This window comes from Diadema setosum, chromosome 9 (genome assembly GCF_964275005.1).
Source record: "Diadema setosum chromosome 9, eeDiaSeto1, whole genome shotgun sequence".
Taxonomy (NCBI): Eukaryota; Metazoa; Echinodermata; class Echinoidea; order Diadematoida; family Diadematidae; genus Diadema; species Diadema setosum.
In genome coordinates this window covers 25,745,916-26,032,709 of record NC_092693.1, presented here as the reverse complement: position 1 = coordinate 26,032,709, position 286,794 = coordinate 25,745,916, and the positions used below count along the sequence as shown (strand labels likewise).

The 286,794-nt window shown below is 38.9% G+C and overlaps 2 protein-coding genes and 1 long non-coding RNA gene across 3 annotated transcripts; 1 reads left to right on the top strand and 2 right to left on the bottom strand.

The window, feature by feature from the left end:
- Positions 1-59,473: 59,473 nt before the first annotated feature.
- LOC140233518 (E3 ubiquitin-protein ligase MARCHF6-like) lies at positions 59,474-252,647 on the bottom strand. Its single transcript, XM_072313637.1, has 19 exons — positions 252,587-252,647; positions 224,124-224,223; positions 223,715-223,788; positions 208,949-209,092; positions 196,297-196,369; positions 185,836-186,079; positions 161,686-161,872; positions 160,247-160,393; positions 154,040-154,179; positions 151,870-152,013; positions 139,496-139,630; positions 138,369-138,589; positions 137,999-138,136; positions 136,717-137,470; positions 95,303-95,557; positions 81,490-81,624; positions 80,730-80,952; positions 60,701-60,836; positions 59,474-60,257 (listed from the first exon to the last, which is right to left on the bottom strand). The coding sequence occupies exons 1-19, from the start codon at positions 252,615-252,617 to the stop codon at positions 60,179-60,181; spliced, it is 3,360 nt and encodes a 1,119-aa protein (XP_072169738.1). The 5' UTR covers positions 252,618-252,647; the 3' UTR covers positions 59,474-60,178.
- Positions 170,765-183,452, bottom strand: LOC140233517 (putative nuclease HARBI1). Its single transcript, XM_072313636.1, has 3 exons — positions 182,625-183,452; positions 174,017-174,183; positions 170,765-171,046 (listed from the first exon to the last, which is right to left on the bottom strand). Exons 1-3 carry the CDS (start codon positions 183,450-183,452, stop codon positions 171,043-171,045), a joined length of 999 nt encoding a protein of 332 aa, XP_072169737.1. The 3' UTR covers positions 170,765-171,042.
- Positions 252,648-269,781: 17,134 nt separating the features above from the next.
- On the top strand, positions 269,782-277,258 carry LOC140233079 (uncharacterized). Its single transcript, XR_011901526.1, has 4 exons — positions 269,782-270,008; positions 272,568-272,822; positions 275,573-275,956; positions 277,010-277,258. It is a non-coding gene; the product is annotated as an uncharacterized lncRNA (long non-coding RNA).
- The last annotated feature ends 9,536 nt before the right edge of the window (positions 277,259-286,794 follow it).

The following is a 286,794-nucleotide window of genomic DNA, read 5'->3' as shown; positions in this document are numbered from 1 at the left end:
TGCAATTTCTATATTGAATAGTAAATTGTTACGATTTTCATCTGGCCTTTGACCCTAAAATTCATAAGATAATCACTGTCAGGCAGAACATGCATAAATATGTAGTACGTTTCAAGATAACTTGAGCCACTTCCGACATATGGAGGAAAAAATTAGTTCAGCACTTTCGCTTGAGCTTTGACCTTTTGACCTTTGAGGCAAAACAAAAGAAAAACAAAAAAACTTTCCAGAGAATCTCTGTTCGGTTATACATGCATACATCAAGTGTTAAAAAAAAAATCCTGCTGGCATTGCATAAACATGAGGGAAATAGTAAAATTTTGAAGTGTTGCCCTTGACCTTTGACCAATGACATTTGACCCCATGAACCCTAAATTCTCTAGATAATCACAGCCAGTCAGTACTGTATATATGCTATGTTCCATGAAGATACCTTGAACAATTTCCAAGGTACAGAGAAAAAAGGTGAAGTTTTGATATTTTTACTTGACCTTTTGACCTTTGACCTCATGACCCAAACTTTCACCAGAGAATCTTAATTGGGTAATACATGTATACACTAAGTTTCAAGAAAATATCTTCAGGCATTGCATAGAAATGGTGGAAATAGTGAAATTTTATGTATTTGACCTTGACCTTTTGACCTTTGACCTTGAGCATGTGCACCCAAAAGTTGATAGGCACAACTTCACCCCCTAATACACATACATGCCAAGTTTCATTAGGATACCTCAAAAGGTTTTGATAGTTACACTGTCCACAAAATTCATTACGGACGGAAGGACGGACGGACGGACGGACAACCCGAAAACATAATGCCTCCGGCGCGGCACAACTTCGTGGCGGAGGCATAAAAAACCTTGAGCACCTGTAACATCGATCACCGACGGTGGGCTGCTATTGCCACTGATCGCACATCTTGGGGCCTTACTGTTCGACGAGCAACAGCCGCCTTTGAGGATGATCGCAGGGCCCGACTCAACAGAAAATACAACAGAGGAAAAACCCAACAAGCAACACCAACCAACCGACTTTCTCGTGCAACCGCTGCAACCGTGCCTGCCTGTCGCGCATCGGACTCATCAGTCACTTTCGAGCCTGCAGCAGACGTGGACTTCCTTAAATCTTCGTTCGCGAAGCAAAGCCATACCACATAATATAGGTGAAATGAACGATTTGCACATATCCCGGCGGCAGCTTTTGCACATTTCCCGGCAAAATTGAACATTTGCACATTTCCCGACGTCACGTTTGCACATTTCCCGTTGATGAAATTAAGAGATTTTCACATTTTCCGGCGAGACGTTTGCACATTAACCGGCGTTTGCACATTTCCTGGCGAGACGTTTACACATTTCCCGGCTCCACAGAGTTTGCACCATGGCATACCGACAAAGAGTTGATAGAAGAAATGGATGTATGTAAATCAATGAAAATAGATGAAGTAAAAAATAAAATGATGATACAGTACTATCAATAGAGTAGACGTTACTTGTAACAATAAATTAAGTTTTTGCTCTGAAATTGGAATGATCAGAGTTTGTCTCATGAGTTGACATAAAAAATAAAAAAAAAATATCAAAATTGCTGGACAAACAAAAAAAATCCACATGTACAGATCTACACATATTTTGCTGTAATATTTTCAGAACCAATAACAGGTCGGATACAAATTCTGTTCATGTGAATGCGCAGAAATTTCTGATTTAGGCATTATGATCAGATAAAGAGCGGGGATAATTAATGAAATGAAACATTATCATTCATCAGCATGAGCCTAGTGCAGAGCAGGCCTTGGGCGCTGTTGTTCATACATCAGCATGCCGAGAAACCGCCGGGGCTGAGCTGGTGGAGGCCCGATCAATGCGTAATTCCCCACAATAATTTGTCCACAATAAGTGTTTGTTTGTTTGTTTGTTTTTATAGCCCATTACCATAATTCAACATCATGCTTATGCAAATATGATTGCTGAAAGTTCAAAGAACTTGTTAGGTGATCCGAGTATCCTCTCGGATCACCTTCTGTATCTATACTGATTCTTTGTTTTTAGGTGATCCGAGTATCTTCTCGGATCACCTTGTGTTTCTGTACGGATTCTTTCTTCTTCTTTTTCTTATTTCTCATCAAAAGTTGTGCAGAGGTTAGCTCAGAAAGTCCTGTGCCTATCAATGTCAAAATTTTACCATACATGTATCGTGTCCCAAAGACGACAGATTTAGTAAAATCATAGTGATCAGTCGACCGTGACGTCACTATGACGACATTATATGAAAACACATTCTCATTCATATCTCATTAATGGAATAGAATTTTTTAATGAAATTTACGTCACATATATTTCAAGTCAAGCGGATTCTACCCATATTCTCAAAAGTCATCTATACCTTAAGACGTGCGCGTATGCGCGCGTAGAAATATTTACATGCTCCAATCGAGCTCCACATTTTTTTGCACACGTTTCAGACCATTTGGAGCATTTTTTGAAAAATTGAAAAAATTGGACGGACGCGTACGCGCGTGCACATATACGTACGCACAGCTCATATGCAATAGAAATTTCCCGTTTTTTCACACGGATCGGATGTCTGAAATGTCAAGGAATATTTCTACTAAGTTTCAAGTCAATCCGACTCAATATGACGTCATACGGGCCCGTCAAATTTGAAATTCCGCGCGCGCGTCAATGGCGATATACAGTGCAACTACGCCAAAACCCCGCCAATTTTAAATCCGGTATTACTCGTCAGAGTGGACGGTGACCCCCTATTTTCTTTACATATTCTGAAAGATGATGAGTTGTACATGTCATTTCATGAGTTGGCAATGCTGGAAAAAAGATATTAAATTCCTTAATAAAATAAAAAACGTAAATTTTCAAAATGACGTCATCAAATTTCAAGTTCACTCGAGCGTATCTCACTTATCCTTTGCCGATTTTCATCCAGATTTCAGTATGTAGAAGCTTTTTAAATGCTCTTTCAACATTGTAATTACAAAATTTTGATTGGATGACGGCATCACCTCATAAAAATAGATTGAAAGTAACCTTGTCAAATTTGACCAGTTTACGTGTTATCTCTATAGGAGTGCAGTTTTTCTGGAAATGAAAATTGACATGACTATCTTTATCGAGCACTAGCTGACTTATGCTTCGGTGAATTTCTCCGAGATTTTGATATGTTGTAGCTGAGACTTTGGGCTATCGTGAATGTGCCCTTTGATTATTCATACGATGTTGGGATCACGTCGAAAAACTTGGTTGAAATTAAAGCTTATCTTCGCTGTATTGAAATATTTCTTTCTTTCTGCAACTTTCTTTGCAATAACCCAAGAAAAACAGCCCCTTTCACCCCCATATTTTGCACATGTTTAGTTCATGTCACGTACATTATTTCATAAAATAACAACTACTTGACCGGACACCATCTTCGGTATGTAAATTAGGGTCAAAGGTCATAAATGTTTCATCCTGTATCTTGGTGAATACTTGTCCTATTTCCCCCATATTTTGCACACGCAAAGACCATGTTACAAGAATCATTTCACAAAATAACCAATTGCTCAGACGCCATCTTGTCTGTGCAAGTGGGGTCAAAGGTCATATGTACTTCTTTCTGTATTTTCGTTATGACGTGTTATCTCTATGGGAGGGGATTTTTCTAGATGTGAAAATTGACATCATTGTCTTTATCGAGCACTAGCTCACTTACCCTGCGGTGAATTTCTCCCAGATGTGAATATGTTGTAGGTGAAACTTTGCGCTATCGTTAGTGTGCCCTTCGTTTTTTCATACGATGTCGGGATCACGTCGAAAAACTTGGTTGAAATTAAAGCTTATCTTCGATGTATTGAGATATTTCTTTCTTTCTGCAACTTTCTTTGCAATAACTCGAGAAAAACAGGTCCTATCAGCCCAATATTTTGCACATGTTTAGTTCATGTCACGTACATTATTTTATAAGAAAACAACTACTTGATCGAACACCATCTTGGGTATGTAAATTAGGGTCAAAGGTCATAAATGTTTCCTCCTGTATCTTGGTGAATACACGTCCAATATTTTTTTATATTTTGCATACACAAAGACCATGTTACAAGGATCATTTCACAAAATAACCACTTTTTGCTCAGATGCCATCTTGGCTGTGCAAAGTGGGGTCAATGGTCAAATATACTTCATTCTGTATCTTCGTTATAGTGTATACCGAATTAGGTACCAAAGATGGCAGACCTGACTCTCTTTTCTAAATGAGAATCCAAACATCACACGGCCAATGTCTCTAAACACAGATGAAACTTGTATGGTCACGCCTATTGCGATCAGGACTTGACTCATTGATTAAAAGAAAAAATCGGATCACCTAATTTGTCAGTGTTAACAAATTCCAAGTCTAGTTTGTCAGTGTTGACAAATTCCAAGTCTAGTTAGGTGATCCGAGTATCCTCTCGGATCACCTTCTGTATCTGTACTGATTCTTTGTTCTTCTTCTTCTTCTTTATTTCTGGACAAAATTTGTGCATCTATTAACTCAAAAAGTTCTCAGAGTATCAATTTCAAACTTATAGCATATATGTATCATGTCCAAAAGACGACAAATCTAATGTATCATTGTGATTGGTCAACCGTGACGTCACTATGACGTCATTATATGAAAACACATTTTCATTCATATCTCATTAATGAAATGGAATTTTTCAATGAAATTTACGTCACATATATTTCAAGTCAAGCGCATTCTACGCATATTATCAAAATTCATATTTACAATTAAAAAGCGCGTACGAGCGCTTTGAAATATCTGTATGCTACAATCGAGCTCAAATTTTGTTTGCACACGTTTCAGACCATTTGCAGCATTTTTTGAAAAATTGAAAAAATTGGACGGACGCGTACGCGCCTGCACATATACGCACGCACAGCTCATATGCAATAGATATTTCCCGTTTTTTCACTTCGATCGGATGCCTGAAAAGTCAAGGAATATTTCTTTCAAGTTTCAAGTCAATCCGACTCAATATGACGTCATACGGGCCCGTCAAAGTTGAAATTCCGCGCGCGCGTCAATGGCGATATAAAGTGCAACTATGCCAAAAAACCGCCAATTTTAAATCCGATTTTACTCGTCAGGATGGACGGTGACCCCCCATTTTCTTTACAAATTCTGAGAACTGATAGTTGTACACGTCATTTCATGGGTTGGTGATGCTGGGAAAATAATTAAAAGATATCAAATTTCTTAATGAAATAAAAAAAGTATATTTTCAAAATGACGTCATCAAATTTCACGTTCACTCGAGCGTATCTCACTAATCCTTTGCCGATTTTCACCCGGATTTCAGGATGTTGTAGCTTATTAAATGTTCTTTCATAATTGTGATTAAAAAGTTTTGATTGGATGACGGCATCACCTCGTAAAAATGGATTGAAAGTAATCTTGTCAAATTTGACCAGTTTACGTGTTATCTCTATGGGAGTGCAGTTTTTCTGGAAATGAAAATTGACATAACTATCTTTTTCGAGCACTAGCTCACTTGTGCTTCGGTGAATTTCTCCCAGATTTTAATATGTTGTAGCTGAGACTTTGGGCTATCGTGAATGTGCCCTCCATTTTTTCATACGATATCAGCATCACGTCGAAAAACTTGGTTGAAATTAAAGCTTATCTTCGATATATTGATATATTTCTTTCTTTCTGCAACTTTCTTTGCAATAACTCATGAAAAACAGCAACTATCACCCCCATATTTTGCACATGTTTAGTTCATGTCACGTACATTATTTCATAAATCAACAACTACTTGATCGGACACCATCTTGGGTATGTAAATTAGGGTCAAAGGTCATAAATGTTTCATCCTGTATCTTGGTGAATACACCCGTCCTATCTTTCCCATGTTTTGCACACGCAAAGACCATGTTACAAGAATCATTTCACAAAATAACCACTTTTTGCTCAGATCCCACCTTGGGTGAGCAAAGTGGGGTCAAAGGTCAAATATACTTCATTCTGTATCTTCGTTAGTGTATACGGAATTCGGTACCAAAGATGGCAGGTCTGACTCCGTTTTTTAAATGAGAATCCAAACATCGCATGGCCAATGTCCCCTCAACACAGATGAAACCTGTATGGTCATGCCTATTGGGATCAGGACTTAAATCATTGATTTCCAAATAGATTGGATCACCTACTTTGTCAGTGTTGACAAATTCCAAGTCTAGTTAGGTGATCCGAGTATCCTTCGGATCACCTATTGTATCTGTACGGATTCTTTATTTATTTCTGGACAAAAGTTGTGCAGCGATTAGCTCAGAAAGTGCTGCTCCTATCAATTTCAAATTATACCATATATGTATCATGTCACAAAGACGACAGATCTAATAAAATCATAGTGATCAGTCGACCGTGACGTCACTGTGACGTCATTATATGAAAACACATTCTCATTCATATCTCATTAATGGAATAGAATTTTTTAATAAAATTTACGTCACATATATTTCAAGTCAAGCGGATTCTACCCATATTCTCAAAAGTCATCTATACCTTAAGACGTGCGCGTATGCGCGCGTTGAAATATTTGTATGCTACAATCGAGCTCAAAATTTTTTTTGCATCCGTTTCAGACCATTTGCAGCATTTTTTGAAAAATTGAAAAAATTGGACGGACGCGTACGCGTGCGCGCATATACGCAAGCACAGCTCATATGCAATATAAATTTCCCGATTTTTCACACGGATCGGATGTTTGAAATGTCAAGGAATAATTCTACCAAGTTTAAAGTCAATCCGACTCAATATGACATCATACGGGCCCGTCAAAGTTGAAATTCTGCGCGCGCGTCAATAGCGATATACAGTGCAACTATGCCAAAAAACCGCCAATTTCAAATCCGATTTTACTCGTCAGGATGGACGGTGACCCCTCATTTTCTTTACATATTCTGAAAGCTGATGAGTTGTACATGTCATTTCATGCGGTGGCAATGCTGTCAAAATGATTAAAAGATATCAAATTTCTTAATAAAGTAAAAAAAAGGTAAATTTTCAAAATGACGTCATCAAATTTCAAGTTTACGCTCGTTTCAAGTTTACTCGAGCGTATCTCACTTATCCTTGGCCGATTTTCACCCAGATTTCAGTATGCTGTAGCTTATTTACTGCTCTATCAGTTATGTAGTAATACAATTTTGATTGAATGAAAGCATGACCTCGTAAAAATGGATTGAAAGTAACCTTGTCGAATTTGACCAGTTTACGTGTTATCTCTATGGGAGTGCAGTTTTTCTGGAAATGAAAATTGACATGACTATTTCTATCGAGCACTAGCTCACTTATGCTTCGGTGAATTTCTCCAAGATTTTAATATGTTGTAGCTGAGACTTTGGGCAATCGTAAGCGTGCCCTTCGTTTTTTCATACTGTGTCAGGATCACGTCAAAAAACTTGATATTAAAGCTGATCTTGGATGTATTGAAATATTTTTTTATTTCTGCAACTTTCTTTGCAATAACTCAAGAAAAACATACCCTATCAACACCATATTTTGCACATGCTTAGTTCATGTCACGTACATTTTTTCATAAAATAACAACTACTCGATCAGACGCCATCTTGGGTATGTAAATTAGGGTCAAAGGTCACAAATGTTTCATCCTGTACCTTGGTGAATACCTGTCCTATCTTTCCTATATTTTGCACACGTAAAGACCATGTTACAAGGATCATTTCACAATATAACCACTTTTTGCTCAGATGCCATCTTGTCTGTGCAAAGTGGGGTCAAAGGTCATATGTACTTCTTTCTTTATCTTCATTATGACGTGTTATCTCTATGGGAGGGAATTTGTCTAGATGTGAAAATCGACATGATTGTCTTTATCGAGCACTAGCTCACTCACCCTTCGGTGAATTTCTCCCAGATTTTAATATGTTGTAGCTGAGACTTTGCGCTATCGTAATGGGTCCTCCGTTCTTTCATATGAAGTCAAAAACACGTCGAGAAACTCGGCTAAAATAATCAAAGCTTAGCTTCATTAGGTGATCCGAGTATCCTTCGGATTACCTATTGTATCTGTACGGATTCTTTATTTATTTCTGGACAAAAGTTGTGCAGCGATTAGCTCAGAAAGTGCTGCTCCTATCAATTTCAAAATTATACCATATATGTATCATGTCACAAAGACGACAGATCTAATAAAATCATACATCAGTCGACCGTAACGTCACTGTGACGTCATTATATGAAAACACATTCTCATTCATGTCTCATTAATGGAATAGAATTTTTTAATAAAATTTACGTCACATATATTTCAAGTCAAGCGGATTCTACCCATATTCTCAAAAGTCATCTATACCTTAAGACGTGCGCGTACGCGCGCGTTGAAATATTTTTATGCTCCAATCGAGCTCAAATTTTTTTTGCACATGTTTCAGACCATTTGGAGCATTTTTTGAAAAATTGAAAAAATTGGACGGACGCGTACGCGCGCGCGCATATACGCACGCACAGCTTATATACAATAGAAATTTCCCGTTTTTTCCCTTTGATCGGATGTCTGTAATGTCAAGGAATATTTATACCAAGTTTCAAGTCAATCCGACTCAATATGATGTCATACGGGCCCGTCAAAGTTGAAATTCCGCGCGCGCGTCAATGGCGATATACAGTGCAACTATGCCAAAAAACCGCCAATTTTAAATCCGATTTTACTCGTCAGGATGGACGGTGACCCGCCATTTTCTTTACATATTTTGAAAGCTAATGAGTTGTACATGTCATTTCATTGGGTGGCGATACTGAAAAAATGATTAAAAGATATCAAATTTCTTAATAAAGTAAAAAAAATAAACTTTCAAAATGACGTCATCAAAATTCAAGTTCACTCGAGCGTATCTCACTTATCCTTTGCCGATTTTCACCCAAATTTCAGTATGTTGTAGCTTATTTAATGTTCTTTCATATTTATGGTTACAAAATTTTGATTGGATGACGTCATCACCTCGTAAAAATGGATTGAAAGTATCCTTGTAAAATTAGACCAGTTTACGTGTTATCTCTATGGGAGTGCAGTTTTTCTGGAAATGAAAATTGACATGACTATCTTTATCGAGCACTAGCTCACTTATACTTCAGTGAATTTCTCCTAGATTTTGATATGTTGTAGCTGAGACTTTTGGCTATCGGGAATGTGCCCTTCATTTTTTCATACGCTGTCGGGATCACGTCCAAAAACTTGGTTGAAATCAAAGCTTATCTTCAATGTATTTTCATATTAATTTCCTTTTGCAACTTTCTTTGCAATAACTCAAGAAAAACAAGCCCTATCTACCCAATATTTCGCACATGTTTAGTTCATGTTACGTACATCATTTCATAAAATAACAATTACTTGATCGGACACAATCTTCGGTATGTAAATTAGGGTCAAAGGTCATAAATGGTTCATCCTGTATCTAAGTGAATACATGTCCTATCTCTCCCATATTTTGCACACGCAAAGATCATGTTACAAGAATCATTTCACAAAATAACCACTCTTTGCTCAGATGCCATCTTGTCTGTGCAAAGTGGGGTCAAAAGGTCATATGTACTTCTTTCTGTTTCTTCGTTATGACGTGTTATCTCTATGGGAGGGAATTTTTCTGAATGTGAAAATTGACATGATTGTCTTTATCGAGCACTAGCTCCCTTACCCTTCGGTGAATTTTTCTCAGATTTTAATATGTTGTAACTGAGACTTTGCGCTATCGTTACGTGCCCTTTGTTTTTTCATATGATGTCGGGATCATGTTAAAATACTTGGTTGAAATTAAAGCTTATCTTCGATGTATTGAGATATTTCTATGTTTCTGCAACTTTCTTTGATATAACTCAAGAAAAACAGCCCCTATCACCCATCATCATATCTTATCTTTCCCATATTTTGCACACGCAAAGATCATGTTACAAGAATCATTTCACAAAATAACTACTTTTTGCTCAGATGCCATCTAGGTTGTGCAAAGTGGGGTCAAAGGTCATATGTACTTGTTGCTGTATCTTCGTTATAGTGTATACAGATTTGGTACCAAAGATGGCAGATATGACTCCCTTTTCTAAATGAGGATCCAAACATCACACGGCCAATGTCTCTGAACACAGATGAAACCTGCATGGTCATGCCTATTGCGATCAGGACTTGAATCATTGATTAAAAAAAAAATCGCATCACCTTAATTTGTCAGTGATGACAAATTACAATCTCTAGTTCTTTGTTTTTCTTCTTCTTTTTCTTTTTTCTCCTCAAAAGTTGTGCTGAGGTTAGCTCAGAAAGTCCTCTGCCTATCAATTTCAAAATTATACCATGTATGTATCGTGTCCCAAAGACGACAGACCTAGTAAAATCATTGTGATCAGTCGACCGTGACGACACTATGACGTCATTATATGAAAACACATTTTTATTCATATCTCATTAATGGAATGGAATTTTTCAATAAAATTTACGTCACATATATTTCTCAAATTCATATCTACCATTTAAAAGCGCGCGTACGCATGCGCTGAAATATTTGTATGCTCCAATCGAGCTCACATTTTTTTTTGCACACATTTCACACCATTTGGAGCATTTTTTGAAAAATTGAAAAAATTGGACGGACGCATACGTACGCGCGCATATACGCACGCACAGCTCATATGCAATAGAAGTTTCCCATTTTTTCACATGGATCGGATGTCTAAAATGTCAAGGAATATTTATGCCAAGTTTTAAGTCAATCCGACTCAATATGACATCATACGGGCCCGTCAAAGTTAAACTTCCGCGCGCGCGTCAATGACGATGTACAGTGCAACTATGCCAAAAAATCGGCAATTTTAAATCCGATTTTACTCGTCAGGATGGACGGTGACCCCCCATTTTCTTTACATATTCTGCAAGCTGATGAGTTGTACATGTCATTTCATGGGTTGAAAATGCTGGGAAAATGATTAAAAGATATCAAATTTCTTGATAAAATAAAGAAAGTAAATTTTCAAGATGACGTCATTAAAATTCAAATTCACTCGAGAGTATCTCACTTATCCTTTGCCGATTTTCACCCAGATTTCAGTATGTTGTAGCTTATTTAATGTTCTTTCATTATTGTTTTACACAATTTTGATTGGACGATGGCATCACCTCGTTAAAATGGATTGAAAGTAACCTTGTCAAATTTGACCAGTTTATGTGTTATCTCTATGGGAGTGCAGTTTTTCTGGAAATGAAAATTGACACGACTATCTTTTTCGAGCACTAGCTCACTTACCCTTCGGTGAATTTCTCCCAGATTTAATATGTTGTTGCTGAGACTTTGGGCTATTGTGAGTGTGTCCTCCATTTTTTTCATATGACGTCGACATCACGTCAAAAAACTTGGTTGAAATTAAAGCTTATCTTTGATGTATTGAGATATTTCTTTCTTTCTGCAACTTTCTTTGCAATAACATATTTTGCACATGTTTAGTCCATGTCAAGTACACTATTTCATAAAATAACGACTACTTTATCAGACACCATCTTGGGTAGGTAAATTAGGGTCAAGTACACTATTTCATAAAATAACGACTACTTTATCAGACACCATCTTGGGTAGGTAAATTAGGGTCAAGGTCACAAATGGTTCATCCTGTATCTTGGTAAATACATGCCCTATCTTTCCCATATTTTGCACACGCAAAGGGCATGTTACAAGGATCATTTCACAAAATAACCACTTTTTTTTTGCTCAGATGCCATCTTGGGTGTGCAAAGTGGGGTCAAAGGTCAAATATACTTCATTCTGTATCTTCGTTAGTGTATGCAGAATTCGGTACCAAAGATGGCAAGTCTGACTCCGTTTTTTAAATGAGAATCCAAACATCGCACGGCCAATGTCCCCTCAACACAAATGAAACCTGTATGGTCATGCCTATTGGGATCAGGACTCAAATCATTGATTTTCGAATAGATCGGATCACCTAATTTGTCAGTGTTGACAAATTCCGAGTCTAGTTTTTATTGTTTTTTTTTAAGCGAAGCAAATCTCAATTCTGGTCAAGCAGTTCGAGTTCCTAGCTCAGCTCATGATAAAACGATAAATGCCGAGGCTAAGCCTCATTACGTATTATAGCTACGGCCAAGGCGTGGTCAAAGTGCGGCGCGGCTAGGCTTGGCTGGCAGTGACTGTAGCAAACGCTCACTCCCCAGGCCGATCGGGGTGATACAGATACATAATAATATTATAAATAATAATAGCAATAATTCAAATATGATATATGAATATGCACGTCGAAGCCGCATAAGTACGGGTAAGGGACAAATTAGTAGTTAGGGAACTACAGTTTTGCAACAAAAACCAATAGAATTTCAGTTAAATGAAAGTCAACAGTCTGGTTATTAATCTCTGTTACCAACCTGCTCCTCAATGTCTTCTCCATCATCAAACCGAGTGACAGCTATCTGTACCGTGGACCAGGCAAAATTGCAGGAATTTTGTCCAAAAATTCTGCATGTTCAGAATCTGAACTTGAAGAGACAATTTAACCCTCTCTTCCATGCTATACTATCCGATGAATTGGTTATCCAAAGAAAAATAGTTGTGTTAGCCACTGTAGACGAACAAAAGCTAATGGAGTCGTGTATACAATATCGTAGTAATAGAGCCAAGTAGCGTCTGCTTGAACTAGCATCATTCTTGAGATGACGTCATCAGGACCTACGCGCCGTTCGCGTGTTCTGACAGTATTTCAAGGGGCGTTCCCAGAGCTGATCTTCTCTCAAAATAGCACTTTCATTTGTCAGAATCATCAAAAAGTAGTCGAAAATGCAAAATCAGCACATAACATTACATAAAATTGGCCTAAATATGAAAATTAGGCTGATTTGGGCTTCAGGGCCCCTCTAACACCACACATTTTTAATATCACTTTATTGTAATACAGAAAAAATTCCATCAACGTCATCTCCGTCACTTTTCGTGATGGAGATGACGTGACGGAAATGACGGGTCCAACAATTAATGGCCTCATATCATCTTTCTAATCCATTCACCTGCTGCAAGAACTGTGTGTGCTGGTAGAGGGTATGATCTTCTCTCCCATTATGCCACCAAATTATTAATCAATTTGATTCGATATGTAATTCTGAGCGTTCGGAGATGATGCTGAATAAAGGTACGACCTGGCTTTCGTCACAAATAAAAATAAAAAAAAAACGAGATATGAAACTCGTCACACTGAGGACGAGTTAGGTGATACGCTTGGGGTTATCAGATGTCGGTCATCCGCGATCGACAAAGAAAAGAATGTAATATAGCACCTTGAAGTTATAATGAGATACTTAGTTGAACTTTGTCGGGCCTACATTATTCAGATCACATTTGTTTTTCTGTCACACAAACTAAGTGGAAATTCTGTGCGTGTGCGACTAAGTCGATTTACCGACTTTTTGAGTACGTACAGTGCATAAACTTAGACCCCGTTTACGGTGCGGGGCTGGGCCGAGCCGCGGCCGAGCCCCGCAATTTAGTCCGTTTACACTGCCGGGCTCGGCCGCGCTTTTGATTCAAACCTTTCAATATTTTGTCGTAGTGGCGCTCTACTTGTAAACAAACGCAATTTGGTATTGTCTGGTTTTCAGATCCTTTGGCAACTGAATTCCGTGGCGACGAAGTCGCCGTTCGGGCAAAGGCCTTTGCCGAAGGAGAAAATCCTTTGCAGGACAAAACCACCTTAAACTATACTAGTTTTCGACGTTGAGGTGGTTAATATCCTGAATAGCGAAATAGTACAGGCGAGGGTTTGGAAGCCAGACTAAAATTGGCCGCGCATTTAGCCCAGTTTGCGCTTACACTGAGAAAAAGGCCGGGCGCGACCGCGGCTTGGCCGCGGCCGAGACCACCTCCAGAGCGTGGCCTAATACGAGGCCAATTTTGGCCCCGCATTTGGCCTTTTGCGCGTTTACACCGAAATGAAGGTGGGCTCGGCGCGGCCGAGCCGCGGCCGAACCTCGCACTGTAAACGGGATCCAAGTGATCCTCGGCACGTACAAATAAAACATGACAATTAAGTGTTTATAACCAGCCTGGCCTTAACAGTGGCCTTTTAAGACATGACCTTTGACCATTATTTACATAACCAATATGACTCCCTCTAATCTTGCTATCACAATGATCAGTTCAGAGAGCTCTTACAGCTTATACAAGCCTGTGAGATTTACCAGCAGTAAAACCAATGAAGCCTCCGATACAAAACAAGGGATATGGAGTCTGTTTACGTGAGAATGTGATTTATCCTGGACGAACGTGATACCTCAATTAAAGAGAAAAGGGCAAAAGAAAACGGGCTAAACGTACAGCTCTAGCGAAAGAGACATCACCTTTAACCATGTAACTATAGGTCTCCTCCAACTAAGAGTACACTTTGAACGTAAGTTTATACGTGAATGATAATTTATGACGATCTCACGTGATCGACACACATTTAAAGGGGACAGTTAGAAGTGGAAGGAGTGCTTAATCGTGTCATTAATTCCTAATCAATGACACCACTACTATAGGCATATCATAATTTCTCATCTAAAATCAATGGCCTATAGGACTCATGCACCATTACTTGTATCGTGCATAAACTTTGTTTTTTAAGCTTTGAGTGAAACGTGTCATAACATAATTCTGTAATTCCATCAGCAGTGATTGATATAATAAAGAAAGATATATCACCATATTGAACGCTTAGAACCTAACGGGGGGGGGGGGGGTATTATAGCATGATACTCGGTTCTTTACTGCCCAGATGCCAACAACACCCATCACCCACGGCTACGCATAGAGAAACAGCCATGGCGAAAATAAAACTTTGCTTTGTCGTAGGCAGAATGACACAGAACCCCGTCAAACACATTTTTCTTGGCAGGGATGGACATGAAAAAGTTCATTACTAATACTAAACAGCGTATGCATTCCATTCATGTGGCGCGAGATACCTCTATAGCAACATAAAGCCTGTCTTCAACTCCGTTGGTCGAACAATGACAACCTGAAATTTCAAAGAGATGAGCGAGACGCTATATACACCTGGCCTAGAGTTAATTTATTCAGTTCTCATTCCTACCTCAAGTTGGGTTATGTTATTGTAATCATTCCCATCTGCAGTTTAACAAAACCAAAGTGAGGGAAAAGGGGAGAGAAAAACGAGAGGTGGCAAAAGGAAAACTGCATGCACAACTGCAATTGATATCATTGCGTGTGACAAGTGAAGCATATAAGCATAAACTGGCAAATAGACAGATAATGTCAAATATAAAAACCATCAATTTAATGTCAGAGAAGATGGTAAACAAGATGCATTGAAACTGTAACTAAATCGCTGCTCTTCTACTTGGTCATGGAACGTCCAACTTTATATTCAACAACAAAAAAAAAAATGTTAGGGGAAAGAAACAAATTTAGATATAACATTCTTAAATTAAAAACAAGAAAAAGAAAATGTCCACGTCAGGATAAAAAAAAACAAAAACGCCGCACGAACATGCATTATATTCTAGATGGGAATCGGTCTTGATGCAAAGGTCCAATGATTGTCTCATTACTTTAAAAGCAATCTATGGTTCCCTCATCATCACCAGTACCACACCACAATGACGTCTCTAAAATCAATGGTAGCACATTTATCATCGCATCGTGCATTAACTCCCTTTTCCTAAACTACCAGTGGAACGTGTCATATTATATTGTGTATTTCGATCAGTAGTGATTGACTTTAAAGAAGAAAGATAATGCAAAAAAATTGAACGCTTACCACATTGCTTATAGGGCTATTCCAGTTTGGTACTGATCTGTTCTATTCTCCCTGATGCCAGCAACATATATCACCTATGGCTAACTAGTGAAACAGCCATGACGAAAATAAACGACAGAGAACCCCGTCATAATCACTACACTTGGAAAGGTTTTGCCCGAAATTCCTCATTATGAAGCAATATCAAGTCACTTCCTTCCCTGCCTGTCTTTAACTCTGTTATTCGGTTAAACAATAACAACCTGGAATTCCAAAGAGATAAGCGAGACGCCATGCACCTGGACTAGAGTTAATTAATTCAGTTCCCATTCCTGAGAGAAAAGAGAAAACGAATGGTGCCAAGCGGGGTACTGTTTCAAGGGGGAATTTACAACATTACGTGTGACAAAATTAAAGGGGCATTCCAGATGATTTTCATAATTTCACATGATGTGATACATAAATCGATAGTTCCATGTATAGATTTGTGGAATTTATTGAGGTTCTTGAGCAGAGAAACAATACTTTGAAAAATCCTAAACAAATTACACTGAACAGTGTTGATGACATAGGAGACTCACATATTTCAGAAATGTAGTCGGTGTAATTCCATTACAACACCACTTGCTTGCAAGTTCACCTGTGTATAGTCTATGCATGCCTTCTTCTTTTGTTCTGCTCCCTGGAGCCAGAACTCATGCATTCTTATGGTGAGGCTGCCATGTCATCATCCTTGTTCATTGCAATTTGTTTTAAATTTCGAAAATATTTTTATTCTTCATCCCAATCACTATAAATTCTGAAACTCTGTACCCAGTATAACTAATTTACAGTTGTTCAAATGTAAAAATCTGAAAATCATCCGGAGGTCTCCTTTAATGAAGCAAACCCAACCTCCAAACTCCAATGCAAAACAAGGAAAATAGAGTAGCTGTGTTCATGACATCAGAGTGAAGCTGAACTGCAGAAAAAAAAAAGAAAAAAGAAATAAAAGGAAAAAGTCCTGCGGGACTCGATTAACTTCTCTCCTTTCGATCGGGCATTATAAACACGCAGCGCTAAGCGATTCTGCCACACGGAAGATCCTAAGATCTTGTGCGAAACTTAAATCTATCTATGTATGCTATACACAACACAAATTTACATTGATATTCAGTTTTTGGCTATATACGTCAAGTGACTGATAGCGCTATTCAACTTCTCACGAGTGGCCGCGTGGATTCGATCAATATACAGTTACAAAGATAAATCGGGAATCGTTTCAACCATATTCCATTCTCATTTTCAGTGATCGACAACGAAAATAATGTTAAGTAGCGACTTGAAGTGATATTGAGAAATGTTCGTGAAGTCCAATTCTTTATACAGTCCTACATAATTCAGATGAAATTGTTTCTGTCATGCAACTAATAGAAAATTTCGTGTGTTGTCGGCGTGTCCAAGTAAGTTGATTGGAAAGGATATGTGAATGAATATTTACCAATAGGTCTTTATATTGTAAAAAAAAATCAAACATGGCCATGCGGTCTTTCAAGAGTCATCTTCACTTTAACATTTGTAATTTCAAGTCCAAGTTGCCTGTCAAAGCAATGTGGTCTCCAACACAAAACAAAGGGATATTGTGTGTGTGTGTGTGTGTGTGTGCCTGTGTGTGTACGTTTACATGAAAACGTGATTACTACATGGACGAAGGTGAATACTCCATAAAAGGAAAAAAGCAAAAGATGGGGTTCGAACCCGTACGTGTGCACCCTCACGTCTCTTGTGACGTCGCCTTTATCCTCTCGGCCATGTACGTCTTGACGAGAAAATATGAGGAACGTAAGCTTATATGTGAAAGATGATTCAGGAATCGTTTGGTTAACATTCCATTTTCATTTTCACTTTTTAGCTGCAAAATTATCAACCTGATGAAGAGATTTGAAAAAAATAAAATGCATGATTACTGCAGCTTATTGTCTCAGTTACCACATACTTAAGTTACAGAGGAAATGGAGCAAAATCAGCTGAGATAAAGGTACTTAAACGTTGTCAAGTCAATGCATGGTTTAAAAAAGAATCACCTCCCATAGACATAACACGTCAACTTGTCTGATTTTGAGTCTTTACCTTTAATCACAATTTGAAGTATGATGGTAAGTCTTCTTGAACTAAGAGTGTGGAACGTAAGCTTCTACGTGAAAGATGAATCATGACGATCACCAGTGACCGACACATCTTCAAAGGGATCAGTTACAAGTGGAAGCCCTCGTGCCAAGCATATTGTCTAAGCAATTCCAAAGCAATGATACCCTTACATTTAGGCATACCATAATTTCCCTCTGAAATCAATGGTATTATTCATGTACAATTGCTTGCCTTGTCCATAAACTTTGCTTTACAAACTTTCAGTGAAACGTGTCATAACATAATTCTGTAACTCCATTAGCAGTGATTGACTACATAAATAAAGATTATATCAAATTGAACGCTTAGCGCATATAACCAAGGGGGATTTTAGCATGATGCTCTGTTCTTCACTGCTCAGATACCAACAACACTCATCACCTACGGCTACATATAGAGAAACAGCCATGACGAAAATAAAAGTTTTTCCTTTTCTTTGGCAGATAGACACCCAACCCCTTTAAACACAATATAATTGACATGGAGGGACATGAAAAAGTTCATTACTACTACTAAACAGCGATGCCTTCTACTCATGTGGCACAAGATACCTCTAAAGCAACATAAAACCTGTCTACAACTCCGTTATTGGGTCAAACAATAACAACGTGGAATTTCAAAGAGATGACCGAGACGCCATACACCTGGCCTAGAGTTAATTCATTCAGTTGCCATTCCTGCTCCAGTTGAGTTATGTAAATTATTTTCCGACCTGTCGTGTGACGGTGTATTCAACACAGGAACAAACGTAGAGAAAAGGAAAGTTGGCAAGCGGGGTACTGTACCAAGGGCAATTTAAACAATACGTATGATAAATGAAGCAAATCCAACCTAGAGCCTCCGACAAAAAAAAAAAAAAAAAAAAAAAAGGGGGGGGGGGAACTTGAGTGACTGTGTGTCGTGGGGTAGTATACTTGATAAGATGATACGATAAATGACATCGATCGCAATAAAGCTGAACTGCCAAAAGAAAAACAAAGAAGAGAGAGAGAAAAAAATGATAGCGTCCTGCGGGTCTCGAACATCTCGTCCTAAGGTAGTGCATAATGACCATGCAGCGCGCTAAGCGACTATAAAGCCACACGGCTGTCCCGAAGATTGGATGTGAAATTTATATCTTTATACCATTACAACATGAAAAAGTTCATTACTACTACTAAACAGTGATGCCTTCCACTCATGTGGCACAAGATACCTCTATAGCAACATAAAACCTGTCTACAGCTTCGTTATTGGCTCAAACATTAACCTGGAATTTCAAAGAGATGAGCGAGACGCCATACACCTGGACTAGAGTTAATCAATTCAGCTCCCATTCCTGCAAGTTATTTAAACGTACATGTTCCTACCTATCCTGTTACAGTATAACAATAACCAATGAAGAGAAAAGGAAAGAGCAAACGAAATGTGGCAAGCGGGACACTGTAACAAGGGGCAATTTACAACATTAAGTGTGACAAAATTAATGAAGCAAACCCAAACTCCAAACTCCAATAGAAAACAAGGGAAATAGAGCAGCCGTGTTCACGGGTTACGTACACTTGATGAAATGATACGAAAAATGACATCGGAGTAAAGCTGAACTGCCGAAAAAAAAAGAGAGAAAAAGAAAGAACGGGAAAAAGTCCTGCGGGAGTCGAACTTCTCACCTTCCGGTAAGGCGTTATGAACACCCAGCGCGCTAAGCGATTATGCCACACGGCTGTGCCACACGGCTGTCCTGAAGATTGAGTGCGAAACTTAAATCTAAATACTATCGTGACACTGTCGACTTGTGATGGCGCTATTCAACTTCTCACAAGTGGCAGCGTGGATTCGATCAATATACACTTGCAAAGAAAAATTGGGAATCGTTCTGTACAGATTGCATTCTCATTTTCAGTTTTAAACTACAAAATTATCAACCTGATGAGGAGATTCGAAAACATAAAATGCACGATTACTAAAGCTTATTGTCTCAGCTACAACATAGTATGTTTCAGAGGAAATGGAGCAAAATCAGATGAGGTAAAGGTGCTTAAACGTTGTCAAGTCAATGCATGGTTTAAAAAAAAATCACCTCCCATAGACATAACACGTAAACTTGTTAGGTGATACGCTATCAGCGTATCACCTATTGTGATTGTCAAAATCTCTCTTTATTAGGTGATACGCTATCAGCGTATCACCTATTGTGATTGTCAAAATCTCTCTTTATTTTTAGGTGATACGCTTACAGCGTATCACCTATTGTGTTTGTCAAAATCTTCCTTTCTTTCTTTTTAGGTGATACGCTATCAGCGTATCACCTATTGTGATTGTCAAAATCTCTCTTTATTTCTTTTTATTCTTCTTTCTTTCTGGACAATTTTGTGTCATCAATATCTCAAGAATGACATTACGGAATAACATGACATTTTCAGGGAACATGTCTCATGACAATATCTAGCCACAATAAGGTTTTCATGACAGTAACATATCTATGACGTCATCTAGGCGCCATTTTGTGATTTTCGGACCATGTTACATGATCGATCATAACTTCATAACTAAAGGTCATTTCTGTATCATTTTCGGTGGACATTAAGTTCAGGTCACGCTCTATCTTACATTTTAATGCTAATTACCTAGGACATTATTACGCGCGCGTACGCGCGCGTCAAACTTTTAAAAGGCTCAAAATAACTTACCAATGGGAAATCTCGAAGTTTCAGACAATTCTAAGCGTTTCGCGCGTTCGCGTCCGTCCGCACATTTTCGCGCGTAGTGCGCGTAAGCAAAATGAAAATGCACATTTTTTGACAGATTTGGATTCCTGATACATTAAGTAACAATATCCATTGATTTCCGATCAATTTTGACCTATAACAAAGGAATGCGTTGGCGTCAAAGTTGCAATTTCGTGTGCGCGTCTATGTGCAAATATAGCGAAAAACATGTCTTTGTTTATTTCGCCATAGCTCTTTAAAACGTCTGGTTACCCTATGTTTTTATTGCATATTACAAAAACATATGAATTGGAAATAACGTTTCAAGTATCAATATCTCCATGAATACATTATGACGTCATCATATCATCATCTGAAATCAAAAAAGTGGAATTAATTTTATTAAGGTACTCTTTCTGAGATTCATTTGCTCGTATCTCTGTTGTTTAAGCTCAATATTATCCCAAATTCAGATATGTTGTACTTTGAACATTTGCCTTTCAAGTCCATGTCATAGTTTTGAAATTTGATGACGTTATCATGCTTTAAATTGTGCTTAAAGGTAAAGACGCAAAATCGGACATGTTTACGTGTTATGTCTATGGGAGGTGATTTTTTTAGAAACCATGCATTGACTTGACAACGTTTAAGCACCTTTATCTCAGCTGATTTTGCTTCATTTCCTCTGAAACTTAAGTATGTTGTAGCTGTGACAATAAGCTGCAGTAATCATGCATTTTATTTTTTGAAATCTTCTCATGAGGTTGACATTTTTGCAATTTAAAACTGAAAATGAGAATGGAATGCGGACCAAACGATTCCTGATTCATCTTTCACGTACATAAGTTTACGTTCCTCTAATTTTCTCGTCGAGACGTATGGTCGAGTGGTTAGAGGTGTCGTCTTAGAAACGTGAGGTTGCACACGCACGGGTTCGATCCTCACAAGAGCACGAAAGAAAATAATATTTTTTTTATACTTTTTCTCTTCAATGGAGTACTACACCTTCGTCCATGTAGAAATCACGTTTGCATGTAAACACACCTATACGCACACACTCACACAGTATACCTTTGTTTTGCGTTGGAGACTGCATTATTTCGACTGCTGCAAAATTTTGCAGGCTGGGCTTTGAAACCAATATAGTTTATTGTCATAAAATGAAATTTGTTCATATCAATTCAGTACAACAATGTAGTCGTGGTTACTTTGTGCTGATTTATACATGTAACAAGCTATACATTGTAAAAAAGGTATTCAGTCTTCTGTATTGATGATTATTTGTCAATTAGTGGTTTTTGTGGAGTTTCAGATAGTGATAAAAAGTATGGATGATAAGTGCAGCGATAATTCCTACAGTTAGTTCAAAGTTGTGTTACAGATGTTTGATACATACATTTAGCATTGTGTGTGTGTATATACGTGTGTATATAGGTTGGCCATATGACACATTCTAGACAATTAATCTTAATTGATTAGCAAACGGGATCAGGTATGGAACTGAATATGGTACTAATGTATGATGTTAGTGATTCTAATTACACTGTGACGAGTTTAAAGGGATAGCACAACTTTGTGTAAAAATAAGGCAATTATAAGGAAATTTTAGGGGAATTTGATAACCATGCCTATAATAATTTCATACAGGTACTAATACCTGCCTCATATTCGTGTGTTAGATCGTCATGTCAATAGTAAACTGACAACGTACGATGAATGTGTTATATATTGAACAGCTGTCTTTCAAGTCCATAACGTTCCCCATATTTTACCATCGAGACGTGTGGCCGAGTAGTTAAAGGCGACGTCTCAGAGACGTGAGGTTGCGGGTTCGAACCCCACAAGATCACGAAACAAAATACTTAGCTATTTTACTGTTTTTTTCTTCAATTTTGTATTACATATTCGTCCATGTAGAAATCACGTTCGTATATAAACGCACCTATACACACACACAGACACACACACGCGCCATATCCCTCTTTTTTGTGTGTTGGAGACCACATTGCTTCGACTGCAGCAAAATTTTGCAGGTTGACTTTGTCAAACCGATCATAGTATGCAATGACGACGACTGAGGTGTTGTACTTTGAACAATTGTCTTTCAAGACGATGTCATTGTTTTGTAATTTGATGACGTCATTACACTGAAAATTGTGATTAAAGGCAAGGTATCAAAACCAGCCGATTATAGGTTTTATGTCTGCGGGACGTATTTTTCCCAAGTTGCCAGAAATGGCATAGCGACCTCAGTCGTTACAAGGCCGCTTTTCCGTCTAGCAATGCAATAGATGTTCACAAGGCCACGTTAGTTGAGTGGGCATTGACTTTCCACCTGTTATATCTATACATTGTTGTTTTTTTTTTGTCTTACCATTTCCGTGGATGACCCGTGGCCGAGTGGTTACAGAAACGGTGTCGCATGCACGCTCGATATAACTTCAAGGTGCCTATATCACATTCTTTTCTTTTTCGATCACAGATGACTGTCATCTGATGACCACAAGCGTATCACCTAACTCGTCCTCAATGTGACGAGTTTTCATGTCTCGTACATTTTGATTTTGCAAATGGTGCAATTTGATGCATGTATTCGCGTGTTTTAACGACGTGAAACAGTCCCACTTGTTTAAGATTGCAGTATATTTTAGAGTAGATTATCATTGAACAATTTGCCTATAAAATGGTATAATTCCAATACACTTCTTGTATTAATTCTTTTCACTGAATATCATGAACGTGACTGAACCCGAGCGAGCGGAGCGAGCGAGGGGGTAGGGGAGGGTGTGGGAGGGGGGTTTCCCCCCTCCCACGGTGAGAACTTTTTAGGTGATACGCTATCAGCGTATCACCTATTGTGATTGTCAAAATCTCTCTTTATTAGGTGATACGCTTTTAGCGTATCACCTATTGTGATTGTCAAAATCTGTCTTTTTAGGTGATACGCTTTTAGCGTATCACCTATTGTGATTGTCAAAATCTGTCTTTTTTCTTATTCTTCTTTCTTTCTGGCCTATTTTGTGTCGTCAATATCTCAAGAATGACATTACGGAGTAACATGACATTTTCAGTCAACATGTCTCATGACAATATCTAGCCACAATAAGGTTTTCATGACAGTAACGTATCTATGACGTCATCTAGGCGCCATTTTGTGATTTTCGGACCATGTTACATGATCGATCATAACTTCATAACTAAAGGTCCTTTCTGTATCAGTTTTTGAGGACATAAAGTTCAGGTCACGCTCTATCTTTCTTTCTCAGATGCTAATTACCTAGGACGTCATCTAGGACGCGTAAGCGCGCGTCAAACATTTAAAAGGCTCAAAACAACTTTCCAATGGGAAATCTCGAAGTTTCAGACAATTTTAAGCGTTTCAAACAATTTTGCGCGTGCGCGTCCGTCCGCGCATTTTCGCGCGCACAGCGCGTCAGTAACATGAAAATGCACATTTTTTGACTGATCTGGATTCCTGATACTTTGAGTAACAATATCCATTGATTTCTGATAGATTTTGACAAATAACAAAGCAATGCACTGGCGTCAAAGTTCAAATTTCGCGTGCGCATCTATGTGCAAATATAGTGAAAAAACATGTCTTTGTTTATTTCGCCATAGCTCTTTAAAACGTCAGGTGACCCTATGTTTTTATTGCATATTACAAAAGCATATGAATTGAAAATAACGTTTCAAGTATCATTATTTCCATAATTAAAATATGACGTCATCATATCGTCATCTGATATCAAAAAAGTGGAATTAATTTTTTAAGGTACTGTTTCTGACATTCATTTGCTCGTATCTCTGTTGTTTAAGCTCAATATTATCCCAAATTCAGATATGTTGTACTTTGAACATTTGCCTTTTAAGTCCATGTCATGCTTTTGATATTTGATGACGTCATCATACCTTAAATTGTGATTAAAGGTAAAGACGCAAAATCGGACAAGTTTACGTGTATTGTCTATGGGAGGTGATTTTTTTTAAAAGCATCAATTGACTTAACAACGTTTAAGCACCTTTATCTCAGCTGATTTTGCTTCATTTCCTCTGAAACTTTAATATGTTGTAGCTGAGACAATAAGCTGCAGTAATCATGCATTTTATACTTTGAAATCTCCTCATCAGATTGACAATTTTGCAGTTTAAAACTGAAAATGAAAATGGAATGTGGACAAAACGATTCCCCATGTATCTTTCACATACATAAGTTTACGTTCCCCATATTTTCTCGTCGAGACGTATGGCCGAGTGGTTAAAGGCGCCGTCTCAGAGACGTGAGATTGCGGGTTCGAACCCCACAAGATCACGAAACATTTTTTTTTTTATTTTACTTTTTTTCTTCAATTTTGTATTTCATATTCGTCCATGTAGAAATCACGTTCGTATATAAACGCACCTATACACACACACAGACACACACACACGCCATATCCCTCTTTTTTGTGTGTTGGAGACCACATTGCTTCGACTGCAGCAACATTTTGCAGGTTGACTTTGTCAAACCGATCATAGTATGTAATGACGACGACTGAGGTGTTGTACTTTGAACAATTGTCTTTCAAGACGATGTCATTGTTTTGTAATTTGATGACGTCATTACACTGAAAATTGTGATTAAAGGCAAGGTATCAAAACCAGCCGATTATAGGTTTTATGTCTGCGGGACGTATTTTTCCCAAGTTGCCAGAAATGGCATCGTGACCTCAGTCGTTACAGGGCCGCTTCTCCGTCTAGCAATGCAATAGATGTTCACCAGGCCACGTTAGTTGAGTGGGCATTGACTTTCCCCCTGTTATATCTATACATTGTTTTTTTTTGTCTTACCATTTCCGTGGATGACCCGTGGCCGAGTGGTTACAGAAACGGTTTCGCATGCACGCTCAATATAAGTTCAAGGTGCCTATATCACATTCTTTTCTTTGTCGATCACAGATGACCGTCATCTGATGACCACAAGCGTATCACCTAACTCGTCCTCAATGTGACGAGTTTTCATGTCTCGTTATTCTTCTTTCTTTCTGGCACATTTTGTGTCGTGAATATCTCAACATTGACATGACGGAATAACATGACATTTTCAGTCAACATGTCTCATGACAACATCTAGCCACAATAAGGTTTTCATGACAGTAACATATCTATGACGTCATCTAGGCGCCATTTTGTGATTTTCGGACCATGTTACATGATCGATCATAACTTCATAACTAAAGGTCATTTCTGTATCATTTTCATTGAACATAAAGTTCAGGTCACGCTCTATCTTACTTTTTAATGCTAATTACCTAGGACATCATTAGGCGCGCATTAGCGCGCGTCAAACTTTTAAAAGGCTCAAAACGACTTCCCAATGGGAAATCTCGAAGTTTCAGACAATTTTAAGCGTTCCGCGCGTTCGCGTCCGTCCGCGCATTTCCGCGCACAGTGCGCGTAAGCAACATGAAAATGCACATTTTTTGACAGATTTGGATTCCTGATACATTAGGTAACAGTATCCATTGATTTCCGATCAATTTCGACCTATAACAAAGGAATGCGCTGGCGTCAAAGTTGAAATTTCGTGTGCGCGTCTATGTGGAAATATAGCGAAAAACATGTCTTTGTTTATTTCGCCATAGCTCTTTAAAACGTCAGGTGACCCTATGTTTTTATTGCATATTACAAAAGCATATGAATTGAAAATAACGTTTCAAGTATCAATATTTCCCTAAATACATTATGACGTCATCATATCATCATCTGAAATCAAAAAAGTGGAATTAATTTTTTGAGGTACTGTTTCTGACATTCATTTGCTCGTATCTCTGTTGTTTAAGCTCAATATTATCCCAAATTCAGATATGTTGTACTTTGAACATTTGCCTTTTGAGTCCATGTCATGGTTATGAAATTTGATGACGTCATCATACCTTAAATTGTGATTAAAGGTAAAGATGCAAAATCGGACCATACTACGTGTTATGTCAATGGGAGGTGATTTTTTTTTCAAACCATGCATTGACTTGACAACGTTTAAGCACCTTTATCTCAGCTGATTTTGCTTCATTTCTTCTGAAACTTAAGTATGTTGTAGCTGAGACAATAAGCTTTAGTAATCATGCATTTTATTTTTTGAAATCCTATCATCAGGTTGACAATTTTGCAGTTTAAAGCTGAAAATGAGAATGGAATGTGGACAAAACGATTCCCGATTCAGCTTTCACATACATAAGTTTACGTTCCTCATATTTTCTCGCCGAGACGTATGGCCGAGTGGTTAAAGGCGACGTCTCAGAGACGTGAGGTTGCGGGTTCGAACCCCACAAGATCACGAAACAAAACACTTAGCTATTTTACTTTTTTTCTTCAATTTTGTATTACATATTCGTCCATGTAGAAATCACGTTCGTATAAACGCACCTATACACACACACAGACACACACCATATCCCTTTTTTTTGTGTTGGAGATCACATTGCTTCGACTGCTGCACAATTTTGTAGGCTGACTTTGTCAAACCGATCATAGTATGTAATGACGACGACGGAGGTGTTGTACTTTGAACAATTGTCTTTCAAGACCATGTCATTGTTTTGTACTTTGATGACGTCATCACACTGAAAATTGTGATTAAAGGCAAGGTATCAAAACTAGCCGATTATAGGCTTTATGTCTACGGCGCGTATTTTTCCCAAGTTGCCAGAAATGGCATAGCGACATCAGTCGTTACAAGGCCGCATTTCCGTCTAGCAATACAATACATGTTCACGCGGCCACGATTGTTGAGTGGGCATTGACTTTTTCCCCCTGTAATATCCATACATTTCTTTTTTGCCTTACCATGTCCGGGGATGTCCCGTGGCCGAGTGGTTAGAGAAACGGTTTTGCATGCACGCTCAATATAACTTCAAGGTGCCTATATCACATTCTTTTCTTTGTCGATCACAGATGACCGACACCTGATGACCCCAAGCGTATCACCTAACTCGTCAGCGTGACGAGTTTCATATCTCGTTTTTTATTCTTCTTTCTTTCTGGACAATTTTGTGTCGTCAATATCTCAACAATGACATTACGGAATGACATGAAATTTTCAGTCAACATGTCTCATAACAATGTCTAGCCACAATAAGGTTTTCATGACAGTAACATATCTATGACGTCATTTAGGCGCCATTTTGTGATTTTCGGACCTTGTCACATGATCGATCATAACTTCATAACTAGATGTAATTTCTGCGTCATTTTCGGTGGACATAAAATTCAGGTCACGCTCTATCTTACTTTTTAACGCTAGTTACCCAGGTCTTCATTACGCGCGCGTTCTCGCGCGTCAAAATTTTAAAAGGCTCAAAACGACTTCCCAATGGGAAATCTCGAAGTTTCAGACAATTTTAAGCGTTTCAAACATTTTCTCGCGTGCGCGTCCGTCCGCGCAATTTCGCGCGCAGAGGGCGTAACCAACATGAAAATGCAAATTTTTTGACTGATTTGGATTCCTGATACTTTGAGTAACAATATCCACTGATTTCCGATCGATGTTGACCTATAACAAAGGAATGCACTGGCGTCAAAGTTGAAATTCCGCGCGCGCGTCTTTCTGCAAATATAGTGAAAAAACATGTCTTTGTTTATTTCGCCATAGCTCTTTAAATCGTCCGTTGACCCGATATTTCTATTGCATATTACAAAAGCATATGAATTGTATATAACATTCCAAGTATCAATATTGCCAGGAAAACGCGATGACGTGATCATATCGTCATTTTGAATAAAAAAAGTGGAATTGATTTTTTTGAGGTACTGTTTCTGACATTCATTTGCTCGTATCTCTGTTGTTTAAGCTCAATATTATCCCAAATTCACATATGTTGTACTTTAAACATTTGCCTTTCAAGTCCATGTCATGGTTTTGAAATTTGATGACGTTATCATACTTTAAATTGTGATTAAAAGTAAAGATGCAAAATCGGACAAGTTTACGTGTTATGTCTATGGGAGGTGATTTTTTTTTAAACCATCCATTGACTTGACAACGTTTAAGCACCTTTATCTCAGCTGATTTTGCTTCATTTCCTCTGAAATTTAAGTATGTTGTAGGTGAGACAATAAGCTGCAGTAATCATGCATTTTGTTCTTTGAAATCTTCTCATGAGGTTGACAATTTTGCAGTTTAAAACTGAAAATGAGAATGGAATGTGGACGAATCGATTCCTGATTCATCTTTCACATACATAAGTTTACGTTCCTCATATTTTCTCGTCGAAACGTATGGCCGAGTGGTTAAAGGCGCCGTCTCAGAGACGTGAGGTTGCACTCGTGCGGGTTCGAACCCCACAAGATCACGAAACAAAATACCTAGCTATTTTACTTTTTTTTTCTTCAATGGTGTATTACACATTCGTCCATGTAGAAATTACGTTCGTATATAAACGCACGTATACACACACACACACACACACACACACACAATATCCCTCTGTTTTGTGTTGGAGACCACATTGCTTCGACTGCTGCAGAATGTTGCATCCTGACTCTGTCAAATAGTATGTAATGACGACAACGGAGGTGTTGTACTTTGAGCAATTGTCTTTCAAGTCCATGTCATTGTTTTGTACTTTGATGACGTCATCACACTGAAAATTGTGATTAAAGGCAAGGTATCAAAATCAGCCGATTATAGGTTTTATGTTCTGCGGGACGTATTTTTCCGAAATTGCCAGAAATGGCACAGCGACCTCAGTCGTTACAAGGCCGCATTTCCTTCTAGCAATGCAATACATGTTCACGCGGCCACGATTGTTGAGTGGGCATTGACTTTTTCCCTCTGTAATATCTATACATTTTTTTTCGGCCTTACCGTTTCCGTGGATGTCCCGTGGCCGAGTGGTTAGAGAAACCGTTTTGCATGCACGCTCAATATAACTTCAAGGTGCCTATATCACATTCTTTTCTTTGTCGATCACAGATGACCGACATCTGATGACCCCAGGCGTATCACCTAACTTGTCAGTGTGACGAGTTTCATGTCTCGTTTTTTAGGTGATACGCTATCAGCGTATCACCTATTGTGATTGTCAAAATCTCTCTTTATTAGGTGATACGCTATCAGCGTATCACCTATTGTGATTGTCAAAATTTCTCTTTTTAGGTGATACGCTATCAGCGTATCACCTATTGTGATTGTCAAAATCTCTCTATTTTTTTTAGGTGATACGCTATCAGCGTATCACCTATTGTGATTGTCAAAATCTCTCTTTGTTTTTTTTTATTCTTCTTTCTTTCTGGACAATTTTGTGTCGTCAATATCTCAAGAATGACATTACGAAATAACATGACATTTTCAGTCAACATGTCTCATGACAAAATCTAGCCACAATAAGGTTTTCATGACAGTTACATATCTATGACGTCATCTAGGCGCCATTTTGTGATTTTCGGACCTTGTCACATGATCGATCATAACTTCATAACTAGATGTCATTTCTGTATCATTTTCGGTGGACATGAAGTTCAGGTCACGCTCTATCTTACTTTTTAACGCTAGTTAAACAGGTCATCATTACGCGCGCGTAAGCGCGCGTCAAAATTTTAAAAGGCTCAAAACGACTTCCCAATGGGAAATCTCGAAGTTTCAGACAATTTTAAGCGTTTCAAACATTTTCTCGCGTGCGCGTCCGTCCGCGCAATTTCGCGCGCAGAGCCCGTAAGCAACATGAAAATGCATTTTTTTTGACTGATTTGGATTCCTGATACTTTGAGTAATAATATCCATTGATTTCCGATCGATTACGACCTATAACAAAGGAATGCACTGGCGTCAAAGTTGAAATTCCGCGTGCGCGTCTTTCTGCAAATATAGTGAAAAAACATGTCTTTGTTTATTTCGCCATAGCTCTTTAAATCGTCCGTTGACCCTATATTTCTATTGCATATTACAAAAGTATATGAATTGTAAGTAACATTCCAAGTATCAGTATTGCCAGGAATACGCGATGACGTCATCATATCGTCATTTTAAATCAAAAAAGTGGAATTGATTTTTTTGAGGTACTGTTTCTGACATTCATTTGCTCGTATCTCTGTTGTTTAAGCTCAATATTACCCCAAATTCAGATATGTTGCACTTTGAACATTTGCCTTTCAAGGCCATGTGATGGTTTTGAAATATGATGACGTCATCATACTAGAAATTGTGATTAAAGGTAAAGACTCAAAATCAGACAAGTTTACGTGTTATGTCTATGGGAGGTGATTTTTTTTTAAACCATGCATTGACTTGACAACGTTTAAGCACCTTTACCTCATCTGATTTTACTCCATTTCCTCTGAAACATAAATATGTTGTAGCTGAGACAACAAGCTTTAGTAATCATGCATTTTATGTTTTCAAATCTCCTCATCAGGTTGACAATTTTGCAATTTAAAACTGAAAATGAGAATGCAATCTGTACGGAACGATTCCCAATTTTTCTTTGCAACTGTATATTGATCGAATCCACGCTGCCACTTGTGGGAAGTTGAATAGCGCCATCACAAGTCAACACTGTCACGATAGTATTTAGATTTAAGTTTCGCACTCGATCTTCAGGACAGCCATGTGGCATAATCGGTTAGCGCGCTGGTTGTTCATAACGCCATACCGGAAGGCGAGAGGTTCGACTCCCGCAGGACTTTTATCCGTTCTTTCTTTTTTTTCTCTTTTTTTTTTTCGGCAGTTCAGCTTTACTCCGATGTCATTTATCGTATTACTTTATCAAGTGTACGTAACCCGTGAACACGGCTGCTCTATTTCCCTTGTTTTGTATTGGAGTTTGGAGATTGGGTTTGCTTCATTAATTTTGTCACACTTAATGTTGTAAATTGCCCCTTGTTACAGTGTCCCGCTTGCCACCTTTCGTTTGCTCTTTCCTTTTCTCTTCATTGGTTATTGTTATACTGTAACAGGATAGGTAGGAACATGTATGTTTAAATAACTTGCAGGAATGGGAGCTGAATTGATTAACTCTAGTCCAGGTGTATGGCGTCTCGCTCATCTCTTTGAAATTCCAGGTTGTTATTGTTTGACCCAATAACGAAGTTGTAGACAGGTTATATGTTGTTATAGAGGTATCTTGTGCCACATGAATGGAAAGCATCACTGTTTAGTAGTAGTAATGAACTTTTTCATGTTGTATATGGTATAAATATTTAAGATAAATATATATATATATATAAAAAGATTAAAGATAAATTTCACATCCAATCTTCGGTACAGCCGTGTGGCTTTATAGTCACTTAGCGCGCTGCATGGTCATTATGCACTACCTTAGGACGAGATGTTCGAGACCCGCAGGACGCTATGATTTTTTTCTCTCTCTTTCTTTGTGTTTCTTTTGGCAGTTCAGCTTTATTCCGATCGATGTCATTTATCGTATTATCTTATCAATTATACTACCCCACGACACACAGTCGCTCAAGTTCCTCTTTTTTTTTTGTCGGAGGCTCTAGGTTGGATTTGCTTGATTTATCATACGTATTGTTTAAATTGCCCTTGGTACAGTGCCCCGCTTGCCACCTTTCCTTTTCCCTTTCCTTTTCTCTACGTTTGTTCCTGTTATATTGTCACAAGACAGGTCGGAAAATAATTTGCATAACTCAACTGGAGCAGGAATGGCAACTGAATGAATTAACTCTAGGCCAGGTGTATGGCGTCTCGCGCTCATCTCTTTGAAATTCCAGGATGTTATTGTTTGACGCAATAACGGAGTTGTAGACAGGTTTTATGTTGCTATAGAGGTATCTTGTGCCACATGAGTAGAAGGCATCACTGTTCAGTAGTAGTAATGAACTTTTTCATGTCCCTCCATGTCAATTATAGTGTGGTTTAAAGGGGTTGTGTGTCTATCTGCCAAAGAAAAGGAATAACTTATTTTCGTCATGGCTGTTTCTCTATACGTAGCCGTAGGTAATGAGTGTTGTTGGTATCTGAGCAGTGAAGAACAGAGCATCAGGCTAAAATCCCCCTTAGTTATACGCGCTAAGCGTTCAATTTGATATATCTTTCTTTATGAAGTCAATCCCTGCTAATGGAGTTACAGAATTATGTTATGACACGTTTCACTGAAAGTTTGTAAAGCAAAGTTTATGGACAAGGCAAGCAATTGTACATGAATATACCTACCATTGATTTCAGAGGGAAATTATGGTATGCATAAATGTAAGGGTATCATTGCTTTGGAATTGCTGAGACAATATGCTTGGCACGAGGGCTTCCACTTCTAATAACTGATCCCTTTGAAGATGTGTCGGTCACGGGTGATCGTCATGATTCATCTTTCACGTAGAAGCTTGCGTTCCACACTCTTGGTTCAAGAAGACTTACCATCATACTTCAAATTGTTATTAAAGGTAAAGACTCAAAATCAGACAAGTTTACGTGTTATCTCTATGGGAGGTGATTTTTTTTTTTTTATGTGCATTAACTTGACAACGTTTAAGCACCTTTATCTCAGATGATTTTGCTCCATTTCCTCTGTAACTTAAGTGTGTGGTAACTGAGACAATAAGCTGCAGTAATCATGCATGTTATTCTTTGAAATCTCCTTATTAGTTTGACAATTTTGCAGTTTAAAACTGAAAATGAGAATGGAATGTGGACAAAACGATTCCTGATTCATCTTTCACATACATAAGTTTACGTTCCTCTTTTTTTTCTCGTCGAGACGTATGGCCGAGTGGTTAAAGGCGACGTCTCAGAGACGTGAGGTTGCACACGTGCGGGTTCGAACCCCACAAGATCACGAAACAAATTACTTAGCTATTTTACTTTTTTTTTCTTCAATTTTGTATTACATATATCGTCCATGTAGAAATCACATTCGTATATAAACGCACCTATACACACACACACACAGACACACACACACACCATATCCCTCTTTTTTGTGTTGGAGACCATATTGCTTCGACTGCTGCAAAATTTTGCAGGCTGACTTTGTCAAACTGATCATAATATGTAATGACGACGACGGAGGTGTTGTACTTTGAACAATTGTCTTTCAAGACCACATCATTGTTTTGTACTTTGATGACGTCATCACACTGAAAATTGTGATTAAAGGCAAGGTATCAAAACCAGCCGATTATAGGTTTTATGTTTACGACACGTATTTTTCCCAAGTTGCCAGAAATGGCATAGCGACATCAGTAGTTACAAGGCCGCATTTCCGTCTAGCAATGCAATACATGTTCACGCGGCCACGTTGGTTGAGTGGGCATTGACTTTTCTCCCTGTAATATCTATACATTTCTTTTTTGCCTTACCATTTCCATGGATGTCCCGTGGCCGAGAGGTTAGGGAAACGGTTTTGCATGCAAACTCAATTAAAACTTCAAGGTGTCTATATCACATTCTTTTCTTTGTCGATCACAGATGACCGACATCTGATAACCCCAAGCGTATCACCTAACTCGTCAGTCTGACGAGTTTCATATCTCGTTTTTTATTCTTCTTTCTTTCTGCCACATTTTGTGTCGTCAATATCTCAATAATGACATTACGGAATGACATGACATTTTCAGTCAACATGTCTCATGACAAAATCTAGCCACAATAAGGTTTTCATGACAGTAACATATCTATGACGTCATCTAGGCGCCATTTTGTGATTTTCGGACCTTGTCACGTGATCGATCATAACTTCATAACTAGATGTTATTTCTGTATCATTTTCGGTGGACATGAAGTTCAGGTCACGCTCTATCTTACTTTTTAACGCTAGTTACACAGGTCATCATTACGCGCGCGTAAGCGCGCGTCAAAATTTTAAAAGACTCAAAACGACTTTCCAATGGGAAATCTCGAAGTTTCAGACAATTTTAAGCGTTTCAAACATTTTCTCGCGTGCGCGTCCGTCCGCGCAATTTCGCGCGCAGAGCCCGTAAGCAACATGAAAATGCAATTTTTTTGACTGATTTGGATTCCTTATACTTGGAGGAACAATATCCATTGATTTCCGATCGATTTCGACCTATAACAAAGGAATGCACTGGCGTCAAAGTTGTAATTCCGCGTGCGCGTCTTTCTGCAAATATAGTGAAAAAACATGTCTTTGTTTATTTCGCCATAGCTCTTTAAATCGTCCGTTGACCCTATATTTCTATTACATATTACAAAAGTATATGAATTGTAAATAACATTCCAAGTATCAATATTGCCAGGAAAACGCGATGACGTCATCATATCGTCATTTTAAATAAAAAAAGTGGAATTGATTTTTTTCAGGTACTCTTTCAGACATTCATTTGCTCGTATCTCTGTTGTTTAAGCTCAATATTATCCCAAATTCAGATATGTTGTACTTTGAACATTTGCCTCTCAAGTCCATGTGATGGTTTTGAAATATAATGACGTCATCATACTAGAAATTGTGATTAAAGGTAAAGACTCAAAATCAGACAAGTTTACGTGTTATGTCTATGGGAGGTGATTTTTTTTTAAACCATGCATTGGCTTGACAACGTTTAAGCACCTTTACCTCATCTGATTTTGCTCCATTTCCTCTGAAACATACGTATGTTGTAGCTGAGACAATAAGCTTTAGTAATCGTGCATTTTATGTTTTCAAATCTCCTCATTAGGTTGATAATTTTGTAGTTTAAAACTGAAAATGAGAATGCAATCTGTACAGAACGATTCCCAATTTATCTTTGCAACTGTATATTGATCGAATCCACGCTGCCACTTGTGAGAAGTTGAATAGCGCCATCACAAGTCAACCAGTCACGACAGTATTATTATACATTTAAGTTTCGCACTCGGTCTTAAGGACAGCCGTGTGGCGTAATCGCTTAGCGCGCTGAGTGTTCATAATGCCATACCGGAAGGAGAGAAGTTCGACTCCCGCAGGATTTTTCCCGTTTTTTCTTTTTCTTTTTTTTTTCGGCAATTCAGCTTTACTCCGATGTCATTTATCATATTATTTTATTAAGTGTACGTAACCCGTGAACACGGCTGCTCTATTTCCCTTGTTTTGTATTGGAGTTTGGACATTGGGTTTGCTTCATTAATTTTGTCACACTTAATGTTGTAAATTGCCCCTTGTTACAGTGTCCCGCTTGCCACCTTTCGTTTGCTCTTTCCTTTTCTCTTCATTGGCTCTTGTTATATTGTAACAGGATAGGTAGGAACATGTACGTCTAGATAACTGGCAGGAATGGGAGCTGAATTGATTAACTCTAGTCCAGGTGTATGGCGTCTCGCTCATCTCTTTGAAATTTCAGGTTGTCATAAATGGAAGGCATCACTGTTTAGTAGTAATAATGAACCTTTTCATGTTGTAAATGATATAAAGATATGAATTTCACATCCAATCTTCGGGACAGCCGTGTGGCTTTATAGTCGCTTAGCGCGCTCCATGGTCATTGTGCACTACCTTCGAGACCCGCAGGACGCTATTATTTTTTTTCTCTCTCTAACTCAACTGGAGCACGAATGGCAACTGAATAGATTAACTCTAGGCCAGGTGTATGGCGTCTCGCTCATCTCTTTGAAATTCCAGGTTGTTATTGTTTGACCCAAGAACGGAATTGTAGACAGGTTTTATGTTGCTATAGAGGTATCTTGTGCCACATGAGTAGAAGGCATCACTGTTTAGTAGTAGTAATGAACCTTTTCTTGTCCCTCCATGTCAATTATAGTGTGTTTAAAGGGGTTGTGTCTCTATCTGCTAAAGAAAAGGAAAAACTTATTTTCGTCATGGCTGTTTCTCTATACGTAGCCGTAGGTGAGGAGTGTTGTTGGTATCTGAGCAGTGAACAACAGAGCATCAGGCTAAAATCCCCCTTAGTTATACGCGCTAAGCGTTCAATTTGATATTATCTTTATTTATGTAGTCAATCACTGCTAATGAAGTTACAGAATTATGTTATGACACATTGCACTGAAAGTTTGTAAAGCAAAGTTTATGGACAAGGCAAGCAATTGTACATGAATAATACCATTGATTTCAGAGGGAAATTATGGTATACATAAATGTAAGAGTATCATTGCTTTGGAATTGCTGAGACAATATCTTGGCACGAGGGCTTCCACTTCTAATAACTGATCCCTTTGAAGATGTGTCGGTCACGGGTGATCGTCATGATTCATCTTTCACGTAGAAGCTTCCGTTCCACACTCTTCGTTCGAGAAGACTTACCATCATACTTCAAATTGTGATTAAAGGTAAAGACTCAAAATCAGACAAGTTGACGTGTTATGTCTATGGGAGGTGATTTTTTTTTTACCATGCATTGACTTGACAACGTTTAAGCACCTTTATCTCAGCTGATTTTGCTCCATTTCCTCTGAAACTTATGTATGTGGTAGCTGAGACAATAAGCTGCAGTGATCATGCATTTTATTTTTTTCAAATCTAATCGTCAGGTTGATAATTTTGCAGCTAAAAACTGAAAATGAGAATGGAATGTGGACCAAACGATTCCTGAATCATCTTTCACATATAAGCTTACGTTCCTCATATTTTCTCGTCAAGACGTACATGGCCGAGAGGATAAAGGCGACGTCACAAGAGACGTGAGGTTGCACACGTACGGGTTCGAACCCCATAAGAGCACGAAACAAAATACGTATATCTTTTTTTTTATGGAGTATTCACCTTCGTCCATGTAGAAAGCACGTTTTCATGTAAACGTACACACACACAGGCACACACACACACACACACACACACACAATATCCCTTTGTTTTGTGTTGGAGACCACATTGCTTTGACTGGCAACTTGGACTTGAAATTACAAAGTGAAGATGACTCTTAAAAGACAGCATGGCCATGCTTGATTTTTTTTAACAATATGAAGACCTATTGGTAAATATTCATTCACATATCATTTCCAATCAACTTACTTGGACACGGTGACACCACACGAAATTTTCAATTGGTTGCATGACAGAAACAATTTCATCTGAATTATGTAGGACTGTATAAAGAATTGGACTTCACGAATATTTCTCAATATTACTTCAAGTCGCAACTTAACATTATTTTCGCTGTCGATCACTGAAAATGAGAATGGAATCTGGTCGAAACGATTCCCGATTTATCTTTGCAACTGTATATTGATCGAATCCTCGCGGCCACTCGTGGGAAGTTGAATAGCGCTATCAGTCACTTTACGTATATCGCCAAAAAACTGAATATCAATGTAAATTTGTGTTGTGTATAGCATACATACATAGATTTAAGTTTCGCACAGGATCTTCGGATCTTCCGTGTGGCAGAATCGCTTAGCACGCTGCGTGTTTATAATGCCCGACCGGAAGGAGAGAAGTTAATCGAGTCCCGCAAGACTTTTTCCTTTTATTTCTTTTTTCTTTTTTTTCAGCAGTTCAGCTTCACACTGATGTCATGAACACAGCTACTCTATTTCCCTTGTTTTGTATTGGAGTTTGGAGGTTGGGTTTGCTTCATTAATTTTGTCACACGTAATGTTGTAAATTGCCCCTTGAAACAGTGCCCCGCTTGCCACCATTCGTTTTCTCTTTCCTTTTCTCTTCATTTGTTCTTGTTATACTGTAGCAGGATATTTAGGAACGTGTACAATTACATAACTAACAGGAATGGGAACTGAATTAATTAACTCTAGTCCAGGTGCATGGCGTCTCGCTGATCTCTTTGGAATTCCAGGTTGTTATTGTTTGACCAAATAACGGAGTTAAAGACAGGCAGGGAAGGAAGTGACTTGATATTGCTTCATAATGAGGAATTTTGGGCAACACCTTTCCAAGCGTAGTGATTATGACGGGGTTCTCTGTCGTTTATTTTCGTCATGGCTGTTTCACTAGTTTAGCCATAGGTGACATATGTTGTTGGCATTTGGGAGAATAGAACAGATCAGTACCAAACTGGAATAGCCCTATAAGTAATGTGGTAAGCGTTCAATTTTTTGCATTATCTTTCTTCTTCAAAGTCAGTCACTACTGATCGAAATACACAATAATATGACACGTTCCATTGGTAGTTTAGGAAAAGGGAGTTAATGCACGATGCAATGATAAATGTGCTACCATTGATTTTAGAGACGTCGTTGTGGTGTGGTACTGGTGATGGTAAGGGAACCATAGATTGCTTTTAAAGTAATGAGACAATCATTGGACCTTTGCATCAAGACCGTATTCCCATCTAGAATATAATGCATGTTCGTGCGGAGTTTTTTTTTTTAATCCTGACGTGGACATTTTCTTTTCCTTGTTTTTAATTTAAGAATGTTATATCTAAATTTGTTTCTTTCCCCTAACATTTTTTTTTTGTTGGATATAAAGTTGGACGTTCCGTGACCGAGTAAAAGAGCAGCGATTTAGTTACAGTTTCAATGCATCTTGTTTACCATCTTCTCTGACATTAAATTGATTGTTTTTAAATTTGACATTGTCTGTCTATAAAGCAATTTGCCTGTTTATGCTCATAAAACACTGCTATAACAACTAATACATTTGCTTCACTTGTCACACGCAATGATGTGGATTGCAGTTGTGCATGCATTTTTTCTTTTGCCACCTCTCGTTTTTCTCTCCCCTTTTCCCTCATTTTGGATTTGTTATACTGCAGATGGGAATGATTACAATGACATAACCCAACTTGAAGTAGGAATGAGAACTGAATAAATTAACTCTAGGCCAGGTGTATATAGCGTCTCGCTCATCTCTTTGAAATTTCAGGTTGTCATTGTTCGATCAACGGAGTTGAAGACAGGCTTTATGTTGCTATAGAGGTATCTCGCTCCACATGAATGGAATGCATACGCTGTTTAGTATTAGTAATGAACTTTTTCATGTCCATCCCTGCCAATAAAAGTGTGTTTGATGGGGTTTTGTGTCATTGTGCCTATGAGAAAGCAAAGTTTTTATTTTCGCCATGGCGGTTTCTCTATGCGTAGCCGTGGGTGATGGGTGTTGTTGGCATCTGGCCAGTAAAGAACCGAGTATTATGCTATAATACCCCCCTCCCCCGGTTAGGTTCTAAGCGTTCAATACGGTGATATATCTTTCTTCTTTATTATGTCAATCACTGCTGATGGAATTACAGAATTATGTTATGACACGTTTCACTCAAAGCTTAAAAAACAAAGTATATGCACGATACAAGTAATGGTGCATGAGTCCTATAGGCCATTGATTTTAGATGAGAAATTATGACATGCCTATAGTAGGATTGTCATTGATTAGGAATTAATGAAACACCTTCCACTTCTAACTGTCCCCTATGAATGTGTGTCGATCATGTGAGATCGTCATAAATTATCATTCACGTATAAGCTTACGTTCGAAGTGTACTCTTAGTTGGAGGAGACCTATAGTTACATGGTTAAAGGCGATGTCTCTTTCGCTGGAGCCGTACGTTTGGCCCGTTTTTCTTTTGCCCTTTTCTCTTTAATTGAGATATCACTTTCGTCCAGGTATAAATCACATTCTCATGTACACAGACTCACTTGCTCTATATCCCTTGTTTTGTATCGGAGGCTTCATTGGATTTACTGCTTGTAAATCTCACAGGCTTGTATATAGCTGTAAGAGCTCTTTGAACTGATCACTATGATAGCAAGATGAGAGGGAGTCATATTGGTTATGTAAATAATGGTCAAAGGTCATATTTTAAAAGGCCACTGTTAAAGCCAGGATGGTTATAAACACTTAATTGTCATGTTTTATTTGTACGTGCCGAGGATCACTTGGATCCCGTTTACAGTGCGAGGTTCGGCCGCGGCTCGGCCGCGCCGAGACCGCCTTCATTTCGGTGTAAACGCGCAAAAGGCCAAATGCGGGGCCAAAATGGCCTCGCATTAGGCCACGCTAATGTGGTCTCGGCCGCGGCTGAGCCGCGGTCGCGCCCGGCCTTTTTCTTAGTGTAAACGCAAACTGGGCTAAATGCGCGGCCAATTTTATTGTGGCTTCCAAACACTCGCCTGTACTATTTCGCTATTCAGGATATTAACCACTTCAACGTCGAAAACTAGTATAGTTTAAGGTGGTTTTGTCCTGCAAAGGATTTTCTCCTTCGGCAAAGGCCTTTGCCCGAACGGCGACTTCGTCGCCACGGAATTCAGTTGCCAAAGGATCTGAAAACCAGACAATACCAAATTGCGTTTGTTTACAAGTAGAGCGCCACTACGAGAAAATATTGAAAGGTTTGAATCAAAAGCGCGGCCGAGCCCGGCAGTGTAAATGGACTAAATTGCGGGGCTCGGCCGCGCAATTGAGGCTCAAAAAGTCCGTAAATCGACTTAGTCGTACACGCACAGAATTTCCACATAGTTTGTGTGACAGAAAAACAAATGTGATCTGAATAATAAATGTAGGCCCCCAAAAAAGTTCAACTAAGTATCTCATTATAACTTCAAGGTGCTATATTACATTCTTTTCTTTGTCGATCACGGATGACCGACATCTGATGACCCCAAGCGTATCACCTAACTCGTCTTCAGTGTGACGAGTTTCATATCTCGTTTTTTTTTATTCTTCTTTCTTTCTGGACAATTTTGTGTCGTCAATATCTCAAGAATGACATTACGAAATAACATGACATTTTCAGTCAACATGTCTCATGACAAAATCTAGCCACAATAAGGTTTTCATGACAGTAACATATCTATGACGTCATCTAGGCGCCATTTTGTGATTTTCGGACCTTGTCACATGATCGATCATAGCTTCATAACTAGACGTCATTTCTGTATCATTTTCTGTGGACATGAAGTTCAAGTCACGCTCTATCTTACTTCTTAACGCTCGTTACACAGGTCATCATTACGCGCGCGTAAGCGCGCGTCAAATTTTTAAAAGGCTCAAAACGACTTCCCAATGGGAAATCTCGAAGTTTCAGACAATTTTAAGCGTTTCAAACATTTTCTCGCGTGCGCGTCCGTCCGCGCAATTTCGCGCGCAGAGTCCGTAAGCAACATGAAAATGCAATTTTTTTGACTGATTTGGATTCCTTATACTTTGAGTAACAATATCCATTGATTTCCGATCGATTTCGACCTATAACAAAGGAATGCACTGGCGTCAAAGTTGAAATTCCGCGTGCGCGTCTTTCTGCAAATATATTGAAAAAACATGTCTTTGTTTATTTCGCCATAGCTCTTTAAATCGTCAGTTGACCCTATATTTCTATTGCATATTACAAAAGTATATGAATTGTAAATAACATTCCAAGTATCAATATTGCCAGGAAAACGCGATGACGTCATCATATCGTCATTTTAAATTAAAAAAGTGGAATTGATTTTTTTGAGGTACTGTTTCTGACATTCATTTGCTCGTATCTCTGTTGTTTAAGCTCAATATTATCCAAAATTCAGATATGTTGTACTTTGAACATTTGCCTCTCAAGTCCATGTGATGGTTTTGAAATATGATGACGTCATCATACTAGAAATTGTGATTAAAGGTAAAGACTCAAAATCAGACAAGTTTACGTGTTATGTCTATGGGAGGTGATTTTTTTTTTTTAAACCATGCATTGACTTGACAACGTTTAAGCACATTTACCTCATCTGATTTTGCTCCATTTCCTCTGAAACATACGTATTTTGTAGCTGAGACAATAAGCTTTAGTAATCATGCATTTTATGTTTTCAAATCTCCTCATCAGGTTGATAATTTTGTAGTTTAAAACTGAAAATGAGAATGCAATCTGTACAGAACGATTCCCAATTTTTCTTTGCAACTGTATATTGATCGAATCCACGCTGCCACTTGTGAGAAGTTGAATAGCGCCATCACAAGTCAACACATTCACAATAGTATTTAGATTTAAGTTTCGCACTCAATCTTCAAGACAGCCGTGTGGCATAATCGCTTAGCGCGCTGGGTGTTCATAACGCCTTACCGGAATGTGAGAAGTTCGACTCCCACAGGACTTTTTTCCGTTCTTTCTTTTTCTCTCCTTTTTTTTTTCGGCAGTTCAGCTTTACTCCGATGTCATTTATCATATTATTTTATCAAGTGTACTTAACCCGTGAACACGGCTGCTCTATTTCCCTTGTTTTGTATTGGAGTTTGGAGATTGGGTTTGCTTCATTAATTTTGTCACACTTAAGTTGTAAATTGCCCCTTGTTACAGTGTCCCGCTTGCCACCTTTCGTTTGCTCTTTCCTTTTCCCTTCATTGGTTATTGTTATACTGTAACAGGATAGGTAGGAACATGTACGTTTAAATAACTTGCAGGAATGGGAGCTGAATTGATTAACTCTAGGCCAGGTGTATGGCGTCTCGCTCATCTCTTTGAAATTCCAGGTTGTTATTGTTTGACCCAATAACGGAGTTGTAGACAGGTTTTATGTTGCTATAGAGGTATCTTGTGCCACATGAATGGAAGGCATCACTGTTTAGTAGTAGTAATGAACTTTTTCATGTTGTAAATGGTATAAAGATTTAAGATAAATATATATATATATATTAAAGATACATTTCACATCAAATCTTCGGTACAGCCGCGTGGCTTTATAGTCGCTTATCGCGCTGCATGGTCATTATGCACTACCTTAGAACGAGATGTTCGAGACCCGCAGGACGCTATCATTTTTTTTTTCTCTCTCTCTTTCTTTGTTTTTCTTTTGGCAGTTCAGCTTTATTCCGATCGATGTCATTTATCGTATTATCTTATCAATTATACTACCCTACGACACACAGTCACTCAAGTTCCTTTTTTTTTTTGTCGGAGGCTGGAGGTTGGATTTGCTTCATTTATCATACGTATTGTTTAAATTGCCCTTGGTACAGTGCCCCGCTTGCCACCTTTCCTTTTCTCTTTCCTTTTCTCTACGTTTGTTCCTGTTACACTGTCACAAGACAGGTCGGAAAATAATTCACATAACTCAACTGGAGCAGGAATGGCAACTAAATGAATTAACTCTAGGCCAGGTGTATGGCGTCTCGCTCATCTCTTTGAAATTCCAGGATGTTATTGTTTGACGCAATAACGGAGTTGTAGACAGGTTTTATGTTGCTATAGAGGTATCTTGTGCCACATGAGTAGAAGGCATCGCTGTTTAGTAGTAGTAATGAACTTTTTCATGTCCCTCCATGTCAATTATAGTGTGGTTTAAAGGGGTTGTGTGTCTATCTGCCAAAGAAAAGGAAAAACTTATTTTCGTCATGGCTGTTTCTCTATACGTAGCCGTAGGTAATGAGTGTTGTTGGTATCTGAGCAGTGAAGAACAGAGCATCAGGCTAAAATCCCCCTTAGTTATACGCGCTAAGCGTTCAATTTGATATATCTTTCTTTATGTAGTTAATCCCTGCTAATGGAGTTACAGAATTATGTTATGACACGTTTCACTGAAAGTTTGTAAAGCAAAGTTTATGGACAAGGCAAGCAATTGTACATGAATAATACCTACCATTGATTTCAGAGGGAAATTATGGTATGCCTAAATGTAAGGGTATCATTGCTTTGGAATTGCTGAGACAATATGCTTGGCACGGGGGCTTCCACTTCTAATAACTGATCCCTTTGAAGATGTGTCGGTCACGGGTGATCGTCATAATTCATCTTTCACGTAGAAGCTTACGTTCCACACTCTTGGTTCGAGAAGACTTACCATCATACTTCAAATTGTTATTAAAGGTAAAGACTCAAAATCAGACAAGTTGACGTGTTATGTCTATGGGAGGTGATTTTTTTTGTTAATGTGCTTTGACTTGACAACGTTTAAGCACCTTTATCTCAGCTGATTTTGCTCCATTTCCTCTGTAACTTAAGTATGTGGTAACTGAGACAATAAGCTGCAGTAATCATGCATTTTATTCTTTGAAATCTCCTCATCAGTTTGACAATTTTGCAGTTTAAAACTGAAAATGAGAATGAAATGTGGACAAAACGATTCCTGATCCATCTTTCACATACATAAGTTTACGTTCCTCATATTTTCTCGTCGAGACGTATGGCCGAGTGGTTAAAGGCGACGTCTCAGAGACGTGGGGTTGCACACGTGCGGGTCCGAACCCCACAAGATCACGAAACAAAATACTTAGCTATTTTACTTTTTTTTCTTCAATTTTGTATTACATATTCGTCCATGTCGAAATCACATTCGTATATAAACGCACCTATACACACACACACACACACACACACACACCATATCCCTCTTTGTGTTGGAGACCATATTGCTTCGACTGCTGCAAAATTTTGCAGGCTGACTTTGTCAAACCGATCATAGTATGTAATGACGACGACGGAGGTGTTGTACTTTGAACAATTGTCTTTCAAGACCATGTCATTGTTTTGTACTTTGATGACGTCATCACACTGAAAATTATTATTAAAGGCAAGGTATCAAAACCAGCCGATTATAGGTTTTATGTTTACGGCACGTATTTTTCCCAAGTTGCCAGAAATGGCATAGCGACATCAGTAGTTACAAGGCCGCATTTCCGTCTAGCAATGCAATACATGTTCACGCGGCCACGTTGGTTGAGTGGGCATTGACTTTTCTCCCTGTGTGATATACATTTCCTTTTTGCCTTACCATTTCCGTGGATGTCCCGTGGCCGAGAGGTTAGAGAAACGGTTTTGCATGCACGCTCAATATAACTTCAATGTGCCTATATCACATTCTTTTCTTTGTCGATCACAGATGACCGACATCTGATGACCCAAAGCGTATCACCTAACTCGTCAGTCTGACGAGTTTCATATCTCGTGTAGTTTAAAACTGAAAATGAGAATGCAATCTGTACAGAACGATTCCCAATTTTTCTTTGCAACTGTATATTGATCGAATCCACGCTGCCACTTGTGAGAAGTTGAATAGCGCCATCACATTTTAACACATTCACAGTGGTATTTAGATTTAAGTTTCGCACTCAATCTTCAGGACAGCCGTGTGGCATAATCGCTTAGCGCGCTGGATGTTCATACCGCCTTACCAGAATGTGAGAAGTTCGACTCCCGCAGGACCTTTTTTTCCGTTTTCTTTTTCTCTCCTTTTTTTTTTTTTTTTTTTGGCAGTTCAGCTTTACTCCGATGTCATTTATCATATTATTTTATCAAGTGTACCTAACCCGTGAACACGGCTGCTCTATTTCCCTTGTTTTGTATTGGAGTTTGGAGATTGGGTTTGCTTCATTAATTTTGTCACACTTAATGTTGTAAATTGCCCCTTGTTACAGTGTCCCGCTTGCCATCTTTCGTTTGCTCTTTCCTTTTCTCTTCATTGGTTATTGTTATACTGGAACAGGATAGGTAGGAACATGTACGTTTAAATAACTTGCAGGAATGGGAGCTGAATTGATTAACTCTAGGCCAGGTGTATGGCGTCTCGCTCATCTCTTTGAAATTCCAGGTTGTTATTGTTTGACCCAATAACGGAGTTGTAGACAGGTTTTATGTTGCTATAGAGGTATCTTGTGCCACATCAGGCCCGTAGCCAGGATTTTTCAAGGGGGGGGGTGCGGTCACTAAAAAAACGGACCTTCGGTACCAATACCAATGATGACACACACACACACACAATTATATATATATATATATATATATATATATATATATTCTTTGGACGACCGAACTACAAAAGTTGTATAAGAATTTGCGCGCGAAGCGCGCCGCAAATTGTGAATTTTGACTGTTTTAATGACGTTTTAAAGTCTCGAGGAAATTTGTATTTTTGTCTGTTGCATGCAATCGCGTTACGGTATTTCATCTAGGAAATAGTAACAACTCATTTTGCCAGGAAGTTGCAAAGTTTAATTGTGTTCGAGACTCTGCGCGCGTAGCGCGCCGCAAAATTGAGAATAGTGATTTTCCTGGTGTTGTTTTAACCTTTATTTTTTTCTATTGTATACCCGCGTTAGCAGGCCTGAAGCCTGGTATGCGAGTTTGTCAAAAACGAAAATAAATAAGAAAATTTTTAAAACAAAATGAATTGTAAATGTGAACCATTTATATTTTGCCTCCTTGTGGTAGGATATTTCCAGCATTTCCGAACTTTCAAATAATCATTTTAGATTTAATAATATTAAAGGTAGTAGATGCGATTCGCAAACATCTCCAATATCAGTCAAATGTCATATTAACCATCATGCTAAGAAGGTTTTCTTTGTGAAATTTGGAGGTCAGTGAAATTCAAAAATTAAACATCCGTTAGCCATTGGAAGAAGTTGAGTGCAAATTCAGACCTCAGGCTTAGTGCTCAGATGTTTTCCTATTTAATTTGATCTGTCTTACTGTGCACACTAAGATACATACTGGAATGGTTATTTCTTATTTATTAAATTATACTAGCATATTTGGTTACTAGCTGTCTCTAGGCATTTTCGAATTTGGGCTGCAAAGAGATCCACTACCTTTAAGTTAGAAGAGAGATAAGTAAATAATGATAAAATAAACAAACAAAAAAGAATGAGTTTCTTTTGTAATACTATCTGACAAACTTTTTACTTTATCATTTTACTTCATAGCTCAGCACTTTCCATTCTCTCTCATACCCTCTTACCCATTACATTTAAATGAAATACAACTAAAATGAGTTTGCGTGCCTGCATAATACTCTTTGGAAATTATAAGTGAGAATGTTCTTAGGTTTTGGCTCACTTTAAAATGAGAACCAATAGAACTGTCACAACATGAGAAAATGTATAAGTAATAATCAACAGTACATTTCCGAATTTGGCCTGCAAAGAAATCCGCTACCTGTAAGTTAGAAAAGAGATTAGTGAATATAATGATGAAATAAACAACAAAAAAGAATGAGTTTCTACCGCCGTATCCAGAACAGAGCCTGAAACGGTGCAGGCTCAAGAAATCGTTTGTACAATAATACGTCTTGAAGTACTGTGTGATACTGTTGACTCAGACTTCTACAAAGCTGTAAGTGAGAATTGTAATCCAATCCGACTCATTACCTGAGATATTTATGAAAATATATCAATAAAGAATGTAAATTAAATAACGATGCGTCACAATGCAGTCTAACGCTCTCACAATGCTATCATTGATACATAGGGTTTTTCCCTGACTGTTTTTACTCCGGAGCTCTTGCAATATTCAGGCTTTTGTAACTATCTGACAAACTTTTTACTTTACCATTTTACTTCATAGCTCAGCACTTTCCATTCTCTCTCATACCCTCTTACCCATTACATTTAAATGAAATACAGTTGAACCTCTCGTATCCGGACAAGTCGGGACCGGGGCTCATCATCCGGATAAGGGATTTGGCCGGATACGGGAGACTCAATGCTTTTATATACATGTACATATACATACACATGTACTGATGTAGCCCATTGTAGTACCACATGTAGTAATGTGTATGCTGCAACCTTTTCATTGTTATATTTAGGGATGTTTCGGGATGTTGAAATGTCTGAAGGTAAGCAATTTGGAAGGAAATTTGATGCAATGTATGTTAATCATATTGGAAATAATATGTAATTCATGTGTGTTTGGGTAGGAGCTCTCAAGGAGTTGGGAATCCCCCTTTCTTCCCGTAATTATTACAAAAAAAAATCACGGCGAGATTGCGTCCGGATAATAGAGAGATCCGGATAAAGGGAGGCCGGATAATAGAGGTTCAACTGTACAACTAAAATGAGTTTGCGTGCCTGCATAATACTCTTTGGAAATTATAAGTGAGAATGTTCTTAGGTTTTGGCTCACTTTAAAATGAGAACCAATAGAACTGTCACAACATGAGAAAATGTATAAGTAATAATCAACAGTACATTTCCGAATTTGGCCTGCAAAGAAATCCGCTACCTGTAAGTTAGAAAAGAGATTAGTGAATATAATGATGAAATAAACAACAAAAAAGAATGAGTTTCTACCGCCGTATCCAGAACAGAGCCTGAAACGGTGCAGGCTCAAGAAATCGTTTGTACTAATACGTCTTGAAGTACTGTGTGGTACTGTTGACTCAGACTTCTACAAAGCTGTAAGTGAGAATTTTAACCCAATCCGGCTCATTACCTGTGTTTTTTATGAAAAATATGAATAAAGAATGTAAATTAAACAACGACGCGTCACAATGCAGTCTAACGCTCTCACAATGTTATCATACGTAGGGTTTTTCCCTGACTGTTTTTACTCCGGAGCTCTTGCAATATTCAGGCTTTTGTAATACTATCTGACAAACTTTTTACTTTACCATTTTACTTCATAGCTCAGCATTCTCTCTCATACCCTCTTACCCATTACATTTAAATGAAATACAACTAAATTGAGTTTGCGTGCCTGCATAATACTCTTTGGAAATTATAAGTGAGAATGTTCTTAGGTTTTGGCTCACTTCAAAATGAGAACCAATCGAACTGTCACAACATGAGAAAATGTATAACTAATAATTTGTTGGAACCGTAAGCAAATGCCAGCTGAAGGCGAGTAGGCAAGTGTGTTTAAAAGCATTAGATTATGCACGGAGATCGTACAGTTACTTGATAGATGATCTTTTCTCGAATATTGGTACTAGCAAAAGGGCTAGAAAAAGCAGCTATTATAATTCGTTAGGCATGCATAATGGCCCAATGAGTGTTACAAGAGAACTGGAGTAAGACAGGTCTTTCATTTTGTTTTGTCTCGCCTGATCGTTCGTAAGAAATGCTAATTCATGACCACCTTTTCACAATTTGATTGGAGCATGCATTCATAATGGAAAATAGTTGACATAATAATCTACCCCCAAGCATTATCATGCCAACATGTACTTATATATACATGTACTATATCTTTGTGAGACGTAGATATAAAATGTCTCAGGTTTTCGATTATAGTAATTTCGAGGAAATTTCTTTAATTCTTATCATATATGTAAACTTGAGGCTATTAGATTTTCATCCACTTACCTCTGTTCCTGTGAAAAAAATGCAAGTGTCAACCTCAATGTCATCCACGAATCGCACGTACTCGGGCGGCCAGTGGAAAAAAAAAAAACACCGGTCACACGCGCCAAGGGCCATGGCATGCAGTGCCAATATAATAATAGCTCGCACAAATTGATACATAACATTTGTGTTTGTGTGCATGGGGACGATCCGATGGTTCATACAACAAAAGGGTTTCGTACAATTATTTTTAACATTGTTAAACGTACTCTTCCACATTTACGTAGCATATAATGTGTCTTTATATTTATTTGGATTGTTATCTTGAGAATTGCTAAAAACAGTTATTATGAAAAAGTGGACCTTTCAGAATTTGGGGGGGGGGGGGGGGGGGTGCGTACGCACCCGACGCACCCCCCTTGGCTACGGGCCTGCACATGAATGGAAGGCATCACTGTTTAGTAGTAGTAATGAACTTTTTCATGTTGTAAATGGTATAAAGATTGAACAATTGTCTTTCAAGACCATGTCATTGTTTTGTACTTTGATGACGTCATCACACTGAAAATTGTGATTAAAGGCAAGGTATCAAAACCAGTCGATTATAGGTTTTATGTTTACGGCACGTATTTTTCCCAAGTTGCCAGAAATGGCATAGCGACATCAGTAGTTACAAGGCCGCATTTCCGTCTAGCAATGCAATACATGTTCACGCGGCCACGTTGGTTGACTGGGCATTGACTTTTCTCCCTGTAATATCTACATTTCTTTTTTGCCTTACCATTTCCGTGGATGTCCCGTGGCCGAGAGGTTAGAGAAACGGTTTTGCATGCACGCTCAATATAACTTCAATGTGCCTATATCACATTCTTTTCTCTGTCGATCACAGGTGACCAACATCTGATGACCCCAAGCGTATCACCTAACTCGTCAGTCTGACGAGTTTCATATCTCGTCTGATTTTGAGTCTTTACCTTTAATCACAATTTCTAGTATGATGACGTCATCATATTTCAAAACCATCACATGGACTTGAGAGGCAAATGTTCAAAGTACAACATATCTGAATTTGGGATGATATTGAGCTTAAACAACAGAGATACGAGCAAATGAATGTCTGAAACAGTACCTCAAAAAAATCAATTCCACTTTTTTATTTAAAATGACGATATGATGACGTCATCGCGTTTTCCTGGCAATATTGATACTTGGAATGTTATTTACAATTCATATACTTTTGTAATATGCAATAGAAATATAGGGTCAACGGACAATTTAAAGAGCCATGGCGAAATGAACAAAGACATGTTTTTTCACTATATTTGCAGAAAGACGCGCACGCGGAATTTCAACTTTGACGCCAGTGCATTCCTTTGTTATAGGTCGAAATCGATCGGAAATCAATGGATATTGTTACTCAAAGTATAAGGAATCCAAATCAGTCCAAAAAATCGCATTTTCATGTTGCTTACGGGCTCTGCGCGCGAAATTGCGCGGACGGACGCGCACGCGAGAAAATGTTTGAAACGCTTAAAATTGTCTGAAACTTCGAGATTTCCCATTGGGAAGTCGTTTTGAGCCTTTTAAAATTTTGACGCGCGCTTACGCGCGCGTAATGATGACCTGTGTAACTAGCGTTAAGAAGTAAGATAGAGCGTGACCTGAACTTCACGTCCACCGAAAATGATACAGAAACGACATCTAGTTATGAAGCTATGATCGATCATGTGACAAGGTCCGAAAATCACAAAATGGCGCCTAGATGACGTCATAGATATGTTACTGTCATGAAAACCTTATTGTGGCTAGATTTTGTCATGAGACATGTTGACTGAAAATGTCATGTTATTTCGTAATGTCATTCTTGAGATATTGACGACACGAAATTGTCCAGAAAGAAAGAAGAATAAAAAAAAATAAAGAGAGATTTTGACAATCACAATAGGTGATACGCTGATAGCGTATCACCTAATTATAATTTTCTTGATTAAAATAGGGGGAAAACCAGGTGAGTTCTTAAACTTCAACATGTAACTGTCACATAGCACTAAAACTCAAACCTAGGGTACCCGACATTTTTCATTAATGGTGCCCTAAATGTTTGTGACGGAGATGACGCAAAATTGCGGGACACACGATTTTGAATTATTAATATCATTTTTTTTCTTCGATCGTTTGATATTGGTATATCTTATGCTAATAATTTAATAGTACGCTCTGAAATGAATTCAAAATGCATTTAAAAATGTTTCAACAAGCTTCCATCTTAAAATGCGACATTAAGATATCTATTCGTAGTGTCCGTGGGACATGGTGTTTTCAGTGGTACGGATGTGGGAAAATTAAAATAATAGGTCAGGACAAATAATTCATCCCCCTTTTTGTAAGTTATCCTAATTAAATGAATGTAAGTCATCATAAACAGAAAAGAAAGTAATGAAATTACCTTTTATTTTTGTACATATTACCTTTAAACTAGAGGGACACAGAAATATGCACTTAGCGAAGAATGGGGTAGTTGTCCTAGGGGGTAATTGCCCTGGAGGGTGATTGCTTTAGGAGGGTAGTTATCTGGGGGATAGTTGCCCTCGGGGGGAATAGCCCTGGGGGGTAATTATGCAGGTGGGAGTTTTCCGGAGGGTAGTTGCCCGGAGGGTAGTTGCCCAGGGGGTAAGTGCCTGGATACGGCTGATTTTTGCCAAGTTCAGGCAAAACCCAGCAATCATTACTACAGAAGATGAAAACAAAAGTATGAAAATTAGCTAATTTGGGGCAATTGGCCCCACAGCAGGGTTGGCCGTCAACTCCCCCCCCCCCCATATGGGGAGGGTGGTGGGGGGGGGGATGTGAAAAAGTTTACATATGACACACAATGCACACTGCACAACACACAAAGCACGACACACAGCGGATGCCCAATGGTAAATGATCAAAATAGCTCACTTGAGCCACATGACTCGGGTGAGCTAAATAACAGATATCAGTATAGCCAGGAAGCATTTCAAAATAGCCATCTTATTTGAACAGTGCTTATCCTGTCTCTGTGCATCATGTAATGCATATTGTACATCTTCAACACAAAGTCACTCTTGTAATGTTTGAACGTAACTTACCATACACAGGGAATTGGTCTTTCCCACCCCCCCCCCCAAGCTAAATCATGTATCTTGCTTTAAATAATTAAGTAATACAACTGTACAAAAGAGATACAGATGTAGGATTGGCAAGAATGACACCAAAGTTCAGTAACAATGGCAACAAATTGCGATAAGCTCAGAAGATAGTCTGTTGTTGGAGCGCAATACTGAATAATCAAAGCTTTCTTTATCAAATGTATTGACTTCTTTTGTTACTTGATGTGTGAAATTTATTAATATACTGTTTATCTCTAACACATAAATTTTGAACAAAAATGTCTCTTACAGAATGAACTTCACATTCTTGAGTAATTGCTATTTGAACTGCTTTAAACATTATGAAATGCTGACTAAAGCATGAAAGTCAGAATATGCTAGAGAGGTAAATGGACAATTGAGTCCCTATTCCCAACAATCTAGTTTCTATAATACCCACTAAATGCATGTCCATTCCCTGAAAACTCTATGTTCAGAGTTCAATTCAAGAGGCAAATATTTTTTGCACATTAAGAGTGGACAGTGGAGTTACATGACTAGTAAATACCTCTGCTGATACACACTGAAGAAATATATGACCTGCATAGCAGCAGTTGAGACTTTTTACTCCTCTTACAGTGATGAAAACTCAAAGCAAGTGAATTTCACCTCAGTGGTAACATTTAAAGCTAAACATACTCATACAAGGTCATTTCTGCATAACTGTACACTGGACTGCACTTGTATGACCATCAAATACAAAAAGAAATCCTATTGCATATAATTACACTACAGACATTTTCTAGGTCTTTTAGACATATTACAGGACAAGTTCACCTTTATACATAAGTGGATTGGGTAAATGCAGCAATGATAGTACAACACATTGGTGAAAATTTGAGGAAAATTAAAAAGTTATGAATTTGTAAAGTTTCATTGCCATCACTGCTGGATGTGAAGACTATTACAGTTTGTAATGTCACATGCACAGAGTGATATAAAGAAAATATTAAGAGAATTCCACAAAATTTCTTTTTGTTGTTGTTGAAAAGTACACATTCTCTTGACATGTTGCAGAAGTATGTTAAGGGTACTACTATTCATCTGCCTTCTGCCTATGCTAGAAAAGAAAAAATATGTTGAATTTCTTAATATTTTCTCTACACTGTTCTACATGTGACATCACAAACTATGACCCCGTTTACAGTGCGGGGCCGGACTCGGCCGCGGCTCGGCCGCGGCCGAGCCCGACCTCAATTGCGCGGCCGAGCCTCGCAATTTTGTCCGTTTACACTGCTGGGCTCGGCCGCGCTTTTGATTCAAACCTTTCAACATTTTGTCGTAGTGGCGCTCTGCTTGTAAACAAACGCAATTTGGTATTGTCTGGTTTTCAGACCCTTTGCCAAATGAATTCCGTGGCGACGAAGTCGCCGTTCGGGCAAAGGCCTTTGCCGAAGGAAAAAAATCCTTTGCAGGACAAAACCACCTTAAACTATACTAGTTTTCGACGTTGAGGGGGTTGATATCCTGAATAGCGAAAGATACAGGCAGAGGGTTTGGAAGCCAGACTAAAATTGGCCGCGCAATTGGCCGCGCATTTGGCCCAGTTTGCGTTTACACCAAGAAGAGGCCGGGCTCGGCCGCGGCTCGGCCGCGGCCGAGACCACCTCCAGAGCGAGGCCAAATGCGAGGCCAATTTTGGCCTCGCATTTGGCCTTTTGCGCGTTTACACTGAAGCGGGGCTGGGCTCGGCCGCGGCCGAGCCGCGGCCGAGCCTCGCACTGTAAACGGGGTCTATAGTAGTCTTTGCATCCAGCAATGGGGGCCATCAAAATTCTAAAAATTCATAACTTTTGAACGCATTGTATGATTTTCCTAAAACTTTCAACAATGTGTTCTACTAAATTATGTTCCTGCATTCACTCAATGAACACATACATGAAGTATACATGAAGGTGAACTTGTCCTTTAAAGATGGGACATCCCTTTTGCATTCCTTCCCAAATAGCACAGAACATGATATATTCCACCAGAATGACAAGACTATTGTAAAGCTATAACATTTCTGTGATATTTGAAGGTTGTTTGCTGTCAAAATAAGCCAGTTCGTAGTTCCACTTTGCGCATGAGCAGAAAAAGGTCATTTGTACCAAGAGGCAAGCTGGTTTTTAAATTCACTGAGATAAGCATCTGTCATACAATGATTATTCATGCAATCCTTGTAAATGTTGCTTGCCAGTACATCCACCTGGCAGCAAACCTGGTATTTGGCAATAAGAATAAAACAGTTTTTTAATGCATTCAATGCAAAACAATGAAATGGATGCTTCCCCGGCGGTTGATTGACGGACCATTCTGTTCACCTGGTCTATGCAAGTTCGTTCATTGTTTGAACACGAATTCCATGAATTATACGTCGGGCAAGCTTACCGGTACCCATAATGTCTCTTTGAAAACGATCGAAGTGCCTAACCAACTGAGAAAAAAGAAAGGTCATTTGTACCAACGTGCCCATGAGCTAATTACGAACTGGCTTATTCAAATAATGCACCAAATGCTCACCTTTACGTATTCTGTGTACAAGGCACAGCTGCATATACCAATCCTCCAGTGGTTGTAATATGATACGTATACTTCAAACAAAAGATATGCATGTTAAAGCTGTCAGAAAAGAAGAATTCACTAGCTTCTTTTACTTTGTTATCTATGGCAAATAACAACACACCACTTACATGAACTACATATTAAGTGCATCACACAGATCTGTAAAACTAGACTAGTAGTTTCGTAGTACGAAGTAATTATTCAAATCTTAACAGTCAATTTAACTCAACAAATAAAGACCCTCTTGAGTTCAAAATTTACAGGTTTCCAAATAGCGTTTTCTTCAATACCCTAGTGTTCTCATCAAATTTTCAAAAATTTGCATGCAAAAGGGATGACCTATCCTTAAAGGTCCTGTTTACCTTTGGGAGCAGTGATTTAAAGAAATGTTCCAGATATCACATTTGATGCATATGTGTAGCTCTGTTGTATCACAAAACATCCTACCATATGAAATTTTTGCAATAAAGCCTAAAATATAAGGATATATCAGTATTTTTCTCAAGAAACCATAACTGTAGACGGTTTAGTCTGAAAACATTTTTATCGTAACTATTGTTCACATTTTGTGTATTTAACAATACTTAACATCGCTTATATGGATTCAAATTTTTACAGTGGTTGTTTGTATCCCTAACTCACATTGTAGACCTACTTTAAAGCACTAATGCTGGGTTTTTGTTTCATCTGCAAATGGTAAATTATGCCTTTAAGTTTTGAACAATTCCTTCAACATGCATTCCGTTTCTGTTAATTGTGCTTTGTTTCTTTCAAAAAATATTAGAACAATGCTCTTCCATGTCATGAAGTTTAATTTCAGGGTATTGATACACTTTAAATTCTCTATCTAATCTGTAAGGCCTTGATCCCAACCTCATGGTGTAGCATTTGCTACAAAAATATAGGTTGAACACTAATGAGTAAGACATGCTGTGCTCATGGGGAAACTGACAAATGCATGCTAAACATGTTGTGTCTAAATAGAAACCCAAAAAAAGAAAAACAGAGAAAAAAAAGAGAGGCCATTTGTATTGTATAATGTACCATAGCAACAGAAATACCTGCATTTTTTACCCATTTTTTTTTGTTTTGCTATGTGTTCCACATATGTGAAACATTTTTTTTTTTTGGTGAAAAACAACACACAACTGCATTTTAAACAAAGGAAATGTGACATATTAAATCTTCAGTGGAAAAATCTATCCAGAATTGTAATAATACACTTATATGTCCAACTTTTTCCATTAATTCTTATTGAAGGCAAATTACACAGGTCACTTCTCTCACTTCTTGGCAAGGGGCCTAAATTTAGTTTCACACTTCATCAATTTACTTTGTCTTTGGATTGCATTTAAAAACACAAAAATTAGACATTCACAGGTTCATAAATGACAATTGTTAATATCTTGCATTAAATGAATGACATGAGTATGGTATGGTTCGTGGGTTCACGTCCATACCAAGCCCAACACGTTTGCCCTACAGCAAGGCACTTTGTCCACATTGCTGCTCTCCACCCAGGAGTATAAATGGGTACCAGTTAGGATGAGAAAGTTTATCTTGGTTGATCAGCATGTGCGCGCCTGTAAAATGGCTGCGACTGGTTGGAATGCTCCCAAGGGAGAGGAGAGTGAGCACTGTCAGTGCTGACTGGAAATGATATATCCAGTGACCAGGGTAAAAATAGTCTGTAAAGTGCATTGAGGTACTTAACAAAACCAGGGTGAAATGTTCTACATAAAAACTAGTTATTATTATCATCAAATGAAATTATGAACAAATCAAGGAACAAAACAATATTTTTGGATTTCATAAGGCATTAATTAATTTACAAGGATTTCACATCGATATCACTCTAGGCAATAAGTGGTGAATAAATAAATTACCCATTGTGAGGACCTTTGTTTCCAATTGTCAGAATGCAGTATCATACTTAAAATACTAAACCCCACATGAAACCCAAATATACAGTGTATATCTAAGCACTGGGAGAAAGTGGCAATATTAATAGAACACAGCAGTGAAGTTTCAGGAAAATGAGATAATCTTTTTAAAATTTACATAAAAAAAAAAAAAAAATTGGTGCTGTCCTCACTGGTAGAGAAGAATTTTACAAATTACAGAAAGCAAACACACCAGGGCCCTGTTGCATAAAGAACCTGAGAAAAACTCGGGTTAGAGGCGGGTGCCTACATGTACCCGAGTTTTATGGTTAGTCAAGCTCTCTGGTTAAAAAAAAAAACTAAGGTTACGGTATATCGGCTTTCTTTTATTCAAATAAACTTGGACAAGGATAAAATGTGGAAGTGCTAGTGATTTTCTCAGTTTAACGCTCAGTCCGCGCGCATCTAGCGATCACCGCTGTCTAGTTGAATGTACTGTAGTACAAGTACTGGTACGGTACAATATACCGCGGTATGTCCACTAGCGAGTCTGCTGCAGGCGGCACTAAATGTACTTTCGTATCCATAGATCATATAGATATCACAGATTCTGTGATACCCAATTGCACCAAAATCACAGGATATACTTGATAACCTATTTCAAATCACTCACGTAAATTTCACTTAAAGTAGATATCAGGAAGCGCTGATCGAAGTCAATTCGCACTGTCATTGCTCAAAAAACTCACTCTTATTGCGAGCTTCGCGGAGTAACGCGATTTGAAACTGAAGTTAGCCATACAATTTTACACAAGTAGGTGACTATGGGTATGTGTACAGCGACCTACATCAACTACTAGTATTATGACAAGTTGAAACAAATCACCCGAGAAATCTGTTCCTAGAGAGCACAGAGACCCATAAAAGAAATGTATCATTTTTTTTTTTTGTCTCAAAACATTGATTTTATCACCTTTACGATGCACTTGGCTTACCATAATCATGTGCAGAGATTTTCAGATACAATACCGGTATCTACCTTTTACCAAGTACCGGTACTTTAAAAGCCACAGTCATATTATAGTAATACACCACCTGCATACTAGTGTAAAATTAGATGGCTAACTTCACTCTCAGACTGCATTTAGTAGCAAGCGAACACTGGCGGCGGCACTGTGATCGCGAATCTCGCGTAGAGGACTAAATCTTCTAGAATCTACAGTGACGACATGCAAGTCGACGTCAATATCATAGCTGCCAAGCTTCCCGATAGCCAATTTGGTTCTAATATATGTGAGTTTTTGGAAATAAGTTATGAAGTATAGGAATTTATCTGTGATTCTGGTGCAATACAAGATTGTGGAAGCTGAGATATCGACATGGATACGAAAGTGCATTAACGCCCTACACATCTACAGGCACAGTAAGTATGTAATGTAGATCTACATCTAGGGCTACATCTAACCCCGGGCCAGGACGCTCCTTCACACAGTTATACTGTAACATTAGCTTCGTTCGGGCTGGTCACATTTAGGCTACATCATGCTACCTACATCCACCTAGTCTACAGCTATTTGCAGTAGGCCTAACCCTAATACTGTTGAATCTACCTCTTTGATGCTACCTTCATTCACGTACCTAGGGCTCTAGGCCTTCTAGAATTTAGAACTAACAAGTTAGAGTCTAGTTCTAGTATACGTCTAGTGTCTAGAAGTAAGAACCTGGGTCTAGATCGATCTACATTGTCTATAGAACTTAGATAAGTTAGAGAACTAGATCTAGGCCTAGACTTAGTGTAGTAGAGTCTACTGTTCTACAGCGTTTCCGAAATCTTCACAGAAATGAATGAACAAACAGTGCGTAGCAGTTCTCCTAGTCCAAGTGTCAATTTGGTGTGTTCGATCTCCAAAAAGACGCCCCAGTTTGAGGGCTTCAAGCTGAATTGTTTCCAGAATGGCAGCCTTTGGTAGCTCTACGTGGGGCTAACCAGAGAAATTTACCTTTAACCTTTTGTCAGAGAGCTAAGGTTAAATAACCGGAGTTTCTTGAACATTAACCTGAGAAAAAAACTATGGTTAAGCTTTATGCAGTAGAAAAACTCTGGTTAAAAATTCTTAACCAGAGTTTCTGGATTTAATCATGAAAAAAACTCTGGTTAAGGCTTTAAGCAACAGGGCCCAGGTAAGCAAAACTAGAGGCAGCACAGACATCTAAAGTGTGATGATTTATTCTAACACAAAACAAAATGGAAGGAAGAAAAATGCTATCTCTGACACTAGAAGATGAAGTAGCCAGAATAATAAAACACCTCATCATTAGCCAAACATACTTTGGCTTTGACAAAATCATGAATGTGCATGTACACTGTGTATGCTCCTCAAATAATCTCAGAACTTCAAATGGAATGAATAGATTTACAATTCATTACAATCAATATACATCTCCATTGCAACATAATCTTGCAGTGATTACAAAATATATGACTAATAAAATCAAATGGGCATTATTAAGGGTGCACTATCAAAGGTAAAAACATTTCCTAGAGGCAGCTTTCATGATGTCAATCATTCACACTGACACATTGTGGCCTCAGGCACCATCAACCAGTTAAAATTTGTATTTAGTAAGTTTACTCCATTGTGCCGATGGGCAAAATATAGTCACACGTAACAGTCACAGTTATAAATGCAGCGTGGAAATGCAAATGATAAGGGTGCGCATATAATATATGTAGACATCTGTATGTAGCAAGGAACAGATAATCCCTTCATGATTCTGCCAAAGTGAGACTATGAACTGAAATATCTCTAGCATTTCCAATAGGTCATCTCGTTGCACTCATTTCATCAAATACAGCCAAGATATCACGACAAATTAATTTTGAGAAAAAAAAAGAGTGCAAAAACATCACAAGTTCTGACAATTCTAGATCAGTTGAGGCTTGTGTTTTGATTCAGATCACAAATAGTTTGTGATACACCAGTTTCAAATGGAGATGGACTAAGAGAACAAAAATTGGTCTATGGACTTGTACTCCAAACACAAACTTGATCAACTTCTGCTCTGATTAAATATCAGAAGACACTTCAACTGGAAAGAAATGAGCAGTGATTATAGTGTGACATCCCACTTTCCATTCATCCCTCATGACTTCAATGTTCTGCTGTCTGGGTGGCACTGTCTCGCAATAATTTGGGTTCATAGTTCACAAGCTGTTGGCCAACAAGGTATCTATGATAGAAAAAATATATATATATGAATAAATCAGAGTAGCACAAAGACATTGTATTGCAATGAAATAAATTGATGAACATCATCTCAGCTACAGAACCAATAAAAGAGGATATTAAGGTGACTGGTCAACTTCTAATTCTATGTTAAAACATAATTTACAGTTGACTTATCCTTAGCTATCACCAACAAGCAAAACCTATAATATTACTTCAGATTTGCAATGTAAAATCCTCTGTAACAACATTGCGCTTCATTATGTCACCTATCCACAGAAATCAGCTTGGTAATTTGAAACAGGAAAATTACAGACTGGAAACAAAAGAGAAAGAACTAGGCATTTCTACCAGCAAATGACAAGAAAGATAAAATAACAACACCCCTTTCAAATTGCCTCCTGTAATCCTTACAATCTTTCATGAATTTGTTTTACATTGACTTACTTGTCATTTTTTATATGTTCGTACAACTTCTTGAACTGCTTTGCCTGGAACACAACTAGAGAGACACCGATGATGACAGATACAATTAGAGGGTAGATCCGCCGACTCATCTGATGGTTGGTCTCTGCATCAAGTCCTTCGCATAAAACAGAAAAAGATGTTCGAAGTCCTTTGAATTTTCTTATTCCCAACACTATACGTATGACACATGTATCTAAATTGCTCTTCACAGGGATGAGACAGTTAAAGGCGCTTCACAAAAATATTGTCTTATGAGACATGAGAGACAAAATATAAAACTTGAAAAGATTAATAACTCTAGCAGGAAAACACACTTTATCTGATCAAATGAGTTGAAAATGGCTGAAATAAACAAGAGACCTGGGGGGTCTCGTGCTCACCTGACTATCACAAGTTCACCTTTAACGCATTCTTGCAGACTCTTACCCCAGAATATTGCAAACTTTGGAGGTGGGGGCAGCTTTGAGAGCTGGGGGTATGGCGTCCATTTGCATATTCCATCACACTGGTAAAAATACCTGCCTACTACACTGTTATTAGAAAGTTTGACTATGCAGTTTAGAAAAAAAAAGACTTAAAGCTCTATCACTTCTTACTATGGAGAAGAATATTTTTGAATATTCCTAAATTTGGGAGGTTTGGGGCCCCCTTGGGTCCCCAAGGGAAGCATGGTGCCCATTCAAACAAATTTAGATCCTATTTTCCTTGGAATGCTACCTGCAAAGTTTTGTGAAAATCCATCATGTTCAGGTGCGAGTTTCTTCACTTTGTCTCCCTCTACAAATTAAATTTGTTAAGATTGCAACTACTGACTTGTAAATTAACAAACATGTCGGAAGAAAGGAACCAGTGGGACTCAAACCTGTCATCTACTGCTTTCCGGGCAGTGACACTACCACCAGGCTGTCCCTGGTTGCCGGCAGTGACACCATGAACATGGAACAAATACCTAATCTCCGAAATTCCAACATTGTTATGTTAAGTAGTCCAAGGCGGACAAGGTATAATAAATGAAAGAAAGATATTATTCAGAGGGGTGAATGTTCAGGTGCGAGTTTCTTCACTTTGTCTCCCTCTACAAATTAAATTTTGGTTAAGATCGTAACTGCTGATCTGTAAATTAACAAACATGTCGGAAAAAAAGGAACCAGTAGGACTTGAAACTGTCATGTACTGCTTTCCGGGCAGCGACACTACCACCAGACTGTCCATGGTTGCCGGCAGTGACACGATGAACATGGAACAAATACCCAAGCTTTGAAATTATGACATTGTTATGTTAAGTAGTCTAAGGCGGCCTTTCTTCCAATCTTTCTTTCAATCCATCGTGTTGTTTTCAAGAAGATGAAAAAGTACAATTAAGGCCTGCATTTGGATCCCTCCCCCTCCCACCCCCTCAGGCTCCAAGGGGGAGGGGGTCACCCCTGGATCTGCAACAAACAAACTTGAAACTACTGTCATCAATGACTAACTCATAGTATTAACTTTGCTTTATCACTTCTGGCTCTAGAGAAGAAGATTTGTAAGTGAAAATGTACAATTTAAGTCCCAATTTGGACCCCTCCCTTCCCCCTCTGGTGCTGGGAGGGGGGACCCTCGATTTCAAATGAACAAACTCGAAACAACAGTCATCTGTTGCGACATAAATTGTCGCCCTGTCAAAAATTGTCGCCCTCGGCTCGGGGCGACAATTTTTGACAGGGCGACAATTTATGTCGCCAGACGACAAGTTGTGATGGGGCGACAATTTTTGACGGAGTTGGCGGCTTAAATTGTTTCAGGGGGTGACAATTTTTGATGGGGCGACAATTTATGTCGCAACAGTCATCAATGTACTAACTCATAGTATCATTAACACCTAGCTAGCACTTCTGGTTCTAAGAAGATTTTTAAAGACTTCTTAAGGGAGGGGAGGAGGAGGGCCTAGGCGGGGCATGGTGCCCATTTGAACGAATTGAGATCCTACCCCCCTAAGGATGCTACCTGCCAAGTTTTGTGAAAATTCAGCATGGGGTTTTCAAGAAGATGATGAAAATGTACAATTTAGGCCCCAATTTTGACCCCTCCCATCCCCTCCCTGGGTGCCAAGGGGGGCACTCCTGATTCCATCATGAACAAATTTGAAACTACAGTCATCAATGTACTACCTCATAGTATTAACTTAGCTCTATCACTTTTGGTTCTAGAGAAAAAGATTTTCAAAGTTTCCTTACTTCTGAGGAGTTTGGGGCATGGTACCCATACTTGCCAACATTTTCATTTGAGAAAGCAGTAGAATCCAGGATGCCTATGCGAGCAGCGCTAGCTTGAATGCTAATAAAATCTTTCAAAAGCGGTAGTCTACCGCCAAATGCGGTAGAGTTGGCAAGTATGGGTACCCATTTGAATAAACCGAGATCCTATCCCCCAGGCATGCTACCTGCAAAGTTTGGTGGAAATGGGTCATGGGGTTTTCAAGAAGATGAAAATGTAAAAAGTTTATGCACAATGCACGACGCACGCCGGATAAAGAGTGAACGCAGTAGCTCACTTGAGCCTTTGGCTCAGGTGAGCTAAAAAAAAAAAAAATGAAACCGTGAGATATGTTTGGGCTTTAACTTTTATTTAAATGGATTGTACAGCTCATAATTCATTTGAAATTGAGTTTCATTGCAGTGTACACTGTATATTCCACTCATATTATCAATGTGAATTACATTGTCTAGGCAGGGAGGTTGACCTTCCACCTCCCTGGTTTTGGGAAGGAGAAAATAATCGAGAGGAATGTAATGCATTGTTTAATCTGAGTGACCTTATATTGGATATTCTTTTCTAACCTGCCGTTCACTAGGGCATGGACAAGATGCAGAAAGCAAAATTTGCAAATCAGCATTTATTCGGCAACCTCCCCGCTTGTTCTTGAAAGATTCCGTTCACTGCCTTTAATAATTCCATGGTCTGTTACGGCTGTTGTGGTTGTATGTTTGGCTTCCTGATGCCCTCTGTGCTCGCCTATAGAAGTAAAACCAGTCGAAAACTGAGTACCCAAAGTGACGAACGCAAGAAAGATTGTCAAAAATTGGATGGACAATCATATATACCATACGTGAGCACAGAGGCATCATTACGCCATACATGCAACAAGTCTGCCATAACAGGCCATGCTGGAAAAGAAAATCATATCATCAACTGGGAGGGGATGTAATTGTAGTGAGAAAGAGCCATGACCTGAATAGACCTATCAGAGAGGCCATCTGCATAAAGACCCCCCCCCCCCCCCACAACATGACCAGGAAGGATGGGGAGGGGGGATACCAACTAACATTTATGATGGCGCTATCAACCAGATGTCACACCTGGGTGATTGCTAATTGCCGCCAAATCATCAGTTGGTGATCAGCCATCGTTTGAGAAAGATGACAGCCCATTGTCAAAACTGTCACAGGTAAATACAACTATTGGATGTGTTTAGAAACCTCTTTATGTACATTCATCAACCATCCTTATGAACTTATTTAGCAATGTGTATTTTCTTTCCATAATTTAGATAGGTTAGGAAAATCCACTTGTACCGAGTATTACATCATTTTAAAGCTTAAAGTCTGTTCTTTCAGAATATGCCCTGAAACAAGAGACCCGCGGGTCACGCGCTCACCTGAGTATCGCAAATTCACCTTCCACGCATTCTTGCAGACTCTTACCTGAGAACATTGGAAACTTATGGTGGGGGTAGCTTTGAGAATGGGGGCATGGTGTCCATTTACATATTCCATCACACTGGTAAAAATACCTGCCAAATACACTGTACTTTATAGAATGTTGGATTATGCAGCTTGGGAAAAAAGACTTAAAGCCCTATCACTTTTGATTAGAACTAGAGAAAAGTATTATTTAATATTCATTAATTTAGGAGGTTTGGACCCCCTGGGGCCCCCAAGGAAAGCATGGTGCCCATTCAAACACTTTGAGATCTTATCCCTATGGGAATCCTACTTGACAAGTTTGTTGAAAATCCATTATGTTGTTTTCAGCAAAAAGATGAACATTTAGGCCCGCATTTGGACCCCCCCCCCAATCCCATCCCGCTTCCTTGGGTCCCAAGGGGGGTGGGGGTAGGGAGGGCACCCCTGATTCTCCCATGAACAAACTTGAAACAACAGTCATCAATATACTGACTCATTGTATTAACTTAGCTCAATGACTTCCAGTTCTAGAAAAATTCTGTAAAGATTCCTTACAGGAGGGGGGGGGGGACCCCTGGGGCCCCCAGGTGGGGCATGGTGCCCAATTGATGGAATTGAGATTCTATCCCCCTAGGGATGCTACCTGCCAAGTTTGGTGAAAATTAGTGATAGGGTTTTCAAGAAAAAGATGAAAATTTACAATTTTGGTCCAAATTTAGGCCCCCTGGGGCCCCCCCAGGTGGGGCATGGTGCCCATTTGATGGGAATGAGATTCTTTCCCCCTAGGGATGCTACCTGCCAACTTTGGTGGAAATCTATAATGGCATTTTCAAGAAAAAGATGAAAATGTACAATTTGGGCCTCATTAGGACCCCTCCCCACCCCCCTCCCCTGGGTCCCAAGGGGGGCACCCCTGATTCCGCCATGAACAAACTTGAACCTACAGTCATCAATGTACTAATCCATAGTATTAACTTAGCTCTATCACTTCTGGTTCTAGAGGAGAAGATTTTTTAAGATTCCATAATTTTGGGGGGGTTTGGGCCCCTCTGGTGCCCACTTGAACAAATTGAGATCCTATCCCCTAGGGATGCTACCTGCCAAGTTTGGTGAAAATCGGTCAAGGGGTTCTCAAGAAGGAGATGAAAATGTAAAAGTTTATGCACGACGGATGACGCACGCCAGACGAAGAGAGATCGCGATAGCTCACTTGAGCTTTCGGCTCAGGTGAGCTAATAAAAATCTAAGTCTGGTGACTAATTTGTGGTTTTGTGATGCAAGGTCACAAATTAATCAGTTAATCTATACATCTACAGTCACTACCGAGACACAGTAGCCAGCAATATTTACTCCAAACGAGGTGGCTCGGTGGATCGTTGGAGGCTATTAGCAGCTCTGAAAGGATTTGGAGGAGGAGGAGGAGGAGGAGGAAGAGGATAAACTGTAAACAGGACACAACTGCTGGTAGGCATATGAGAGAGAAAGAGAGGAAAGAAAGTGTAACATTGGCATGGAATTTATAACTTTGCATTACTTCCTCATATTGTCTGCATATCCAAATGGTTGTCAGAAATTCATCCCGATTGTCCTAGTCAATGATTTTATCATTCCTGGTGTGATCCTAGCTATGTCCCTGCTGTCCTGCTATTTTCTGCAGCATGCCGTCAATCCCTCGTTTGAGGCAAGACCCCACTTTAACGAAGCTAATTGGGGTGCTATACCCCCCTAACGATCCTTCGTTTCAGAGTTGGGAGTCGAAGTATTTGTCCATTGCAAATTAACTTTCTGCTCAGGCGTGACAAACCTGGAGGCCAAGCCAGGGTTTAATGACTACAGCAGCTGTCGTATGACGTAAGAGCATGATAAGGATATCTGCCTGTGGCACACCATTCAAAGTGAACTCAATTTTCATCTATCCTTTCTAAAGTTTTCAATTTTATATTCTATTGAGAAATTCTATGGTCATCCATTTTACATTTCGAACGAAAAAAATTGACCCGTAAATAACGAAAATACAGGAATAAGAAGGAGGGCATTGCCAGTTTGCCGGTGCTGCTCACTGTTGGGGATAAAGTACAAGCCGTGGATGAGTTGGGGAGGTGGGCTGCAGTACAGGCATGCTCTGTCTGCATACGCTGAATGTCTTACACTCACACACACACACACGCACCATGGAGCTACATAGCCCATGCCAAAACCATAACAATCTCCTCCTCTCGCGGTGCCCCCCCCCCGTGGCGCTGTGGCGATGACTGATGCTTAGATTAGGCCAGGGTCGAGAAACAGGTGTTTTATATCTTTGGTTTTTAAGTCATTGATTGCCAAGATATACACTGGCATTATTTACGGGGGTGTAGCCTCTTCAAACGAGAGATTTGCGTCATGGCATTTTATTGCCCTTCAAATGTGATTCCTAGGACACTCCTAGGTATGTCTGCAGTCAGTCCACAGAGATTACTAGTAATGTCCTGGGACAAGCTTATTCATACACTTTGTTCGCATCTGATACGGAAAGAACGCCGAAATGGAATACTGTAACGACCTTCCGCAACCCAACCTAGTCTTGTCAGGGCTCTAGTGGATGTCAGCCGTTACAGGTGATACAATGTACTTTTGTTCTCTGCAAGCACATTATGAAAATGTAAAACTGTTAAAGGGCAATTCCACGGTATGTAGGACACAGATGCCGAAAATTCAAAATGATATTTGTTTCAAACACCATACATTTTCAGACAATACTTGAGTTGAAGTTTTAAGAATCATTATGTTTTTCAATAAAAGCGGCCATTTTGATTTTCAAAATGGCTGCCAAAATATGCCTATAACTCAATGGTAAGAAAGAGTGTATTGTCACATAATTTACCCTCTGTATATCCACTTTACTAGTACTCTAAACAACAATCTTTTATATGTATGCAGTTACCAGACAAGTCTTTTACCACATGATAGAAAGAAAAAGCTGGTTGCTGTAAAGAATTTTATAAAAACTTATTATTAGTTTGACAATGATGGATGTAACGTCAGTTACCAAAAACAAGGAATTTTTAACTTTATTCATCAAAGAAAGTGAGCTGTATGATGTAACTTATGATTTCTAATGTATGCCCATATGCCTTCCTTTCAATACCAGAAAATAAGGATACTTGGCATACTGGAGAGTCAAATGAACACATCAAAATGTGTAACGTCAGTTACCGAAACGTCATATACCAGTATGTAACGTCAGTTACCATGTCAGTAATTATAACTTAGGCAAATGTTTTTACTTTAGGCCATTTCAATACATCTGGGAACTTTGATAGGGAATGATGTCATCCCCATGGTACACTGTATGTCCATGGATACAGTTTTTTTGTTCATTTTATCTTATTTATTTATTTATGTTTTTTTTTTTTTTTTGGTGGGGGGGGGGTTGAGCTTTTGATTTTTTGTTCAACACAAGTTTAAGGTTAAATCATCTGGAAGTTTAGGTTTACCACATGCAATATATAATGCACTCAAATTACTATACAGTACATTCACAGTCCTATGGGATGATAAAGCTACCAAATTTGTAGGCCTAATCAATGATGTGGTTGCATGGTAACCACCTTTTTCTATTAAAAAGCTTGTGTAGAGCTGTATACCAACAGTTTTATAATCTTTACTAATGACTACTTTTGCTAGCATTTTCCTTTTTTTCTGGAAGCTTAGTGAAGTTTCTACCTAAAGGCAAATGCAGGAACAGATATATTTCTTTGCTTACACTTAAATGTGTGGTTTAGTTAATATGGCACATCTTGAAATGGTACATAAGCAGGCCTGACATAAGGCATGTACTGTCATTACTGTTTGAAACTAACACTGATGTTGCTCAACCAGTCAATGTTTAACACTGATGTTGCTCAAAGTGAGAGGTGATTCTAGGGTAAAATAAAAAACTGTTCATATTTGTTGATTACTTTATTTCATTCATGCAGGGACATTTTTGTAATACATGATAATTATGAACAGGAAGATTCGTTTATATTGATCTTAGAATTCTTTCGTTGCAAAGTTCTATTTCTTGGTATCTGGGATGTATTTGCAAGCCTTGGTATACCAGTGAAAAGGAAAAGAAAAACAATTACATTCCTTCAAGCAAGGAATAAACAAATAATGCCCTTTTGACCAAAATAGCATGATTCTTCTTCACGGAAAAAATATTAAAAGTGTAACACTATTCATTTAAATCATTATTGATAATGGAGATCATTTTTTTATTTGTGGCCCTAACAATGCCTTGAGGGAGAAGGAGTAAAATAAAGAAAAGAAGAAAGAATATATCACAGTAGATTTCATACATATATAGGCCCTATGAATATTTTTATTTGTATGTGTTTTTTCCCCATGACCTGAAAGATATATTTTTTTTCACACACAAAAATATCTGTGTTTTGTGTAGTACTGCAGGGCATTATGGGTGGGGTACTCTAGATAGAAATTTTCCTGTTCATTAAAAAACAACAACAAAAAAAACAAACCTAATAGTTATGTCAATATTCATACTTGGAACTGCTGAATCTAAATGGCTCTGTGTAATCATAACTGTTGAATAAGCATTCAATCTTAAGACAAATGTCAAGAAATATCCTCTGGTACATTTACATTATTTTTGCTCAACTGTGCTATGGCATGGGGGGGGGGGGGGAGCTTGCCCCCTAAGGACCCCATCCCATTTGTGTCTTTAGATTTTGTTTTAATTTGTTGCTAAGTAAATGCCTGGGATTGTTACTGGTATACTGCAGCAGTATAACCTGTTAAATAAATTAGTTCTTTGTAAACCCCATAGCAAAAGTTACTGACATGTTTCCCTTTAAGTTTTCATTAAACACAAAGAAAATAGACTAATGTTTCATTTCATTTGGGTATTTGTAATTGATGAACCAAGGTATGATTCCATATCAAACAAATCACTCTGAAAGGTCAGAATTATAAAATATCACAAAACTATTCCTAATCATGATTTTCCATGTGTAAACCCTATGGCAAATGTAAGCGTAACGTCAGTTACGTAACGTCAGTTACCGTCATGCCTTCACTGAAATTGGCATGGTGCTAAAAGGAAATATCTAAAGTGCACATTATTTTGCACAACTGTTCCTAAGAACCTAGGTATATTGCCATATAAAACACATAGAGTTTAGAAGTCAGGGACATGAGATATTTCCATTTAAATCTACACCATAATTTCCCATGTCCTTTTTCCGTAACGTCAGTTACCGACACATTTTCACTTGCTATGTGATGAGGAATGCAGTTTGAGAGAAAAACTTTCTACCTATTTCTTCATTCTCATGAACTCATTCATCAGTGCTAATTACAAGCCCCAGGTGCTTTCATTCACAAAACTACAACATAAACAATTTCATGAAAATCCTTACGCGTAACGTCAGTTACCGTGGAATTGCCCTAAAGAGTATGTGGGAGACCCTTAATTTTTGTACCAGTTGTCACAAAGACCGCCCCCATGACAGTCAAGAAGCTTGCTCAAGGCTTGACTAAGACTTGCCCGACATAGGAACAGCTAAAGCATACAAAGTGATTACAAGACCTATTGAAATACACCTGTACACATGTATAGGGCAGGTGGCTCACAGAAAGAAGAAAAGAATACCCAACTGAATACAAAGAAAGAGGAAAGGTGAGAACCGCAAGAGGATATCACAGACAAATACCCCACTACAACAGGGCGAAGTTACCTTTGACATGAATGTACCTCTTGTATAATAGATCTGCCCTAAATGCAATTTAATAAGCTTACTATGAAATGCTTGTCCATTTCAGGCTTTATGAAGTCTGTAGTGCATTTTTTTTTTTTTGCCAATTGGCAAACTGTCAATGAATACATTACCTAATCCTCCTTATCCTTATGTGACAATGGCCTTCTTGTTGGACTGCAGCACATTTTTATCTCTACACCTGATGAGTGGGCTTTATAACTTTACAACCTGGTCAAGCTTGGATGGATTGCTGAGTGTTCATGAAAAGCTTTGGCAAATAAAGGGTTGAAGGGTACAGCGAGGCATTTTTTTTTTCCTGCTACATGACTGTTACACCACTCCACGAAAATACATCACAACTACTTTCATGTCAAAATTCCTCCTGACTCCACAAAGGGGCAAAATTTATGCAATTTTGGTTGGATTGACACACTGATGTAATCATGCAACATGGACGGATATTGCTACATAATCAAGCAAGACACGGGCATCACAGCTCCATTGCTGTCATCAGTGGCAGAGGCATTGTCAACAATTTGGTGTACTCTCTGAATTTTCCACAGCATTGAGCTTTGACCACCAAACTCATGCCCAAGGTTCAAAACCTAAGACTACCAGTCAAGTTTTCCCTGATAAGCACTGTACTGGCTATGATCATGAAACTCACGCCACAGGTTTATCAACTAAAGATGCTGGTCAGGTATGTGGGTCAATGGTCAAAAGGTCACTGAATATTCCCTGATAAGCACCTTACTTTAATTGCAATGGTATGTACTCTCAATAACATCACAGAGATTTTAGCTATGATAGTGATGCTCTTAATGGTGCAGTTTAGGAGAAAATGTTTCAGGGTGTCATTTGTACACCATAGACACTGATAGCACGTACAATGTAAGATTACAAAGTATGCAGCTAAGATTCATTTTCAAAGTCAAAACATTGTTAAACAATGCCCTGACATCAGAAACTTTAAGAGTTAATTTTTGTTATTTCAATTCAAGCATTACTGACCACAGCCTACTTGTTATGTGGAGGCTAGTCTTTTTCATTGATTGTTTGTTGTGTCTGGTTGACAGGAGCAGGCAAAAGGTTGTAAGAATACATACTGTACTAGAGACTCCAATTGGCTGAATATCAGTAAAACACAAGTGGTATGGAGCTTCTATCTGTAATTTTACGCCAAATACTAATGATATCAGGATCATATTTTTATAAGTTGCAGATATGAAAAGATGTTGTTTTATATTGTGAACGCTCGATTAGAAAAAAAACAAACCCCAACATTACACTGTGATGGCTGAAGAGTATAATCAAGATATGTATGGCTGATAAACAGCTAGCTTTTAGGAATGCAAAACATTAGAAATGTAAGCTTTTACCATCAAGATAACTATGACTAAAGGTAACCATTGAGTAAATAGTCTTGTTGACTTTTACTATACCACTACAAAGACAGCCTATGGTGGGAAATGAGTGTAGTATTTCTGGTCACTTGCTTATTTTGCTCTTGAGGTACAATGCTTCGGAGGTGCAATCTTTGTAAGGGCTTTATTTTTACATATTATCAAAGACACTGATAGCAAAAAGGGCTATGCAGATCTGATTTTTTTATTTTTCATTTATTTATTCATTTATTCTTTAGTGAAACCAAGTGTTAAAAAGTGCCTTTCAAACAATAATACTTGTCTTGGTTCCAAAGTTTTGTCAAGTGATACTCATGAAATGATCAGATACAGAGAGGATCAAATTATATATAAATCCTAAAACTTATGACAAATTATTTCTTTATATCAGAGTTCACTCTTTTATAAGAAGATGTATGAAAACCCCCTTTAGTAAATATTTCTCAGAACACACATACATCAATCTCTACACAATACAGAGTGGCTGGTTTTCAGAAAATTACACCTGAAACCAGCAAATTTTGAAAAGAAATGAAGCCTTTCAGGGATGAAAAAACATAGTATGCTTGAGAAGAAGTGAACAAAGCTTTAGATTTTCTTGAATTGATACTTCATTCACTCCCACAGCCTGGGTCAGGCTTTTGAACTTACAGTGTAGATACCAAGGGAATTCGTGCATTTGATGACAAAGTTCAAGAATTTTTGTCAAGGTTAACTTGCATCTCTGATGCAATATCAAAAAAGACACATACTAACGCACACACACACACATATATACATGTACATCCACACAAACCCACACTGGATGCTTACATGCTCAAGCCATGTACATACAATCACATACACACACACTTACCAGGTATGCTCACATACAAATTGTATCACACAAAAACAATGTGATTGATAAGTTGTAAGATATTCAACAACATCAGAATCACTGCAATTGAGTTGAAACAACTATTTTGAAGTTCAACCAATGGAATGAGAGTAAATGAGAGATATGTGTACAGTCTGTGGTTGCAAAAGTACATACAACAGTGCCACATTTATTCATCAACCATGTCACAGTGGTGGAAATGTCCAACTACATATACTTGTAAATAATGTCTAGAGGAAACACAAAAATACAAAAGTCCATCTAAATTTAAACAACAGGAGACAGCATTCTTCATCAAAGTGGAAACCACCAAAAGGAGGGAGGAAGAGACAATACTAAGCCATCAAATTCTGCAGGAGTTTGACCCCCCAAAAAGGCGAAACCAAGACATCACTGCTGATGCAGCTGCTGGGACTGGAGTACCAGCTGCATACTTTCACAAACTGGGACTGAGACAACTGGATGATGGTGATCAGTTCACAAGGAGAAATGATGACATATGACAACTTGACCCTAATAACACTAATCTCCAGGTACAGAGTACTAAAAATGAACATGTAATTCATCAGGTCCAAAGTACTGGAAATGACTATCTGAATGAGTCCAAAGCAAGGAAAATGTCAATGTATTTCATAAGTTCCTAGTTACTGGAATTGAAATTTGTCAATTTAATCAATGTCCCATCTGTGAAGAACAGTCCCTCTGTAAACTCCTGCTTGGTCAGGGTAAGCATCCTTGATGTCTGCCTGCACAAACAAACAAGAAGTTGAACTTGCAAATCTTTCCCAAGAAATCCCCATATCCACCTTACAAACCGGCGATAGGCCATATAGTGATATTTACTTAAGAACAGAGAGAAAGAAAATGGAGAATAAATTTCATGCACATCTATACTTGTCTTTCCTGGCTGCAAATGGTATGCACTATTGAGTTCTCTTGGGTGTTTTCTGAATGTGTTTAAAAGGTGCATTTGCTGTTTGTTTGTATAATTATGTGTGGGTCTGTGTGTCCATCTGTCTGTATGCCTGTGTTTATGTATGCCATAATGCCAGTCTGAGTTTTATGAGACAAGCCTTTTCAGGCTTTTTCAAGTCACATGTAAAAAAAAAAAAAAAAAAAAAAAAAAAAAAAAAAAATTCAAGGGGGTGGGAGGCAAGTATAAACTTTGCAACTATCATAAACTGTTACAAATGTCATTGAGACCCTTCACTTCATGTGCGTTATCACAGAAAGGGGAAACACTTAGTTGTTATTCCTTGCTCCGAAGGACTTGGCTTGCCTCCTCTTCCTGTCTGTAAAATTTTGCCAGGAAACAGAGTGTGATGGGGTCGAGGATAACTGCATTGAATGATGAGGCTTGTGTGATGCAACCGCCAAGTCTTCTTAGTCTGCTTGCTTCCATCATAATCTCTGGGATTTCTTTGAAGCATATGCAGTCATCAACTTGAAAGGAGGGAAGCACCCTGCTGTGGCCACTACTAAGACACCTACAACAAATGCAAGAAATGTATCAAAAACATATTTATCAAAGTATAGCAAAATCAAATAAAATTTTGCAATTGGAAAACGTTGAGTAATTTCTTCTATTTCTTTATATCCTTTGTTGTTCTTTGATGTTCCTGCAATTTTACAAATTGTTTGAGCTGAAGATAAGGTGCCTATCCACTTCAAAACATAGATCAAGAATGTATTCTTTGACTTTCCTCCAATTTACAACTGTGACAAATAATTTTCAAGTCTTCATGCACTATGGAAGTGTTAAGGGTAAACACTAACATGATCCACATGGTACAAGTGGACCATACTCCCTTTAGACTGATTAGTGCATATGAATGCAATTTTTTGTGCGCCCCATAAAGACATGTCATATATACTGTATGTTATCAATATGCAGACAGTGCCAAAGGAGTTTTTTTTTTTTCCAGTGGTGAGAATTTTTGTGTATTAGCTTGGACGAAATATATATATTTATTTTCAAATTCATGTGATTATTGATAATGATACTCATATCAAATTTAAGTTCAAACAACAAAATCTTAGCATTCTACACAGTGTTCATATCAATCATTCATATTATTGCATGGTGACACATATAGAAAAAAAAAAAGGAGATTTTAAAACACAGATGTGACAGTGATCAACATGCAATTTATGTCACTGTTCAAGGTTCTTCTTGTTTCAGTTGTTTAAAAGGTACACATAACATGACCAAAAAACAGAAACAAAAACTAGTACTTGCCTAAAAATAAGTAGTTATATGATCATGATAGTGGGAAATTAATCATGCTGAAGGCATTAAGCCAACATTAGCCTATAGTTGTTGGTCTATGGGTGAGTTCACTCGCCAAATCTTTGTCTTCAGCTGGATCTGGATCCCTTTTCAGATGTTATTATAGAGCTAGACTAAGTTACAGATGGATATCCAGCTGATCAAGGTAACAAAAACATGGGAAATACAAAATACAAATAGAAACAATGACATTGATGCAATACATACCAATTCCCAGTGTCATTAGAGTCAAGTCGTGACATGTCTTCATTTATTCTCACAAACCATTTACCATTGTCATCATCACCATCATCTGGCTGTCTAGGCTGCTGTCCCGGTCCATGCAAGTACGGAGTTGGCACTCCAGCCGCTGCAAATAGCATCAGCAACAGCGTCTTGGTTTTCGCCTTCTGCTTCAGAGTCAAAATCTCCAAGATCTCCATCATCATTATCACTGTTTGTTTTGTTTCAGTCTAAAACCTCTTATTTCATTATTACCTGTGGTGTGCCCAAGGGTTCAATCCTTGGACCTATTCTTTTTTCCTTTTTTAAAAAATTTGTATATATAAAGGATATTATTAATTCATCACATCTTCACTTCATATTATTTGCAGATGACATAAATATATTTTATTCAAACAAATGTACAAATACTCTTATCAACACTCTGAATACCAAACTGCCAAAGGTATCTTTGTAGTTCAAGTGCAATAAGTGATTCGGCACGCCGTACATCAGGGTACCGTTGTAACCCGGGGTACCGCGATGTATAGCGCCATCTCATGCCCATTATTTACAATGCGTATCCGAATTCAGATACGCCGATTCTGAATTCGGATACGGCGAAGTCGTCGCAATGAACTAGCACCATAGGTGTTTTTCGAAGTACACTTGCATGCATTAATTGATGCATAATCACAAATAAGAAAACATTTTTGTGCATAATAATACTAAACTAGAAATGTCGCTTTGGCGACTGGTATGCCTCCGCCATAATGCATGATTTTCCCAATAGGTCTAGATAGTACATGGGTAATTCCGTGAAGTTGGGGCACAAAGTGTTACATTTTAGCATAACTCAATACTAATTATGCTATACATATATTCTTTATAGGCTTTACATTTGTATTGAGACCATACATTTTCCTGGAAATTTTGTGCCATTCAGACTCAATTTTGATGAAGTTATTTAAAAAAAATGTAACGGTGTCCTGTAGCATCGTGACGTGTCCATGTAGCATTGTGATAGTTAAAATCTGGTCCTAAAAGACAAATTAATGCAATTAGCTTGACCAAAATTTGATATAATATGCATAATTATTAGATTAGTCAGATAGCTAAATATCTTAACTCTGTTTTCCACAGTTTTACTTTTACAAGAAAATTACACAATGTGTCACTATGCTACACGGTGTCCACCAAATGTAACAAAAAAGGACACCGCGTAGCATCGTGATACATTTTGTAATTTTCTTTTAAAATTAAAACTGTGCACAGGAAATTTGAGATATTTAGCTATCTGACTAATCTAGTAAATATGCATATTGCATCAAATTTTGGTCAAGCTAATTTCCATAATTTGTCTCTTAGGACCAAATGTTAAAATTTCACGATGCTACATGGACACGTCACGATGCTACAGGACACCGTTACATATTGTTTAATAACTTCATCAAAATTGAGTCTGAATGGCACAAAATTTCCAGGAAAATGTGTGGCCTCAATGCAAATGTAAAGCTTACAAACAATAAATGTATAGCATAATTAATATCGAGTTATGCTGAAATGTATTTTTCAAATATCACGATGCTACATGGACACTGCCCCAACTTCATGGAATTACCCACATGTGGACACTGTGTGATTACATTTTCACAAAATTGGCAAAATACTGGAATGACAAGTTTGTCACAAATGTGTTGAATGTTCACCTTCCTTGACGTAGGTTTAATTGGATGAATAAGAAAACATGTATCTAGGGATTTAAGGGCTTTAACTTGACTTTGACCCATTCGCACATTTAGGCATTGAGTAATTTTCAAGGTACAGGTGTGGAGAAAAAGCGCAATTTCTGAATTGAATAGTAAATTGTTACCATTTTCATCTGGCCCTTGACCCTAAAATTCATAAGATAATTACTTTCAGGTAGAACATGCATAATATGTACTAAGTTTCAAGGTAACCTGAGCCACTTCCGAGATATGGAGGAAAAAGTTAGTTCAGCACTTTCACTTGATCTTTGACCTTTTGACCTTTGAGGCAAAAAGAGAAAAAAAAAACCTTCCAGAGAATTTCTATTAGGTTACACATGCATACACCAAGTGTAAAAAAATAACCCTGCTGGCATTGCATAAATATGAGGGTAATAGTGAAATTTTGAAGTCTTGCACTTGACCTTTGACCCCTGACCTTTGACCCCATGAACCCTACATTCTCTAGATAATCACTTCCAGTCAGTACATGTATATACTATGTTCCATGAAGATACCTTGAACAATTTTCCAAGGTACGGAGAAAAAAAAAGAAGTTTTAATATTTTTACTTGACCTTTTGACATTTGACCTTTGACCTCATGACCCAAACTTTCACCAGAGAATCTTAATTGGGTAATACATGTGTACACTAAGTTCCAAGAAAATATCTTCAGGCATTCAATAGATATGGTGGAAATAGTGAAATTTTATGTATTTGACCCTGACCTTTTGACCTTTGACCTTTGACCTAATGACCCAAACTTTCACCAGAGAATCTTAATTGGGTAATACATGTATACACTAAGTTTCAAGAAAATATCTTCAGGCATTCAATAGATATGGTGGAAATAGTGAAATTTTATGTATTTGACCTCGACCTTTTGACCTTTGACCTTGAGCATGTGCACCCAAAAGTTGATAGGCACAACTTCACCCCCTAATACACATACATGCCAAGTTTCATTAGGATACCTCAACAGGTTTCGATAGTTACCTTGTCCACAAAATTCATTACGGACGGACGGAAGGACGGACGGACGGAAGGACGGACGGACGGACGGACGGACGGACGGACGGACAACCCGAAAACATAATGCCTCCGGCACCACTTCGTGGCGGAGGCATAAAAATATTTTGACACATTTTTTGGTAAGCCAGGGTACAGTGCTGAAAAAAAAATAATTAATTCAACAAAATGGCGAATTTTCATTTGGTACCCCAGGGTACCAAATATTGCATCAAGTTGTCATTGAACGTTGATAAGACCTGTTTTATACACTTTAAGAGCCCTCAATCCTGTACCAATCACAAAATAGGTACTTTTATTGATAGTGTACTTATTAGTGAAAAGAAATCCACCAAGTTCTTAGGTGTTATTCTGGATTCAACTTTGACTTGGAATGAACATATTAAAAAAATATGTACTTTGATTTCAAAAGCGATTGGTATACTTTATAGGTTGAAACCAATTTTGACAAAGAACATTCTTTTAATTTTGTACAATTCTTTCATTTTACTGCTTATCAATTATTGTAATATTGTATGGGGCAACTATAATAAATTCAAAATTGATTTATTATTTCATTTGCAGAAAAAAGCGATCCGAATTTGTATACATTCACCTTATTTAGCCCATACCGATCCTCTATATTTAAACAACTGAAAATATTAAAAGTAAATGATTTTCATATTTATTAATCCGTTATCTTTATGTTCAAATACATCAACAATTTACAACCATTCTTGAGCTCCCGCGTAGATTTCCCGATTGCACAGTATTAGACGGCTAACTTCAGTTCTAGATAGTGCAGGCAGCGTTCACCACGATCTCTTGTGAAGAGTGAGTTTGTTTTGAGTGACATTTGTAACTGGCAAAATATTGATATGACAGGTTTGTCAGAAATGTCTTGAATGTTCACTTTCCTCAAACAGGGTTTGCTATAATCGTCTAAGAGTGCAGGTACATATATTTGGGGAATTGAGGATTTTTACTTGACTTCTGACCGACCCTGTTATAAGTTTATGCATTGAGTAATTTTCAAGGTATGAAGAAAGAGTGCATTTACAGGTACAAAATAGATTTTTTTTTTTTTCATTAAAACCTGACCTTTCACAAGTTCCAGGTCCCGAGGAAGTCGATTGACTAGCTGGCCTAGAAGACGAAACTGGTGCTGGGAGATCAACTTCATAGTCCAACCACTGCCACTTGAACTTATCGAGGGTATTCATTTTCTCGTTGAAGAAAAAATACTCTCACCGGTCCACAAAATCACGATGACAAATGCAGTCACGCAAACCATCAGTCCATCGTAATCAGCGGGAGGGATACAATACCAGCGCATCGCGCTGAACGCTGCGGCAGCGCAGCATGCATCAATAGCAGCTACAGCCGCAAACCTCACACGTGAGCATCACACCACACTGCAAGCTAGAAGTAGATCGACACGCACGTTTCACATCCACGCCACTTACTTGTACTTAGCAGCAAAGAGTATAGAAGCGCACATGCGCTCTATAATCTTTGCTTAGCAGTATGTACAGTCCATTTCACGCATTATCATGCATGCAACATCACACAGCCGCCCGCTGACAAAAATGCACTAATCACCATTCACACAATGCAATGCCGATACAGCACAGCTATTACGGTATCACACACGCAGCATCCGTTGCTTTATACAGTACTCATCATAGTACGGCGAGATATGGTGGCTGCAAAAAAAAAAAAAAGAAAAAGAAAAAGAGGAAAATCACGGAAAGTTTCCCGACTGTGTATTTTGCCCCCAGAATTTCAAAATCCGCGGATCCGCAGAGAAATCTCATGCCTGTACATTAGAAGAATGATCAGTAAACAGATTTCCTCGTCCTGGCAGCTCTGGTATTACACGCAGTTCAGTAAGGAAGGATACATACCTCGTTCACACTCACTGCTCTTTGGCAAATTGACGATTACATGTATGTTCCTTTTTCTTCAATAATGTAATAAGGTTTGACAATGGGAACAACCCTTTTCATGGTATACATATTTTCATCTTATTTCATTGTCACCTACACTTTGACCCACAAATGTACACAATGAACTTGAACATAAAAAGGCCCTCAGCCTACAGCTGATGCACCAGTGGTGTGAATTTGGTGGTCATAAATGCAGCTCAAAAGTGTGGAAATTTATTAAGAGTATACCACAATATTATGCGTACAGTGCTAATAAGGAAAAGTTCATTGAACTTTGACCTTGTTGGACTTGATCATATTCAATCTTGACCAGCATTTTAGAGTTATATGTTTTTGGTATGAGTTTGGTGGTCATAGCTCAAAGCTGTGGAAAGTTATTATGAGTACACCACAATAGTGTGAGTATAGTACTTATCTGGGAGTGTTCACTGAATCTATAACCTTGTGAGACTTCACTCATAAGTGAGCTGGAACAGCATTTTTAGATAATGTACCTGTGGTGAGAGTTTGGTGGTCATAGCTCAAAGCTGTAGAAAGCTACTGAGAGAACACCAAATTATTCACAACACTAAAACTACAAATGATGGCGACAACGACAAAAAAGTGACATGGATGTCTCGCCTCTACCACACAGGTGAGATAAAAACTAGAAATGTTGCTCTGGTGACTGGTATGCCTCCGCTGCAATGTATATCGCATTATTGTTCAATCAGGTTTACAGCAAATTTTGTGAATATGAGACTACAGTTTCACATGATTGGCAAATAATCACTATCTCACGATATATACATCAATTTTCATTACAATACTTTGAGCTTTTTTTTCAATATACAGAAAAAATAGTGAAATTTTAGCATTTTTTCACATAACCTTTGACCCCATGCCTTTGATCCCGTGGCCTCAAACCTACCATGAACTTTACTTTGAGCGCTTAGAAGTTGATATGCACAACTTTGTCTACTCATAGGCCTACATACATTTGCCAAGTTTCATTTTGATACCTCAAATGGTTACTTTGTGTACAAAATTGATTCTGGACAGACGGAGAGACAACCCAAATAACATAATGTCTCCTGTGACACTTCATGGTGGAGGCATAACAAAAATATGGTTCACATTCCTTCTCACCAAACAGCGGGAAGATGCCAACTGCAAAGGCATAGGGTGCAGAGAGAGCAATCAGAAGGCAAATGGTGACGGGGAATGCCAAACGTCGAGTGATGAATGTCAAGTTGAGCTGGCGTAGGCCATCCTGGTAGACCTGCTCTAGTACATCCTTTAGCCACCAGCTGGGTCCCATCATGGTGAGTGCACACAGAATTTTGGCCTGCAGTACTCCTAGAGCCCAGTCCTATATAAAATTTAGATATATCAATGGCAAGGTATGTGGAAGAAATACACTGAAACCTGCAAAGACCACTCAAGAGGGACACAAAAAGTGGTCTTAAAGGGCAAGTGGGCTTGGTAGACGGGTTCACATACAAGTATAATGCTCTGGATGACAGGAAAGTAGTCACTGGTTCATTCATTTAATCAGCAGGAGATCTTTACATACAGGTGATTGTTATTTGCAGATTCAACTGTTCTAGCAAGTGTTGAGAGTCACTGAAGAATATCATAGGAGTGGCATACATTGTTTAATTACCAACATCTCCACGCATACTCTCCTTTATCTTCATCATTACAATACAACATGAGTTCTCTCATTAATATCAATGCTATCATTACTTCTATCATCATTATATTCAATCTCATCATGGAAAAGATTATCAGCTTTGAAATTTTTGAAGTAAGAGCCAACCTGCTGTAGTTCATAAAGAATAATGCCCATGGAACACTCTAAATCACAATATTTTGATAGCATATATGGATAATACTATAGTCTTACTTGTCTGAGGAAGAAGACTGGGGTCTGATTCAGCTGCACCCGTTGTGGTATGACAACAACAAGTTCAAAGAGGAGTCCAAGAAGAAGAGGCACTACTCCCAGCAGCATAATGGCCACAACAATCGATTTCCAAGCCTGCAAAAAATAACAAAACACAGTTTTTTCTTCTTCTTCCATTAAAGACTATGGTGTATCCACATTAAAAAACCCAACGAACTTTTGTGTGAGAAAGCACAGCACAGTGCATCTATGGATGAGAGGCCAACCTCCAGACTCCCAAAAAATGTATGAACAAACCATTGATTTGAGAAACACACTAGCAAGCTAATACCACTGCGAGAATGGGAGTGTGTAGCTTATGAATTGCAGCAGAATTGCAACGCTTATACAAACTTTATCATGGGCATGTGAACTGAACAACATGATACATAAAGGCCCGGTAACACAGCCCAAAAGTCGCGTAAACGCATGAATCATGCAAGGAATTAGAGCCTTACGCGATACACGCATGATTTGTGCATTTCATGACTTTGTCAGACGTGGAACCTTCGTAGTTGTCTGCCGATGTGCGCCAAATCAGCGCTTTACGCGATTCCAGGTTTTGAGCAGCTCAAAACTTGGCTTCGCGTAAGAGTTTACGCAATATTGTGCTGTTTTACGTAATTTTTGCATAGTTTGCGTAGTTCTTACACGGACAACGCGTGAAATATACGTTGAATATTAGTGATCATTCACGAAAATGTTGTTGCTATCGCGTTCATGCGTGAATCATGCGCGATTCATACGCAGTGATAGTTCAATCGTGATAACGAGCAGATTATTCTTGGTTTTCCATGGACCTCAGTCGTCGCGCACAACCACATATTCGCCCTATTTGGGGCGTGCCTATGCACTGAAAGTGTGTGGTTTGTTAGTGATTTTTGCGGATCTTTCCGTAGTTCTTGCGCAATTCATAGGTGATTTTCATCGCGTAAATCAGCGAAAATTCTTCACGGACAAGCACACACAACCAAATCTCATGCGTTTACACGACTTTGGGCTGTGTGACCGAGCCCTAAAATACATCAGGGGTCTCTCTTGTATAAATTTGCTTGGCAAAAATGTCAAGTAGACACGCAGGGTCTCATTACACTGTTTACTGTAAAAGCTGATACTTTCGTGAGGGCTTGATTTTTGTGAATTTTGCAAATCACTGTTGGGCCACAAATTTAACAACTTATGAAAATATTGCCAGTGCACTTATGCTAGCCTTTATGTCAAATCACAAAAGCATTTTATGAAAATGTTTGTGACTTCCTAATTCAAGGAAATATCTGTTTGTGAAAATAACAGCTTCTACAGCACACAGACCCTCTTCTACAATCCTTTTCACTATGGTATCTCCAGATTCTGTGTGAAGATGGCATTTATCTTTAGAGTGGTGTCGAGAAAGAATTAAACTTTGTGTTTTCACAAGCTCCTTTGATTGTGAAGTGCGCCCTCAGGTCAGAGGTCAAGTCAGGTGCATGTGTTTTGAGAAGAAGAAAAATAAAGTCTCTTTGGCTGGTGACCTGATATTGTTAAGTAGTATTGTCTCACTTCTGTGACAATTTTATGGCGGCCCTGCAAGGACTAAGTTTTAGGTCATACGTAAAGTAGCACCGAGTTTGCAGTGAAGGTCCATGCAACTGTGCACGGAGGTTTTATGTAGAGAGGCGGTTCTGGGCAAAAAGAGTAATTTAGCAATTCGATGTTGCAGGCTTCTTGCCATGTTTTCAACTGTGTGAACTCGCAGGTCATACACTAGGCGATAGGTGTACTTTACATAATACCGATGCTATGCATGGCCGGCTGGCAATATGTGACAAAACTGAAAAGTGTAGTGCTGTAAAAGTGTTATGCCATACATAGCATACGGCCTGGCCCATGCATATCGCAGCGCGCAAGTTCGGCTTTGCATTATACCTAGCAAATACAGAGCAGCGAGGGACGACCGGCGATATTGTATGTATGGACGGGCGAACATGCATATTTGTGCATGCATGAGGCAGTCTCCAAGGCCTGGGTCTGAAGCTCGGCAGGATAAACGGACGGCCCCGTCGGTTAGTGCGTGGCTCAGGTCCACAGAGTAACCCCTTCGGACCACTTATAACATGAAGAGGTAGTCTGTTATGGCACGCAATGTGGGGGTGTAGGCGAGTAGGCGGCCACCCATGCGTTCCGCAAACCCAAGCGCTCGGGCCTGGCTTTCAAAAGCTGCCCTGCGATTTGACGGGTGCTGGAGTGAGACGAGCTATGCCCGCGGCCCCTGCCCCATGGGGCGCGGCACTGATGCCCACCTGGCGGGTCTGCCCTGGGAGCCGGGGCGTCAGCCACCAGCGAGGGGAGGGTGGACAGGCGGGGCTGGGCATGGGGGGGGGGGGGTTGGGGGCGCTGCGGCCTCAGAGGGGGAAGCCCTGCAGCTGCGAGTTAAGCTTCCTAGCTTGTTGGTGTTCGGCTATCTCCTCTCTGAGTCGAGGAGCCAATTGCCCAGAGGAGCTAGGGTCCCTGGAAGGCACGGTACCCCACGGGTAAGCTAGGCACTGTGTCGCTCCGAAAAGCCGAGCGCCCGGAAGGTCAAGTCGCGGCGGCGCCGGGTGGTAAAGAGGGCCACTCAAGTGAATTGCTGCCACATTGGTTCAGTCAATGCCAGGAGGGAGGACAGAAGCATGCAGTTCTCTTGTGTGACCACTAAGGAGTCTGTCTGGGCTGACAGATTTGCTAGTGTTCCCGCATAGGTGGTGAGGTGCATCGTAGAGCGCGTGAGTTGCACCACCTGTGCCCAGCAGCGGTCGTCATCGGTGAAGAGGTGCCTGTGGAGGGGGTTATCCCCAGCAATATGGTCGCCTAGTGCAAGTACCGCGGGGGCTAACTTCTCGGGGCGAAATATCGCTCATAGTCGGTAGGTTTAAAAAGGATGGCGGGGCCTCTGCGAAACTGGTCTTCCCCCCAGTAGTCTGGTAGGAATGGGGGGTCACCATGCACCCTCCGAACACATTTTTTTAACTTACTTTTTTGTAACCCTCAGGGTGTCTAGTTAATTTTTTGTTCCCAAGAAAAAAATTGTGTCCCATGAGGGTTATTGGCAGCCATCTTGGTTTTTCAGGGAAAATCATTAATTTCCATAACTTTTGAACTACACAGCATACAAAAACAAATAAAGTATTTCTTCAGGGTAAATGTGACATGAGGAATCGATTGAGATGGTTATTTACATGATTAAAGCAAGTTTGAAACAAGAAAAGCCCTAAAATATGAAAAATTCAGTGTCGTTTTCACCGAAAAATACCCAAATAGTCTAACTTTTGAATTACACAACATACAGGGAAAAATAAAACATTTCCTCAGAGTAAATATGACATGGGGAATCGTTTGAGATAGATATTTACATGATGAAAGCAAGTTTGATACAAGAAAAGTAAAAAAAATGTGAAAAAATCAGTGTCATTTACTCTGGAAATTGCCAAATAGTCCACATACATACATGACCAATTACATTACCTCATAAGAGTGACTAACCACTTTGGCTTAATAGTCTGGTAGGAACTGGGGGTCCCCATGAACCCTCCTTTTTGGTAACCCTTAAGGTGTCTAGTTAATGATTCTTTTTTTGTTCCCAAGTAAAAATCGCGTCCCATGGGGGTTATTGGCGGCCATCTTGGCAGCCATCTTGGATTTTCAGGGAAATCATTAATTTCCATAACTTTTGAACTAGACAGGATACAATTACAAATAAAGCATTTCTTCAGGGTAAATGTGCCGTGAGGAATCGATTGAGATGGTTATTTAAATTTGATACAAAAAAAAAAAGGTCCAAAAATATGAAAAATTAAGTGTCGATTACACCATAAAGTACCCAAATAGTTTAAATTTTGAACTACACAACATAAAGGGACAAATGAAACAGTTTTTCAGAGGAAATGCAGCATGAGGAATCAATTGAGATGGTTATTTACATGATGAAAGCAAGTTTGATACAAGAGCCAAAGATATGAAAAACTCATTGTCGTTTACTCTGGAAAATGCCAAAATAGTCAATGACAAATTACATACCTCACAAGAGTGATTAACCACTTTGTCTTTAGATCATAGCCAAAATAGGCCTATTTTGTGTTGTATCAAAAACATTCAATAGAATCTGAAGAGAAAATTAATTCCAAGCATTGTGACCCCTCACTTGGTGAAATCAAATGAAGAATGTAAGCACTATAGCAATCCATATGCAAATACCCCTAAAATAAATAGTGAAGAGGTCCCACATGATAATAATGTTGATCACAACATGTGAAAGTGACCAATGGCCAAACATAAAACTTTAAATGAAATTTAACACTCTTCGTGGATGTTCATTTTTGTTTCATTTTGTATTTAAAAAGAGTTTGAGTTGGGGTATTTTCATGAAAACAATCACTGCGCCAAAATGTTCAGTCGATTTAAAAAATGTAGGTGCCGAAATGTTTTCATTAAAACTTCTTTAAGATTAGGTTAAAAGCATTTCATTCACATGTATTTGTTTAAATGTTATCGTCCGAAAACAAAGAGATAAATTTCACTTGACAGCTGGACTGTTATATCAATGTGGATTGCTGCTACTTTTATTTAGGGATATTTGCATATGAATCGCTTTTGTGCTTACATTCTGTATTCAATTTCAACAAAAGAAAGTTCAAATTGTTTGGACATAACTTTTCTTTCAAATTCTGTTAAAAGACGTCTGATACAAGACACAATATTTAAGCTATTATCAAAAGACAGAGTGGTTTGTTACATCTGTGACATGTGTATATGTTTCCATGAAGTATGGAATTAACTCTTTATGTGCCATGGTGTAATCCCCTGTGTGCCACACTTTTCTGAGACACCAGTAGCCATGCTGTGGATAAACAATCAGCTTTTCAAATCTCTCTAAGTTAAAGACGCTCGGTCGTCGATTTCAATGGGGAAAAATTTCTGTTTGCTGATGCCGCAACACAGTTCGCGCGAGTACAAAACTATGTCTTGTCGAAAGTATTTTGAGGATCAGCGAAATGTTCCTTCACAGAGGCCGAGGAGACAAGTCTTTGGCACAAGCTCGGATGTGATTGTTTGGTTTTGCGTGTGCTGCTCATTGACTCGTATACATTTCGCGAGCTAGTGCCGTCAAGTCGCTAAGATCAGCGCCGATATGCACAGTAGTAACCGTCTGCGTAGCGACTCGATCCTCGTAATAATTTGACAATTTGTATTTGTGTTACGTTTTTAATTTTTTTTTGCGATGAAGAAGAATATCACGCCTAAGGGCCTACGGCTACGGCCTCAGATGGATCTAGAGGACATATCATTCGCAGATTTGTCTATTGCTGACACTGAAGTGGTAGATCCCACAGGCTGCAAATGCTCTGGTTCGTGCTGGTATAAGACGGGGCGAAATTGCTGTCCTTGCAAGAGTGGGGCAGAGCTGCACAGCGAAGCAGTGCTGCACTGCAAGCAAAGATCGTATGGAGTGCACGATCTTTGTTGCAAGCTGTGGTAATAATTACTTAACGGCGAGTAGCCGACCCTGTACCAATAGGTCAACCAGCTGTGTCAACTTCAGTAAGTAGGCCTAGGCTGTAGTATAGGCTATGGTCTAAACTTATTGATTCATGATTGTTTTACCAGTCACTAGACCTAGAATATTTAGATCGCGAATTACTGTGGTGTTACGAAGTGTATGTATGTAGTAGGGCCTACATACAGTCAACATACATAATTGCTCGCTACTCGTACTCTCGCATAAACATTAGGCATGCAATCCATCAGTGTTACCAGGCCAGCGTACGCAACAGGCGCGCGTGTACTCGTTCGCTGAGATAATGAGCAAGAGAAAGATCCCGAATGCTCCAAAACCGTAAGCCGAACGATTGAGAATGGCGTCATTACGTGTGTTCGGCTTAGGAGAGAGTAACTTCGGCCGCTGTCGTGTATTCGGAACCGGTCTAGTTCGTATGTGATACTCGATCTCTCAATAACACACAGGTGAATGGGAAGTTTGCACGGAATGCGCGGCGTGCGCACGATTCAGAATTACCATTGCGAGCTTTTTCTCACGCCGACCGGGCGTCTTTAAAGTAGATTTTTGTTACCCTGGAAATGTAATGAGCAAAGTTGTCGAGAAAATGGCAAACTTTGCTTAGATGTAAATTGTATGACAAATCTACAATCGTTTTTCTTTCAAATGACCAGTAGCCATATTATTGTAGAGGCCTTACTTTTGCACGCAAAACAGTGCCAGAAACTTAGAATTTACTGGCAAGTCCAGTAAGGAACACCACTTGATAGCCAACCACCACATAAAATCAAGCTACCTGTGGCAGGAATGGAATCACGAGAAACGCTTTTATTGTACTGTGGCATTTGGCGATTTATCGGTCCATTTGGGCGGCTTTGTGCTTTTGAGCAGAATATTCGAAGTTGGCACGCCGTCGACTGAGTTGGAGGTGTGAACGTGGCACATAAAGAGTTAACGTATATTGAGAAAATAAAGTAACACAGTATGACTTTATTTTGTCAAAAGTATTCTGAATTCTCATCCTGTGTAACTGTATATACCACAGAAGTGGTAAGTGATATGTCAGCTTTTCATTTCACACTTCTGTAATTTCTAGTCATAAGCAAAACCATCATCGTAATCAATGTCTGGCTCCTCCTCCTCTCCCTCCTCCTTCATCTCCTCAGTAATTTTCTGAAGCAAGTCAATGAGGGAAGTAGGAAGGATAGGGCCACTTGACCACACTGGCTCCATGATACCAAAGGCTGTCTTCTGCCATCCTTGTCCAGGATCACAGGGTTATATACAGAGCACCAGAAGATTGGCTGGTCAGCTCTCTTTAAGATGGCAAGGCGATGGGTCACACATTGAATGTGTGATAAAGTTGTCTCTGCAACATGGGAACATGGAGAAAACCACTTTGGAGTTGGTTGTCAGTTGTTCGCCCTCTCCCACCATCTGCCTCAATCAGGATGATGATGCGGCTAATAGACTTCTCCCAGGCCTCATGGTCATATATTATGCATGTAGTAAATTGCTCAATATTATATCATAATAAACACTACTGAAATCTAAAGGCCCGGTCCCACTGCACTTACGGATGCAAAGAGGATGTAAAACGTAAAAAAATCTTGCCATCCATTGGAAAACGCTACGCATCTGCTGTGTACTCATTGCATACGTGTTTCATACGCTCTATCCATCGAGCATCCGTCCACTGTGATTTCATCCGCGCAAAAAGTTTTAAGCTGCTTAAAACTTTTAGAACGGATGAACTTTCCGCTGTGTACGATGTAAATCCGCGACATACGAGCAACAAACCTTGTATGTCCGTTATCATCCCTTAAACGTCCGCTGTATCCTCTCTGCATCCTCTGGGCATCCTCACAACTCATATCCGCTGCAGCTGAAAATGGAAAGAGGGAGGAAAGATATGGTACATGGAACGTCTATACATCGTTAATAGCACAGAAATAGAAAGGATGTAAGAGTATGCATCTCGTATATAAAGTATTTAGAACGGACAAAGCGTTTGTTTCTGTTAGGCGTACGTGATGCATCTGCTTCATCCGCTCTGCATCCGCTCTTTCCGCTATGCGTCCGTTTCGCAATTATCTCCGGTAACCCCTTCGGAGCTGTCATCCCCTTCCATCCGCTTTCATCTGCTAGGCTTCCGATGAACATCCGTTTAACATCCCCGCTACATACTACTCACGTCCGTTCTTTTTCCGTTCTGTTTTCGCCAATTTTGTCAATTTCTGGAGCGGATGAAAGCGGATGGAGCCATCCCCAAAATTTTGCTCGTCCGCTATGTCCTTTCTGCATACATTTTGTGTCCATCGGCCAGTGGGACAGGGCCTTTAAAACATGACACTATAATGTGCCAATGTTGGTTTTTTCCTCAGAAATCTTGGTGATGTGTGGTCTGTGGAGCCAGAGGTGACAGATGACATTGAGGCATTCACATGCCTTAAGAAGTCTATTAATGTCGTCCGCAGCATCATGCTGAAGCAGATAATGGGAGAGGGCGAGCAACTGATGACCAAATACAAGGTGGATTCATTCATGCTCCCACCTTGCAGAGACAACCTTATCCCACACTTTCAACGTGTGAACCACTACCTTGCCATCTTCAAGCAAATTGGCCATGTGAAGCCAATCTTCTGGTGAGCTAACCCCTTTGATCCTGGACAAGGGTAACAGAAGACAGCCTTCGGTATCATTGATCCGGTGTGGTCAAGTGGCCCTATCCTTCCCACTTCCCTCATTGACTGGTTTCAGAAATTTACTGCGTAGATGGAGGAGGATGAAGAGGAGGAGGAGCCAGACATTGATTACGATGATCGTTATGATGATGACTGGAAATTAGAGAAGTGTGAAACGAAAAGCTGACACATGGTTTACCGCTTCTTTGGTTTATATAACTCTTTATTTGCCATGGTGGCAACCCCTGTGTGCCACATTATTCTGAGACACTAACATAGTCATGCTTTGGGAAAACATTCTATTTTTCAAATCTATATAACTAAAGTAGATTTTCTGTTTAGTTGGACATGTAGTGAGTGAAGATGTAGAGAAATGCTAAGCTCTGAATGCTAAGCTTTGCTTTGACGTAAATTGTATGACAAAACTATGATTTTTTTCTTTCAAATGACCAGAATCGCGAGAAATGCTTTCTTTATACTGTGGCATTTGGCGATTTATCAATCAGTTTGGGCGGGTTTGTGCATTTGAGCAGAATATGCGAAGTTGGCACCCCGTCGACTGAGTTGGGTGCGCGAATATGGCACATACAGAGATTATTGCACAGGATGAGATCTCAGAATAAAGTGAAGTCATATTGTGTTACTTTTCTTGATATACGTTAATTCCATATTCATGGAAATCATATACACAAGTCACAAAATGTAATTAACCACTTTGTCTTTTGATCATAGCTTAAATATTGTGTCTTGTATCAGACAACTATTAACAGAATTTGAAAGAAAAGTTATGTCCAAACAATTTGAACTTTCTTTTGTTGAAATTGAATACAGAATGTAAGCACAATAGCAATTCATATGCAAATATTCCAAAATCAGTTGCCGTAATCCACATTGATATAGCAGTCTCTATTCACAGAATGGATTTCTGGTTGTCAAGTGAAGTTCATGTTTATTTTCAGACAGGAAGGCTTTAAACAAATACATTTGAATGAACCACTTTTAACCTAATCTTAAATAAGTTTTAATGAAAACATTTTTGCACCTAAATTGTTGAAATTGACTGAATATTTTGGCACAGTGATTGTTTTCATGAAAATACCCCAACTTAAACTCTTTAAATACAAAATTAAACACACAAAAAGTATTAAGTTTCATTCTAGGTTTTACTTTTGTCGATTAGTCGCTTTCACATGATGTGATCAAAATTGGTATGTTTGACCTCTTTTGACCTGTTATTTTAGGGGTATTTGCATAAGATTGCCATAGTGCTTACATTCTTCCATTTGATTTCAACAAGTGAGGCGTCAAAATGCTTGGAGTCATTTTTTCTTCCGTTTCTGTTGAATGTTTTTTTTATACAAACACCATATTTGAGCTATGATCTAAAGACAAAGTGTTAAGTCACTTTTGTGAGGTAGTTTGTCATGTATGTATACGGATTATTTGGGTACTCTACCGTATGTCCCAAAAAAATTACAACAGGACCCTCCACAATGATATCTTTAAAGATAGTGAAACAATCCAAATACAAATTCAGGGTATGAAATATTAACTCATTGCCCACATCTTACAGAAAACCCCATTCGATTTGCTTCAGTGGTCAAAGAGAAATAAAAAATTTTGTAGAGGATGTCAAGAATCTGTTCCCTCCAAGTTCTATTTTATTCACACACAAAAGCACTGAAGTGCTAAACTTGGAAGAATCAGACTCATGAGTGCTTTACAACAATCCATATTTCTCTGTGACCGCTCAACCAAATTGAATGGGGTTTTCTGCAAAATAGAGCTAAGATGTTATATTTTAAGACCTTGAAGTAGCACTTAGAGAGTTTAATCATTTTGGGTGTCATCAATGCGAAAATTTGATTGCAATTTTTTTTTGGGACATAGTGTACAGTGTAAACGACACTAAATTTTTCATATTTTTGGTCTTCTCTCTCATCAAACTTGCTTTAATCATGTAGATAACCATCTCAATCGATTCGTCATGCCATATCTACCCTGAAGAAATGTTTTATTTGTAACTGTACACAGTTCGATCTCAATTATCTGGCCATGTTGGGACCGGCGTTCATCTGGATAAGCGAATTGGCCGGATATGGGAGACACAATGTTAATGTATATAGCTGCCATCCAAGCTGCCGTCCCAGTGCACTGGCAGCTAGGCAGGTAGCGTAAACCGCAACGGTGGAGTAATCTATGGTAGCCTGCGCAAAATTGTAGTCCCTTCTTCACAAAAGTAAAGTATATCTTTATGTGAAAATCATACATGTTTTACCTCATTAGATATTGAGAAAGCTATCATGCACATCTTATGAAATTTGTGAAATAGATCCATGAAAGTCACTGTTTTTTCTCAATTTTTGGATGAAAAAAAAAGTCCTTCACTGCGTGAACGCGTCCTGATAATAGAGATTTCCGGATAAAAGGAGGCCGGATAATCGAGGTTGAACTGTATGTTGTGTAGTTCAAAAGTTCTAGAAATTAATGATTTTCCTTGAGAATCCAAGATGGCCGCCAATGACCCGATGGGACACGATTTTTACTTGGGAACAAAAACAAAAAAATCATTAACTAGACACCCTAAGGGGTACAAAAAAAAAGGGTGTATGGGGACTGTCCATTCCTACCAGCCTATTAAGACAAAGTGGTTAGTCACTCTTATGAGGTATGTAATTGGTCATGTATGTATAAATGGACTATATGGGCAATTTCCAGAGTACACAACACTGAATTTTTGGACTTTTCTTGTATCAAACTTGCTTTCACTGCATAAATAACTATCTCAATCGATTCCTCATGTCACATTTACCCTGAAGAAATGCTTATTTGTGATTGTATGCTGTGAAGTTCAAAAGTTAGGGAAATTAATGATTTTCCCTGAAAATCCAAGATGGCTGCCAAGATGGCCGCCAATGACCCCCATGGGACACAAATTTTTCTTGGAAAAAAAAAAAAAAAAATCATCAACTAGACACCCTAAGGGTTACAAAAAATTAAGCTAACAAAATGTGTTCGGAGGGTGCATGGGGATGCCCCAGACTATACAGCTAGGCTGTCATAGTCCTGGCAGACCTCCGCCGTCAGGGGGATGCGGGGGGCTGGGGAAGGGGGAGTACTGAAGAGAAGGGATGCATGTTTATCTTGCTCGGATTAATCTGATTTGGTCGCATAGTACTCCCTCAGGTAGTGGAGGAGTGCCTCTGCCTCCTCCCCGAGGCAGAGGTGGCGGGGGGTTTTGTGCCCCAGCTGTGCGGGGGAGGACACCGCGCAGGTCTGTTTAAGCTAGATACAGTGTTCCATGGAAGGAGTTGTAAAATCATACACAGAGCAAGTAAAGATTGAACAGCCTTTGTAGTTTAAATTATGTGGAGGTATGTAAATCCTTTTTTCAGGATGAAATTCAACAAGAGGGACGATTTCATGTGTGGAAATCATTTAGATGTTGGAATAGTGCTTGTATACTAGGGTTTCATAGAGATTTTTATTGTGATAAACCAGACACATATAATTATAGGCAGGGAAATGTTTCTATGGAAGTGTGACACGCAGTCAGATTGATATGCCTAAAGGACCAGTATTTGTTTTCTTCTCTCTTGGCAATAATTACACTTGTGGTTTATCAAATGTCTGAAAAGGTATACTCAGTGCATATATGCAGTTAATTTGAGAAGGATTAGACACTTTTACAGATCTACAATAGGGCATGATATCAGTGCTGATTTAATAGAAAAACTAGATATATCTCTACGGCGACTGATATGCCTCCGCCATAATGCATGGTTCTCCTAATATTATAATGACAGGTTTGCCACAAATGTGCTGAATGTTCACTTTCCTAGAACTAGGTTCAATTGGATGAATGATTAAAATGTCAGAGTGCAGGTATTTGGGGAACTGATGATTTTTACTTGACTTTTGACCCTTTTATAAGTTTATGCATTGAGTAATTTTCAAGGTATTGAGAAAAAGTATAATTTCAGTATCAAATGGGAAAATAGCATTATCTAAACCTGGCCTTTGACCTTTGACCTCACAGTTCCATAGAGAATCACTGTTAGGTTGAACATGCATAAATATGTAAGTTTCATGATGATACCTTGAGTTACTTTTGAGATATGGAGGAAAAAGTGCAATTCAGCACTTTCACTTGACCTTTTGACCTTTGACCTTTTGGCAAGAAACTTCCCACAGAATATATATTGGGTAATACATGCATACATCAAGTTAAAAAAAAACCCAAAACCTTCAGGTATTGCATAAATATAAGGAAAGTAGTGATATTTTGAGGAGTTGACCTTGACCTTTGACCCCCCTGACCTTTGAACCATGACCCCAACTTCCCTAGATAATCACTGCCCATTGGAACAAGCATATATACTAAGTTCCATGAAGATAACTTGAACCATTTGCGAGATATGGAGAAAAACATGAATTTTCAACCTTTTTTTTTCACAAAATAACCTGTGACCTTTGACCTTTGACCTCGTGACCCTAAAATCCAAACAAAGTATTATCCCCCCAGGATATACCCTCATACCAAGTTTGATGTAAAACCACCGCACGGTTCTTGAGATATCGACAAAAACAAAACGGGACGGACGTACGTACGGACGGACGACCCGAAAACATAATGCCTCCGGCCACTTCGTTGGCGGAGGCATAAAAAAGTCGCTTTGCTCAGAGAGTTAAGGATGGATGTAGTGTGACATGTATGGCAAAAGTAATGCCATACCTACTCCAAGATGAATCAAACAAAGGTTTGATTACCTATAAAAGGTAGTCCTTGTAGGCAAAGTCAGGAGTTCTAAGTTTAGATACAAAGTCATGCGAGCATGGATGGAAAGTACCAGGGGTGTGGTCGATATTTACAGTCTCATTCAACACATAGGATTTGTTCAGTCAGTTTGTATTAGGGCCATGTGAAGACCGGTAATTCATTGTGGTTCAAAATTTATGAGGTTAGATTATCTTAAATGGGGGGCTAATTGTCACAAAAGAATCCCGTTTTGTGTTTCAAAAGCTACTTTGATTGTGCGAGGCACCTGTAAGCGCACACTGACTGAGGTCAGAGGTCATGTCAGGTGCATGTGTTTTGTGAAGAAGAGAAATAAAGTCTCTTTAACCAGTGACCTAAAACTGTTAGGTAGTATTGTCTCATTTCTGTGACAAGTGGCATGTGCAGAATTTGAACCAAAGCACACAATCTAGACAGTTGAAAAGAAACATACCAGCATTCACATATACTTTTCTTTTCCTCTGAAGAAAAACAACTTAATCAGTGTGCCTCACAGGTGCAAAAATTCTTCACAACCAATCTGCCAAAATTGGAGTCATGCAAATGGCCTTGAATAAATTATAGGAAAGTGATGTCATACTGCTTTACTGTAAGTGGCATTGTTATTAGCTAGCTGACCCTGAACTCTCTTTGGTGGTCCAGGCTTCAAGAGCTTCAATACACAAGAGTACAGAAACAGGTCAAATATTTTAAGGCTTTGTAGCAGAATATTGCATTTACTAGTATGTTCTGGTTCAGGTTCTACTATGAGAAGATGTCAGCACAGGGGCCTTTCATACTCACAAGCATGGCATACTCCTTGATCTTCACCAGAAGCAGCTCCATGCCCTGTGGCACCCAGGTCATCATGACTGAGCCAAGTCTTAGCACTAGCCAACAAATGTACAGGCCAGCAGCTCCAGTGTAAAGCTCATGAACCACAGCTCCACGGCCCATCCACAAACCCATTACGTGGCGACCTAGCGTGACAGGTAGAGTCATGCAGACCAGGCTGGAGATGAGGAGGGTCAGGCATAGTAGAACCACCAGAAGCAAGACCTACACCAGACAAAACAAGGGCACACCATGTGATTGAACAATTTCACAGATCTCATGGAAGGCATCTTAAATATCATGCCTAGCCTGCAGACCTCTATTAAAGTCAGTGGTCAATGCTGCAATGTACACAAAACATTCCCTCCCCAAAGAAATTTTCATAGAAACCCAAATTATAGGCAGTTATGATATGACACTAGCCATCATTACTACACACCACAATATGCTGATGAGGCAGGACTACACATTTTTTTTTTTCTCTCTCCTAAGGCCTGTTTGGGCCAATAAAACCTCTAAATTTGAAATTTTGGGGGACAGGAAGTGAAATGCAGTGGCTCAAAACTATAAAGAAAAGAAAAAAAAAAGAAAAGAAAAAAAAAAGAGAAATCCACTTTATTCCTTTATTTTGTGTGTAGGCCTATACCGTATTTCAACTACGTGCATAGCATATAACTTGAATCTATTGTCTCTTTGTATTTCATTTTGAATCATGGTTATAAGCGCCAACCTAATAAACTTCAACAAATCATTCGCAATGCAACATACACAATGCATATTATATCAATGTAGATTTTGATTCATCCAGGGAGTATGATAACAATACATTATTACGTAAATGTTCTACTGGACTTGCTTATGAAAATCACAGAGAGAGTAGCTTTGTGACTCATCTCGACCACTTCTGCTCTGACTGGCTAGTGGGCATTCACCCGAGATGGATGACTGGGCGATGTTGCTGCTTTAAGGAATTTTCTGGATCACCTATTTGTATGTTGGTGAACAGTTGTGTCACAGTTCCCCTCCTCTACTGTTGGGGGAAGGACTTTCCGTGTTCACATATACAGCTTTGTCGACTTCTCTTTCAAACCATCTGGTTTCTTTGTAAAGGGTGGCAACATCTTTGCCCTCAAAATGAGTTAGAAAATCCAAGAACAGAAATGGAACAATGCAGTATATCAGTACAGAATTCTGTGTGAAGAAAATTACATCAGTGATACCAAACAGCCTTTCACAACACATCTTTATATTTAACAGCACTGTAGATCCAGGTCAGCAGTGACCAAATAAGCTGTGTTCACTCACCTGATCAATGAACAGCACTGGATACTGTTCTGTGGACAAAGAAGTTGCCTTCCTTGACAAGAAAATCAGATAGTTTGAAAAAGGAGTCTAAAATGCTCTAGCTACATCTGTAAACACAGAAAATCCTTCCCTTACACAGGAGGGGGACTCAGACACAACCTTTCACTAACAATCAACATATAAGTTACACAGAAAATTCCTTGATGTCTAAGCAATGAAGGCAGCAACATTGCCCTATTAATCCATCATGGGTGAATGCCTGCCAACAGGTGAGAACTGAAAAAGTGCTCTCACAGTGATTTCTATAAGTTACACGAGTCAAACAGATTTAACTTCATTTAAAAACCATTATCAAGTTATTAATATCACTATTTTGCTACCATGTCGCTTTTATAATCACCTTCTGTTATTGATGTATTAATAACTGATACTGTCTTGATTCAAATATTGATTTGTCAAATAATTATCATTGAAACTGAGAATATCTGCACGATGAAGCTGTAAACTTTGTGTATAATAATTAATATTGCAGCCTGCAACTGTGACTTAAATTTCCAAAATGCTACCATGAGCTAAATTACGTTAATAAAAAAAAAAATATTGGTTCAAATAGAGCTCTGTATTAAGATGCAAATTCAGATTGTATTCACCCCTAGATATGCATAAAAAGATCAAATCATTTCACAGGGTGCAATACTAGTGGTGGACTGATGGTCTCAGACTGATAAAAATCACAGTTGGTCACATAACTTTTCTTCAGGAATGGCCAAATTTACTGACCATTTCGACATGACCAGCAAAACTATCACTGCCCAGGCAAGTCAAAAAAAAAAAAGTCCGGTGAAAGATTATCACTTAGTTCAACAAATTGAATGCAAGTGATCTCATCAGGCTTTGTTTTGAGTACAGTAATGATTGAGAGGACTGTTTGCACATGTGACCTGTCATGTTGAAAGCATCCACAAGTCGCTTGCACCATACCTGAGAAAAATCAGAATTTAGTCGAGGTACCGAGAAAAATGCAGTTTTGATTTTTGGCTGATTGGAAACAATAGAGTTTTGTCTACCATTAGCTAAAATTTTTGGATGTTACATTTGCCAGAAAAAAAGGGTGAAACTTTTGATTATTTGTACGCATTTTTTCAGTTTGCCATTTTGCTTGCGCAGCTTGAGCATGGGCTTTGCAAGCGAGTTTATGAGTGCTCTGTGTGGAGCCGGGAAATGTGCAAACGTCTCGCCGGGAATTGTGCAAATGCCGGGAAATGTGCAAACGCCGGGAAATGTGCAAATGTCTCGCAGTGCAAACCATTTACTTTAGCAATACTGTGTATAAAGATGATAGATAATTCCATGTCAAAATTGCGCATGAACCTTCACCATTAATATTTTCTTTATAAGATCCTTGACAGATTTTCAACAAAATTGGCAGGTAGCACCATTATGGCAATGGGATCTCAATTTGCTTAGATTAGGGACCTCAAAGTCCCATAACTACGGTTTTATAAAAATTCTTCTTATATTCTATAACCAAATAAGATGGAGCTTGGTTGGTGCTATAAAGACATTGATGACAGTAGTTCAAGTTTAATGGCAAATCCAGGGATGCAGGGCACGAGGCCATGTGAGGGGGGGGGGGGAGGCTTCAACTCCCCTCCCTAGCCCCCCTTCGGGGGGGGGGGGGGGGAGTTGAAGCTTAAGGTTCCTAAATCTCTGGAATTTTTAATCTTCTTCTGTCAAACCAAAAAAGAAAGAACTACGTTAATGCTATGCAGACACTATAGTTACGTAAAATTTCAGGTTTGATGATGACGGATCCAGGGGTGCCCTGATAGGGGGGTGTGAGGAGGAGGAGGGGGATTTTCCACATTTTCTGTATGTTCTTGAAAAATCTTAACGGACTTTCACCTAACTTGATTTTGATTTTTTTAAATGATCCCCTCCCCCCTCCCCTGCTGAAGAGGAGGGGGTGGGGGAGGGGGGAGTTGAAGCCTCAGAGTCCCTAAACTCTGGATTTTTAAAAAAATCTCCTGTAGAACCGAAAAAGATAGAACTAAGTTAGTGATATGAAGACATCAATGACTGAAATCTCACATTTGATAATGGCGGGTGCAGGGGTGCCCTGATTGGGGGTGGGTTAAGTGAGGGGAAGAGGGAGATTTTCCAAATTTTCTCCAACTTTTTGAAAAAAAAAAATCTATGCTGAATTTTCACCGTCCCAACCGCAAAGGTGGGAGGAGGTGGAGCCCCCCCCCCCCCATCTGGGCCCCTCGAAAGGGGCAGAGACGAGGGGGTGGGGTCGTTCGGGTGGAATTCAGAATTTCAGGTATTTCTTGAAAACCCTACGCATGACAAAAGGAATACATATTTGAAGACATTTTCTGTACAACTAAGAGTAATAGAACACAATTTTATCACACTTTTGGAAGGTTGCCCTACTTTGATGAAATTTCTCATCTGCTTATAACTGTCATGTGGTGGCTACCCTTGTCTTAGCCCCCGATTTAGGGAAAGGGAACAAATTGGACTTGTTGCCCCTTCGAACAAAGTGGGATTCTATTACCCTAGAGATGCTACCTCCCACGTTTGGTGAAAATCCATCAAAGATTTCTCGAACAGATGCAGAAAATGTGGAAAATCCCCCTCCTTCCCCTCACTCTACTCCCCCCCCCCCCCCCCGATAAGGACACCCCTCGATCCGCCCCCTCCTTTGGTGGGGGGGGGGGCTCATTTTATCAATCAAGATCATACTATCATGGATAAACATGCTATCTGCCAAGTTTGATGAAAACCCGCTGTAGATTTTTAAAGAAGATGCTGAAAATATGGAAAATCCCCCTTCCCCCCATCCCCGATCTGGGCACCCCTGGATCCGCCATAATCAAACATGAAATTTCAGTCATTAATGTCTTCATATCACTAACTTACCTCCATCTTTTCTTGTTTGACAGAAGAAGATTTAAAAATTCCAGAGATTAGGGATCTGACACTTCATCTCCCCCACCCCCCCCCCCTTTGGCAGGGGGGGGGGGTAGGACTCATTTTAACAAATAAAGATCATATCACCGTAAAGATGCTATCTGCCAAGTTTGGTGATAATCTGTCATGAGATTTATCAAGAAGATGCTGAAAATGTGGACAATCCCCCTCCTCTGCATCACCCCCCCCCAAACAGGGCACCCCTGGATCCGCCATAACCAACAAGGCAAGTGCAATAATGTGTCTCGCCCATTTGCGTACAAGAAATTGTACGCGAATGGGATATAACAGATAAAAAAAAGAGATATAACAGATAAAAAGAGATATAAAAGGGTAAAAATTTATGGCAAGAAAGAAAACTTAACATTGGGCCCTTAAAGTTTGTTGACCCCTGCCTGTGACCTTTGACCTTGTGGTGACCATCCACTCCCCAAGGGACATCTACCATCCAAGTTTGGTCACAAATGGGACCCATGGATCAAAAGTTATGACCCATAATAGAAACGCGCCATAAAAACTTAACATTGGGCTCAAAGATTTTGTTGACCCATGCTTGTGACCATTGACCTTGTGGTGACCATCCAATCCCAAAGGGACATCTACCATCCAAGTTTAGTCACAAACGGATCTATAGATCAAAAGTTATGACCCATAATATAGAAACGTGCCATAAAAACTTAACACTGGGCTCTAAAAGTTTGTTGACCCATGCTTGTGACCATTGACCTTGTAATGACCATCTACTCCCCAAGGGACATCTACCATCCAAGTTTGGTCACAAATGGAGTTATGGATCAAAAGTTATGACCCATAATAGAAACGCGCCATAAAAACTTAACATTGGGCCCTAAAGTTCATTGAACCCTGCCTATGAGCTTTGACCTTGAGGTGACCCTAATTTATGGTAAAATGTGAAACTTTGTATGACCCCTCTTCCCTCGAAGTTTGATTGCAATTGAAGCCAAGAGTAAAGAGTTATTGAAGTTTTTGTAGCGTTACGGACAGACGACGGACGGACGGACGGACGGACGGACGGACGGACGGACGGACGGACGACAGACAGATAGACGCCACAGGCGATCCCTTAGTCTCCCCTCACCTCCGGTGGGCTCGACAGAAATGAAATTTCAGTCATTAATGTCTTCAACGCACTAATTTAGCTCTATCTTTTTCGGTTCGACAAAAGAAGAGAGAAAAAAAATCCATAGTTCAGGGACTTTGAGGCTTCAACCCCCCCTCGGTGGTGGTAGTGGGGGGAACTCATTTGAACAAATTTACAACCATATCACTATTAAGATGCTATCTGCCAAATCTGGTGAAAATCCGTTGTGGGGTTTACAAGAAAATGTTGAAAATGTAAAAAAAAAAAAAAAGACAAGTGGTCGCTATAGACAGATGGTGGCTAAGACATGTGATAAAGGTAGTAATGATTCATCTGCAGGTTTGATTGAGAGTTTCTCTTCCATCTATACATAATATAGGTGAAATGAACGGTTTGCACATACTGTATACGCCAAATATTTCGCGAGTCAGGTGCTATCCGCGAAATTAAAAACGCGCGAAAATATTGACTCTAATACCGATATGAATGTGATGTACGCGTATACATTTCTCCGTTCAGTACATGACTCCACGATCGCAAAATTGTCGGGAAGCCCTGATTCGCGAAAATTTAGACTTGCGAAATATATGGCGTATACAGTATCCCGGCAAAACTGAACATTCACACATTTCCCGGCATTTGCAAGTTTCCCGGCGTCACGTTTGCACATTTCCCGTTGATGAAATTTAGAGATTTGCACATTTCCCTGCAAGACGTTTGCACATTTCCCGGCCTCACACTCTGCCCCCTGACAACTGTTAGAAGCTGACTGGCTGGTCCAAGTTCAAGTTACTAAAAAGTATGATCTATCGTAAACTTGGAGTTATGAATTGTTTCTATTACAGAGAACCATGAATTTTGGTGTGGTTGAAATAAACAATAGATAGCATGCGCCCTGTCGGCTGATTGGATGTAATCCCGGAACAATACCAGAAACATGCAGCTGAAGGGGGGGCGGAGGGGGTCTGGCAGGTTATAATGAGATCATCGGTTCCGGGTGATTTTTCTTATTATATCCGGACACTCGTTGTACCCTAAAACTTGAGAAAAGTACACTGTACACAGACATGCTCTGGTAAATTTCCGATACATGCATTGTATAAGATGATGATGCTATGCTGATGCTGAACACAAAAACAGGAAATGTGACCAAAGTGCGAGAGCATTCTCATGATAACTAGACTCGGAATTTGTCAAGACTGACAAATTAGGTGATCCGATTTTTTTTTTTAATCAATGATTCGAGTCCTGATCGCAATAGGCATGACCATATAGATTTTATCTGTGTTTAGAGACATTGGCCGTGTGATATTTGGATTCTCATTTAGAAAAGAGAGTGAGGTCTACCATCTTTGGTACCAAATTCGGTATAAACCAGGGAGGTACCTCCCTGGTATAAACTATAACGAAGATACAGAATGAAGTACATTTGACCATTGACCCAACTTTGCACAGCCAAGATGGCATCTGAGCAAAAAGTGGTTATTTTGTGAAATGATCCTTGTAACATGGTCTTTACGTGTGCAAAATATGGGAGAGATAGGACATGTATTCACCAAGATACAGGTTGAAACATTTATGACCTTTGACCCTAATTTACATACCCAAGATGGTGTCTGATCAAGTAGTTGTTATTTTATGAAATAATGTACGTGACATGAACTAAACATGTGCAAAATATGGGCGTGATAGGGGCTGTTTTTCTTGAGTTATTGCAAAGAAAGTTGTAGAAAGAAAGAAATATCTCAATACATCGAAGATAAGTTTGATTTCAACCAAGTTTCTTGACGTGATCTCGGCGTCGTATGAAAAAATGGAGGGTATAGTCACGATAGCCCAAAGTCTGAGCTACAACATATTAAAATCTGGGAGAAATTCACAGAAGAGTAAGTGAGCTAGTGTTCGATAAAGACCGTCATGTCAATTTTCATTTCCAGAAAAATTCCCTCCCATAGAGATAACACGTAAACTGGTTAAATTTGACAAGGTTACATTATATCTAATTTCACGAGGTGAAGACATCATCCGATTAAAACTTTGATTGAACAAAACTTAAAGAGTATTACATTGGCTACAACATACTAAAATCTGGAAGAAATTCACCAAAGGGTAATTGAGTTAGTCGTCGATAAAGACAATCATGTCAATTTTCACATCTAGAAAAATTCCCTCCCATAGAGATAACACGTGATAATGAAGATAAAGAAAGAAGTACATATGACCTTTGACCCTACTTTGCACAGACAAGATGGCGTCTGAGCAAAAAGTGGTTATTTTGTGAAATGATTCTTGTAACATGTTCTTTACGTATGCAAAATATGGGAAAGATAAGACATGTATTCACCAAGATACAGGATGAAACATTTTTGACCTTTGACCCTAATTTACATACCCAAGAAGGTGTCCGATCAAGTAGTTGTTATTTTATGAAATAATGTACGTGACATAAACTAAACATGTGCAAAATATTGGGCTGATAGAGCTTGTTTTTCTTGAGTTATTGCAAAGAAAGTTGCAGAAAGAAAGGAATATGAAAATACATGGAAGATAAGCTTTAATTTCAACCAAGTTTTTGGGCATGATGCCGACTCCGTATGAAAAAACGAAGGGCACACTTACGATAGCCCAAAGTCTCAGCTACAACATACTAAAATATGGGAGAAATTCACCGAAGCATAAGTGAGCTAGTGCTCGATAAAGATAGTCATGTCAGTTTTCATTTCCAGAAAAACTGCACTCCCATAGAGATAACACGTAAACTGGTCAAATTTAACAATGTTACTTTTAATCCATTTTTACGAGATGATGCCGTCATCCAATCAAAATGTTGTTATTATATTACCGAAAGAGCATTTAATAAGCTACAACATACTGAAATCTAGGTGAAAATTGGCAAAGGATTAGTGAGATACGCTCGAATGAACTTAAAATTTGATGACGTCATTTTGAAAATTTACTTTTTTTACTTTATTAAGAAATTTGATATCTTTTAATCATTTTTTCAGCATCGTCAACCCATGAAATGACATGTACAACTCATCAGCTTTCAGAATATGTAAAGAAAATGGGGGGTCACCGTCCATCCTGACGAGTAAAATCGGATTTGAAATTGGCGGTTTTTTGGCATTGTTGGACTGTATATCGCCATTGACGCGCGCGCGGAATTTCAACTTTGACGGGTCTGTATGACGTCATATTGAGTCGGATTGACTTGAAACTTGGTAGAAATATTCCTTGACATTTCAGGCATCCGATAAGTGTGAAAAAACGGGAAATTTCTATTGCATATGAGCTGTGCGTGCGTATATATGCGCGCGCGTACGCGTCCGTCCAATTTTTTCAATTTTTCAAAAAATGCTCCAAATGGTCTGAAACGTGTGCAAAAAAATTTTGAGCTCGATTTGAGCATACAAATATTTCTACGCGCGCGTACGCGCACGTTTTAAGAGAAAATATGAATTTTGAGAATATGAGTAGAATCCGCATAACTTGAAATATATGTGACGTAAATTTCATTGAAAAACTCCATTCCATTAATGAGATATGAATGAAAATGTGTTTTCATATAATGACGTCATAGTGACGTCACGGTCGACTGATCACTATGATTTTATTTGACCCGTCGTCTTTGGGACATGATACATATATGGTATAATTTTGACATTGATAGGAAGAACACTTTCTGAGCTAATCGATACACAAATTTTGTCCAGAAATAAAGAAAGAAGAAGAAGAAGACCCAACAAAGAATCCGTACAGATACAGAAGGTGATCCGAGAGGATACTCGGATCACCTAATTATGATAATATAGAAAATATATATATATTCTCGATGCTTCTTGTTGAATGTTTTAGAGTTGACAAATACAATCATATCGTTGATAAAATCCACTGTTTGTTATAGGTATGTTAAAGATAATCAATCTTCACATCTGAAAAGAGAAAGATGAAGAAAAATTAATGCAATTAACGAAACGCAATCGATCATGCTACCAACATTGCATTTTATTTCTTTTCATCATAACTAGCGAGGATAAGAGCCGTGACTAAAAGTGTCTGAAGTTACTTGCCATTTGATGACAAATTATTGACACTAGTCATGTGATAATGGTGAAAGCTTACATCATAATTTAGGATTTCATAGCTGATTTCCTTCCGTGCCCATCTTTTCTCTCTATATCGCTGTACAGTGTGATGCACGGATGGCTCATTGTAAATGGGATGGCTAGTAACTGATCAGTGGGAATCAGTGGGAATGCTGGGGGATGATTGTTCCAATCCTTGTGGGATTCATTTAAGAGTATATTATATATCTATTGTTGTGTGAAAATTATTTGCTTCAGAATGGTCTCATATTCAAGTAATGTGCAATTCAATGTTTCCAGGTTAGCATGCCTGTACAGTGTCGGAGCGATCGTTAATGGGCCGTGTATGCGGGGGTATAATAAACATGAATCCCTGTATAGTATGTGGGCATTACACTAAACCATGTACAGTTATCATACCCACTGATAACCACAGCAACAGATACATGCATGCTGCAACACGCAGACACAAAACGGCGATAAAAAAAGACACAGCAGTCTCATAATTCTGGCAAATGCATAATCAGAACAAACCTTCATTCATTTGATCCACAAAATGACATGTTTTTGGATGGAATCATGATACTTATGACCCTATCAATGCGGACAAAGAGGCAGCATTGCTAACTTTTTAACATGCAGTTTAATGTTAACATACAACATGCACATATTCTATACAATGACACAGATTGCGACGATCGTACGAACACATTTTTCTCATATTCATGCCTCCTTCTTCTGTCACACACAACATTTACACACACTGCATGCATACTATACACAAACAGTGAACAGGGAAAGTATGTGTTGTATAATGTAACCAGTTATAGTATGCCCTTGGCAACGGCACTATATGATACGCGCATGTACATCACCGTAACCAGGGCCGTGTGGTCTGTGCCAATAAAGCCTCAAGCCCGCAAGATGTACCTCTAGTACCGTCTCCGAATCAAACCTTATTTCTGCGTCTCTCTTAACTTTTGTGTTATGAAACTGCCACAAAGTCCTACCCTATAAAACAACATGGTGGCTAGCTGCGGGATATTTTTTGTGGACCAGCTGAAGACGCAAAATTGAAGTGACGAAATGACACTTTTCTGGACTGACCAAGCAATCGTCTGATTCGACGCGGATCGTATGCGCGTAGCTTTGACACAGCATACGCATAGCAACAATAGTTACGGTACGGCACCAGCGCACGGACCAAGTTTTCAATCAAGCAAGGTAACAATCTAGTTACACATAGATGCATGTTTATGGACGCTCTGCTGATGCCTTTATGAAATGAAACATTGGCTATACGCTTGATTACCTTAGCATCTTGCTGCAAATGCCAACAGTGTGCCATTGATTCTATGGATTGCAAAATCTGTTCCAGTGTTCGTACTATTCGATTCATGGCTGAGCACAAATAGAGTCTACATGTCACAGCTTAGCTTCTTAACCGGCAGAGTAATCATACGTGTACCATAAGGAGAGTTGGACTTGGAAGCACAGTCATAGATCTACCACTTAGGGCCTATTCAAGTAGACTAAGTGTAATGTGCGAGCTTATGGACGCTCTGCAGCACACATTACCTCGCCAGTCGCTAATTTTATTGTTCAGCAAGCAAATGCAGTGACTGTGTGGAAAATTATTGGCACATCCACAGCAACCGGACTACAGGAGAGTCACGGACTGTACGTGTGATATTTTTTCCTAAATAGGCCTACATATTGATTTGTGAAGAATTGAAAATATTTTTATGTAAACATAACTTGAATTTTGGTTGATGAGTTTTGATTGGTTGTAACCACCAATTACTAATATTGCACTGGTCATAATTTAATTTTAAGGTGTTTGTGTAACTGTTATCATAAATTATTTTCATAACTCAGACTTAAACTAAAAGTAAACTGATAAATGAGATAAAAATTTCAGTAATTATAGTTACCCAGTATAGACTGTATACAAAGGATATTTTATTGTGGATTGATGGTTTAAATAATTCCTAATCTGAATTGTTTAAAGGTAACTGTTTGGAATAGAAGTATTTAAATTTTGGATGTTCTATCAGAATTTGAATTTAATGTGGGATATTGTCTATATTGAATCGTATACTGTCACACGTAATATTGTATTCATTTCATGTGTTAAAGTGCATTGTATTTTCAATTTCTGTTTAATGCTGATATTCACGAGTCAAACACAGTTACATTATGGCTAAATTCCCTGAAATGAATTGGAACGCTAGCAACGTGGCAAAGGAGTTTAAGCTTTTCCAACAAAGAACAGAGCTTTTTTTTTTGGACCATAATATTGTTGATCCTTTCAAACAGGCAACAAAGATAAAAATTGCCGTTGGCAATGAAGGTCTTCGTAAGATTAACGCATCTGGCCTTTCTACTGATGACCAAAACAATCCGGCAAAACTGTGGAACCTTTTGAAGACCAACTAAAGGTCAAGCTCAATTTCAGAATCCACCGTCTTGAACTCATGAGATACAGGCAGAAGCGAGGTGAAACAAATGAGTTTGTTAACAGATGTCGAAGTAAAGCAGTGGAGTGTGACTTCAAAGCTGATGAGTTATGTGAACAACTGGTAGAGCTCGTGATCGCATCCACACCAATAGAAGCATTTCAAAAGGATTTGCTTGATCAGCCAAAAGGGTTCAATGCAGACAAACTGATCGAAACCGGACGCAAATACAAGGCAATCATGGCCGGACATCAATGCCTCCAAACACTGGACAATGACACCAACATCGGTGCCATATCACCTGCGTCAAAGAAGTGTTGTGGAAACTGCGGTCTGTCCCACCCCCCAAAGCGATGTCCTGCCTACAAAGACTATTGTAAGGCATGTGGTACCATTGGTCATTAGGCAAAGATGTGTCGAAAAACCAAGCACGAAAGCAAGACACAACTCAGACACACGGGCGGATCAACCACCCAACAAAAGAGACACAATTGATCCAGGAACCGAAGGTTCAGAAACCAATCCACATATCGAGGGAAGGACAGAGATCGGAGCCCGTCCCAACGGGACTGGAAGAAATCGGTTGATGCTGTCACTGAAGGTAACCCTCATGAACGCCATGGCAGGAGCAGGAAGACAACGTTGAAGTCAGTTTTCATTCCATTGGCTCCAAAGACACAAAGGAGGCATTTGTGGATGTCAAAATCGTCTGTCCTAAACGCACAGGAAAAGTTACCCAGAGCCTAAAAGTGGACACGCGAGCAGGTGGTAATGTTCTACCGTTGCGCATCTTGAAAGACATGTACCCACAGACGAGGAGACAGATGATCACGCCTATGAGCGCACAACTCAGTGCATACAATGGCACTCAGATTACATGCCTGGGATCCATCACACTTGGATGCAGGTATAAGCAATCTTCATGGTCTCAACAACTCCTTTACATCACAGATGCTGCAGGCCCAGCAATCTTGGGACTACCTGGATGTAAGACTTTGGGAGTTGTCACTATCAACGAAATCAGAGACATCCCAGGAAGAAGCCTCCAGGACAGCCATCCAATCAAGTCTATCAAAGACTTACAAGAGATGTACCCCCATCAGTTTGACACAATTGGAAACTTTAAGGGGGAAGCCATCCTCTATGTCAAGGATGATGCAACGCCTTCAATAGACCCGCCTAGAAAGTGCAGCATCCACATCCGTGATAAGTTGAACGCAGAACTAGACAAGATGGAGCAGGAAGGTGTTATCTGCAAAGTTCAACACTACACAGAGTGGTGTAGCTCCCTAACGACAAGTGTCAAGAAGGACGGAAGCCTGAGAGTATGTCTTGACCCCAAACGACTGAACAATGCTCTCTGAAGGTGCCCTCACAAGATACCTACTTTAGAGGAGCTGAACCCAGCATTCAGCGGTGCCAAGTTCTTCTCGAAGCTTGATGCCAAATCAGGCTATTGGTCTGTACACTTGGAGAAGAAATCACAAGAGTTGACCACCTTCAGGACACCCTTTGGTCGCTACTGCTTTCAGCGCTTACCGTTTGGACTGTCAGTAAGCCAGAATATATTCCAGGAACGCATGGACCACATCATTGCACAGGTCCCTGGCTGTGTAGGGATTGCAGATGACATTGCTGTTTTCGGCCGTACAGAAGCCGAACATGACTACAACCTCCTCCAGCTCATGGAGACAGCCAGATGTGAAGGGCTAGTCCTCAATAGCACCAAATGCCACATCAAGACAGACCACATAGAGTTCTTTGGCTCTGTCTACACAGCTGATGGCATACGCCCCGACCCCAATCTGAGGAGTCTCAGATTCTTCACGTACTTGGCACCATACATTCCCAACTACGCGGAACGTTCGTCCATTCTTCGGGACCTACTCAAGAAAGACGTACCATTCCTCTGGCAGGAGGATCATCAACATGCCTTTGATGATCTGAAGCAGGCAATCACTCCTGAATCATGCCTGAAGTACTTCAATCCTCAGGAAGAGACTACTGTTGAAGTAGATGCCTCCCAGAAGGGCCTAGGGGCGTGCCTTCTACAAGGAGGAATTCCAGTAGCATTTGCATCCAAAAGCCTATCACCTGCACAGGCAAACTACTCAAACATCAAGCGTGAAGCACTTGGACTAGTATTTGGCATCACAAGGTTCCATACTTACCTGTTTGGAAGGACATTCACGGTGGAAACAGATCATAAACCCCTCGTGATGATCTGGAAGAAACCACTTGCAAGTGCACCACCTCGTCTCCAACGCCTACTGATCAAAATACAAGGCTATGACTGCCAGGTATGCTACAAGCCAGGCAAGAACATGGTACTCTAAGATGCCGTGAGCAGACTGCCAAATCCCCACAAGAGGCAAGACATTCCACTTGACCAGCAAGTGGATGAAGTACACTTGGACATTGAGGACTTTCACGGAGTTGACCTAACAAGCTTTGAGGAACCAAAGCAGAAGCAACTGCAAGATGAGACAGCCAGACACCCAGTCCTCAAATTACTCTGGCAAACAGTTGCCACCGGATGGCCTGATACAATCAAGGAACTCCCTACTTCTATTAGAAGCTTTTGGCCATTCAGAGATGAGATCGGCATCTCAAATGGTGTGATATTCAAGGGGAAGCGAGTTCTCATTCCTCAATCACTACGGGATGACATCAAGAGTCAGTTGCACCAAGGCCACATGGGGATAGAGAGAACGAGAAGGCTGGCAAGAGAGACAGTATACTGGCCTGGAATAGATAGTGACATTGAAAAACTCGTGAAAGCATGTGAGGTATGCCAAGCCCACCAAGCTAGGAACCAGAAGGAACCACTGGAACCACATGAGATCCCACCTTCCCCGTGGACCAAACTAGCCACTGATCTGTTCACTCTAGAAGGAGAAGACTATCTGCTGATAACAGACTTATACTCAAAGTATCCCCTTGTCCACAAACTCCCAAACATGAGTAGTAGGACAGTTGCAAATATAGTCAGCGCAACATTCAGCCTCTTTGGAGTACCAGCACAGATTGTTTCAGACAATGGACCCCAATATGCTGGCCAACCATTCAAAGCCATGTGCGAGAAGTGGGGAATCAAGCACACAACCTCATCGCCGAGGTACCCCCGATCGAACGGGATGGCTGAAAGGAATGTGAGGACCATCAAATCCCTCATGAAGAAATGCAAGGAAACTGGTCAAGATATCCAGATTGCACTTCTACACTACCGTGCAACCCCACTGGGATCCAATCTTCCCTCCCCAGCAGAGCTCCTGCTCGGAAGACAGATACGCACTACCCTTCCCAGTCATCTTAACTCAGATGAGATCTATGACAATCTGGTGAAATGTCAGCAGCGAATGAAGGAGGACCATGACAAGATGGCGGGACCCAGTCTTCCGGCACTACACGTGGGACAGAGAGTTAGACTCCGAGATGCCCAGGACCAAACATGGATCCCTGCCTGGGTGACAAAAGTCCACAAGGAACTACACTCCTATGAGGTGGAGACACCCAATGGAACAAGGCTCAGGAGGAACCGTTCCCACCTTCGCGAGGTTCCTTCCGTCAAAACCCCTCCACAAAGCACAGAAGCAATGCTTCCAGTACGTAGACGTGTGAGCTTCGCTGATGGAGATGTAACAGAACCACAGAACACTCCAACACATCTCCCTCCCAAACCAATCCTAAAAACGGGAAGGACTGGTTACAAGCAGTTGGAGCCAGGTACCACAGTTACTAGGTCCGGTAGAGTGGTCAGAAAGCCACTGCGTTATCAAGACACATAGTGTACATACACGCATAGATATCTTCAAATGCGTAGTGGGGGAGGAGATGATGTATATAAGTTCTAAATTTTGAAAATGAGTCATGCAACATGATTGCATAGCCCAAAAACTGGGTAGACTCCTTAACATTGTTGTGACATTATGATATACCAACACTGACGGATTATATTATAATGTCCTACTTTTTTTTATGTGAGAAGTGATTAACGTGGACACTCATATACATGAGAATACAAGAGTTGAAATTGTGATAACACAATGTGTTAAACAGTATCCACTTTAGTCTTCAGACACCCGAGTTATCAAATTTTGTTGATCTATGTTAACTGCAGAACTGCTCTATCAGAGAGTCTTTGTTAACTATACGACAAACTCTGGTCAATAGAGTTGTGTAATTCAGTATTAATTCTGAATTGTTGAAAGTTGAAGTTTTCTATGTTAACTAGCAAGCAAAAGAGGTACTTTGGCATCATTTGGTTGCATACACACCGACACATACAACTAGTGCTCACTAGATGAATGAAGTTAGTTGAAATGTGTATTATGTAACTATCATAAGTGTGCAACCTAACGGAATGTTTTGAGAAGCATACATACAATGTTTTAGCTGTTATATGAAAATGATAAAAGCGTTGCAGCTTGTTAGTTCGTTTGAAAGCGAGTTTAAAAAATATAGGTACTGGCATAGAAAACAAACTTGCTGAGATAAAAGGTACACTCTGTAACTTTCTTTAAAGAAAGGGGGATGTTGTATAATGTAACCAGTTATAGTATGCCCTTGGCAACGGCACTATATGTGACCCGCTACAACAAAAGGATCCGAAAGTCGGGGGAGGACAATTTTCTGAAAATGGCATGACATTATTCTCTTACTCTTCTACTTTAATTTCATATATAGCACAACTCATAAATGTACTCGGTTGCAGAGATATCGATGATTTTGTTGGCGCATGTCAAGTGGTTGAGGAAATCAGAGTTTCGAGAAAAACGCCTTCAAAGTTTTCCTTCCGACGCTATCACGATCAAAGGGAGGCGATACAGTTTTCACCTATTGACAATAGAAGGCATGCTCCTAGCGACCACCAAGATGTTCATTCAAGCTTAGCGCCAGCGGTCTACGCATGACCAATCAGTAATCAGGATGCCACGCACTGACCAATTAGATCACTCCCTCGTTGCTAGGGGCGGAGTCTAGCTGCGGCGCTAAATCCAAATCTTCGGACACGTTTCTGTTATGTTGAAAGCCGGAAAATCATGGCGCAGAAAATCACTGATTTCTTGCCTTTCCTCTGATCATTTTGCTTCGAAATTTCGGCAGATGATAGACAAAACATGAGACTACAAAATTATGCAAAAAACAGAAATCCGGTTGTTTTGACCAATTTTGATGATGTGACTTCAAACTCGATTTTCTCGGCTCAGCCATCAGCGACTTTAGAATCCTTTTGTTGTAGCGGGTCACACATGATACACGCATGTACATCACCGTAACCAGGGCTGTGTGGTCCATGCCAATAAAGCCTCAAGCCAGCAAGATGTACCTCTAGTACAGTCTCCGAATCAAACCTTATTTCCGCGTCTCTCTTTACTTTTGTGTTATGAAACTGCCACAAAGTCCTACCCTATAACATAACAGTATGGGCCGCACACGGGGCGGTGACTCTCCCTATCACAATGAATTGGTGGTACAGTCATACTTAAGTGCATGAATTGGGTTATGGCTGATGACATTCGTTATAGAGATGACCACCTGTGGTATGTCTTAATGTGTAACAGCAAATATTTAGTCTGCAGTCGGCATAATCTATCTGGAATCGGTTAGAAAATAACCATTCTGGAAAGGAAATGAAATCCCTGCGATTATTTCTAAAGGCCTGATTTCGTGGAGCACGCGAACGATTTGCAAAGGACACGAATGACCAAATCCAGCATTCATATTTTAGTCTGCAAAAGATCGCCAAATGAACACGGACGTTTGGAAGCGTCGGCAAATCGTCGCGGATGTCGTTTTTACTTCGGCGACAATTTCAAAAAATTTTGAAATTCTTTGTGAACCTTTTCCGCACACTTGGTTGAGATATGTTCATGATTTGTTCTCAAAAGTGTCTTTAAAGCTTTGTCATATGCCCAAGACCTTTGCAAGACGTGCGTGATGATCTAAAAATCTTTGGAGACCCTGGAGAAACTTTGGAGAATGTCTCTCGTATGTTTCGCAAAATCTGTGAAGATTTTCCGATCATTCTATGTTACCACAAACTGATCGCGTACATTTTGAGAAATTCTCATGAATGTTTAGCGCATGTTCGGGGGGATGTATGACCTCTTCAAAGCTCTACGTTTTCTACAAATCAAAATCGTAGCATACATCCACACATCAAACAACTATTGACAACTATAGTAACAAAAAAAAAAAAAGACCGGCAAAGAGAACATAATGTTTGATATAAAAAAAAAAAATCAAAGAATACAATTTGTTCTCTTTGCCGGTCTTTATTTTTTTACTTTTTTTCAATTAGCATACGTCCCAAGAACTTCGCACAAATTGTACAAGAATGGTTTTCAGCTTCATTGTCGGAACACATTCAGAGAAAAATTTTCTGAAAGTTGGATTTTGCCATTTGCGTCCTTTGCAAATCGTTCGCGTGCTCTGTGAAATCAGGCCTTAAGGATTTACTCATTATTTTTAGACATTGATGACAATGGAAGTGTTTCAGCCAGAGTTAGTCCTGATAAAGCTGTTCATTGTTCCGATTAAGCGGTGGAAATAACATGAGAAAAAATTTGTTATATCAAGTTTTGTTGCACTTATGTGAGTTCCTGCTAAAGCGGTAACTGATTAACGGGTGAGCACTGTAGTAAAAGTAGAAAAGCGAGTAAAGATATTGGAATGCTGCAATCTATGTAATTTTTTTAAATATCTTTTATTTCTCTTCTTTTCTATTTGATTTCCTATCTTATTCTTATCATTTGACTTTGGTTTCAAAACTAGGGTACATTGTAGATAGTTCATGAATTGATTCTTTAATTCTTTTGACTTCACGTTTATCTTAATGGCAAATTAAACTCTATGTTAAGAAGACTAAGGCTGAAGGAAAGTTATTCATTAAAGGAAACCTCTGAACAATTGTCAGAATTTTACATTTGAGCAACTATAAATCAATTATAATGAGTACAGTTGAACCTCTCGTATCCGGACAAGTCGGGACCGGGGCTCATCCGGATAAGGGATTTGGCCGGATACGGGAGACTCAATGCTTTATACATGTACATATACATACACATATACTGATGTAGCCCATTGTAGTACCACATGTAGTAATGTGTATACTGCAACCTTTTCATTGTTACACTCAGTAAACAGACCCCAAAATAGAGGTGTATGTTAATGTTGGAAGTAATATGTAATTCATGTGTGTTTGTGTAGGAGTTCTCAAGGAGTTGGGAATCCCCCTTTCCTCCCGTAATTATAAAAAAAAAAAAAAATCACGGCGAGATTGCGTCCATATAATAGAGAGATCCGGATAAAGGGAGGCCGGATAAGAGAGGTTCAACTGTACATAGATTCTACACAGGTGGACTTGTTAAAATGGAATTACACTGCTACATTTCTGAAATATGTGAGGCTCCTGTCATCAACATTGTTCAATGTATTTTGTTTAAGATTTTTTAGAGTATTGGTTTCACTGCTCAAGGACCACAATAAATTCACAATTATAACAGTTTATTCTATGGCTTACCTGATAATCAATTACGTAAAATACAAAGGGTGCAAAATGCATGTGCTACATTACTTTGCAATTCTCGTTTTTCTCATTTTAGTCCATTACTACGTGCATTACATTGGTTGCCTGTAAAGCAGAGAATCACATTTAAAACTCTGCTAACTGTATATAGAGCTATTCATGGTACAGCACCAGTGTACATACAGGAACTTTACATTTTATCACCTTTGAAGTTCACGGGATCAAACATTATTTAAATATCCATCGGGGAAATCAAAAGTTACTCTTGGTGACAGGGCATTTTTGTACGCTGCACCAAAATTATGGAATAATCTCCCTTTGTTTATAAGACAAGCAGTTACAATTATGGTCAGGTTAAAAAGTCATATCTTGAAGTAATGTATTTTCTGTTTGAATTTCTTGTATGCATGTCATTTTGTAATGCGCAGTAGAGTATATTATTATAGTAGCTGCGCAATATAAATGTCCTTTATTATTATTATTATAATTCCAGAAATCTATACATGGAGTTGTCGATTTATGTACTACATGATGTGAAATTATGAAAATCATCTGATCTGCCCCATTAATTCGCATACAGGCTCTAATCATTTTGCACATAATTCATGTCTTTCTCATTCGACTAGATATACAAATACACAAGGCAAGTGCCAAAATGTGTCTCGCCCATTCACATAGAAGAAATTAATGTTTTTCTAGCTCCCGGAAGTTAATTGACCCCGCCTCTGAGCTTTGACCTTGTGGTGACCTTCAACTCCCCAAGGGACATTTACCAGCCAAGTTTTGTCACAGACATATGGATCAAAAGTTATGAACCATAATCGAAACGCGTGGTAAAAACTTAACATTGGGCCCTTAAAGTTTGTTGACCCCTGTCTGTGACCTTTGACCTTGTGGTGACCTTCAACTTCCCAAGGGACATCTACCATCTAAGTTTGGTCACAAACGGACATATACATCAAAAGTTATGAGCCATAATCGAAATGCGCTGTAAAAACTTAACATTGGGCCCTAAAGTTCATTGACCCTGCCTGTGACCTTTGACCTTGAGGTGACCTTCATGTTTGGTAAAATGTGTAACTTTGCATAACCACTCTTCCCTCCAAGTTTGATTGAAATTGAAGTCCTCAGTAGAGAGTTATTCAAGTTTTTGTAGCGTATGGATATTCATCACAAAGTCAAAAAATCCATGGTTTCACAGTTAATCATCACAAAAGTGCTTGGCTTGTGAATCCAGCTGTTGTAGTCACTGGATGGAATCAGCCGCATCATAGACTGTGTTGCCCTCTCAAATCAAAAGCATTGTTGTTGGTGGCCAAGGGGCAGGTACATCCATACATTGTACATACCCAGGAAGCTTGTGGAGGAGGCAGGTAGGAGGGACAGAGGCTAGGAAACACCTACCACCTGCTCCCTTGAAAGAAGAAGCAGGCAGCTGCAGCTTCTACCCGACACTCAGGCATATCCGGGCAGTTACCCCCTGGACACCTACCCTCTGGATAAGTACCATCCGGATAATTACCTCCCAAGGGCTCCCCCCCCCCCCCACCCTGAAACTACCCTCCTAAGGCAATTACTGTTTTTTACTATTACTATTACACAATTACTATAATTGTTTAAGCTGTTGTTTTTGTGGGGGTTTACTTTTCCTGAATGTCCAGAATCACAGTTGCATCGCAAATTTAACAACACAAAAATGTCACCATGTGCTAGGGCAATGATGCATTTACGTTATCGTTGGGCATCAGTTCATGAAAACAACATTTTGTGAAAATGTCTGTGACCTCATCATTTGTGAAAATATCTGTATGCAAAAATTACCGCTTACACAGTTCCCTCTACAGCAATTACCCCCTAGGACAACAATCCCCCCTGAACAACTACCCTCTTAGGGCAATCACCTCCTGCCCCCCCCCCCACTTTCTCAAACAATCTTGGAATAGCTGGATCCTGACAAAAATCTGAAACAGAAGTGTCTGTTTTGCTGCAAAGCATGCCAGGCTCCCGCTGGCATTCTTTTCGGGAGGTGGAAGAGTTCCTACCTCCTTGGTAGAACAAATCGCCTTATGTGTTGCACGTACATCATGCTGCTTTCTTGTAGGTATCGTGAATACGTACACTTTCTAGCAAATGACTGTAGGTACTGGTTATGCTAGTTTATATGATACAGAGCTCCATACAGTACATATAGCATTCCATACTGTGCACAACACACATGGGTTGGGTTCCATCTGTAGAAATCCCAACACGCTGGACCCTGAGTGAAGGAAAATGCTGCAGGAAGTTCATCTCTCTTGTATATTCAGCATGAGAATGTCCCTAAAAATGTTCGTGTCCATGCAGATGCTGAAATTGTGGACACTCGTTTCCTCAGCACTCTTCCTTCATTTAGGGGGTAATTTGCTAACTTCTCTTCCAAAAACATGTGACAGAGGAGCAATTCTGCTGGCCTCCCTTCCAAAACCCTAAAATAGGGGGGGGGGGGGGGGTAATATTGATGGCTCCCCTTCCAAAAGCCCATGACAGGGGAATCAAAATCAGGCGCCAAATTGAATTGTAAAGAAAAAAAAAATCTTCTGTAGAGCCACAAGACAGCTAGAGCTTATATAATTGCTATAAGTATGTAAAAATGCACATTGCTTGTGAAGCCAGGATTTGTAGAAACGCCGGGAAGTGTAAAAACGTCTCGCAGGGAGATTTTTGTTCTTCCGTTGAACCAAAAAAGATAGAGCTAAGTTAGCGCTACGAAGACATTAATGACTGAAATTTCATGTTTGATTATGGCGGATCCAGGGGTGCCCTGATTTGGGGGGGGGGGGGAGGTGGTGAGGGGAGGAGGAGGCTTTCCCACATTTTCAGCATCTTCTTGAAAAATCTATGACAGATTTTCACCAAACTTGGCAGATAGCATGTTTATGGTAATATGATCTTAAGTTGTTAAAATGAGCCCCCCAATGGAGGGTGAACAATCTAAATCCATCTTTAACAGTGGCACAAATTCCAAGTAAAACAATGGGCAAATATTCATACCATTGATTCGGATACTGTTGTGCTCTGAATGAAGCTTTCAGTTGCCGGTGGAAATGCTCAACAACACCATTGGCAGCTGGGTGGTAAGCAGGGGTTTGCATACGGTTACTACTGAGGAGAGTGGTCAATTCATGAAAGAGGGAGGATTCCAACAGATGACCTCTATCCGTCATGATCGTGGTTGGTGTTCCATACCTCGAAATCCAGTGTTGTACAAGAGTTCTAGCAACAGCTTAAGCAGCCATATCTTGAATGGGTATTGCGTCAGTCCATCTTGTGTAGTGGTCAATCCAAGTCAGAAGATATGTATATCCATTAGACTGAGGAAGAGGTCCAACTAAGTCTATGTGAATATGAGCAATGTATGTACAAAGAGGTGCTTTGGCATGGTGGCAGATTTTGCTCCTTTGACACGACACAAGTCTTGGCCCAAGCACGTACGTCGTGATTGATGCCCTTCCATACCAAGCGATCAGTGCATAACTTCTGAGTAGCTCATATTTCAGGATGGGAAAGATTATGAAGAGCGTCAAAGGTTGATCTAAGGAAGGCTGGTATGTATGGGCGTGGAAAGCCAGTACACATGTCACAAAGAATCGTTTTGTCAGATGAAGGGAGTGGTACTCATTCGAGTTTAGTTTAACAATCATCCTTGAGTCACGCAATCTCGTCGTCCTCCTGTGCGATAGTCGAGAGTTCTCAAAGCATAAACTGCCAATATGTGTATGAGAGAGGGTGTCTGCAACATTGTTCTCCTTTATGCTGACATGATGTAAATCAGTCACAAACTGAGAAATAAAATCAGGGTGACCCACTTCCCTAGGTGAATGGCAGTGTGGTATAGACTGGAGAGCATTAGTAAATGGCTTATGATCTGTGTAAACACAGAACTGACATTCTTCATGTGAATGATGAAAATGACGTTAAAAAAAGATACACGGCAAGCAATTCTCTCCCAAAAGTACCGTATCTTGTCTCAGCGCTTTGCAGCCTCTTCGAAAAGAAGGAAATGGGTATCCATTTACTATTGATATGCTGCTGTAATACCGCCCCAACGCCGACATCAGACGTGTGAGTGTATAAACATATGAGAACGTTCGTGGGTGGTTTAGCAGAGTAGACACATGGCATGTGACGCAGCGGCTGGGAAATTTGGTGCTATGTCAACAACCCTCCGATGCATGGATACCGTAAAACTCTGAGTATACGGTGCACTTATTTATAAGGTGCACCCTGACTTTGGGACTTTACAACAACAACAAAAAAAAGCAATAGTAATGACAATTTGCTGGTGTGAGAGACAACTTGTCTGAGCAGACTTCCTTCTCAATTTCCCTCTCCCTGGCCCCTCTCATCTCATACTCGATCACTCTGATCTTTCTCCACCCTGGCCCCGATCCCATGAATGATGGGGGAAAAAAAACCCACTGCAACAAACAAACCATTTGCTGGCATCCAGTTGTCTCTTGTAAGGTGAAGCAAAATGTTCAAAATGGAGAATAAAACTAGAATTATCACTGAAGGTGATTAATACCCCCGCCCCTAGTGTTGCTTTATAGTATGTGATGTCATGAGGGCAATGACGTTAATACCAAGTTTGTGCACTTGTCAAATTGGAAACAGAATAATTTCAGTTTACTGTACAATTACAGAGTTGACACCGAGTTCCACAAGGTTTGGGTAAAAAGTGTGGTTACCATGGCAATGCATTGTCTGATACAAACACAAGGGACATTTTGCATAACTACACTTAAAGATCTTCATACACACCGAATTTGACCCTCATAGCTTGAATGGTTTATTTTGATACAAAAATGAGTGGTTACCATGGCAACACATTTTCCTTATACTAACACATTGGTGTCTTGCAAAACTACACTTCTAGATCATGATACATACTAAATTTGACTTTAATTGCTTAAATGATGGAAAAGTTATTCGATCTGCAAGGTTTTGGTAAAATTGTGGTTACCATGGCAACGGTTTGTGTGACAAACACAAAAATTATGTGTTCCACATCTATACCTCAGGGCTGTAATGCCTACCGAATTTGGTTTCAATTGCTTGAAAATTGTGGAAGAAGTTCACTCCACAGGATTAAAAAAAAAAAAAAAAAAAAAAAAAAAATGGTTACCACGGCAACACATTGTCTGATACAAATACAAAGGACATTTTGCAAAACTACACTTAAAGACCATCATACACACCAAATTTCACCTTCATAGATTAAATGGTTCAATTTGATACAAATATGAGTGGTTACCATGGCAACACATTTTTCTTACATTAACACATTGGTGTCTTGCATAACTACACCTCCCGATCATCATACATACTAAATTTGACCTTAATTGCTTGAATGATGTGGAAGTTATTCAATCCACAAGGTTTTGGTAAAATTATGGTTACCATGGCAACGCTTTGTCTGACAAACACAAAAATTATGTGATCCACATCTATGCCTCAAGGCCATAATGCCTCCCAAATTTGATTTCAATTGCTTCAAAACTGTGGAAGTTGTTCACTCCACAGGATTTTGAAGAAAACATGTGGTTACCACGGTAACGCTTTGTCAAGTACAAACACAAAGAGTGTCTTGCATAACTACACCTATAGATCATCATAGATACCAATTTTGAAATTGATTGCTTAAATACTATGGAAGTAGTTCCCTCCACAAGGTTTTGGTAAAATTGTGGTTACCATGGCAATGCATTGTCCGACAAACACACAAAACCTGTCTTGCACATCTATACCTCAATAATATTTATCATCATTTACCCTAAGTTTTATTTAAATTGCTTCAAAACTGTATAAGGACTTCGCAACGCAAGATTTTGCAACAGACCAACCAACCGACCGACCGACCAACATCATGGTGATTCCTATATACCCCCTTCACACTAAGTGTGGCGGGGGTATAATGACAGTAAATAGGGAGCTTTAGATTTTGACGCGCGGACGTTTGAGCCGACGCTTGCGCTGGACGTTCTCCTCTCCCTGCGTCGTGTGGAAAAGTAGCTTTAGATTATGCTGGGACGCAACGTATAAAAAATAAAATCGCGCCCCCATATGATCAGTGCATGAAGAAGCTCTCTGCGTCGCAAACTGTGCGGACGTGAAAATAGCCCAGTACGCGTAGTGAAAAACTCAGGCGACGCAAGCTAAAAATAGATTGACTTTACGCGCGCTACTGCGCACGCTCAGAACATGTTTTTTTCCTTTGAACGTCCGCGCGGCTAAAATCTAAAGCTCACCAATAAAGGGAAACTTGACACCCAAGCATGCCAGCCAACCAAGCTGGTAGAAAGGAATTTGCGTACACGCGCATGTAAATAGCATGGATTGGGCCTGTGAATTTGAACAGAGGCAATAGACACTGCATGCATGCTGGAGCCACATGTTGGGGTTGGTGAGAACTGGTGACAGCTTCCTGACAGCACAATCATGACAATCTAGCTGAGCTTCTTGTGGTCACACACTAAGCAAAACTGTGTGTTACCTCTCAAAATTTGAAAGAACTTTATGTCTGAACCGTGAAGTTGGACTGATTACTATTCAATTTCATTTCATGATCAACAGTCATTTGTTTTCTGCTCATAAAAGACATAATATAATGATTCCTTTATTGAATGCAACCTTCTTTCACTATAACCAAGCCAGAAACACAGTGCATGCTTTTCACACATCGGTAAAATGCAGAGCTGGCATGTATGGATTGTTGTTGTGGCAGACTGATTGATTATGGTACAGGGTAAGGGAAACGAATTCATTTTACAAATTGTGTTTATGAATCCGAAGAAAATAAATTCACATGCCCATATACATGTAGCCCCATTTTCACCTTACAAAATTGGATGTACGTTTGAATGTATGTCAGAACTTTGGCTGCGATTCTGCTGTACCTGTATATAAGGCGCACCTCCACTTTTTCATATTTCCCGACGTAAAAAAAGTGTGCTGCATACACAGAGTTTTACAGTATTTCCCTACCCACTGCTACAAGGAACTGCTCTGGAAACAAACAATGGCCCATGAAGCAGTATGGTTAGTGCGGTTAAGCCGACGGTATGCTGCTCTAGACAATAGGTGGAGAGAGTCATCCTAGAAGGTTGGCTATAGGTGTCTAGGCAGCACATGGCCCTCTTGTGAGATATTAAGCTAGCCTGCACATAGCAAGAAAGAAATGGGCCGACGCATACACCACTAACCTGAGAACATGCCACAATGACTTAGAAACATTTCACTAGCTCACTGTGGGCCCATACTAGCCAGTTTGTAGTTCCACTTTGTGCAAGAACAGAAATGGCTAAATTCACTGAGAAAAACTGTGATGAAAAGATCATTCCAATGATCAAACAAGGAAAAGTAGAAAAAAAAAAAAAGATTAAAAAGCGTCCCCGCTGGAAGTACATGTAGCATTTTGTAGCAAAATGTACAATACAGGTAAAAAATCAAGGTCAAAGGTCAAAGAAGTCAAAGGTCAAAATTCTGTGTAGAAGTTTTGAAGCCCTCACCTAGTTAGAAATGGCAAAGGAGTAGCATTTTGTAGCAAAATGTACAATATAGGTCAAAGGTCAAGGTCAAAGTTCACAACTGAAATTCTGTGTAGAAGTTTCAAAGCTCCCATGTAGTGCTATCATATAAAGCAAACAGAATAAAAATTGGCTCATGAATGACAGAGAAGTAGCAAATTGAAGACTTTGATCACACACGGACGCACAGACAGACAGACAGACGGACACACACACATACGGAGCCCGTTTCATAGTCCCCTGCTTGAACTCGTTCGGCGGTGACAAAAAGTGCTTACTACAACTACCCAACAGCAAGCATGGAATTTGGTGAAATAAAGCAAGGTGGTTTGATAATGCATTCAATCCAATCACCAAAAGGATCCTTCCCCAAGACAAGAAAAACTGCCAATTCTGGTCACACCTGGTCACTGCAAGTTTTTTCATTGATACAACCTGCATTTGATAAATTGACTCATTGGACAAACGTTTGCTGTAAGATGCTAAAAGGACAAAAATGGGCCCAACTAACTGTGAAGGAGGAAGGTCATTTGTATCAAAGTGCAAAAAGAGCTACCTCTATATTGGCTTATACATGAAGTACAAGTGGGAAGGGGGCAGGACGTGATTTCTCCAGGGCCATATGTATGAACAGCGCTACTCTGGTACTATGAAGTAATCGCTCCCCTTGCATGTGAAAGAACTTGGTTCCGCATGGAGAGCTCCCCAGCTACAGTAGGTGGTCCAGCCTGGCACGGAATTCAGCCGGGAGACAAATGCCTGAGCCTGAGACGCCAGTCTATCCAATAACATTGCAGTACCCCTAGAGCTGCACAGTGAATTTGGTGAAAAGGCTGTCTTAATACTTTTCATGCAAGCAACAACAGAAGAAATACCAGTTGAGGAAAAATATTGCTACCAGAAAATAATTGGCAACTCTGCGAAGGTGTCTCTGGAAGAAAGGGTGGGGGAGCATGGAGATCCAGCAGTGGACACTTCCCGCAATGGTGCATAGGCAGCTGGGTAGGTGCTACCCAAGAAACGTCGAAGTGACGTCTCTGCCTCCTGTCCTACAGCATTAAGATTAGTCATTATGTTCTCTTTAAGCCCCTGTCACACTTTGCTGGATAGGCCCACCATACAAGAAACAGGCGACATTTTGCTTATCCGTTATTCAAATTGTCAATCGGATCTGGTGGACAAAGTGTAAAGTTTACATCTTAAGAGGAGCGTACATGCATGGTCTAGGGACCGAACAAAATGAACAAACAACGCACCTGGGGAGATTGTGTATAGGACAGTAGAATATGCGCAAATGTACAAGAAAAGAATATAAACTGCATGCCCACCGGACAAAACGCACAGAATAAAAAAGACATGAAATGCATTTTAACGGGTACCAATGGATGCCAAAAATCAACATCCCTTTCTCATGCCTTTGCCTTATCCAGCAAAGTGTGACAGGGGCATAAACAGAGGCAGATGTGCCAAGCTCCACCTGAGACTGGGCATGAAATGTCTCAGTGGGGGAGCTGACTCGGGGTGGGAGCAATTGAAGCTGAGGAGGGGTGGAGGCCTCAGAAGTCCAAAAGGTGCAAAGTACCGAAGGGGCTGGGGCAAGGGAAGGGCAGCATGCTGCACTTAAGTGTCCCCTACTGTGGGCTGCTGGAGTAGGTGTCAAGGATGAGCAAAGGGGCTATCACAACGCATGCAGGCCAGCACTCGGCTGGATGCATTGTGAAGGCTTGTGCACACTGGTTAGAAGAAGGAAAACTCCCTGGATGATAGGGCATGTGTGGGTACCTAGACCTCAACCTCAGTCCCCCTGGTGGGGGAGGAGGGAGGACCACTGGGCTCCAATCTGTCTTTCACGAAGGCGAGCGAGGGAGCAGAAGCTGGGAGGGTGGGGCTCAGTGCTCACGACCACAGTGCTAGAACCGCGTACAATGTGGGGGAGCATGGCTACGGAAGGGGCGGAGTGGGCTGAAGAAATGGAAGCGGGAGGGGCCCCAATTTAGTGCTGCTGATGGAGAAAGAGCTCAAGAAGCCTCATGTTAACAAAAAGCTTAAACAGTCCAGCCGTGAATCCTCAAATTCAGAACCAGGAAACTAATTCCACCTCCTAGCTGCCAGACCCAGGCTGGCCGTGGTAGGGAGGAGAGAACCCCCTTATCAGCCCTTGATTCACAGAAGGAAAGAGAAACTCCTTCCAAGTTGGGGGAGATGGATGCAGGGGACACAAAGTAATTGTAGACACATTGAAAGTCTACCAGGCCCAGCTTGGATTCAAGTAGATCTAGGTTGGTCCAAGGACTTGGGTTTTAAACAATATTCTTTTTGATAGTTTGAGAACCAAAGGATAAATCCAAAGGCCTACCCATACGACCTGGAAAGATGCAACAACTCAAAGGCAGATACAACTGCTACCTGTAATTGCGTTATAACCATCAGAGGCTGCTTATTTGACTGCCTACAAGGATGGGGTTGTTTTTGTTTCCTTTCCTTGGTAAGAAAGCCAAAGGATATATACAAAAGCCTACTAAAAGTTCAAACAAACGTTTGAGTAATGTTCAGGACTCATTGAAAGTAATTGCTACTCCATGGCAGTTGCAACTGCCACCCATGTATGCATAACAACACTGGAAGTTTGTTACTGATAGCCTACCAGACCCAGCTGGAAAAGAGGTAGGAGGGTTTGGGAGACAATTTGGGGTTTTCCATAGAGAGGAAGCCAAATGCAGGGCCCAAGGGTTAGCAGAAAGTGAAAGAAAAACTTTTCAAAATTGAAACTAGCAACTAATCAAAGGCTGTTACAACAGCCACCTGAAAATGCAAACGCAGAAATGCAAATACGGGACTCAGTACTAGCCATAGTAAGGACACACTAGAATCACCAATGTATGACATGAATTTTTGCTTAAAAGTTGTGATTTAGGGACTCTAAAACCAATCCCAGGACTATCACTAGAGCCTATAAGATTACAAAAAGGAACAATCTCACCCCAAAATAGTAATAGGGGCTTGGAAAAGGTGAAACACCAAGAGCTCTACAGAACATGAGACATGGAGGGACAGTCGCAAAAAGAAAGAGGAATCATGACTTATGATTTCTTTCTTGAATGTATAATGTTCACCATAACCAAGCCAGGACACTTGGCCCATTACGTTGAATTTGCTAACTGCTAGCACCAGCAAGCGTTTCACACATAGGCACATGCACAGCTGGCATGTAGCGAGTATTTTCATGACACATACTGAGTTTGAGGGGATTATCAGTAAGCAATAAAAAACATAAAAAAAGCTATGAAGTGCTTTTCCTTCTTTTTTTCATTAAAAAAATTAAAAAAACTGGGTATCTACAGTGGTTCGACAGAGATGTCAGACTAGTAGATAAACTGAATTTCCATGATAAATCCCTTGAGATGATACAGTTAAAAGATGAAAACCTTAACAAGTTCAAACAAGGCAAGTGCCATAATGTGTCTCGCCCATTCGCGTACAAGAAATTGTACGCGAATGGGATATAACAGATAAAAAAAAGAGATATAACAGATAGAAAGAGATATAAAAGGGTAAAAATTTATGGCAAAAAAGAAACGTGCCATAAAAACTTAACATTGGGCCCTTAAAGTTCTTTGACCCCTGCCTGTGACCTTTGACCTTGTGGTGACCATCCACTCCCCAAGGGATATCTACCATCCAAGTCTAGTCACAAACGGAGTTATGGATCAAAAGTTATGACCCATTATAGAAACACGCCATAAAAACTTAACATTGGGCTCTAAAAGTTTGTTGACCCATGCTTGTGACCATTGACCTTGTGGTGACCATCCACTCCCCAAGGGATATCTACCATCCAAGTCTAGTCACAAATGGAGTTATGGATCAAAAGTTATGACCCATTATAGAAACACGCCATAAAAACTTAACATTGGGCTCTAAAAGTTTGTTGACCCATGCTTGTGACCATTGACCTTGTGGTGACCATCCACTCCCCAAGGGATATCTACCATCCAAGTCTAGTCACAAATGGAGTTATGGATCAAAAGTTATGACCCATTATAGAAACACGCCATAAAAACTTAACATTGGGCTCTAAAAGTTTGTTGACCCATGCTTGTGACCATTGACCTTGTGGTGACCATCCACTCCCCATATGCCAAGGGACATCTACCATCCAAGTTTAGTCACAAATGGAGTTATGGATCAAAAGTTATGACCCATTATAGAAACACGGCATAAAAACTTAACATTGAGCTCTAAAAGTTTGTTGACCCATGCTTGTGACCTTCGACCTTGTGGTGATCATCCACTCCCCAAGGGATATCTACCATCCAAGTCTAGTCACAAATGGAGTTATGGATCAAAAGTTATGACCCATTATAGAAACACGCCATAAAAACTTAACATTGGGCTCTAAAAGTTTGTTGACCCATGCTTGTGACCATTGACCTTGTGGTGACCATCCACTCCCCATATGCCAAGGGACATCTACCATCCAAGTTTAGTCACAAATGGAGTTATGGATCAAAAGTTATGACCCATTATAGAAACACGCCATAAAAACTTAACATTGAGCTCTAAAAGTTTGTTGACCCATGCTTGTGACCTTCGACCTTGTGGTGATCATCCACTCCCCAAGGGATATCTACCATCCAAGTCTAGTCACAAATGGAGTTATGGATCAAAAGTTATGACCCATTATAGAAACACGCCATAAAAACTTAACATTGAGCTCTAAAAGTTTGTTGACCCATGCTTGTGACCTTCGACCTTGTGGTGATCATCCACTCCCCAAGGGACATCTACCATCCAAGTTTAGTCACAAATGGAGTTATGGATCAAAAGTTATGACCCATTATAGAAACGCGCCATAAAAACTTAACATTGGGCTCGAAAAGTTCGTTGACCCATGCTTGTGACCTTTGACCTTGTGGTGATCATCCACTCCCCAAGGGACATCTACCATCCAAGTTTAGTCACAAACGGACCTATGGATCAAAAGTTATGACCCATTATAGAAACGTGCCATAAAAACTTAACATTGGGCTCTAAAAGTTCGTTGACCCATGCTTGTGACCATTGACCTTGTGGTGACCATCCACTCCCCAAGGGACATCTACCATCCAAGTTTGGTCACAAATGGAGTTATGGATCAAAAGTTATGACCCATAATAGAAACGCACCATAAAAACTTAACATTGGGCACTAAAGTTCATTGACCCCTGCCTGTGAGCTTTGACCTTGAGTTGACCTTCACATATAACAAATTTTAAACTTTGTATGACCCCTCTTCCCTCGAAGTTTGATTGCAATTGAAGCCCAGAGTAAAGAGTTTTTGTAGTGTTATGGACAGACAACGGACGGACGGACGATGGACGGACGACGGATCCCTTAGTCTCCCCTCACCTCCGGTGGGCTCGACAAAAACTGATTTATAAGGTTCACAACTTGTGAAATTGGAGGTAAAACAGTTGAACATGAAATCATTTCTTACAATTTTCATGCTTCCTCTTCTGTATGGATGGTAAGAGTCCACAGAAAAAGCAGAACATTCCCCACTCTTTCTACACAATGTTTACATTTGCAGATGCACTGAAATAAACTAAATACAGTCAACCTCCGTAAGTCGACATACATTGCAATCAGGACTGAGAAAAACACATCGACTTACGCGAAAGTCGACTTACGCGTAAGTCGACATTTTGTCGACTTATAAATGAAAACTAATTTCCCCTATACAGGATAAGATCACGATGCGGATCGCTACCCAAATCTTATTCATTTTGCCGCCAAAACATACCTACTGACATTAGCAACAATTATGTTTTAGTTCATGCATAAATCTCACGTGGATAAGTAATGACAACTCACAATTCCCAAATCTCTAGAGAGATTTTGAGAGAGCGGGATCGGAAACCTGGGCCCGTTTTTATACAGGCACTGTACTTTTTAAATTTGATTTGAAAAATCAAACGCATATTCCCCAATTGCATGCAACTTTGCAATTTAAATTCAAGTGCGTTGCTGCGAAGATATGCGTGTGAATTCGTATGATTCTGTCGAGATAACTTTTCAGTGCCGACCGAGTTGAAATATTTGCGACTTAGCGATTTAAATTCAAGTGCGTTGCTGCGAAGATATGCGTGTGAATTCGTATGATTCTGTCGAGATAACTTTTCAGTGCCGACTGAGTTGAAATATGATGTGTGATTTTCCTTCCCTAAGTCGCCATATTTGTTTTGCTTAAATTTCTATTGCCATACTCTGAAAATGAATTGTTCTCGCGCTCCGATACGCAACATTACCGCTCTGTACGGCATGGGCCAGTCTGGGATAAAAAGAAGAAGAAAAGTTTGTTAATCCGAAAACGACATCTTTCGGATTACTAACCTTCGAGAAAACCAATCTCTTTCGATCGTCAGAATAATTTAACTTTGGACTGAGATTTAAACCCTCGGCACAGCGAACTATAACAATAATTTGCTTCTATTTTTTCATTGACATTTCATGAAGTATGCGCTTCGGTAGTTTGAAACGTGTAAATGTTGCGATGTCTTTCCCCTGCTAGTGCAGACTAAGTTCGGTCACGGCGAAAGTTCCGTTATGAAATAAAAAATAATGCGCAAGTCTTTTCAACAATAACACAATCCGTATAGATTTTTATGCGTTTAAACGCAGTTTCTGGTTTCATACAAAAAACGCAAGTCTTTTCTGCAACGCTCTTGCGTTTTAAATACAGCAATTTTTAGAATTGCGTTTGCAATTGAGTTTAAGTTTCTTACAATTTTCTAGTTTCGGCCGATTATCAAACGCAAGTCTTTTCAGCGTTCCGTGTGATTTGATTGACTTGCATTTGCTTTTCGGGGTTGCGTTTGATTTTTAATTTTGCGTACGAAATAGAAAATAATGCCAGTCTCTTCAACAATAACGCACTTCCGTAGATGTTTAGAGATGCGTTTAAACGCAGTTTTGTATTCGTACAAAAACTGCAAGTCTTTTCTGCAACGCTCTTGCGTTTAAATACAGCGTTGCGTGTGATTTGATGGACTTTCATTTGATTTTTAGAATCGCGTTTAAACGCAACTGAGTTTTCTACAATTTTCTAGTTTCGTATGATTATCAAATGCAAGTCTTTTCAGCGTTCCTTGTGATATGATGGACTTGCAATTGCATTTGATTTTCAGAGTTGCGTTTCATGTTTAATTTTGCGTACAAAATAAAAAATAATGCAAGACTTTTCAACAATAACGCACCTCCGTAGATGTTAAGAGATGCTTTTAAACGCAGTTTCTAGTTTCTTACGAAAACCGCAAGTCTTCTCTGCAACGCTTTTGTGTTTGAATACAGCGTTGCACGTGATTTGATGGACTTCATTTGATTTTTAGAGTTGCGTTTAAACGCAATTGAGTTTCAGGTTCGTACAACTATTTTCAAGTTTCATATGATTATCAAACGCAAGCCTTTTCAGCAACGCACTTGCGTTTATGTGTAAAGTTGCTCGTGATTTGATACACCTGTATTTGATTTTTAGTTGCATTTAATTACATGTAGTTGCATTTTAATTAATTTTAATTAATTTTCTAAAAACGGGTGCAGGTTTCTAATACCGCTTCGGAATAATTAACGTTAGAATATTCGGATAAAAGGAAACACCTATTTCATGTTCTGATAATGATTCTCTACTAGGACCTATAGGTGTACAAAATTTTTGCGTTTTGAGAATAACGAGGAGAAAAGGGGAATGTGAACTGCTTTGGGTACTACATTTTAATTCTCCAATGTAAATGAGTGTATGCTCTTTCTATTCTGGCGTACAAGACAATGGACGCATGGTGCGAACGCTACCGCACCGCACACTAGCAAATTACTGAGTAGAAATGCTGCGAATCGGAGCGGGAAAACAATTCTTTTTCAGAGAATGGCGATAAGATTTTGAGTGAAAAAATTATGTCGACTTAGACGAGGGAATTAACACGTATTTCAGCTCAGTTGGCACTAAAAAATCAGGTCGACTTACGCGAGTTGTCGACTTATAAATGTCGACTAAGACAAAGAAATTTTCAAGGAATAACAACGGCAAAAATCGGGACTTTTTTATCGTGTCGACTTAAGGCGTAACAGATTTAATATCACGAGCGTTCGCCCGCGTCCGGCATGCCTTCTTATCTGTTAAGTAGCCAGCTTGGCTCGAGCTTGGCATGCGCCCATGCCGTCCGCGTTCGGGAACGCCAGCTTAAAAGTCTTTTGTTTAGTGCCTTTGTTTCGAACACAATAGCGTCAACTTCACTGCACCCAATCGACCACGAAGCCATCGCTCCATGTAGCCAGCGTTCGGGAACGCCCGGATTAAGTCTTCCCTTTGTCTTGTGCTGAACACTTATACACAGTTGATTTCATGGAAGTTTAAAAAACGGACAAATTAGCAAACAAATGAAACCACCAAAGGCATCGCACTATTACGCGTTAGTAACGCTGTGATTACCTTAATTTGCGTCGACGAGAGGCGTAATCAATAAGTATATCCGAAAGAGTATTTATTCCCCTTACATGAGCGTGAGACCACTCTTGTAAGCAGCTTCTCAGGTGAAGCAAAATGTGTGTAATGAAGTGACAAGTGTATTAAGAAAAACATTCACAATAGCTAGGTAGATTGACGGAAACTTGACACCCATGGCCGTGCCAGCCAGGCAACAGGCTGGTGGAAATTTCCCGGAACTTCAAAGCAGGTTTGCCGCCAGGCAAAACCGCAGGGTAAAGGAATTTGCGTACGCGCTGAATGGGTCGTAAACATCGTGTCAATTGCATGGGGCCTGGGAACAGGGGCTATGTATAGTAACCCTGTGCTGTATAATACGAGCATGCTGATGGAGACACGTGCTGGAGTTGGCGAGAGCTAGCTGATGAGAGCTGCCTGCCTGAAACCAGGGAGGTGCATACACATCTGGCTCTGCTGAAACTATGGAGCTATAGTACAGTAAAGTCGACACGATAAAAAAAGTCCCGATTTTTGCCTTTGTTATTCCTTGAAAATTTCTTCGTCTTAGTCGACATTTAGAAGTCGACCTGATTTTTTAGTGCCAACTGAGCTGAAATACGTGTTTATTCCCTCGTCTAAGTCGACATATTTTTTTTTTTCGCTCAAAATCGCCATTCTCTGAAAAAGAATTGTTTTCCCGCGAGTCGGTAATTCGCTAGTGTACGGCGTGGTAGCGTTCGCGCCACGCGTCCATTGTCTTGTACGCCAGAAATGAAAGGGCATACATTCATTTACATTCTTTGGAGAATTACATGTAGTTGCCTACCCAAAGCAGTTCACTTTCCCCCTTTTCTCCTGCTCGTTATTCTCAAAACGCACAAACTGTGTACACATAAAGGTCCTAGTAGAAAATCATTATCAGAACATGATACACGTGTAGGTGTTTCTGTTTAACCGAATATTCTAACGTTAATTATTCCGAAGCGTTAATAGAAACCTGGGCCCGTTTTTAGAAAAGCAATCAAATGCGACTACATGTAATTAAATGGAACTGAAAATTAAATGCAGGTGTATCAAATCACGAGCAACTTTGCACATAAAAGCAAGTGCGTTGCTGAAAAGGCTTGCGTTTGATAATCATATGAAACTAGAAAATAGTTGTACAAACCTGAAACTCAATTGCGTTGAAACGCAACTCTTAAAGTCAAATGAAGTCCATCAAATCACGCGCAACGCTGTATTCAAACGCAAGAGCGTTGCAGGGAAGACTTGTGGTTTTCGTAAGAAACTAGAAACTGTGGTTAAAAGCATCTCTTAACATCTACGGAGGTGCGTTATTGTTGAAAAGTCTTGCATTATTTTGTTTGTTTTTTTCGTACGCAAAATTAAAAATTAAACGCAGCTCTGAAAATCAAATGCAATTGCAAGTCCTTGTGATCACGCGGAACGCTGAATAGACTTGCGTTTGATAATCGTACGAAACTTGAAAATTGTAGGGAACTTCTTTAAAACTCAGTTGCGTTTCAACGCGATTCTATAAATCAAATGCAAGTCCATCAAATCACACGCGACGCTGTATTTAAACGCAAGAGCATTGCCGAGAAGACATGCAGTTTTTGTACGAAATTATAAGAAACTGCGTTTAAACGCATCTCTAAACATCTACGGAAGTGAGTTATTGTTGAAAAGACCTGTATTATTTTTTACTTCGTACGCAAAATTAAAAATTAAACGCAACCCCAAAAATCAAATGCAAGTCCAGCAAATCACACGGAATGCTGAAAAGACTTGCGTTTGATAATCATCCGACACTAGAAAATTGTAAGAAACTTAAACTCAATTGCGTTTAAACGCAATTCTAAAAGTCAAATGCAAGTCCATCAAATCACAAGCAACGCTGTATTTAAAACGCAAGAGCGTTGCAGAAAAGACTTGCGGTTTTTGTACGAAACTAGAAACTGCGTTTAAACGCATAAAAATCTATACCGAAGCGTGCTGTTGTTGAAAAGACTTTAAGAATCATATTTTTTTATTTCGTAACGGAACTTTCGCCGTGACCGAACTTAGTCTGCACTAGCAGGGGAAAGACATCGCAACATTTACACGTTTCAAACTACCGAAACGCATCGTGCTTCACGAAATGTCAGTGAAAAAATAGTAGCAAATTATTGTTACTGCAGTTCGCTATTCCGAAGGTTTAAATCTCAGTCCAAAGTTAAATAAGTCCGACGATGGAAAGATATTCATCTTTACGAAGGTTAGTAATCCGAAAGATGTCGTTTCCGGATTAACAAATTTTTCTTCTTCTTTTTATTTCAGACTGGCCCGCGCCGTACAGAGCGGTAATGTTGCGAATCGGAGCGCGAGAACAATTCATTTTCAGAGTATGGCAATAGAAATTTAAACAAAACAAAATCACATGGCGACTTAGGGAAGGAAAATCACACATCCTGTTTCAACTCAGTCGGCACTGAAAATTATCTGGACAGAATCATACGAAATCACACGCATATCTTCACAGCAACGCACTTGCATTTAAATCGCAAAGTTGCATGCACTTTGGGGAATATGCGTTTGTTTTTTCAAATCAAATTCAAAACGTACAGTGTCTAGAAACGGGTCCAGGTTTCGGATCCCGCTCTTTCAAAATCTCTCAAGAGATTTGGGTTTTGTGAATGAAGATGTACACAGCGATAGAGGCTCAGCTCAGTAGATACCTGCCTCCAGTGACAATATTCATGTATACAACAAAAGAGTTTGTGAGCCCATTAGCGCAATGTCTATTCATGACTATGTGTAGCTGGTGCCCGATCGATACTTTCATTGTTTGATGGCACATGACTAGTTGACCATGGAAAGGGGATACATGTAGGCCTACAGCTTGACTGCTTCCGCACAGGAGGAATACCAACCTGTCCATTCTCAAGTCGACCTGCAAAGAGAATCTCGCTTTTGAGCATTTCAGGCTCTTGGAGATGTGGAATTGGGTTGTGTAAAGCTAAAAGCCGCGTTTACACCATGTTCCCGGCAACCACGGCAGTCACATTTCAGGCCATCAAGGACAAAACGGGACGGACGTGAAACAACGCTGTGAGACGAGATAGGCAAATGTGACAGGCCGTGATTGCCGTGATTGATATTTGTTGATGTGACAAATAAATACGATTCATTAATCCGAAACCGCACGAATTTTGTGATTCTAAAGGTGCATTTATCGGGATATGAAATTAATTACGTTACTCTGAAAACGAATAACACAACTTGTTCCTTTTAATTTCTGGGATTAACAAAACATCAGAAAGCAAAGCTTATTCAATTTTCGGATTTTTAGTCTGACATTGGGGGTTAGTAGTTCGGAAAATAAGTATTGAAAATCTTTGAGGCAAGAAAATACGTTGAATTCTTATTATGGCATCGTTATTTCCTTTGCCTTATGTTCATTATTCCGAAAGAAGAATAAGGTTCGTAAATCCGATGGTTCTTTTTGCAGAACCCGCAAAACACGCAAATTTGATATGCCTTAACTAATAAATTTGTTAATCCAAAATTGTATTAGGGCTCGTTAATACCATTTGTGGCATTACGATGTATTCCGAAGGTTCGTAAATGTGAGAATGAATTACGTGCATGGTACGAAACTTATATCATTTTTGGCTAAAAGAAAATTAAAAACGCCGAATCTTTTCCTGTGACGGGAATATGGGTTTATTTCTGAACGTGACATCGTTTACTTCTTTGCACGATATTCATCATTCCGGAAAAAAAAAAATATTCAGATGGTTCATTCATCCGAAAATGGAAAAAAGGTGGGTCGTTTATCTGTAAAGGAATTATCATATTCGTGGTAAGAAACTTCGTTTTCGAATCAGCTATATAACGTCCGAAATTTCGAAACTTATAAGAAAAGCGAACCTTCAGCATATTAAAATAGCGAATCGTAACAGTTTTTTTTTTTTTTTTTTTTTAATCGAGCAGTGTGGAATAACAAATATCCGACATTTATTTTAGCATGGTATGGAGCAGAATGTTACTGCTATTCACTTCCAAAAGTAAAAGCAATCATCTGACATTTATTCTGGCATCTTCTGAATGTTATTGCTATTTACTTTCGAAAGTAAAGCAAATATCCGACATTTATTTAATCACCGTATGGAATTGAATATTACTCTGATTCATTTCCGAACGTCAGAGGAAACATTCGACATTTATTTTAGCATCTTCCGGAGCTGAATGTTATTGCTATTTATTTTCGAACATAAAAGCAAACATCAGACATTTATTAGGTTTTATTTATTTTTTATCATCATACGGAGTTGAATATTATTATTATTCATTTCCGAACGTCAAAGCAAACATTCGACATTTATTTCAGCATCTTCCGGAGCCGAATGTTATCCTTAATTCATTTCCGAATGCAAAATCAATATTATCTGACATTAATCTAAGCACCGTACGGAGCTGACTCTTACCGTTATTCATTTCCAAAAGTATAAGCAAACATCCGACATTTATTTTAGTAACATACGGAGTCGAATATTACCGTTATTCATTTCCAAAAGTATAAGCAAACATCCGACATTTATTTTAGTATCATACGGAGTCGAATATTACCGTTATTCATTTCCAAAATTAAGAGCAAACATATGACATTTATTTTAGCATCTTACGGAGCCGATTGTTACCGCTGTTCATTTTCGAAAGTAAAGGCAAACATCCGACTTTTTTAGTGGCCCGATCGGGCCACCAAAATCTTCATTTCTGAAATTTTGGTGGCCCGACGTGCGTTTTTGGTGGCCCCGAGCCACCGGGCCACCGTAAGTGTCGAGCCTTGACTAATGTCATCGAAAAGTAAACCAGAATGCAACTTCTCGCTTGTGAATCATTGCTTGTGAATAATCGCAAAACTTTGGCAAAACTTTTGGAATACCAGCCCTGTTCATGACGCTTGGAAACTGCGAGTCGAGAGAATTTTGCGAACTGGTGCAATGTTACTCCGTAGCGTAGGCGACTGTACTTGACGATTAAAAATGCATGTGGAGTCGCAATCGTTTGTAAACTGTCTGAAGTGCGCGATTTCTCTCACCCTGTTTTTTGCCACGCGATTTATTTTTAACTGGCAAGAACGATGTGGAATTCTGGCGTCCACCGTAAATTGTGCACTTGCCGGCGCAAATTGTTCTTTTCATAGGTGAAGCCGTGCGCGGAAGGCACGTGGTTGGGATAATCCTTGCGTTCCTAAAGCGGAAAGGAACGCCATGAATGCGACTTGTGAGCAAGTCCGTTCTGTTGCGTCCAAGGAACGCCCTCATTAGGCTGATGAATAGAGGGATTAAGCCCCCCATTCTGCACGCAGGAGGAATAGGGGCGTCCCCTAACAAAAGGAGGAATGCGAGCGTTCCCCATGCGGCCGAACGCTCGTGAAATTAAATCTGTCACGCCTAAGCGAGTTGTCGACTTATGCGATGTCGACTGAAGCAAGGTTTACTGTATTCATATTGATTAATCGGATGATTTCACTTCTAGTTTACAAAGGTAAATATTAACTATTTTCATTTGCTTTTTTATGAAGTGGGACAAGTTACATATACAATGGACTCCCTTATAACGAAGTCCTCGAGACCGGCAATTCCCTTTCGTTATATCAGAATTTTGTTATAACTGAACAAATAAACAATAAAGAAAAAAGAGCGAATAGATTTTACGGTCTGAATTTTTACTTCGCTGTAACTGGAATTTTGTTATAACCGTGTTCATTATAGTGGGAGTGCGCAGTGATCATTTCAAAGCCACCAGTCTGGTAAGTTAGAAATCAGAAAATGGGAATTTGAACTCATGAGTGCACACAGCCAGTACTTCATGCTGTAATTGAGATAAACTTTGCCAGTGGACACTTTTATGCTCACCCTAATATGGAAGAGGTTTGGTCTGTTGTATGGCTCAAAATGTGTAGGTTGTCTGTTATTGAGAAGGGCATGATGGGCAGCATGCAGTCCAACTCCTAAATCCACTGGGTTCTCTTGATCCATCACATGGACAACTTCATCCACTCCTTCCATTCCCTCTGCCCCTTCCTCCTCCTCCTCTTCATCCTCAGGTCCACTGCTTTGTTCGTCTGTGTGGTCTCCATCCTTGCCATCATCCAGCAAGCCCTCTATTGCAACTGAGTCAACATCTCTCTCTACTTCCCTCATCTCAACATCGCTATCTTCATGGGAGTGCCTGAGCTGCATGTGCTGTGTAGCATCATCATTATTGTCATCATTGAACTGTCTCTTCATTTTCTCACTCTGCTCAAACTCCTTGTGAAAGAATTTGTTGCTTTTCTCAGGGAGTGTACATGTTTCAAGAGGCAAGTCTGTCAGTTGTCCTATGGTTGAATTTTCAGCCACTTCAGCAAACTGTTCAGTCCTGTGTGGTACATTGTTGACTGCACTGTTTAAGGCTCCTCTGTCAGCAAGTGCCTCATGGTAAGTCCTACCTATATCAATAAAATGAGCACCATGATTTTCTTCCAGGTCAACACGATTCTCATTTTCTCCTTCTTCATCCTCTTGTATGTTCTCCTCCTCTTCATGGTCTTCATCAGCTTCATCACTACCTATGTCATCAAATTCTTCATCAAGTGGAACATCACCAAGGAGGTATGATCTGAGGTCCCTGTAAGTATACAACATGTTGACAATTTAGCTTTACACTCAACGGACATGAAATCATGCTGATTTTTGTTTCACACAAGCCTTAGCCTTTACAAGCTACAAGTTCCCTCTGTTTTTATGAATATTCATATGCATCAAAACATGCATGTACAAGGCAGTGTACATGTACACATGTACAATGTTTGACGGTTGCACAGTTGACTGAGATGCCTCCTTCCACTTCTCATGCAATCACTTTATCTGCCATATCCATTTTGAAGAAGCTCTTTGATTCTGACAATAGAGGAAGTGCACAAACATAACAGTTGTCAATTAATTTCTGACAATAACACTATATAACATATATTTGACTTGCACCTAGTAGAATTTATGACTAGATTTTGGTGGGATGAACAGACGGGTAGACAATCCCGAAGAAAACAAAATACTTCCAGGCAACCTTCAGGGTGGAGGTATGAAAAAAGGAGCAGTCTACATGTATCTGGTAGAAAACAAGAAATTCAGTTTAAAGAGGTAAGAACACACTCACAACAGGAAAGCTGCCATAATGGTCCAGTATCTGATAAGGTTCTTGAGCCACATGCGGGTGTGACCCTGTTCCAGGAGTGCTGGCAAGACCACTTGAAGAAGAAGAAGTTCAAGGGACAGCTCTGTCACAGCAGTGTCCCTACAGGGGGAAGAGACAAACCAAGCATTACAAAATCACTTGTGTGATATCATTATCACTGCAGCACACCTGAGAATGTTTTTTAAAACCCTTCAATCAATTCCTTACCACCATCTTATCATTTACGAGTTTCCCTCTTTCAGGTATGTTTGTTTATCAGTGTGTATCTGCATTTTATCTGTATGCTGTTCTTGAGCTCTCCAGCAAGCTGGTAATGGAGTTGGACACTCACCCAGAGAGGTGCATGTGGTACGGGAGGAAAGTAGGCAGGAGATGTTTGATAATGGTGACTGGCAGCCACACCATGAGCAGTACAACACTACCAAACACGACTATGGAGAGGATGAAACGGCGGGCATGGCGGTAGATGGGCAGATGGATCATCTCCTGGACGGGGTTGAAGTCTGGGTCATTGAGGTTTCTAAGGAACCAGAGTACACCAGGACGCAGCACCTTGGTTATCAGATAGAGAGCAAATGAAAGCAGGCATAAGCTTAAATGTGGGCATATTCCAAAGTGATCAAACCCACAGAACAATCATAATTAATAGGCTGGGCCAAGAAAATGAGGAATCTTGCGAACCATATATACCTGTAGTAATGTATGTATTAAAAAAAAAGCCTCAATACCCAAACATAATCTTTAGATTGCCACAAAATGCAACTCCTCCCAAACTGCTGTCATTTGAGGTATTTTGTGATCTGTACTACTATTATTAAAGGAGGATATAGAAGAAAAAAAATGTGTTAGTTTATTGCTCTAAATGACCCACATGATATTGAAGTAAAGTTTATTGAAATTAGCCTGTTATCATTCATTCATTCATTCATTCATTTTCATTCATTTGTTTATTTCCAACAGAAACATATAAATATATATTACAGAAATTGAATACATAGATTTCATCATAATACAAAATAAAGGATAAGTTTACAAAAAAAAGTAAGTATATGGAAATGTTGGAAATGGGGAGGAATGCTAAAAAGCTGGGCTTGTAGGGTGCATTCCCCCCATACGTAATACAAGAAATTATATGGTCGATTGACTGATATACATAAAAAGTGCATGAAACAAAGAAACTAAGACAAAAAGACCTATAACTGACCTAACTAATCCGAAACAAGAACCCTGAACAAATCCCTACACTAAATCCTCAAATATCAAACTGTGGAGTTCATCCCAAATATCTCATACTTGTACCTATGATTCTTTACATATCTGATATCAAAATTGAAAAAAGTCTTCAAGTATAACATTGTTACCTTTGAAAAGGGCATGGGTGAAATAATCTGCAGATTAGTTTCACTTTTAATGGAAACATATACATGTAATGTCTTCTATAGGACATGTGAGAGTTACCTCTCTGAGCAGTAGTATAAACGAGGCAAAGTAGAAGACATAGGCCATGCCAACTAGCCAGTGAAGAAAGGTGGCTGTGCCTGGAGCAGCATGAAACCCTTGCAGCCTCTCCTTGATCGTCACATCAAATAGAGACTGGTGGAGAGGGAAAGTTGAAATGACACAGGGTAAAGATATACTCAATTGGAGCATAGTTCATGTAATATTGCATCAATGCTCGGTATTGCCAATACCTGGGTGCCTCACGGTAAGCATCGCTTAACCCGTTGAGGATGAGTCCCGAGTATACTTGGGCAGGTGTCTATGGGAAATGCGTGTTGTAGCAAAATCAAACTGTCCTCAACAGGTTAAGATGCATTATGGGATAGTTCAAGCAACAAACTTGCACCCGGTTTTGGCTGCATACGCACTCAGGTGTCGATCTCGTGGGATGACCCCTAGTCTAGAATCTAGACTAGGGATACTACAAAAGCATCAGTTAAGGGTCTAGTGTTTAGCTAATTTGCTTTATTTATAAAGCACACTAAAAAAGGATTACTTTGCGAAGCAAATGAATGAAGGTTTGTTCCGATGATGCATTTGCCAAAATTATGAGACTGCTGTGTCTTTTCTTATTAGGTGATACGCTATCAGCGTATCACCTATTGTGTTTGCTAAAATCTCCCTTTATTTTTTAGGTGATACGCTATCAGCGTATCACCTATTGTGATTGTCAAAATCTCTCTTTATTTCTTTTTTTTTTATTCTTCTTTCTTTCAGCCACATTTTGTGTCGTGTATATCTCAACAATGACATGACGGAATAACATGAAATTTTCAGTCAACATATCTCATGACAATATCTAGCCACATTAACATTTTCATGACAATAACATATCTTTGACGTCATCTAGGCGCCATTTTGTGATTTTCGGACAATGTCACATGATCGAACATAACTTCATAACTAAATGTCATTTCTGTATCATTTTTCGGTGGACATAAAGTTCAGGTCACGCTTGATCTTCCTCTGGTATGCTAATTACCCAGGTCATCATGACGCGCGCATCAAAATTTTAAAATACTCAAAATGACTGCCCAATGGGAAATCTCGAAGTTTCAGACAATTTTAAGCGTTTCAAAAAAATTCAGCGCGTTTTCACGCGCACAGGGCGTAAGTAACATGAAAATGCACTTTTTGCAACTGATTTGGATTCCTGATACTTTGAGTAACATTATCCATTGATTTCCGATTGATTTTGACGTATAACAAAGGAATTCATTTGCGTCAAAGCTAAAAATCCGCGCGCGCGTCTATCGCACCTCCCGTTTTCTCTTCCCTTTTCGCTACGTTTGTTTTTGTTATACTGTAGGTGGGAATGTGTGTATTTACATAACACCAACTTGAGTGGGAATGAAAACTTAATTAATTAACTCTACGCCAGGTGTATAGCATCTCGCTCATCTCTTTGATATTTCAGGTTGTTAGTGTTTGACCCAATAACGGAGTTGTAGACAGGCTTTATGTTGCTATAAAGGTAAATTGTGCCACATGAGTGGAAGGTATCACTGTTTAGTATTAGTAATGAACTTTTTCATGTCCCTCCCTGCCAATCATAATGTGATTGAAGGGGTTGTGTGTTGTTCTGCCAAATAAAAGGCAAAACTTTTATTTTCGTAATGGCTGTTTCTCTATACGTAGCCGTAGGTGACGAGTGTTGTTGGCATCTGGGCAGTGAAGAACAGAGTATCAGGCTATAATCCCCCCTGAGTTATACGTGCTAAGCGTTCAATTTGATATATCTTTCTTAATGTAGTCAATCACTGCTAATGGAGTTACAGAATTATGTTCTGACACGTTTCACCGAAAGTTTGTAAAGCAAAGTTTATGGACTATGCAAGCAATGGTGCATGATTAATACCATTGATTTCAGAGGCGAAATTATGGTATGCCTAAATGTTAGGGTGTCATTGCTTTGGAATTGCTGAGACAATATGCTTGGCACTCCTTCCACTTCTAATTGTCCCCTTTGAAGATGTGTCGGTCACGGGTTATCGTCATGATTCATCTTTCACGTAGAAGCTTACGTTCCACAACCTTGGTTCGAGGAGACTTACCGTTTAGTTACGTGGTTAGAAGCAATGTCTCTTTCTTTATTTTAATTGAGGTAATGCCGCTTTCGTCCAGGTACAAATCACAATGTCATGTAAACAAACACACACTCTCTGTATTTGCCTTTGTTTTGTACTGGACGCTTCATTGCTTTTACTGTTGGAAAATTTCACAGGCTTGTAGCTGAAAGAGATTTCTTTATTTTTCTTTTTTCTAAGACAGTTTAGCTTCACTCCGATGTCATTTATTCTACTATTTCATCAAGTATACGCACCCCCACGAACACAAACACGTAATTTCCCTTTTTTGTATCGGAGGTTAAAGTGTTTCTATTGCTCATGGGAATTTTTGGTTATCGCGAAATTACAATTCATTTAGCTGAAAACATGGCTACTCAAGCAGCAGAGCCCTTAAAATTTGTCAGTAAGTAGTTACAATATAGCACCATATTTCGTCCAGGTACAAATGCCATTGTCAGGTTAAGACACACACTCTCTATTTTCCTTTGTTTTGTATTGGATGCTTCACTGCTTTACTGCTGGAAGGCTTGTTGCTGTAAGAGCTCTCCCAAATGATCTATTATCATAATCGAGAGAGCTGTTTTTTGTAGAGCTATCTCCTCCGAAGCCGTCGGCTCCGGGCCCCCCAGACCGGTGTCGTTGGCAGCGGGAGGGTCTCTTCTATTCGGTCGGCCAGGTTTCGGCCGCGCTCCTCCTCCGTGTCGACGTCGAGAGCGGTACAAAAAACAAAGAAAAACAAAAGACAAACAACAACATGCTGCGTTTGCGCGCTGGTGCGCTGGACTCCCGCTTCAGTGGCGAAAGCTCTATCATCGTTCTTCGACGCACACACACGCACACGATGTATACAGGTTATATACAGCTCGCGCCAGCTCGCAGGCTCAGGTCGCACACACAGAACTCTACAATCTGTGGTAGCACAGTGGGCATTCTCGCTCGCCCAGCTGATCGTTCGCGGAGACATGATACACGCACTATGGGTACCGGGTACGGGCAATATATCGCAGAGAGATATGTGTATGCATTGAGCCTGTCGCTGCGTTGCATTGCATATCATGATGCGTTCTCCGTACACGGGAAGCTACGAATGCCGTATTTTATTTCCAAGACTGCAGGATCCTCTGCAGCTCAGCTACGTCATTCAGTTTACTCTCAAGTCGGGTATCATTGTACTCAGACCGTTTAGCAGTGATGTCGACGGCTAAATATCCACTTAAATTTTGTATCAGACTACAGGCCTAAGCCTGTGTACGTATTGACGATGGTTACATGAAACACACTATCTGCGTGCATTTGATATGGGCTCTCATATGGTAATACACGGCTCGGTCATACAAGGGCATTTACGTACAGTTCGCAATTGGCGTGCCCAAATGAAAACAGCGAATGCTGTTAATATTCTATTGTATTTTGCACAACTACAGGATACTATGCAGCTCAGGTACGTCATTTAGTTTGCTCTCACGTCGGGTATCATTGTAGTCAGACTGTTTAGGACGGCTAAATATCGACTTAAATTTCTGTCCTTGCTGATCGTGCCCTTCCATTTAAGGTTACACGCGCCGCTGTCCATCCGTTTATTGCATAGTTGCTGTAAATATGAATATTCATAAGACACGTGCGGACGTGGGGGAAAACCTCGCTTTGCTGACCGCCTATTTTTGAAGTTACAAGTGGAAATTAAATGGGTGATTCTATAGTCTGTCAAACCAAGTTTTGGTGATAAAAATAAAAAAGAGGGAGCAAATGAAGACAAAAATATTCTTCTTTTTCCCATAACGTGGGAAAAGAAATATTAAAGAAAAAATATGTGGCCCTGAGACCCATGGATACCCACGGATGCCTACTTATTAAACCTATAATGACTATCATCTCCCCTCCCAAAATAATATTTATTAAATGATGATACAATAATAGTATTCATGATAATAATTCTAATAATGATAATGTACAGTCTGAAGCAGATAAATGGGCGAGGTTATGTAAACATACTGTCGTTGTGTGGGGTTTTTTTTAAAATGACGTGGTAAAATGAATATTATTTCAGGACATACGCCACTTTTCAGCTTTTTCATGAAGAGAAAAGATGTGTTTGCGTTGGGGCCAGATAGGGCTCATGAATTTTTTTTTTTTTTAACGGGCGTCAAGACTGAGGGCGAATGGCATGGGGAAGAGGGAGATATGCAGGGCAAAATGACAATGGCACCCCCCCCCCCGTGCTTCGACGGGAAGAATCTTTGGGCAAAGAAAACAATCCTCGAATTTCCACGGGAGCTGCGAAGTTGATCTGTGATAACAGCAAGCGGGGCGATTTTAAAATCCCATTCCATGGACCGGCTCCTCAGCTCGGGTGTTAGGAGGGGATGGCCATGGGTAGAAGAGGGTGCAAAAGAATAAAGGAGAAAATAGTAAAGTTCTTTCTTTTTGACTACTAAAAACGCGGCGAAAATAATATGAATAAATTCAAAAAAATATGAGGCCCTCAGACAGGTGGATTTCCACGGGTGCTGCTAGTCATATTATATAATGACAAGATTAGATATAGCAGTTTTGGTTATGCAAATAAGGGTCAAAGTTCATATTTGAAAAGGCCAATATTAAAGTTAAGATGATCTTTGAAACACTTTATTGTCGTATTTCAAGTTGTTCGTGTCAAGGACGACATGGTACAGATACACTGTACTATTAAAGCAAACCTGTTAATCTGCTTTGGCCTACTTGCACACGCAGACACACGTACAGGACTTTCCATGTGGTTTGCCATTGTTATAAACAATATGATCTGAATCATAAAGGTACAAAAAATTCGACTTTACTGACATATCATTGCAGCAATATAACTTAAAGTCGCAATATTTCATTGTTTTTGTTGTCGATCACAGGTGACCGATATCTGATGACCCCAAGCGTATCACCTAACTCGTCTTTTACAGTGACGAGTTTCATATCTCATTTTTATTCTATCTTTCTGGACAATTTTGTGTCGTCTATATCTCAACAATGACATAACCGCATAACATGAAATTTTCAGTCAACATATCACATGACACTATCTAGCGACAATAACATTTTCATGACAATAACATATCTCTGACGTCATCTAGGCGCCATTTTGTGATTTTCAGACAATGTCACATGATCGATCATAACTTCCTAACTAAATGTCATTTTTCATCAATTTCGGTAGACATAAAGTTCAAGTCACGACTAATCGTCCATTACTATGCTAATTACCTAGGTCATCATGACGCGCGAGTCAAAAATCAGAAATGCTCAAATCGACTTCCCGACCGGTTTTCTTGAAGTTTCAGACAATTTTAATCGTTTCAAAAAATTCCACATGTACGCGTCAGACCGCACGTTTTCGTGCTCACAGCGCGTAAGCATCATGAAAATGCACTTTTTTTCAACTGATTTGGATTCCTGATATTTTGAGTAACAATATCCATTGATTTCCCATCGATTTTGACCTATAACAAAGGAATGCACTGGCATCAAAGTTGAAATTCCGTGCGCGCGTCTATGTGCAAATATAGTGAAAAAACATGTCTTTGCTTATTCCGCCATAGCTCTTTAAAACGTCCAGCAACCCTATGTTTTTATTGCATATTACAAAAGCATATGAGTTGTAAATAACATTTCAAGTATCAATCTTTCGAGGAAAACTCGATGACATCATATCGTCATCTGAATTCAAAAAAGTGGAATTATTACTGTTTGACTTTGAACATTTGCCTTTCAAGTCCATGTCATTGTTTTGCAATTTGATGATGTCATCATACTGGAAATTTTGATTAAAGGTAAAGACTCAAAATCAGCCAAATTTATGTGTTATGTCTATGGGAGGTGATTTTTTTCATAACCTTGACTTGACAACATTCTAGCACCTCTATCTCAGTTGCTTTTGCTCCATTTCTTCTAAAACTTAAGTATTTTGTGGCAGACACAATAAGCTGTAGTAATCATGCATTTTATGCTTTTCAAATATCCACATCATGCTGACAATTTTGTAGTTAAAACTGAAAATAGGCTGGAATGGAATCTGGGCGAAATGATTCCTGATTTATTTATCAAACGAACCCGTTGCGAGAAGTTGCATAGCGCCATCATAGAACGATTGGTGATTTATCTATGCAGCTGCATACACCTTGATCGATCTGGCCGACCCATTGCTAGAAACCCGCTCTGCTAGAAATGGCATAGCACCATCAAAGTCAATTGTGGTCACTTGAAGATGTATTCCCGGCTGGCAATAAATTGCATAGTGCATGTTCTCGTCAGTGATTCATGTACGTGGGCACGATTGATTTTTGCTCTATTTCATTTGAAAGTCAAAAATGTTTTAGCTGAGACAACAAATCTTCGTAATTTGGCATTGAAATATCGTTCAAACACCCTTATCAGGGCAAAATTTTCAATATCACAGTAAATTTGTTTTGTAAATGGTATATAGATTAAAGTTTCGCCTCCGATCTTCGGGAGAGCAATGTGGCTCAATCGCTTAGCGCGCTGCATGTTCATTATGCCATACTGGAGGACGAGAAGTTCGAGTCCCGCAGGACGCTATTTTTTTTCTCTCTTTTTCTTTCTTTTTTTTTTTTTTTGGCAGTTCAGCTTCACTCTGATGTCATTTATCGTATTATTTCATCAAGTATACACACCCCACGAACACAGCCACTCTATTTCAATTGTTTTGTGTCGGAGATTGGATTTGCTTCATTTATCATACGTAATGTTGTAAATTGCCCTTGGTACAGTGCCCCGTTTGCCACCTTTCGTTTTCTCTTTCCTTTTTTCTACGTTTGTTAATCTTATACTGTCACACAGGTCAGAAAACAATTTACATGTCTCAACTGGAGCAGGAATGGCAACTGAATGAATTAAGTCTAGGCCAGGTGTATGGCGTCTTGCTCATCTCTTTGAAATTCCAGATTGTTATTGTGTGACCCAATAACGAGTTATAGACAGGCAGGAAAGGAATGGGCTTGATATTGCTTTATATTATATGAGGTATTTCGTGCCACACCCTGCCAAGTGTAGTAAGTATGACGGGTTCTCTGTCGTTTATTTTCGTCATGGCTATTTCACTAGTAGCCGTAGGTGATATGTATTGTTGGCATCTGGGACAATAGAACAGATCAGTATCAAACTGGAATCACCCTGAGCAATGTGGTAAGCGTTCAATTTGATGCATTATCTTTCTTCTTTAAAGTCAATCACTGCTGATTAAACAATATAACATGGCATGTTCCACTGGTAGTTTAGGAAAAGGGAAGTTAATGCAAGATGCAATCACATGTGCATGAGTGCTACCATTGATTTCAGAGACGTCATTGTGGTGTGGTAATGGCGGTGGTGGTAAAGGAATCATTGCTTTTAAATTAATGAGACAATCATTTGCATCAAGACCGTATTTCCGTCTAGCAATAGAATGCATTTTCATGCGTGCACGTTTATTATCCTGACGTGGACATTTTCTTTTTCTTTTCCTTTTATTCAAAAATTTTATATTTAAAGTTATTTCTTTCCCCTAATATATTTTTTTTTTTGTGTGTGTGGATGTTCCGTGGCCGAGTAGTAGAGCAGCGATTTAAGTTACGGTTTTAATGCATCTTGTTTAGCTTCTTCTCTGACGTTAAGTTGATGGTTTTTAAATTTGACATTGTCTATCTATTTGTTTATGCTTAAAAAACACTGCTATAACATCTAATACATTTGCTTCACTTGTCACACGCAAGGTTATAAATTGCAGTTGTGCAGTTTTCCTTTTGCCACCTCTCGTTTCTCTTCCCTTTTCACTACGTTTGTTTTTGTTATACTGTAGGTGGGAATGTGTGTATTTACATAACACCAACTTGAGTGGGAATGAGAACTGAATTAATTAACTCTAGGCCAGGTGTATAGCGTCTCGCTAATCTCTTTGATATTTCAGGTTGTTGTTTGACCCAATAGCGGAGTTGTAGACAGGCTTTATGTTGCTGTAGAGGTATCTCGTGCCACATGAGTGGAAGGCATCACTCTTTAGTATTAGTAATGAACTTTTTCATGTCCCTCCCTGCCAATTATAGTGTTTGAAGGGGTGTGTGTAGTTCTGCCAAAGAAAAGGCAAAACTTTTATTTTCGTCACGGCTGTTTCTCTATACGTAGCCGTAGGTGATGCGTGTTGTTGGCAACTGGGCAGTGAAGAACAGAGTATCAGGCTATAATCCCCCCTGAGTTATACATGCTAAGCGTTCAATTTGATATATCTTTCTTTATGAAGTCAATCACTGCTGATGGAATTACAGAATTATGTTATTACACGTATCACTGAAAGTTTATAAGGCAAAGTTTATGCATTATGCAAGCAATGATGCATGAGTAATACCATTGATTTCAGAAGCGAAATTATGGTATGCCAGTATGCAAAGGTGTTATGGCTTTGGAATTGCTGAGACAGTAAACATAATATACTTAGTACTCCTTCCACTTCAAACTGTCCCCTTCGAATATGTGTCGGTCACGGGTGATCGTCATGATTTATCTTTCACGTATAAGCTTACGTTCCACACTCTTGGTTCGAGGAGACCTACTATAGTTACGTGGTTAAAGGCGATGTCTCTTTCGAGGGAGCCGTACGTCGGGCCCGTGAAGTTTCGAACCTCATAGGATGCAAAGTGAAAATTGCTTCTCTATTTTTTTTTCTTAAATTGAGGCAATGCCACTTGGTCCAGGTATAAATGACATTGTCATGTAAACACACACACTCGCTTTATTTCCCTTTGTTTTGTATTGGAGGTTTTATTGCTTTTACTGCTGGAAAATGTTACAGGCGTGTAGCTGTAAGAGATCTCCCAACTGATATTCTATAACTGACAACAAGATTAGATATAGCAATTTTGGTTATGCAAATAAGGGTCAAACTTCATATTTGAAAAGACCGATATTAAAGTCAAGATGATCTTTGAAACACTTTTTTGTCATGTTTCAATTCATTCGTGTCAAGGACGACATGGTACAGATACACTGTACTCGCACACACAGACACATGCACGGGATCTCCATCTGCTTTGCATGATAGAAACAATTTGATCTAAATTATGAAGGTACAAAAAATTTGACTTCACGAACATAATCGCAATATAACTTCAGGCCGCTATATTACATTGTTTTCGTTGTCGATCACAGGTAACCGATATCAGATGACCAACCAGCGTATCACCTAACTCGTCTTCAGTGACGAGTTTCATGTCTCGTCATGTTTTGTGTCTGCATGTCATAGCACGTGTGTATTTGTTGCTGTGGTTATCAGCGGGTTTGAAAACTGTGCATGGTTTAGTGTAATGCCCACATACAGGGCTTCATGTGTGGTTTGCATGGGCCAATACTGGCCACTGGCTAAGCGGAAGCACCACTTAAATGGGGGAAAACTTGTCTCCCGACCCCTCCCGATTAAGCGGTGAGCACTGTATTTCTGATTCAGAAACCGGTTTAAAAAAGAACGTTTAAAATTATGGGAGAGAAAATCAGAACAACATTCAGATGTATCCGATATATCAATCAAATGAGACAAATTTGGACCAACGTCAACAAAACGTTCATTAAGAATATTTGCTATTAAAACTTGATTGTATATCACATCATTTTCTTGCACTAAAAATTCTGGCAAATTACAATCAGTTTTTCCCAGAGTCTGATTAATAAATTTCCACACATGTTTCGAATTGCATTTAGTCTAAATTCATCATAATAATATTTTCTATTAGCTTGTTGAATGACAGGGTTCAAATGATTACGATATTGCTTGTAAAATAATTCATTACTCTTGTTTGGATCAATCTATACAATTTAAATAATCTCTTTTTCTTATTGCTTGAGTTCAGTATTGCACATGTGATCCAAGGCCTTTTAAACCCCTTTATCAACAGACCCCCTTTTTCTAAATGGCATATGTCCATTTGATATAAACAGAAACGGTCCAAAAATAATTCATAGGTAAGATTGGCATCGTTTAACTCAAGAACATCTGACCTGTCGGATTTTGATAAATCACCCATCAGTGATGTTAATGAAAAAGGTGTTATTTTCCGGAACAATACATTATACTTTTTACTATTTGAACTCGACATAACTAAAGAAGAAACAGAAAAAAAACAGATAATGATCACTTAAATCAGAGAGTAAGATACCAGAAATGAAATGATGGTCAGAAGAATTGATAGAATATTGTCTATAAGAGTAGCTGAACTACAACATACACGGGTTGGTTTACATATCAGGGGGGATAATGGTGCATCGCAGGCGCTTGTTAGCACCGATGTCCCGTGGCTCTCAGCCTCATCACATTTGCGATTTGCTTTGTTTAGATATTAATAGCTAACAATCATGCCATTCCAAAACTAGAAATGTTGCTACTGCGACTGGTATGCCTCCGCCATAATGCATGGTTCTCCTAATAGGTCTATAGCACAATGTCTTGACAATGTGTGATGACAGTTTCACAGAACTGGCAAAATATTAAAAAGGACAGGTTTGCCACAAATGTGCTGAATGTTCACTTTCCTTGAACTAGGTTCAACTGGATGAATGATTAAAATGTCAGAGTACAGGTATTTCAGGAATTGAGGATTTTTACTTGACTTTTGACCCTTTTATAAGTTTATGCATTGAGTAATTTTCAAGGTATGGAGAAAAAGTGTAATTTCAGTATCAACTTACAAAATATAATTCCCTAAACCTGGCCTTTGACCTTTGACCTCAAAGTTCCAAAGAGAATCACTGTTAGGTAGAACTTGCATAAATATGTAAGTTTCATGATGATACCTTGAGTTACTTTTGAGATATGGAGGAAGAAGTGCAATTTAGCACTTTCACTTGACTTTTTGACCTTTGACCTTTTGGCAAGAAACTTCCCACAGAATATATATGGTAATACATACATATATCAAGTTTCAAAAAAAGAAAATCCTTCAGGCATTGCATAAATATGAGGGAAGTAGTGACATTTTGAGTAGTTGACCTTGACCTTTGACCCCCTGACCTTTGACACATGACCCATGACCCCCAACTTCCCTAGATAATCACTGCCCGTCGGTACATGCATACATTCTAAGTTCCACGAAGATACCTTGAACCATTTGCGATATTGAGAAAAACGTGAAATTTCAACGTTTTTGACTTGACCTTTGACATCGTGACCCAGAACTCTCTCTGGAGAATCTTTATTTGGTAGTTCATATATACACTACGTTTCAAGAAAATATCTTCAAGCATTGCATGGACATGGGGGAAAAAGTGAAATTTTGAGCATTTGACCTTGACCTTTGACCTTGAGCATGTGCACCTAAAACTTGAGGCATAACTTCACCCACTCATACATATACATACCAAGTTTCATTAAGATACCTCAAACAGTTTCTTAGTTACGCTGTCCACAAAACTGATTATGGACGGAAGGACAGACGGACGGACAACCCGAAAAAATAATGCCTCCGGCACAATTTCGTGGCAGAGGCATAAAAAGTGACAAAGAAAATTGCTCAGGCAATGGATATACTGAGGCTGACGTCACGTTACATCCATTTTCTTTCCATGGTGAAATTATTTTCAGTCACATGAGAAGCTCTCGGCCAATGCTTATTCAAAAATTTCATGATGTAGGATATAGATTCAAATATTTGATGTAATATACAGTTCGACCTCGATTATCCGGCCTCCTTTTATCTGGAAATCTCTATTATCCGGACGCGTTCAAGCAGTGAAGGACTTTTTTTTTTTCATCAAATATTGAGAAAAAACAGTGACTTTCATGGATCTATTTCACTAATTTCATAAGATGTGCATGATAGGTTTCTCAATATCTAACGAGGTAAAACATGTATGATTTTCACATAAAGATATACTTTATTTTTGTGAAGAAGGGCTACAATTTTGCGCAGGCTAGCATAGATTACACCACCGTTGTGGGGTACGCTACCTACCTTGCTGCTAGTGCACTGGGACGGCAGCTTGGACGGCAGCTAAATACATTAACATTGTGTCTCCCATATCCGGCCAATTTGCTTTTCCGGATGAGCGCCGGTCCCGACATGGCTGGATAATCGAGGTCGAACTGTATTGTACCTTTAGCTTTCCTTGAACATGTTTTGACCAAAAAAAAAAAATGTGATATTAGAGATAAAATTTGATTTAAATTGATTTGAATTGAAATATGGACCTAAAATTTTGTCCAGTGTGCAAAAATATGTTTGCTGATAGAGGGCACTTCTTAAAAGTTTGACTCACCAATGAGCAGACATCCAACCACCAGCCACAGATCAGAGGGAAGACACCTATCTCCAGGACAACGAGGAGGAATACCTTGAGTACCACATAGCACAGACCAAAGAGACGGGCTGTCTGGAAGAATTTCAACAACTGACTGCAGATCTGAATATTGTAAATTTGTCAAGTGCCACATTTTTGTACATGTATTTAATATGAGCATTGATCATCTGCAGTCCCATGGTTATGATTTGAAGAGGGTATTGCATACACTGACTTGCATTCATTACTCAAATTAGTAGGATTAGTTATGATTCTCTTCTGTCAGTGACAAAATTGTTTTTTGATCACTTTACAGTGCATTTCACAAACAAAAAATGTCATTCATTTAGAATGGTTAAATATACAAGGAAGAGATACATGTAGGTGTAGAAAGCATCATGAATATCACCCTGCCAAGTATTTCTCAGGAACTCATGTATGTCATACATGAGACTTTGGGAAGAAAACAAAGAATGCATTTTCAACCACTTTGGGCGCAAACATAGGCTACATGTATAGGATTATAGCCAAAATAATTCATGAAATCATTGCAGTACTGCTGGGCACCAACAGTGTACAATATCCAGCAAGTTACGATAAACAATGCATGCATGTTACTCTGTTTTCGCTGGTGTTCAGAAAAAATTAACGAACGCATTTTATAAAATCTGATTTTGTTCATTATTATTTTACAGTGTATTTCACAAATGAAAAATGTACTTCTTCCAGAATGGTTCAGTATACGAGGAAGAGATAGGTGTAGAAATCATCACGAATATCACCCTGCCAAGTACTTCGCAAGAACGCATGTAACACATACATAGTGTAATATTATTTGTATGCAAAGAGATGTTCTAAGGAAAAAGTAAAGAAAGCATTTCAACCCCTATTTTTTTGGTCTTTTTTTCATCAATTCACAAAAAAATTCTTTTTTATTCTCTCTCGATAATAATAGTCCATACCTGTGTAATAACAACGCAAAGACTGCTCTTAAGTTTGATTGATTGGTACATGACTTCGTGCTTTATGTTTTTCTTTGTTTTTAATGCGTACGGTTATAACGAAGTTCCGCTTATAATGAAGTCATTTTGGCAGTCCCACAAACCTCGTTATAACAGAGTTTCACTGTAATTAGTTTTATTAAGTGTATGCATTGAGTAATCATCCAAGGTATGGATAAATAAATAAGGGGTGGAGGTGGTACCCCTGATTCTGTCATGAACAAACTTGAAACAGCAGTCATCAATATACTGACTCACTGTATTAACCCGTTGAGGACGAGTCCCGAGTATACTCGGGCAAGCGTCTATGGGAAATGCGTGTTGTAGCAAAATCAAACCGTCCTCAACGGGTTAACTTATAGCTCAATCACTTCTGGTTCTAGAGAAAGTCTTCAAAGATTCCTCACTGAGGGGTGGGTTCGGCCCCTGGGGGCCCCCCAGGTGGGGCATTTGATGGACTTGAGATTCTATCCCCCTAGTGATGCTAACTGCCAAGTGTGGTGAAAATTCATTATGGCATTTTCAAGAAAAAGATAAAAATTTACAATTTAGGCCCCAACGTAGGCCCCCCTGGGGCCCCCAGGTGGGGCATGGTGCCCATATGATGGGAATGAGATTCTATTCCCCGAGGGATGCTACCTGCCAAGATTAGTGAAAATTCATCATGGCATTTTCAAGAAAAAGATGAAAATGTACAATTTGGGCCCCATTAGGACCCCTCCCCTGTGTCCAAAGGGGAGTACCCCTGATTCCGTCACGAACAAACTTGAAACTACAGTCATCAATGTACCAACTCATAGTATTAACTTAGCTCTATCACTTCTGGTTCTAGAGAAGAAGATTTTCTAAGTTTCCTTAATTTTGGGGGGTTTGGGCCCCTCTGGGGGACCCCAAGTGGGGCGTGGTGCCCATTCGAACAAATTGAGATCCTATCCCACTAGGGATGCTCCCTGACAAGTTTGGTGAAAATTGGTCATGGAGTTCTCAAGAGGAAGATGAAAATGTAAAAAGTTTACGCACGACGGATGACGGACGCCGGATGAAGAGCGATCACAATAGCTCACTTGAGCCTTTGGCTCAGGTGAGCTAAACACCCAATAAGATGTTTATGACATTGTAATGGTAAGAACAGACATGTCAAAGGATACATGAAAGAGTACAAGGAAAACAGCTAAACAAATGTAGCCCAGCATGGTGGTGATGAGGCCTTCAAAATGAGTCCATCTGATTATCTCTTGCCAGCCTAGCAGAAGAGTGCTCAGTCCCCCAATGTGGTATGGACAGAAGGCTGAAACAAAAAATAAAAGAGCAGTTCTCAATCTGATACAGGACATCTTACTGTCCAGCTTGTAAAGGTCACACTTGTAATGCACTTACACTTTCAAGTTTTCTGCAAATTTGCTGTGGAATTGCAACCTATGCTGTGTGATGTAGAATACATGTATGCTTTCTTTCACTGGTTTAGTAATACAAATGTATGTATAGGTCATCTCTCAACGTATAATAAGCATTTGCTGTTTAATAAGTAAAACCTGACAAAATGTTCATCTAGGAGGGAATGGGACTTTAATTTAACAAGAGACCCGCGGGTCTAGCGCTCAACTGAGTATCGCAAGTTCACCTTTCACGCAGTCACTAATCTAAATCATTCACAGCTCTACTAAAATTTGACCAGGCATTCTCAAGTAGAAGATGAAAATGTACAATAAGGGCCCAAATTTTTTAAGATTCCTTAATTTGGGGGGGGGGGGGATTGGGGCCCCTGGGGCCCTCTGGGTGGGGCATGGTGCCCATTTTAATAAATTGAGATCCTGACCCCCTAGGGATGATACCTGCCAAGTTTGATGAAAATCCATCATGAGGTTTTCAGGAAGAAGATGAAAATGTACAATTCAGGCCCCCATTTGGACCTTCCCAACTCCCCCCCCCCCCCACCCCTAAAAGGGGCACCCCTGGATCTGCTATGAACAAACTTGAAACTACAGTCATTAATGTACTCACTCATAATATTATCTCAGCTCTGTAACTTCTGATTCTAAAGAAGTTTTTTAACGATTCCTTCATTTTGGGGGGTTTGGGCCCCCCCGGGGGCCCCCTGGGTGGGGCATGGTGCCCATTTTGACAATTGAGATCCTAACCCCCTAGGGATGTTATCTGCCAAGTTTGGTGCAAATGGGTCATGGGGTTCTCAAGAAGATGAAAATGTACAATTTAGGCCCCATTAGGACCCCTCCCCACCCCCTTCCCCTGGGTCCCAAGGGGGGCACCCCTGACTCTGTCATGAACAAACTTGAAACTACAGTCATCAATGTACTAACTCATAGTATTAACTTAGCTCTATCACTTCTGGTTCTAGAGAAGAAGATTTTTACAGATTCCTTAAATTTTTTTTTTTTTTTGGGGGGGGGGGGGGGGTTGGGCCCCCTTGGGGGCCCCCTGGGTGGGGCATGGTGCCCATTTTAACAAATTGAGTTCCTAATCCCCTAGGGATGCTACCTGCCAAGTTTGATGAAAATCGGTCTTGGGGTTTTCAAGAAGAACATGAAAATGTAAAAAGTTTACGCACGACGGACGACGCACGACGCACGACGGACGCCGGACAGACGCCGGACGAAGGGCGATCGCAATAGCTCACTGAGCCTTTGGCTCAGGTGAGCTAAAAATAGTATAGTTTATAGAAATCAAATGACATGTACCAGTAAATGAAGCAATCATATACAACTGCATGACCGATTGTAATCTCTTACTTTGGATATTAAACATGATTACCTGCATTTACATGCTTTTTAATTCATTTCTTAAACTTTGCCTCTTTTTCTTTTCTTTCTTTTAACAGTCGCTCATAACATTTAAAAATGGTAAAGCAGTTTGCTACAGCGCAATTTATATAGTGTTACATTTGTCACTTGAAAATTTGTCGGGTGGCTCTGAACGTCTGAAATTTGCATGATGACACATGACATTTTGTTGGTTGGTTATCGCCTTATCACTCCAAAACATTTTGACCATGATTATAGAGTTATTTATCTACAAGACTCAATTGTTGGTTTACAGAAGTGATCATCAATTCAGTGAAGATCATACAAATGAAGACATGAATTCATTTTATTAATTAGTGTACAACAACGTTGAGGTAAATGCACTTTTTTATTTTCATAGTTTAAACTAATTAACATAATCAAAACAAATATATTTTATACAATATCAATGCTCAGAAGATGCTCGTGAGTCAAATTTTTATACAAAGATTGCATACGGCAATCTTTACCTACCTAAACACAAGTTTTCTCAAGCTATAAGTTCCCCCTACAATGTATAATGGCATTCCGATAACTTTGATTGCGTGTTTTGAACTTGCACTGGGCTACTTTCATAACATCCATTACCTTTATACACTGTAGTTCATTCAATGAATGAGCCTTTCGGATTCATAACCAACATTCGTTATCATAACCACACAGTAACATACACTATGGCTACAATATTGGCAATTATTGCGTAGAATGACCGGGTAACAATTATCTTCATACATACAGGATACCTTATTAATGTTGATACGAAAATGACACATGGTTTGACTACTGCTTCAAGCGGATTGAAGTAAAAAGGAATGAAGCATACTTCTGATAATAATACTATGGTGCTCTACACTGTATAATGCATTTCACTGCATTTGGTACTGTTTGGTTGCGTTGCTTTATGGACGAATAATAAAAGGCAGATGGATACTATAGATGCTAACATACTATACTTGCATTCACAATGTTTTTGTAATAATGTTTACAATATGCAGTTAGAAACTGAACTTGTGCATCCTTTAAAGGGATATTATAATAACAAGCAAAAATTAAAGTATTGTATAGGGATTTGGATTAGCTTGGAAGACTAACAGTGCTAGGGCAATCGTTTGCAGCACAGTCAATCTGCAGCAATAGATATACTGGTATTTTGTTTTCACAAATTAAAAGTGAAGAATGAAGAAGTCAACTTTTAAACTTCATTAATTTTCTCGACTATTGAACTTTGTGAACATTAGTTGTAACCATATCTTCTAATTCACATTCTACAGTCGCACAACATAAGTTTCCATTCCAGTTTTGTGATTCATAATAATTTTGGAGATTACACTTTGACTGGATGAAAGATAATCTACGTCAGTTCACATTCTACATTATCTAAATTTTGTATTTACATCAAAGTATATGTGGTTCTGCATATTACTTGTATGCTTTGCTCAACTCGGTCACTTTTTTTTTTCTTCTCTCTAATGATCAAATCAATCCAGGGCAAAATATACTTACCTCAAGAAATTACATGTGACTTAAGCACAGCTTCTGGTAAATTTCCTCTTTTTTATTTATTTGACAAGCTTGTTCTTTATGCGGAATATCACAGGTAAGTATAATTCATTAAAGTTCAGTATGTTTGTCCTCATATGTAAGTTGTGTTCATTGTCCTGTATCTTCATTTAAAATGTCCTGTCCATTATCTGATTTTGACCATGAAAATATGGCGACTGTTTAAATGCGGAGTATGTACTCTTGGTAAACTTGATGTCTCCTCCTAGTAGACAAACAAATTCCTGGTTCACAATTATACTTGCCAAGTTTAATGACATTTGTCCATACAATTTTCAAGAAGATGAAAATGTGAAAAATGGCTCTGAATTTGGCCCCTACAAGGCCCCAAAAGGGGTGGGGGGGGGGGGGGAAACCCCTTTGATTTGTCATTCAAAAGCTTGATACTAACAGTGACTAATTAAGGTACTCATAGCACTAACTTAGCTCTGAAACTTCTTTTAGAAAATTTGAAAAGATTCCTTAATTTTGGAGCCTTTGGGGGCTCCCTTGCAGGCAGGGGGGCATTGTGCACACTTGAAGAAATGAGGATGTTACGTACCTGCCAAGTTTGGCAAAAATCCACCATAAGAAGAAGAAGAAGTTGAAATTGTCTAAAGCTTACGCATGACAGACGTGAAAGATCGCATTAGGTCACTTGGGTGAGCAAAAAAAATCATATAAATCAATGCTAAACACATTGTCCAATAAAAGCATAGTAAGAGGCAATCTCCCTTGGTGATTTGGTCTTATTTGAATAAAAAAAAAAGATATATACATGTATGTCCCATCGTCATAATAATAACAACTAGAAAAGCACTCTGAGAGCGCAGACCTCCACCAAGCAGCTATTTTCCGCCGATGATCTTGCTCTTCAGATCAGTGATTTCCACCCACTGAAAAATCGCCCGATTTCCCAATAATAGAAGCCTTTGTTACGTCATAAACTCTCAGATGCGTGGCGTGCCTTGCCCCAGCAGAAACTAGAGCATGCACTTTAGTGCGCGCATGAAAACCTCAAAACTGCGCAGCTTAAACTCCCAAGTTCATTGACCCTACCTGGCAAAGTTTCGAAAATCCTTCATAGAATCCATAAAAATTCCCGGATCACTACCAAAATTTAATCATCTGTTCCTTGTGTCATTCTCAACCTTTCCAGCAAGTTTCATCCAAATCCGTGCAAAACTTTATTTATCCGTGCAAAAAGTTATTTTGCACACGGACAAACAAACAAACAAACTAACAAACTAACAAACAAACCAACGGTAATGAAAACATACAAAACCTCCTCCCTTGGCGGAGGTAATAATACAATACATCTGTAATGTGCTTAATACAATGTTTCTAAGCGCATAGGGAAAAGATGAAAGGAAAGATGAACAAGAGACCCGCGGGTCTAGCGCTCACCCGAGTATCGCAGTTTCACCTTTCACGCAGTCACTAATCTAAATTACACAGAGCTCTACCAAAATTTGACCAGACATTCTCAAGTAGAAGATGAACATGTACAATTAGGGCCAAAATTTGGACCCCCACTCATAGTATCAATTTTAGCTCTATCACTTCTGGTTCTAGAGAAGAACACTTTTTTAAAGATTCCTTATTATGGGGGATGGGGGGGGGGGGGCAGGAGCATGGTGCCCATTTTAACAAATTGAGATTCTAACCCCCTAGGGATGTTACCTGCCAAGTTTGGCAGACATCCATCATGAGGTTTTCAAGAAAAGATGAAAATGTAAGATTTAGGCCCATATTTGGACCTCCCCACCCCTCCCCCTGCCCGCAAGGGGGCACCCCTGAATCTACTATCAAACAAACTTGAAAGAACAGTAATTAATGTACTAACTCATAGTATCAACTTAGCTCTATCACTTTTGATTCTAGAGAAGATTTTTAAAGTTTCCTTAAGTTTGGGAGGTTTGGGTCCCTTGGGGCCCTCCAGATGGGACACAGTGCCCATTTGAACACATTGAGATCCTACATCCCAAGGGATGCTACCTGCCAAGTTTGGTGAAAATGGGTCATGAGGTTCTCAAGAAGAAGATGAAAATGTACAATTAAAGCCCCATTAGGACCCCTCCCCACCCCCCTCCCCTGGGTCCCAAGGGGGGGGGGGGGGGAGGGCACCCCTGATTCCGCCATTAACAAACTTGAAACTACAGTTATCAATGTACTTACTCATAGTATTAACTTAGCTCTATCACTGCTGGTTCTAGAGAAAAAGATTTTTAAAGACATCTTAATTTTGGGGGGTTTGGGCCCCCCTGGGGACCCCCTGGGTGGGGCATGGTGCCCATTTTAACAAATTGAGGTCCTAACTCCCTAGGGATGCTACCTGCCAGGTTTGGTGAAAATCCATCATGAGGTTTTCAAGAAGATGATGAAATTGTACAATTTAGGCCCCATTTGGACCTCCCCGACTCCTCCGCCCCAAGGGGGGCACCCCTGGATCTGACATGAACAAACTTGGAACTTCAACCATTAATGTACTAACTCATAGTATTAACTTAGCTCTATCACTTCTGGTTCTAGAGAAGAAGATTTTTAAAGTTCCTTAATTTTGGGGCCCCCTGGGTGGGGCATGGTGCCCATTTTAACAAATTGAGATCCCAACCCCCTAGGGATGCTACCTGCCAAGTTTGGTGAAAATCGGTCTTGGGGTTTTCAAGAAGAAGATGAAAATGTAAAAAGTTTACGCATGACGGACGACGCACGACGGAAGCCGGACGAAGAGCGATCGCAATAGCTCACTTGAGCCTTCGGCTCAGGTGAGCTAAAAATGAGGGAAAACACAGAGGTCAAAACACAAGTAAGGATAACATAACATAAATCAATGTGTCATGCTATGTGTAGTTGGTGTAACACTATATAAAACACACCAATCTTGACAATTGCACATCCTCTATAGATAACATACAGCCAATGAGTAATGCCAATTCCCCAAGAGGCATATTGATATCATGCTTTGTCAATAGTGAGTGACTCTATTGACTGGGCTGATTATTTGCCCCAACCTACCAAAGAGGAAGATAAAGAGGGCATTGAGGACAGTGACCCAGTAGACGTGTTCCAAGAAAACCAGAGAGCCATCCAGTCCAAGGAGTTCTTCCCAAGTCAAGGCCTCAGCAGCTCGGTCCCACTCAAGGGCATTCCAGTTGATGTCATCTGTATATAAGATTGTTTGTTTTGAACTCAATCATGCAAATTTTCTTGTGGGAAGACTAACAACCTGTCGGGGATGCTTGTACAGGGGAATCCCGTTATAGCGAGATCGTTGGTTCCGCATGATTTTTCTCATTATATACAGATTCTCGCTGTATCCGAACACTTGCGGAATGTACACTCTATATAACATGCTCTGTTAAAATTGGGTTACATGCATAAATAATATGATGTCATATTGATGAACAGATATCAAAAACAAGAAATGCGACAGGAAAATGCAAGAGCATTCTCGCGATTATTAATTTTTTTTTCTCGACGCTTGTTATCGAATATTTCAGATTTGACAAATCATATAAACATGTCATAGATGAGGCCTGCCTTTTGTTATCCCCATGCTGATCAATCTGCACATCTGAGAAGAGAGACAGATGAAGCAAAGTTTATGCAACTTAAGGCAAGGTCATCGCGCTATCGCGCGTAACTCGTGTGGATGAAAGCTGTAGGTAAAATCTGAATTTATCTTTCATTCTATGACAAATTATTGATATAAACCATGTGTATTATGGTGAAATTTTACACCACATTTTATACTCGTTTTTTATTTCCTCCAAGGAAACCGTGCCCGACATCCTATTCACTCTCTTGCTATTACTTTACAGTGTGATGAGCAAAATGCTTGCTAATTTTACTGCAAGAGCGCCATGTGCTTCGAGCTTACTATTTGTTGCAATGCATCAGGTTGAATGCATGCTTTGTGTGAATGTTTTACCCGACGAGATTGATGGGTGAATGCTGTTTACGAAAACAAAAACCACTACCGAAAAGTTGTCATTATATCCGCACATTCGTCTTTGTTTTTCTTTGTTTTAAGCCTGAAAATTATTTCTCAATGACTGGAACTCAAAATCTCCATAGGCTAACACGCAAATTTATTTGGGACCGGACGATTTATCTCGTTATAAGCGGATTCTCGTATATCTATTCACCTGCAGAAACTCACACATACTGAAGACAACATATCACAACCCTTATTTTACAATACTAACCCGTAATCCAATGATACTCAGTAGCAGAGTCTGCTTATTTTTGTATGTCTTTGGCTTACAGGTTGTTCGCACATCCTAGCCCTCTTCTAATATGTAGTGTAATTCTTCTGGTCTCTGCCAACTACTTACGGGTACAACTTTTCCCGACACTAATTTAATGTCTCCTTGTCGTTTCCTTGCAATCTTTGTCTGCACCCCCCCCCCCCAAAAAAAAGAAATTCACTACACTATCCACTACACAATTACCATGTCCTGCATTGTCCTCAGCTTGGTTGTTGAGTGGCTGTTCAGCTTCATGCACCCCCTCACCAGCAACACCTGCCCCTCCGCCTTCATCCACAATTGCTCCTCTCCCATCTTCTCTCTCTGCTGCCCGGTCTCCTTGCCTCCCAGCATTGATAGCTGCCCCATGCCTCTGCCGTACACCATGAACCTGCAAGGACACATGCAATAAAAATATATCTTCCATCAGCCTTGCTCATTAGCTCATTTACTGTTGTTATTCACAGCAGCTGTAAATTATCAATTTTGGTTGCTTGAATATTTTTCACAGCTTATCTAGAAGTGTGTGCAATTCTTATTTTTTAATGAGGAAAGGGAGCAGCATTCATCTGCAAGGAAATTGTATGGTGTCTTGAAACAGAGAAACAGGCTCAGGGGAGGTAATATAGTTGACTTTACAAGTGAAATGGCAAACTGCCCTCTGACATCCATTCCATGTTGACTTTTACTGAATAGATGAGAAAAGGTTTATATGTTGTAAATCATGAATTCTGGACTATCTCACATGTGTACATTTCAGATTTTTTATAATTTGAAGACATGCTATTCACAGGGTAAAACCTATTGTATTTAACCTATTGTATCGAAATCTTTCTTTTTTCCACCTATTCTTCTCTATTTCTGGACAATTTTCCCTATTGCTTATAGCTCTCCAAATTTGAACGCATGTGGCGCTCTAATTCTTTTACCTTTAATTCTTGGGATATAAACTTCCAGTTATGAACATATATGTGTAAATGTACGCTTTTATGCACATTGAATGCTGAAGTACTAGCTAGTATTCATAGACTGTACTGAATTCTGTCTTATAATCTAGCGAGTTATTTTCTAATCTGTAACTTTACATTTGATAAATGGGATTCTTCTGCAAAGCAGCCCAATGCTGGGCTGATGATGCCAAATGATGAAATTATGGAAAATATCCATAGATGAAGGATGTGACATGGGTGAAGTTCCCAACAGACAAAGTTTAGCAGAGAGCATGTAAAAATCTGCTTTGCAGGAAAGACCACTTCGACTTCAAAAGTCAAACTCGCATATTTGTTTGAGACATTTCCAGAAAGGAATATACAATCAAAGATCCTACACTAAGTAGCAACTTTGGTACAATTTTCTTGAACCACAAAACCGAAGTATACGTCCTAAAAGCAATTGATCAGATATCAGTATTGCGAGGTGATATCGGCTATATGTGATAGGGAGAATTGTGCGAACTACATGTAAATAAGTTAATGATATCTTTATCTAATAACAAAAACATTTCCATGATCATGCCACATGTTGATATCTAATGACAAAACTTTTCATTATGATCACTCATGGATGACATCATCAAGGCCTTATTTTGAGATATTTTGCTTCGGTCAAATGTTTGATTATATCATCATAACTATACATCATTGTTGTGATATGTGCCACATGGGTCCGTTTTTGTTTCTTTCTCTCCCTTCTCCTTTTCTTCAGTTCGCCGAGTCCTCATGCATATCAGTTTAGGAGATGCCTGTAACCATGAGTAAAACATCTTAGTTTAGTGAGTAATCCTGTGGATTTGCCTAAATTTAATGAAATATGACCGCTTGGACTCGCAATGCATACATGTATGTATACAGCAACAACTTAACCAACAGACACAGGCGACTCTTGATTCCACTGCACTTCCCACCTCCCTATACCTTGTCATAAGGAACAATGGTGTCAAACAGCAACTGATCTTACTATCACCTGGACTTTCAACATTTTAGTTTTGTGAGGAATCATCTATATTTGCAGAAATGTGATGAAATACGGCTGCTTGTTGCTTCATTTGAGCTTACGTGTGATACATGTACAGCGATATTCTGTTTCTAAAGGCCAGGTCCCACTGGGGAGAGGATAAATTGTGCATGAATTGTGTATACAAATTTCGGGTGTTCATTGTCGGCTGCAATAAAATTGGCCAAAAATGACAAATTTCTTAGTAGAAATTACAGCATTTTAATAACGTATAGTGAATACATAATGAATAAAAAGCGTGATACATGTACAGCGATATTCTGTTTCTAAAGGCCGGGTCCCACTGGGGAGAGGATAAATTGTGCATGAATTGCATACACAAATTTCGGGCGTTCGTTGTCGGCTGCAATAAAATTGGCCAAAAATGACAAATTTATTAGTAGAAATTACGGACATTTTGATAATGTATAGTGAAAACATAACAAATAAAAAGTGGATATTTCACAAATAAAAGCGAATATGATTGCGGATGCTCTCCAATGAGGGGTACAATTATAAGATAGTTACAAAGTAAATAGTACAAAGTAATAATGCAAAATAAAAGAAAGTGTTTGTTAATTTTGATTTCTGTGTCTCTTTTTGTGACTTCTTAATCAGACCTATATTAATGAAAGAATAAATTTTGAACTTGATATAAAAGTGATGCAAATAAATCTTAGCCGTATTCCAAACCTGATTTTTGATTGGCTTACGAAAGGTACAGATAAAGCAAAAGTGCTTCCTTTTTGTGACGTCATGACATATTGCGCAGCTCCCAAAGCAGCCAAATGTTTCTCTTTTGTGCGAGGAAGTGTCTATGGAGATTTGCGTGTTAAAAGGACAATATTTCTTTTTAACACACGAAAATATATAGAATCATCACTGAGTGACCCTTGATCCATCCACCGCACATTATGTCCATGGAGGGCAAGAAAAAAAAAGCTGCAATTTCTCAGACAGAGAAAGGTTAGTAATAATAGACGAATATGAGAAAAATGAATGTATCCTAAAACCCAGACTCGGATCGACAGTAACGGTAGCGGACAAGCATGCAGTGTGGGCCAGTATAACGGAAAAAATAAATGATGAAAATCCGGCTGTCCACAGGACAATTGATCAAATAAGAAAGTAGTGGAGCAACATGGCAAAGGACATGAAAAGAAATCTGTCAGAAGAAAGAAAACATATTGTAAAGACAGGTAAGTCAACATTTCACTAATATGTTTCATTTATTTCTTGTCTACTTCTTGAAACGTAAACTGCAGTGATGAAGAAATAGGGGAAAAATGTCGAACGTAGCTGGCGCTGCACGACCAAGTTTCGACTACTAGATCTAGTAGTCGGAGTGTCGTCTTAGTTCTGTGCGGCATTCCAGGATTGCGTCGTGCATGCATGCATGCAGCGCATGCTGCGCATTTCATGATCAATAGAATACGATATGCATTTGCTAGCATGCTTTGTACGTGTACGTGTGTGTGTGTACGAACGAGGGTGCTTGTAGAAGACACTGGATTAGATCTATATTTTATCTACTGAGATGCCACATTTGACGCGTCGTGAAAATGGCAGTGAACACTTCAGCTTTACCGAATAAAGCTAAGTTAAATGCTTATGCTTGGATAAAATTTTTGTCTGTCTTTTTGCTAGTTTAGTATGTGAAAATTACGTTAGCTTAGTGGTCTACTGTTTAGAGTGAAACCTAACGTTAGACATGATACTACTAACGTAGGCTGTCCATGCCAGCATCGTTTGTACAACATTGTACCAGGTTGAATCGTAGCTAGCTGTGTTACTACGGCCATGAAGCAGATGTGTGGACATTTTTTTAAATTCAGTGTGTGACTGCACTTGACTGAAAGACTTGTATTCTGACTGTCGGGGATAAGTTTTCTATGTCCCGCGAAGATAAGGAGGAGAGCCGTATAAATATCAAAAGGAAAATGATAAATGATAAAGAGAAAAACTATTCCGGATAGACGGATTTTTCTGTCTACGATTGCATGTGAATTGCATAAATTTACGTATCTATACAGCTGTACTAATATAGTATGGTTGGACCTACTACTCATCGACCGCGTAATTTTTATTTGCTTGATAAGAAAATTTAACACTGAAATTCACGTAAAAACTTGACCTACACGATTGAGAAAGTCCAGCACTATCAAATGCCGTTGTTCCCTTTTCAATTTGAAGTTTCAGTGCAAAAATATCGCTGTTGAACTTGCCTGGCCTCTTTTCAGCTCCCCGCGGTGCCGCTCCTTTTTTAGATAGACCGCTGTTTTTGCATTGACAATGCACACAAACCGAGTTGTATTGAACACCTGTTGTATGAAGCTTTTTAGAAAATGCATTGACATTACATTACGTTAAAATATTCCTTCGAAATTTTGTCCTTGATTAAACCCATTACTGAACAGTGAATTTTCGCGTTTTCCCATTTTTATGTGCTCTGCGCACAGTGCAGTGCGTACTAAGCGTTCTGTGCGCCAAAACTACACGGTCGGTTTCAAAAAGGGTGGTCGATGTGTAGTAGAGCTACCATACTACCTGTGCTGTACATGAGGAACATACTTTGTGAGGTTCTGCTAACATAATGTCATGTAGGACTAAGATTTCTGCATTGTTTTGGCATATAGAACCGGAAACTAGATATGGTATAGGATCGACACCATTAGTTTCTATAATAATTCCTTATGGTAAAACTAAAAATGGCAAGTCATCAAGATCAATATATACTCTGTAAGTTATTCTCTAACTAGTTAGAACTCTATGTTAAAGTGAAGAAAGGAAAACATTTGTGTGTGTGTGTGTGCGCGCGCATGCATTTTCACAATAGGCTCCAGGCTAAGTAAGAGAAAGACTGTAAGAATCAATTTGTAGTAAATTTTTAGTCATTTACTACATATTGCATTGGAGACTTTAACAACAAAGAAAAGTAGAAATTACGCGGTGCGTAATATATGTCCCCGCCGGAAGTAGCATTTTGTAACAAAATGTGCAATATAGGTAAAAAAATCAAGGTCAAAGGTCAAAGAAGTCAAAGGTCAAAATTCTGTGTAGAAGTTTTGAAGCCCTCACCTAGTGCCATCAAATAAAGCAAATGGAATCGAAATTGGGTTAGAAATGGCGAAGGAGTAGCATTTTGTAGCCAATGTACAATATAGGTCAAAAATCAAGGTCAAAGGTCAAAGAAGACAAAGGTCAAAATTCTGTGTAGAAGTTTTGAAGCCCTCACCTAGTGCCATCACATAAAGCAAACGGAATCGAAATCGGGTTAGAAATGGCGAAGGAGTAGCATTTTGTAGCAAAATGCACAATATAGGTAAAAAATCAAGGTCAAAGGTCACAACTGAAATTTTGTGTAGAAGTTTTAAAGCTCCCATGTAGTGCTATCATATAAAGCAAACAGAATCAAAATTGGCTCATAAATGACAGAGAAGTAGCAAATTGAACATTTTGATCACACACGGACGCACACACGGACGGACGGACGCACGGACGCTACGACGCACGGACGGACACACGGACACACACACGTACGGAGCCCGTTTCACAGTCCCCTGCTCGAACTCGTTCGGCGGGGACAATAAGTGACAAACCTATAAATTATTGTTTAGATATTTCTTTTTCTTTCATTTGAGGTGGTGGTCCCCCGCATAAAGGCTTGGATAGCATTGATGCAAGGTTGCTTTCAATAATCGGGGAAGACTCTCCTACCATCATTGGAATCGACGGTGGCGCAGATTCTCTTAACAGGTTAGTAATAGGTCCTAGTTTGTTCTTTTAGGGCATACAGAAAAGGTGAAAACAGTGGTAGACCCATGATTTTGGAAGAGGGGCCAAAACTGATTGGAGAGACAGAAAGTGGAAAAGCAGATTTAGAGGCTACGGTTTGGCAAGTAAACTTTTCTACCATTGTGCCTTGTCCCCTTGTTATTTTTTTGGTCCTGAAGAAAGGCGGTTGCAGAACTATTGTCAAGAAATGCCATACAACATCAATGCAACATTTATGCATTTTGAAGAGAAATGGACATGTATGACCTATTTTCTGTTGTACCGATAGTAAACTATTGTGTTAAAGTTACTATAAAAGATAGTAAAAAAAAAAAAAAAAATCTGTTAATACAGCTGTATATCAAATAGATTACGAAATGGATGTCTGTCATGAAGGACACAGAGAAGTGTGAACTTCCGTGCAGTCTTTACTCCATAAATTTTTTGATGACTTGTTAATCGATTTTCCGCTGTACTCTGTGCGCATTAACTTAAAAAAGAGACTCATGTATACATATTGTATATTGTCTGTATCATTAAAATGGGTAAAAAAAAGAAGAGTGTGCATAACAACCCTTCGAGCACTTGTCTCGGTGAAACAAAATTCTTATCATACAGTTATATTTTCAGCAATGAGATTTTTTTTTAAAACTATAAATCTTCAATGGAAAGTTAAAGAAGCTACAATTTTAAGAAAAATTCAAAGTTATTCCATGTTAAAAACAAGTTTTGAAATTGCCGAGTCGATTTCCTTTTAGAATAAGTATGCTCTTTCTTCGTTTAATAAAGTTTGTCATTATCTTACAAAACAAGGATAAAAATCGAAAGCCTCGTCTCACCCAAAACTATATAAGCCCTTCATGCAAGTTACAATCTTATGTCCAGAGCATTCACATGTCAGATGTCCCTAATTGCATCCATGAAATGTTTCTCGTCCTTCCACCCAATCATAGTGATGTGTAATCAGCAGAGTGTTTTAAAGTGTTGGGGTCTAAGACTTTTATAAAGTACTAGCAGCACCCGTGGAAATCCACGGGTCTGAGGACCTCATATTTTTTTAATTTATTCATATTTCTTTCGCCCCGTTTTATTAGTTAAAAAGATAGAACTTCCCGTTTTTTTTTTTTTTTATACACGAGTCCTCTCTGGCCCCCACAGACACACGTCTTTTCTCTTTAGTCGAAGCTTGAAAGTAGCTTACATTGTATATGTCATGATTCATACTTCTTTTACCACATTTTCATTGAAAAAAATGATTTTCCCACCGAATGCAATTAGCATCTAATTAAGTGAGTTGTCGTCCGTTCCTAATGTTGATACACTTGCTTGATCGATCACTACACACGCATAAACATACACACACACACACCTTTTTGGTTCATATAAAAAGATGCAAATAAGTTATATCATCATTTATATTTTTTTCCCCACGTTTTCATTTGAAAAAAAAACCCGTCTGTGCCCCTTCCACCCGATGACAATCTCATCTGAGGATTATGACTTGTTCCTGAAATGCATTTGATGGATCATTCATCGTCGTTTTTCCTCTCTCTCTGTCTTTCTTTCTGATGTTCTTTAATTCCCTCTCGAGAACATGTCTATAAATCAGACTTTTCATCAACCCACCCGCTCATGTGACTCGGACTTTTGTTGTATTTTTTTACTTCATTCTTTTATATATTTCATATCTGTTTGTTTTCATAAAAAATTGTGCTGTTTGTGTGTTTATACTTTATAGAATTGCCACTGGAAGTGCGCTAACTATCCCACTACTCAGTTGTACAAGATACAAATAGAGCGTGAGAGAGGGTGAGGAAGAGAGAGTTAGACAAATTTCCAGAGAATGTTTTCTGTCCTCTTTCCCTGTCTTTGTTTTGTTCTTTTCTGATAGCATTTTTCCCCCTTTCGAGAACATGTGTCTGCATCAACGAAATAAGGCCTTTCAGAAAATGACCTGACAATCAAACCCTGACTGTCGTTGGTTTTTTTTTTTTTGACTTCAATAATTTTTATTTATCTATTTTCTATTTCCTTATTTTTCGTGTTTTGTTTTGTATTGTCATTTTTTTTTACCCCCTATGTGGAGGAATAGGGCCGAGAGGGTCTGGATGTGCATTAAAAAAACAACACACACACATAAAAAGAGTTCAAAAGTATTTTATAAGGAGGAATAATTATTTTAGGGAAGGGAAGATAAAAAAAAAAGTTGATTCGTCCATATGTCCGACGTGTGACACGTGGAGTCGTCTCACACCTCCCGTGTGTATGTATTCATACAATGTTACTGTAAGTACTGGTATACAGTTTCCATACGGAGCACGCAGGCGAATCATCGAGTAAAATCTCGCAATCTCAGATCATGCGTACACAGACAGCTGTACTGACCAACACCACGATTCGAATGCTCGTCACTGCAACATTTATATATTTAGTGAAGAATTCTGTGGATTAGTTTAAAATTTTATAAAATACCAACGCTTACGTTAGAATCGCAATTCATGTCCAGTATATACAGCAACTTTCTCACCGGCTGACCCAGGCTGCTCTTTCCACGTAAACTACGCAGCATACTATAGGGCTTCCAAAGTATTGTGAACACTGATGGACTCGTCTATTCGGATTATGCAGCGGCGTGATCATTATTGCAATCCCTTTCATGAAAGGCAAACACATTGTAGCCATACAGCAGTCTGTACAATAACATCCGATGTGAGAGTAAACTCAATGATTCACCCGAGGTGCAGAGGATCCTGCATTTGTGCGAAATAAAGCATTCGCGAACGTATCATGATACACAACGTAATTACAGGCCACGCCACTCTCTGCGAAAATCTCTTTGACCGTACCCATGCATAGCGCGTGTATTAATCCATTGTCTCCGCGAACGATCAGCTGGGCGAGAGAGAGAAAAGCCCACTGTGCGACAACAGAACTCCACGCATATAAATGGCCTATCGCCCATGGCAAAATAGGCAAGCTCCCGTGTATACAATGTAGTACCGTGCGTACGGCTCTCTGCGAGCAATCAGCTGGACGATCGTGTGTGTATGTGTGTGTGTCCACGAAAGATGATCTAGAGCTTTCGCTGCACCCTATTATCCCTCTGAAACAGGGGTCCAGCGCATATTTTGTTTTTCTTTGTTTTTTGCGCCGCTCTTGACGTCGACACGGAGGCAGAGCGTGGACGAAACCCGGACGGGGAATAGAGGACACCATCTTGCTGCCGGCGGCACCGGTCTCGGGGGCCCGGAGCCTACGGCTTCGGAGGAGATAGCCTCACAAAAAAAGCATGGGAAGGCATGGGGGCGATCCTTACGCGAGTATAATATAGATGCTCTCATATGCTCCTCCCTTGATTGTAATGAATTCACACTGCATCAACCATGAATCAAGTACACTCTCTGACTCTAAGGATATTTCATGTCAGATATACGTGCACATAAACCTTTTCACATACTGTCTCTTATGCAAGACAAAATTAGAAACTATATGCAGATAAGTATATATAGTACTTCAGTATTTATTATTTTCAATCATTGACAGCTGTGTTGTGGCTGTTTTCATAATTTTCTCAGTAGTTCATTTTCCACACCGTCACGTACAGCTACTAGGCCCTCTTCTGCATTGCCTCCCGCAACAGTAACTTCGGCACATGGATTCAGAGCAACTGAAGCTCCTCCTTTCACAGCAACTCCACCATCTTCATCTTCATTCACGTGGGCTTCAACATCTTCTGTACCTTCATCTCCCTCGCCACCTTTGACGAGGCCTGCCAGGATTTGCCTTGACCAGCCATCATCTGCAAAGAAGCCAACGGGTGATTCTTATCATGAATACATTGATGCTGAGATCAAGAAGCTTAAAGGGTGTGTACAGTTCTGGTCGAGGTGAGGATTTAGCTTTTAACGTTTTGCGAGATATTCAGAAACCACTCTATGAGATGTCAAAGAGCATGTAGTTCTAAGGGGTATCAAAAGTTTATTCGATAAAAATCGGTTTTGAAATGGCTGAGATATCCCAAAACAAGGTGAAACAAAGAGATCCTAATAAAGTTGTGGCATGTCCCCTTTTATTATTAGCACTTTTTTGGATATCTCGGCCATTTGAAAACCAATTTTCATCAAATAAACGTTGAATCCTTCTTAAAATTACATGCTCTTTCATATTTCATAAGAGGCTTTTCATTATCTCACTTAGGAATGTTCAAAACATGAATCCCCACCTCAACCAGTACTGTACAGTCCCTTTAATGCAGAAAGGGAAATGATGGTAGCCAAAAAACAGAAGTTGGCAGAGGAGGCAAGCCTCATTACATTGCAAAAGGAATTTCTTCTGTTGCAAATGCAAAAGTTCAAATCAGACTTGGAAGAGAGAAAGCAATTCAAGACGGAATTGATAGATCTTAGAGGGTGCACCTTTGGTGATGCATAAAACCCTCTTGACATTTTTTGAGAAGTTACATTTTTGTTTACAAGCAACTGAACAAATTCTTGTAGTAATGTAATGAGCCTGAAAAAACCCTCTGTGATGGCATAGCATTAGTTGAGATGAGATTACAGCTTTTTATTTTTGTGAAATACTTAGAAACCTCTTTGAAATGTTTCAGAGCTTACTATTCTCAAAGGAATTCAAAGTTACTTTGACGTAAATCAGTTTTGAAATGGCTGAGATATTGAAAAACAAAGTAAAACAAAGCAATACTAATATAAGGGTTCGTTAACATTATTTTTTTGATATTTCAGCCATTTCAAAACCACTTTTCATCAAATAGAATTTGAATTTGTCTTAAAATTAGCAATCTTCCATATTTCACAAGTGATTTCTCACTATAGCAAAAAAAAAAAAAAAAAAAAAAAAAAAAATCACCTTCATAAAACATTGCAAACCTGAAGCCACATCTCTACCTAACCTGTACCTTCCCTTTAAGCAGCTCATAGCACAGTTAAGTTTATGGTGTTATTGAATTTTGACAAAGTACTCTGAATAGTTTTGTAGCTGCTCGATGCGTAACAAAAATTGTCAAAACTTCTTTGTTGAAAGTTTTATGTTATTGGTGTTTGCAACAGTAATTGCTGTAAAAACCATTGTTGTTCAAATTTCAGGGGAGAGAAAAGGTAGGGGGAAAGAGAAAGTCTCCACAGATGCAATGCTATCGCTGGTTGGTATTATTCAAAGGCAGTGCCCAACAAAAACTCTTCTATTGTTTCAGATTAATAATGTACAGTCCAAGTTTTACTTTACAGAATGGGGCAGTAACTATTTCAATATTACTTGCTTGGGAAACTATGCAAGTGTGAATGCTGATCCATGCAAATGGATCACATTCATGTTGTTACTAATACTTGAATTTATTATTGATTCAGGAGTTTGAGAATGCATGCTAATCTCATTGATATTTAGCCTTTCCTATTTGTCACAGCTCAAGACTGTCGTTATGAGGTAGATATGGTTCAGGCTATTTGAAAAAGATTGTATAACATAAGCAGTAATTTGCATAAATTTTATACTGCATTTAGGCCATTTCAGTTGTTAATAGCTAAGGGAAGTCATGGTTGTCTCTTTCTAAACTAAAAGTTTGTGACATGTGTTTCTGTGAGCTTATCTCAAAGTATTGACATTTTAATCAATTTGTACATAATTTGTACATGTATTACATGTACAGTACAAGGAAGTGCTGTGGGTAATACAAAGAAGTGATTAACCTTCAGTCACATTTCAAGATTAAATTTTGTTTTTGAATTTCATGATACTTAAAAACTCAGAGGATTTGCTATCAAAATGTATATAACTATAGAAATTGTATCTTTTGTATAATGATTTTACATTTACGTTATATATTCAGGTATTTAATGAAATATGTAAATAATAATGATAGCAGTATGCTGTTGTGACTTTTTATTGTACAGTGGTTTGACTAGGCACACTCACTGTACCTGTTCACCTCTAAATGTAAAGAGGAACGAATGTAGCGTTTATGTTAGAATTGAGTATTTTTGGTTATTCTGTTATTTGTCAATTTATAGGGCTACATTTGTGAGGTCATGTGCATATGGGGTGATTCCCTTCATAATACACATTGGGAAAGTTAAGATATGTAATTTCTCCTCTTTTTTTCTTTATTCTTTTCAGTTACCATGTTTTATTCCAGGCAATGTTAGTAATTCTTTCATGTCAAATTGATAATGGTTGAGTAGAGGAAATATTTCAGCCTGTTATGTTTGGAGGAAAAACATTGTAGAAGGCTAGCAGCTTTTCATAATTACTTTTGAAAATATTTGATAACAAACAGCTTTTCCATTATAAATTCCTTTCCATCCTCATTTCTAATTTCACCTCATCTTAACAGTATAAAAGGAAGCTAGCGATTTCATTCATACTATGTTTTGTCACTTGCACGACATATGCCAAGAAAGATTCTGCTTCAAGAGGAAGAAATTTAATAAAGTACTACCATAAGACAGAAGAAATTATGATCATTTTTCATGTTGATTGAATTTCCATGTCTGTCTTGTAAAAGAAGAAGTTGAGAATTAGAGTGTTTGCAGAGAATTAGAATTTGCTTCCATGGTTTGTAAGGAAACCAAAAACTTTGTGTCAAGTCTGATACATGATTAGTGCATGATTTTAATCTTGAACGTTTTTCTATATCAGGCCAACATGCAATTTGAATTAGGCCTGGAATGAAGCAGATGAAAAATATGATTGAGCCATAAATCAAACTTGAAGAAAGAGTTTTGGTTTCCTTGACGAAGTGTCAAAAGATGACTACCTAAAGTGTGCCTGGATAATGTGCCGTCTGTATTCTTGAGCTCGAGCAGCGTTGTTTCCTGCATGGACTTCAAGAGGACGTTGGGGATATGCTGGCAATATGTCAGCTACATCGGGCATGCCCATATCTTTTGCCAGGATGTGGAGAACGGCACAGCTAGCAATGATCTATAACATACACACGTATAAAGGAGAAATGAAAATTCATTGCACTCCCGTTTGTAACAAACACTGTTAAACACTGTACTAACACTCGTTACAAGGAATAGAATATTAAGCACCCAGTATTATTATTATTAGATCTTTATATGGGTATTTCTTTTAATATGGGTACCAGGAGTAAATGTGTGATGTCTAATCATGAAATTAGCTGTGCTGGCTACATGAAAATAAATTTCTAAATAATTATGGTCATGAACTATAAAGCAGTCAGAAAGCTTTCCAACGGTGATACATTTTAAATATTTTGATAAACCAACATGTGTTTTTTTAAGCATAAATGTGTAAATATTGTTACTTTTTTGGTTAAAAAAGTGTGACATTTTTGGTAGGTTTCAGAAATAGTTTAATCTATACATTTTCCAAACAATAAAACTTCCCCTCAGAAATGTTCACCGACCAATTAGAACATGTTCATGCATACTGAATACACAATTCATGAGAAAATGTTATGGTCTCTTTAAGAGGTGAGTGCAAAAATAGTCGTTTCATGCGTAACATTTGGTGTTCTCAAAAATGTGTTACTCAGTGATATGTTGAAAGCTTTGTAGAAGCTAAAATAATCTGACACACAGTTGTAGCTTGCATTAAAATTGTAAGACTTGCTAACATTAAATAGAATTTAAGTCCAACTTCCATTCAAATTCAACAAAGAACAAGAAAAACATGATTTCATTTTCTGACAAACGTGTTTGGTGTTCTCAAAAAATGTTACTCTGTGAAATTTTGGGGTTGAATTACTGTCTTGTTCAAAACTCCCGTATCTTATAAAGTACCTTTTCTGTATGCATTTCCTAGGTAGATTAGAAGAGAATTTTCCTTCAATCTACAATTTCTCAAGTATTGGCCTCATTGGTGAAATTTCATTTTGGTGTTCCCCTGAACACCGTTACTCCGTGAAATATTGAATTTCAGCCAAAATGCTAAAATATAATTAGGAATAGTGTTTTTAATTAAAATAAGGTTCATATGACCCTGTCGTTTGGATTAAACAAAAGAAATGGGTACAGACAGTGTCAATTGTGACCAAATGTTCTGGAAAATGATTATTTGGTGTTCTGCATAAACCTGTTACACATGAAACCTCAGCCTGTGTAACAAAGTACACATCCTTACAGGAATTTCTTTGGAATAATAAAAATTTAGGCCATACCATGTCAATATATGCATTAATACTGATCTAAAACAGTTATTTTATTTGATTATGTATAGAATAAAGATACATTTATTGCAATCCTTCTCTCACATAGTAACAGAACACCATTAATATTGGTGTTCATGTTACACCGTGAATTAGGCCTTTTCCAATATGTTTGCAAGGTACTGCTTGCGAATATTCTATACTGGTTTATGAGTCTTTAGAACAAACATATTGGTACATCCTGAACTTGATTTGACTCTTTCAATGAGGCTTTTTCAAACAAAACAAGTTTTAAGACCTGCCAAGAAAAAAAAAATCATATTTTGTGGATATCTACAAAAAAGTACATTGAAATTGTACACAAAAAATTTTTCCTTATGCTCCAATTCAACTCGTGTGTTGCAAGTATGTTCATTTGCTACACAGGAGTGAGTAACAAATAGAAATTATGTATTTACAAATTAGAAAAATTTCAGAAAATCTACAAATTTTGGTGTTCATGTTACACATGAAACATTTATGGGGTAGTTGTGAATGAACATGTTACCAAAGAAATATTAGCGTATTTGTGAGTGTAATGTTTATTGGCTGTTATCTTAGATATAACACAGTACACAAACAGCCAAGTTTCATTACATATTAACCAATTCGAAAACTTGAGGTCACTGTCACACTTTGGTACCCATATTTATAGAAATACCCACATACTCATATGCTTGGCTAGAACGAAATGATATATGGGCATTTCCACGGTAACTCACGTTACATTTTGAACTCAAAATTAGGTCGTTGAGATCAATATCCTTAAAACCTAATTAGTGATATGAGTTACTATATGTGAATGAGTATCATGCACCTCCATCCTACCTCACAGCAACATTACATCCACAGACTCTTATGAGAACTATGAGAAAAAACACTACAAATGTCGGTAACTCACGTTACATAATTTGGACATGCAAAAATTTGGCATGTCTTATATTCAAAAGTTTCCTCAAACAAGAAACAGAGAGACTTTAAAGTCTATTGTGTCAAAGTCATGGACTAACAACATACATCACCGAGTATGGTAAAAATTCAAATTGTCTTACATTCTCCAGGTATCGTCATGTGAAGCGGTAACTCACGTTACGGTAACTCACGTTACAGTTTGTCCACATGATCACAAGACAATTTTTTGTCTTAATAATCCAAAGAAAACTTACCAAGACAACTTTTTTTCACAAACAAACTCCATGAATAAAGAATCTAAATTGATTTGAACATTGATCTGACAGTAATTAATCCCATTTTATCCATGAGATTACCAAAAGGCAGGAAACTTTACATTTAGAATAGCAACTTGAAGATAAATTTCATTTCTAATTGAGTCGTTTTCCAAGCTTTCATTTGTACTGAGACAAAAATTGTATTCAACAAAATGATGTGAAACAGAGTCTATTTCATTAAATTACACTCTTTTCCAGTTAACAAATGCATCAGAAATTGAGGATTTAATTGAGAATTTGATTTGACTGTTTTTTTTTATTTTACTAGATTTAAATGGATTTCAGGCTATCTAGATAAAACAAGTCATCCATAAACTATTCCATTTAATACACTGAGTCACGAGACTAGAGACCTGTACATGTAGTCTGTGGAGAGTTTAAAGGTTCAGAAATGAATATTTCAATAAATCTTTTAACTTTTAAATAATGCAATTTATATTCCAATTCTTTGATAATTGTTTGAATTACTCAATAATCAATTGTTTGTATGTTTGATTTGTTTACAAATTCTTATACTAAACTGGTACAGAAATTAGAATTGAATTACAGAAACTGCATATAAATTTTAGTTATCTGCTACCAGTACTGATCAGTTTAATAAAACATGTTCATAAATGTTTAAGCCTTAAAAAACAATGGCTTTGGTCTATGAAATGTCAAGTAGCCATTATTTAAATTGTACATACATGTAAAAAGTATACCAGTATTTTCTAGAGTAATCAAGCAGACTGAAGCAGTAAATCCCAATGAAAAACATGAATAGTAAATATTTTGTGATCAGGAGGCTATCAAACGTTGATAGTTTGCTTTAAGGTACATGACTGTCCAGCTCTTAAAGAAAATGTCTGATAATGAGGTTCACATTCAATAAGTTTTTGGTAATAGATCAGCATGTAAAGTAAATTACAGTAAACATGGAAAAGTTTCATTGTAGGATTTTGCAACAATATAGCTAAAACCTCAGAGTAGAATAGTATAAAACACATAAGCATGTCAAATTCACAATGTTCAGTTCTCAAAAATCTCAGAAAAAACAGCAGGAAGTGAGCTCCAATCTTAAAATTCTGTTCATACATGTAAATGTTTCAGCCTCATAAACAATGGCTTTGATCTATAGAGGAAGGTATAAACTATGAAATGTCAAATAGTAATCACTTGAATTACAAAAACAAGAACTTTTCAAGAGTAATCATGCAGTGATTATCCCAATCAGGAGGCTATTAATAGTTATCACAAAATTTTGATAATTTGCTGGAACAAGGTCCATGCAGCTTAAGAAGAAATGTCTTTTAACAACTTTCGTAACAGATCAGTATACATGCACTGTAATATTAAATAGTAAATATGGAACAGTTTCTTTCAGAAGTTAACATGTGATGAACATGTGTAATTAATACATTGTACATGTAGACCAGTTGGTTTGGTGATAGAGAGAGACCAAGAGAATAACAATCTACTGGAAATAGAATCTTAATACAAGAGTTCAGTAATCATGTACTCATTGGTTACTTACAATCACAACCTTCATATCATTTCTTGGTATTAAAGAAAAATCATGTCGGTAACTCACGTTACATTGTGGTAACTCACGTTACATGGTAACTCACGTTACAATTTTAAGACCTCTGTTATGAGAATTTGAAGCAAAGACTATAAGTCCCATCATATTTCTTGGATGTGTGCTGCATAGTTATTTGATAATCCAAAATACCATGTCTCAGTTGGGCATAGTAAAATTGCTAGGTTAAAAAGTTCATGTTTCGGTAACTCACGTTACAGCAGCTTCTCGAGCTATGTAAGAGCACGCTGGTGTCCGAAGTAATATCTTATATCGAGGTCTCCACTTTATTTACTGCTAGATTAATATATTTTTGATTTGTAAAACCAAACAAAGTTTGATTTGAGCCTCAAATATAAAAAATAATCACAAAGAGCAACAAAAATGCATTTTTAGGGATTTTTAGGTCAAAAAATGCTTTCTGGTTTCAAAAGGTATAAAAATGCACAAAAGGGAACTTTTCTTAAAGGTAAAGTTGGTTTCACACACTTCAAACTATGGCTAACAAAGTAAGATTATCAGTTGTCCTGAAATATGCGGGTAAAATTTTGGTGGTCATGTCGCACAACTCACGGAAATGCCCATATATATATATATATATATATATATATATATATATATACAGTACAGGCCAAAAGTTTGGGGCCACCCTCAGATTTAAAGGAAAAATCATACAAAACATTGCATTCTGCATTCATTCAAATGCATTGATACTGAATGGGCTACGGTAGTTCCATTACATCACACAAGCATGTTTCCAACCGGTTTTGAGTGCACTTCTGTGAACCCCGGTCAGTTTTCGTAATATATTCAAATTTTATGCATATCTTTAAAGCAAAGGTTCCCACTGGGCAATTTGTTACCGATTACCGACATTACCGGATATTACCGGTAATATCATACCAAATTTGACTCAGATCAAATATTACCAATGTTACCATGTTGTTACTCAAATACTCGGTAAAATGTTGGTTTCAACACGGTGGTGACAGGAATTTTTGGGGACTTGAAAATTTCGCTGGGATTGCTATTCAAAATTACCAATTTTTCCCCTCATCAACCTGGTGTAACTCGGTAAAATGAGGGTTTCAACAGGGTGATAACAGTGATTCGAGAGACCTGAAAATGTCGCTTCGATTGCTATAGGTTACTGCAATTACTCAAGTTCCCAATGTTATAACCAATTAAAGCCATTCAACATTACCCATATTACCCCTCATCACCCTGTTGTAACTCGGTTTTAAATGTTGGTTTCAACAGGGTGATAAAAGTAATTTGTGGAACTTAAAAGGTTTGCTAGGATTGCTGCAAGATTACTATCATTACTCAAGTTTCCAATGTTATAACCAATTAAAGCCATTCAACACTACCCATATTACCCCATCACTCAATTGTAACTCGGTAAGAAGTCGGTTTCAACAGGGTGGTAACAGTAACATTTTGGACTTGAACATTGCATTACGAGGTGCACCGTTTTTCAATTGTTTTCCTCATCAGAAACAGATCCTGTTGGCCTCGAGGATCATTATATCTTATCCTTATCCTCAAAATAAAAAAGTAAGGAATTCATATCACTTTCATTATAACACAAGTAATATCATTTGGGTGACAACATGATAATATTGGTACAAGTATTTGATCTTAGTCAAATCTTGGTGTGATATTACCGGTAATATCTGGTAATATCGCTAATCGGTAACAAACTGCCCAGTGGGAACCTTTGCTTTAAAGATATGCATAAAATTTGATTATATTATGAAAACTGACTGGGGTTCACAAAAGTGCACTCAAAATCGGTTGGAAACATGCTTGTGTGATGTAATGGAACTGCCATATCCCATTCAGTATCAATATATTTGAATGAATGCAGAATGCAGTGTTTTTTTTTTGTTCTGTTTTTTTTTTTTTTATTCACGTTCCATATTCCACATTTCGTACAAGTTTTATATTCCATTTGATTTGAAGCAGAAAAGGTTTTTTTTTTTTTTCACACAATGGTCAGTTTGAACCAATAATGCACAAATGTATAAGGACATATAATTAACGTGTAATATGAGGAACCCACTAAAAAGCAAAGCTTGTAGGATGTGGGTTCCAAAAATATAACATAGGGTTTTAGTACAGTGTACATGTATAAAAGTCAGAAGTGACGTAACATGCAAAATTCAAAATATCGAGAATATTACAATGTTTACGGGATGTACAAAGTATAGTATATAATGTTTTATGATTAACTTATGGTATAAATGCTTAAAAAAGTAGCAAGTTAATCAAACTGGTGAGGTCATCCGAGCGAGGCATCATTTAAGTATATGCAAAAAAAAAAAAAAAAAAAAAAAATTAAGCGATTACGGCGAAATAATTACACATAGGATTTTAGAAAATTGGCTTTGAGATTTTTCTTAAAGGAGCTTAAAGAACTTGAAAGCAACCGAACCGAATCTAACTCATTCCAGAAAGAAGGGCTGGTAGATGTAATTGTCCTAAGGGCTAAAACTGTACGAACAGGAGAAAAATGATAGGATTCACTGTGTCTTGTAGGGTAAGTATGAATATCACTGTTTTTCACAAACATTGAGGAAAATATACTAGGAAGGTCACCAGTATTCAACTTATACATGAAAATTCCAACATGATATAAATACAAATCAGAAATTTTTAACAATTTACTTGAAACAAACAATTCATCAGTATGATCAAAAAATTGTGCTCGATTTATAATCCGCAAGGCCTTTTTCTGAACCAAAAATAACGAATCAATTTTAGTCTTTGAGCAATTCCCCCAGGCTAATATTCCGTAATTCAAGTAAGGTAATAATAAAGTTGTATAAAGAGAATGCAATATTGGCTTTGGGAAGAGATATTTCAGTTTGTGAATAATTCCAACATTCTTGCACAACAATTTACATAAATAATCAACATGTACCTTCCATGAAAGGTTACTGTCAATATAAATGCCTAAAAATTTTGTTGAATCTATTTGATTTAATTGTAAACCGTTCATTAAAACTAAACCTGGAAGAGATTTTATTGTGTTACTGAAAACCATATAATTGGTCTTATTTATGTTAAGCGACAATTTATTTGCCTGAATCCACTCAAACACCAACTTAAGTTCATTATTCAGAGAATCGAGCAAAACATAAGGATCTGAGTGAGAACAAAAGAGACTTGTATCATCTGCAAACAGAAGAAAAGACAGCAGAGAGGATGAGTTACGGAAGTCACTGATGTATAAAATGAATAAAAGAGGACCTAAAAGGGAGCCCTGTGGAACACCACAACAAATCGTGTATCAGATTCATGATTATTTACGAAAACAAATTGAGATCGACCGGTAAGATAACTTCTGAACCACTGCAAGGCCTTTCCACGAATACCGTAATGATTTAGTTTATACAAAAGAATTTCGTGATCTATTGTGTCAAAGGCCTTGGAGTAGTCCAGAAACAGACCGACTGTATGCGACTTTGTGTCTATAGCTCTTACCACTTTCTCAACCAGAAGTAATATAGCATGGGTGGTTGCATTTTTTTTCCGGAATCCGAATTGATTATCAGCTAAAATATCACAATCGTTTACAAATTTGATTAAACGATTATAAATCACCTTCTCAAGTAATTTAGAAAAGGATGACAGAAGCGATATTGGTCGATAATTTCCCAACTCATCCTCTCTGCCTTTCTTATAGATTGGGATAACTTTAGCAATTTTCAGTTTAATGGGCACAATACCAGTCAATAATGATAAATTCAAAATGTGAACTAAGGGTGATAGTATTTCGTTTACAATACTTTTCATGAGGTGATTAGAAATCCCATCATGACCTGTACTCTTCTTGGGGCTAAAAGAATTGACAATATCTACGACCTCTGTTTCAAGTACTGGGAGAAAAAAATGTGTGATTTTCTTTTAAATCTGAGGGTGGCCCAAAACTTTTGGCCAGTACTGTATATATATATATAATATATATATATATGCATATAATGAATATGTATATATAAATATATTATCTATATATATACACATATATATATCTATCTATATATATATATATATATCACATAGCAAAAGGAAACTGCTGGTCCCGAGGACTACGTTATACTAGTAACTGGAGTCGCATGTGATACGCATTTCCTTCCATTGAAAATTTATACAGATTCAAAAACAATGAGATATGCGATACACGTTTTGCGACGACAAAAATTGATTATTACATAATATATATATATATTACATCTTATACCTGAAAGAACGGGTCACTATGAAATGAAATGTGGTACAAATATGTATATTGAAAACAAAGGTGACAATGTAGGCCTAATTCAGTTGGATGCTCAGTAATAACACAGCGATATTAACCAAAGCACCATACACAAATCACAATTACATCTTCACAGTCAGAATAGCAGTTTACACTTACCTTGCTTGCTTGAGAAGGGTGCACGCGGAGTTCTTCGTGCAAGCAATGGAACCGCCTCTTGAGTTGCCCAATACCTCTCTCTACCAAACTACGTGTTCTCCTGTGTGACTTTTTATATCGCTCCTCCTCCTGAGATTGCGGGTGCAATACAGGAGTAAGTAGCCATGGGCGGAGAGGATGCCCGCTGTCCCTGAGGAGATGGCCATCGATGTTCTCTAGATGCTCTTCGACTCTGGAATCATGGGTGCTTCCAGGCCAACAAGCGTTGATATTGATTAACTTGCATTCAGCATCCATCACAACTTGAACGTTGATGCTGTGGTATCTCTTCCTGTTCACAAATTGGTCCTCATGCTCGGTCGGAGCAATAATCTTAACATGAGTACCATCGATCACGCCTACCACCCCCGGAAACTCCGTGATCTCGAAGAACCTCATCTTCGATCTTCTTCTTTCATCTTCGTCTGGTAGACGGACGATGTCTGGCAGGAGTCTTGACAGCGCATCACTGACTTGGGCGATGCACCTTGACATGGATGCCTGCGACAGATGAAGGGTGTCGCCGTCGGTTCGCTGGAAACATCCAGTTGTGAAAAAATGAAGAGCAGCGCATACCTTGTCAAGGGGCTCTATTGGGTGGTTTCGATTTGCCTTCGTAACAATGTTGTTGTGAATTAGATTCTCAATCCTATGAATACCGTTTCTCGAAAAACGGTATCTCTGTATCAGCTCTACGTCGCTATAAATCTGAAGCGGGTGAACGCGGGCGTTTGCGACAATTTGTCTACGATCCCTCACATGATCGTGAATGTGGAGAAAAGCCGCCATCACAGACTCTCAATTATGCCTTATTCAACACATCAATTGTGAACTGCATGTGGGGCCTAATGTGAGAAGTCTTACAGCTAGAAAAAAGGTAAGCAAAGTAAAAAGGTGGCTTATATTTAAGCAAAAATACTTACCTTGAGATATTCATGGAATACCAAAGCGTGTTTAAGCAAATTTGCTTATACGCAGCTTAAGCAACTTTGCTCATTGTAAGTAAAAAGGCTCAGCAAAATTGATCACAATAAGCAAAATTTCTTAGCAGAAATACTTATCGGGAGATTTTGCTTAAATTCTCTTGTAAGCAAATTTGCTTACCATTTAAGCAAAATTTCATACTATTTAAGCAAGTTTGCTTGAATATAAGCAAATATGCTTAGATTTCTTGCTTAAATGCATTTATGGAATACCGGCCCAGGTGGTGCAGGGTGACTGCCACCTTGAGACCAGGCTCCAAGTTAGGTCTGAAGTTGGTTTGTTCCTTGATCAGTCTGGGAGTGAGCTGGTTTCAAAAATTTGTCAAACATGGCTGGGGGCATTCTCATGAAGTTGTGAAAGGTATGTGGATCTTCACTACGCAGCTTAACCATCAGCTTATGTGTACATGCCCAGGTCCAGTCTTCTACCAATCCATGGTCTCACGCAAACAGCTCTTTGATTTCTTCTTTGCCTTCTTCTCCACCTCTGGAGCAATTGCTGGACTTGGAAAAAGTGATTGTTATATTGTTGGATGACAGCAACTGTGGATCACACGTCTTTGGGGGTCTATATTTATATAGTACTTCGGGTTTACCTGAAGAGTTTGTTATGCACTTGCAAATTGTTCGCAAATTAGATGCAAAGCAGACGTAATACAAATAATAATATATTTTATATTTTATAATACGTAATACTATTTGTGGCCAATCTGTATGCATTCGCTACAAATTATTTTAGTTTGTGATGTAGATGTAAGAGGCTGATGTCGGCTGACTTGTACAAGGCATTAGCATGTTTCACCAATATTGCAGATGTTTAGCAAATATAAACCAATTTTGTGTGCAATTCATACGCAAATCTCCCTAAAAACCAGAGGGACCGAGCCGTGAGTAGCTGATACAGGGGCGGTTCATTCCGCACCTGCTGGTTGGCCCTACATGTGAGAATGGACTTGTCTGTTCTATGCAGTGGCGCATGTACATTGTTGCATCCTGAACACCATTGGAATGGACATATTGTCGCTGGGGCGACAAGACCTCGTATCTACAAAATATAAAATGTTCAGGAGAGCCAAAACACATGGCCGCCAAAGCACTGTGGCAAATGATGGGATAGCCTTTCCTTTGACATGCCGTGGTGACTTCATTTTTGGAGTAAACCAGTTGGGATTTGGACAGGACATCACTTAACCCATTATTGGACCATTAATCCAAAAAAGTCATTTTCACCAAAATTGCAGATACAAGGTCTTGTCACCCCAGCGACGATATACAACAGTCTCTGTACAATGACATCTGATGTGAGAGTAAACTCAATAGGGACTTTTCAATTGGGTGAACGAGAACGTTGTGACGCCAAACGGAAGCGTATGTCAACTCACCTGAGCTGCACAGGATCTTGCAGTCATGCAAAAATTAAATTAAATACCGCATTTGTAGCTTTCATTTGGGCTCACCAGTGGCAACATGTGCAATGTTCCGTGTACCCCGATTAACAACATGGCATAATACATACACACACAGGCCACTCTGCGGTACCTGTACACAGCATGCATGTGTATGTCCACCGTCTTGGCGAGTGATCAGCTGGGCGAGTGATAAAGAGCAGAGTGCAATTGCTGAATATGCATGATCCACTGCACATGATAGCCAAAAGAGTCCAGGAAGCAGAAATTGCTGAATATAAAACGTTATGCTCTTTAGTCACGCATATCATGCATTATGCATATTTAGACTTTTTCTGCCCTCGATGTTGACACCGTGACGGAGAGCGGAGTACAAAATATGGCTGACCAAGTAGAGCAGACCCTCTCGCGGCTGAGAGCACCAGTCGCTGCAGCCCAGTGCCAAATGCTTTTGGAGGAGATAGCCATACAAATTTAAATTTCCAAGCCCGTCCACATTAAAAAGATAGGAAATACACAAGATAATGCATACACGACCCCCCCCCCCCCCGTGTCAGCCTCTCCGAATTACTTATGCTTCCCACCTTTTCTTTTTGTACGAAAAGTCATATTATGATATTATGAGGAGGAGTAGAGAAGATAAATATTCTTGCCTCTTGAATACAACCATTAATAATATTACTATCTCTTCCCTTGAGATGACATAGATTACCAACATAAAAACAAGAATTGTAAGTTTCTAACCTCAAACTTTTTTCTTTTTTTTTTGAAATTGGCCCCTACCTGTTGATTCTGAGCTGCCTGGAGTTGGTTGTTGTTGGCAAACCCCCTCAGTGCTCGTTCCAAGACTCCCTCAGCCACTCCAGCATTGCCACCACCTCTAGCATTCTCCCCTGCAGGGTCTTCCAGCCACTCAGGACCTCCCCCATGGGCCACCTGTTCTCTCAGGAGTACAAGGCTGATAAGGGCACACAGTGTGCAGCCAACTACAAAGCAGCCCTGTAGGATGTCAGTGGCCATTCGCTCTCTGTGAGCACAGAGCATGGTGGTTAGAGATAAGTCAGAAAACATTTCTCCATTTATATCAAGCAATATTGAAAGCCTTAAATTTATAGCACAAATAGCTCCATTACAAACATAGATGCTTTTTAAAATATGAAAGTCTATAGATTAAATCTTTTGCAGCAGTAGACTGCCCATTGGCAAGGCACATCCTCTTCACATAATTTCTCGGGCACCTTCCTCAGAACTCAATTTTGACTTTATTATTTGAATATTGGTAATTTATGACCACTCCTTTCCTCTCCTCTGCTGCATTTTGTGTCAACCTGGTGTCATATTTACTACAAGCTCACAGTTTCGAGAATATTTTTTAACACGATTATGTGATTTTGCTGCAATCGACAAGTGAGATTCTGATTGTATGTTTCACGATTTGTGTGGCGATTTGCGACTCTGATGCGTTCAAACCATGTTCCCCATCGTATCTGTTCCATTGTCGAACATTGCAGTAGAAAAGCTGGGATAGAAAGCCAAACGAAGAGCATGCATACACTAGATACAGAACGAGCGTATCTATTGTAGCAACAACAATGGAGCATGCAGGCATGGACAAAACATTCCCGAAACGCTGCGAGACGTGTATATGAAAGCCGAACTATGTAAATGTGCGCGATGCACTAGCCAATCGCACGCGAGATGCCGCGCCATAGCAACACTGGGCATAATGGCGTGGCATTCGAAAGGAGATTGAAACTGACGAGTGCGATCCAACATAGGGTGTTTAGAATTCCATTTTTGATGGGAAAAACTTAGTGTTATGCTACGAAATTTAATGTACATGTAGAAAACATATCAAAGATTCTATTTCTGCAAAAAACCCAAATCAACAAAAATAATGGTCAAAATCTTTGTACCCCACCTAGGAGGGAATTCTCTCTTGTGACTTTTGCCTGAAACCATTGTCGCGGGTCACAAACGGTGTTCATGAAAGTGAGTATAACTGTGTTATGAGTTATTGTGTTATGAGTTTAGGAAGTACACGTATGTTAATTGTATGATATGTCAATGTCATTGTGCATTTGATATAATAAATGGGCACTTCCAAGGTAAAGGGGGCCATTTCAGGGATGTTGCTTTATTTTCTGTTTCCAATGTGCATTACCCCAAAATACAATACGATCTTTGAGAACACTTTAATGAGAGATAACTTTGCCCCCAAAATGCTTCAAACAAGCAATTTTAGAATTTATGCCAAAATGAAATTTTTTGTGTGAATGTACATTACGCTGGACTGACATCTTTGTTCTAACATACGAATGGCAAATAATAAATGATCATTGGAAATATGTTGTTCTGCAACTGAATGGCTTTATATTGAATAGAAAAGATAATAACAGCCCTCAAAATGTATTGAACACTGTGTTTTATACCATTTGTAAACTTAGTGGTGAATGTACGTTATGTGGACTGACAAAAATGTGACAGTTTTGTCAGTCCACGTAACGTACGTTCACAACAAAAAGAACCATGTGCTAGCAACCTTCGTAAAGATCTAATTGTTCATTGCCAGCAAAGAATAAGAGGGAAACACAACAATAAACAGAAGCGATAAGATTGTATGCAGTCTCTTCGGATCGAAGACACTTGACACCCCCCTTGCAGAAATTTCCACAAAAGCAGGTGCCAGACCACAGGTTCCAGACAAAAGAATGCGCGCACCAGGGAATTCTGTTAATAAACAGAGTGTAAATACCCTGGAAATATCGATCAAAGAACTAGCTTGTGAGTATTAAAGGAATCATTGCAAGGATCATGATTCTATAGCCTTTCTTTTGGCCCACAGTAGAAACATCGAACAGTCGATCGTAGTCTGGAATTACAGTGTATACTTGATTATTATAGATGTTTCCTGAACTATAAAAAGGGGACTGATTAAGCACTCGATTTATGGAATCACAGAAAGATATGAAAGGTCTCGTTTGCCGACACAAATTTACAAGTATGTGTTGCAGCCACTACACCAGTTCGACAAAAAAAAAAAAAATCACAATTTCACGCTCATTAAAAGTGCATATTTTCGGTTTGAAGGAACTAACTTCACCTATGAACTTCGATGTTCCACTATATACGAAGATGATTTGGCTGTAAACATTCGCTTGTTTTTGTTTTGTTTTGTTATGTTTGTCTGGGTTTTTTTTTTCTCGTAAAAGATATGATAATTTCTTCATACTGAATGTAAACTGTTTACCGTAATCAACCCATTAAGCGCAGCTGCAGTGCACTCGATCCATCGAACTTGCAATATCCTATCAAACAAGGCATCAGAAGCACATGACCCATTTCTTTGTGACCACGTGTTTCAAACATCGGCACATTCGCAATCATCGTTATGGCAGACTATCTGATTTCAGTCAGGGGAAAAGAAACTGGAAAACTTATGAAAATGATGATGTTTAAAATTCAATCGAATGAAAATGCCGAAAACAACGCACAACTATGTTTTATGGATAAACAATAATTGAAAATACGCAACAAATATATGCATTCGCAAACACAAAAGCTCTCTTGAGATTGAAAAGTTGAGAGTATTCCCCTTCTCATGTAAGGTAGTGGAAGTTTCCATAATAACCGCAGCAAGCTTTTGGAGGTTCATGTACTAGTACTTTTTTAAAAGTGTAAGTATTCATCAATCAACGCTGAACACTGCGTAGTTCGGAATTTTTTTTCGTGCTTGTGACCAGTTCGATACTGTCTTTGTCATGTGTCGTAACATGGTTGTTGTTTGTTTTTTTTATTTTTTTTGGGGGGGTTTGTGCATGTTTTAGACTTTCTAGGCCTCATACATCACCGAGTTTATCTTAATACAGTACGAAGGAGATTGAAAAATAGGAATTCTGATGAGAAAAACAAAATACGAATTTTAGAGCTGATGCGTAGGCCTTATACTAATTTGTGCTTCCAAAGGTTGGCAGCTTTGCATACTGGATCACTCGCAAATGGCTCTCTCTGCGATCTGCTGCTCCGGGTATTGCGCACGTATAGTAACAGTGGCAACTCTCAGTGATCGGAGAGAAGCGCACATAAATTTTATGCTCAGCGGAATCTCAGTGAACGTGGTATTATACGGCGCTCACTGTGCACACACAGGTGCTGGCAAGTAAAGTGGAATCGATAATAGCCGCGTGTGATGCGGGTACGTCACACGCGATCGACGATCTAGCCGTTGACTCATAAACCGTATAAGTACCTCGAGCACCTAGCAAGTGACCGTCGAGAATGCATTCGAAGGTAAAGACGCAAAAATATTTTTGAAGGGGGAAAAAGAATGGAAAAAAGAAAGAAACAAAACAAAAAACTGAGGTATGGCGCGACAGAATGCATGGCAACACTGGAAATTACGTGTGGCAGGCCAAATTTACATGTGGCGCAAGATTGGCTGCCACAATTTACGCGTGGCGCAAAATTGGCTACCACAATTACACCAGCGAGGATGGCGCCTACGCTATACAAGCAATTTTTCATTCAAAATGCGCGTCCTGTAAAAATATATTGTCCCATTTAAGATAACATAAAACGAGTAATCTTTCACCTTATCTTATAATTTCTTTTCTGCATGTGATATCAGAAGATATATTATATGTCCAACTAGAACTATCACTCAATGTAATTAATACCCCCACCTAATACCGAGGGAGTCACAATGTAGCTCAAGCAGCAATTACTTTGTATGCTTTTTACTAAAAAATAAAAAAAAAAGTAATACCATGGCAACATATTGTTCAACACTGAATGAACATTTTGCTCACTGATAGTCACATGTGCCATATCTCAAGTCAAGTGCTCAAAACGTGAGGGAGCAAGAAAATCGGCAATTGCTATGATTTTCATAAAAAAGCTGTTACCATGGCAACACAATTTTTGACAGAACAAAAAATGAAATTTGCACAACTATGTATCATAGCTATCACATGTGCCAAATTTCAAGACAAATGCTCAAAAGCTGAGGGAGTTAGCTGAATTCACATGATTTTCATTCAAAATATGCTATTACCATGGCAACATATTTTTCAACAATGACGAAAGACAAATTTTGCACATCTCAGTAACATAGTGGTCACATGTGCCAAATTTGAAGCCAAATGCTCTAAAAAAAAATGAGAGTTAGCTGAACCAAAATGTCCATATGATTTTCATTCAAAATATACTGTTACCATGGCAACACACCATTCAGCAATGACGAAAGATAAAGTTTGCACTTCTTCGTACTATAGCGGTCATTTCAGGCAAAATGCTTGAAGACTGAGGGAGTTAACTGAATCCACAGTAATACTGGATGATTTTCAATCAAAATATGCTGTTACCATGGCAACACTGAATAAGCTTAGTAAGGAGTAAGCTGAATCCACAATGTAAACTTCTGTATGCTTTTTACTAAAAACAAGAGACCCACGGGTATAGCGCTCACCTGAGTATCGCATGTTCACCTTTCATGCAGTTACTAATCTAAATTACACAAAGCTCTACCAAAATTTGACCAGGCATTCTCAAGAAGATTTTTAAAGATACCGTAATTTGGGGGGGGGGGGGGTTTAGGCCCCCCTGGGGCCCCCCTGGGTGGGGCATGGTGCTCATTTTAACAAATTGAGATCCTAACTGCCTAGGGATGCTACCTGCCAAGTTTGGTGAAAATCAATAACGAGGTTTTCAAGAAGAAGATGAAAATGTACAATTAAGGCCCCATTTGGACCTCCCCACCGAAGAACGATCGCAATAGCTCACTTGAGCCTTTGGCTCAGGTGAGCTAAAAATACTATTACCATGGCAACACATTGTTTAACAACGACATAAGATTAAGTTTGCATATCAACGTACAATAGCTGTCACATGTGCCAAATTTCAAGCCAAATTCTCAATGACTGAGTGAGGGAGATAACTGAATCCACAGTTTTTTTGGATGATTTTAATTCATAATATGCTGTTACCATGGCAACGCATTGTTCAACCATGATGAAGGATTAAGTTTGCACATCTACGTACCATAGTGGTCACATGTGTCAAAATTCAAGCCAAATGCTAAAAGACTGAAGGAGTAAGCTGAATCCACAATATTTCTGTATGCTTTTTACTACAAAAATGCTGTTACCATGGCAACACATTGTTTGACAATGACAAAAGATTAAGTTTGCACATCAATGTCCAATAGCTGTCACAGTGCCAAATTTCAAGCCAAATTCTCAACGACTGAGGGAGATAATTAAATCCACAGTATTTTTGTATGATTTTAATTCAGAATATGCTGCTACCATGGCAACGCATTGTTCAACGATGACCAAAGATTAAGTTTGCACATATACGTACCATAGCGGTCACATGTGCCAAATTTCAAGCTATATGCTCAAAGAATGAGGGAGTTGGCTGAATCCACAATATTTTTTTTTTCCTTTTTTGTGAAAAAATGCTGTTACCACGGCAACGTATTGTTCAACATCGACAGAAGATTTGTTCTGAACCTCATACCTACATACTGCAGTGGTCACATGTGCTAAAATTCAAGTCAAATACTCAAAAACTCAGGGAGTTAGGCCAATTCACATATTTTTGTATGATTGGTATAAAAAACTGTTATTGCCATGGCAACAGATTTATTCACAAACAACGAAAAGTACAAATTACGCGGTGCGTAATATATGTCCCCGCCGGAAGTAGCATTTTGTAGCAAAATGTACAATATAGGTAAAAAATCAAGGTCAAAGGTCAAAGAAGTCAAAGGTCAAAATTCTGTGTAGAAGTTTTGAAGCCCTTACCTAGTGCCATCACATAAAGCAAACGGAATTGAAATCGGGTTAAAAATGGCGAAGGAGTAGCATTTTGTAGCCAATGTACAGTAAAATGTCGGTCAAAAATCAAGGTCAAAGGTCAAAGAAGTCAAAGGTCAAAATTCTGTGTAGAAGTTTTGAAGCCCTCACCTTGTGCCATCACATAAAGCAAACGGAATTGAAATCGGATTAGAAATGGCGAGGGAGTAGCATTTTGTAGCAAAATGTACAATACAGGTCAAAAATCAAGGTCAAAGGTCAAAGAAGTCAAAGTTAAAAATTCTGTGCAGAAGTTTTGAAGCCCTCACCTAGTGCCATCACATAAAGCAAACGGAATCGAAATCGGGTTAGAAATGGCGAAGGAGTAGCATTTTGTAACCAATGTACAATATGGGTCAAAAATCAAGGTCAAAGGTCAAAGAAGTCAAAGGTCAAAATTCTGTGTAGAAGTTTTGAAGCCCTCACCTAGTGCCATCACATAAAGCAAACGGAATCGAAATCGGGTTAGAAATGGCGAAGGAGTAGCATTTTGTAGCAAAACGTACAATATAGGTCAAAGGTCAAGGTCAAAGGTCACAACTGAAATTCTGTGTAGAAGTTTCAAAGCTCCCACGTAGTGCTATCATATAAAGCAAACAGAATCAAAATTGGCTCATAAATGACAGAGAAGTAGCAAATTGAAGATTTTGATCACACACGGACGCACACACGGACACACACACGTACGGAGCCCGTTTCATAGTCCCCTGCTTGAACTCGTTCGGTGGGGACAAAAAACAGGTGTCCTGCATAACTACACATTACGTGTACACTGACTCTATATCTCAAATTTCAACTTAAAGGGATAGTACAGTATTGGCGTAGATGAGAATTGGACTTTCAACTTTTTGTGAGATACCAAGAAAACACTTAAATGAAATAGTACAGAGCATACCATTTTAAGAGGAATTCAAGTTTATTTGATGAAAATCGGGTTTGGAATGAATGAAACATCCAAAAACAAAGTAAAACAAAGCGATCGTTGTAAAATGTGGGTCCCACACTTTATTGATTCGCTCTGTTTTGGATGTCTCAGTCATTTCAAAATCAATTTTCATCAAATAAACATAGAATTCCTCATGGAATTACACGCTCTTTCATATTTCATAAGAGGTTTCTCATTATCTCACAAAAAAAAAAATGTTAGAAACCTCGACCAAAACTATACGATCCCTTTAACTGCTATAAAACTGAGATAGTTCGATCCACATTTTGAAATTTTTTTAAAATTTGCTGTTGCCATGGCAACACATTATGCAATGCTAACGAAAAAGGTGTCTTGCACATCTTCCTTTGATGGCGGTCACAAATGCCAAATTTGGGGTTAATTGCTAAAATAAAAATGAGAGAGTGGTTCGATCAAAAAACCCATTATTTTATGCCGTTGCCATGGCAATGCATTACGTGATAATAACAAAAAAGGTGTCTTGCACATCTACCTTTGATAACGGTCACACATCCCAAATTAGGGGTCAATTGCTGAAAAAATGAGAGTAATTTAATCCAGAACATTTTGTAAGATTTTTTTCAAAATTTGCCGTTGCCATGGCAACGCATTATGCAATACTAACAAAAATGGTGTCTTGCACATCTTCATTTAATAGCGGTCACACATGCCAAATTTGAGGTCAATTGCTCAAAAATGAGAGAGTAGTTTGATACAAAATTTTTTATGAAAATATGCCGTTGTCATGGCAACGCATTAGCGATACTAACAAAAAAGGTATCTTGCACATCTACCTTTGATAGCGGTCTCACATGCCAAATTTGGGGTCAATTGCTCTAAAAATGAGAGAGTAGTTCAATCCACAAGATTTTGCAACGGACCGACCAACCGACCGACCTCAGACCGATTCCTATATACCCCCATACACACTCTGTGTGGGTCGGGGTATAATGAATAAAAAAAAATTAAATAGATTGATTTAGACGGTTTTAAAAAAACTTTGAAATATTGGTAGATTTCACAAAGTATCATTTTGAGTAAATCACAGTTTTATGTTTCATTGCGCCATGTACTCTATGTGCGTGTAATATTCCACATTCAAAAGTATATTAGTCAGGTTTTTAACTTCAAATGGAAGATAACACATTTGTAGTTTGAAAGGTACTTATCAACCATTGCTTATTTTGACCAAAAAAAAAAAAAAAATGGGGATTTTTTTACATTCTTTCGAATTTGCGCTTAAAAAGGCATTTTTTGGCAAAAATGCGCTCGACATCCGACCGTAGGCTAAACTTCAGTATTTTTGCAAACTTTCAGCTGGGAAACTAAGCATAAACAAATTTTGCCGTCCAAAGAAAAAAAAAAATTGTCTTGGCTGGCCTACTACATGGAAACTTGTAGAAATATCAAAGTTTCTTATCAAAAATAAAGTAGAAGAATATAGGCCATGGGCCAAGATATGAAAAGATGCTTTGGTTTTGATCTTCGTAGCACTTTCACGTGACATTTTTCCATAGATTGAAAAATAGCAGAGAAATGTTAACATCAATGAGGAAATGACTTGTTCCCATGTTCAAGTCTTGCAAGTTAACAAAATATCAAACATTTAAAAGCTATTCCTCCACGCCTTCGAGTATTCGTACAAGCCACATCGTAACTGCGCATTCACACGCATTATACATTATACAGTATGTATACAGATACGCATGCAGGCGATGTATACAGTACGGTACGGTGCATACGTATGTACCACACGACAGCGGGGCGATCCACAACACAAATACTTCATAAACTATGGACAGAATGTTGGGTTCAGACAATACTACACATGAATATCAGCTTTTAAACATGAAAACGCCCCTGAAAGTCACCAACCTTCCAGAGACAGTCCAAATACTTCCTTTATATTCCACAATATCCTCATATACAGTAAAAAGATTTGAAGAAGTATGTCGTGTTTGGCATGATCAAGCGCTGCGTTGCCAACTTAGTATGTATGTATGCACCATAATGTACTGTATATCTCGCCTGCGCATGTACGGTATTATCCATACTGTATAATGTGTGTGAATGCATGGTTACGATGTGGCTCGTACGAATACTTGTAGGCGTAGAGAAATAGCTTTTAAATATATTTATGTAAATTGTTAATGTGCTAAGACTTGAACATGAGAACAAGTCATTTCTTAATTGATGTATTTCTTTGCTATTTTTTAATGTATGGGAACAATCACACGAACATGTCAATGAACCTGAACAAAAGAGGTTTGACCCATGCCCTAATTAATTTCGATCAGAACAAAGTTCTTCACTTTTTGGGTCCTGTTATTCACCATCAAAGTCGGGATGCGGCTTATCTGGCCTTGCGACCATATCGCCAGCAAATACGGTACAGTAAATTGATAATCAGAATTATCACAGTATATACAGACTGTGATGCGTATCATGTATTATGATATGTGTATCATAATTGCCACAAAGTGCACATGCTATGAATAAATTGACTGCGCATGCATACAAGTGGGATCTCATATTACCAAACTACAGAGATTTCAAAAATTATACATGCAAAGAGATTTTGACATCTCCCCAGATTTCCCACAAGACGCACAATACTTTTGAATATGTGTATACATGTGTATGTGTATGTACAGTTGAACCTCTCGTATCCGGACAAGTCGGGACCGGGGCTCATCCGGATAAGGGATTTGGCCAGATACGGGAGACTCAATGCTTTATACATGTACATATACATACACATGTACTGATGTAGCCCATTGTAGTACCACATGTAGTAATGTGTATACTGCAACCTTTTCATTGTTACATTTGGGGATGTTTGGGGATGTTAAAATGTCTGAGGGTAAGCAATATGGAAGGAAATTTGATGTAATGTATGTTGATCATGTTGGAAGTAATATGTAATTCATGTGTGTTTGTGTAGGAGTTCTCAAGGAGTTGGGTATCCCCCTTTCCTCCTGTAATTATTAAAAAAAGAAAAATCACGGCGAGATTGCGTCCGTATAATAGAGAGATCCGGATAAAGGGAGGCCGGGTAATAGAGGTTCAACTGTATGTATATATACATAAAATTACTAAAAATTAGAGAAGTCTTGGTAATTTATCTCATATGTTTAAGTGGCACTCATATAATGATCTATTATCATATCACCATAAACAAAACAAAATTTTAACTTTCATTCACCTGACCAAGAGAGAATAGTTTATGTGTATTTAAAAGCCCATGAGAAATGCTCTTCCCAGGCACAAAATTGTCAGAGCAATCTTGTTTATTCAGGTATGGTATGCTTCATTATCTTTAAAGAAAAACTACAGTGCGGATTACATGCCCGTGACATTTTGCTAGACAAAGTAATGCAAGAAGACTGTTGCTCTCATGTATAGCATATCATTCCTCTCACTTCCAACTTTTATACTTACAGGGAGAACATATCAAATGGCAAGGACAGCATTGGGGTGAGGGATGTGTTGAACAAGCAGCCATAGATTCTACCTGGAATACAGACAAAAAAATATATACATGTGAAAACAACAGAATATATGATCCACGCATACAAGAACATCCATGGTGAATAGTATAAGGTTGATTTCTATCACTTTAACACAATCAGGTTCATAGCCTGTGAACCAAAACTTCTGCATGCAAAGGAAAACAAAAGCAATTTATTCATCATTTGTGTCACTTTCTGTATGATTTTGGGTGTTATTTGGCAACATTTTGCAGTACAATAAAGATATGACTTGTCTAGCTCTGGTCACTTACTCATTTCAAAGAGCTATGATACTTAATTATAAAGAGCTATTATACTTTATAAAGGGGCAGTTTTGTTTTAGTTGGAAGGGTGGTTCAGGTGTTTTTTTTTGTGTGTGTGTGTCTGTGTGTGACATTGAGCATGTGCACCGCAAAGTTGATAAGCACAACTTTGTCCATTCATGCATATATACTAGTACATACCAAGTCTCATTAGGATACCCCAAATGGTTTTTAGTTACACTGTCCACAAAATTCATTACAAACAGACGGACGGATGGACAACCCGAAAACATAATGGCTCCGGCGACACTTCCTGGTGGAGGCATAAAAAGCAAGATATCCCAAGACTACACAGTCCTAATAAAAGTTGGGACCCAATCAAATATGCCTGATATGACCTGAGCTTCCTCTATTATTGGAATCCAATGCATTTGATTCGATTTGACTTTGATTTTAATTATTTCAATACAGTAAAAACTGGTTATAACAGGTACCTTGTTATAACTGTACGCATTAAAAACAAAGAAAAACATAAGCATGAAGTCATGGACCAATCAATCAAACTTAAAGGTAGGGAATCCCATTTGCATGCCTTAAATGAAGAGTTGTATAAATACAGTGGTATGTTGAAGAGAGTATCATTTTAGAAACTCCCATAAAGTATTGAAAGTGGAAGGTAACATTTAGTACATTTTTATTGACTGTTAGATTTTGAATTGAATTTTTTTCGGGGCTCACCGTAAATTCCAGTACATTACTAGGCTACCTTTGCAGACCCATGCACTGCATGTGTGTCCATCATATATATTTTGTGAAGAAAGTTCATCAAAACTTACAAACATTTCTATATACATTCTTGCCACACACTCTATATGTTATTACATCAGCTCTTATACTTTTAGATTTGTGTTTATAGATAAAAAAAAAAAAATACAGAAGACTGCAACAAAAAGGCTTTAAGTGTGGCTGACACACAGAACTACTGAGTAGTTGAGTTTTGTGCATTATTCAAATTGTAGATAACTGTTGACTTCCAAATTTCTCAGCAGTGGCCTAAACAAGTCCCCTGAGGTTCATATTTAATGTTTTGCTGCATTTTGGGAGGTCTGTAAAAGGTATCCCCTCCTTTAAGAGCAGTCTTTGTGTTGTTATTACAAAAGTATGGATCATTATTATTGGAGTCAAAAGGGAAAAAGGGACAACAGAGGGATAAAGAAAGGGAGAGAGTGAAATAGCAATAGCAAGGGGGGGGGGCTGAGCAAACAGCAAAGCCCTAAAAAGGTGTACCAAGAGGGGGCAACAAAATGAAAGTGAGAATCAACCAACCATCGAATGCAAGTAATCAAACATATCAAAGTATGTACACACAGTAATGGTAAAAATAATAACAACAGAGATGATAATGATATTGATCAAAAGAAATAATATAATAATGTTAATAATAATCAAAGCACATAAAAAAAAAATCCAAGGGAGAGAAAATGTATATGTTGAAAAGCAAGTATAAATGGGCAAAGTAAACACAAATATGTATAAACACAAACAAAAGCAAGTGTGTGTATGTGTAGGTGGAAAGAGGCTGTATAAAAAAAGACTCTGACAAGAGGAATGAATCAATTGGGAATAAAAGGGTCTGCAAATGAAAAAGCATGAAGAAAGAAAGAACAAAATAAAATTAAAATTAAAATTAAAAATAAAAAGAAAAAAAAATAATTAAAAAGAAAAGAAAAAAATTGTAATATACAGTATAAATAGAATAAAGGTGGTTAGTCATTTCCCTCCTGAGTGTTGAGGCCATGGGGTTGGATGGTGTGAAGTTGTTTCATCCAGAGCTTCTCTCTGCTGGTTCGGACTGTGTCTGGACAAGTGCCTAAAGATTCAATGCCCTGTAGAGTCATATCAGTGATGAAATGATTGGGAAGATTGAAATGGTGGCCCACTGGAGTGTTGAGCTTGGCTGTGTTGACAGTGGATCTGTGTCCATAGAAGCGTCTTTTGAGTGTTGTCTTGGTTTCACCAACATACTGGATCCTACAAACTCTGCAAGTGATAAAATACATGACATTAGTGGTAGTACAAGTGATGTTGCCCTTGGTGTGGTGAGAGAGGCCGGTAGATTTGCTGGTGAAAGAGTCACTCTCATGGATGTGTACTACAAGTGATACACCTACTAGCTGAACATTTGAATGTGCCATGCTGTAAGGGAGAAGAATTGTCAGTGAGGGAGGGTACTTCAAGGGGGAGTCTTTTACCTGTATAATGCATAATCATATGAAAATACTGTGTCAATAAGTTATTAGAAATCGGGGATATACTTTTCTTCAACGAGATCTCTGAACTTCAAAAAACTCAGTTGAAATCGCCTAAATCGCTCATTTTTCGGGTAGTCGGGAATGCCTCCAGAAAAAGCAAGGACTAGGCCCCCAGGGGAGCATGGTGCTCAGTCTAACAAATTGAGATCCTAAACCCCTAGATATGCACTACCTGCCCAGTTTGGTAAAAATCCATTAAGGGGTTTTCAAGAAGAAGATAAACATGTACAATTTATGTCCCTATTTGGACCCTTCCCTCACGACAAGGGGGGGGGGGGAGGGGACAACCTAATTCGGCCATGAACAACCTAGAAACACCAGTCATCAATGTACTTACTCATAGTATTAACTTAGCTCTATCACTTCTGGTTCTAGAGAAATTTTTTAAAGATTAGGTCGAATACATCAGCCAATCAAGCATGCTCCCATCAATCTGCAACTGCAGGAGACGAAGAGGTTTGCACTCTCATGCAAGACATCAAATAACCAAAAGTTGATATCTTTCAGCAGAATATACACTAAAGATATATCTAAGCACAAAATAATGCAGAGTCAAGGCAAAAATCACTGCATTTTCCAGCCCTGAACATAATATGTCTATTTCATTTTGTCACCACAGAATTCATGCCATGATTACTTACATCGTTGAATCAGAGCTGATTTTGTATTTATAACAGCAATTTTTCTACTTCATTTAATATGCATTTTGATGCTTTTTACCTTATGTGTTGCAGTAACAAACAGTGCAATGGGGAGGTGCTGTAATGGGGAGGTGCTGTAGATCATTACGTATTCATGCCATTGTTTGGCATGCATACGAAAACAATAAATGAGAGTGCTTTTTGCCGCACTGCGGTCCGAGTAAGGGTATCTATGGAAGCTGTTTATGTCCTTGAAGATTCCCCCCCCCCCACTTGCTGTGCTTTCATACCCTCTCTTGATTTCATTGTACCTTCAAAATTTTGTCTTGTCTCCCAATGTATCAGAGACATCTCACTCATTGTGGGTCAACTTTCCATTATTCCTTTCCATTCATACGATGATAAATACTACTACTAGTCAGTAACCAAGATGATTGATTCTTGAGAACGATGTGCTGTAAACAAAATTTAACTAAAGAAGCACTCTGAGAGCCCAGACCTCCATCAAGCAACTCGTTTCCAAATTCGTTTCAAATTTGCAAAATTAAAATACATGTGAAGATTCCTTATTTTACAGTATACACTGTAGAAGCCTTTTGTTGCATCATCAGCTTCCAGCTGCGTGGCACCTCGCCCAAGCAAAGCATGTACTTTATTGTGCTTATGCAAACCTCAAAAATGGTCAGCTTGAACTCCCAAGTTCATTGACCCTACCTGCCAAAATATTGAAAATCTTTCGCTAAATCCATAAAAATTCCTGGATCACTACCAAAATTTAATCATCTGTTCCTTGTGTCATTCTCAGCCTTTCCCATATATGTTTCATCCAAATCCATTCACAACTTTTGAGTTATTTTGCACACACACAAACAACGAAGCCAATGATTTCATAACCTCCTTCCTTGGTGGGGGTAGTAATTAGTATCTACAAGAGAGTGTCAATAATGTGATCACTGTTAGAGACATACCTGTAGTAGGTCCTAATGCTATGTAGTAAGCAGCATCGTGAAAACCCTGGACACTCATAATACTCCATCAGTAGTACATCCCAATTCGCACAGAGTTTCAAGTCATAAACAGGATGTAAGCAGAAGTCACATGACAAACATGGCAATTTTTCTGCAGTGAGTGTCACATTACAAATTGCAGCAGCAAAAGTTTGCTTACTTCGTTTCATCGGGTGATCGCGATACACGACCTTCCATAGATTATATGCCCTAATATACGAAGGATCGGGTGGAGCATTTGAGAATTCGACCCCTATTATTTACGAAGTATCGGGTACAGCTTACCCAAATCTTCGAGAAAAAGCCAGTGCAAATTTTCGAACATTCGCCTGTTTTACGGAGGTTTACGCGATGGTATTCCTCTGTTTTTACTCTGAAAAAATCATCGTAAGCGTTTGTATACAAGGCTAGCAGCACAGTACTGTTCAAATGGGGGCCACTGAAGGAGCGTTCACGTCGCGGTCCCTGTCAGGTGTTTTTCACTTGCGAATTCTTCAACCACACTACGCTATCAACAATTATCCAACTTCTTTATCATGAATCAACAAGACGTAAGAACTGTCGATGATGCCCAAGGTCGCGAGCATGGGCCCTTGTCAGGGCCGGCCTTGAGTATAATATCATCGAACATCGAAGGTCTAACTGGCGCCAAACAAGATCTTTTGGCAGATTTATGCACCAAGCATAGTTGTGATATCCTCTGTCTCCAAGAGACGCATCGCAGACCTTCACGGGTACGTCCTCGCATCTCGGGTATGACCCTCATTGCCGAGAGGCCACACGACCAGTATGGAAGTGCAGTATTCTTACGCAATGGGCTGTCTGCTGACAAGATATCTATTTCTGACACGGCTGACATTGAAATCATTACCATCAACACCAAGGGAATATCTGTCAGTTCGGTGTATAAACCTCCTTCCATCATATATATTTGACATTCCCCCTGATGTCACCAGCAGTCGCATCAATGTTGTCATAGGAGACTTTAAAGGACAAGTCCACCTTCAGATACATATGTGGATTGAGTGAATACAACAACAGTAGTAAAACACATCAGTAAAAGCTTTGGGAAAATCGGACAATCCGTTAAAAAGTTATGAATTTTCAAAGTATCTGCGCAGTCACTGCTGGATGAGAAGACTACCAGAGTGTATGATGTCATATGTGTACAGCGATATAAAGAAAATAAAAAGAGAATTTCACAAAACTTCGCTTTTTGAATAAAGTGCACATCTCTTCGACTTGGTAATGTCGTATGTTAAGGGTAATATTATTCCCCCTGCCTTCTGAAAGAGAGAAGTCAAGTGTTCTTTTGTTATGCGAGAAAAGTGAAAATATGTTAAATTTCCTTTATTCTTTCTTTGTATCGTTGTACACATGTGACATCATAAGCTATAGTAGTCTTCTCTTCCAGCCTTGAGTGAGCAGAGACTTCAAAAATTCATAACTTTCGAACACATTGTCCGATTTTCCTCAAACTCTCACTGCTGTGTTCTACTAATATTGCTCTATTCACTCAACCCACATGTCTATGAAGGTGAACTTGTCCTTTAACAGCCATCACGTCAATTGGGGCTACACTGAAACTAATGAAGATGGTGAGCTAGTCGAGAGTTGGGCAGACTCCAACCAACTGTCTCTCATTCATGATGCCAAGCTCCCTCCTTCTTTCAACAGCTCACGATGAAGGCGGGGGTACAACCCAGACCTGATTTTCACATCCAGTATCGTTGCCAATCAGTGTGAAAAGATTGTTCTGGATCCCATTCCCCACACACAACATCGACCAATAGGTCTCAAGATCACTGCAGTCATCTCTCTTCGTGCTGTTCCCTTCAGACGACGCCTCAATCTCGAGAAAGCCGACTGGAAGGGCTTCTCTGATGATCTAGACTCTGCTATTCTAGATCTTCCTGCCACCCCTGACAAGTATGATGCTTTTGTAGAATCAGTTAAATCATCATCGCGCCATAACATTCTTCGTGGGTGCCGCACAAGGTACATCCAGGGCTTGACTGATAACTCTAAGGCATTATATGATGACTACATCTTGTGTTTTGAGGATGACCCTTTTAGTGATGACACCATTGAGCTTGGTGAAGCCTTAGCTAATTCCATCACAGAAGAAAGGCGGAAGAAATGGCAAGAGCTCATTGAAAGCACAGACATGACTCACAGTAGCAGGAAAGCCTGGAAGACCATCCGCATCCTAGGAAATGACTACACAAAGCCGCAGCCAAGGCCGCAAGTCACCGCTGACCAGGTTGCCCACCAACTCCTCGTGAACAGCCGGGGAAATCCAAATCACCGTCCTCATAGGGCTAAACTTCCTAGAGCTGCTAATGCATCCTCACAAGACACCACAGGTTTCACAAGGCCGTTCACAATGAGTGAAATGGAAGCTGCAATGAAGTCTATGAAAAACAACAAGGCTGCAGGTCTTGATGATGTCCTTGTGGAACAAATCAAACACTTCGGACCAGGCGCACGCAGATGGCTTCTTGATATGGTCAACGAATGTGTTAAGTCCAACAAGATCTCAAAGATGTGGAGGAAAGCAAAAGTCATTGCTCTACTGAAACCTGGTAAAGACCCTGCCATCCCTAAGAGCTATAGGCCAATATCCCTACTCTGCCACATGTACAAGCTGTTTGAACGCCTCCTCCTGAACCGTATAGCACTGTTTGTTGATGATCACCTTATCCCGGAGCAGGCGGGTTACAGACCTGGAAAATCATGTACAGGACAACTACTGAACCTCACGCAGTACATTGAGGATGGTTTTGAGAACAGGAAAATTACTGGGGCTGCCTTTGTTGATCTTTCTGCAGCATACGACACAGTCAATCACCGTATCCTTGCCAAGAAGCTGTATGAGATGACATCAGATGTTAGACTCACAAAGCTAATCTGCAACATGCTATCAAACCGCAGATTCTTCGTAGACCTCGGTGGTAGAAGGAGCAGATGGAGGACGCAGAAGAACGGACTTCCTCAAGGGAGTGTGCTTGCCCCTCTGTTGTTTAACATCTACACAAATGATCAACCCATTCAACCAGACACTAGACGCTTCCTCTATGCTGATGACCTGTGCATTGCATCTCAAAAGGACACCTTCGAAGAAGTAGAGGACTCCCTCTCCAGAGCACTGGACTTACTCATCCCCTACTATGCCAAGAACCATCTAAGAGCAAACCCAGACAAAACACAAATCAGTGTGTTTCATCTTAAGAACAGGGAAGCCAACTGTCAACTACAGATAAGTTGGTATGGAAAACGCCTGCAATATGTATCAAAGCCAATCTACCAAGGGGTGACACTTGATAGGTCCCTCACTTTCAAGGATCACATCACTAAGACTGAGGCAAAGGTAGCATCAAGGAATAGTATCCTCAGAAAGCTCACTAATACGAAGTGGGGTGCTGATGCAAAGACAGTACGTACAACAGCACTGGCGTTATGCTACTCTACAGCTGAGTACGCGTCACCTGTCTGGAGTAGATCAGCTCATGCCACTAAGATTGACACTGTCCTAAATTCTTCATGCCGTGCTATTACTGGTTGCCTAAAGCCCACAAAGGTTGAAGACCTCTACCTATTGAGTAGGATTGCTCCTCCAAGCATCCGTAGGACCTTTGCATCCCAGAAGGAAAAGCTGAAGCAAGAAAATGACCCTCGCCACCCTTTCTTCAATCATTATCATTCAAGAAAGAGGCTAATATCCAGGCGCAGCTTCATGCATTCTGTAGAGGCACTGAAAAAAAAAGCCCTGATAAGCAGCGTGTATCCATGTGGATAGAACGTCTTACCCATATACACCACTTACAGTGTCTACTACCGGTCCTAAGGAAACTACACCATCAGGCGCCAGTGAGGCATGGCCTTTCTGGTCTTGCTGCAATCGCCTAAGAAGTGCTGTTGGCCGCTGCAAATCTAACCTAGCAAAGTGGGGGTATAGTGAGAATGATGACAACACCTGCCTGTGTGGAGAGGAGCAGACTATGCAACATCTCCTTGTCTGTCCACTTCTACCAGAGCCTTGCACAAAAAATGATCTGGCAGCTTTAACGCCCTGTGGCCGGCAGTGCATCCAACATTGGATTGGAAGAATCTAACGTTCCATTCTGCGTAGTGACTCGAGAAGAAGAAGAACTGTTCAAATGCTCGCCGTGCATAACTTTGGCAAAGCGATACGCTCGCGTGCGATAAAGTGATAATGCAGGTTTCAATGGACGGCCATCCATATTATACAGTATGTGCAGCGAAGGTTTTAGTCGTCTCGATTCGTGGATTACAACGATCTGGTCCTTCCTGTTCTATCTGAACGTCTTGACAACATTGTTATCGGCATTATCGTGGTTTCTGTCTCCACTCATTTGATCACTGCTGGTGACAGCTAGCTCATACCACCTCCATGGACTTTATTGGGCTGAATTGTGATACCGGTTCCCTCTGTGCGTGTGCGTCTTCACCATGTGCAAAGTCTATGGAGGTGGATAGCAGTCACCGGCTGCACTATGACGAAATACAAATTATACATGTACGTGTAACTGAATGGCGGTGAATGGAGTGAGGACCTATTTCAGGATAATGCCCTTTATTGTACAAAACCATGTAGTATCATTTATGGAGATATTCTTTCAGATCACTGCGAATACTTGTGTTATTTGACTGAAAAGATGGAATTCTTTTCAGATATGATCAGAATCTAGCTACCGGTGCATGAAAGAATCCCTCCAAAATTTGATAAGATTGTGAGACCTTTTTAATCCCTTTCTGAAATATTATTCAAAACTGATTAGTTTGTTCAGTCAGACCGTAACACCCTGGAAAGCCTTCGCATTTATCGTACGCGTATGCATGGACCTCGCGGACATGAATACGTAATGAGCTGGGAGACCACATTTTTTTTATTATTTGCTTTATTTTCTATGTGACATACATGTAGGTATCAAACAATAGATATAATAAAGATAATTGGAAAAAACGGCATTTTTCAAAGATGTACCATCTTATATACGTTGTGTCATTTTGACCCAACTTCAAACAAGTTTTGCCTCTAGTATCATCTCTCTATCATAATATCAATCTGCAAACTCAAAATTCTTTCACGGAAATGTAGTGAAATGTGAAACTATTATGTGTACCTATTTTGTACTATACTCCCGCATACCCAAAGTGTATAAGAGGGTATATAGGAATCTGTGTAGTGGTTGGTCGGGCGGTTCGTCGCAAAGTTTGCGTCGCGATGTTTTTTTGTTTTGTTTATATCAGTTCTGAATTAATTATGATAAAATCTGGGGTATATGGTGATATTGAGTGATTATTTTCACAAGTTTGAAGTAATTGAATCTAAATTTAGTGTATATGATGAAATTGAGACGTGTGTAGACTTGTAGGATATGGTTCTCATGTGTGTTTGTTGGAGAAAGCATCGCCATGGTAATTTTAATTTTCCTAAAATTTTGTGGGGTGAATTATTTCCACAGTATTTAAGTAATGTTACTTTAAATTTGGAATGCATAATGTATTTATGTAAGACACACTTTGTGTTATTTTCATAAGGCGCTGCCATGGCAGCAGTTTATATATTGGAATATTTTTTGGAGTGAATTATAAAAAACATACATTGGGATATGTAGGTGATATATTGTTTGGTGAATATAATGATGATGCAGGAAACGATATTAATGAATATATTTATGTGTTGAATAATTGTATAAAAGTGATATATATTAATAGTTTTTGTATAGTTATAAATGTCGATCAGGTTAATGTATTATGGTGTTATGGTACATATGCCAGGGCTCGACACTCACGGTGGCCCGGTGGCCCGCGGCCATCAAAAAAACACGTCGGGCCACCAAAATTTCAGAAATGAAGATTTTGGTGGCCCAATCGGGCCACCAAAAAAAAGTCGGATGTTTGCTTTTTACTTTTGGAAATGGACAGCGGTAACAATTGGCTCCGTAAGATGCCAAAATAAATGTCAAGTGCTTGCTTTTAAGTTTGGAAATGAATAACGGTAATATTCGACTCCATATGATACTAAAATAAATGTCGGATGTTTGCTTATACTTTTGGAAATGAATAACGGTAAGATTCAGCTCCGTAGGGTACTAAAATTAATGTCAGATATTTGATTTTGCATTCGGAAATGAATAGGGATAACATTCGGCTCCGGAAGATGCTGAAATAAATGTCGAATGTTTGCTTTGACGTTCAGAAACGAATTCTAACAATATTCAACTCCGTACGATGATAAAATGAATGCCGGATGTTTGCTTTTACGTTCGAAAGTAAATAGCAGTAAGATTCAGCCCCGGAGGATGCTAAAGTAAATGTCGAATGATCCCTTTGACGTTTGGAAATGAATAACTATAATATTCATCTCTGTACCATGATTAAATAAATGTCTGATGTTTGCTTTTACTTTCGAAAGTAAATAGCAATAACATTCGGCTCCGGAAGATGCTGAAATAAATGCCAGATGATTGATTGCACGTTCGGAAGTGAATAGCAGTAATATTCTTCTCCATACGATGCTAAAATAAACGTCGGATGTTTCGAAATTTCGAAATGAATAACAGTAACGTTCAGCGGCATTTGATGGTAAAATAAATGTCTGATGTCTGCCTTAACGTTCAAAAATGAAAAACAGTAACATTCGGCTCCGTACGATGCTAAAATAATTGTCAGATGATTCATTTCACTTTCGGAAGTGGATAGCAATAACATTCGGTTCCGTACGATAATAAAATAAGTGTCGGATGTTTGCTCTTAAATTTGGAAATGAATAACGGTACGTAATATTCTGCTCCGGACGATGCTAAAATTAATAACAGATTGTTCCTTTTACATTTGGAAATAATCAACAGTATCAATCGGCTCAGTTAGATGCTAAAATAAAAAGCGGATGTTTGCTTTCACGTTCGGAAATGAATAAGGATAACATTCAGCTCCGTAAGATGCTAAAATCAATGTCAGTTGTTTGCTTTTACATTTGAAAATGATTGACAGTACAACATTCGGCTGCCGTAAGGTGTTGAAATACTAGTAAATGTTGGATGATTGCTTTTACAATCAGAAATGAATTTAAAACGGTAACTTTCGGCCCTTTACAATGCCAAAACAAAATGACGGATGTTTACCAATATCTGCAAATGCTCCCACTTATTTTCAAATGTAAGTTATGACCACTTAATATAGGCATCAACTTTTATAATAATCTATAAGCCCATTTGCTAAATCTTAGAAATCAGAATAACAGTAAGATGATTGAATTTTCTACAATGTATTCATTTATTTTAGACATGCCATGGGTACCTGTATCACTTCAGTAATACTTAATATTTCTTTTTCTATATGTTTAGTAGGACCGATTTAGTTTTTCTTGATTTTTTTTTGGGGGGGCCACCAGATTTTACTTTCGAGCCACCAAACAATAAAAATCAATGATTTTGGTGGCCCGATCAGGCCACCAAAAATAAAAGTTAGTGTGGAGCCCTGCATATATGCTATATATTGTATGTTAGTATGACTTAGTTTCATTCGTAATCTGTGATATATCTGTGGTGTACCTGTGATGTATTTAATGTTTATTTTTGCTCTGATGTCCGATGTACAAAGAATTTCCAGAGTGGACGATAAAGCAATCAATCAATCAATCAATCAATCAATCAATCAAATTAACAAGAATGGAGTTAGTGCGTTTTGCAATAAAACTCTTCATAATTATATTAACACTTATAGATTTGCTGTTTCGATCGGAAGTATAGGGCCTACACTAAAGCTTTTCCATATTTGTGCATCATTATTCTCCATTCTGTAATGCTATTGTTTTATTTAGCCATAGAATTATGTTTCTGAGGATATTTTATACTCTTTCATTTGTTATTGCAATTAATTTTTGTGCTATTTTGTGGCTTGTTTGATGTCTTTTGCTTTGATTTATTCACTGGATTCACCCGATACTTCATCACTTGAATGACACTTTTTTACATTTAGTTGCGTTAAATGATCAGCCTTAAGTCAAGGATTATCTGTGTTAAATTGTGATTATTTTACCCCTCCTTATCCGACCCTTCGTATATTAGGGCATGTTATTTACGAAATGTCGGGTAATGCGACCATCCGACGCGAACGCGATCACCCGATGGAAAGAAGTAAGCCGCAAACTTTGCATGAAAAGTGAATCTTTGCATTCTGGCTTGCCATTTTTCTCACAGCTTTTTTTTTTTTTTTCACCCCAACTTTGCAAAATTTCACTTGTAATGTGAATGGCACTTCTGTTTCATAGATTTTCACTACAAGGCTGTAATTGCTCAGGAAATGCAAAGACTGCTGACTGCTACTCACTTGCTGTAACTGGAACAATACCCAGCCAGGCAAAGATGACCATGGTGTAGTGGACCCAGCAGAGGACAGCTGTTCCAAAGTTCCTGACCAGGCCCCAGGCAATGTCCCTCAAAGGCAACCTGGGTGGCATGTCGGGAGAGTAGACTGAAAAGAAACAAAGTGCCATGTAAATTAACAGCAAATCAATCTGTCTGGAGTAAAATTTGCTTCAAACTCAATCAGTGAAGAAACTGGTACAGGTAGAGAAAGTATGGGCCATGCAAATAGTGAAAAATAAAACTCAAAATGTCGCTATGGTGACTGGTATGCCTCTGCCATAATGCATTGGTTCTCCTAATGGGTCTATAGTACGTCTTGACAATGTTGTGTGTGATGTCAGTTTTACATAACTGGCAAAATATTAAAATGACAGGATGTCACAAATATGTTGAATGTTCTTTTTTCCTTGAACTAGGTTTGCTATTGTCTGAGTGTACAGGTACATGTATTTGGGGATTTGAGGACTTTTACTAGACTTTTGACCCTTTTCTAAGTTCATGCATTGAGTAATTTTTGAAGGTATGGAGAAAAAGTGTAATTTCAGTATTGAAAAGTAAAATTGTTGCATTTTATTTAGCCTGGCCTTTGACCCCCTGACCTTTGACCCTATGACCCTAAAATTCCAATAATCACTGTCATGCAGGTATAGAACATGTGGATATGTACCAAGTTTCATGATACCATGAGTCACTTTTGAGATATGGAGGAAGAAGTGAAATTTAGCACTTTCACTTGAGCTTTGACCTTTGACCTTCTGGCAAGAAACTTCCCAGAGAATGTCTATTGGGTAATACATGTACTTGCATATGTTAAGTTTCAAGAAAAATCATTGCATGAATACAACGTATGAGGGAAATAGTGAAATTTTGAGGAGTTGACCTTGATCTTTGACCCTTAACCTTCTATCCATTAATTCATGTATTTCATAAAATGTACAGATTCAAAATTTGCAGTTGAAGTGCAAATTGAATTCCAGCAAGATTTCTCTGTCCTTGAATAGTGACGTCAAGTTCAAGTTTAAAGTTTCAACTATAAGTCCCGTTTTAACAGAGCCTTTCAAACTACAGTTACGACAATGTCTGGGTATGTGTCTGGGTAATTTTTTTTTTTACCCTGCCTGCAAACGATCCCAGCAAAACGTTGTTCAGACATTATTGCTGTAAATTTTGCCAAATTTTGCCCTAGCCAGCTAGGGTAATAACCCGACATTACCCTGACAAAGCTTCTATTTGAATGCTCCCACGGTACATTCCTTTGAAACACTCAACATGCATACACACCATTGCAGACAGAGAATGACTGACACACCGTGCATCGATCATGTGCATGGATTATAATAACTGATCTCTTTGAAATTGAGATCAGTGAACTTAACCCTTTTTTGTCCACTAACATGATTGCCTACCTAGATATGCACAATACAGAACAATAGGCACCGCTGGCTGGTGGGCTGGGGGAAGTCGCATCAGTGGACACACCCTCTTCATGGAAATCTACCTGGAGAAGGTTTTCGGTGTGTGTCTGTTAAAACGGTACCCCTTCCTATCTTCTGTGGTTTTATTGTCCCAGGCAAGGAATTTTATTCTCCGGATGTTGTCCTAACGTTGTCTGGGTAAGGTCTGTTAAAAAATAGCTTGAGGGCAAAACCTCCTTGTAGCCAAAGGGCAAATTGAATTAAGGCAAGATTTCTCTGTTCTAAGGATAAGGCTTGAAGGCAAAATTTCCTTTCTAGCTATCAGCATGAAGTACCATGGGTTTATAATAGTTACGTTCAGACGGCAGGCCCTAACCTCGAGGTTAGGAAACATCGAGGTTTAGCTCTTGCCCCCTAACTACGACGTGTGTCCACACGACGAATCTTAACCTCGAGGTTACGAAACCTCGAGGTAAAGCTTCTGCCCCCCGTAACTACGAGTGGGTCCCACTCGATGTTAAAACCACACAACCGGAAGTTTCAGCCCACACTGCTAACAAGGCGTCTATTTATTCTTTAGTCCAACCCTGTCGGACTCGCTTACAGGTACTCTTGTTCTCTGTCATGGTATGCAGAGATAGCACTGCACTGATGACTTTATGCCTTTATGAAGATATTCGTCGAAAACATTTTTTTAGCGTTGGAGAAGAATACAAATGTATAGAATACAGTAGCGAGTTCGACGTGTTCAGTTTCAGAGATCAAGCGCATGGGAAGAAAAGATGATGTTGTGTCGTGCGTCATAGGTTTTTCACGTGTAGTGTATTTGTGGTGTACGTTTGGGAGGTTGACCCGGAAGCAGAGGGAAATTGTGGGGGCTGGAGTTTACGGCGAGGTCACTCTTAACTTCGAGTTCGTTGTTTTTTGTGTCCACACGGTGCTTAACTACGAGTGGGGACCCCCCGCGGCTCGTGGTTAGAGCGCTAACCATAAGATTTCTCGTGGCTCGAAACATCGAGCAAACCTCGAAGTTTGCTAACTACTAGTGCGTCTTCACGGTCCCTAACTACAAGCTCTAACCTCGAAGTTTCCTAACTTCGAGGTTAAGGGCTCCCGTCTGAACGTAACTAATGTAGTAAGTCAGTTATTGATGTAATCTATCCCAAGATTATCTTAATTTGTGCTGAGCTAGTCCTAATAAGCACACCTTCCTGACATGTGATAATGTATACATTCTTGAGCATTCACTCATGTCTTTACAACTTTTTTTTCCAGACTTGAGCAAGTGAACAGAAAGTAGACGACATGAAAGATGAAAAAAAAAAATAATCTTAGGGTATACATGGAGTTCATATTTGCAAGGTCTTCTTGTTTCCTACTTCTTCTTGAGAAAGATAGAGACCTTGGGCCGGATGCATAAAAGGTAGCAATTGCTTGCAAGCAGCTGCTTCAAGCACCTGCACAAGCACAAGCTTGTCAAGCAAAAGATCAAGTTCAAGCAATTGCTTAAATCCATAATGCATACTTGAGTAACCTATTGCTTGCACAATCACAAGAAATTCTCGCTATCGCCAATATGCAAAAAGTACCTGGATGTTGATTTATGCATTTACGGTGCATATGGGATAGTTGGGGAGCCAAGTCACTTCCATTCATACGCGCATGATACGCGAATGCTCTTTACATAAAACTCGCAGCTATACAGCCGGCCAACTGTATTCTGGCCTGTACTGACTGTTTCCTCGACTTGAATTTTAGCGTTTATATAATTTGACATTCCTCCATTCTAGAGAAATTGCTGTAAATACGACTATGGGTCTTTACTGCGAAGCTGCCATGTGTTGGTCGCATGACAATAAATGGAAAAAAATCTACAGAAATATCCCTGGATGCGAGACGTGACGTGGGTGAAGTTTCCGGGTGACTCCACAGCTCGTGCGATTCGAAGTCAGGCTTGCACTTTCCATGACAAGGAATGCTTCTCTCCATCAAAAATGCTTTCAGCTGGGGAACGGTCATTCTCTCGAACTTTCGAGAGGACCTTCCATGACGATATCCAGGTGGGTTAATATTTTCAAGTATTATTTTTCAGCGTTGTCGTGGGTTATGCATAGATGACTGATGTGCAAGTCGATCGCTATAATCAAGCAGTATGTCTAGCTTGTATGCAAGGCCTAGAGCTATGGGGGCTAGCTATCACAGGCCTGGCTCGAGTACTGGTGTCTACAGTATATACCAAAAGAAACTTTGTTTTAATTTACATTGATGTTTCATTGACGCGTAACGTTTTATATCGGGAACGTTAGTCACACAAATCAATGCACGGAAAATTAACGATGTCAGTAACGATAAAATAAACGATCGCTAACGCATGTTAACGTTTGGGGGAAATTAACGCAACTACATTAAAGCTCACACAAGATTTTAGCATCGGAAAGACAACTGGCGCATGGCGAGAGGTACTGTAACCAAAGTTTGACATGTTGAGGAAAATTCTTTACGAAACGATATACCCATGATCGGGCCGATAGTGGTTGTTTACATGTATACTACAGTCTAACTAGGTAGACCTACATTTAAGTTCAACCTGCTTCTTCGATGACGTACTACTACTAGTACTACTACTACTCAGTATACACTCAGTTTTATTCATTTGACAAGTGAATCTAAGACGGTTTCTGTGTCATTTCGAGTCGTTGTGTGTGTGTGTGTGCATATACATGAGAACGTGATTTCTACATGGACGAAGGTGTAATTACTCCATTGAAGAAAAAAAAAGGAAAAAATAGAAGTATTTTGTTTTGTGTTCTTGTGGGGTTCAAACCCGCACGTGTGCAATCTCACGTCTCTGGCACCAGAGACGTCGCCTTTAACCTCTCAGTTATACCTCTTGATGAGAATATATGAGGAACGTAAGCTTATATGTAAAAGATAAATCAGGAATCGTTTCGGCCACATTCCATTCTCATTTTCAGTTTTAAGCTGCGAAATTGTCAACCTGATGAGGAGATTTGAAAAAATAAAATGCATGATTACTGCAGCTTACTGTCTCAGCTACAACATACTTAAGTTTCAGAGGAAATGGAGCAAAATCAGCTGAGGTAAAGGTGCTTGAACGTTATCAAGTCAATGCATGGTTCAAAAAAAAAATCACCTCCCATATACATAACACGTAAACTTGGCTGATTTTGAGTCTTTGCATTTAATCACAATTTCCAGTATGATGACGTTATCAAATTGCAAAACAATGAATGGACTTGAAAGAGAAATGTTAGAAGTACAACATATCCGAATTTGGCATAATATTGAGCTAAAACAACAGAGATATCAGCAAATGAAACAGTACCTCAAAAAAATAAATTCCACTTTTTTTAATTTCAGATGACGATATGATGATGTCATCGAGTTTTCCTTGAAATATTGATACTTGTTATTTACTGTTACATGTTATTTACAAGTCTGCTTTTGTATTATGCAATAAAAACATAGGGTTGCTGGACATTTTCAGGAGCTATGACGAAATAAACAAAGACATGTTTTTTCACTATATTTGCACATAGACGTGCGAGCGGAATTTTAACTTTGATGCCAGTGCATGCCTTTGTTATAGGTCAAAATCAATCAGAAATCAATGGATATTGTTACTTAATGTATCAGGAATCCAAATCAGTCGAAAAAAGTGCATTTTCATGTTGCCTACGCGCTGTGTGCAGTAAAACATGCGGATGGACGCGCACGTGCAGAATTTTTTGAAACGCTTAAAATTGTCTGAAACTTCGAGAAAACCGGTCGAGAAGTCGTTCTGAGCATTTTAAATTTTTGACGCGCGCATACGCGCACGTCATGCTGACATGGGTAATTAGCATAGTACAGGACGATCAGATGTGACTTGAACTTTATGTCTACCGAAAATGATAAAGAAATGGCATTTAGTTATGAAGTTATGATCGATCATTGAAAATCACAAAATGGCGCCTAGATGACGTCATAGATAAGTTATCGTCATGAAAATGTTGCTGTACTGAGATATTGTCATGAGATATGATGACTGAAAATTTCATGTTAATTGGTCGAGTCATTATTGAGATATTCTGTTAACAAAATTTGTCAGAAAGAAATGGGAATTTCAAGCAAACACAATAGGTGATACGCCGCTAGCGTATCACCTAAAAAGCAATACCATGCACGCATGCTACATCAAACCATGTTCATCAGGCAAGAAAAGTTGACTTTTTCGAGTTTCTCTTTCATTGAAAACAGAATTGAATATACATATCTAAAGCTGATTGTCTCTGCTGCGAACGATCGTCATAGCATCGTTAGTCTTCCAAGCGAATCGAAATCTTGATTCTTTAATTTTTGCCTGATATTCTAATTGTAATAACCCTTATATGAAGTTCTAACCAAAAGGACTCGCAATTTCAAAGTTTCAAACAATATACTAAATACAATACATTGTATCTAAAAAACATTGAATGCATTGCATGTGTGTCAGCATTAAGTGAGCATCCCTCTGCCTTTTATTTTCCGTCCGTAAAATGCATAGAAACGCAACCATACATTACCAATTGTAGTACAGTGAAATACGTTGTAAAGCATCGTATTATGAACAGAAGTATATTCCGTTCCTTTTTCCTTCATTCTGCTTGAAGCAGTAGTCAAACCATGCGTCATTTTCATTGCAAAATCAATTAGGTATCCTACCATTATGTACTTATTATTTTGCACCGTAATCGCTCCTTTTATGGCCATAGGAATTTTTCACCTGTTATCGGCAGTGTATGTTACTATGTGGTTACAATTACAAACGTTGGTTATAATGAATCCAAAGACTTGTTCATTTATCTAACTATAGAGGTAATGACTGTTACAATAGCTTGGTACGAGTTCAAAAACGCAATCAAAGTTATCAGAATGCCATCATAGGCGGAACTGATAGCTCTATCATAGAAAACTTGTGTTTATATAGGTCAGTAAAGATTGCCGTATCCAATCTTTGTAGAAAGTTTTGACTTGTGCCATCTTCTGAACATTTTGAGATTTTTGCTTTGTTTTGACTATGTTAAGAATAAGTTTGAACAATGAAATTAAATAAAAAGGTGTGGTTACCTCAACAATGTCGCAGTTTCATCAGCCATGATGGGTAAAGGGAATTCATGACTGCATTTTACAAATCCTTGCTAAATTCATGATCATTACATCTTGTAAATAGATACCCTCTGTAATGAAAATGCCAGCAGAGGCAGGTATTGAGGGCGAGAGTGGTTCGCTTCAAGCGAAATCGAGAACGAAGGTCATGGTACTGTGAATTCTGTTCTGCAGATACCGATGGTAATTTATCTCAATACATTGTATAAATCTGCACTGCCAATTCCATATTACCAACGGCAAGGAGCTTTAGACACAGCTCCTTGAATGATATTGATAACATTAATGTTATCGTTAGTAAATTCATGTTTTATACTAATTACCAGATTGCGGTCTCTAGATTCTAACAGTAGGGCCTAACACCTTAATTATTTAACAGATCTAAGTAAAGTTACCACTTTTAGCAGCTTGCAGTCTAACTTTTTTTTTTGTTTTCAAGTCAAACATTGTTCTATCATTTTTTTTTTCATTTTACAAAGGAGCTTCAAATCTTTTCTTGCTCTTGATTCGTAAACTTACCAAAACCGAGTTAGATGTACTAACAATTAGATCCACATCTAAATAAGTCTAAAGTTCAGACTGTAAGACTAAGACAGTAAATCACTTAAGTAAGAGTACGGAGTCTAGATCAAGGGTAAAAAAAAAAAAAAAAAAAAAAGTTGCTGTTGTTACTAGACCTTTCAGAAGTTTCATTTCTTTAAAAAAAAAAGTAAATCTATTAGAGGTCTGCACTAAAAAGACTAAATATTACAAACAATCTACTGCCAGTACTGGTGGGACATATTGCTGTGATTGATGCTCTGTGGTGTTAGTGTTATAACTTATAATCGATGTCGATTGTTAGTGTTAGTACTAAAGTTGTTTTTGAAGCTACTTGGTTCAAGTAAAGGTTTAAATATTGATGAGAGTTAATTAATGTTCATATTCAATCTGACTTTTGGAAATTATTGATAAAACTTAAAGAAAGTAAACTTATCAATGACAGTGATGGGTGAGTAACACTGCAGTAATACTATTAATAGAGGGTATCAAAATAATGTCCAAGAAGCTCCTTGACCTTGGTGCGTAATGTTGCTGTGGTACATGTCTAGTATCAAGGAATTTTCATATGTCACTTGTCAAGCATTTAATAATCCATCTTAAATTCAAATGAAGATCAGCTTCTTGTTTCTTACTTTTATTTCATCATGATCAGAACAGCAACACCTTGTATAATATTAATTTCTTCATTTCTTGTACTACAGATCCTGAAGGGAAGCAAAGAGCAACTGAGCAAGCTTCAAGTGATGATGGGAACACTGTAACATCCAAAAAGAAGAGGATGAAAATTCCATTTAAGTATATCTTGATTTTAAATTAATGCAAGTAGGCAAGTACAGGTAACTTTAAAGTCGAATCTGTTAGGGAAAATGTTGAGACTTATGAGAAGTTAAAAACAATGTAAGGGATCCTGAATCTGACTAATTCAGTCATCAATACGCAGACTTGACTGCACTCTCAAGCTGCATAACATTCAGGTGGAAGAGATATATCTGGGTCAACGAAATATGAGATGTGTTTGAAGCTCCTTGAGGGAACAGACTTGCATTTGTATGGACCTTTCCTTGCAATTTCGCATAGATGGTGTAAACAAGGTTGGATGAAACGTTTACCAAGAAGCATTGTATGGCAATTGATGCATGCAAGCAAACTTTGTGATGGTTTTTTTGTTCTATTGCCATCATGCTTCTTTTATATCATTAAATTTCGTTGGGATTTATTATTTAATTTTATTTAATTATACAGCTGTATATATATATATATATATATATATATATATACGTATGTTGTTGGTTTTTTTTTTTGTGTTTTTTTTTTTTTTGGGGGGGGGGGAGTGTGGGCTATCCCAGAGAACAGTAACATTCAATAAACTTTGGGCTTTTTTTTGCACATATGTAGTCCTTTTTAATACAAAATAACTCCTAATTAATTACAGTTATTTTCTTATGCCAGCTTTTGACATGCATTATGTAGAACTTGATTTTTTTTATATTTGTTGCTTTTTTGTTGTAGTGCAGGGGTAAAGGTTCAGATGACACGAGAAGATTTGATGACAGACAGCACTGCTGTATTTCAAGAGGCACTACAAGCAGCCGAGGGGGATCTGAGCGAGGGATCTGAGGGGGATCTGAGCGAGGACAGAGTGTCACAAGGCTTTGTAGAAAAATGCTGGCGCTCTTGAGCACTGCAACGTTCCTTGCTATGGTGAAAGTAATTGTTGAACAGATTTACCATACAGCAAGCGCCGGAGACAATGCTCAAATTGGCACATTTGCTGGTAGTAAGATGTGCTCTAGCTTTCATGATGTAAGGACTGATCCACAGGCAAACAAGTTATGGGAGGATCTCTTTGCTGCAACAAGTTTAAGTGTGCCTATACATGTTACACGTCTCACTCAACAATACTTGATGAGAAAAATATTATTTGTGATTACAAAAAGGAGGATGAAGCAGGACTCTGTTCACGGTGAAAAAGAAGTAATACTAACCGATCACGATCAGAACGTAATAAGATATGATGCTGGATACATTCCTCATGCCCTGCTGAAGAGGTATCGGAAAAAGATCTCTGGAAAAGCAACTCAATTTATGAACATTCTTCAAAAGCTGGAAGAGCGGACAAGCAGACATTGAAGCCGACTCTTTTTTTTTTTTTTAATATACGTCCACATGGACAAATTTAGTTAACAGAGGTGGTCTCTTCACTGTCAATAGCAATGTCTATAAACTGTTTGTAGTCATGGAAGTACAGACACAAAAAATTTTGGACATCAATATTGCACCAAACCAAAACCTTAAAGAATTACTCTGTAAAAATATTAAAAAAAAATGAAAGTGTCATCTGATGCTGGCAGGCTTTGTGCGAGGACTTGTGTGCAGATGATAGTGAAATTCTATTTTCTTCTGTTCTGAACTACTGGGTGAAAATAAGAGTAAAAGGATATATAAAAGTCTACATGAGTGTCTTGAGGAAAGAAGAAATATTGCATAAGAAACAGAAGAAGCTTTCAAAAAAAGGGGAAAAGAGCTTGCGCAAAGGTTTGAGCAAAAATAATCAAGGCCTTGTAAGACCTTTAGCAAGTTTTATTTTTTTTTTTTTGCACAATGCATTTTCAGATTCTTTTAATTCAAAAATCTCCAAAAATACATTTTAAAAAATTGATGAACTCCTTGTGAAATAAAACTGATGTCAATCTTTGAATTATCATCACCACACTGCTCACACACACACACACAAAAATTGCCAGTATTCTATTGGCATGATATTGATCAAGTTGTGAAGGACTTAATTGTCGCCATATATCCCATATATGCATGCATGATATGATTGTTTTCATGGTGCAAATTTCCTCTCCATCAAGCAGGGTTCTTTTGTGCAATTGAAATTCAAAAAGTATAAAAATGCACTGGATATACCAAAGAGCTTTTTTAAGCTCCTTGGATATACAGATAAATCCTGTTTTAACGAAGTCGCTTATAACGAATGATCCCTTACAACGAAGCAATGCTAGTTGAAGTCAGGATTCTCTACATGTACGAACCAACGACACAGCCATTTGCATATAACCAAATTCACTTATAACGAAGTATTTCTCGTGGTCCCAAGCAATTCGTTCTAATGGGATTTACCTGTACTAATAAAGATGCTCTATGATTTTGATATTTAAGGTCATCAGTATTAGATTTATTTTTTTTTTCCATGAAGCATTTCTTTATAATTTACATGAAGTATGAGAAGCAAGAAGAAAAAAAAAATCCTGTGAATATAAGTACAAATTGCCAGTTCTCTCCAATAATCATTTGCTATCCATTGTTTGGTTTCTCTTCAATAATTTCTAATTCTTTCCTCAATAGAACGCTACAGAATACATGACCTTTATGGAGTTAAATATGTCACATTTTGTATAACTTGTATGCAGGAACCACAATTTATGACATGTTAAAATTTTAAGCTAAACGTTGTTACTCTCAGTCCATCTCCATCCCCCCCCCCCATTTTTTTTTTTTTTTTTTTTTTCAGTACAGTAGAGCCTTGTTACTATGAAGCCTGGTATAACATAATCATGTATAATGAGGTGGTTGTGCTGGTCCCAGCTCGCTCTCCTTTTTTTTTTTTTTTTTTTAACCCTGATATAACAGGAAACATTACATAACTAGGTAATTTTCATGATCTCAAGGATTTCATTATAAAGAGGTTCCACTCAGTATCATTTAAACTTTAAAGGCCCTTTTAACAATTTTTTTTGAGTACATGTATTTGTTAAATGTGGTACATGTACAAATAAATAAATGTATTTAAAATCATACCTGAACAAAGAAATTTTCTCGGTGATTGTGAAATCCTTTCCTTTACCACTTAGGTATTTTCATGGAGCTCCAAACATGGAGTAGAAATGCTTGTAATTCATGCAAATACATATGCATAAGTTCTAAAAAGTGACAATGGAATGCCTTGGAACATTCCACTTGGCTTTGAAGTCAGACATGCTCGGTATTGCTCTTCCACAGCAATGAAATTCAGAGGCCAGTTTTGCAATTTTCAAGTTTTTGACCAAACTGAAAGTGTATATTTCCTGAATGAACTTGGGACGAATGTCCCTATGGCGACAATAGAAATAACTCGCAGATAAGGAGCTTAGTACGCATGAAATCACGCAATTGAAAGGAGTGTAGCATGTTGTCTTGCGCCTTGTGCATGTGATCTACATCGACACTCGCAGGTGAGTTGTGCACCAACCAGCAGGGGGTTGGGACCATCAACTTTGAGAATGGTACCACGCGATTGAGTGAGCAGCTAGTTACTTTCACTGCTATAGTGATGATCATACTGTGTTTCGATTGGTGTTGCGTGATGAATAAGTTTTATATCGAACTATAGACAGAAAAATCTGTCTGTCTGGAGGAGTCTCTTATCATTGTTTGACTTTATCGGCTCTCCTCCGGAAGGGATCCATGAAGCCAGATGCAGTCTCCACCGAACACAGCCTATTCCGACGACCAGATACAGACCGATCTTTCTGTCAAATATCGAACGGAGTGTCAAATCTTATCGGCAATGTAGTGTATCTTTCACTGGTAAGAAACCCTCCGTAAAAACCAATTGAATCTGCCACTGAAGTCTCGCAATCTATGAGATCCCTTGCCATCTCCGCTAATGCAAAAATTAACGCAGAGGCCAAAGTAACGCAGCTAACGTTTCTAACTAAAGCAGAGTCATGCACAGCGATCGTTAATTGTAACGCACAAAAAAATTACCGCAGTACCGATTGCCACTTGCGTTACGGCTAACATTAACGCAAAGTTTATTTTGGTAGATACTGTATCTGTGGCCGGCACGGTGCTAGGTACGTACACGTACACACACGCTAGTGCTGTGCAAAATATGCCCCGCACCGGAAGTGCCAGAGTCCCGGAAGTGCACTAAATCTTGACGAAAAAGCCACATCCGGGTACTTTTTTGCGTATTGGCCATAGTGAGAATTGCTTGCATTTTTAACAAAAGGAACGTCATGCCTGTGCGAACACAAGAACAAAGGCGGGTGTGACTGCATGTATTTGAAAGGGCATGTGTGTGCGGAAACATTTCCTGACGTAGCAGAAGAGCTATGAATGACACTCATAATGCACATACACACAGACGCTCACACACATCCATACACACACATGTAGGCCTACTGGCTGATTACCATCACTGCTTATAGTAGCCTGGATTTGCAAGGTCACACGTGGAGAGAGGTCTCCTTGCTCTCCACAGATGTCAGACATCCCACTTGTTTCTCATCACATTTTGCATGCTAACCACTGGACATTCTTGATGTTGAAATGAAAAGGCTTCTTCCACAACTTAAGACGAAATTTCTTGTAAATTTATACCACTCCTGCACAAGTCTGGTCTTTACGGTTATGAATATGGAAATGATACTTAAAAGCAAACGTCCCAGTTTTAAAGGTCCAGTTTACCTTTGGGAGCAGTGATTTCAAAAATGTTCAAGATATCACATTTGATGCATATGTGTAGGTCTGTTGTATCATAAAACATCCTACCATATGAAATATTTGCAATAAAACCTAAAATATAAGGAAATATCAGGGTTTTTCTCAATAAACCGTAACTGTATACGGTTTAGTCTGGAAACATTTTTATTATAACTATTGTTCACATTTCGTGTATTTAACAACACTTAACATCGATTATACGGATTAAAATTTTGACAGTGGTTGTTTCTATCCCTAACTCACATTTTAGAACTATTTTAAAGCACTGATGCTTTCATCTGCAAATGGTAAATTATGCCTTTAATAAGCAAAAGCTTAAGCTTGTTTTACAGAGCTTGGAAAATCATGAGAATTGCTAGCAAGAACAAGCAAAAGGTACGTTTTATGCATACATTTTTAAGCATGTGCTGAGTCTCTTAGCAACTGCTTGCAGGCAGTAAGCAATTGCTTGTGCTTGCTAGCAAAAGCTTTTGCTCACATGCACTTGCTTGTTTTTATACATATGGATTCAAACAAATGGCTAGACAAGTAACTCCTAGTTTTTATGCATCCGACCCCTTAGTTTTTACAAAAGACCTGACATTTAACTTCCTCGCTCTCCAATCAGTCTGTCTCCTTCCCTACATACGATTACTTTCTCAAAACCACATTCTACCCCTTTCTGCCACTATCAATATATCGTATATGATTAAGCCTGCTGCCCATTCTCATTGGGCTGAATGTATAAAACTAGCAATTGCTTGAAGGCAATTGCTTCAAGCACAAGCGCAAGGTCTTCTAGTAAAATATCTAGCTCAAGCAATTGTTTAAATCCAGATGCATAAAACCCTTTGCTTGTGCTTAAATACCTTTTGCTTCTCCTGCACATTAAAGCAATTGCTTGCATTTTCACGTCATGCCTGAGCGAACACAAGAACAAAGATGAGTGTGACAGCATGTACTGTAAAATGAGGAATGTTCGCATGCATTTTAATTTCACGAATTTCGAGAGCGGCAACATTCACGAAATCAAAATGCACGCGAAAGTTCTTGCCTACACAATATGCATTGGATGCCAGTGGTAAGTCACGAAAATTTCATGCTGCAGAAAGGCTGTCGGCTCCAACACGCGAAATTTTCATGCCGCGAATATATCGTGTTTTTGAGTATTTGAAAGGGCATGTGTGTGTGCGGAAACATTTCCTGACATAGCAGAAGAGCTATGAATGACATTCAGAATGCACATACACATAGACGCTCACATAAATCCATACACACACATGTAGGCCTACTGGCTGATTCCCATCACTGCTTATAGTAGCCCGGATCTGCAAGGTCGCACGTGGAGAGAGGTTTCCTTGCTCTCCACAGATGTCAGACATCCTACCTGTTTCTCATCACATTTTGCGTGCTAACCACTGGACATTCTTGTTGTTGAAACGAAAAGGCTTCTTACACAACTTAAGACTAATTTCTTGTAGATTTATACCACTCCTGCACAAGTTTGGTCTTTCGGTTATGAATATGAAAATGATACTTAAAAGCAAACGTCCCAGTTAAGCAAAAGCTCAAGCTCATTTAACAGAGCTTGGAAAATTGTAAGCACTTGCTAGCAAGAACAAGCAAAAGGTCTGTTTTTATGCACAGGTTTCTTTTAAGCAAATGCTTGATCTCTGAGCAACTGCTTGCGGGCAGCAAGCAAAAGCTTTTGCTTGCAAGCAATTGCTTGTTTTTATGTATACAAATTCTTCATGCATACTGATTCAAGCAAAAGGCTAGCACAAGCAATTGCTAGCTTTTATGCATCTGGCCCATTAAGATTAGAATGAGTCAACAATCCAGTCCCCAATACACATCCCTGTATGATGGTCAAAACAGAAAAGAAGCTTGGACCATCAGAGGAATGCACTGCGATGTACAAACTGTATTTTGGACTTTAAACTAGGAGAATTATGGTAGCCTTGAGTGGAAAAGGTTGTTCTCCTCAATTGCTCTCCCCACTGACTGGATTTTAGCTATCAATCCTTAATTCAAGGTGTAAACTTGGTGCAATAAATCTCTCCATGTAAAAACTAAATTTTTACAGGGATGATTAGTGCAATGATGCTGGGTGGCCCGAGTACCACACAACAAAAGGTAAAGTTACTTACTTGGAGCAAATGTGAATTTGTGCATGCACAGCTCACAGTATTCCTTCTTGCTGTGTTTCAGCCATTGCACCAGGCTGTATTAATATAAGAAGAGTTTGAAAGAATGAAACACATGATTAACATTTGAGATCAATGTCATCTCCAAAAGGACCAATAAGCACAAGATGGGTGAATATGAATGCATATACACACAGCCTGACAAATATTCTATGGGGATATCACAAAGCAAAGTATAAACCTTCTTAAAGCATAAATAACTTCATAAGATTTAGCAGACTCTGGTTCAGTTATCCACTAATAAATGATTAGCATTCCATTTCAAGAGCTATACAAATGAACCTTATGCATACTGTGAACAAGCTCAGGAAGGACATGAATCGTAGACACTGTGGCTTTGGATTTCACTCACCAGTCCTGATGGATATAGCGGATGCTACCTGTGCAGATGCAAGGATGGAAGAGTGGCCGGTCATGGCTGCCCTCAGATCGACAAACCCTGCACACATCCCCTAATAGTAGAAGCAAAAGCAAAAGCAAGTGTCAACCATGACAAACTATACCATACCCAGTCATCTCAATGCACTTTTTAATTACATTATCCATGAAAACTCATGGATCACCTTTTGTTTCTGTATGTATTCTTTCTTTTGTTTTTATTTTTCTTTCTGTACAAATCTTGTGTATAAATTATCCCTAAAAGTTCAAGCTCTTAGCTCTTGAAACTTTTATCACTTATGTCTCATGGGCTTACATTGCTATAATATTCTTTTTCCATTTGATCACTTAACCGTGATGTCAGTATGACATCATTTTCTAAAATCACATATTGTCATTATCTCCTTTTCTAAAGGTTATTTTGCAATGAAACTTAGTAGTATACATATTTCATGTAATATTTTACATGTATATTGTTTAAAAAAAAAAAAAGTGCCCTGACGTGTATGTGCATGTATGCATGTGCTAAAATCTTAAAATGCTCCTTTGAAGCTAAGAATCAGTTTGCATACGTTTCAGACCATTTTGAGCATTTTGAGGTATAATGACATAAAATTGAAAATTGATATAATTCAGACATTTTTGTCGTGGTTCGTGATCGCCATAGGCGCACGTTCATTTTCTGCACGGTGTATTAAAGGCAGCCGGTCGTCGCAGGCGATTCGCAGCTCAGTAGAAAAGCACGACAAGCTGCTCCTCCCGTTATTGTACCCCCGTACGTACCGAATGCCGAACACGACGCTACGCAGCGCACCAGCGAAAACCAGATGGGGCACGAGCGCCGTGCGAGCTGTCCACTGTAATTTCAACATGGACGCCCGAATACCTACCGAATGGGGCCGAATGGGTGCATGCACAAAACCGCACAACAGCCATGCGCATGAAAATCTCTCCCGGTCCGCGACACAACAAGTAGTGAGAGCTGTCGGGTGTACGTACGTACGTATCTGGCTCCAGTCTCTGTTTATATGCACTATGGTGCCAATTTCAGCAATCTAAGCAATAATATTTCAAAATGTCTGAAAATATTACATAACAATATCAGAATTATTCATATATTACGTTGTTTAATATTTGGTATTTATAAATATGCTTTGATGAAGAAATATTAAAACTCTTCATGTATAGCAAGTTGCAATGCATATGGCCATATGGCAGGTTGTTATGATCTCATCGTGCAATGTTGTCTGCTGCGTCAGCTGCATGTGTTATACGTACAGCTTACAGTACGTTGGGCCGGTTCGTAACATAACAAAGTTGATAGAAAGTCATCGGTACCGGTATGTCAATATCAATATTGTGTGTGGTATGCGTGTACTGTTTGCAATAAAAAGTGCTGTACTGTTTCGGCTTAGCCTTGGCTTTGGTTTAGTAATGAAACCTCACAATGGAGATCAAACAGCCGTCCAACTCGAGGCAACGTATCTACTTGTTTGACGCTATCGACGAGTGGAGAACGCAGAGAGACGTGTTCTTAGCTGGAGGACAAGTAAGAGACCAGAGGAGGAGGCTTCAGCATCAGCGTGCCGATGAAAAATTTGCTTTCCACTTGCTGGAGTTGCATGAACAGTTTTGCAGGAATTTTTATTTAGAATGTGCAAATTCGTGTTACGACATGCACGGTGGAATTGTGTTGCCACGGATTACGCCAATCAAGCAACCCCAGCTGGCCAAGTCAACAACTTCAAGGAATCCAGATCCAGATGATGTGTAAGTAGAAGTCTACACATGAATCAATGATTGAAGTGGAATGACTTTTTCTAATCTAGTATCAGTAACTTTAGGGCATTTGCGTTTGATCGACAAGTAGGCCTATTTTTCTATGTATAATTCCGCGAAAAACTTCTCGAAGTTCTCATTTATGTCAAATTATGATAATGCCGTAATTGAAATGACATTTGCTGGGTCAGTTTAATGTCATTAGTCCCATTAAATGAGAAGTTTTTCATATCAATCATGTTACGCAAATTCCCTAAGAATATGATTTAGGATTTGCAAATAAATTTTAAAAAAATGAATAGATCTATCGCAAGCTCCATCATACATGTAGTCTAACCCAATAGATCTGGTAGAACTCTAACGTTTAAACAGGGGAACTATAGGTTCAAAGATGATAGATCTAACAATAATAGATTCTAGTTTAGGCCCTACTTCGACTTGAAGGTATGTCGGTTGGTGCACGGCCCCCTTCTACCACGGCCACAGGTACACTGTGCAGTGCAACTGTGGCCGTTGGCCCTAGCTGCACGGGCACAGTCGCTTCCCCGTCCTGAATTTACACACGCCAGGGCAAGTATGGTTGGACCTACTACTAATCGACCGCCTAATATTTATCTGCTTGATAAGAATATTTAACACTGAAATTCACGTAAAAAAACTTGACCTACGTGATTGAGAAAATCCAGCTCTATCAAATGCCGTTGTTCCGTTTTCGATTCGAAATTTCAGTGCAAAAATATCGCCGACGAACTTGCGTGGCCTCGTTTCAGCTCCCCGCGGTAAAATGTTTTTGCATTGACAATGCACGCAAACCGAGTCGTATTGAACACCGTGTTGTACGAAGCTTTTTAGAAGCCTTTTAGAAACTTCCATAGACATTACATTGTGCTGTCATTACGATTCAATGAAAATATTCATTCGAAATTTTGTCCTTGATTAAAACCATTAATGAACAATGAATTATCGCGTTTTCCCACACCATCCTCATCTACATTCAAAGCCCATCCATTTTTATGTGCTTTGCGCGCAGAGAAGTGCGAACTAAGTGTTCAGTGCGCGAATTATACGCGGTCGGTTTCAATAAGGGTGGTCGATATGTAGTAGGGCTACCATACAAGACACAGGGTCTCCGACCCAATCGTCCGCGTTCAGAATGGACAACTCGGCGGTAATATCCGCTACCCATGACGATGTGTCATCGTCCATGATGGCCACCCCACCTATATATAATCTGATCTGACGATTACAGTGTAGTTAACGAGTGACGACGATCGACGGTGCGATGAAGAGAAGGCGTACACTGTAGTCGTACGAAGTATAGGCAGCTAGCTACTATAGCTCATGCGAACATTGCATCACACAGTACATACAGTATACCATACATTCAATTCACATTACACAAAACGTACTCCCCGCGCTCAGATCAATCAAGCGAGCAAACGAGATACTATAGCGCGATACATTGCTTTAGGGATGTCTTGCGCACACACACATTTCGCTTCGTAGCAACTTCGGAAGCGAGTTTACGTGCTGCCGCCCGCGGCTGAAATATGTCCATGTATCCTCGCGACTGGGTGTCTTTAACTTGGCCCAATAAGTTTTATTTGTTGTCATGTCAGTTTACTAAATCTCTGTAAAAACTCTCACTTTTATCATGCATGAAGGTCTATTTAGGGTACATGAAACTCATTTCTTCTTTGAGAAGTCTAATACTGCATGTTTGATCAAATGTTTGATATTTGTTCATGTGATTTCATGCTTGGAGTATAGTGAATGATCTGTGCCAGTCTAGCCACAAGCAGCTGTGTGGTATGCAGCTCACTCACAGAGCAGCACTATGCTCACACGGCAGGGTAGCAAAGAGCGGCCGCCGAGCAGCCGGTCGCTCCGTAGCAGCGTTACCGGTAGTTGAAATTGAAGGAAGAGTTAAGGGTGTTTTGTTTTGTTTTGTTTTCTTTGGTTTTTGGCTTTTTTTTAAAGATATCTACCCTATATACCAAGGTTCAAAGTCAAAATAAGGCCCGGTACCATAAAATGGGTTGAATAGGGACAATTTTACTATTCTCCTGATGGTAGGGCTAGATCTTTTTTTTTTTCTTTTTTTCATGCAGCCCAAAGATTCAATCTTATCTTATGTGGGAATTTTATGTCCACTTAGAAAACTTTTAATTTGGTATTGTGAAAAAATTAGATAGTAGGGGGATGAGTATTTTTTTAAATAAAATGGCACTGTCCCTGTTGACCCGAATTTGGGGTCAATAGGCATGACACTAGCTTTGATGTAAGAAAAAAGCTCTGTTTAGAGACAGATGTTCCAATCCATCTAATGGATTGGATTAAGGGGACAGTGAAAGAGTGTAACAGGGGAAAAAAAATCAGAGCAATCTACGCCATCGTAACAACTGATCATATTTGAAAGATGTAACCGCCCTTCAAAACGAGCAGAAACACAAATGTGTGACCCATAAAGTCAAAGCTTAAGTGTGGAAAGTATTAGGTGAAAACTTTATCAATTCATTGAATTGTACTCAAATATCGACCCACGTCATCTTCCAAATCATGATATACAAAGTTAATCATACACTCTGGATTCAGTAAGACTTATCTCTAATGAGGCTGTTTTGGGAACTCTTACAGTGTAGGCTCTCCTAATTGTAATCTGACACATGAAGTTAGGGTTTGACCCAAACAAAATGTGTTAATAGTATCAAAACATGTGGGAGACAGAGAAAAGGGTCATGAAATGTAAAAGCAAAAGTCTAGCCTGTCCTAGTCAGAGAAAGAAAATACCTAGAGGGTGAGTGAGGGTTGGGCTACAGGGCCCTTCTGCTTAAGTTAGGGTTAAGACAGCAACGGTCACTCCCATCTATGAATACAACAGTGAACCTGCATTATGCATGATCTTATGGCTATCTTGTCAACAGATTCAAAATAAATATTCAAACTTTTAGAAATATCTAGACGTTACAAACATTTCAGGGCAATTTATGGCATAACAATTAATCATACAGTAAGTTTAAAGGGCTCATCAAGTCACACCATGGTGTCCTTGTTAACGTACCCCAGTCTAAATGTTGTTATTTTTTCTCTTTTTTTTACCTAAGACAAGGAAAGAACATGTTTCCATAAATTCCTGTTGGGGTAAATATTTCAAATTCTAAGGTGTGATGTTAGACCTAACAGGCAAGGTTCAGGTATATTTTCAGCTAATTTGTCAATCAGTGGCCAGAGGAGCAGGAAAAATTTGACTGCCCTGATTTCTCTTCTCTTGTGTTATCACACAATGATCTAATTACAAGTGTCATAAAAGTAAAAATTGTAGAAAAAAAAAATTGGTGAACAAGTAAGAGGTTAAAGGGATGGTGCAGTTTTTGGTTGAGACCTGGCTTCAGGGCCCTGCTTTAAGAGTTAAGATTGATTATATAGTTGATTTCAACTGTAAGTCTATGGCAGCCTGTGTGTTAATGAAATTTAAAAAATCGATTCTCTCTTTTGATAAAATGGGGCCCAGTTTAATACTTCTTTGTGAGATAATGAGAAACTGCTTATGAAATATGAAAAAGCACATATTAAATTCTACTGTAGGAGGATATCAATATTTGTATAGTTGAAAAATTGGTTTTGAAATGGCCGAGATATCCAAAATCAAAGAGGACCTAAACTTGGCTAAGAAAGAAAAGGTGGGGGACCCATCCCCAAGGACCACTTTGTTTTACCTTTGTTTTGTTTTTGTTTTGATTTTTGTTTTAAATATCCCAGCTATTCCAAAACCAGTTTTCATCAAATAAAGTTTGAATTCCTCCAAAAATGGAATGCCCTACAACATTTCATTAGTGGTTTCTATGTATCTTGTATAAAGTTCAAAGCTCAATCCTCATCTCTGCCAATACTACACCATCCCTTCAGTAAACCCCTTCAGCCAGAAAGTATAGTAAATTCTTGGAATAACCTATGTGCAGAAGCTGTCAGCAAGACAACAATCAGTTTATACCTTCAAGTCTTAACTCAATGATCACTGGAAACAGAAACATACCCCATGGATACATCACATGGCCATGGAACTCCTCAGGCTCAGGATTGGACCCTTTGACTGGCCCTCTGCTACAAGTATGTGACTTACTGGGTGTCATCATGGGTTATTCAGGTATTTCAGGCAAAATTTAGGGATCAGTCATTATAAATGTCAAAATCAGCAAGTTGAAGATGTCCTGTTATCACAATTTCTTATTCATTTTATATAGGGGGCCTACCTAACTGACAAAAGTCTCACAGTTGAGCTGTGTAACTGTAAAGCTTGCCATAAAACTGCCAAAAATAAAAAAGAACAAATATTACCTCTGATATATTTTGGTATGGAAGTACAGTCAAACCTGCCTTAGCGGCCACCTGTCTATAGCGGCCACTGCAAAATCCCCCCGAGAGAAAAGCCCTGTTAAAGACCCTGTGTATAGCGGCCACCTGTCTAACGCGGCCAGCGGCCACAAATTTTGTTTCCCGCGGGAGATATTAACCTGTCTATAGCGGCCAAAAACCCAATGGAGCCGTAGCCAAGCCGATAATTCAGCGTATTTTTCTGTTTGGTAGCCGTGCGAGCAACGTTTTAAAGTGATCGCCACCGCTGCATTCATCCCTCATTCAGTCATAATAATGCACGATTCTTCACGACAATAAACATGCTACTGTGCAACAATATCATGTACACCGGCATGGTTAAATGCATGAAACACGGTGTATGCATACGTACACACATACACTGTACATGTACATGTAAGGATACAACAATGATACATGTACATGTAAGCAATGCACACAAAGTTGGATTACCTGTCTATAGCGGCCACCTGTCTATAACGGCCACTTTTTCCGTCTCCCTTGGGTGGCCGCTATAGACAGGTTTGACTGTATATCCTTTTACCTGCATTAGCTAGAAGCAACAATTTTCCAAAATTCATACAGTATGACAAAATTACATGCCATTTCAACTTGCTCATGAATATGAACATTCATATTTATTAGCAATGCTGCACACTGGCACTGGTCCGACGTTCCCCGACCAGTAAAAATCACTGTCAGACCAGTAACTTTTTCAGGAATTACCCCCATAAATAATGGCAAAACTGGGTACCTACATGTACAGGTGCAACAGAGAGGTTGGACCAGGTTAAAAAAAAAATAGAAATGTCACTATGGCGACTGGTATGCCTCCGCCATAATGCATGATTATCCAAATAGGCTTGTGCCGAAAGGGTGGGTTGGGTGGTGGCGCGTCGCGTTAATGGGAACACCACCCTTCGTCCAAAGCCCCCCCCCCCCCCCCCCCGGTTTTGCCGAAAGGGTGCGTTGGGAGCGTTGGGTCGCGTCGCGTTGACTGGAACCCCTCGTCCAAAGCCCCCCCCCCCGGTTTGGCCGAAAGGGTGCTTTGGTACTTTTTGTCATGTAATATTAAAAGACGAGTTTTGAATTTATATTTAACCTTCGAACAACCATTTCAAAGAGGCTATTGTCCGGATCCGTTTACACTCTATTACCACTTGGTCTACAGCCAGTTGGTCTAATAGACTGTTTAATATCAGTTGGTCTAATAACCAGTTGGTCTAGTCATCATTTCGTCCAATTACTCTTTGGTCTAATTGTTATGGCGCGTGCGTCATAAAGATTACAGCAGAATTAATTATCCATGAAATCATCGCAATCCCGTTGAAATTTGAGGAAACAATAGGCGCAAAAAGGATCTCAAATTCGGCCCTGCATGCTGTGTGTCTTTCAAAAACGCATTCACAAATGCGAAGAGATATTCGGGAGAAAAATAAAGAATGCATTTTCAACCCTTCTGGTGCATGCATCAGAAAAGATTACAGCCGAAATAATTCATGAAATCACCGCAATTCCATTAAAGTTTGAGGAGACAATAAAGGCGCAAAAAGAATCATGAATTCGGCCGTGAATATCTTCTCATCCGAGAGGACGCATTTACGAAATGCGAAGAGATTATCGGGAAAAAGTAAAGGACACGTTTTCAACCCCTTTTGGCGCGTGCATCGTAAAAGATTACAGCCATAGTAATTCATGAAATCGTAACAATCCTGCTGATATTTGAGGTAAAAATAGGCGCAAAAAGGATTGTGAATTCGGCCGTGTTGTATATCTTTTAAGAACGCATTTACGAAATTCGAAGATTTTATCGGGAAAAAATAAAGGACACATTTTCAACCGCTCTTGGCACGTGCATCAAAAAAAGATTACAGCCGAAATAATTCATGAAATCATCGCAATCCCATTGAAGTTTGAGGAAACGAGGTGCAAAAAGAATCATGAATTCGGCCGTGTCATATCTTCTAATCCGAGAGGACGCATTTACGAAATGCGAAGAGATTATTGGGAGAAAAATAAAGGGCGCATTTTCAACCATTCTGGTGTGTTCATCACAAAAGATTACATCCGAAGTGGTTCATGAAATCGTCACAATCCCGCTGATATTTGAGGTAGAAATAGGCGCAAAAAGGATCGCGAATTCGACTCTGCCGCATATACCTTTCAAGAGAGCATGCACAAATGCGAAGAGATTATAGGGAGAAAAATAAAGAACCCCTTCTGACATGTGCATCAGAAATTACTACAGCTAAAATAATTCATGAAATCATCGCAATCCAGCTGAGCACCAAGAGTGTGTTACTCTACGTGCGCCGATGTTTTACAAAAAGTCACAAACGCATTTGATACAATCTGATTTTGTTCATAATCATTTTACACTTTAATTCACAAACAAACATTCAATTCTTTTAAAATGGTTCTATACAAGAAGAGACAGGAGTACAAAGCATCACAAATTTGACCCTGCAGTGTACTTTCAAGAATGCATAGAAGATACGCGAAGAAATTTTCGGAGGAAAGTTCAAAACCGCATTTCAATCCCTTCTTTTTTTTTTATCTTCTTTTTTGTATCAACAAATCAATTCACAAATTATTCCTTTTTGTTCCTTCTCAATGTAATGATCCATAAACAATGCAAGTTTACAAAATATTAATCTGTAAAATGTCCTTTTTTTTTGGGGGGGGGGGGGGGTAATAGTAGTCGACAAAAAACATAAAAATAAATTTGCAAGTCATTTGATGCTTTTTTAGGTTGTTGTTGACCAGTAAATTTTTTGTTCGGACCAGTAAAAAATTGGTAAGACGGGGTATTTACTGGTCCGACAGAGACAGGTCGGGCTGGCAGAAAAATGGGTTGGTGTGCAGCCCTGTGTATAGGATACTGATCCTAAAGAAAACGAGATATGTAACTCGTCAGACTGACGAGTTAGGTGATACGCTTGAGGTCATCAGATGTCGGTCATCTGTGATCGACAAGGAAAAGAATGTGATATAGGCACATTGACGTTATATTGAGCGTGCATGCAAAACCGTTTCTCTAACCTCTCGGCCACGGGACATCCACGGAAATGGTAAGGCAAAAAAGAAATGTATAGATATTACAGGGAGAAAAGTCAATGCCCACTCAACCAACGTGGCCGCGTGAACATGTATTGCATTGCTAGACGGAAATGCGGCCTTGTAACTACTGATGTCGCTATGCCATTTCTTGCAACTTGGGAAAAATACGTGCCGTAAACATAAAACTTATAATCGGCTGGTTTTGATACCTTGCCTTTAATCACAATTTTCAGTGTGATGACGTCATCAAAGTACAAAACAATGACATGGTCTTGAAAGACAATTGTTCAAAGTACGACACCTCCGTCGTCGTCATTACATACTATGATTGGTTTGACAAAGTCAGCCTGCAAAATTTTGCAGCAGTCGAAGCAATATGGTCTCCAACACAAAAAAGGAGGGATATGGTGTGTGGTGTGTGTGTGTCTGTGTGTGTGTATAGGTGCGTTTATATACGAATGTGATTTCTACATGGACGAATATGTAATACAAAATTGAAGAAAAAGAGTAAAATAGATAAGTATTTTGTTTCGTGATCTTGTGGGGTTCGAACCCGCACGTGTGCAACCTCAAGTCTCTGAGACGTCGCCTTTAACCACTCGGCCATACGTCTCGAGGAACGTAAACTTATGTATGTGAAAGATGAATCAGGAATCGTTTTGTCCACATTCCATTCTAATTTTCAGTTTTAAACTGCAAAATTGTCAAACTGATGAGGAGATTTCAAAGAATAAAATGCATGATTACTGCAGCTTATTGTTCCTCTTAAGTTACAGAGGAAATGGAGCAAAATCAGCTGTGAGATAAAGGTGCTTAAACGTTGTCAAGTCAATGCACATTAAAAAAAAAAAAAATCACCTCCCATAGACATAACACGTAAACTTGTCTGATTTTGAGTCTTTACCTTTAATAACAATTTGAAGTATGATGGTAAGTCTTCTCGAACCAAGAGTGTGGAACGTAAGCTTCTACGTGAAAGATGAATCATGACGATCACCCGTGACCGACACATCTTCAAAGGGATCAGTTATTAGAAGTGGAAGCCCTCGTGCCAAGCATATTGTCTCAGCAATTCCAAAGCAATGATACCCTTACATTTAGGCATACCATAATTTTCCTCTGAAATCAATGGTAGGTATTATTCATGTACAATTGCTTGCCTTGTACATAAACTTTGCTTTACAAACTTTCAGTGAAACGTGTCATAACATCATTCTGTAACTCCATTAGCAGTGATTGACTACATAAAGAAAGATATATCAAATTGAACGCTTAGCGCGTATAACTAAGGGGGATTTTAGCCTGATGCTCTGTTCTTCACTGCTCAGATACCGACAACACTCATTACCTACGGTTACGTATAGAGAAACAGCTATGACGAAAATAAGTTTTTCCTTTTCTTTGGCAGATAGACACACAACCCCTTTAAACCACACTATAATTGACATGGAGGGACATGAAAAAGTTCATTACTACTACTAAACAGTGATGCCTTCTACTCATGTGGCACAAGATACCTCTATAGCAACATAAAACCTGTCTACAACTCCGTTATTGCGTCAAACAATAACATCCTGGAATTTCAAAGAGATGAGCGAGACGCCATACACCTGGCCTAGAGTTAATTCATTCAGTTGCCATTCCTGCTCCAGTTGAGTTATGTAAATTATTTTCCGACCTGTCTTGTGACAGTGTAACAGGAACAAACGTAGAGAAAAGGAAAGAGAAAAGGAAAGGTGGCAAGCGGGGCACTGTACCAAGGGCAATTTAAACAATACGTATGATAAATGAAGCAAATCCAACCTCCAGCCTCCGACAAAAAAAAAAAAAAAGGAACTTGAGTGACTGTGTGTCGTGGGGTAGTATAATTGATAAGATAATACGATAAATGACATCGATCGGAATAAAGCTGAACTGCCAAAAGAAAAACAAAGAAAGAGAGAGAGAGAAAAAAAATAATAGCGTCCTGCGGGTCTCGAACATCTCGTCCTAAGGTAGTGCATAATGACCATGCAGCGCGATAAGCGACTATAAAGCCACACGGCTGTACCGAAGATTGGATGTGAAATGTATCTTTAATATTTTTTATCTTATCTTAAATCTTTATAACATTTACAACATGAAAAAGTTCATTACTACTTCTAAACAGTGATGCTTTCCACTCATGTGGCACAAGATACCTCTATAGCAACATATAACCTGTCTACAACTCCGTTATTGGGTCAAACAATAACAACCTGGAATTTCAAAGAGATGAGCGAGACGCCATACACCTGGACTAGAGTTAATCAATTCAGCTCCCATTCCTGCAAGTTATTTAAACGTACATGTTCCTATACCTATCCTGTTACAGTATAACAATAACCAATGAAGAGAAAAGGAAAGAGCAAACGAAAGTGGGCAAGCGGGACACTGTAACAAGGGGCAATTTACAACATTAAGTGTGACAAAATTAATGAAGCAAACCCAATCTCCAAACTCCAATACAAAACAAGTGAAATAGAGCAGCCGTGTTCACGGGTTACGTACAGTACACTTGATAAAATAGTACGATAAATGACATCGGGGTAAAGCTGAACTGCCGAAAAAAAAGAGAAAAAAAGAAAGAACGGATAAAAGTCCTGCGGGAGTCGAACCTCTCGCCTTCCGGTATGGCATTATGAACAACCATCGCGCTAACTGATTATGCCACATGGCTGTCCTGAAGATCGAGTGCGAAACTTAAATCTAAATACTATCGTGACAGTGTTGACTTGTGATGGCGCTATTCAACTTCCCACAAGTGGCAGCGTGGATTCGATCAATATACAGTTGCAAAGAAAAATTGGGAATCGTTCCGTACAGATTGCATTCTCATTTTCAGTATTAAACTACAAAATTATCAACCTGATGAGGAGATTTGAAAACATAAAATGCATGATTACTAAAGCTTATTGTCTCAGCTACAACATATTTATGTTTCAGAGGAAATGGAGCAAAATCAGATGAGGTAAAGGTGCTTAAACGTTGTCAAGTCAATGCATGGTTTGAAAAAAAATCACCTCCCATAGACATAACACGTAAACTTGTCCGATTTTAAGTCTTTACCTTTAATCACAATTTCTAGTATGATGACGTCATCATATTTCAAAACCATCACATGGACTTGAGAGGCAAATGTTCAAAGTACAACATATCTGAATTTGGGATAATATTGAGGTTAAACAACAGAGATACAAGCAAATGAATGTCAGAAACAGTACCTCAAAAAAATCAATTCCACTTTTTTTATATAAAATGACGATATGATGACGTCATCGCGTTTTCCTGGTAATATTGATACCTGGAATGTTATTTACAATTCATATGCTTTTGTAATATGCAATAGAAATATAGGGTCAACGGACGATTTAAAGAGCTATGACAAAATAAACAAAGACATGTTTTTCCACTATATTTGCAGAAAGACGCGCGTGCGGAATTTCAACTTTGACGCCTGTGCATTCCTTTGTTATGGGTCGAAATCGATCGGAAATCAATGGATATTGTTACTCAAAGTATCAGGAATCCAAATCAGTCAAAAAAATTGCATTTCCATGTTGCTTACGTGCTCTGCGCGCGAAATTGCGCGGACGGACGCGCACGCGAGAAAATGTTTGAAACGCTTAAAATTGTCTGAAACTTCGAGATTTCCCATTGGGAAGTCGTTTTGAGCCTTTTAAAATTTTGACGCGCGCTTACGCGCGCCTAATGATGACCTGGGTAACTAGCGTTAAAAAGAAAAAAAGGGAAAAGTCCTGCGGGAGTCGAACTTCTCGCCTTCCCGTATGGCGTTATGAACACCCAGCGCGCTAAGCGATTACGCCAAATGGCTGTCCTGAAGATCGTTTGCGAAACTTAAATTTTTAATTATACAATCGTGACTGTTGACGGAGATGGCGCTATTCAACTTCCCACATGTGGCCGCGTGGATTCGACCAATATACAGTTGCAAACAACGATCGCCAATCGTTCCGTACAGATTGCATTCTCATTTTCAGTTTTTAACTACAAAATTGTCGACCTCATGAGGAGATTTTAAAATATAAAATGCATGATGACTGCAGCTTATTGTCTGAGCTACAACATACATAAGTTTCAGAGGAAATGGAGCAAAATCAGCTGAGATAAAGGTGCTTAAACGTTGTCAAGTCAATGCATGGTCTAAAAAAAAATCACCTCCCATAGACAATACACGTAAATTTGTCCGATTTTGAGTCTTTACCTTTAATCATAATTTAAGGTATGATGATGTCATCAAATTTCAAAACCATGACATGGACTTGAAAGGCAAATGTTCAAAGTAAAACATATCTGAATTTGGGATAATATTGAGCTTAAACAAGAGAGATACGAGCAAATGAATGTCAGAAACAGTACCTCAAAAAAATTAATTCCACTTTTTTGATTTCAGATGATGATATGATGACGTCATAATGTATTTCGGGAAATATTGATGCTTGAAATGTTATTTTCAATTCATATGCTTTTGTAATATGCAATAAAAACATAGGGTCACCCTGCGTTTTAAAGAGCTATGGCGAAATAAACAAAGACATGTTTTTCGCTATATTTCCACATAGACGCGCACACGAAATTTCAACTTTGACGCCAGCGCATTCCTTTGTTATAAGTCAAAATTGATCGGAAATCATTGGATATTGTTACTTAATGTATCAGGAATCCAAATCTGTCAAAACAATTGCATTTTCATGTTGCTTACGCGCACTGCGCGCGAAAATGCGCGGACGGACGCCTACGCGCGGAACGCTTAAAATTGTCTGAAACTTCGAGATTTCCCATTGGAAAGTTGTTTTGAGCCTTTTAAAAGTTTGATGCGCGCGTACGCGCGCGTAATGATGTCCTAGGTAATTAGCATTAACATGTAAGATAGAGCGTGACCTAAACTTAATGTCCACAGAAAATGATACAGAAATGACCTTTAGTTATGAAGTTATGATCGATCATGTAACATGGTCCGAAAATCACAAAATGGCGCCTAGATGACGTCATAGATATGTTACTGTCATGAAAACCTTATTGTGGCTAGATTTTGTCATGAGACATGTTCCCTGAAAATGTCATGTTATTCCGTAATGTCATTCTTGAGATATTGATGACACAAAATTGTCCAGAAAGAAAGAAGAATAAAAAGAAATAAAGAGAGATTTTGACAATCACAATAGGTGATACGCTGATAGCGTATCACCTAATAAGTGAGACGGACACCTCATCCTGAGCACCTGATTCGAGACTGCAATATCCAACAGGAATTGTGATCTCACAACCCTTCAGCTTTCCAACAACTTAATGCAACTTAATAAAACAAATCTACGCAAAGATATCCTTACATGATAGGATGACATAATGTTGCAGGACATTCTCTGAAAACAGTATACAATCGCACGGATGACCATAACATCACATTTTCGGTAGTCTGCTTTTTTTTTTTTTAAATCCCTTTGAACTGAGGAAGTTACAGGTGAGTCCTGGTAGTGGAAAGTTCGGCCTATTCAGCTCTTTCCTGTACAGCATACCTCTCTTCCAGAGCCCAACAGGCACTGACAGGGTGCGACATTACTTCAGACTTGCTTTGATGTGGCATGCAAAATGCCTAAGTAATATGGGTCAGCAAACCAGAGCTCACTGACACATTAACTACACAGATTTCATCCTGGACCCGAGCTCGACGGCATTGAGTCCGTTCACATGCAACGGGTAGAACGCTTTAATAATCATGCTCATGTGCAACAAGGGCTGATGCGCAACAAGGTTTAATTTGCAGCCAGCGTCAGCGAGGGTATTTTAGGCATCATCTCATCATAACATGGGAGCAGATCATCAGAAACCACCCAATCTGCTCAAGCGGCGCTGTATCATCATTTCGAAGATGAGTGCCAAGCGAGTTTCTACTGGAATCATGACAGCATGGTTCATGTTGTGATCCCTGACTTCAGGGAGTGGAGTTGGAGTAAAGATGGCACAGGTATATGGCAATTACTATAAGCCACTCTCTGCAATGCTTCAGTACCAAATTTCATTCTTTTGCACTACAGCTGTTTCAAGGCATGCATTGGGATGTGGAAAAAATGGAAATGGAAAAAAAACAAGGAAAAGTAGAAATTACGCGGTGCGTAATATATGTCCCCGCCGGAAGTAGCATTTTGTAGCAAAATGTACAATATAGGTAAAAAGATGAAGGTAAAAGGTCAAAGAAGTCAAAGGTCAAAATTCTATGTAGAAGTTTTGAAGCCCTCACCTAGTGCCATCACATAAAGCAAACGGAATCGAAATCGGGTTAGAAATGGCGAAGGAGTAGCATTTTGTAGCCAATTTACAATATAGGTAAAAAAATCAAGGTCAACGGTCAAAGAAGTCAAAGGTCAAAATTCTGTGTAGAAGTTTTGAAGCCCTCACCTAGTGCCATCACATAAGCAAACGGAATTGAAATCGGGTTAGAAATGGCGAAGGAGTAGCATTTGGTAGCAAAATGTACAATACAGGTCAAAAATCAAGGTCAAAGGTCAAAGAAGTCAAAGGTCAAAATTCTGTGTAGAAGTTTTGAAGCCCTCACCTAGTGCCATCACTTAAAGCAAACGGAATTGAAATCGGGTTACAAATGGCGAAGGAGTAGCATTTTGTAGCAAAATGTACAATATAGGTCAAAAATCAAGGTCAAAGGTCAAAGAAGTCAAAGGTCAAAATTCTGTGTAGAAGTTTTGAAGCCCTCACCTAGTGCCATCACATAAAGCAAACGGAATCAAAATCGGGTTAGAAATAGCGAAGGAGTAGCATTTTGTAGGCAATGTACAATATAGGTCAAAAATCAAGGTCAAAGGTCAAAGAAGTCAAAGGTCAAAATTCTGTGTAGAAGTTTTGAAGCCCTCACCTAGTGCCATCATATAAAGTGAACGGAATCAAAATCGGGTTAGAAATGGCGAAGGAGTAGCATTTTGAAGCAAAATGTACAATATAGGTCAAAGGTCAAGGTCAAAGGTCACAACTAAAATTCTGTATAGAAGTTTCAAAGCTCCCATGTAGTGCTATCATATAAAGCAAACAGAATCAAAATCGGGTTAGAAATGGCGAAGGAGTAGCATTTTGAACATTTTGATCACACACGGACGCACACACGGACGGACACACGGACGGACGGACACACGGACACACACACGTACGGAGCCCGTTTCATAGTCCCCTGCTCGAACTCGTTCGGTGGGGACAAAAAATGAATGAATGAATGAATGAAAGAATGAATGAATGAATGAAGGTGAAAATGCACAATGTAGAGCAGGTGTCAGATGAGCCATGATCAGTAGTTTGATATTGCTGCAAACTTAAAATGTTGGGGGGGGGGGGGGTTGAGGCCTATCTGATGGGAGGAGACATTGTCGCAATGCCAGAGTTTCGAAGAAAATTATTTTTGCTGTCACAACTAACGCGATTTCCAGGGGGACGTCCAAGACGTCTTCAAACAAAGGGACAACTTATTTGCTCAGAAGTCACGGGGATGTCGGCACAGCTTTTGCAGTCGCAGGGACTTAGTAGAGATGTCTTTTCTCAGCGACTTCTCCATCTCATCGTCATTACAGGTTATTACGGGTCTCCACAAGATGAGGGGACATCTCAAAGATGTTGCAGACAAATTTAGTCCCCACGACAGGGTCACAGTGATGGAGACTTCGCAGAGACGTCTCCAAGACAAGCTGGAAGCCAGTAATAGTCTCTGCAAAAATCGAAAATGTTCGATTGGCCTCGTCTCCAGGAGACGTGCGTCATAGAGATGTTGCGGAGACTAGAGTTGCAACCTATAGTCTTCAGACCAACAAGATACCAACTTACAAAGTCTTGTGATATCATACCCATTTGCGTCCAAGCACTTTGGATCGAATCTTAATAGACCCTAGACGGTGTCATGAAAGTTGTACTATAGCATATCTAATCTGCACCCCGTTAATGCTGTCACTGTGGCACCTGTGAAATATGCTTGTTCCCTACATGGCATCACCAGGACCGTCATATTCTCTAAACGGCATAATTTAGCTGTGGTGGCACATAAAATTTCCTATAAGGACTTTTGAATCGAACTTTCTTACACAAGTTCGAAAATAGCAAACTGATGCCAACCTGATTGACTAAAAATCTCTTAAACTCGACAGAATTATTATTTTTTTTTCATCCATATTAGGAGTGAACTTCACAATTATTATTCTATTGAATTTAAATCTGGATTAAGAAAATCTATTATGATTGAGGATCCCTGAACTGCAACAGAAAAATAAAAACACTTCTCTTTTTAGTGGCAACGTCAAGGACGCTGGTAATATAGAGAGTAGCCTTCCCCCCCCCCCCCCCCCTATTGCTGAACTATTAATGTATTAGGTAGCAATAAGATTCTATTTCTCATAATTTATAAGTATGCTTTTATCGCATTCCTTCCAGATGAAGATGAAAATAATAATCCAATAATCAAATCTTGAAAACTCTTTGAAAGGGAATTACCCATAATTCTAACTAGCTCTTTTGGCTGTCATTAAAGCGAATGCAAACATATCGAATACCACAAATATGACCGGTTGGTGAGGACCTTTCCTCTTAGCGCCTGTAAAAAAAAAAAAAAAAATGGAATGATTGTGACATGAACTATGATATTTCATAGCTTTGGACAGAACCTCACTTAAAAGCTTGTGTAGCCAAATAATAACAGGCCATAACTGAAATAATGCAGAAAAAAATTACCGTAAGTAATCATTTGAAAGTGAAATTGAAGAGTGACCAAGTCTTCAAATTAAATTGTGAAATAATTGTGAAATAACGATTTGAGTACATGTAAGATCCGTAGAACCTTATTACATTCAGAAAGGGGTTCTTATCATTATTCATGAATGAATACCTAGTGTTTGAAATCTTTGACATGAAATTAGATATATTAATGTTACTCGTGAGAAAGCCCACCCCTCCCTCTCCCACAGCCCTCAACAACTGCAATTCTATTAGCAAGGCTAGCATTCCTGCTATACTGACTATAGGCAAGCCTTTTTTAAATTACTTATTTTGAATATAATAGTTTCACCCCAAATGACCTTTAAGGTGACCTTATAAGGAAAAGTTGACATCAGACCATAAAAACAACTTCAGAATCGAATTCCTTGACACAGAAAACCGCTAAAGCTGACTTTTCAAATTACTGTAACACTTGTAAGGTTTTTAATTGTTATATACTGGCCTTTAAACGTAGGTGGCGGTCATATTGCATTTTGCAAATATGCCGCCCCAGAGGGCGCCTTTCACAAGAAATATGAGTTTTTTCAGCCGTTGACAACTGCAATTCTATTACCAAGGCTGGCATTCCTGGAATATTGACCATGGGCAAGCCATTTTTAAATTACCTGTTATGAATACAATGGCTTGACCCCTTAATGACCTTTAGGTGACCTTATAAGGAAAAGTTAACTTCAGACCACAAAAACAACTTCAGATTCGAATTCCTTGACCCAGAAAACCTCTGAAACTGACTTTTTAAAAGATTGTAGTAACCCTTATTATGTTTTCAATTGCAAGTGACCTTTAAACCTACATAGCGGCCATATTGGATTTTGCCAATATGGCCGTCCCAGAGGGTGCCCTTCTTGGCGCCCATCAAAAATCGAAATAGTATGGTTTGGGCTACATGTGTGTCAAATTTGGTGCTTTTGGAAGAATTTGAACTGAAAAGTCCCTTGCGCCCCCTACTATACAGTGTATGTAAATATGTATTTGTATGTCTGCGATTCCCGAGAAGTATGCTGCACCTTGAACTTATTACATGTTACATTTCAAACCTGTCTTTACAAATATGACAAATATTTCTTATCACACATATTATAAGAGTGCCCATTCTTTCTTTTTTTTTTTCTAAACAAGACACATCTTAGAACAGAAAAATCCCTATTATATCTCGAAGATATCTATATCAGAGAATATTCACATGATTGCTTTGATGGTATTTCATGGGGTACGAATACAACGTCCACAAGGCGAATATAAAAGAGTTTTGTATGCGCATTTTCTCCACAGAACACATCCCATGGCTTGGCTTTATTATCAAAATATATCTCAATCGGACATTTCTCAAACTGCTTTGATAAGCATTCGTATTGGTTATGACTATAATACTACTAGCAGCACCCGTGGAAATCCACGGGTTTGAGGGGTTTTATTTTTTTTTCTCTTATATACGATTTGCACATCTTTATATATTGATGAAATAAAAAGAAAAGTTTTCTCATTTTTTCGTTACTTGTCCTGTCTTCTATCCATGACCACCCCCCCCCCAAAACACACACAAATTACCAAAAACGCTTATGAGATTCACCGAAAGTTCTGCCCACAGATTCTTCCAGTCTGAAAGGGAGATACTATTGACACTGTGATTTTGATATTATTTATACCCCCTGCGCTTGCATCCATGCAGGCACTCGAGGGAATCCACAGCTGGTCTCAAGACCTCGCTTTTTTTTGTCATTCCTATAAATTCTTTTCCCATGTTATGAGAGAAAAGTATAATATTTTCACCTTCAATTGGTCCCTTTTTGTTTTTAATCACCAAAACTTGGTTTGATATATCATAGAACCATCTGTTTATCTGCTTTAGACTATAGGCCTACATCATCATTATTATTATCATATTATTATTAGGTGATCTGAGTATCCTCTCGGATCACCTTCTGTATCTGTACTGATTCTTTGTTCTTCTTCTTCTTCTTTATTTCTGGACAAAATTTGTGCATCTATTAACTCAGAAAGTTCTCATAGTATCAATTTCAAAATTATACCATATATGTATCGTGTCCCAAAGTCGACAAATTTTATAAAATCATAGTGATCAGTCAACCGTGACGTCACTATGACGTCATTATATGAAAACACATTTTCATGCATATCTCATTAATGGAAAGGAATTTTTCAATGAAATTTACGTCACATATATTTCAAATCAAGCGCATTCTACTCATATTATCAAAATTCATATTTATTATTAAAAAGCGCGCGTACGCGCGCGTTGAAATATTTGTATGCTCCAATCGAGCTCAAATTTTTTGCACACGTTTCAGACCATTTGGAGCATTTTTTGAAAAATTGAAAAAATTGGACGGACGCGTACGCGCGCGCATATATACGCACGCACAGCTCATATGCAATAGAAATTTCCCGTTTTTTCACACTTATCGGATGACTAAAATGTCAAGGAATATTTCTACCAAGTTTCAAGTCAATCCAACTTAATATGACGTCATACGGACCCGTCAAAGTTGAAATTCCGCGCGCGCGTCAATGGCGATATACAGTCCAACAATGCCGAAAAACCGCCAATTTTGAATCCGATTTTACTCATCAGGATGGACGGTGACCCCCCATTTTTTTTACATATTCTGAAAGCTGATGAGTTGTACATGTCAATTCATGGGTTGGCGATGCTGGAAAAATGATTAAAAGATATCAAATTTCTTAATAAAGTTAAAAAAGTAAATTTTCAAAATGACGTCATCCAATTTCAAGTTCACTCGAGCGTATCTCACTTATCCTTTGCCAATTTTCACCCAGATTTCAGTATGTTGTAGCTTATTAAATGTTCTTTCATAAATGTAATAACAACATTTTGCTTGGATGACGGCATCACCTCGTAAAAATGGATTGAATGTAATCTTGTCAAATTTGACCAGCTTACGTGTTATCTCTATGGGAGTGCAGTTTTTCTGGAAATGAAAATTGACATGACTGTCCTTTTCGAGCACTAGCTCACTTATGCTTCGGTGAATTTCTCCCAGATTTTGATATGTTGTAGCTGAGCCTTTGGGCTATCGTAAGTGTGCCCTTCATATTTTCATACCGTGTCGGGATCACGTCCAAAAACTTGGTTGAAATTAAAGCTTATCTTCGATGTATTGAGATATTCCTTTCTTTCTGCAATTTTCTTTACAATAACTCAAGAAAAGCAGGCCTTATCACCCCCATATTTTGCACATGTTTAGTTCATGTTACGTACATTATTTCATAAAATAACAACTACTTGATCAGACGTCATCTTGGGTATGTAAATTAGGGTCAAAGGTCATAAATGTATCATCCTGTATCTTGGTGAATACATGTCCTATCCTTCCCATATTTTGCACACGTAAAGACCATGTTACAAGGATCATTTCACAAAATAACCACATTTTGCTCAGATGCCATCTTGTCTGTGCAAAGTGGGGTCAAAGGTTAAACATACTTCATTCTGTATCTTCGTTAGTGTATACGGAATTCGGTACCAAAGATGGAGGGTCTGACTCCCTTTTCTGAATGAGACTCCAAACATCACATGGCCAATGTCCCCTCAACACAGATGAAACCTGTATGGTCATGGCTATTGGGATCAGGACTCAAATCATTGATTTCCCAATAGATCGGATCACCTAATTTGTCAACTTGATGACAAATTCCGAGTCTAGTTCTTATTAGGCCCCTATTGTTATATTGTTATTATGATTATTATCGTTATTTGGGGAGGGGGATCATAGTCATTAAGTTTTATAAGTATTAGGCACCCATGGGAATTCACGGGTCTCAGGGCTTTGTTTTTTTCTTTAATATTTCTTCAAACAAGTTTTGAGAGATGAAATACACAAAGAACATTTTTGTCTTCATTTTCTCCCTCATTTCTGTGTTCATAATCAAAACTTGGTTTGATGGATCTAGAACAGCCCGTTTATCTCATTGATACTGTTAATTGTTTTTATCATCTTTATAATTATCATTATTATTATTATTATTATTATCATCATCATCATAATTGTAATTATAATTTTGTGGGAGGGGAAATCACAGTCATTTGGTTTTATTATTATTTTATATAATTCATTGACATGGGGATGAATCAAGGGAATTCAGGAAAAAAGTTTATCGGTCAAGGATAGTATATCTTTTTTTCCCGTCATGTCAAGGTTACTCTACGACTGACAGACGTTTCAAATAGCTTCATTATCATTGATATTTCATTTTAAACATCAAAACAATCCAGTACCTGTTTGTGTCTCTTCCGCCAACTCTTAAGTTATGGATCATAGCACCCCCTCCCCATTCATTTGCATTGGCCTATTGTATTATCATCATTATTTCAGTGTATTATTGTTATTGTTATTATCATTATAATTATTATTACTAACATTATCATTATCATTTAGGGGAGAGGAGAGAGTAGAGTCATAATAAAGGGATGATCAACCAAGGGAGGCGGAAATGTTAATTTGTTAAAAATTGTAAAAATCTGTTTCCCCCATTTTTCTGCTATTGATAAAAAGCTTTTCTGAAGACAGTCCTGCGCAAACTGTCCAAAACTGCTTCACTGCACTAACATACGTATTCTTGTGCTGAGTCGGACTACTTCATATATAGACCCTATGGCCCGAATTCACGAAGGTGGTACAAATTAAACCATGGTTTAAACCATGGACAAAACCATGGAGCGCCAAGTGTCGCACGGAATATTTCATTACGAAATCAGTCATTTCGTCGACAAAATGACTGTTTTGGTAAACAAAATTATCATTTCGTGGACGAAATGTTCATTCAGTTACAAAATATTGTCATTTCGTTACAAAATAGTCATTTCATCAACGAAATTACTTATTTCGTAACGAAATGTTCCATGGGACACTTGGCGCTCCATGGTTTTTGTCCATGGTTTAAACCATGGTTTCATTTGTACCACCTTCGTGAATTCAGGCCCCAGTGTTTTTGTTACTATTGTGCTGACAGAAATAAAATATTTTCGTCTTCGTTTGCTCTCTTCTTTCTGTTTTTATCACCAAACCTTGGTTTGATATGGATCATAGAACCACCCGTTTATGTGCTTCGCCAGACTGTACATTTTTACTATCATTATTATCATAATCATTAATGTCCTTCTTCTTTTGCTTCAGACTGTACATTATCATCATTATTATCATCGATATTGTTATTATTAGTATTATAACTATCACTATTATTTTTATTATTATTATTATTATTATTATTATTATTATATTATCATTATAATCATCATTGTTATATTTGGGGAGGGGGGATCATAGTCATTAGGTTTAATAAGTAGGCACCCGTGGGAATCCATGGGTCTCAGGGCCTCGTATTTTTTCTTTAATATTTCTTTTCCCACGTTATGGGAGAAAGAAGAATATTTTTGTCTTCATTTGCTCCCTCTTTTTTATTTTTATCACCAAAACATTCTCATGAATATTCATGTTTCAGGCAGCCATGCAGTAAACGAATGAACAGCGGCGCGTGTACTCTGATATGGAAGGGTACGATCGGCAAGGACAAAATTTAAGAGGATATTTAGCCTTCCTAAATAGTCTGACTACAATGATACCTGACTTGAATGCAAACTAAATGACGTACCTGAGCTGCATAGTATCCTGTAGTTGTGCAAAATAAAATAAAATAACAGCATTCGTTGTTTTCATTTTGGCATGCCAATGGCGAACTGTACGTAAATGCCCTTGTATGACTGAGCCGTGTATTACCATATGAGAGCCCATATCACATGCACACAGATAGTGTGTTTCGTGTAACGATAACCATTGTCAATACATACACAGGCGCAGGCCTGTATATCTGATATGGAAAGGCACGATCGGCAAGGACAAAATTTAAGTGGATATCTAGCCGTCGAGATCACTGCTAAACGGTCTGAGTACAATGATACCCGACTTGAGAGTAAACTGAATGACGTAGCTGAGCTGCACAGGATCCTGTAGTTGCGCGAAATAAAATACGGCATTCGTAGCTTCCCGTGTACCGAGAACGCATCATGATATGCAATGCAACACAGCGACAGGCTCAATGCATACACACCACCACTCTCCGTGATAGATTGCCCGTACCCATAGTGCGTGTATCATGTCTCCGCGAACGATCAGCTGGGCGAGCGAGAATGCCCACTGTGCTACCACAGATTGTACAGAGTTCTGTGTGTGCGATCTGAGCCTGTGAGCTGGCGCGAGCTGTATATAACCCGTATACATCGTGTGCGTGTGTGTGCGTCCAAGAACGGTGATAGAGCTTTCACCACAGTGTTAAAGCGGGCGTCCAGCGCGCAAACGCTGCATGTTGTTGTTTGTCTTTTGTTTTTCTTTGTTTTTTGTACCGCTCTCGACGTCGACACGGAGGATGAGCGCGGCCGAAACCCGGCCGACCAAATAGAAGAGACCCTCCCGCTGCCGACGACACCGGTCTGGGGGGCCCGGAGCCGACGGCTTCGGAGGAGATAGGCCACAAAAAAACGCGTGCAAAACCTATGGCGGACCCCCTGCGTCACCTTAGACAATTACTATATATAATTACCATATCGACGTTGTATTTCTTACCCCATGAAATATCATCCCAGCAGGACTCTACTGTGAATATTCTCCGACTGATATTTCTGTTTTAAAATGTGTCTTTGTCCAAAAAAAAAAAAAGGGGCACATTTTTCCCCTTTCTCTTTCCGTGTTGTAACACTTACCATTATACCAGTAGACGAGTACATTACACATGCGTGCACACCAAGCTGCATTTTTTTGCATACAAACTATGAAATGTTCCCATGCGTGCGCAAGGTCGCTCTGAAAATTTCGCGGCTTGTGCGCTGTCTGCGCTGGATGCCGTGGGATGATTACCAGGTACAGGCAAAGCACCAAAAGTCTAGTGGACATCGGAATTCACGAAGAAAGTGAACCCGTAATACCTACAAATTGATCAGTTTGCTGACAAATTGGAGTACCCACCTACTTTGTCAGTGTGGAATAGTAATTTGGAATATAATGCACAAGATTAGGATAGATTTCTAGTTCTAATTTTATTTTTCTCGTTACGAATCTTTGTAAAATTACGCCCGACTTCAGCTTCATGGGACTGATTCGTGCGTGGAGAGGTGAGAGCCGCAGAAAAAAGCACCGAAAATATTTAGTCATATCAGGCCGCTAGGTGCGGCAGCCTTGCATTGAGCGAACCCGCTCGCGCCCGCGTTTCGATGGGTCGCTGTGCATCAGTTGATTAAAACTCGATTTTTTTAAAAAAGCGCAGACAGAATTTTTTCTTCTTTTCATCATGGAGAGTGGACATGTGTGTGTAACAAAAAATCACCGTGCGAAGTTGCGACAATTTATATGTCAGATGTAAGATGAATAAAAAATGAACATGGAGACTCATGAAGCACTCTCCTGGGGGCCTCATGAGGTCTGCGGAGAGCCTCATGAGGCGGAGGGGTGCTCGTGAGGCCTGGGTGCTCGTGAGGGAGAGCAGGCCTCACGAGCAGATTTCCTGGACTGATAGAGACAGTAGTTAAAGGTAGGGGATACCTTTTACAGACCTCCCAAAGTGCAGCAAAACATAATAATATGAACCTCAGGGGACTTGTTTAGGCCACTGCTGAGAAATTTGGAAGTCAACAGTTATCTACAATTTGAATAATGCACAAAACTCAACTACTCAGTAGTTCTGTGTTTGTTGCAGTCTTCTGTATTTTTTATAAACACAAATCTAAAAGTATAAGAGCTGATGTAATAACATATAGAGTGTGTGGCAAGAATGTATATAGAAATGTTTGTAAGTTTTGATGAACTTTCTTCACAAAATATACATGATGGACACACATGCAGTGCATGGGTCTGCAAAGGTAGCCTAGTAATGTACTGGAATTTACGGTGAGCCCCGAAAAAAATTCAATTCAAAATCTAACGGTCAATAAAAGTGTACTAAATGTTACCTTCCACTTTCACTACTTTATGGGAGTTTCTAAAATGATGCTCTCTTCAACATACCACTGTACTTATACATCTCTACATTTAAGGCATGCAAATGGGATTCCCTACCTTTAAGAGCACCCTTACTTGCTTACAGCTAACGTTAGACAGAATGATCCGTCTGTCTGGAGGAGTCTTATATTTTTCTGACGTGATCCGGGCCGTGAAGCCAGACGCAGTCTCCGCAAAACATATCCCTGACGACCAGATACAGACCGATCTTTCGGTCAACCCTAAAGCGGAGTAGGGCCTTTACTAAGTTTCCGTCTGTCTCCGGAGGAGATAGCATTAAAAAAAAACAAAAAAATGACTCCTCCGGACAGACCGATCTTTCTGCCTTGGTATAGACTATAGATCTAGCTACATAGACAGCTAGGCGGTCTAGTAAAACTAGAGTTCTTAGTAAAAAGGTCATCAGTCGAAATGTCTTACATTAGCATGGTTAGCCGTTGGTAACATGATTGCCCGACACTTTCTTAACAGGTCTGTGTAATGCTAAATCTACTAGAAACTTACTAGAATTCTAACAACTGTTAGTGTAGTAAGTCTAACCAGTAGGCCTAGAACTCTTCTTTAAACTTTGTAACTGTAACTGTTACAGGTTACGATGTATAGTGAGGTGCCCGCACCTCGTCAGGGCCCGAATACCGTCACCCCGCTTAAAATTGTTTTAAGCGCACTAAACAAAAATTTATGCCCGGGACTGTGTTCAGTACGCCTGAAACTTGGCAGGGCTACCACAACCAAGCAAATTTTGGTGAAAACCGAACAGTTTTTCGCGAAAATCTGACATTTTAATCGGAATAGGACCCTACGTGTTATAAGTATCACCACTGTCCCCGCACGCATCTTTTACGTGTATGTCTATGGGAGCATCACGGTCACCCGCACACGTCTTTTACGTGCTTTGTCTATGGGAGCGCGGGTGACGAGTTGCGGGCCCCTTCCTTAGCGCGCAACTTTTTCGCATCGTTCGCGTTTGACGACGATAGCTGCAAATTTTCGATATCGATCAGTGAGCTTGTGTCCCCATTGGAATTTTCAGCATTTTTCCTGTATGTGAGTTGGATTTCACAGAATTTCAGTGGAAAAATGTGATTCAAATATGCGCAAACATTAACTATGACGAGGTGCGGGTCACCCAAGTATACTACAGCTCTAGCTCTAGACCTAATAACCCTAGCCTAACGTTAACCCTAAAGCCACCAAAATTTAATCATTTTATTGTTTACTTAGCCTAAATATAGACTTCTAGCGTTAATGGTTAATACGTAACGTTAGGCCTATCACTTTTTTTCAGTTTTATGAGCAGATGAGGGGTAGGCCTAACTGAGTAAATTTAGACTTAAATGACATATGGAACTCTTGTCTTGCCAGGATCAATAGTGTAACACTACAATGTATAGTAAGGGTACTAGGTCTCGCGCAGGGACTTAATGATCGCGCATAGCGTAACTGCGTATAGCAAGCAACATTACGCGTAGGACTAAGCGCAAAATTTGCCGATACGCCCATGGAATAGAAATACCTGACAACCGCTAAACATGAGAAGAAAGCAGGTAAGAAATTTTGATTTCAAACAAATTTTTCACTAAATTTCCAATTTTTTGGAACAAATTTTTCACTAAATTTCCAATTTTTTACGTTATAATTTACCTACCTTAGCTTAAAACCTTTTTTAAGGATGTTGTAGCCTAGACGTGTCGTCTCGCTTGTCTCGTTCGTATGATCGTAGCCGATAGAATTCGTAATTTGTTCGATCGATCGTTGATAATATTCTACGAAAGCCGAAGCACGCTAGAGCCGCAGAGAGGGGCAGACACTTTCACGCATGAAACTACATAGGGCAGCTGCGCGATCTTTACATACCCCGAGAAGGTGAACGCATAAAAAAAAGTCCGACATACAAACGGCGACAGCGCACTACTCCGTCATCGTATCATCAGGAGATTCTGGGAGGTGATTTTTCTGCATTTTCGTGATATTCATTGAGAAATTCAGGTACGATTATGGAATAACTTCTATTATAAGAGCATTTCAAATTTTCGTGCGCGATATCTAGACCCCTCAACCATACGTTAGCCATAAATTTACTGTTAACTGTTTCTTGCTAGTAGGGCCTAATAATGCCTATTTGTTAGGTAAATAGGTCAGGTGTAAAATACACTGTTGGTGAGTGTTGGATCGGCCGGAGGGACTAGAGTAAATAACTAACGTTTAGAACGGCATAGATCTAGATCTACTTGTTATTGTTAACGTTAAAACTTTAGCCTAACGTTACCGTTGGTGGTTACAGCTACTTTTTTATCTGGAGTTAGTTCTAATTGTAGGGGAGGACCTAAACAGGAAGGCCTAAGAACACGAAGAACTCTAGAATCTAGATGCTACGCCATATTTCGGTGAAATTTACCCTCAGTACTGTCATCACTTCTGTCGAACATGTTTCCGCTTGAGACCAGATCACATTTAAGTACGTAGGACGGGGGATGAAATCATGGGGCGCCAGACAACTCGCCCTCGAGACAAGTCACCCCGAAGACAGCTCGCCCTCGATTTTCGAGGGCGAGTTGTCTTGGGTCCGAGGGCGAGTTGTCTCAAGTGGCGAAGGAATATACCCCAAATGATTGATTTAATTTCAGACAAAATAAAAGCTGCTTTAAAATAATTTTGCATTTGTCTGCCTAAGTTAAATATCAGAATGCACACAGTTTCTATTTTCTCTGATTAAAATCATTTTTAAGATGAAAATTATGGCATTCTGTAATCGCATTTTCCCAGCCCTGAGATCGCAAGAATTGCCGAATCGTCCATGCCCGGCCTCCTGATTCCCATCGGCAAACTGCAGTTAAATTTTTTGACTTTGAATGCACCTCAGGTTTGTATTATTGATTAATGATGCTAGATAGTAGGTTAAATTCGATTAATATTTCACTTTCTTTGTTTATTCAGCAGAAGAAGAAGCAGAGTCGATCTCGCCCTCGCCCATTTTTCTCCGGCTAGCGCGGAGTGGGGGGGCTGCATTATGGCCCGATCTGAGCTCGCCCCTTGATTCTCATCGGCAAACTGCAGTAAATTTTTCGACTTTGAATGCACCTCTTAGACTTCATTTATGATTCAGGTTTGTATCATTGATTAATGATGCTATATAGTAGGTTGAATTCGATTAATATTTCACTTTCTTTGTTTTTTCAGCAGAAGAAGAAGTAGAGTCGATCTCGCCCTCGCCCCTTTTTCTCCGGCTAGCGCGGCGTGCATTGTGGGTTCGGTTGCTGCATGCCCGCTGCATTATACCCAGAGGCAGAGCTGAGCGTCGCGCGGGGGCGACTCCGGGGTAAACCTCTCGCCTCTCTGGCCTCCCGCTGCCCGCTGGCTTTCCACTGCTGGCGGGGTTTCATGTGTCGCTGTCTTCACGATTTGAAGTTGAATTTGTTATCGTTTTGAGATGAACTCGACTCCTAATTACATGTCTCCCACTGAGTGGTGAGCATAACCCTAATTTCGATTGATTTTTTTTTTTTTTTTTTTTAAATAGAAAGTAGAGGCTAAATAGGCCCTAACTCAAACTGTAACTGTTAGTAGCCTACTAGGCTATGCAAACTAATACTATTCACTATAACAGTATGTTTATAACACTACAATATAATATAAAGTAACATTTGGTTTATGATGTAGACCTATGGGTGGGTAAGCCACATGTTGCCATGCACCCTAAAGTTTGATTGGTAATTAAAATATATCGTTGACTGTACGACTGTAGAACGTCGGCTGAAATACTCGTGTTGTGAAGAAAATACTGCAGGCTGACTTACCTATGGATACCTACCTAATGAAAGAGATATAACATTTTGGAATTACACATATTTCTGGAAAACATTTATTGACCAGTTCTTATGAATATTCAAATGAGGGAGTTAATGATGTCATTCCCTCACAATTTTCACAATTCATTTACAGAAATGACAACAACAAAAAATCTCATCTTTCAGATATTTAAAGACAGTACCGGTAAAGCTTACCTGCTATTCTGACATATTTTCATACAGGGATATGGGTTTACCTGTATCAGCCAAAAAAAAAAAAAATCAAATTTCATGTATAATAATATATAACAAATTGTGAGGGGATGACATCATCACCTCACTCATTTAAATATCCATAAGAACAGGTCGAGAAATTTTATTTTCTGAAAAAAAAAAAACACATGAAATTTCAAAATGTCATATCTCCCTTATTTCTCATCCAATTTTCATAATTTTTGCACCATTCTGTAGGTAAAATTTTTCCTCTTTACTGTTAAATCATAACAATCCTGGCCCGGATTTGTCCTCTAAGTGGGCACTGTATTCGTTGCTTAGAACTGAAAAGCACTAGAGCCAACCGGGGGAGCGATTCATGAAACATAATGGCAAATAGGTCAGTATGATGTGCATGTATGCAGTCATTGGCCAACAGTGAAATAGGAAAGTATGTTCAATAAAGAGTGTAAACTGTGAGTAAAAACAAACGTTGGGTGTGTGTGTGTGTGTGATCTGAGCCTAATTCCCTTACTTATACAGCCTTATTTAACCACTTACGAAGCCCAACATATCAATATCGGTGTTTGGCTGCAAGAATAAAACACACGCTTGTCAGTATACACTGCCTATATTAAAAATGCTGGTAGGCTATTTAGGAAATTATATATGGAGGTCTAAACACAAATAACTTCATAAAATTTGTCCCCCAACTCAATTACATAACTTACAGTATTCCACGGACCATGCAGGCAGAGGGCAGTTTACAAATGGATATCATATCGCTGAATTACATTTGTCCTGACATTTATTATATGCCTACCGGTCAATAGCACAAGGGCCTAGCACAATCAGGGTATGCAATTGTGTCACAGGGGGAAAATGAAAAAACTTGGTGAAAATGCTTTTTTTTTGGGCTTTATGTTGTTGCTGACTGTTCAAATTTTCATTTCATGTAAAGAAAGAGTCAAAATTTTGCATTAAACTGTGCATAAATTAGCGTTTAATTAGGGGTGTCGAATTACATTGAAATGACTAATATATCTATATTGGAAAAATTCATTAAAAAGAAAGAATGTTTTTTCATCTGATATTGCTGTTAGATATTCCTGATAAATATCCCTTTCATTCATTACCAGCACATAGCCATGACATATCACAAAATATGAATAAATGTCATATTTTCACTTCTCGAAATGGATGATCAATTTTGTAGGCATTATTTTGAATTCAAATAAAACCACTTTTACATATTTTATCATATTTCACTTATGCCAAAGAGTGAAGAGGTGAAACTTTCAGGAACAGGTAACAGACATATAGTGGCCATTATTACAAAGTTTTATGAAATTAGAGCTGGTACTTTGGAAGATATGATATTTTTCATCAAAAAATTATCTGTACAGTTTGACCTTGAATGTGCGCACAGTGTTTGGATCCATTCTCATATTTGTAAACACAGAAGAATGAATGTGAGATTTATGATAACTAGAGTTGATATCCAAGCTGTGACACTCAAACAATGACATAAGCCAAAATATTATGTTTTTGCTTATATCTTTAGAAATTGAACAAGCATTGAAATATGAACACTGAACACTTAAATGACCTTCATGCAGTATAACACAGGCGTGGATCGGTCTTTTTTTTTTCTCAGCAATTTGTAAAAATATGAAAAAATAAGTTCTCATTGCTCAAATTTGCTACAATTTTCACACAATAGATTTCTACAATTCATGGCTACGTACGTACAATTCATGGCTGAAAAATTGTCTCTCAAAAAAAAGACCAAAGCGAAACATCACAGCCAAGAAATTCAAAGATTGTAATGTAGACAATTAACTGTAGAGAAATACGTTACAAATCATACAAAGTGTATTGAGTAAGACATTGTAAAACAGAGCAACTAAAATTTGTGTGTGTGTGTGTGTGTGTGAAAACAACTCATCGATCAGTTTCCCACTGAAGTTGTCAGTAGTACATCACCAGAAGTCTTTAAATTAAAGCAAAACTCGAGAAAAGCCATCTCCATTACGACTAAAAACCATGCGCCCTCTCTCAGCTGGTGCTTTATACCGAAAGGTCGGTCCTCCACTGTACTCACATCCACATCCATATCCAGATCCAGACTAACAGTTTTAGTCCAGACTATGACCGTGGCCGTATAAAGTTGTGGTAGGCCGACAGGCCGACAGGCCTACCTGAATTTCCTATGTCATATACTCATGATGACGCATGACGCCCAGGAAGCAGTAATTTTACTAGAATCTAGAAATCTAGATCTAACTGTTTGGACTACCGGTACCGTTAGTATTTTTAGTAAAATTTTAAGTCACTCAGACTTTACCGTGATTTTACCCTGGTACCTTGATCTAGGTCTAACTTATGCCATGGCCATCAAAAGACTTGTGAAGTTGTACTAAATTGCACAGGTTAGATTAGGGCTATGTTCACCCACGGCCACTCACAGGGGAGAAATATTTCATAAGTCAAGTTCATCATCAAAAAAATAGCGACGCATTAAATCCATTAACCCATTAGTTAAACCCGGCCGGTAATGGAAAGCCAACGGGAGGCCAGAGAAGTTTACCCCGGAGTTTCGGCCGAGCGACGCTCAGCTCTGGCATAACGGGAACACAGTGCAGCCCACAATGCACGACGCGCTAGCCGGAGAAAAAGGGGCGAGGGCGAGATTGACTCTACTGCTGAATAAAAAAAGAAAGTAAAATATTAATCGAATTCAACCTACTATATAGCATCATTAATCAATAATACAAACCTGAATCATAAATAAAGTCTAAGAGGTGCATTCAAAGTCGAAAAATTTACTGCAGTTTGCCGATGAGAATCAAGGGGCGAGCTCAGATCGGGGCCATAATGCAGCCCACACAATGCACTCCGCGCTAGCCGGAGAAAAAGGGGCGAGGGCGAGATCGACTCTGCTTCTTCTTCTGCTGAATAAACAAAGACAGTGAAATATTAATCGAATTTAACCTACTATCTAGCATCATTAATCAATAAGACAAACCTGATTCATAAATGAAGTCTCAGAGGTGCATTCAAAGTCAAAAAATTTACTGCAGTTTGCCGATGGGAATCAGGAGGCGAGCTCAGATCGGACATGCACGATTCGGCAATTCTTGCGATCTCAGTGCTGGGAAAATGCGATTCAGAATGCCATAATTTTCATCTTAACAATGATTTTAATCGGAGAAAATAGAAACTGTGTACATTCTGATATTTAACTTAGGCAGATAAATGCAAAATTATTTTGAAGCAGCTTTTATTTTGTCTGAAATTAAATCGATCATTTGGGGTATATTCCTTCGCCACTTGAGACAACTCGCCCTCGGACCCAAGACAACTCGCCCTCGAAAATCGAGGGCGAGCTGTCTCCGGGGTGACTTGTCTCGAGGGCGAGTTGTCCTGGATCCAAATCATGCCCAGCGTGTGTAGTCCGTCGCGTCGGAATGCACAGCAGGCTTTCAAAAACAAAACGTGTAGGCCTACGACGTGTTTCCTCTGCGCTATATGCAACACCACACAGCACTTTCCAACTTTCTACACAGATCACACAGTGCAAATTGGTGTAGGCCTACGTGACGTTGGTTTTGTCATCTTGTGTTCACTTGCAAATCCCCTACCTATGGAACGCCAGAAGGAACACCCTGAGTTGATCTCTTGAAACGCAACCACAGCGTACAGTCGACTGCGGTGTATACACCGTCAATACACCGTCAATACATCGTCATTGTCATTGTCAATATGACAATTTATGACAATGACAATGAATTTTATTCTTGAACGGCCCCGCCAGGGGGCATGGAAGAATAACAAACAGGTAAATGTTTTATGGCAAAACAAAGCCATAAATAAAGATGTAATACAAAAAGCATATGTACATATCATGAACTTCATAAGGCAAACAACGACAGTTAACATAAAAACGATCGAATAAGTGAAACAATCGGTACTTAATGGCAAACAGTGGCAGTAGTATCTTACAATATATACAATGTAAAAGGAAAGTAATGACGAGACATCAAAATCTGGCCATTATGATCTGACAGAAACGTGACAATTTCTTTAAAACTCTTATGTTCTTAGAATTAAAAATCATTTTCAAGACATTCGATCGGCGAGCATAATAGGTCTTAATTAAAACTTTCCGATATCTGTTTCAAAGAACGGACATTTAAACAAAAAATGAAACTCGTCACCTGGATCATTCATTTTACACAAGGTGCAGGATTTAACTTCTGATTAGGGAGATAACGTCCCTCTCAAGATCACTAACAGGTAATCTATGATTTCCACATCTAAATCTACATAACGCTAACCATTCCAAATAATCAAGTTTAATCAAACAATTCCTCAAAAATGTAGCTTTCTTTAAATATCCTATAGTTAGTGCAAAGGCGGTTTCTATTTACTTCCGCACACCAATTCTGCTGACCAATATCATTTAAACGAAGACTGACGGCTGATTCAACCCATTTTAGATTGAGTGAAATGGCTCGATCAGACCAATATTAGACATACCGCATTTGTCGAGAATATCTTTCACTTTTACTATCCACTTTGACCTAAAGATTTCTTTATCGTGCAATTGACATAAAAGGTTATAAATAATACAAGACAGTTTCGATCTCCCATTTACATTTCCATTTAATCTAAGCCAAAAGTTCACCATGCGCTTCTCAATGTTGTAAGTCAGGCCTACCCTCCCGAGCTCACCAAACGCCATACAGTTAGCTGTTCCACGCTTCAAACCTAAAAGACTCTTAAGAAATTTCTTATAAAACATTCCAATACATTCTAAATTTTCATGACCCCAAACCTCACTTCCATACAGTAAAATTGGAGCAACAAGGACATCAAACAGCTCACATTGCACATCGACTGGCAAGGATAGTTTCCTGGCTTTGCTTTTCAAATGGAACATAGCTCTTATACGTGCTTGATTAATCTGTTTTTTCATTGCTTTATTGAAAGAGCCATTATAATAGAAAATAACCCCAAGGTAAGTGTAATCATATACAACGTCAAGAGAACTTTCCCCAAACATAAACTGAGGAAACCTACGAACACGACCTCTGGAAAAAAAAAAAAAAAAAAAAAAAAAAAAAAAAACTTTGGTTTTACTCGTGTTTACAGTGAGTTTCCATAAATCACAGTATTGGTGAACAGGCTGATAAAGCACACTGGAGCTCCTCAGCAGACTCAGCAAATATTACAGTGTCATCAGCGTAAAATAATACAAACAGACGCAAAAAGACCTCAACATCCTCATCACTTAAATGCTCCCTTATTGCAGAGGAGCACATATCTAGCCCTTTATAATGTCTACTAACAAAATATTCAAAATCATTAAGATAAAGTGCAAACAAAAGGGGAGATAAATTTTCTCCTTGGCGTACTCCGATGTTACAAACAAAAAACTCAGACAAGTTATTACCGAGTTTTACACAGGATTTTGCATTCTTATACATTAATATAAACAACATTAATGATTTTCCCATTGATCCATGATGATATCAATTAAGTTGACCTAGACCTATCTACAAGGTCAAAGGCTTTCTTATAGTCAACAAAAGCACAGTGAACTAGACTCGGAATTTGTCAAGACTGACAAATTAGGTGATCCGATCTCTTCGAAAATCAATGATTTGAGTCCTGATCCAAATATTCATGACCATACAGGTTCCATCTGTGTTGACGGGACATTGGCCGTGTGATGTTTGGATTCTCATTTAGAAAAGAGAGTGAGACCTGCCATCTTTGGTACCGAATTCCGTATACACTAACGGAAATACAGAATTAAGTATATTTGACCTTTGACCTCACTTTGCACACCTAAGATGGCGTCTAAGCAAAAAGTGATTATTTTATGAAATGATTCTTGTAACATGGTCTTTAAGTGTGCAAAATATGGGAAAGATAGGAGATGTATTCACCAAGATACAGGATGAAACATTTATGACCTTTGACCCTAATTTACATACCCAAGATGGTGTCCGATCAAGTAGTTGTTATTTTATGAAATAATGTACGTGACATGTACTAGACATGTGCAAAATATGGGATTGATAGCCATTGTTGTTGTTCATCTATTGCACAGAAAGTAGTAGAAAGAAAGAAAAATAAAGAAAAAATTATGTTATTTTATAGAAATTTGAAGGAGAAGCATAAAAAAATCAGACAAAGATAAAGTAAGGAAAGGGAGATTAAGATTAACTAAAGAAAAAGAAGAAAAAAGTGTTTAAAAAAATTGAAAAAAAAATATTGGCAGGAGTGAGCCTCGAACCAGGGACCTTAGGATTACGAGTCGGATGCGCTACGCAATGACCTATTTCATTCTCCATAGGCCCTGTGTATTAAAGGGAAGATAAACCCCAAGAACAATGTGGATTGAGTGAAAGCAGCAACATTAGTAGAACACATCAGTGAAAGTTTGAAGAAAATCGGAAAATCGATGCAAAAGTTATGCATTTTTAAAATTTTGGTGTTGGAACCACTGGATGAGGAGACTACTAGAGGTTATGACGTATGAGTGGACTACAATATCAAGAAAATATAAAGAAAATACTACAAAAATCCATTCTTCATGAAAATTACAAATTCCATCAACTTGATATTGACATATGTTAAGGGTAGCAATTATTCCCCCTGCTTTCTGAAAGCGGTTGGTCCACTGCTCTTTCATAATTCTAGAAAAGTGAATTTCTGTTGAATATCCTTTATATTTTCTTTGTATTGTTGTCCACTCATACGTCATATCCTCTAGTAGTCTCCTCATCCAGCGGTTCCAACACCAAAACTTTAAAAATTCATAACTTTTGCATCGATTGTCCGATTTTTCTCAAACTTTCACTGATGTGTTCTACTAATGTTGCTGCTTTCACTCAATCCACATTGCTCTTTGGGTTTACCTTCCCTTTAAGCAAAATGACGCTGCATCGAAGCCTCGTGCCATTTTCAACGAAGTTTTTCGACTTGATGCCGACATCGTATGAAAAAATGGAGGGCACACTTACGATAGCCCAAAGTCTCAGCTACAACATACTAAAATCTGGGAGAAATTCACCGAAGCATAAGTGAGCTAGTGCTCGAAAAAGAGAGTCATGTCAATTTTCACTGCCAGAAAAACTGCTCTCCCATAGAGATAACACGTAAACTGGTCAAATTTGACAATATTACTTTCAATCCATTTTTACGAGGTGATGCCGTCATCCAATCAAAATGTTGTTATTATTTTAATGAAAGATAATTTAATAAGCTACAACATACTGAAATCTAGGTGTAAATTGGCCAAGGATAAGTGAGATACACTCGAATGAACTTGAAATTTGATGACGTCATTTTGAAAATTTACTTTTTTTACTTTATTAAGAAATTTGATATCTTTTAATCATTTTGCCAGCATCGCCAACCCATGAAATAACATCTACAACTCATCAGCTTTCAGAATATGTAAAGAAAATGGGGGGTCACCGTCCATCCTGACGAGTAAAATCGGATTTAAAATTGGCAGTTTTTTGGCATTGTTGCACTGTATATCGCCATTGACGCGCGCGCGTAATTTCAACTTTGACGGGCCCGTATGACGTCATATTGAGTCGGATTGACTTGAAACTTGGTAGAAATATTTCTTGACATTTTAGGCATCCGATAAATGTAAAAAAACGGGAAATTTCCATTGCATATGAGCTGTGCGTGCGAATATGTGCGCGCGCGTACGCGTCCGTCCAATTTTTTCAATTTTTCAAAAAATGCTCCAAATGGTCTGAAACGTGTGCAAAAAAAATTTGAGCTCGATTTGAGCATACAAATATTTCGACGCGCGCGTACGCGCGCGTTTTAAGGTATAGATGAATTTTGAGAATATGAGTAGAATGCGCTTGACTTGAAATATATGTGACGTAAATTTCATTGAAAAATTCCATTCCAATAATGAGATATTATTGAGAATGTGTTTTCATATAATGACGTCATAGTGACGTCACGGTCGACTGATCACTTTGATTTTAGTTCGATTGCCGTCTTTGGGAGACGATACATGTATGGTATAAGTTTGAAATTGATAGGAAGGAGACTTTCGGAGCTAATCGATGCACAACTTTTGGGGAGAAATAAAAAGAAGAAAGAATCCGTACAGAAACAGAAGGTGATCCGAGAGGATGCTCGGATCACCTAACAAAGAATCCGTACAGATACAGAAGGTGATCCGAGAGGATACTCGGATCACCTAATGAAGCTAAGCTTTGATTACTTAAGCCGAGTTTTTCGACGTGCTTTTGGCGTCGTATGAAAAAACGGAGGACACATTACGATAGCGCAAAGTCTCAGCTACAACATGTTAAAATCTGGGAGAAATTCATCGAAGGGTGAGTGAGCTAGTGCTCGATAAAGACAATCATGTCAATTTTCACATCTAGAAAAAATCCCTCCCATAGAGATAACACGTCATAATGACGATAAAGAAAGAAGTACATATGACCTTTGACCCCACTTTGCAAAGACAAGATGTCATCTGAGCAAAAAGTGGTTATTTTGTGATATGATCCTTGTCACATGGTCTTTACGTGTGCAAAATATGGGAAAGATAGGAGATGTATTCACCAAGATACAGGATGAAACATTTATGACCTTTGACCCTACTTTACATAACCAAGATGGCATCTGATCAAGTAGTTGTTATTTTATGAAATAATGAACGTGACATGAACTAAGCATGTACAAAATATGGTGTTGATAGGGTATGTTTTTCTTGAGTTATTGCAAAGAAAGTTGCAGAAAGAAAGAAATATTTCAATACAACGAATATAAGCTTTAATTTCAACCACGTTTATTGACGTGATCCCGACATCGTATGAAAAAACAAAATGCACATTAACGATAGCCCAAGGTCTCAGCTACAACATATTAAAATCTGGGAGAAATTCACCGAAGCATAAGTGAGCTAGTGCTCGAAAAAGATAGTCATGTCAATTTTCATTTCCAGAAAAACTGCACTCCCATAGAGATAACACGTAAACTGGTCAAATTCGACAAGGTTACTTTCAATTCATTTTTATGAGGTCATGCTGTCATTCAATCAAAATTGTGTTATTACATAACTGATAGAGTATTGAATAAGCTACAGCATACTGAAATCTGGGTGAAAATTGACTAAGGATAAGTGAGATACGCTCGAGTAAACTTGAAATTTGATGACGTCATTTTGAAAATTTACTTGTTTTGATTTATTAAGAAATTTGATATCTTTTCATCATTTTTCCAGCATTGCCAACCCATGAAATGACATGTACAACTCATCAGCTTTCAGAATATGTAAAGAAAATGGGGGGTCACCGTCCATCCTGACGAGTAAAATCGGATTTAAAATTGGCGGTTTTTTGGCATTGTTGTACTGTATATCGCCATTGACGCGCGCGCGGAATTTCAACTTTGACGGGCCCGTATGACGTCATTTTGAGTGGGATTGACTTGAAACTTGGTAGAAATATTCCTTGACATTTCAGACATCCGATCAAAGTGAAAAAACGGGAAATTTTCATTGCATATGAGCTGTGCGTGCGTATATGTGCGCGCGCGTACGCGTCCGTCCGATTTTTTCAATTTTTCAAAAAATGCTCCAAATGGTCTGAAACGTGTGCAAAAAAATTTTGAGCTCGATTTGAGGATACAAATATTTCAACGCGCGCGTACGCGCACGTTTTAAGAGAAAATATGAATTTTGAGAATATGAGTAGAATGCGCATAACTTGAAATATATGTGACGTAAATTTCATTGAAAAACTCTATTCCATTAGTGAGATATGATTGAGAATGTGTTTTCATATAATGACGTCACAGTGACGTCACGGTCGACTGATCACTATTATACATTAGATCTGTCGTCTTTGGGACATGATACATATATGGTATAATTTTGAAATTGATAGGAAGAGGACTTTCTGAGCTAACCTCTACACAAATTTTGTCCAGAAATAAAGAAGAAGAAGAAGAAGAAGAAGAACCAACAAAGAATCCGTACAGATACAGAAGGTGATCCGAGAGGATACTCGGATCACCTAATTCTTTTTCTACGGTTTAAATACAATTCAATGCATTGATTTGATTTCGTGCGCGTGCACGCATGTGAGTCAAAAAGGTATCTACATTGTAGCATGCAATGCATGCTATATAAATATGAAAAAACGTAGCCTGTGGACCCGCGCGGCCCGAACACAATTACGACGGGTCAATGAGATGAAAAAAACAAACAAACATTTTTAGACTTTTTTTCATTCTTTCTCTAGCTTAAAATGGATAATTTTGGGTTTAAAACCATTCACAAATTTGTAGAAGATGAAATTTGTGGAAAAAAATTAACTTGAAAGAGAAAAAAAAAAAAAAAAAAAAAACGCGACCCGAAATTTCCGTGATTATCGGTCGGTCGCGAAGGGCAAACAAACCATTTTTTTTTTTTGGCCTAATGTATTGTAGTACTAGTAACCTAACGTAAGTGAGGGAACTGCACTATAGGCCTACAAATTTCCTTTTTAGCAGCCCCTCAATTTTCATTTCCATCAAGTCCTTAATGAAACAAGATGCATTCCAACTGATTATATGATACTATGTTACAAGAATATACTATCATTTTGACGTTTGTGTTAACCCATGTATACTCGTATCATTTGAAACTGAAAATAAAACAAGAAAAACCAAAAATGAATATTGTCCCACCTGTAACATATACCCATACCCTTAATGACGTCGCCAGGAGCATCCCATTACAATACTAGAAGTTCTGTTCGCTATGGTACCAAGCACATTCTCTTAAAGACGTTCCTCAGTTAAAGTGAAGTCCATGTCATTTTCTTCAAACTTTCCATACCGTAACTTTGACCCATCCGAAGCCCAAATATGTAAATAAGACCATAGGTTCATATGCTTGTTTTTCTTCTACGGGACTTTGAAATATGACTAATCTGCCGCCCTGCACCAAAATGATAGCGTTACAGGATCAAGACCATGATTGGCAACAAAATCTGCAATGACAAACTTAAATCCCCATAATTCTTTCAAAATCCACAATATTTTCTCCAAATTTGCAAGAATTGCAGAAAAAGGTACCCAAAACGAGGAAAAGGTTTTGAAGTTAGGGTTTACACTCTCATTCCTGAGCAAGCAGCGCCCTCACGCGACAGAAAATACCGAAATCTCTCAAATCCTTCTCATCGACGTTTTCTGTTAGGGGTGAGCTAAAGGACAACGTTCATAAAACTTATGCTGTACATTCAAAACCCATGTAATTTTCACGAATCTTGACCAAAATATAGAAGAAGGCTTACTAATTCCAGAAAAACAATAAAAAGTGGGGGTTCATATGCTCGTTTTTGTGCAGGCAGCGCCCCCATGCGACATATATCATCGTAAGTCCCCAAAATCTGGTCAGGAACCTATGCAGGGATGCCCTGACAGGCTGGGTTCATAAAACTTATGCTGTACATGGATTGAAAATGGAAACAGCTTCAGTTCCACTTCCAAGCTTCCCGTTTCCGTCAATCAGTGTTGTGCTACCATGACCATGTATAATTATGCGGCTCGGACCACTGAACTTTGCGTAGTACGTACAGATTGTAACACGTGCAGTTGGCACGCGAGCGAGCCGAGCGAGGCCGCCCAGCGCGCGGCCGCGGTGGGGAGCTATCGGGTATTCGTACGTACCACACTCTAGCTCGATCTACTAGCAGCTGTTCAACTCAGCTAGATCAGCTCATCACTCGTGCGTGCGCTTCTACGCTCTTTGTTACGTCACTGCCAACCTGCGCAGCTAGGATGCGCACAAACACAACTGAGGAACGTCCTTAATGACATTTCAAAATGGTGATTAATACCCCTGCTCTGGCAGCTCAGACTCATATAATAAAGATTTGAACCAGGATTTGATAAAAAGTTCTGTGTGTGTGTACCAGTGTGTGTGTGTGTGTGTGTGTGTGTGTGTAGTACCTTGCGAGTACCTGGTACCTTGTGAGTTTGATCAGGTCTGCCATGCTCTTTCTTGTACATCCCAAGTTTAAGTAGAAATCCCCAAATGTCACAAGGTTTTGGTAAAATTGTGGTTACCATGGTAATGCTTTGTCTGGCACATACAAAAATCAGGTCTCCACATCTGTACCTCGATGCCATAATGTCCACCAAATTTTATTTCAGTTGCTTCCTAATTGTGGAAGAAGTTCACTCCATAAGATTTTCAAGAAAATATACATGCTGTTAGCATGGCAATGCCTCGTCGGGTACAAACACAAAGAGTGTCTTGGATAACTACACCTTGGATCATTATGTATACCAAATTTGAAATAAATTGCCAAAATACTTTGGAAGTAGATTGTCCCACAAGGTTTTGGTAAAATGGTGGTTACCGTGGCAATGTTTTGTCTGGCAAACACAAACAAGAGACCCGGGGGATCTTTTATTCATCTGAGGATCATTAATTTATTTTTCCATTTCCAACAGAAACATATAAATATTTTACAGAAATTGAATAGTACATAAATTTCATCATTACACATAATAAAGGAAAGTTTACAAAATATTGCAAGTATACGGAAATGCTGGAAATGGGGAGGAATATGCTAAAAAGCAGTGCTTGTAGAGTGCATTCCCCCCACACATAATTAGTATGTAATACAACAAAATATGTGATTGATAGACTGATATACATAAAAATGGAAAAACCAAAGACACCTATAACAAACCTAACTAACCTGAAACAAACACAATGGACAAATCCCTATACTAAGTTACTGTCATGCAGGAAGAGAGAGGAGAGAGAGAGAGAGAGAGAGAGAGTGTGTGTGTGTGTGTGTGAGAGAGAGAAACTTATTACGTGGTGTGACAGTAGAAGACTATAACAAGACGAGAGGTAATGGATGGTTGGAGCCGCTTGAAAGTTGAATTTTCCAGTTCTTTGCAACCGTTAAAGGATCAGCACAATTTTACAATTTCATAATGTTAATATACATAATATTAATTTTCATGATGAGATTCAGATAAATCTTGTAAATGTTCATTTTTTTTTTCTTTAAACTATTCTTAGAAGAACTTAAAATTGGGGATACCTTTACACTGTCACAGAGGTTATTCCAATATTTAGGCCCAGATTGTGTAAAACATTGGCGTAAATCCCGGGGGGATGGGGGGGATATCCCCCCCCCCCTGAAATGGAGGAGGGGGGGGATGGCCTGTACAATCATCCCCCCTGAATTTTGAGGGGAAAAAATGGAGGAAGCAGAAACACTATCAATTTTGGCATATTGCATGTTGTACGCCGGCCTTCAGACAGGTAACAGAGCTGAACAGTATTGTATCTTGTAGGAAAATGTATAATTTTCTCAAGCGCTCGCTCGCTTTGCTCGCTCGCGAAGAAAGTAACATCGACATACACTGTAAGGTATGGCTCAGGCGTTGACAACGTCAAATAGTATAGGTCTACATATAAACATGTCATGACGCGAGTAACTGGGGACCATCTGCAAAATATGTACGAAAACATACAAACAAACAATAACAACAACTTTATCGCCATAATTGAATCCCCTCCATTTCCTGAATCATTCCTGAGAAACGACAGTGACTGATGACTCAGTCAGGATACATCTATGGGCATACCAAGGGAAGATCAGGGACGTCGAATCTATGGGGGGCAAAGGGGCATTTGCCCCGCCCCAAAGGAAGTGTTTAGACAGACAAATCATTTATCCCCCAAGCAAATTCCCGAGATGAGGACAAATCTCGAACTTTCTTAATGGAAAATTGTCCAAATATCGCCAGAACTATGCACCAGATGGTTGTATTGCAATCATGAACATGCAAAAGGTCCGCTATACAGGATAAGGGATAAACTTTGTACACTTTTGACATAGACGTATATTCCCTAATTTATCAAAGAGTGTGCAGCAGATCTTTCACTTAACAAAAGCAACCTAATATGTATAGAGGCGTCGATGGGGGGGGGGGGGGATGGTTCTCAAAAAAAGTGGGACAAACAAAAGCGAAAAATATAGCTACAAACGGCAGTTTTTGGAGTGTAAAATTTTAAAATTTTAAAGCTCGCTCGCTCCGCTCGCTCGCATTTAACCGTTATGCCATTCTCCTGATGTTGCTGCCAGTGATTGACAGCAGGTGCACCCGGTGCGCCCCCCTTAATTTCCAAAGCGAAAATATAGCTACAAACGACAGTTTTTAGGACTGGAAAATGTCAAAATTTTCAAGCTCACTCGCTTTGCTCGCTAGCATTTAATCAGTATGCCATTCTCCTGATGTTGCTGCCAGTAATTGCCGGCAGTTGCGCCCGGTGTGCCCCCTTAATTTCCAAAGCGAAAAAATACAGCCACAAACGGCAGTCTTTGGACTGTAAAATGTCAAAATTTTCAAGCTCGCTCGCTCCGCTCGCTCGCAATTATACCGCTATGCCATTCTCCTGATGTTGCTGCCAGTAATTGCCGGCAGTTGCACTCGATGTGCCCCCTAAATTTCCAAAGCGAAAAAGTATAGCTACAAACGGCAGTTTTTTAGACTGTAAAATGTCTAAATTTTCAAGCTCGCTCGCTCCGCTCGCTCGCATTTAATGGCTATGCCATTCTTCTGATGTTGCTGCCAGTGATTGTGAGCAGGTGCGCCCCCCTTAATTTCCAAAGCGAAAAATATAGCTACAAACGGCAGTTTTGGGACTGTAAAATGTCAAATTTTTGAAGCTCGCTCGCTTCGCTCGCTCGCATTTAATTATTATTCCATTCTCCTGATGTTGCTGCCAGTAATTGCCAGCAGCTTTCGCCCGGTGCGCCCCCTTAATTTCCAAAGCGAAAAATATAGCTGCAAACGACAGTTTTTGGACTGTCAAATGTCAAAATTTTGAAGCTCGCTCGCTTCGCTCGCTCGCATTTAATCATTATGCCATTCTCCTGATGTTGCTGCCAGTAATTGCCAACAGTTTTTGCCCGGTGCGCCCCCTTAATTTGCAAAGCGATTCAAAAAAATACAGCCACAAACGACAGTTTTGGGGACTAGAAAATGTCAACATTTTAAAGCTCATTCGCTTCGCTCGCTCGCATTTAATCATTATGCCATTCTCCTGATGTTGCTGCCAGTAATTGCCAGCAGTTTTCGCCCGGTGCGCCCCCCCCCCCCCCCTCCCTTAATTTCCAAAACGAAAAAATACTAGTACAGCCACAAAGGACATGTGGGACTGTAAAATATCAAAATTTTCAAGCTCATGCACTCGCTTCGCTCGCTCGCATTAAATCGTTACGCCATTCTGATGTTGCTGCCCGATTGCCGGCAGTTGCGCCCGGTGTGTCCCCATCATTTCCAAAGCGAAAAATAAACCCGCAGATTGAGGGGATTGGACGGCACCCACTTTCCTAACACTTTCCTAACATTGCTAACGCTTTCCTAACACTTTCCTAACACTTTCCTAACATTCCTAACACTTTCCTAACGTTTCCGAACTTATGCCCCTGTGTCAAAACCTTATCTGCGCATGCGGATACGTCCGTCGCCCGTGAATGGCTGCATCACAGTACTGTATTTGCATATGTAAATTACAGTCTTCGTATCATCGTCGCTCTCTCTCGCGCAACCAACACGCGCGAGACTCGAAACCTGGAGCGAACTCTCGACAATCCTGGCCGCCGAGCGCCGCCCGGCGGCGCGGCGGCGATTCCCGGCGGTGGTGGTGGTGCACGGTGAGGCAGGTGGATCGGTCGAACCTCTGTCTGATGTTTCTTACGAATGCCAGTTCGAGAAAAGTTACTTCCTTCTAAGGTAAAGGTGAGTAAGAATCTCATAATACTAATTGAACGTGTGTAGGGAAATACCCGGGTGATACATGTGTGAGGAAATGTTGATGTTGGAGTTACTTTCTCAAGCACGCGTCAACGCTTATTGTCGTGCTTTGCGTATGGTCTACATACAGTGCCAGTGCAGTGGCCAGGTTGTCTCTGCATTTCTTAATTTATTTCCCAAATCGGTATTGTAGAATCTAAACCACTCCGTCTTTCATCGAGTTAATCTACTGTGGTTATATTTACTGAAACTGAAACATGATTTAGTTTTGTCCTCACTACATTTCGAGGTTGATGACAAAATGTTACTCTAATAGTTAACGTTACTACCTAGGCCTATATAACCAAAATTCAAAAGTAAATACAACTGTAGAATCTACTTAAAATATTCACAATGTTAGTACGGTATCGGTATACGGTATAGAGGTTCTAACGTTAGATCCACTCGTTGCTTCAATTTTTACGTAACTTAGCATATTGAAAGTTAATTTCATTAAATTCCCCTGCTAAATCTAATTTTCATGAATGTTTCTGCTGCTTGTATACCAGATCTAGAGTAACTGTACATGTATAACTCCACAGTTAAACACAGCTAGATAGGGCACTGCACACTTTACAGTGACTAACCCATGCCATGGGCATGCATTTTCCCTATTCTGTTCCCATAACTGGTTCTGTAGAGTAGTGGCCTACTTTTGTTTTTGTTTTTCAGTTGGCCTTGACCATGTTGTATTGGTTGTTTTACGTGGGCATTATCGCAAAATACAATGTAGGTCCCCACTCCATTCACCTCCAGTCATTTCGTCAAAGCCGGGGACTTCTTTCTTGTGAGTTGTAGACTTTGCACATACAATTGTATATAATTATGAACACACACGCAGAACGAGAGGGGACCGACATCACGATTTGGCCTTTACCTGTCATGTCAGACCAGAAATTTAACAATCTTTGAAAATTTGCTCGTGTAACAGTGGTTTTTAGGGCCTATTAATGTTCTTGGAGCGTCAGACCAGTGCCAGTGCAGTGTTTGCTGCGTTGTGATGTAAATGCAGCGTGTCTATGGCCAAGGCTTTTATGGCATGCTGTCACTGTAAAGGGAATTTTGGAGTAGGTGATGTAAAGCAGATAATGGGTCTAACAATTTTGGGCATGTGGCAGTAACAACAACGAATTGTTAATTGTCACTACTAATTTGACTTAGGTCAGGACAAGGGTGACGAGCTGGCTGATTGCCATTTAGCATTGCGCACAAAGTCACACAGTCCAGCCTCAACCAGTTCTCTATGACCGGTATATGACAAGTAGGGTTACTAATAGACAATTTATATGTCACCGGAGTCTTATGTTGTAGATTAAGTGTGGTTGATTGATGAATGTTACATTCTGTCCTTTGTCTCATTATAATGACGACAGAGGAGGAGAGCTGGGTCTGGGACCCTAGCTTTAGAAACTATACAGAACAGATTAAGAACAGTAAGTTAAAGGGAAATGTTATCACTAATAACAGAAATGCAGCAGAGAGAAGAACATTGGTGAAGAGAATTATGATTGAGATGAAACAAGGGAAATGTTCACAGAAATAGGAAGGATGATGAGGTAAAGGAAGTTATACAATTAGCCAAGTGGTGATCCCTTACAGTGACAAAATCAAATTGTTGTCACTTCAAATTTGACTTGGGGTCAGGTTGAGGATGGTAAGCTGGCTGATAGTCATCTGTCACACTAAGTCTTACAATCTAGCCTCTACTACATGTAGTTCTCTCTGTATGACAAGTATGTCTACAAGTATGTTTGTCAACAGTTCTTTTCACATACAGTTTAACATCAATGTTCTGTTCTGTGTAAGGTAAACTTCCATTTCAGCATACAGTGTATCTTAAACGGTGATACATTGTACATGTTTCTTCTTCTCTAGTCTTAATTTTTTTGTTTGGTATCTTGTATGTTGTTCTTTGTTTCTCGTCTAGTCCCTCTCTCTCATGCCATGAATAGTAATAACAATGATGATGACGGTGATGATAGCAATAAATTGTTAAAGCTATTATTATTGAATTCATTTAATTGATTGAGGCCAATTTAGGCTATTTATTTAGCAAAATAAAACACAAAAACATACAGTATAATAATAGTGGCGTTTACGACGAGAGCCTGGCAGCCTTGAAAGCATCTAGTGCTTATACAGTAGGATGCCTACACAGGAAAATATTTGGCAACATTACAAATAATTCTGTGTGAAGTCGAGTAGATAAAACAAGACACCATCACATACACTCACACGCACAACACATACACTCACATGCAGTAAGACAGGATAGAAAGTATGTTGTCTAGCCAATCATGGGTAACTGTTAAAAAAAGGAGCACTTCAGTAAGCACTGAAATGTAGAAAGAGTTGTGCTGTATTTCAAAGCAGTACTTTTACACCTTCTCCCCCCCCCCCCCCTTTATGGAATTCCTGGATCCGCTCCTGAGTAACTCAGGACAGTATAAGTATGCTATTAAAAAAGGTCAAACCTTCTACCGTTTTCTCTTTTGTTGTCTACAGACTACTACAGTTCAGCATGCAAAATGACCAAGACTGGGAAGCCGTACAGCTGTTGGGACCATATTATGAGATTGTGTGCAAGAGGACAATATCGGTTTGGTGTAGGCCAATCACCAGGTGGAAAAAAAAAAAAAGTGGAAGGAGGTGAAAAAGAGGATTGACGCCTGCCACCTTCATGGTTCCATCTGAAGAAGCAAGCTGTTGGTGTGTTTGGAGCTGTGCTGGCCTGCAAACATCAATAGGCCCTACCACGAGGTGAGTTTTTTTTTTTTTTTTTTTTTGGTTTTGGTTTTGTTTTGTTTTGTTACCTCCACCAAGGGAGGAGGTTATGTTTTCGTTTATGGTTTGTGTGTTTGTTAGTTTGTCCGTGTGCAACATAACTCAAAAAGTAGTTAACGGTTTGGATTAAACTTGCAGGAAAGGTTTAGAATGACACAAGTAACAAACGATTAACTTTTGGTAGTGATCCGAGAATTTTGGGGGAATTTATGAAGAATTTTTTTTATATTTCGGCAGGTAGGGTCAATGAACTTGGGAATTCAGGCTGCACGTATTTGAGGTTTACATGCGCGCACTAAAGTGCGTGGTCTAGTTTCTGCTAGGGCTAGGCTTGCCATGCAGCTGAGGGTTTATGACGGAACAAAGGCTTTTATATTGGGAAATCCGGCGACATTCAGCACACAATGCTATAAGTACATGGGTGGATGGAAGAACAAGATCAGTGGTGGAAATGAGCTGCATGCTTGGCGGAGATCTGCGCTCTCAGTGCTTTTCTAATTTTGTTTTGCTTTGTTTTTGTTTTTGTTTTGTTTTTGTTTTTGTTTTTTGTAAGGGGGGAGGATAACACCCAGAAAGTCCCCTGAGTTGTCAGATTAAATATTTCCATCCTCATGTTTTGCAAAGCATAGCTGTACATGTGATGCAGAGTTCATACAGACTGTTGTAAATGTCCAATACATTATATATTAGGTTCAGAGATTGTTTGCTGGGGAATTTAAAGTGATGCAATATTGGAAAGAAGTGAAGAAAGTCTAATTTCAGCTGCAGCCTCTAGATCATATTATGTATGATGAAAAAGAATAGAAGTCTGTCTGAAATGTCAGTTAAAAAAGTCCAAATAAAACATATATTGAAATTGGTGAAATACTTTGTGCACACTAAACTGTACCAATTTTGAAGTCATTCATCTTAGAAGTCATGCCTTAGACCTAATCTTTTTGTACCAGCAAGTTCTTGTGCAAAATGTGTTATTGCGATTCTACATGATAAACTATTTGTATGTTGAAATTACAATTTGACTTTTGGTATGGCTTTCAGCCCAGGACTGTAATAATGTATCAGAGGGATGAGAATGATTGTACCTCGGAGTGGACATGAATTTAGTGTTTGTCTTTGAATGCTATTTTTTTTTCAGTTATGAACTAAGCTCCAAATATGCCTTTGAAATGAAATTCTGACCCTCAGCCTACAATTTTAAGCCTCCGCCACGAAGTGTCGCCGGAGGCATTATGTTTTCAGGTTGTCTGTCCTTCCGTCCGTCCGTGCGTCCTTCTGTCCGCCATGAATTTTGTAGACAGCGCAAAAAAAAAAAAAAAAAAAAAACACCTTTGAGGCATCCTAATAAGACTTGGTATGTATATGCATGAGTGAACGAAGTTGTGCCTATTAACATTTAGGAGCTCATGCTCAAGGTCAAAGGTCAAAGGGTCAAGGTCAAATGGCTCCAAAATTTCACTATTTTCCTCTTATCTATGCAATGCCTGAAGGTTTTTCTTTAAACTTGATGCAAACATGTGATACCAAATAAAGATTCTCCAGAGAGTTTGGAATTATGAGGTCAAAGTTCAAAGGTGAGAGGTCAAGTTAAAATGTTGAAATTTCACCTTTTTTTCTCCATATCTTGGAAATGGTTCACGGCATCTTCATATAATGTAATTACATCTATGCATGTACTTACCAGCAGTGATCATCTAGGGAATGTAGGTATCATGGGTCAAAGGTCAGGGGTCAATGATCAAGGTCAAATCAAAATATCATTTGTTCCCTCATATTTCTGCAATATTTCCAAGATTTTTCTTGAAACTTGATATATTGCCCAATAGAGATTTTCTAGGAAGTTTCTTGCCCAAAGGTCAAGTGAAAGTGCAAAATTTCACTTCTTCTTTTTTTCCATATCTTGAAAGTGACTCAAGATATCATCATGAAACTTAGTACAGATTAATGCATGTTCTACCTGACGGTGATTCTCTCGGGAATTTTAGGGTCATAGGGTCTAAGGTCCAGGGTCAAAGGCCAAGTAAGAATGCAAAAATTGTAGTATTTAATACATGAATTACACTTTTTCTCCATACTTTGAAAGTTACTAAATGCATAGACTTATAAAAGTGTCAAAAGTCAAGTGAAGATTCTCAAATCCCCACATACAATTGTACCTGCACTCTTAGGCAGTATAGCCATCCATCCAATTAAAGCTAGTTCAAGGAAAGTGAACATTCAACACATTTGTGACAAACCTGTCATTCTAATATTTTGCCAGTTATGTGAAACTGTAATCACACATTGTCAAGATGTTGTACTATAGACCTATTAGGAGAACGATGCATTATGGCAGAGGCATACCAGTCGCCATAGCGACATTTCTAGTTGTTGTTGTTGTTTGTTTGTTTGTTTGGGGAAGTGAATTGTGTGCTACAGTGTTCAGGTTTGTCCCATGGATTCAATTGGAGCTCTTTTCCTGTTAAATAGATATCAAGAAGTCCTTGTAATTTGCGACAAAGAATGAACCATCTGATTACATTAAATCAGCACAATAACAACAGTAACATACATAGCTATCAAAAATATTTTACCCATTTGAAAGATTGTTTCTTATTCTTTCCAGTTATCTAGGTCTAATGGTTACAGCAGTTTGTTATTATCCTTCTTTAAATTTGAATTTTTATGGTCATGACAAGTATGTGGAGGTGTATTACATTGGAATTCACATTTATTTTTCTCACAAACAGCCGACTAAGAAAAGCAGTGAAGGCATTTCACCTGTGACAAGCATCTCATCATCTGCAGCAACAAAGCATCCAGCAACTGAGTCAGTGTCAGCATGTGCTCAGCCTCCATTACCTGCTCAACCTCAACAATCTGCTCGGCTTCAACAACCTGCATCTTCCGAGCAACAGTATTCAAACTAGGCAGCAAGAGAATGTGGCCTTTGTCACTGAAATATCTTAGTCAAAGACTTTGCAGAGCATCATGACTGTACCATGCACAGGTGTCTTGCCAGATATGTGGCAGAATGTGTCGTGTCCAAGTAGAAGAGATGCTTATTCAAGATATTGAACAGCACGCAACAACACAATCTTTGCCAGCTCTTCCAAGACATTCAGCAATGTATGGTTAGTATCATAATTGATGATTGTCTATTGGCTGATGAATTTTGTAAAAAAGTTAAGTGAAACGTATCAAAATTCCAAATTTCTTTCCTCCATCGTAAATGAACATGCTTGAAATGCTTGTAGAATTGTGGGACAATATTGACATATGTGTATTTTCTAACAGCTACACAAATTTACCGTAAAAGTTATGGAAGACAATTGATGCATCATTCATTTTGAACTAAGATCACACGCTCATCATACAAGTGATAAACTGAATTATACTTCTAAGAACTATGTGAATTAGTGTTGACCAGATTCTTTGAGTGATGCTGTATTCAAATTCATGAACTTCCTCTGTCGAAATGTTTTATTTGAATAATTATGCAGTACCGGCTGCATGCTATAAGGATTAGGACCACCACTTGCTGTCTGGCGTAAGCTCTGTAGTCTAGTGGAGATGATGCCTGTCAGAAGATCAGGAGGTCGTTGGTTCAAATCCTGCTTGAGTACATTATGCCCATGATTTCTATTGTTTTGGCTGCTGGCAAAACACTGATCAGTTCAGACCTAGTGCTTATTTACGTCGGTGTAGGGCCATTTGTCTGTCAGTTGCAATGGAAGCATCTTGACGGAAGAATTTCATTAATTTGAATAATTGAGCAGTATCCGCTGCATGCCATAAGGATCAGAACCACCACTTGCTGTCAGGCGAAAGCTTGGTGGTCTAGTGGAGATGACGCCTGTCCGAAGATCAGAAGGTCATAGATTCAAATCCTGCTTGAGTACATATGCCCATAATGTCTTTTTGTCATGGCTACTACTAAAAGACACTGATTAGTTCAGTGCTTATTGAAATCAGTGTAGAGCAATATGTCAATCAATTGCAATGATGCTGAATTGTAATGTTGATAAGCAATGATTTCCCAGACATGGCTTTGTATGAATAAGTCTTAGAATAGTGAACAAAATAGATTGTATTTTTTTTTATACTTGTCAGCTGTGCATGATACACATGAGATATTGAAATATATGTATGTGAAAATATTCTGCATTGTTTGTTTTGTCATGCAGGAAAGACACGGCCCCCTGCCACAGTATCCCGGCCCCCTGCCACAGTATCCCAGCCCCCTGCGGAAGAATCTGTACCCACTGATGAAGAATCTGTGCCCCCTGCTGAAGAATCTGTACCTCCTGCTGAAGATTTATTTTGACACCGCAATTTTTCAAACTTGTGTTTGTATTTGTTAATACTATATAAAAAGTTCAGATAAAAAGTTGCCCCTTTAGCATTCATTCAAAAGTTAGAGCTTAAAATCTGATACGCACACACACACACACAAAAGAACAAATTGTTGTATAACGTAACTAGCATAATGAACATAATATAGAGAAAACAACCATGTTTTTGGAAAAAATACCTCTTTATTCTTGGAGATTATGCGATAGGGAACATGCCTGGCAATTTTCGCCGCGATAGTTTGATCGATGGCCAAGATCTTAAGGAGGAGCCCAAACAACCCTCTCCCCCATTTTCCCCATTGTCGGGCGATTGGAGGTCAAGATCTGAGGAGGGGGACAAATAAGTTCCAACCCCACACTTGGATTAGGAAGGGTTAAATGTGAGTTGTGTATCACAGAATATTTGCATTATATATCTTATTATATGACAGTGACATGTTGTCATGATACCCTCATCATAAAAGATTTTGGGTTGTCTGTTCAAACTTGTTTTAGCACACTTGCATGAACTAGCAGTAATCTTTCATGATTAATATTATTAACCTGGGAAAATGAAACCTTGAGAAAGTTGACAATGGCTCTTGATATCTTTAAAGGTACTAAACTTTTTTTTTATAATTTCAAGCAATAATATTCATTACCAGCAAAGTCATGGGTTTTTCCATCAGGACAACATCATGCCAACTCAAAAACACTGTACATGGTCTAGTGTGTGAAAAGGTCACATAATTTCACTCAGAATGTAAGGACTGATATATCCTTAACACTTTAATTTGGTTGGGTTATTTTTCTGTAATGTATGTTTGCAGATGTCTTCAAGAGAGCAGAGCTCTCCCAGCCCCCCCCCCCTTGCAATTCAGTACATACAAAACTGTAAAGTTGGGTGTTTTTGTTTTTGTTTAAAAAAAAAAACCCAACAATTTATGCTAATGTATGCATAATGTCACAATTTGCTGAAAAATCACTTTAAAAACTGCACAAAAAGGCATATTTTTGGTAAATTTGGTGGATGAAAAAAATGTAATCATTTTTTCTTTTATGATGCCTCCTCCACAAATTGTAACCAGAGACATTGTTTTGGGGTTGTCCATCCCTCCTTCCATCAGTCAGTAATCAGTTTTGTGGACAGCATAACTTAAAGGGAACCCAACCCAAAGAGCAATGTGGATTGAGTGATAGCAGCAACATTAGTAGAACACATCAGTGAAAGTTTGAGGAAAACTGGACAAGTGATGGAAAAGTTTTGAATTTTTAAAGTTTTGGTGTTGGAACCGCTGGATAAGGAGGCTAGAGGTTATGACGTATTTGTGGACAACAATTCAAAAAATATTAAAGAAATTCCACCAAAATTCACTTTTCTAGCATGATGAAAGAGCACATGACTAACTGCTTTCAGAAAAACAAGGGAATACTCAATTTACTCAGTCCACAATTCTCTTTGAGGTTGGTTCCCTGTAAGAACCATTTTAGGTATCCAAATGAAACTTGGCATAAACAGTGAGTATGAGAGAAGGAAGTTGCGCCTCTCAACTTTTGGTTGCACATGTTCAAGGTCAATGGCCATGGTCAATTTTTAAAAATTTGTCTGTATACATATTACCTGATAAAGTTGCATTGGTAAAATTCTGGCCTATGGGATCAGAGGTCAAAGGTCAAATGAAAATGCTAAAATTCTATTTTTCCCATATCTCAGAAATGGCTCATGGTATCATCATGATATTTAGTGGCTATGCATGTACTGCCTGACAGTTATTCTTTGGGATTTGGGCGACATTGAGTGAAAGGTCAAGGCTGAAAGGTCAGGTTCAGAGGCTAAAATTCCATTTTATTTGATTACTCTTTTTCTCCATTCCCTGGAGATGAATAACAAGTCTAGGCACAAGAATACACATACCTCACTGCCCAATGATTCGTAAAGAAAGATTTTTGCCATGGGGTCAAAGGTCAAGAGAAAACGTTCAAATGTCACATTATGAACTTATTATGAAACTTTTTAAAGGGGGTGGCTAGTAACTGATCAGTGGGAATCAGTGAGAATGCTAGGGGGATGATTGTTCCAATCCTGGTGGGATTGATTTTAGAGTATTTCATATATGTGTGAAAATGATTTGCTTCAGAATGGTCTCATATTCAAGTAATGTGCAGTTCAGTGTTTCCAGGTTAGCATGACTGTGCAGTGAAGGGGTGATCGTTAACGATCACCCCGTCACTGCACAGTCATGCTAACCTGGAAACATTACTTTAATATGAGACCATTCTGGAGCAAATGATTTTCACACAATAGATCTATATAATGTACTCTAAAATGAATCCCACAAGGCTTGGAACAATTATCCCCAGCATTCCCACTGATTAGTTACTAGCCATCCCCTAATATTAAGACATATATGTGTCAGTTTCCAGAATGTTTTATGATTGTATCATAAAATTGTTTAGGCTACCAATACTTTGTACCTGTAGTTGCATACTTGTCAGTTGCCTCAGGAAACATGTACAGCATATACAGCTGTATTGCCAGTGTAGGCCTGCCAAATAACAATGTATATTATATTGAATGATTCTGATGACTTATTATGTTTATTGGTAGAGGAATGATAAGAGGGGGGGGGGGGGGGGGGCTCATCCCCTGGCCTAGATTTGGTTCATCTCGTGGCATTATTTCATCTGCTCAGTAAAGTAGGGGACATTTTGTGAACATTATGAACTTATTATGAACATTATTAAGACATATTATATAACATAAATGTCAGAATGTTAAGAAGAGGAGGGGGGGGGGGGGGGAAGGGGGGCTCCTCCCCTGGCCTAGTTTTGGTTTGTCTTGTTGCATTATTTCATGTGCTCAGTAAAGTAAGGGACCTTTTATGAACATTATTAAGACATATATGTGTCAGTTTCCAGAATGTTTTATGATTATATCATGAAATTGTTTAGGCTACCAATACTTTGTACCTGTGGTTGCATACTTGCCAGTTGCCTCTAGGATATATGTCCTGCATATACAGCTGTATTGCCAGTGTACCAAATAACAATGCATAATATTATATTGAATGATTTTGGTGACTTACGTTAATTGATAGAGGCATTACATACTTGCCCAGCTCATTTAGGAAACACTTCCAGTTAAATATGTATGTGATATTTGCCGCAGGAAATAAGTGACTTTCTGTGACAGCATATGTAGTGAAAACATGGTGTACTTGACAGTTGCATCTGGAAACACTCCAGGTATTCATTGTCTGTGTGCAAAATGCCATGTAACATCTTGATGAATCTTGCCAAATTCATTTTAATGAAGATCATAGTTTTGAATAAAGAGAATATAAACCTTTTGGTGCAGATCATGTTAAATGAAGGTTGAATTTGTTTTCCTCTCTTTCATTTTCATTTTATGTGTTTTACGAGTAAGTTCATGTGTATAATTTATGTTCATTGTAAAGTTTTGGTCTCTCCCATACATCAAAAACGAGGCACAGACATCACTTTTCTGTCAATGGTGACATCAACAATTTGATGTACTCTTTCCATGAAATCTTTGAAGGTTTTTGCGGCGGTAAAACATTGGATGGTAGAAGGCTTAAAGGTGCACCGCATATATTTTCAAGATTATGTGTTTGGCCCTGAAAAGGGCCTTCCCAGCCCGGATAAGACCTTTTCTAGAAAGAAGTGTTGCACCTTTAAGTCTTATACCACCCAATCTTCCTCCAATTTTCCACAACTTTGAGCTATTACCATCAATCCTCACACAACAGCTACATACTTAAACATGCCAGTCAAGTTCAAATATGAGTGATGTCTAACTAGGTCAAAGGTCAAAGTGAATGTGTCAATGAACTAGCCCTGATAAGCACTATACTCATAATATTGATGTATACTCTGTAACTTTCTACAGATCTTAGGCTTAGCTCTGACTACCAAACTCATCACAGGTGCATGACCTAAAGATACCAATCAAGTTCAAAATGTGGTTGTCAAAGTCAAACAAGTTCAAATGTCAGATGGTTGAAAAATTTTTCCTCATAGGCACAGTACTCACAGTATTGAAGATACATTGGTTGCCAGTAAGGCAGATGATTGCATTTAAGATTATGTTATTTATAAAGTACTGCATGGTCAAGCACCTGGTTGTCTGTCAGAATTAATATGAATAAAATCATATTCATATTCACATAATTTACGAAGTACACAGAAGTTGTAAGTTGTTTCTAAAGCAACCTCACTTAAAACAAAAGTAACTTTTGGGTATTGTGCCTTTAGCTCTGCTGCTCCATAACTTTGGAATGAATTACCTGAGAAAATGAGGAAGGCCCCATCACTTGCTGTCTTCAAATCTTTGTTGAAGACTTACCCTTTTCAGAAGCATTTGATTAATTTATTTTTTTTGTGTGTGTCTAATCAGTAGCAATGTCAGGAGCTCTGTTACATCACAGCACAGTAGAGTATATTTACATAGTAGCTGCGCTATACAGATTTGTCTAATCATTATTATTATTATCATTATTGTTATTATTGAGGTGTACTCATCAATATTTTTTTTTTTTTTCAGATTAGAGCAGTGACCACCAAACTCACAAATTAGGTAGGCTAAATAAATAAAAAATGCCAATCAAGTTGTATATGAGTGAAGTCCAACAAATTCAGAGGTCAAATTAATGGAATTAATGGTCACTGAACTTTACTTAATAAGCACTTGAAACAATATAAGGACACATTGTGGTGTACTCTCAATAACTTTCCACATTGAGAGCTATGATAGCCACACATTAACACCGCATGCATATCACCTGAAGATTTTGCTCAAGTTTGAATATTGGTAAATATTCTAGGAACTAGGTCAAAGGTCAGATGGTCAATGAACTTTCTCTGATTTAGTGTCATATATTGTTCGCTCTCAATAACGAATTTCCACAACTTCGAGCTATGTCCGCAAAACTCAAACATGGGTACATCTGCTAAAGATATATGCCTGTCAAGTACTTGGTTAAATTGAACAATGTACATGTAAAAGGTCAGAAGTAAAACTCTAGAACTAATACACTTAAAAAAAAAAAAAAACATTTTAATGACAGAGTGTAATATTTATGTGGGCGATGACGATACATGGCTTGGTGTTTGTCTGAATTGTCATGAGTTACGTGTGTGTAGATGTTCATTTGTTATCTACAAAAACTTGTTTTTTTGCGTGGAAGATGCAGTAATATAAGGTTAAGATTTAAAAGCTTTGAAGTAGGATCCTGAAATATGTTGCCATTTTTTCTCACTCTAGGGTGCAAGTCTAGTCAGTATTTGTAAGTATCAAGTTGACCTGACTATTATAAAGGTCGAAGGTCCCAAAATTGAATGATTATATACAGAAAACCAAGTATTTTTCAGTATATTTTGTAGAAATCCGTGCTTTTTTCTCCCCCTCCCTTCCCCCTTCTTCCCCTCTTTTCCCCTTCCTTTTTCCTTCTTTTTCCCCCTCCAAGCAGTCCATTATGCCCTGGTTCAACCCGTAAACGGCAGTCTTTGGACTGTAAAATGTCAAAATTTTCAAGCTCGCTCGCCCCGCTCGCTCGCATTTAACTGCTATGCCATTCTCCTGATGTTGCTGCCAGTAATTGCCAGCAGTTGCGCCTGATGCGGCCCCCCTTAATTTCCAAAGCGAAAAAGTATAGCTACAAACGGCAGTTTTTAGACTGTAAAATGTTAAAATTTTCATGCTCGCTCGCTCCGCTCGCTCGCATTTAATCGCTATGCCATTCTCCTGATGTTGCTGCCAGTGATTGACAGCAGTTGCGCCTGGTGTGCCCCCTTAATTTCCAAAGCGAAGAATATAGCTACAAACGGCAGTTTTTGGACTGAAAAATGTCAAAATTTTCAACGCAAAGAGATTTCACCGTAGGAGGGGGAAACCCCCCTACCATAGCCCCCCCCCCTCGCTTGATTCGTTCCCTCACATAACCGCTTCTCCTAAGATCAAATCCTGTCTACGCCGATGATAGGCCCCATAGCAAGAGCTGAAATACCACGATTTTGTCATTCAATAATATATTGTGAATATTTCATTTTCTTATTGTTTTTTTTAAAGAAAAGAAAAGAAAATGTTCACCACAAGTGAGCACCAGATCACTGAATTTCAGGTCTGAAAATGCGAAATCTTCCTCGTGTGGGAGAGGGATACCCCCCCCCCCCCCGATACACACCCTTCCCCCGTTCGGTCGTTCCGCTCCCTCTCACAGTTATCCCCCCCCCCCCCCAAAAAAAAAAAAAAAAATAAAAAATGTTTTCATACTTTTAAGGTCTGATTTTCCGCCTAAAGTCGTCTGACAAGCAAAAAAAAAAGCAACAAGAACAAAAAGTCTTTATGTTGTTGCTGCCACTTTTCTCCCACTTTATATTTCATGCAAAAGAGTGGGGCATCCGATCCCTGTAAAGTGTGTGTGTGTGTGTGTGGGGGGGGGGGGGAGGCACAAAGCTTCTCCCCCCCCCCCCTAAAAAAAAAAAAAAGGCTGCGTCGGTCCGGTTATGGGCTTGTAATCGTGGTGATGGTGACCATCCCCCCCCCCCCCCCCCACTCCTTAGTATGGATTTACGCCGTGTAAAAATAGTCCTAGTTAAAGGAAGATGAAATTCATCACAGTGACGAGTCGGGTATTCATGGAAGGAGCGGTGTCTCTCAAACATGCTGGTGAAAACAGACGGCAATAAATTATTACTGAGTTTGTACATAAATTGGCCTAGATGAAAATAACATAATAATATATCATAAAATAACATAATAAAACATCGGTGTGAGCTCTCCAAAATGCATGGCAAATAACTCGAAGGGCTTTTTTCTTTGAGACGGGACAGTCTGTTGAGATAAGTTGAATGAGTGTTCCCTAAAGCTATGATACCATAATCAAGATAAGGAAAAATTAAAGCTGAATATAACATTAAAAGGGTGGGAGTGGGAAAATAATATTTAAATCTATTAATAACACCGATATTTCAAGATATTGTGTGACAAACACTATCAATATGTGACTTCCAAGAAAGTTTATTATAAATAACCAAACCTACAAACTTCATTGATGAAACTTCATCTATAACTTTATCATCTATTTTTATATTATTGGACAGACTATTCAAAGTAAATAACATACATTTAGTTTTAAGAAGATTTAAAGACAACTTATTTGACCTTATCCAACACAACGTTTTTTTTTTTTAAAGTTCAGAACTTTTGATTCATCAGCAAACGGTACAAAAGATAAAATATTAGAATATTTTTCGTACAGAATGAACGAAAGAGGTCCCAGTAAACTATCCTGAGGAACACCACAGTTGACAGATTGGTTGCAGGAGTTTTGACCAGATAAAGAAACATGCTGCGATCTGCAAGATGGCTCCTGAACCATTCCAAGGCCTTACCGCGAATACCGTAATGGCATACTTTATGAAGTGATATCTTATGATCAATGGTATCGAATGCCTTGGAGAGGTCCAGGAAGACACCCACTGTGTGATGAGCCCTATCTACAGCTTTGGCTACTTTTTCAATAAAGGAGAGAATAGCATGAGAAGTGCTGCGTCCTTTGCAGAAACCGAATTGTGAATCGGAAATATCATAACAATTAAGAAATTGAAGGAGTCTTGAATAAACATTTTCTTCTAGTTTTGAAAAGGATGACAATGAAATTGGCCTATAATTACAATTATCTTTTTTTGTTACCTCTCTTATATACTGGAATTACTTTAGCAATTTTCATTCGTGACGGGACAACACCATTACTAAATGACAAATAACAATTTAAGTTAAAGGTTCAACAATACTTTCATTTATATTTTTCAAAATAACATTATCAATACAACAAGGTCCCAAACTTCTTTTACTTTCCAAATTCAAAATATTTTTACCTCATAACTTATAATTGGATTTAAAAAATGAATTCAAATTGGGTGATTGAAGAAATTCATAAAATTTCTTTTAAAGGAGACCTCCAGGTGATTTTTAGATTTCTACATTTTAACAACTATAAATTAGTTGTACTGAGGACAGAGTTTCAGAATTTATGATAGTTGGGATGAAGAATTAGAATATTTTCAGAATTTATTACAAATTGCAATGAACAAGGATGATGACATGGCAGGGTCACCATGAGTTTGGGCTGAAGGAAGCAGAACAAAAGAAGAAGGCATGCATAGATTATACACAGGTGAACTCGCAAGCAAGCGGTATTGTAATGGAATTACACTGCTACATTTCTGAAATATGTGAACGTCCTATGTCATCATCCTTGTTCAGTGTAATTTGTTAGAGGTTTTTCAAAGTATTGTTTCTCTGCTCAAGAACCACAATAAATTCCACAAATCTATACATGGAGCTGCTGATTTATGTACTACATGATGTGAAGTTATGAAAATCGTCTGGAATTCCCCTTTAAGAGATGAAAGGCTTTTTTTGGCAAGACCTGAGAAAAATAAAGGTTAAATGCATCAGCAATCGACGTAGGGTCTGTTATTTCCTTATCATCAAATTCAACTCTTGTTATACGGGATTTATCATTTTCTTTATTGATGGCATTGCTTATTATTTTCCAAGTCTTTCTCACGTCATGCTTTAAAAAAAAAAAAAGATATCTGATCTGTGTAATATTTCATTTTTTCATAACGCATTAGGGGAGAGCAGGGTGAGTTGGGACGCGGGTCAAGTGGGACACGTTCTCTGAATCAAAAACTGTTCAACCAATCAGCGATTGGCTTATATCTACAATAAGCCCCTAGCAACCATACATCACACTAAGAAAGTCAAGCAGTTCGGCAAATTCTAAGTATGTATAAATTGCTATTGAAAATTTCCCCCAAAATATAATAATTTTTTGAAATCAGGTTAATTAACCCGTTGTCTTTGTATTCATGATTTCAAGGGTGGTGAGCCTTATTAATATGCAACTAATATAACTTGTTTTTGACAAATGCCTGCATGGTCACTGAGTAGTCCTACATATTTATGTATACATGTATGTCATGTGAGGGACAGTTGGGACAACGTGTCCCATTTGTCCCTCACAATACCATTACATGTATCTGGAATTCATACAAAACAAACAGGTTTTTTCTTTTAATTAACTGCAGAAAATTGAGAACAGTGCCACCCCCAGCTTATGGCTCTTTATGTAACCTACCATATGAACCTTCATGCAAGCCCGAAAGGAAATGTAATCATCTCTTCTATAAAAAGATATACATAAGAAGAAAATCGGCGAACTTGAAACATTGTCCCACTTCTCCCCGCTCTCCCCTATTCTTGTAAGAATATTTTTATACGTAGTATATTTACAGCGAGATTGTTCAGGACGTTTGATTTTATCGGCATAATATAAATTATTTTTTCGATTTATAGATCATAAAAGAGATTTTGTTATCCATGGTAATCTGGGATACTTTTTGTAATCACGTTTAACTTCAACCAAATGAACATATGAAGGGTTTGTTTGCAAAAACCGATAAGTCCATTTTTGAAGATTTTCAAGTACGGTCTCTGTCATAAAGTACAAAATAATACCTTTTAAATGATATATTGGTCACTACACATAAAGGTATATTTTTGAAGTTATGGTCAAAAGAAGCAAAAATTTTCTTATTATTCTCTTTAT

What these genes read in the sequence shown, in the direction of transcription:
- LOC140233518 (XM_072313637.1), bottom strand. Translation starts at nt 252,617, where the DNA reads ATGTTCGACAGAAGTGATGACAGTACTGAGG. An exon ending in TACCACATGCACCTCTCTGG is followed by an intron (nt 138,137 to 138,368) that starts GTGAGTGTCCAA and finishes TTCCCCCTGTAG; the next exon opens with GGACACTGCTGTGACAGAGC. An exon ending in ATTATGGCAGCTTTCCTGTT is followed by an intron (nt 137,471 to 137,998) that starts GTGAGTGTGTTC and finishes GTATACTTACAG; the next exon opens with GGACCTCAGATCATACCTCC.
- LOC140233517 (XM_072313636.1), bottom strand. Translation starts at nt 183,452, where the DNA reads ATGGCGGCTTTTCTCCACATTCACGATCATGTGAGGGATCGTAGACAA. An exon ending in ACCCTTCTCAAGCAAGCAAG is followed by an intron (nt 174,184 to 182,624) that starts GTAAGTGTAAAC and finishes TGTATGTTATAG; the next exon opens with ATCATTGCTAGCTGTGCCGT.